This window comes from Notechis scutatus, chromosome 2 (genome assembly GCF_049901735.1).
Source record: "Notechis scutatus isolate UNSWTSFEM ecotype Mainland chromosome 2, rNotScu1.2, whole genome shotgun sequence".
NCBI lineage: Eukaryota > Metazoa > Chordata > Lepidosauria > Squamata > Elapidae > Notechis > Notechis scutatus.
In genome coordinates, this window is record NC_142010.1 from 99,052,775 (window position 1) to 99,341,132 (window position 288,358).

At 37.3% G+C, this 288,358-nt stretch overlaps 1 protein-coding gene across 4 annotated transcripts; it reads left to right on the forward strand.

Moving 5' to 3' along the window:
• The first annotated feature begins 63,662 nt into the window (after window positions 1-63,662).
• Window positions 63,663-218,320, forward strand: GABRB2 (gamma-aminobutyric acid type A receptor subunit beta2). Of its 4 annotated transcripts, XM_087955502.1 has the most exons (12): window positions 63,708-63,794; window positions 64,790-64,999; window positions 65,171-65,262; window positions 66,195-66,262; window positions 111,906-112,126; window positions 140,570-140,652; window positions 175,537-175,674; window positions 181,798-181,950; window positions 186,212-186,456; window positions 195,928-196,038; window positions 207,823-207,873; window positions 211,888-218,320. In XM_087955502.1, exons 2-12 carry the CDS (start codon window positions 64,923-64,925, stop codon window positions 212,233-212,235), a joined length of 1,587 nt encoding a protein of 528 aa, XP_087811628.1. In that variant the 5' UTR covers window positions 63,708-63,794; window positions 64,790-64,922; the 3' UTR covers window positions 212,236-218,320. The 4 variants fall into 4 exon arrangements, with proteins under 4 accessions (XP_087811629.1, XP_087811628.1, XP_026537423.1 ...); XM_087955503.1 differs by lacking the exon at window positions 64,790-64,999 and having other exon boundaries at window positions 63,663-63,794; XM_026681638.2 differs by lacking the exon at window positions 207,823-207,873.
• Window positions 218,321-288,358: the final 70,038 nt, after the last annotated feature.

Genomic DNA, 288,358 nt, shown 5'->3' on the forward strand with positions numbered 1-288,358 from the left:
TAAATACAAGCAGGTTTTTAAAATGTTTATATAATTTCTTTAAAAAATAAGAACATGGAATAGATTTTGAATAATCCCAAACTGCCTAGTACTAGTATAAATATTTGATTCCCATTCTTAGTGTGTAATGGTACAAAAAGTCTAGGAAATGTTTAAATAATGTAAAATATTGCAGATTTACAAGGACAATGGGTATTCGACAGGTTAGAAGTATTAACTGTAGCAATTCTGCAGTTATTGAACTTAAGATTCTAAAGCTTTGTGTGATGTAACATGTTTGAGTTATTTAAGGTAGATCTCAATGATGTTGAAGGATATTCCTTTAGTGAACTATAGAAAAATCAACTACCTACATGCCCTTCTAAAAAGAAACTAAGAGCTTTAATTTAAGAAAAGACACACACACACACACACACACACACACACAATTTAATATTGATACTGCTCAAGCTGAGACTGTCCTTAATGAATATATATTGGCTTTTTATTATAGCTCCTGCCATGGTTTGTTTGATATTTATAACTTGGTAGCCATTTTTCTCTGAAGCTATTTTCATAAATTTAGTTCCACAAGGGATAGATCTTTTATATTCTTGACCAAGAAAAAGGAACAAACTTTGACTTAATAGTGCTTCCATAGTTTGATTATTTGTGTACAGGAGTTGGCAAGAAAGTGAGTGTACTGCTAGTGGTTTTACAGAAGATTGGGGAGAAGGAATTATATAGTGATAGGTATCTCTCCAATGTGCATAGAACAATTAAGCATTTATTTTGGTCCCTAAAGGATTATACTTGGGTCATACTTTGTTTTATGCTGGTTTTGGTCAGACATTTAGGTGGAGTAAAGTGATCTTTTTCATGTCTAATCTAAAAATTTGAGATGGTCTCATTGCCACCTAGTATAAAATAGTCTTTTAACATAGATAATATCTTTTTGTTTGAAATAGGCAAAGCATTCCGAATATAAGCTAAGAAGGATTTGTCCTTGGCAAATCCCAGAGAGATGACAGCATCAAAAACAGGTGTGAATAATGATGGTTCAAGAGCAGGTTAAGCAAGTTCAAGCAGTCCATGGGACTGAACTTCAGTCTTATCTGGGAGCTTATGGTATATTTGTTGGTTTTAAAGGGATCCACTTACTTCCATCTTTTGGGAGTTGCCTGACTGGCAGAAAAGACTAAGGTTTTTCTTTATTTTATTGTAGTCTTGAATATTCATTGTTGTGTCATATACTATTTTTTTATACAACCTCAGAATAAACCCTTGAATAAGACTAATGTGATCATTGCTTGTGCATACAAAAGAACATATGATTCAACCCTGCTGGACTGGGGCAGAGCAATATAATAAGAGAATCATTTTAGCTTAGGTACTATATAAAGCTACTAAAAACAAGAACAATATGGCACTTCTGTGACTCTTGCACCTTTGTGGCTTCATCCTGTGAAGGATATATTTTGGACAATGAAGGGTCTTTAGTGCATTCTGAGCTTGGTTGTTTGCTTGCAGATGTTTTATTACCCAAATTAGGTGACATCATCAATGCTGATAGAGAATGAGCTTTGCTCTCATTTTATATTCTAGTAGTTTTTTTCTCTCAGTGTTGGTGCATATGGTCTTGCTTTTGGGGGTTGTCTACTATTGGCAGTTCCTTGATTGGGGTAATGTTTACTTTTTGGTTGTTGGTCTTATGTTAATCTACATTTTAGACAAGCCCCTGGCAAATCATGGAGTAACAAGGTTGTTTTCTTCCTCTGCCCTAAAGAAAGGAAAAGCAAGTTCTATTGCATGTCAATTGGAGAGGGTTCTTCTCAGTCATATATCACACCCACTGCCTAACCAAGAGTTTTGCTCCAGGTGAGCTTGGGATTTGCTCAGTGAAAACAAATGGAGGAATGGTGCCTTGGAGATAATTTGAAGATAGAAAAGTATTCCTGTAATAGGTCTCACTGAAGCAGTTTTAGTGAATCAGAAGTAACCATTGCAGCAAGCTCCCACCTTGTTTTCCCCTGAATTAATGAGCAGGAGTGCCGCTGGATATAAAGCACCATTGTGAAGAATTTCACTTAGCACCCCCACAAATGATTATTCAAAAATGATTAAAGGGCTTGCTGTGCTGTGCTTATAGTTCTATCCCTGGTCTGAGCAGCCAAGTATGGATGCACTAAATTGGCAAGCCTATATTGTGGATATTGGACCTCTTCTTTCTTTAACTTGCAACTGGCAGCTCCTCCCCATATTACACTTTTGTATGGCACACAATTTTCACAGCAGGTTGCAGAAATAATGAGCAATTTTTGTAGAGCCTTAAATATTGCTCACTTTTTGCTGAAATATGTGCATGAACATTTTAAACAAAGTTGCACCTTGGTACAAAAAGTCTCATCCAACAAATTTTGGAAACCTGGTTTAATGAAGAATATATTTCAGTTTTATTTTATTTATTTTTTATTTATTTTGATTTGTCAATCGCTTACAAGATAATAGGTTTAAGTATATACATAGTTATGAATACATGAAATGGGTACATATAAGAAAAATAAAAGAAACAATAGGAAAGGGATAGTAGGCAGGTTGGTGCGCTTATGCACGCCCTCTACAGACCTCTTAGGAAAGGGGTGAGGTCAATAGTAGACAGTCTAAGGTTAAAGTTTTTGGGGTTTGGGGAAGAAACCAGAGTCAGGTAGAGTATTCCAGACATTGACCACACTGATGCTGAAGTCATATTTCCTGCAATCAAGTTTGGTGCGGTTAACCTTGAGTTTGTATCTATTGTGTGCTCTTGTGTTGTTATGGTTGAAGCTGAAGTATTCATTGACAGGTAGGACACTGCAATGTATGATTTTATATACCATACTTAGATCAGACCGAAGACGGCATAATTCAAGGTTTTCTAGGTCTAGAATTTCGAGTCTGGTGGCATAAGGTATTCTACAATGAGTAGAGGAGTGGAGAACTCTTCTTGTGAAATATTTCTGGACTTTCTCAACTGTGCTAATACAAGATACGTAATGTGGGTTCCAGACTGATGAGCTGTATTCGAGTATTGGTCTAGCAAATGTTTTGTATGCTCTAGTTAGTAGTGTGATATTACCAGAGAAAATGCTATGTAGGATTAGGTTAACAACTCTTAATGCCTTTTTGGCTATGTAGTTACAGTGGGCTCTAGCACTTAGATCATTAGAGATGAGTATTCCAAGGTCCTTTACAGAGCTTGGATCATCAACAAGATCTTGATTATTCAGCTTGTATTTTATTTTCTGATTTATTTTTTGCCAATATATAAGACAGAGCATTTATTTGTTGAGATTTGAAGTTGTCATTTGTTTGACCATTCTGATACACAGTCAAGATCTTTTTGAAGGGTAGCAGTATTGTCTGTGGTATTGAACAGCTTTACATCATCAGCAAAAAGAACGCAGTTGCTCTTAATGTGATCACAGAGGTCATTTATGTAGAGTATGAAGAGAGTTGGTCCTAGAACACTGCCTTGGGGGACACCACAGAATTTGATAGGACACTCCCAATTTTGACCATTTGTTATCTGTTTGACAGGAATGCTTCTATTCAGTTATGCAGTTGTCCAGAGATACCATCAGATTTTAGTTTTAGGAGTAGTTTGTTGTGTACCACTGAATCAAAGGCTTTACAGAAGTCTATGTAGATTGCGTCTATTGCTTTGCCCTGATCGAGTTGTGTAGTCCATATGTTTTTGCAGTGTAAGAGTTGCAGATTACAGGATAGTTTTTTCCTGAAACCAAATTGTTTATTGGAGAGTAGGTTGCTTGTCTCGAAGTGGAGGATAATCAATTGGTTAATAATTGATTCCATGACTTTACAGGTGACGCAGCATAAGGAGATTGGTCTGTAATTTTCAACTAGGCTGGGGTCTCCCTTTTTGAAGATGGGGATGACCGTGGCTTGTGACTATAGGTTAGGCAAGGAGCTGGTCCTGAAAGATTTTTCAAAGATTATGCTTAGAGGTTTGGCTATGGCAGTGGATAGCTTTTTTAAGAAGTAGGCACATATTCCATCTGGTCCAATAGATAGATATGGTTTTAGATTGCGTAGTGCTTTTTCAACATTGTCTTCTGTAAAATCGATATGTGTTAGATCATTGTAGTTGTCTGTGGTTCGGCTAGGAAATACTAGGTATGATCCATTGCTGTTTACAAATACTGAGCCAAAGAATGTGTTAAAGATGTTGGCTTTAATGGTGTCATCGTTGCAGTCTTTACCATTAGGTCCTATCAAGGGAGGGATGGACCTTGAGTCTTTTAGTTTGTTGTTTACAAAATTGTAAAAAGCACAGGTGGAATTGGTGCATAGAAGTTTTTCCTCTTGTTTAATGTGATAATTGGTGCATTCAGTCTTTATCTGGTGGCATAAATTTTTGTATCAGCTTTTGAAATTGGCAACGTGACCAGATTTGTTTTTTCTGCCAGAGTGATCTTTTTTGGATTGAAGTTTCCTTATTGTTATGGGTAATCTGTTTCTTTGTTGTTGTTTTGGGAGTTGTTGTTGGTACATATAGTTTGATGACTCTTTTGACTTCAAGTAAAAATATGTTGTAATGGTCTTCAACAGTATTGCATCCAGTGAATAGAGATTGCCAATCAAGGGATGAGAGATTGTTGTCTATAAGATCATAGTTGCCTTTTTTGAAGTTATAATTGGGGATTACGTCATTGTGATGATTTTTGTGTGGGCGTATGTTGAGACAAAAATCAATCATATTGTGGTCACTGCTGGAAAAGGGTTCTTTAGTTTGTATTCCGTAAATTAAATTCAAACTATTGCAGAAGATTAGATCGAGGCAGTTGTTTAGTCTAGTGTTGTTAGTTACTAGTTGTTCCAGTCCCAGATTTGTAACAGCATTGTAGAAGGTTGCGTATATGGGTTCAGTTGTACATTCATTTAGGGTCCAGTCAATATGAGGTAGATTAAAGTCGATTAACCCTAACTTAGTAGGTACATTCAGAATAAGCAAACATAAAAAATGAACATAGCTTCTATCAGCTCTCTTATGCCCTGAAAGCAGAATGCAAAGCTTTCTCTTAAAAAAGAAATTGATATGACAGAGGACAAACTGTGAAATATTGCTGTGAGCAGACTGAGAGAACAATGATGCTGCTTTTTGGCAGCTGGTTTAAAATTCTGCTAGACAAATGTTTGCCCCACCCTGTGGTCTGAATTAATTGCTTATTGTTATTATTACCAAGATACCAGTTCCCTATCAGGTATCAAATTATCTTCTCTCCGATTGCCCCCTGTTTCAAAGACTCTGTCAAACCCTGCAAGGTGTGTTAGCTCAGGAAATGAAATCCATTTGTATTTCTTGAAAGATCTTTCTTGCTGAAAGGATAATGTGATGTAATAGAAGCTTGAAAGCCTACAAAAGTAGTTATCCCACACAACTCACCTTGTATGTTTTTTTAAAAAAAATTCAGCAAGGGATAAAATATAAAAAAGGGGAAATATAGGAGTTAGGAAAAAAAACATTAAAAAAGCAAAGTCAGACATGCACAAAGAAAGAAAAAGAAGAAAGGAAAAGAAAGAGGGACTTAAGACAGAGTTATTGTGTGTCTCTTTTTCATGCTTCTCTACTATCTTGGACTCAAGAATCCATTTTGTAATGGCCCTGATTCTTTTCTCCTATGCTCCCTTCCCAAGTTCTGTTAGGCATTCTATCATAGTCCAACCCCCAATTAAACAATGACAAACTGTGGCTGTTGATCTGATTCCAGCAGGAGGCCTTAAACTGTATTCAGAATGATGGTGCCTGTGCTGGCCTTGATATTCACTCACATAGATCAATCTATCCAGATGCCTAAGGAGTGAAAAGTCTCTATAACTATCCCATTTTTTTTTACATGTCTAATGCAGCTAACTGTTGATTAATCAGACTATTAGGTATAGTAAGCAAATCATATGACAGGTGTTTTTATGTGAAGTTGATGGATTGGACAACTCAGGGAAAGATCTATGGAAGAACCTGCTTGTAATTTTTAATGAAGGCATCAGCTGTCAGTATTGGCAGGAGAATATTGTAGATGGCTTGAGGGATCTGCTATACTACCTTCATTATTTTGAAGGTGGTTTTCAACTTGAAATATTGTGAACAGTTATGGTAGAAATCAGCCTCCTCCTTATACTGACCACTGTTTACTGTGCTGTTGATGATCTCTATGAAGATATATTTATGCAAATCAAATGTGATTCTATGAGTGTCATTGCACGTCACAATTCCCAATGCAAAAAGTGGCTAAGCAAATTTGTATTCTTATTGCCTTCCCATTTCCCTTCTATGTTAATGTGGATTGTGCTGGTTCTTTCAAAATGTGTATTTCATGCTTCTCTGTCAAACTTCAGATTAATTTCCATGCTTCTTTACGCTGACAATATACTGATTCTTTCTTTGACACAAGTTGGCCTTTGTGGTTCCTTCCAAGCTTTACTACCAAGCCAAGGGGTTGGAAATAAATCATTGCAAATGAATGTATGCTTCTTCACTGATGCTGCCAGCAGAAGAGAGAAATTAATAGTTTCCATATTGAGCAGGTAAAAAAGTTTAAATACTTAGGCATTCACTTCTAGTCCTCTACCTTCTGCAAGCATCAAATTTGTGAAGTCATAGTGTAGGCTCAAAAGTCTGCAATGGGAATATTTTGGTTTCTGCTGCAATCAAATGACTTAATGCAAAAGTACTGAGACTTTTACTGTTCAGTGCTCAACTTCGCACTTATTCTGAGCTGTCACACTTTGAAATGATTTAGTCAGAATTTATTCTACTGCAAGTCCATGGATAGAGTCCAGGATGCTCTTGTTTAGCACCCTAAATCTGACTCTATCACCTAAAATAGTAATTGAGACAAACCCTGATATGTAGGTGTGAGTATCTGGCTTAGCTGACTTGATTGTAACTTTAATTCTGTTGGTAGTGTTGATGGGAATCTATTGCCAAAGACGTTCCCTTTTGTGGCCTTCTGTTCCATTCTTAATATTGCTTATTCTCAGATGAACCTGTTCATGAGGTTAAATGGAAAGACTTTGGTCTGGATATACACAATGTAAAATTCTTCTCTGTCTTCTCTGTTGCCTCAGGGGCCTCTTCTATAACCCTTTTGAGACCCCCAGGTATATTTACAACACTACAGATCACAAAAGAATGCTCACACTCACAAGATTTAATGCTTTGCCTTCGAAGGTGATGGAGGGGAGATTTAATAACGTTTCCCATGCGAAGGGCTCTTGGAGTTGCTCTAAATGCTATTACTGAGTCAGCAGAGCATCTCATAGTCTACTGCCCTTTGACTGTATTTAATGAGGAGAGTTCATGCTCCAAGTGCAAGGGTTGGTCAAATACAGACACTCTGCATTCTTATTTACAGGAATTTCTGTCCCTTCACTCACTAGAGGCCTCAGGAGAGATAAGGCTAGATACTCATTTGGCAGAATCTGGTTATTACTTTCTCTTGATATACTGTGGATCTCATTGTCATCCTATTTTTTCATTTAATTTCAATAAAACAAAAGTAAATATTAAAGTGTTCAAAGCCCCAGCATCATTTCATCCCTAATGCATCATTACTCTAATAATATTCCCCAGTGTTCTCCAACATTGTAAATATAGGAAATTATTTTAATAGAATTTTACTATTTATAAGCATCCCAGTGTCTTCCTTTGTGTTCAATGTTTGGAATCTAACTAGCAATCACCCTGGCCAGCAACACACATCATCTAAAAAGCAGGAGCTGATCATGTTAAATGCATCATCAGTTTGTATTCCCACAAACAGTCCAAGTCCAACCCTTGTTGAATTCTGTTGACCCTTACCTTGAGTCAAATTAGTATTAAATTTTAGTTGATTAGATTAATGTCAGGTACAAAGGATCGGGATGATAAATTGCAGTTCAAAGATTGTTTGCTCCATCCTATAATACAAAAATATAGTCAATTAAAGTTCAGTACTAAAATGGCACCAGATAAGGGTCAACAGAATTCAAGAGTGGTTGGATTTAGATTGCTTGTTGGAACACAACAACTTTAAGTTGATGATGTGCTTAACTCTTCCCCTAATTCTCTGCATGCCATTCTACTGTATGTTACCTTGGTTAATCAGAAAGATTGATTATGTTGAAAAATAATCCAAAAGAAAAAAAGACAATTTTTGGGCCTGCTCTATGCAGATACAATTAAAAAAAACATGTAGAATATCTAGTAGAAATCAGACATATGATTTTATAAGGATAGTGTTTTGTCTCATGCTAAAAAACAGTGTTTATAAGTGATTTGCATTTATTTCCTTAGGTAAGTAAAATGTTTCTCTTGAATTAAGCCAAGCAAAGATTCCAGAATAAATATGCAGGATGTGACATCTTCACAAAGTTCACACTGATTGCATGCATGCATTGTGGCTCATTCTGGCTAATATAGTCTATTTTAGTAACTTGCATTTGGGTCAAACTGTTCTCATACAAATTCTTTATAAATAGGCCTCTTCCCTATCACTGTTTCCCTGCATACCTCCACATTCTGAACACCTAAGCTAAATGTTACAAGAGACAGACATATGATAGATCAACTATCCTTTTAAGCTATTTACTTGTTAAAAATTGTCATCATCATAGTTAAAAAAATCAAATGAAATAAAATAAATTCTTGCTTTAAAAGCTAGGTGAGTTTTACAACACTAATTGACAAATCAAAATCAAACATTTTGGATTTAACCAAATTACTCTTAAGTTCATCTATTTCTCAGTCCATTTTAGTCTTATCAATTATTCGGTCTCCATGAGAGTCTAAAATCTTCATTTCTAGATGCAACCACTGGTTGTTCATCTAAGGAGGTTAACGGCATTCAAAAAATAAATTTAGTAGTTTCCTCAGTGACTTAGGCCTCATTTTACTTAGATAACTACTTGTTATATATATAAAAAATCCCAACTAGAAAACACAGGTATGAACTTTGTCAACAGGATTTGACTGTTCTCTGGGTTTGCCCTTGCCTATTCTATTTGCCTTCAGTTGTATTATTGCTGAGAAGATATTCCTCCTTTAGGCCTGCAAGCCTTTGTTAAATAATACAAAGCCCAAAGTAAAATTTGGGATTTGGCCCTATTTGATCTGCTATCAGAAAACAACATGTAGCAAAATGCTGAATGCTGTACATAAAGGCATAAGGATTGGATGTTCAACCAAAGTGGCTTGTAGTCAACAATAAAAACAAAAAGAAATTAAATTATCTTTTAGAAGCAAAAGAGATTAATTTTTACAGGATCAGAAAATCTCATAGAGGAAATTCTGATTGAAGTTTATCAAATCTTTTAGACAGTCCTATTTAGCACAGCATATGTGCTGGAGAAGAGAGACCGCTTTGTACGAGCTATAAGATGTTGCATATCTCTAGAGAAACCTATTTAGAGTGGGGAGGGGAGGAGAAGGAGTGACTCTCTTTTTCCTGTGGGAAGCCTACAGAAAGGGCAAGCCAAATAAAATCCAAATTCCAGTCAGGTGAAAAGTAGAGACAAAAAAAGAAATTCCTGTTTGCTGTCTTTACTTCAAATGCTCCTAGCAATCAATAGAATAAAAAAAAAAAAAAAAAAGGAGTCCAGGCTTCCAGAGCAGCCACTCTAGCAGATTAGGTCATGCACAGAGAGCATGCTACTGTCTAGATACTGCACCTTTGGACAGCTCCCCTTTGGTCGATGAAATATTCTCCTTGAATTAATCACATGGATTCAGACTCTCTTCATGTGAGGCATGAGGTCCTTATATATGTGCCCCCACCATGTTCCCACTCTAGTTGGGTTACAGTTCACAGGGAGAATTGTACTTCTATTGGTATGCTTTGGGCTGCTGGTTATCATCTATCACAAACTTCTCAGGACAGTAAAAATCTAACTATGGAACAACAACAACAACAACAACAACAACAACAACAGAAGTAAATGGACTTGGTCTGATGTTAATCCACATAGATTGTTTATATTTTTCTTCCCTCCTCTCAAGTGTTGAGAAAGAGTTTTTTGGGGGGAGGTGGGGGGGGGGGAAGTATGCTGTTTCAAGGTCCATTTTATTAACAGGGAATTTTTCTTCCTCCTGTTAAGCCATGGTCTTTTTTTTTTTACAGGAGATGGACAGCAGCAACTGGATAATGGTAAATTGACGGTCATATGCTATCTGTCTGCAGTTTAGAGCTGACCTTTTCCTTCATATCCGAGATCTCAGTTGCTTTTTATTTGCTTGAGCAGTAGCTTAGAAGTAGAGGAGATTTGTAGGTCAACCTACTTAGTCTTGGTGAAGTCCACTGCCAGCAATATGAAGCCCAAATCTTTTTGATGTTATTTTATTGATATATTATAAACCAATGATTGAAACTTTTGTTGTTGTTTTTCAGAAACTTCCACAAACCTACAAATGCAATGAATGCTGTCTGATTCTGCTTGTGTTATTTCATTTTATTTACAAAGGCCTCAGCCATATTACCTTTTGACCAGGAATAGGCCACTGGATTCTCAAGGGACTCACTTCTGAATAGATGCACATTAGGTTACCCCATGCAAAAAAAAAAAAATTACTGAAATATTCTACAAGCAGAAAACACAGTCTTCTTGTGGTTAATTCAAAGTAGTAACATCAGAACTAATTTCATTGGCCTGGGCAGCAACCTTGCTTGACACAGATGTAGCAAAAGAGGAAAATCCAATGGATCGTGCCTCTATGAGATGTATTGCACAACGCAAACAACAAGATTCCCTTGTGAAACCATTAACATCATTTATGAGGCCTCTTCTTCTTTGTCCTGTAGGCGAAGGAGGTTCCAGCAGAACCTCCTTCTGCCTACTGGACATGCCAGAAGGATAGGCAGCTGCAGAAGCAACACTACACCTTTTGTTCTACTGGTGGGAGAGGTGTGCTGTTCATGAACAGCTTCAAAGGGGGAGCTTTCCTCAGAGGCTGTTAAAGAGAAGCATTCTCTGAGGCTTTGCACAACCTTGGAAGAAGGGGGGAAACCCCCAAATTAAATTGTTTTTCTCCTTTCTTCTCAGGAGTGGCTTTCAGTCTTGCGGTGACATTTAAGACTTGACTGCTAATTTATCTACAGTACTAATCTATCAGATTGTACTATAATGATCCACTCCAGCATGAGAACAATTGCTAATTTCACAGAGTGTTTTCATAAATAGAAAACAGGCTACTTTTTCTTTCACTGACATAACTTATGGAAGAAAAATGCCTTTTCTTTTTTTCCTGAAATCACCAGTGGCTCATAAGTGAATACAGACTAGAATGCATGTTGATATAGCAACTAATATAGCCATTTAGAAATACAATAAGGAAAAGACCAGTCTGTTCCACAAAAGGCTTGCAGCAGGGAAGAGAAAAAGAGAATAGAGAGGAAAGGAAACACTGAGAAATGTAAAATGTAGTAGTATCATTTCTAGAATTAGATTAGTCCATTATTGCGGATGATTAACGAAATTACACTCCAATCCACTTGGATAACATGAAAGCAGAGGTGGTATTCAGCAGGTTCTGACCAGTTCTGGAGAACCGGTAGCAGAAATTTTGAGCAGTTCAGAAAACCGGCAAATACCACCTCTGACTGGAGATTTTACAGTGTCCTTCCCCTGCCACGCCCACCAAGCCACGCCCACAGAACCGTTAGTAAAAAAAATTGAATCCCACCACTGCATGAAAGGCTGCTTGAAGCCATCGGCTTTATGGAAAACTTGAGTTTTTAGGAACAATTTAATGGATTACCACATGTTTCTTTTTTGACTTTGTTTTATTGATTACTTGTCTTAGTTTGGTATCACCCTTTGTCAATGCTATCTTAATCTTTTTGAATATTCCACCAAAGCAAGCTAAAGGGGGGGAAAGTCAAGTATTGCAGAATTATGAATGGATGGATGCATGGATATATGATAGTTAGATAGAGATGGTTGTTATATTCATTTCTTTCCTCTGTACCCAATCTTTGTCAGTTACTCCTACTAGTTACCTAGGAACCTAGTGGGTAAAATTTGTTACCTAGTGGGTAAAATTTGTTAAATTAAATCATTAAAGATGCAGGCAGTTATGGTTGGCAGGCATTTTATATGCAAATTGCTTAACATTTTGAAAGTGTGTTATTTTGAAATAAATTATGTGAAACAAGAGATGTATCCATTCTTTAATAAGTTTTTAAAATAAATAATAATAGAAAGATTATTTGCCTATCTTATTTCTGGCTATTCTCTGTGGATTTTTAATTTCTCAAATCTGGACAACAGGCTCTTGTGTCCTGTGCAGTTCATAACAAGAAAAGAATTTACAATTCCTAATCAGAAATTGTAAAACTACAATACAGGTGGTCCTTGACTTACAACAGTTCATTTAATGACCATTAAAAGTTACAGTGGCACTGAAAAATATGACTTACAACCATTTTTCACACTTAAGACCTTTGCAGCATCCCTATGTTCACACGATCAAAATTCACAGGCTTGGCAACTGGTTCATGTTTACGACGGTTGCAGTGTCCCAGTGTCATGTGATCCCCTTTTGCGACCTTCTGGCAAGCAAACTCAGTGGGGAAAAGTGATTCACGTAACCACCATGTTATTAACTTATCACTGCAGTGATTCACTTAACAATTGTGGCAAGAAAACATGTAAAATGGGGGAAAACTCATTTAAATGTTTCACTTAACAACACAAAAGTTGGGCTCAATTGTGGTCTTAAGCTGTTAATACAGCTTTCTCACATCCTTCCCCAAGAAATGCATTTCAAATTTCCCTATTCCCATGTGGCTATTACTCTATGTTAGGTAAAAGGAGAGGGAGAGACTTGGATATGTTTTTTGTGAGATTTAGACCCTTGTTAATTTCAGTAGCTAATTTGGAAGGTGGGCTTATCTTTTCCTCTTAACTGGCTACCGGTCACATGTGAGCAGTTTTGCTTTTTTTAAAATTCATTCCCTCTAGTTCTAGGAGTAATTCAGGGGCAGTAGTTAAATGAGTATTTTAATTACTCTTAATAGTTAAGAGTGCTGGCATCAGTACAGCAGTCAAATGATAGCTTGGGAATATCTTGATAGCTTGGGAATAGCTTGGAAAGCCCTTAAATATTCAATTGTGAGTTGTTTCTCTCTGCCACTTTACCCTGTGAAGTGGAACCATATTTTGTTCCAAACGAAGAGAAGGCTGACTGAAAAGTCAGAGGGAATCAAAAAAAAGATTCCTGTATGGATTTGTGGTAGATGATGTCACCACTGGGGAATGCAAGTGGAGATCTTAAAAAGAATAATAGAGCCACCTTTTTGATCTAACTAAAGTGTTTTTCACACCTTGCTGATTACTTGAGGTACAGGAGGGCGTATTTGGACTTTGAAAATAGTCTGTATCTGATCAACTCAACTTCTTTTTAAAATAACAATGAAAGAAATGCATAACCTGTGTTTTTCACTTGAATGTAGTGCTTGTGTCATCTATGATTTTCAAATATTTCAGAAGTTGCAATTTGTGGGGAAAAGGTGAAAAGGGGATAGAAATAAGGGAAACAATGGGCTTTCCAGGGGTTTAAAGAAATGCTATAGGGAGGCCAAGTTGATAAACTGTAAAATGAAATGCTAAGCTCATTTTAGCATTTAATTCACAGGGTCACCCTTTCATGTATCAATGTCACTATTTATTTATTTATTTGATTAAATCCATCCTATTCTCCAGGAGCTCAGGACAGTAAACAAAACATTCCTTCCCCCATTTCCCCCCCAGAACCATCACAGTTATTTGAGGTAAGCTGGGGTGAGAAAGATTGTCTGGTTCAAATTCATCCAGTGAACATCCATGACTGAGTGTGGCTTTGTGTAGTAACCTCTCTGGCTGAGTACCATGATTCCATGGCTGGGTTGGCAGTGACATTCCTCAGGTTATTCTCCTGGGAGACTTCCCATTGCCTTCTCTAGGAGCCAACTCTAAGGCAGTTTGGGAGTTAATGGTCACCATGAAAGCCATGGGCCTGATCCTGGTCATTGATGGACCAACTCATGACAATGATCCTATCTTTTATTAGGGGTTTGTTGTTGTTGTTGTTGTAGCAGTGGCAATGCAAACTGGAATTGGGAAGACTTCTATTGCTCCCCTGTCATGGTCAGATCAGTCTGTGGTAGCCCTGGAATTGCCTCATGCTAGCTCTCACTGAAAGGAAGCAGAACCTACTCTAGGTCCACCTAGGTAACTAATAAATGTGATGCTTTTGAATCATGGTTGAAAACAACAACAAATGGTGCCATTAATTCAGACAGGGACTTTCCTGGTCCTACCTAGAAGTAACAGGAATGAATTAGGGATCTTTGGACTGCTTGTTTTTACTTGGATTTATGTGCCACCCTACACAGAAATATAACAGAACAATTTACAAAATTAAAGAACAAAGAATAGATGGATAACAGTATAATATAGTAAGACTATAGATAAATCAGCAGCATAGAAATGTATTGAAGGCTACATAGCCTAGAGGGTTATTTAATTCCATTGTGTGTGTGTGTGTGTGTGTGTGTGTCCCTCATCATCTTCCCTCCCCTCCTCTTCGCACTGCTTCTTACTGGAGACTGAAAATTCTGATCAGAAAAAAAGTGCTCCAAATCTACATTCTTACAGGGCAAAATGTTTTTACTGATTGTCATTATAACCATTATAAAGCAAAATCCACTAAAACCATTGTTTTGTATCTTGGGATAAGATTAGCCATTAGATCTGGTCAAGGTGTTATTTCAAATGTGACATCTAGTCTGACCACATTAGTTAGCTCATTGCCAGGCACAAAAGATCAGGGCTATAGTGAAGTTGCAATTAAGCTGATTTATTGTTGATGCTTATGCATAAGAATATTCTCAATTAATGAGTAACACCTGCTAGACATTAGATAAAGATCAATGGAATTCATGGTGAGTTGGATTTAGTATATTTGTGGCTACAAAGTGATTCTAGGCCAATGTCCTTTAAACTTCACCCCAAGGCTCTGCAACTCCTTCTCCTTCTCCACTTTATACATATTATGGGTAATCTTCAACTAATGACCATTCATTTAAGCAGCTGTTCAAAATTACGATGGTGCCAAGAAAAGCCATTTGTAACAGTCCTCATACTTATGACCATTGCAATCCATCGGTGAAAGGAAGCCTTTGTGGGAATTTGATAAATGCCAGCTTATCATTCATTACTTGCAAGTACTACCTCCTGTGTGGATCTCCCCCCCCCCCAAGAACAGAGTTTGTTGAGCTGTTTGCAGGAGAATCCTGTTCAATAATAGAATCCTCAGCAGGTATTGGGAATTGTTGGATTACTAGCCCCATATTGGTCATTTCAACATTAATTGAAGTCTTACTTGCTTCACTGCACATTTATTTGTTTCCATCTTTTGCCTGGATGGCCTTTTGGTTAGTCTGTTGTTTCTTTCTTCAACTGCTCCCAAAAGTTTAAATGGTTTATTATACTTATGTTTGAAGCCTGTATGGGAATAGCAATAACTCTTTCAGTTCTTACTTTTCCTAACTTAATTTTCTGCTTGTGCCTTCTTTTTCTTAGTTTTCACCCGGGGGCTTGGTGTTGTTTTTTCTGTTATTTATAAAAAGAGTCTGGGTTTGGGAAGGATTGTGTACTTGTGAATGATCACAAGGTACTCTGTTTTTCTATGGTCCAATGCAGTAGTGGGATTCAAAAATTTTTACTACCGGTTCTGTGGGCATGGCTTGGTGGGCGTGGCAGGGGAAGGATACTGTAAAATCTCCAGTCAGAGCTGGTATTTGCCGGTTCTCTGAACTACTCAAAATTTCCGCTACCGGTTCTCCAGAACTGGTCAGAACCTGCTGAATACCACCTCTGGTCCAATGTCATTTGAAATTAATTCGATAAGGGTCCTAAAAAGATCATTTGAAGTAGTTAAAAATTCTTTCAGTAGTAAGAAGTCAGATGACCACTTCATGGTAAATTTCTTAAAAGCCTAGTGTTCTTCTCTCTAAGCTGCTATAATCTTTAGCAAACAGAAATCCTGTGAACACATCAAGTAATGTGCCTCATTTGCCAAGAAGTATTCCCAAGCCACGTGGGAATAGAAGGGGTTGAAATTGCCTTTGGTAAGGGACTTTGTTATTACAGATTGAATTCTTATTGAGCATGATTGTACTGGGAATATGTTATTCCCCCCCCCTTTCGTGTGTGTGTGTGTGTGTGTGTGTGTGTGTTTTGCAGTCTCAGAGTTGAACTGTCTCTCAGCAATAGCTATTCCCTCTGCACTATTTGGAACATTTGGAGGTCTTTTAATCTATGATGTTGGTGATATCTGTCCCGGAGTGATTAGGGTCAAAAACCATTCACACGATGTGTTATTTTCTTTCCTATTTTCCTTCATGTCACGGCCTAGTTACCCATAGTTTACTGGGGTTATGCTCCTGGAGGAAAAAGTAGCTCTTGAATGTTTCTGAGATTTAATATACACGTCAATATCTTCAGTTACTGAGCATAATTCTTTCTGCTTATAGCCATTTTTAGTGAGGACTATTGTTTTAGCACCTGAGCCTTTCCTTCATCAGCTTTACACAAAATAACAGGAGGCTATTACTCTAAGAGCTTAGTTTAAAATTGCAAGTTCTTTATAATATTCCTGGAACACTGTCTAGTTTAGATAGAAATTTATACAATTTTCCAATTTCTTTATGTTCAGTTGTAATCTTCAAGAGAGGGTATATTTTGGTATAACCTTCAGGTATGCAGATATAGTACCCCAACTTAGTTTATTTCCAGGGGTTCCAGATAATTTTCAAGATGTCTATTTCTTTTATTCTCTGAGCAAGCTACCAAGATAAAGTTTCATAAATAATTTGCTTTAGAGATTATGATCCAAAAGAGGATAGATATAAGAATATAAAACTCAAAAGTTCATTTAGTCTTTGGTTATCTCATCCTCCACATCCCTTGGAAGTTCCCACTGTAACTATTTGATACCATATCTTATCCATTATGCTAGAATGTTTGGCTACCTCATGCTATATAATAAGCAATATACTACTGGAGTTGGATTTTGATGGAATGCCTAGAATATTTATTGTGCCTTGGGCTGTCAATATTAAAAACATGAGTGCTGTCCTGTAAAAGTACCAATTTGTATATGAAATTGCTATAATAAAAATAGGCATTTTTCTGCAGTCTTTTTAGCAAACTATGTAATGCCTTAACTTCTTTTTTGGAAATATTTTATTGATATTCCAAAGTTTAAAAACATAAAATAAAACTATATGCATTATTATCAACATCAAGACATCTTTTACATTTTTCAATATATGATTACTTATTCCATTATCATTACATCTTACTCTTGTTACAAATCAATATATTTCATCTTACACTTCAATCTTTTCTATAACATATATACATATTTACATACTTCCTCATTCTTTTCCTAATTGCCATTTTATTTTCTTTTTATTTCTAAACCACTCATACCAGGCATACCAGGCTCTATAATATGTTGAATCTTCTTTGTCTTTTAATTTCAACGTTAGCCTGTCCATCTCTATATAATCTATTATTTTCTTTATAACCATGCCCTCTGATGGTATCCTTTTCTCCTTCCAAAGTTGTGTATACGAAATCCTTGCAGCTGTTAGTATATGTAATATAATGTACCTATCTTTTTTACTACATTTTTGTGTTATTATACCTAATAAAAAAATCTGGATTAAATTCAATTTCCTGATTTATAATTTCCTCTAGCCATTGTCATTGTATTCCAGTATTTCTTCACTTCTGGGCATGTCCACCAAATATGAAAATAAGTACTTTTTTTCTTTCCCGCACTTCCAACAATTAGGGTTTAAATTAATCATTTTTGCTAATCTAGTGGAGGGGGGTAGTTGCCACCTGTAGAACATTTTATACAGGTTTTCCCTGTATGCTGTGGATATGGCTAATTTGTAATTTAGTCTCCACATTTTTCCCAATTTTCCAAATCTATATTGTGGGCAACATTTTTTGCCTATACCACCATCATTTCTTTGACCACCTCCTCTTCCATTTTAAAATCTAGTAAAAATTTGTATATTTTTGAAATCATTTTTTTCCATTCCTTGTAGGATCCTGTCTAATTGGTGTTTTTCCATATAAAATCCGTATTGTTCTTTGTCTTTTTTATATCTCACCTGAACTTGTATGTATGGCCACCAGTCTATGTTTATGTTTTGTTGCTGTAATTCTTGTATCATTTTCAACCTTCCTTGTGCATTTAATAAATCTTTATAACTCCTCTTTTTTTCCAGATCTATTGTAATGCCTTAACTTCTAATTTACATTGAGCTCATTACCAAAAGTTTCTTAAGTCATCCAGTTCCTAAGTTTCCTATATAACTTGTGGTGATGTTGATGGATGCTAATAGAAACCACTGACATTTGCTTGATGAAATGATCGTAATATCTTACAGCCCACAAACTGGAGGGGATTTGATGGGATTTATTTGTTGGTTCTCTTTTTCCATAATTCAAATGTAATTGCACACAGAAAGTCTTCTAGAAGTCAATCTCTAGGAAAAGCATCTTCAGGCCATGATTGGCTTCCAGTCAGCCTGGCTATTGGGCTGTTCTAATCTAGATAGAATGGAGAATAACGTATATCTTCTTTTTGTTGAGATTTTCTTATAGTTTTTGCTCTTGTAGCTTCTCTTTTTGGTAGTTCATCGATCTTATCTCATATTTAATTTTCACTTGCCCTTGATCCTCACTTCTTCATTAATTTTAGAATCTTGTCCTGGCCCCCAGTTTCTTGTTCCCATCTTTATATCAGCCAACCACAGAAATTCTTTCATATGGGAAAAAACCATGATGCAATAAAGCAAGCAAATTCAGTGGTATTTATCTCAAAGGCAGAAACAGTCAGAGAGAAGCCTCACAACAGGATTTTGATTTCCAGACCATTTGGTTGGAAAAACAAGTGAGTCCTTCTGGCAAGTGTGTCAAACTGTATATTTTCCATTTTCAGGAAAGTAGCAGAGCTTTGACCTCTTCATAGATAAGAACGAAATAATGACCTACTACCCCCCACCCAAAAAAGAACGAAATAGTGACCTACTACCAAGACCAGAGAGATCCATTGCCACTGACTAATTCCAGTTGTCACTTTGCTGGCTTTGTAATGCAGTGACAGAAACTTCAGCACAGGCTTCTAAAAGTAAATTGCACTGAAGACATGTATCAATGTGAATGAACTGAACTATTACTAGAGCAGGGAGAACTTAGCCAAGCTATTGAAAATTTTACTAAAAGTTTTAAAATGCCAAACATTTTCCTGGGACAAAGAAATAGAACTTTTTTCGATTGTTGAGATATTAATGTCCTTAATGGAGAAGCAGTAGATTTTTTTGGCTGAGCAAGAGAAACTTCAAGCCACACTGGGACTCTTCCATTCTTTTCACATTCTCTCTCTCTTTCTCTCTCTCCCTACCTTCTCTCTCTCATCAAGCCCAGAAACAAGGGAGGGACATGGAGAGAAAGGGGAAAGAAGCACTTGGAGAGAAACCTGGGAGAAAACCTGACTCAACAACTGTATTGTTTAGCCCTGTTGGAAATATTTTTTTAAAGAACTGTATATGGTAAAAAGCATAGAAGCCTCCACTGTTGTGAGCTTCTATGTCCATTGTCTCCTTTGCAAATAAATACACCTCCAGTTCAAAAAAAGAAGCTCTATGTTGTTGGAAGAAATATCCATCTGGTTCAGTACCAAGCTGGGAGAAAGACACTGGAAACATGGAGACTGATTGGAAAGATGCTTTAACGATGAACAGAACCATCAGCATTTATGGTTCTAGTGCAGCTGACAAAATGGAGTTGAGAGTCGGGGGGTTACATCTTCTTTGGGCTTTGTATTTAAGCTTCCTGTTCCTGTGCAGGAACATGTATTCTATTGGTTGTTGTCAGATTCATATGGGGTCATGTAGGGGTTATGTAGGGGTCATAGCTGGCTCTATAGGCAAAAGAGGAGATGCAAATCCTTAATGCTTGTCTGGGCTAATTTGGTTGACCTCTGATTTATTGTTTATCTGAGCTCCCAGGTGAAGTTTGAACTGTTCTGGGATGGTGTAATGAAGGAGTTTGTGTTCTGAAAGGGTGTTGGACAATTCCTGTTGTGACTTAATGGCTTTCATCCTGTTTTGGATCTTGGTGAGGGGCTGCTTCTAATCCTACCATTTCAACTATCCTGTCTTGAATGGTTTACCAAATCTGCATTTCTAAAAGGTGGCCTCCTCAGTTTCTGCTTGGGGGCAGGGAGACTGGGGCTGTTTTAAGAGCATTTTTCTCCCTTAGGGGGAATATTATATCTTGCCTTTTTAATATTCCTCAAAATATTTCAATCTTCTTCCCATAATGTCAATCAATTATAAAATTACATGCATGATCGAAATAAGTATTTGTAGAAAACACTGCCAAACCATTAAATATCCGTCAACATTTTATTACAAGATCTCTCTTTCTTTCCTAGCTTATGTAATGACTTTCCTTTTCAAAAATTTAATTCTCAGAGCATACGCACATCCAGCTCATCATTTTCTTAAAAGTTATGAGCCTAAAGAGGCCATGTACCAACAAGAGAGAAAGTATTTTCCCCCTGCCATAACTGAAGAGAGCATTGCCTACTTGCTGCATAAGGAGGTCTTCTCAACTTTGCCTTAAGACTGGAATCAGCTGCAATTCTTCTGTGGATTCTTCTGTAGATTCTCTTTGTAGTTCATTTCCTTTTGCAAGATGCCCTTGTCAAAATAAGTCCACTGTAATAAGAACTTTATTCCATCTCCAAGCTTTTCCTTTGATCAGCTGTCTGTTTTTGTTCTGGGTTTGGTTCCCCCACCCCTTTACATGTATCGGATTTCACCCAGCTATTTCACTTGCAAAATTTGCCCACTGTTTATCTGAAACAGTGGGGAAAAAAATGACAAAAATATATAAATAAATTGGCTATATGGAAATAAAACTATAATTGATAAAACACAGCTGTCTGTTTACTGTAACGTGTAACAACACAAAATCTCACTTTTTACATAAACCTGTTTTTATCCTAGTTAAACTGACTTTGCAGTCTCTCTGGGCCCATAACCAGTGTTAAGCCTGGATTCCCCAACGGGTGTTAAGGAAAACAAACTAAACAGAATATGCAGCGAAGTCAGATAGGAAGACAGGTAAATGTGTGAGATAAGTTTTCTAGTTAACACGCAGTAAAAATACAGATACGCTTGTGCTATCAAGAATATAGTTTATTCCATTTAAACGTTATAGCATAGTCAAATTAAACAGTCCAGTAGTCATATATCATATCAGTCAAGTCTTGTCAGGGATACTCTATTTGCAAAGTCCGTGTTGAATAGCCAATGTCAGTACACTTACAATAAATCTGTCCAATCTTTATTTTCTCTCCGTTGAGAAAATATCTTCAAAGTAATCCAACACTTCTTCTCCTCCCCGATCCAGCAAGAACGCAGTCTTCAATAAGCCAGCCAGTAAGAGCCAGAGAGTGCCTTGCTGCTTATATAGTACTCTTACAGCTGCACCCTTAATTACATTCTTGCTGTTAAAGTTACACACACTTTAACTAACAAACCATGATACCATATTTATTATTTTTACCCAAACCAGTTAGGGTAAACAATGTTATCCCTAACATTCTCCCCTTTTGGGTAATAATAATAATATTACAATAATATAACCATTTACACCTTTAAATCATAATTGTCACAACTCTCTTTAAATTTTACAACACCTTGTGCTTTTGTAAACTGGTCTGCAATATTTTCTTCCGTCATGCAGTACTCAAGTTTAATTAGACCATTTTTCACAGATTCTCTAACATTTAAGTATCTTAAATCAGTATGCTTTGATCTAGTCTTTACAGCAATATTAGTAGCTAATTGTATAGCTGCCTGGTTGTCTTCGTACACAATAATAGAATCTTTAACAGTTATACCCATGTCTAATAATAATTGTTTGTACAGAATTAAGTCAGTGCATAGTAATGACAGACATGAAAATTCTGCTTCCATAGTTGACAAGCTAATATGCTGTTGTCTGATTGACCTCCACCCTATTAAAGTCTTACCAAATAATATAGCCATCCCAGATGTTGATTTTCTAGTGTTTATGTCAGTTGCAAAACTTGCATCTGCATAGGCACTAAGATTCAAATCACCTTTTGGCTCTAGATACAATGCATGATGCATTGTTCCTTTAAGATATCTTAAAATTCTCTTTAATGCTTGCCAATGACATTGATGTGGATCATTATTAAATCGTGCCAGCTGATTAACACTATAAGCTATATCTGGCCTTGACCAATTGCTTATATATGATAAGCTACCAATCAAAGATTGATATATGGTCTTATCAAATTTGGGACTTTGAGCATCCATTTTGCAAATTTCCTGACTCATTGGAGTCTTTGCAGGCTTACAAAGTTCCATTTTATACAATTTAATTAATTGGCAAATTTTATCCTCTTGAGATATCTTAAATCCTTTTGTGGTTTTATTAATTGTCAATCCTAGATACTTTTTGATTTCACCTAAATGTTTTAATTTTATCCTTTTGGCTAATAATGAAATAATCTCAGTAGCTTCATTATTGGTCTTAGTAATCAAAGCAATATTTATTTATTTATTTATTTATTTATTTATTTATTTATTTATTTATTTATTTGATTTGCCAATTGTTTACAAGATAATAAGTATAAATGTATACATAGTTGTGAATACATGAAATGGGTACATATAAGAAAAATCAAAGAATAAGAGAAACAATAGGACAGGGACGGTAGGCACGTTGGTGCGCTTATGCATGCCCCCTACAGGCCTCTTAGGAAAGGGGTGAGGTCAATAGTAGACAGTCTAAGGTTAAAGTTTTTGGGGTTTGGGGAAGAAACTACAGAGTCGGGTAGAGTATTCCAGACATTGACCACTCTATTGCTGAAGTCGTATTTCCTGCAATCAAGTTTGGTGCGGTTTACTTTGAGTTTGTATCTATTGTGTGCTCTTGTGTTGTTATGGTTGAAGCTGAAGTATTCATTGACAGGTAGGACATTGCAATGTATGATTTTATATACCATGCTTAAGTCAGACCGAAGACGGCGTAATTCAAGGTTTTCTAGTTCTAGAATTTCAAGTCTGGTGGCATAAGGTATTCTACAAGGAGTAGAGGAGTGGAGAACTCTTCTTGTGAAATATTTCTGGACTTTCTCAATTGTGCTAATATCAGATACGTAGTGTGGGTTCCAGACTGATGAACTGTATTCGAGTATTGGTCTAGCAAATGTTTTGTATGCTCTGGTTAGTAGTGTGATATTACCAGAGAAAAAGCTACGTAGGATTAGGTTAACAACTCTTAATGCCTTTTTGGCTATGTAGTTGCAGTGGGCTCTAGCACTTAGATCATTAGAAGTGAGTATTCCAAGGTCCTTTACAGAGCTTGGGTCATCAACAAGATCTTGACTATTCAGCTTGTATTTTATTTTCTGATTTTTTTTGCCAATATGTAAGACAGAGCATTTATTTGTTGAGATTTGAAGTTGCCATTTGTTTGACCATTCTGATACATAGTCAAGATCTTTTTGTAGGGTAGCAGTATTGTCTGTGGTATTGAACAGCTTTACATCATCAGCGAAGAGAACGCAATTGCTCTTAATATGATCACAGAGGTCGTTTATGTAGAGTATGAAGAGAGTTGGTCCTAGAACACTGCCTTGGGGAACACCACTATTGACAGGTACTGGATTTGATAGGACGCTCCCGATTTTGACCATTTGTTGTCTGTTTGACAGGAATGCTTCTATCCAGTTATTCAGTTGTCCAGAGATACCATAGGATTTTATTTTTAGGAGTAGTTTGTCGTGTACCACTGAATCAAAGGCTTTACAGAAGTCTATGTAGATTGCGTCTATTGTTTTGCCCTGGTCGAGTTGTGTCGTCCATATGTTTTTGCAGTGTAAGAGTTGCAGATTACAGGATAGTTTTTTCTGAAACCAAATTGTTTATTGGAGAGTAGGTTATTTGTCTCTAAGTGAAGGATGATGGATTGGTTAATAATTGATTCCATGACTTTACAGGTGACGCAGCATAAGGAGATTGGCCTGTAATTTTCAACTAGGCTTGGGTCTCCCTTTTTGAAGATGGGGATGACTGTGGCTTGTGACTATAGGTTAGGCAAGGAGCTGGTCCTGAAAGATTTTTCAAAGATTATGCTTAGAGGTTTGGCTATGGCAGTGGATAGCTTTCTTAAGAAGTAGGCACATATTCCATCCGGTCCAATAGATAGAGATGGTTTTAGGTTGCGTAGTGCTTTTTCAACATTGTCTTCTGTGAAATCGATATGTATTAGATCATTGTTGTTATCTGTGGTACGGCTAGGAAATACTGGGCATGATCCATTGCTGTTTACAAATACTGAGCCGAAGAATGTGTTAAAGATGTTGGCTTTAATGGTGTCGTCGTTGCAGTCTTTACCATCAGGTCCTATCAAGGGAGGGATGGACCTTGAGTCTTTTAGTTTGTTGTTTACAAAATTGTAAAAAGCGTGGGTGGAATTGGTGCTTAGAAGGTTTTCCTCTTGTTTAATGTGATAATTGGTGCATTCGGTCTTTATCTGATGGCATAAATTTTTGTATCGGTTTTTGAAATTGGCAACGTGACCAGATTTGTTTTTCCGCCAGAGTGATCTCTTTTTGGATTGAAGTTTCCTTATTGATATGGGTAATCTGCTTTTTTGTTTTGTTTTGGGAGTTGTTGTTGGTACATATAGTTTGATGACTCTTTTGACTTCAAGTAAAAATATGTTGTAATGGTCTTCAACAGTATTGCATCCAGTGAATAGAGATTGCCAATCAAGGGATGAGAGATCATTGTGTATAAGATCATAGTTGCCTTTTTTGAAGTTACAATTGGGGATTACATCATTGTGGTGATTTTTGTGTGGACGTATGTCATCTGTAAATAATAACAATAATTATCTGTAATTATTATCTAATTATTATAATAATTATTATAATAATTATTATAATTATTATATAATTATTATGTAATAATTATCTGTAAATAATAACAATAATGACACCGTTCCATTATTTTCTCTTTTAAACATACATGGATCTGCTAAACCAGATTTAAACCCTATATTGTTTAATTCTTTCACAATATATTGGTTCCATTCATAGCCAGATTGTTTCAATCCATATAAACTCTTCTTGAGTTTCCAACAATCATTGCTATTTGCTTTATTATCATTTATACCAACTGGTTTTTTCAAATATATTGTATGCTGCAATGGTGCATGCAGATATGCAGTTTCTACGTCTAAATGGTTAACTATATAATTATTCTTAGCTGCCCATACTAAAGCGGCTCTTAAAGTTGTAGCTTTAAGATTTGGTGCAAATACCTCATCATAATCAAATACATTTTGGTTAAATCCTTGTGCTACTAACCTAGCCTTATAAGTTACTTTCCCATTATTTCCAGTCTTTACTTTGAATATCCATTTGCACCCAATGGATTTTTCTCCTGGAGGTAATTTGGTTTCTTCATAAACCTTCATTTCCTTTAATGAATTTAACTCTTTTTCCATTGCCTTTTGCCAATTCTCCTGATCCTTAGCAGGATACATCTTAAGTTCATCTATGCTAGTAGGAACTTTATTTACTTGGCAAACTATACTTGCCTGATATCTTTCAGGTGGTTTAGTTATATGCGTTGTGCGTCTAGGTATAACAGGACTTACAGGTGGACTTTCCTTTATTTCCTGTTCTTGACTATCTCTTCTTGATCAATTATTTCCTCTTGATCTGATTCTATTTTCTCTTCATGGACTTCTTCTTTAATTGGACTTTTCTTATAACTAGTCTTTTCTTTCTGCCTCTTATAGGGTTCTATAATAACATCATTATCTGAATCATGCTCTAATCTATTCCATCCTATATGTTCTAGGAATTGTGCACTAGCACTGCAGTATACTCTAGATGTACCTGGTTCCCAGAATCTATAAGATCTATGGTTTGCTTGATATCCAACAAAAATTAATCTTTTAGCTCTATGTTGTCCTTTGTGCCTGAGTTGTGTAGGGATATGCACCCATGCTGGTGCACCAAATGTGTGAATATAACTCAAATCAGGTTTCCTACCATGCCACAGAGTGAATGGTAATTCACCTGTTGTTGAATTAATAACATTGTTTAATATGTGATTCCCACACATTATAGCTTCTCCCCACAAATTGTCAGGTAATCCAGAATCAGATAACATTGTTCTTCCCATTGATTGCAGTGTTTGGCCTCTTCTCTCTATAAATGCATTATGTTGAGGCCTATATGGTGCAGACTTTTTATGTTGAATACCTGCCATTCTTAGTCTACTCTGGAATTTATTATTTGTAAATTCCGTACCATTATCTGTTATAAGAGTTACTAATTTCTTTTTAGTTTTCCTCTCTGCAAATTTCAACCAATTAAAGAAATTTGTGTACGTTTCAGTTTTTCTCTTCATTAAAAAAACAGAAACCATACCTAGAATAGTGGTCCATTATGCTTAATATGTATCTAGCACCACCTACACTTGGCTTTTTAGGACCTATTATATCGGCAAATACTACCTCTAAAGGCTCTTTGGTAGTAAATCCATCAACTCTATTTGCCGGTATAACTTTGCTTTTGTTTTGATTACAAGCAGAACATTGCAAATACTTATTACAAGGTTTCAAACTTATTCCTTTAGATAGTTGAACAGTTCTCTTAATCATTTTAAAATTTAAATGACCTAGCCGTCGGTGTAACAAGTGAATACATTCATTATGAGGTTTCTTATTATCATAAACTGTGTTAGCCAACTTTAAACCATTATCATTTAACACATATAAGTCACCTCTTAAAGATGCAGTAATTTTCTTACCTTCCTTTTCAATTAAACAAGTATCTCCCCTAAAGGTAATTATGTATCCTAATCTAACCAACATTCTAACTGAAAGCAAATTAAATTTAAGTTGAGGTACATATAACATTTTTATGTTCTCATTTATACTAGAACAATGAGCTATACCTTGATCTTTTGCCTTCATGTTCCATCCGTTTGCTAATGAGATATGTTGTGAACTCATGGACATTTTTACAAATTTTTTGTTATCATTTGTAATACAGTGGGACGCACCACTGTCAACCACCCATAGATTATTTTTTACAACTCCATTACTATACATTGCTAACTCATAATTCTTATTTCTTCTTTGTTGGCTTACAGCATTCTGGCTTGCATTCTGACGCTTTGGTTTCTTACAAAATCTTGCAAAATGTCCTCTCCCCCCACAATTAAAACACTTTTTAATTGTGTATGCAGTAGGAGATTCATTATTTTCCTTTTGAGGTTGCTCCCTCCTTAACTGATCTCTTTCAAGCCTTCTTCTGGCCTCTTCAATCAATCTGCCAGTGATATCAGTTAAAGTTAGACTTTCTTTAGGCAATATTTCAAGGGAAGTTACGTAGTCATCAAAACTTTCGTCTAATGAAGATAGAATTATGTAGACCTGGTGTAGTTCAGAGAAAATTAACTCCTTCTCATGAAGTTCTTGGAAAATGCTTTTCATAGTATTCAAATGACTCAGCATATCACCATTCTTTTGGAGATACGTCCGGAAAAGCTTCCGTGTTAGATTTATGTGAGCACCAACGTTATCTCGAACATAAATCCTCCTCAGTTTTTGCCAACACCCAACAGCAGTTTGCTCTCCACGTATATGAACAAGCTGCTGATCAGTTAATTATAGTCCTATGATGCAAAGTGCTTGTTCATTTTTCTCTTTAAATTCTTCTATCTTTTGACTATCTTCCTCATCTTCAGGATCCCATCCCTCTACGTTTGGTGGGTTTTCAATTATGTTCCACAGACCTTCTCTTCGTAGAAGTAGACTACATTTCATAGACCATGAAACATAGTTTGTTCCATCCAGCTTGGATATAAGGGACAAACTCTGTAGACTGACTTGTGCCATGTTTCACTATATGGAAATAAAACTATAATTGATAAAACACAGCTGTCTGTTTACTGTAACGTGTAACAACACAAAATCTCACTTTTTACATAAACCTGTTTTTATCCTAGTTAAACTGACTTTGCAGTCTCTCTGGGCCCATAACCAGTGTTAAGCCTGGATTCCCCAACGGGTGTTAAGGAAAACAAACTAAACAGAATATGCAGCGAAGTCAGATAGGAAGACAGGTAAATGTGTGAGATAAGTTTTCTAGTTAACACGCAGTAAAAATACAGATACGCTTGTGCTATCAAGAATATAGTTTATTCCATTTAAACGTTATAGCATAGTCAAATTAAACAGTCCAGTAGTCATATATCATATCAGTCAAGTCTTGTCAGGGATACTCTATTTGCAAAGTCCGTGTTGAATAGCCAATGTCAGTACACTTACAATAAATCTGTCCAATCTTTATTTTCTCTCCGTTGAGAAAATATCTTCAAAGTAATCCAACACTTCTTCTCCTCCCCGATCCAGCAAGAATGCAGTCTTCAATAAGCCAGCCAGTAAGAGCCAGAGAGTGCCTTGCTGCTTATATAGTACTCTTACAGCTGCACCCTTAATTACATTCTTGCTGTTAAAGTTACACACACTTTAACTAACAAACCATGATACCATATTTATTATTTTTACCCAAACCAGTTAGGGTAAACAATGTTATCCCTAACAAGCTTCATCTTTTACTTTTCTTAGATAGCTTTTTCTTCATATCTGCTACAAAAATTACTTATTTTGTTACAAATAGTAATATTTGTTACAGTTTTTGAATTATACTGTAAGTAAAGAACTTGAATTCTAATAGAAAAATGATTTCCCCCCTGATTATTATTTCCAGGCCATGCTTTTGGGTTGTCTCATTGGCCACTCCACAAAAATATTCTGAGTAATGTTCAGCTTTCTTCCAATTCTGAGCTATGTTGAGCAATTTCATTTGCAGAGTTATTCTAAGTATATGATCCAAGATGCTATTTGTTCATCATTTAACCTACTTGGTCTGGTATTCCATCTGTGCAAGGAACATTTTGGATAATACACCTAACAGTATAGTCATGGTTCATTTCCATGCTGTTCTTGTTTGCTTTTACTGTTCAGCATTTTATGTATTTTATCTAATTAGGCATTAGAATTGAGCAATATAGTTAGAAGAATAATTTGTTGGCAAGATACAAACTGTGTATATACTACAGTATATAAGTTCCCTATTTCAGCCCTTGTCATCCAAACAACAGATCTGCAAAATACTCAGGAATCTTGGAGAGAGGCAGAGTAGATTACAACCTAGATGGAGCATTGATCTTCTTTTAGATGGACATTATGCTAGGAAAGAGACAGTTTTTGACCATCTACAAAATATGTAGTATTTTCCTTCCCTTTGTCTTTTTCTAATTCCTAAATAAGAATATAACTTACATTGCTTGAAATTCAGCTGGGAGAAGACCATAAAAACATAGATCTGACATTTATTTATTTATTTATTTATTTATTTATTTATTTATTTATTTATTTATTTATTTATTTATTTAGTCAAACAATTATTAGATAACAGGTATAAGTATAAACATGGCTATAAATACATGAAATGGATACGAATAAGAAAAAAAAGAAACAATAGGACAGGGACGGTAGGCATGTTTTGGTGCGCTTATGCATGCCCCCTATAGACCTCATAGGAAAGAGGTGATGTCAATAGTAGACAGTCTAATGTTGAAGATTTTGGGGTTTGGGGAAGAAACCACAGAGTCAGGTAGAGTATTCCGGACATTGACTACTCTGTTGCTGAAGTCGTATTTCCTGCAATCAAGTTTGGTGCAGCTAACCTAGAGTTTGTATCCATTGTGTGCTCTTGTGTTGTTATGGTTGAAGCTGAAGTATTAATTGACAGGTAAGTCATTGCAATGTATGGTTTTATATACCATACTTAGATCAGATCGAAGACAGCGTAATTCAAGGTTTTCTAGGTCTAGAATTTCAAGTCTGGTGGCATAAGGTATTCTACAACGAGTAGAGGAGTGGAGAATTCTTTTCATAAAATATTTCTGGGCTTTCTCAATTGTATTAATATCAGATATGTAATGCGGGTTCCAGATTGATGAGCTGTATTCAAGTATTGGTCTAGCAAATGTTTTATATGCTCTAGTTAGTAGAGTGATATTACCGGAGAAAAAGCTATGCAGGATTAGGTTAACAACTCTTAATGCCTTTTTGGCTATGTAGTTGCAATGGGCTCTAGCACTTAGATCATGTGAGATGAGTACTTCAAGGTCCTTGACAAAGTTTTTGTCACCAACAAGCTGACTATTCAGCTTGTATTTTATTTTTGATATTTTTTTGCCAATATGTAAGATAGAGCATTTATTTGTTGAGATTTGAAGTTGCCATTTGTTTGACCATTCTGACACATAGTCAAGGTCTTTTTGAAGGGTAGCAACATTGTCAGTGGTGTTGAATAGCTTTACATTGTCAGTGAAAGGAACACAGTTGCGCTTAATATAATCACAGAGGTCATTAATATAGAGTATGAAGAGAATTGGTCCTAGAACACTGCCTTGGGGGACACCACTGTTGACAGGTACAGGATTTGATAGGATGCTCCCAATTTTGACCATTTGTTGCCTGTTTGACAGGAATGCTTCTATCCAGTTATGCAGGTATCCAGAGATACCATAAGACCCTAGTTTTAGGAGTAGTTTGTCATGTACCACTGAATCAAAGGCTTTACAGAAGTCTATGTAAATTGTGTCAATTGCTTTGCCCTGATCAAGTTGTGTAGTCCGTATGTTTTTACAGTGCAAGAGTTGCAGGTTACAGGACAGTTTCCTTCTGAAACCAAACTGTTTGTTAGAGAGTAGGTTGTTTGTCTCTAAGTGGAGGATAATGGATTGGTTAATAATTGATTCCATGACTTTACAGGTGACACAGCATAAAGAGATTGGTCTGTAATTTTCAACTAAGCTGGGTTCTCCCTTTTTGAAGATGGGAATGACTGTGGCTAGTGACCATAGATTTGGCAAGTCCTGAAAGATTTTTCAAAGATTATGCTTAGAGGTTCGGCTATGGCAGTGGATAGCTTTTTTAAGAAGTAGGCACAAACTCTGTCTGGTCCAATAGATAAAGATGGTTTTAGATTGTGTAGTGCTTTTTCAACATTGTCTTCTGTAAAATCGATATGTATTAGATCATTGCAGTTGTCTATGGTTCGACTAGGAAATATTGGGCATGATCCATTGCTGTTTACAAATACTGAGCCAAATTTTTTTAGATAGGACCAAGGTGGTTTTACATGAGTCCAATATAAATGTAGGTGTATAAATGTATTGGGTAACTGCTTTCACATTGTGTTCTATAGATTTTTTACTCCGTACTCTTTTTTTTAACCCTTATAAATGTTTCCCATTAAAAGTGCCAAAATTCTTCCCAACTCTGAACAAAACAACTGAAGTAGACTTCCTTTCTCAACCAGTTCCTGTCCAGTGCTCCTGTCAACATCAAAAGTGATTTTCGTCTCCTAGCTCTTACAGTAAACTTTCCAAATAACTTTTGTTTGCTGAACTCAAACCTATATCTTTGTATGACATGTAGATATTTAATCTGTATTTAGTAACTTATCATATCAGAAAATGTAATTGCTCAGTAATTATTACATGTGACAATGACCCTTCCCCATAGCTGAATTAAAGTGCTATACAATCATTCTTGAGTCAGCACAAAACTATATTGGCATAAATTTTACTTTCATATAGTCAATTCCTGTCACACCTCCATAGCATATTTTCAGAGTCACCTCCAAGTGATGTTGTTCTGATTACTGAGTGTGCTGCTGAGGCATATTATTATTATCTCTTTTATTCTTTAAACATGAAACTCAGTCAACTGAACATTTAAAAATGTATCACAATTATTATTGACTGGCACTGATGGTTGATACAGGTTGCTGCCAGCATCCTAGGTATCAACCAAGTATCTTCTTAAAATGTACAATGTTCTGAGTAGCACAGTTTTTTTGCAGTTCCTCTGGTGTTATTGCAGGAAGTTGCAATTTCTTGATGTATTGCAACTTCCTGTATTATTATTATTATTATTATTATTATTATTATTATTATTATTATTATTATTATTATTATTATCTTTTATTCATTAAACATGAAACTCAGTCAACTGAACATTTAAAATTGTATTACAAATATCATTCACTGGCTCTGATGGTTGATATGGATTGCTGTCAGCATCCTAGGTATCAACCAAGTATCTTCTTAAAATGTATGTTGTTCCGAGTAGCGCAGTTTTTTGCAGTTCCACTGGCGCTACAGCAGGAAGCTGCAACTTCTTGATGTATTTTGCAAAATTCTTAGGCCTGGTACCAAGTGCCCCGATGACAATGGGTTTCACTGTTACATGTTTCATCCATAACTGTGTAGTTTTGATGGCCAAATCATGATATTTTGTGATTTTTTTCCAGTTCTTTTTCTTCGACTCTGATGTCTCCTGATACAGCAATATCAATAAACTGTACACCTCTGCCCTCGACAACCATAACATCTGGCATGTTATGCTCCAAATGGTGATCCGTCTGTATTTGAAAGTCCCACAAGATCTTCATGGTCTCATTTTCTGCAACTTTTTCCACTTTATGTTCCCATGACTTTTCGGATATAGGTAGGGTGTATTTTTTACATAATGACCAGTGGATTAATTTAGCAACTCGATCATGTCTAGCTTTGTAGTCAGTTTGCACAATTTTGTTGTACTCACATAGTAAGTGTGATGACCCAGGGTGGGATATAAAATAAAAAAAGTCCCCAAAACAGATGAAGCCCCTTTTATTCCTTCACTTTGCTTCAAAGCTCCAAATATCCTTAACTGGAGACAAAAAACTCCCCCACAAACAATTACGGAAAGGAGGAAATGCCATTTAAACTAAAAATGCTTATAAATTATAAAGAGTAAAAACAACACAAACCACACTGAAAAAATTAAGGGAACCAGGCAAGATAAGGGCTTGAAGACATCCACTGATATGGGAAGGATGCCAAACTCAGAAGACATCCACACTGGGAAGGACGCCAAACTCAGAGAGGAATGACAAACTTGAGATATTTCCACGCTTTGTTTCCAGCACTGGCCCATACGGATGTCCACCCTTTTAACCAGTTCTCACAGCTCTGCAGCCCATGAAGAGGATCAAAGCCCTTTCCTCCCCCATAGACCATGCCATTCCTGTCTCTCCCTTATCCTCTCCTCCCTGCGTGTCCTAGGATGGAGAGGGGATAGGCCTGGGTCTTCCTCTGACTGCCCAGCCAGCCTCTGCCCTTCCCCAGCCTCCTCCACAACCTCTGGAGCCACACTTCCACTCCCTGTTGGCTATACCTCCTCTCCCTCAGAGTCAGTCTCCAACAGGGGCACAACAGTAAGTATGAAACAGTTTCAACTTTGTCATTGCAAAGTTGGCTGTTTGGATTGTCAGTGGATTTTTGTATCTTCGCTTTCATGGCATTACTTTGTAGTGCTTGTTCTTGAGCAGCAGTATTAAACCTTCCATTTCTTTCTTGATGGTCCCTCTCTTAAGCCATGCCCATGTCATGTTGTTCTCACATTTTCCTTCAATGTTTTTCAAGTGCTGTCCATGCAAAGCTTTGGTTTTCCATCCATTTAATCTGTTATCCAGCTGTTTCCCCTTATATTCTGCCTTTGTTTCTGTAGTTTTTATAATGTTCACAGCCTGCAGCAATTTTTCTATACTTTGGTTCACATAATCATTCAAACTATGTTTTTCTTCTTCTACAGTTTGATGGATTTGCAATAGTCCTCTGCCCCCTATTCTTCTTGGCAACTAAAACCTGCCAATGTCATTTTGTGGATGTAAAGCATGTACCTATTCAAAAGTTTATGCGTTTTTTGGTCCAGGATTTCCAGTTCAGCCACAGTCCAGTTGATGATTCCAGCTGGGTAGCATATCACTGGAACTGCCCATGTAATAATGGCTTTAATTATGTTCAACATTTGATGATTTCTCAATTTACTTTGGTTGTCCACATTTTGGATTTTTGTCCCAGTTGCTTTACAGTTGCATGTCCTGGTTCCCCAGCCATAGACACTGAGCTCTGTAGCCCATTTCTTGACAGATGTCCAGGACCCATAGCATCTGATGTGGTCCTTGTTGACCTGGGTGACGACCAATCTAGTATGGAATTTTGTTGATTTCTTCTCATAATTGGTGATGGTAGGGGCCAACAATCCCATAACCACAATAGGGAAAAAAAAGATGCCATCCATTTCCTACCCACTTCCTTCTGTTATTTCAGAATCAAAAAGATTGTGTCTTAGCAATTTTGGTCATATAATGGAAGGTTTAGAAGGCAGCCCAATCTAAAGTAACTAAGTTAAACAAGAAATGTGTTTTCTCTGTTAACTAAAAACAGAGTACTAACAGGAAATGCCATCCAAATACAATTAAGTCCAATGACACCTAGTGACTAAACTAAATAATTACACTCTGCATATGGTTTGGTCCTTGTCTCCATCCCATCTTGCTTTACTTGCCAATGCTGTTATTCCTGGTGCCCTTCAAAAAGGAGTCTTCAGTTAGTTCCTGAATCACGGATATTAGGAAAAATGTGATGTACTGAATTCAATGGAGTATTGATCCTCGATCAATGTGAGCTGGGTTTATTCGCATGCTTAATCATTAAGTTCACTGGGCTATTGGTTGCCTACCATTCTTCCAATTACTGTGTTTTAAATGGGCTAATTCTTCAAGTTTTGCAATGCTGTGATAAATAAATCTGCGCAGCCCCTCTCCACCCATGAATAGAGCTGATGGGCTTATTTTTATAAACAGAAATTTGATTGTCTTTAGCTTTTCTCTTATCACCTAACAAGAAGTCTTGATTTTTGAAGACTGTTCTTCAAAATGTTAAGCTACAAATGTAAATTTAAAATAACAGAGCAAAACATTCAACTTCCAAATCTATACATACATTCCAAAGATTGAAGATATAGTACTGAATGTCATGTTGGAATTCAGCATTAGGCATGATTTGTTATTTATCAGGTTGCTATGATCAGTGAATGGTGCACATTTTGTAAGAGCATAGGGATTCTTTATGCTGCATCCTGATTGTATTTTGCAGACTCACTGGTTTAGACATTCTTAAAATCTGCTGTGAAATTTGGTCCCTGATTTACTTATGAACTTGCTGCTGCTTTGTTAAGACAAAGCATGAGTGAGTTTTGTTGATGATGATGGTTAGCCTGCACAAATTAGATCGTGTTTAAGAAAAAGTAACACCCCACCTCCCAAATTGATTATAATTCCAAAGGAGCCATGAGTCATGGCTTTGGCACTCCTAAGCAAATTAAGGTTTGCAATTCCAGATTTCTTGAAGAGACTGGGTAAGAAGAAAACATTCAAGAAAATTAATGTTATTATTCCTTCCAGTGTTTTACTTTTGCCTCCCTAGAATAGTATCATGGTCATGTTTCTGATCACATACTGTCAACCAATATCAAGTTCCTTCTTTTTTTCTACATAACGTTTATGTTGAATTACTTGATTTGGCCAGTCTTGGCTTTTTCTAGGTTTCACTCTTGGTATTATTCAATTGCTTGTTTTGAATTTCTACTCAGGTGTACATTTTGTAAGAGTACTGGGATTCTTTATGCTGTATCCTGGTTGTGTATACATTGCATGTACCTGCTAGTTGTTGGGATGTGGGCAACAGTATACTGGCTTGTAAGGTAGTTTCTAGATTAAAGTTTCACTTTGCTTAAAATAATGTGAGCTTGCTTGAGGTAAACCTGAGTTTTGTTTCTGCTTGTGGAAGGATTGCTAAGAAGAGTTCTGGTAATATCAGATTGAAAGACCAATCAGATAGGTGAAGAATTGGAACCCAGTTGGACAATGCCAATAGTAATGACAATGAGGAGAGTGGGAAACCCTGGGAAACCAAAAGGGCACTCTGTAATGTTAGTTCTACTTCCTAATTGCTACTTTCTATAATTGCAATCTTATCAGGAGCTGCTGATACAGTTCTACAGATGGATTATTGAGTCTGTCATCTGCACCTCTATCTGGTTTGTTTCTGGTTCTGCAAGCCAACAAGACAGACACAGTCTTCAGAAAATAATTAGGACTGCAGAAAAAACAATTGCTACCAACCTGCCTTCCATTGAGGACCTGTATACTGCATGAGACAAAAAGTGGCCTGTGAAAATATTTACAGACCCTTCACATCCTGGACATAAACTCTTTTAACTCCTACCCTCAAAACTACACTATAGAGCACTGCACACCAGAACAACTAGACACAAGGACAGTTTTTTCCCCAAAGCCATCTCTCTGCTAAACAAATAATTCCCCCAAAACTATCAAACTATTTACTAAGTCTGAATTATTGTTACTATTACTATTAATCCTCCCATCCTTCCTGTCACCCATCTCCTTCCACTTATGACTGTATGACTGTAACTTTGTTGCTTGTATCCTAACAATTTTTCTTGACTGTTTCCTAGTATGATTTGATTGTTTATTGTACCCTATGACTATTGTTAAGTGTTGTACCTTATGATTCTTGACTCTTGATGAATGTATCTTTTCTTTTATGTACATTGAGAGCATTTGCACCAAGACAAATTCCTTGTGTGTCCAATCACACTTGGCCAATAAAGAATTTTAGTCGACTCTATTCCAGTATTTGAGGGACTGCCACAAAGAAAAGGAGGTGGCAACTTATTTTCCAAAGCCCCAGAAGGCAAGGCAAGAAACAGTGGATGGAAACTAATCAAGGAGAGAAGCAACCTGGAATGAAGGAGAAACTTCCTAACAGTGAGAACAATAAACCAGTGGAACAGCTTGCCTTCAGCAGTTGTGTATGCTTCATCACTGGAGATTTTTAAGAAAAGACTGGGCAACAACCTACTGTATCTGAAATGGTATAGGATCTCCTGCTTGAGCGGGGGTTGGACTAGAAGACCTCCAAGGTCTCTTCTAGCTCTATTCTGATTGATTGATTGATTGATTGTCATAAAAGTAATCTGAATGCAATAGAAATAAGGTTATCTATGAAGTATGGCTAGTACACAGGAAATTATGATGGCAAGAATGAGTGCATATGGATTGTATTCAACAATAGTGAACTGAAGGAATCAAATGCATTGAAGTGGTTTAGTCATATCAAGAGAATGAACAAGGAGCAAATCATAAAACAAATATAAAAATGAAGAGTGAATGAAAGGCAAAAAGGGAAGGAGGAAACAAAAAAAAATCATAGGCAATTGAAATTGAGAGTCAGTTTTACGTAGTTGGTTAAGGCACGAGGTTAGAAACCAGGAGACTGAGTTCTTCTAGTCCCACCTTGGGCACAAAGCCAGCTGGGTGTTCTTGGGCCAGTAACTCTCTCTCAACACTCAGAAGCAGGAAATGGCAAACCACTTCTGTAGTCTTACTAAGTATACCACAGGGACTAGCATAGGCAGTCACCAAGAGTCAACACTGATTCAAATGCACCAATGCTGCTTCCCCTTGGAATTAATGTGTTATTTAAAATAAGAAGTAGCTGAGAAGTATTCGTGTCTGTTTCTAACCTAAACTAAGTGAAAATGATAAAATGTGTGTTGTGTTGTCTTTATGAAAGATACACCTTTTCACAGTTACAGTGTAATACTGCATGGGACGGAAGTTTTGTTGCAGTACTGTGACACATATTTTCTGACTTGTCTCTCCCTTTTCCCTCATTATGGATGCCTGCAGTGAGTAGGTTAAAAAACAAAAAGCAACCTATGATTGTCCTATTGTCATGTCCCTGTCGGAGTCTGAATCCAAGGAGGAAGCTGAACAGCTGACGGGGAGAGAGAGTGTGGCTCCGTTGGCTGTGGAGGAAATTGGAAAAGGCAAAGTCCGGCTGGGCAGAGCAGGAAAGAGGTAGAACAAGGGAGAGGGAATTCAGAGGAAGACCCAGGCCCACCCCTCTTCATCCTAGGGCATGCAGGGAGGAATGGAGAAGGGAGCAATGTGGGTTGCATGGCTTATGGGGGAGGAAAGGGCCCTGATTCCCTTCATGAGCTGCAGCTGGGAACACAGTGCATAAAAAAGGCAAGCTGCGTACGGCAGACTGTGGGAGCAAATGTGAATTTATCTTGTATCATTGTGGCTTATATGTGTACCTGGCATCTTCCCAACTGTGTGAGTTTTGCCATGCTTTCAAGTTTGAAATTCTTGCTCCTGCCCTGCCAAACTAATTACTTCAGTTTGGCTTGTTTGGACTTTAAGTTACAGTTTGTGTTTACCCTGTTTTAGACTTAATTTTCTACAGTCAAAGGCTGTTGATGGGAGAGTTTTTCTTCAGCCAGAAGCTAACCTGGACATTGGAGGCAAACTTGGAGATAATAAAGGGACTCTTCTTGATTATTTGACTGTGTTGCCCAACCCGTTTGCTCACATGTGATTGCTCTCCTAGCTTTCCATTCCCCATGTCCTCTTTCTCCCCAGGGGAAAGGAAGAAAGGCATGGATGCTGCAAGGATCGCTTTCCCCGTGTGAGTAAAGTGCCTGGAGTGAGAAGGAGTGCGGTCTGACAGAGGGAGTGGGGGTGAATCGAGCCTTGGAGAAATTTAAAGGAGTTGCTTGTCTGTTAAGTGCTCTGTGTGTGTGTGTGTACGAGAGAGAGAAAGAGAAAGAAGGAAGGAAGGAAGGAAGGAAGGAAGGAAGGAAGGAAGGAAGGAAGGAAGGAAGGAAGGAAGAAAGAAAGAAAGAAAGAAAGAAAGAAAGAAAGAAAGAAAGAAAGAAAGAAAGAAAGAAAGAAAGAAAGAAAGAAAGAGGAAGGGAGAGAAAGAAAGAAAAATAGGAAGAGAGAGAGAGATAAAACTCTGTGCTATTATTTTTAATTGTTCCATTATTTATCATGTGTTAATATTTTACATTGTCCCTACACCTAGAGTGATTTTTCTGCCTTACTTTTGCCCAGAGCTACCACATATTTTTCAGGGTTTACATGAATTCAATGTCAATAGTCCAGAGCATGAAATACATATGTGTTTAACAAGAATTGAAAGGGACATTGGAGGTCTTCTAGTCCAACCCCCAGCTCAGGCAAGAAAACTGAGGATGCCAAACTCTGAGTAGAAATCCTGGGAAAGGTGTCAGAATAATATTTAGAAGGGACCTTGGGGTGAACCATCTCAGAGAAATGGCTGTCAGTCTTTTCTGAAAAACTTCTGGTGATTGAGCACCCAGAACTTCTGGAGGCAGGCAGTTCCACTGGTTAATTGTTCTCACTGTCAGGAAGTTTCTTCTTAATTTTAGGTTGCTTCTCTCTGTTCAGTTTCCATCCATGGCTTCTTGTTTGCCTTCCGCTTCTTTGGAAAATACATTGTCCCCCTTTCTTTGTCCTTTTCTTCTTTTTAAAACAACCAAGGACAAAGCTGCAGTCCAAAAGCCTAAGTTGCTTCTTTGGGCTTTTTTTTTTTTTTTTTTTTTTTTTTTTTTTTTTTTTTTTTTTCCTTCTTTTTTTTTTTTTTTTTTTTTTTTTTTTTTTTTTTTTTTTTTTTTTTTTTTTTTTTTTTTTTTTTTTTTTTTTTTTTTTTTTTTTTTTTTTTTTTTTTTTTTTTTTTTTTTTTTTTTTTTTTTTTTTTTTTTCTTTTTTTTTTTTTTTTTTTTTTTTTTTTTTTTTTTTTTTTTTTTTTTTTTTTTTTTTTTTTTTTTTTTTTTTTTTTTTTTTTTTTTTTTTTTTTTTTTTTTTTTTTTTTTTTTTTTTTTTTTTTTTTTTTCTTTTTTTTTTTGGTTTTTTGTTTTTTTTTTTTGCGTTTTTTTGTGGGTTTTGGGGGGGGGGGGGGGGGGGGGGGGGGCCTGTGGTCCCCTCCCTTTGTCTTTTTTTTTTTGTCTGGGTCCCTTCTCTTCCCCTCGCCCGGGTTGGGCTCCGCTCTTCCCTTCTTTGCGGGGGGGTATCACACTCTTGAGTAAGCATGTGAGCCATTTCTTCCTTTCAGTGGTCCATGAAAGTACATCTATAGTATGCAGATAGTAAAGTCAAAAAGGTGGGGGGGGGGGGGGGGGCGGGGCGGGGGGGGGGGGGGGGGGGGGGGGGGGGGGGGGGGGGGGGGGGGGGGGGGGGGGGGGGGGGGGGGGGGGGGGGGGGGGGGGGGGGGGGGGGGGGGAACATCATTTTTACAGAACTATAGATAAGTTGAGGCTGGGTGACAAGGAATGGCTGGGAGGGGAGGGGCCAGGTGAGGCACCCCTTGATGTGAGTGACATTGAGTTGGCCATGCCCACCCAGTCACATGACCACCAAGCCCACCCACCTAGTCACATGACCACTAAGCCACACCCACCCAGTCACATGACCACCAAACCATACCCACCAAATAAGCCACACCCACAGAACCAGTAGTAAAAAAATTTGAATTCCACCACTATGTAAACTATATTTTGTTGTGTTTCTTTTTTTTACCCATTATTGATTTATTTGGCTTACTGTTTCTTATTAATTTACTGCAGTTTTCACACAGAAAGGGAATGGCATGATAGGTATGTATCTGCAGTATATATCTGGATTGGGATAGCAATGGAAAGGGGCTCTTCTGCATTCTCTTGATCATAATACAGTGATTTAAGTGTGTTATTGAAATAAGATGACATTTTACTTGTTACAGTCTGATCCTTTATTAAATACATGTGCATAACACACCCTTACAAACAGAACATTCTTCAAAGTTATTGTACCTTTTTTCAGAGCGCTTCATCTCTACAATACAATATTCTCTTCCTGTTTTCACAATGCTGAAATTCTGTCTGAAACAATTGTTTTAATGAAAGTCTGATTGAATGTCTGTATTTTAAATCAATGGTTACTCAATTATGGAACTAATCAAACCCATCAATTGATTAAAGCTTTTATGTTTATTGACTAGAGTCCCTGTGTCCAAGTACTTTATTAAGGCAGGCTGTTCTACTTGAGCAAGATTCATTCTTCTTTTTGAGAATATCATGGGTTAGTTCAGAAGATGGTAGATAAGATAATCTATATACAATGAAACAGTACTGATCTGTGAATTTTTAAGTACTAACTATATATTATCTAGTGTAAACATCTAACTCTATAGACATGCACAATGTACAGCATTGCTATCTTAGGACACTTTGACTCTCACCAATTTATAACTGTGAAGAAGTGAAACAAAACTCATTAAGAAGCTCTTAACTGTGTGAGTATAAACTGCCATGGCAAAAACTCAAATATAACATTGCTTACAACTGCCAGATATAATACACTTTTCCATCTTCTCTTTATCCTTCTTCTCTTTCTGCCTTTTCCCCTCCTTCTCCTTCTTTCTATTGAGCTTGTAGAATGTAAGGAAATAGATAGGGTTCCCTGTAGTATGAGCTTTGTAACTTCTTAACTAGATCTGTATCTTCCTCTCTCTCTTTGGATAGCCACATGAGAAATGAATGGCTAGATCCAGGAGCTAATCAATGGCTCTTGTTAAGGTAATTCCCCGTTAGTAGAATGACAGGGAGACATAGTGAGAGTGGTGAGGAATAACACACAATCAGCACACAGATACACTGTATAGTAAAATGTAGGTTTTTACTTCCAGTAAACAGTTAAGCAAAGTCCAAGCAAATAGTCCAAGTCATTCATGGTTAAAGCAGTCAGTTTTCAGTCCAGGGATAATCCAAAAACAAAGTCCAGTATCAAAAAACAGTTCAGTAAAAGACTCACATCAAAATCCAAGAATAAGGACAATCAGCAACAGTCAATAGGGAAATGCAGGAATGGCAACACTCTCAGCAACAACAGAACAGAACAACCCAGGTTTCTGCCTCCATCTTATGGCCATTTGAGGAACCACACCCAATTACAATTTTAGCATTCCCTTAAAGAGACAGTATTAAAATGTCTATCCTGGTTTATATATTTTCCAACCCAACTGTTAGGTGACTTACATTCCTAACAGCTCTGTAGAGACAGGAACAGCCATTTTTATTAATTTCATCCAACCTCCAAACCTTTGCCTTTCCAGAAAGGCTGTTGTGAAAGTAATGATGGAGAATCAACTACAGAGGATCCCATGCTTTCACTAGTACTTGAATTGGTGGTGTCAGTTCATGATGGTCATGATGGAGAAGACTGCTTAAGTTTACAGTTACTTCAATGTAGGCCCCACAAGGCTCACTGGTCTTCCCCAATTTATTATCAGCTTTTCAAAGTAGATCAGACTAATAATACAATGTCACGTAGGTTAGTACTACTTTTATTGTAAAGCTATAGTAACCGAATCTTGTAAATCTGAATGTGCTTCTCTCTCCCCTCCTTTTATCTTTGTGAGAACTAGGGAGGGTCTTGTCTGTAATATTTACTCAGATACCATTCCTGCCCCTGACTCAGTCTTCCTTTATCTGACCACTGTCTGTCTGTGGCTTTTTCTCCTATCCATCAAGATCATTCTCTGCAGCTATTGAATAAATATGTGTAATCTCTGGAAGAGATGTCAGTTGAGTTGTGATCAATAAGTTGATGACATTCAGTTATATCAGTACCCTAGCCCAAATTGGAGATTCCAAGGAAAACCTTAACCTGTGTTGGAGGCTGTCAGAGGTACAACAGCTCTTAAAAATGGAGTTACTAGTCATCAATAAACAGCTAGGCAAGATAATAACATCTTTCCCAGTAATTATTCCAAATGACTTGGATTGGAACTTGGAGGTTCTTCTGAGCTCACATCTCCTGCTCAAATAGCAGGTAGAAGCTGTAGCTAGGGAGGAGGTGACTTCTGTACAGCCTCAGCTGGTGTGGCAGCTGTTTTGTCTCCACTTTCACCAAATTGATGAGAAAAAAAATATTTATCATTGTGGTTAACATGAGGTGGGGCTGTGGCAAGGGAAAGATGATGAATCTTGACAGTTTGCTAGACCAGCGGGTTTAGCCATTAGTTAAAATCTGTTTTAGTTTTGTGAAAGTATTTTGTGGGGGTACAAATAATTGCTCTCAGGAAACAAATGGAAAATGGCCATTAGTACCTAACAAAATTAGATATGGTGACTGAAGGAAGGATAAGGCTCACACTAAGCTAAAGCCAAAGAAAGATAAAATCATTAAATAATACCTATATTATTACATTGTTGTAGGTATACATTTCTCCTACAAATTCTCAGAAAGCAGAGAAATGACTTTTGGGGACTCTTCAGGTATTAATGGATAATTCTAGAAGATCCCTAGATAATACATATATATATATAAGAATTTCCTTTTAAAAATAAGTTATTTTAGTAATAATCACAATAACTTCTTATATCTTTGGCTAAGGCTAATTAATGGACTACAGGACACCAGCAGAAATGTCACCCATTAAGCCACCATTATCACAGGTATGTTACTTTGTTGTCAAATGAGTATATTAGCAATACATACTCATAGCTGTTGCAGTCTTTAAGCTTATTGAATTTACAAGACACACTTTGAATAGATTTTTGTGTATATGCTGTCACATATATTGAAGTATGTGCTACTTAGTTTTGACAGATCACTGGAGAAGTTGACACTGTGTCTATGCAGTAAGACATATGTTACATAAGTAAGCAGCAAGTTCATTAACTTACTGTCAGCCAAATAACACATTTTAGACTCATGCATGAATTGCCACATAAACCCTGGGAAAAAAAAATACTTGGATGGTTAGTAGTGCTGCACAACTTTTCCAAGCCAGAGTGTGCCATATGAAGCCAGAGTTCAACTAATCTTCTTTGGATACAATGTGTTGTAGATCCATTTAGGATTGTAGATTATCTGAATAGACATTAGTATTTCACCTAAGAAAATTGATATCATAACCTGAACCTTTAGTGCAAAGGGAAAATATCAGGATGTACAAATCCAGGAAAGAATTTATCAAATTATCCATTTCCCCAGTTCAGTAATGTTATTATATCCAAGAGACTTTACAAACATTCAAGATTTCATGTACTGGCTCACCATTATCAAACAGTTAGGTATCTTGTTTTTCTCTTGGTGATTAGAGGCCTTGTTCAAAGTTTCATTTTTTTCCCTAGATGAGGCAGCCAGCTAGGATATTTGTGGAACTGTTGTCATATACTTTCACCATTGATCAAATTAAGAGACTTGTGCCTTCTTCTAATTAGATTGAACAGAATTTCTCACAATGACTTCCCAGTAAAGCTGTGCTTATCTACTTAAAACTACTGTCCTGCCAGTAAATCTATGAGGGATACTTTTACATTTCTCAGTCCAGAAGCAAGTGGAGAAAAAGCCTAGTCCAGATGCATTACTAACAGTATCAAATACCAGGATCCAATATTCTTATCACTAGCACTGAGTTGTTTACTTTAAAATATCATAACTCCTAATCTCCTTGAGCTTTCTTTTTGATATTACACCTTTTTCATTGTTCTTCTGACTTTATTTCATCACAACCTGGCCAAACATTTGCCTTATGATCTTTGTTAGATCTGGAAGAGTGGGCGCAAGGAACGGAGACTAGGCATCGAATAGTGACTCCAACTCTTTATTAGTGACTTCAGAACAGAACAAATACTTGGGCAGCAGCAGCTCCTTTTATAAAGCCAGAAAGGCTGTTGTGAAAGTAATGATGGAGAATCAACTACAGAGGATCCCATGCTTTCACTAGTACTTGAATTGGTGGTGTCAGTTCATGATGGTCATGATGGAGAAGACTGCTTAAGTTTACAGTTACTTCAATGTAGGCCCCACAAGGCTCACTGGTCTTCCCCAATTTATTATCAGCTTTTCAAAGTAGATCAGACTAATAATACAATGTCACGTAGGTTAGTACTACTTTTATTGTAAAGCTATAGTAACCGAATCTTGTAAATCTGAATGTGCTTCTCTCTCCCCTCCTTTTATCTTTGTGAGAACTAGGGAGGGTCTTGTCTGTAATATTTACTCAGATACCATTCCTGCCCCTGACTCAGTCTTCCTTTATCTGACCACTGTCTGTCTGTGGCTTTTTCTCCTATCCATCAAGATCATTCTCTGCAGCTATTGAATAAATATGTGTAATCTCTGGAAGAGATGTCAGTTGAGTTGTGATCAATAAGTTGATGACATTCAGTTATATCAGTACCCTAGCCCAAATTGGAGATTCCAAGGAAAACCTTAACCTGTGTTGGAGGCTGTCAGAGGTACAACAGCTCTTAAAAATGGAGTTACTAGTCATCAATAAACAGCTAGGCAAGATAATAACATCTTTCCCAGTAATTATTCCAAATGACTTGGATTGGAACTTGGAGGTTCTTCTGAGCTCACATCTCCTGCTCAAATAGCAGGTAGAAGCTGTAGCTAGGGAGGGAGGTGACTTCTGTACAGCCTCAGCTGGTGTGGCAGCTGTTTTGTCTCCACTTTCACCAAATTGATGAGAAAAAAAAATATTTATCATTGTGGTTAACATGAGGTGGGGCTGTGGCAAGGGAAAGATGATGAATCTTGACAGTTTGCTAGACCAGCGGGTTTAGCCATTAGTTAAAATCTGTTTTAGTTTTGTGAAAGTATTTTGTGGGGGTACAAATAATTGCTCTCAGGAAACAAATGGAAAATGGCCATTAGTACCTAACAAAATTAGATATGGTGACTGAAGGAAGGATAAGGCTCACACTAAGCTAAAGCCAAAGAAAGATAAAATCATTAAATAATACCTATATTATTACATTGTTGTAGGTATACATTTCTCCTACAAATTCTCAGAAAGCAGAGAAATGACTTTCGGGGACTCTTCAGGTATTAATGGATAATTCTAGAAGATCCCTAGATAATACATATATATATATAAGAATTTCCTTTTAAAAATAAGTTATTTTAGTAATAATCACAATAACTTCTTATATCTTTGGCTAAGGCTAATTAATGGACTACAGGACACCAGCAGAAATGTCACCCATTAAGCCACCATTATCACAGGTATGTTACTTTGTTGTCAAATGAGTATATTAGCAATACATACTCATAGCTGTTGCAGTCTTTAAGCTTATTGAATTTACAAGACACACTTTGAATAGATTTTTGTGTATATGCTGTCACATATATTGAAGTATGTGCTACTTAGTTTTGACAGATCACTGGAGAAGTTGACACTGTGTCTATGCAGTAAGACATATGTTACATAAGTAAGCAGCAAGTTCATTAACTTACTGTCAGCCAAATAACACATTTTAGACTCATGCATGAATTGCCACATAAACCCTGGGAAAAAAAAATACTTGGATGGTTAGTAGTGCTGCACAACTTTTCCAAGCCAGAGTGTGCCATATGAAGCCAGAGTTCAACTAATCTTCTTTGGATACAATGTGTTGTAGATCCATTTAGGATTGTAGATTATCTGAATAGACATTAGTATTTCACCTAAGAAAATTGATATCATAACCTGAACCTTTAGTGCAAAGGGAAAATATCAGGATGTACAAATCCAGGGAAAGAATTTATCAAATTATCCATTTCCCCAGTTCAGTAATGTTATTATATCCAAGAGACTTTACAAACATTCAAGATTTCATGTACTGGCTCACCATTATCAAACAGTTAGGTATCTTGTTTTTCTCTTGGTGATTAGAGGCCTTGTTCAAAGTTTCATTTTTTTCCCCTAGATGAGGCAGCCAGCTAGGATATTTGTGGAACTGTTGTCATATACTTTCACCATTGATCAAATTAAGAGACTTGTGCCTTCTTCTAATTAGATTGAACAGAATTTCTCACAATGACTTCCCAGTAAAGCTGTGCTTATCTACTTAAAACTACTGTCCTGCCAGTAAATCTATGAGGGATACTTTTACATTTCTCAGTCCAGAAGCAAGTGGAGAAAAAAGCCTAGTCCAGATGCATTACTAACAGTATCAAATACCAGGATCCAATATTCTTATCACTAGCACTGAGTTGTTTACTTTAAAATATCATAACTCCTAATCTCCTTGAGCTTTCTTTTTGATATCAGGATACACCTTTTTTCATTGTTCTTCTGACTTTAGTTCTTATCTAGTGACCACAACTGAGACTGGCAATTCAGTTGTTAAGTGAAAAAGTCATTAAGTAAAACTGCAATTGTGCTTATGATCTTTGTTAGATCTGGAAGAGTGGGCGCAAGGAACGGAGACTAGGCATCGAATAGTGACTCCAACTCTTTATTAGTGACTTCAGAACAGAACAAATACTTGGGCAGCAGCAGCTCCTTTTATAAAGCTGGCTGCTGTCACAATGTCCAATGGTTTAAGTTTGCCGTACTGTGAATGTCCAATCAGCGGCGACCCGCTGTCAGCCAATCAGATTAGCCAGAGTCGACCAATCACGACCTGCTAACTGCGGGCCAATCAGAAGTGCAGGATTACGAGCCTGCTGTGGAAGTAAAACTATTAGGGTTTAAACTAACTTGTTTTCTTAGTTCGTAACACCCCTCCCCCCTAGGTTCCGTCTGAGGGGTGGGGTGATGTATTCTTCCAAATAGGCAGGTCGTTTCACCTGTCTACTAGATTTGCGTTGCTCCACTGGTCTTTGCCTTGGCTCTGGTTCCGGTGGGCTGCTAGCTGTACTTAATGGCAAAGATAGTCCAATTTCTCCGCTGGGTGACTCGGGGTTGTCATCTCTGCTTTCGTCATGGCTGTCATCCGAATTCCTTGGATTTGCTTCTGTCGCAGTGCTGCTTTGCGGCAAGGCGCTCGTCTGGCTTGGTTCTCCTTCAGAAGGTAAGTATCCCCCGGTTGGTTGTGCTGGTTGCTGTTTTTCGAGTGCTGGGTCGCATGCTAATTCATTTCCGGCCCCTTCGGTTTCCCTCCCCCCCCCAGTTTGAAATTCTGGGCTAGTGACAGGGGTAGGTGCCAGTCTGGAATGAAGTTGGTCGATGTGGCGCTTCCATGTTTTCCCATCGGCAGTTTGTAAACGGTAGGATCGGGGGCCCGTAAGGTAAGTTATGGTAGCAGGGACCCACAATGGGTCGCCTGAAAAGTTTTTCGCAAAGACTAGATCGCCTACCTTGAATGCGCAACACCTGCTGTTGGACCCCAGGGGCTTTTCCGGTGTGTAGGCAGGGTGTAGGTGATCAAGGTGTGAGCGAAGTTTTTGACCCATGAGGAGTTCCGCTGGGGTTCTGTTGGTGGTGCTGTTTGGAGTGATATGCTGGAGGAGAAGCATCTTGGTCACCTTGTCATCGATGTCCCCATGTTCCATCTTGTGTATCGTTTTCTTTACGAATTGAACCATTCGCTCAGCCCTACCATTGGCCGCAGGGTGAGCTGGTGATGTTAGGGCATGGCGTATTCCCCGGTCTGCTAGGTACTGTTCAAATGCTAGAGCAGTGAATTGGGGGCCATTATCTGAGACGAGGACATCTGGTAATCCGTGTGTAGCGAAGAGTCTATTTAGTTTTTTGACGACTGCTTCTGTGGTGGTGCTCTTCATTTTGTGGACCTCCAGCCAGTTGGAATAGGCATCTACTGTTATAAGAAATGTGTGTCCCCTGGCAGGTCCGGCAAAATCGATGTGGATACGGGACCAAGGGCCTCGAGGTGTTTCCCACTCAGTAGGTGGGGCTTTTGGTGGAGCCGAGCGAGTTTCCTGACAATTGGTGCATGTGGCCACCCAGGTCTCTATTTGCTTATCGATACCTGGCCACCATGCATAGCTCCTTGCTAGTGCCTTCATGCGCACGATGCCAGGGTGTCCATCGTGCAACAGTTTAAGAACTTTATGCTGTAGTCTTTCTGGGATGATGACTCTATCTCCCCACAAGATGCATACCTTTTGGGAGAACAGTTCTGTTTGGCGATTTCTGAAGGGCTTGAAGGTGTCATTTGGTTCGTTGTCAGGCCAACCTCTTTCGACCCAGCTGAGGACTCGTGCCAAACAAGGATACTTCTTTGTCTCAGAGGCGATGTCTCGTGCAGTCAGCGGTGGTGACGGAAGAGTTTCTATTTGTAACGTAGCTAGGGTTGGAGCTGGGTCGTTTATGACTTCTGGTAGCGGAGAACGGCTCAAAGCGTCAGCGTGGGGAATGGCTTTCCCCGGGCGGTGTAGTAGTTGGTAATTGTATGCGGCTAGAAACTCTGACCAACGGGTCATTCTTGGTGATAAGATGTGGGGAGTCGGTTTGTCTCCCGCTAAAATGCCAAGTAATGGTTTGTGATCGGTGATTATTGCAAAGGGTCTTCCATATACATACTCATGGAAACGCTTGATAGCAGATACAATAGCGAGAGCCTCTTTATCGAGTTGGCCATAGTTTCTTTCAGTCTTTGATAAAGTCCTTGAGAAAAAAGCAATAGGTGCCTCATTACCGTTTGGCAAGACGTGGCTCAAGATGGCTCCCACTCCAAACGGTGAGGCGTCGCAGGTGACAGTTAAAGGCAAAGTCTCGTTATACTGCATCAATACAGCATCTGAAGTTAACAGGTCTTTGACTTGCTGAAAGGCTCGTTCTTCCCGATGTCCCCAGACCCAGGAAGCCTTCTTGTCGAGGAGCCTATGCAGGGGTTCAGCAACAGTTGCCTTCTGGGGCAAGAAGATGTTATAAAAATTAATAAGTCCTAGGAAGGCTTGGAGATCTGTTTTATTACGAGGTCTTGGGGCACTTTTTATGGCCGCTAGTTTTTTCTCGGTAGGGTGAATTCCCTGTTTGTCAAGCAGGTACCCCAGGAATTCAACCCGCTCAGTACATAGTTGGCACTTGTCTTTTTTTACCTTCAGGCCAGCATCTTTAAATTTCTGGAGGACCATTATGAGTCATTTTTCTAGTAGGCTTCTAGTGGGGGCAGCTATTAGGACATCATCGAAGTAGGGCACGACCCCTTTTATGCCCTGTAACAGTCTCTCCATCAGGCTTTGGAAGATGCCCGGTGCAACACTCACTCCGAATTGGAGTCTATTGCACTTGAATGCGCCCCTGTGCGTGACTATAGTCTGGGCTTCTGCAGTCTCTGCATCTACGGGCAGCTGTTGGTATGCCTGAGCTAGGTCCAATTTTGCAAATATTTTTCCGCCTTCCAGGGAATGAAGAAGGTGTTGGACCACAGGTACAGGGTAAGTGCTTTGCTGAAGCGCGTGATTTAGGGTGACCCGGTAATCCCCACAAATTCTCAAGGATCCGTCGGGTTTTATGGGGGTTACAACTGGGGTCTCCCATCGGGCGTGGTCAATCGGTTCCAACACACCCTGAGCTATCAATTTGTCCAATTGTTCATCAATCTTTGGCTTGAGTGCAAAAGGCACTCGTCGAGGTTTAAGGCGAATGGGCACGACATCGGGGCTGAGATTAAACGATATAGGGGATCCCTTGTACTTGCCTAGTCTTTTGGTGAAAATGTCATGGAACTACTGGACGAGGGCCGCTTCCCAGTCGTCGCTTCCGGTCTGGTGAATGCCTGCTAGTTCAATCCCTAGTGGCGCGAACCACTGCAAGCCCAGCAAGCTGGGTCGATCTCGATCGACAACGGTGAGAGGTAGGGTTGCAGAGTGGTCTTTGAAGAATACTTGGACGTGGCTGGTACCGGCAACTGGGATTCTGTTTCCTTAATAGTCTTTTAATATGATTTTTTGAGTGCTGAGGTCCTGGCGACAGATGTCAGGGATCAGCTGTTTGAAGGTTTTCCACGAGACCATTGACAGAAACGAACCGGAGTCGACCTCCATAACGCATGGTCGATTTTCAATGATGACTTTCACTCGGATTTTTTTCGCATCAATGGATGAAGCGTGGCCGATGGTAATGGTTTGATGGATCTCTTCCCATCTAGTTGAATTGGCGGGTGCCCGATTTCTGTAGTAGTGGTTCCATTGGCCGTTTTGGCGGTCCCGATTTATTGACGGGGTGCCCGTTGCCTGCCGGAAATTATTTTCTCTTCAGTTTGGGCTGGCTCCTCACTTGGCTCTGCAGACCTTTGCGATGTGGCCCCTCTTTCCACAGGAACGGCAGAGTGCGTCTAGGAATTTGCAGTCTGAACGCGGGTGATTGCCCCCGCATCCAGCGCATTGACGCGAAGGCTTAAGGTTCCATTGGTCTCGCTGGTCGCGTTCTGACCTAAGTCTGTTGACCTCCTCTTCCTCGCTCTCTGATGAGGATTTGAGGTCTTCGTGGTGGGTAGTCGTTGTGTGCTTCTCGGAGAAAAGCGTAGGGTCACTGGCGAGTTGGCGGTGCGGTGCGTTCGCTCGGTGCATTCGAGCGGCTGATTTCCTGGTTGCTTCTGCTGCAGTAGCATCGGCGATGACATCTGCGAGGCCGATGTCCCCTTTCGCCATGATCTTGCTCTGACTAGTGGGGTCTTCTAGGCCCAGAACAATTCGATCCCTCATGGCTTCCTCGAGGTTTGCGAAGCCACAAAGTCCTCCCAGGTTCCTGAGATCGGCGATGAAGTCTCCAACACTTTCGCCTTTCTGTTGGTCCCTCTGGTAAAACTCGTGTCTTCTTATTAATGTTGGCACCGCTGGTGCATAATGGGCACGTAGGATCGGCGCGAGGTTATCCCAGTCCATCGTCTTAACCTCTGCTTGGTTTCGCGAGTGCCTTAGCCATTTTAAAAACGGCAGGCCCACAATGGGTAAGGAATACAGCTCGTTTCTTGCCTGGCGTAGCATTTTTTAGATTGTTAGTCTCCAGGAACATCTGGAACCTGTCCATATACGAGTCCCAGTCTTCATTAGCCGGGTCAAATGGAGTGGGTGGTATGGCACTGCTGGTCATTCTGCCGCTAGTTGGTGCGCTCTTTGCCACGTGCTCTGTTGGTGCTCAGCGAGTGCTCAGTCAGCTCTATCGTCTCCGCATCCCACCTTCGTCGCCAGTGTTAGATCTGGAAGAGTGGGCGCAAGGAACGGAGATGAGGCATCGAATAGTGACTCCAACTCTTTATTAGTGACTTCAGAACAGAACAAATACTTGGGCAGCAGCAGCTCCTTTTATAGAGCTGGCTGCTGTCACAATGTCCAATGGTTTAAGTTTGCCGCGCTGTGAATGTCCAATCAGCGGCGACCCGCTGTCAGCCAATCAGATTAGCCAGAGTCGACCAATCATGACCTGCTAACTGCGGGTCAATCAGAAGTGTAGGATTACGAGCCTGCTGTGGAAGTAAAACTATTAGGGTTTAAACTAACATGTTTTCTTAGTTCGTAACAATCTTACTTCAGCTTTCCTTTGCTTAACAGTTCTGCAAAGGTCATAAATGAAAGGCCTGGCCATAAAGTTACTTTTCTATCATCATCATAACTGCAAACAGCTGCTAAACAAAGCAATCACTATATTAAGACCATCAGTATCCTGGCAACATCTTGAAATTCTTGGTTACAGACTGTATGTAATCTATATATGGACCAGTTGTCTACAGTATCTTATTTCAGGACTAGTTGTTTTTTCTTGCCTTGCTGACAACTTGAGTGAAGTTATTTCTACTATGCTATCTGTGCTTTATTTAACCATAAAATGTTCAATTAACCCAATATTCTAGGTTTGCATGACAATGAACCATAAACTAACAACATGGATTGGGTTTCTATAAAATGCTAGGCTAAAATGGAGTTGGTAGTTGGGATTTGTTCTGTCATACAAACTCAGTCCATTTATTATACAAGCAGACTGTTCCAAGGAATTTACACTGAGTTTACTTGGTTTCAGACCCCACTCTCTCCTAACACCTCCTAATTGTTACAATTATATATATATATTTTAAAATAAGAGAACTGGAAAACATTAAATATATGACAGGAAAGTAATCATGGTGGCCATATTTAAATTTAATATGCAGCAATTATCAACACAAAGGTTTTTGGTTTTGTTTGACTAATCATGGGTGTTAAACTCACGGCATCACGTTGTTGTTACATGACATTGCAACTTTTTTTCCCTTTGCTAAAACAGGAGTGGGTATGACACATCTGTCCCACGAGCCACAAGTTTGACACCCCTGGACTAGATGATAATGATGAAGATGATGATGATTAAATTCCAGTTCCCCCCTTTGTTATACAACTCAAGGGCTATGTGAGCCTGAGAAAAGTTGTGCACCCTGTTCTCAGTCCTGATATTCTTGAATTGAGCTCAACTTCTGGAGATTATTAATGGTGAAGGAAATTACATGGATGTATCCTTATACATCCATGTAATTTCCTTCACCATTAATATAGAAGTTATTGACATTGTCTTCTATTGATGGTTTGTATGTTGTTATTAAAAAGCTTCTCAATGTTAGAATTCCTGGACATCTTCTATCAAGTACATACCAAGCTTAGATTCTAGTTGCCCATGTGCTATCACTTTCTGAGAATACAGGAACATATAATTGTGAATAAATTTTTGAACAGACTTAATCTCAATGGAATTTGTAATCAAATAACTCTGTCCTACATACGAGAAGCTGAGCCTGTTTAAGTGATCTGCAAACACTGGGTAATGTCTTTTTCCTACATCTTTCCATTAGGAAGACTAGGCATTTGAGTGCCTGGTTCCTGCTCTTCTGGAGTAGAGGTTGATTCTTGACCCCACCCTGACTCCCAGGGATTTCTGTTTCTAAGAAGGAGTGCATTTCTGAAAATGGATTGCAAAATACTGCTGGAGGAAAAGTAAGTTAGATTTTCTTTTTATTTGAAATGACTTGTAAATCCAATGAGTGGTACTGTGACAGTACTCTGTGTTTGGGAATGCATCATAAGAGTAGATGACAGTGTACAGCTTAATATTAGCGCCCAATGTAATGATGAAATAATTATTTCCTATGGTACAATTATCCAGCCAAATCATGGAATTTAAAAGGTGTTATGAAGCACTTTGAAAACTTCTTTAAGTGATAACTCACAATCCTATCATATGTCAGAACTTCAAAGACAGCATCAGTGCAGGTGTTCCTTATTTTGCATTGCCTCAAGCTGAGTAAATGCACTTTTCCTAAGTGTAAGTCTTGTTCTGGTTTCCAGAAGTAATGCTGATCCAAAATGAGTAGCAGACTTTATATTTGAAAATATTGCATATCTAACAGTAATCATCCTATCTAGCTAAGCATAGTGATTGTCCCATAGGAATCTTTATATTCTGTTCTGGTACAGAATAGAAATTAATTTCAGAGCTGCCATTGCCATTAGTCCTCTATATATTTTCAATGGCCCTAAAGCAAAAAAATATAGTCACAAAAGAATAATGACTGCATTACACCATCTTTTTCTAATAATGGAATTAATAAATTGCCTTATTACCTCCAGACAATTGTAACAAGTTAGAGCAAAAACAACCAAAAGCCATTGTCTAAAATGTATTATGGCAAGTTATTTTTCCTATAATAAATGTGTAAGGCTTTAATATTACTACAAGATTCTTGTTTTATCATCACACAAAAAATGAGCCAACTATATAGCAGAAGGTATTGCCAAACTGTTACTCAAATTCCACAATATATTTCAGCCACAACTACAACATTTCAGCCTTCTTTATTTCAATAATATAATTATATGTCTAATTAAAGGTCATGGAAATCCATGGAAGTCGAATGTGCTATAGAAGCTACACAGAACTAACCTGGTATTTCAAGGAGGCATGAAATTTTGATTTCATAGCCAGCCCTGCTAAGACTATGTCCTTGTTATTCCATTGACGCAGTTTTCAATTAATAGTGACACTGTTCAATAGATATATGGCAATCATGTCCTTTCTTTCAATTAGTTTTTCACCTGAATTAATATTTGTGTGAAACTATGTAACTATGTAACATAATGTAACTATGAAATCTAAAAACAACATCAATACTTCAAATATTGCTTCTTTCTCAAACCGTACATAAATGATCCTAGTTTAATATGGTATTTAGCTGTTTTATAGCTCCAGCTGAGGAATATGGAGGTAGTTCTAACAGCAGTGCGAACAGGTGCAAACAGTCAACAGCTAGATGAGGAAAGAAATTATGTAAATATTATTGCTTTTGAATTAATTATATAATATACAGAGCTTCAGATCTGGAAGACTTCAAATGGGTGGAAGTGGGGCAGTTGGGGAAAACCAGTGAAATAGTTTAGTTGGATATTGCTCCCACTGTTTTTTATGCTTCTACCTTTAAACTCCTCTATTGGCATTCACTGAGGATTAACTAGCCAAAGGAACTAGACTTTTCTGATGAGCAATTTCTTATATTCAGGCATCCTTGCATCTGCTAGACTTGTCTTTGAAGTGGATGTATCCCTAGGGGCTTCCAAAGATTTTAGCACCATATCAGGAACAAATGATGTGATCCCTTTCACCGAACAGCACCATAAGTTTATATACTGCCAACTGGTTTTTTAACTTGTTTTTATTGGAATGTTGTTTTAACTGCTGTGAGCTGCAAACAATCACTGGCTGAGTGGATATACACATTGAATAAATAAATAGTAAATAGGTAAGCTGAGATACTAATACTGTACATAATTACATCACGTTTATTTTCACTAGAAACAGCAAACAAGATTACTATCAATCAGGAGGAGAAAATCTGTTAGACAATTGATAATCCATGGACATTCCTAGAGGGAATAAGTCTACCATTTGGAAATTCTTGTTTTTATGGCCTGAGGAATTAACCTTCTACTGTCAATCTTTTCTTATAACAACAGTGCCAACAATAATATTTATAAATGCAAATATTGCTACTCACAGCAACAGAGAAGCCAAAGTCTATCAATGGAATAATTAACTTCATTAATTTGGGTAAGTTAGTGTTCTAACCTTGGTTAGTACTACACATAGATCAATGATTTGAGTAAATACAGCCACAGAATTTCTTCTGGGTTTATTCAACTTAGGTTACAATAAAATGGCAATCCATGTTTCTTTGAAAACAGTCCATATTAAAATGCAGTTTGGCCTATAAAAGTGGTTTAAAATGGCCAAATCTGACCATTTAATCATGAGTAATATTGGCTCAGTTTATCAGAGAAAGTGGACAAGTTTAATAGCAATTAACTGAAGAAGGAGCTGAATTGCATTATAACAGGTCAGCTTTGATTTAGCCAACACTTCAACACTTCCACCCATTTGAACAGGTTAATTGGCTATAATATTGTTGAGAAAATTTTACCGGAGGAGAAATTGACAAGAACAATGCCAAAGGTTGTATTCTAAATGGAAAGAAAGCCATCGGCTTTGAAATTAAGTGGTTCGCATTCAATACAAGAAAGGTGACAGGTTTTGCTTGCCCAGAAAAATCAAAGGTTGCATTGAAAAAAATATAATAGGAAACCTCAAAAAATGATTAATGAATTATTTTTGCACACTTAAAAAATGTTTCCAATACAATAGCTAAAGAGCACAGAAAACAAACTGAAACACTCTATCAAGCAATTCCTACAGAATAATTTTCATCTATTTTGATTGTACTTCATGGACTTTATATCTAAATGAACAGAACCGTATAACAGGTATTAGATATTAGTCAGGATAATGAAAAAAATATATAGTTTTGACAACTTGATCAGCTATAGTGCATAAAAATTATGACTGTCTGCTGCTGTTGTATACATTCTAGATGTAGCCAAAACTCAATATAAAAGTGTTTACATTCTTACTTCATTTCCTCCAATAAAGACTATGCAAACATACAGTCTATTCATTTAGGTAAAGATTACATGAAATACAGTCAGAATTGTGCTGTTCACAAACACAAGTGGTCATCTAAACAAGAGGTATTTACAAAGAGTATGGGTGCATAAGATGGATACATACATTGATCGTCTATGAAATTCAGAATCACTATTTGTCAACTCTGATGGACTATGTACATACTTCTTAAAAAAGCTCTCCTCTGCCATAGTGGAACCCCTAAGCATTATATATGAGATATCATTCAGAACCAGCTCCTTACCAAACCTATGGTCCTTAGCTACAGTCATCCCTATCTTAAAAAAAGGTGATCCCAGCCTGGTTGAAAACTACAGACCAATCTCATTGTGTTGTGTCACGTGCAAAGTCATGGAATCAATCATTAACCAATTCAACACCTTCCACTTAGAGTCAAACAACCTACTCTCCCCCCACCAAAAAAATGGTTTCAGGGAAAAATTGTCCTGCAATCTTCAACTCCTACACTGCAAAAACATATGGGCTACTCTACTTGACCAGGGTAAAGCTATAGACGCAATTTACATAGACTTCTGCAAAGCCTTTGATTCAGTGGTACACGATAAACTACTGTTAAAACTAACCTCTTACGGCATTTCCGGATCCCTTCATAAATGGATTACTGCATTCCTGTCAAACAGGCAACAAATAGCGCTATATCAAACCCTGCTCCAGTTAACAGCAGTGTCCCCCCATGACTGAATGCGCATGTGCGCAATTTTAAAAAATGGTGCCGAAGAGGAAATTGGTATGGAAAGGGAATCTTTCCACACCAATTTTGTTTGCTACCCAATTTTTGAATCGTGATCCGATTCAAAAATTGGGTGGATTTGTTGTTTGTCACCTGATTTGGTCACGAACAGGAACGTTCATGACCCAAGGTTCCACTGTAATTTCTATTATCCTAATTTTCTGGATTTATATGACAAATTGAATGATAAATTACCTAAATTGACTGGATTCATTCAACATACTAGGCTAAAATGTAGTTGGCTGGTTTGTAGTTGATTCAGCATGTCATAGGAAAACAGCCTCAGGTCATTTATCCAACATTAACTTATAGCACCTTCTAGAGTCACCTAGACATCATCGAGACGGTACAAAAACCTGTCCTCCTTTCTGTTATCTCAACCCAAAAGTGAGTGGGTAATGTTAGGAAATACTGTAAATAACTAGTGAGGATCTTAATTTTGACCAGGATAGGAAATCTAAAGAACAGGGGTGATTAAAACAGGATAGGATAAAAGATTGCATTTTGTAATTAGTCATGGATAGTTAAACAAATACAATAGACACAAACTGTCTTCCCCTCTTTTGATTTGTTTCTCTCTTCCCATTTTACTTTCCCTTCCACCAAGAATAAATGGCTTTTAATATAAGGTATCTAGGTAACATTAAAATAAAAGTATAAAGTATGCTTATACATTAACATAAAACTTCCTAATATTGCCACAAGCGAATTTGGCAAACGGGAGATAACTTGAATAACTAATCTCTCTGTCAGCCAAGCATTATGCTGAGATGGGCATAGATCCAACTTGTTCTATCCTTGCTGTCCTTAAGGTGGCAATTCAGGTGGAAAATGTATAATATTCCAGCTTGGAGCAGGTTCAAAAAAACCAGAGGGACTCCCTTTTCTGAATGGTAACCTGCAATAAAGTTTGTACTCCTTCCAACCATCCTATCAATCTTCTAAAAAGCTGAGGCAGAGGCTGATTCACTCCTGACAAGTTCTCTCGTTCCACAGTCGCCTGGAGGACATGGCAGGCAAATGGAAACCAGGAAAAAAAAAAACACCAATAACTTTGCTCCCCAAACTATGTTTTAACTCTTGGCACTTATTATGTTGGCTTTGGACAGATGACAAAAAGCCAAGTAACTTCGCACATTGCTCCCAAAGTACTAAGTCAGCTCTGTGTCAGGTTTAAAAAGATTTTGTGGGAGAGATCTTTTTGTGGCCAAGTTTCTGTCTCTGATGTAACTCTCATTCTACAACATGAAGAAGTTAAGAGGAGATATTACAATGGGATAGGCTTTGCACAATTTCCTTCAGAAGAGGAAAGGATTGGTTATCAGTTACAAGTATTGATCACAATTACAAGAAGAAAAGATACCTCTAGGTTCCACAAATTACTCTGTTCACTCCCAATTAAAGTAATAATGCTACAAAACTGTAAACCCGCCATCAGTCCATCAGCCCCTGAATTCTGACACTTCTAGACAGCTGCAAATTTAACGCTTTATCCTACCAGGTTCACTATTAACCCACAGCAGTGGTGGGATTCAAATTTTTTACTACTGATTCTGTGGGCGTGGCTTGGTGGACGTGGCAGGGAAGGATACTGTAAAATCTCCAGTCAGAGGTGGTATTTGCCGGTTCTCCGAATTACTCAAAATTTCCACTACCGGTTCTCCAGAACTGGTCTGAACCTACTGAATACCACCTCTGACCCACAGGTCTGCCAGATATGATCATTGGGATTGGAGACCTTGCAGTGTTTAAAGGTCCATGGCAAGGTTCCTCAAATTTGGTAACTTTAAGACTTGTGGACTTCAACTCCCAGAATTCTCCAGCCAGCATAGCTGGGTGTTGAAGTCCCACAAGTCTTAAAGTTACCAAGTTTGGGGACCCCTGCTCCATGAGAGAGCTCTCCTATGCTTTCTTCAGGACTCCACTATTAAAAGGTGTGATTAACAACAGACACACATGGAATGTTGTATGGTACAACATACCTTGTCAATGCATTTTTCCTCCTACACCTCCCAGCTTTTGTTTAGTCTCTAAACATTGGCTTATCTGTCTTCTAGAAAAGTGCTAAACCACTGTTCCAAAAGGAGTGCAAATAATAGTTGACTGGCCATAGAAGAGGTTCGTGATAAATCAGCACAGAACCTTGTGTACCCTCTCCCCAACCGTCTCAGCTTAAGAAACTTTCAGGGAGGGAGAGAGAGTGAGCCTAGGCTGAAAGAACCTGACTCTACCACTGCTACACACACACACACACACACACACACACACACACACACAATTTTCCCAGATTCCATGCAATATCAGGGGTTTTCAATTCAATGTGTATAATGGGAAGGATGTGTGTTTGTGTTTATTTTGACAGTCATGATGTACACTGAAGATGGTATTTAATTTCATTGTATGAGGTAAATGACAATAAAATAAACTAAGAAGAAAATTCCATGGATAGATTTCAATGCTGTTTTGGAATAAGGGAAAACCCCTGTTTTGACACTGGAATCAGTGGTGGGATTCAAATTTTTTTGCTACCGGTTCTATGGGCGTGACTTGGTGGGCATGGCAGGGGAAGGATATTGTAAAATCTCCGTTCCTTCCCTACTCCTGGAGGAAGGTTACTGCAAAATCCCATTCCCTCCCCACCCCACTAACCTGCTTTCCAGCTCTGTTCTCCTGTGTAGGGCAACAAAAGAAGACCCAGCCGATCAGCTGGGACTCGGGAAGCAGAGAATAGATGGGGGAGGGGCAAGTCAGAGGTGGTATTTGCCAGTTCTCCGAACTACTCAAAATTTCCACTACCGGTTCTCCAAAACTGGTCAGAACCTGCTGAATACCACCTTTGACTGGAATAGCTAGTAATGGACTGAAGCAGTGGTGGGATTCAAAGTTTTTTTTTTACTACCGGTTATATTGGCGTGGCTTGGTGGGCATGGCAGAGGAAGGAGACTGTAAAATATTCAGTCAGGGGTGGGATTTGCCAATTCTCCGAACTACTCAAGATTTCCCCTACCGGTTCAGCACCTGCTGAAGATTGGACTGAAGATGAGATGAAGGTAGCATCATGAGGACATGGCACTTGTGAGGCATTTTTGTGTCGTGGTTGGGTCCAAAGGAGGAAAGAACTTGAATGGAAACTAATTCCACCAGGAAACAATAAATTTAACTGGACTAATGGTAGATTCTCACTTGTGCTTTATTACAAGACAATTGCACCCCCTGACAACACTCATATTTTCCTTTGATCCCATTATATTAGCCTCATTTGGTTCCTTCCATGTGTGAGATTAAGTCATTTATTGTAAATTCTTCTTATTCTACCTTTCAGTGACAGACAGGATAACACATATTATTTTGTTTTGCTTTTTCATATATTATATTGGGGATGAGTTCAGATAGTATTGTAGTGAGTATGATCAGAACTATGTTTTGGAGGGTGCTTAGATGTAGGAATGTTCTCTATCCTTTCTCTCCTAGCATGTGCCCTATGTATTAATACCTATCATTTCCCCAGTTCTGTTTTGATTCTAACTTATTTTCAAGCTTCAAAAAAGGTTGAGGAATTGCTTAATTCAGGGAAGAAGTTAAAGGCATGTTTCTGTTTTGTTACCAGGTTTGTCATTTCATTCATTCTTTCATTCCTCCCCACCACCTGTATCAGTTTAACAGGTCTATATACAATGAGGACGATACAATTGGCAGTAATTCAAGACTTTTTATACCTAATTAGAGCAGAAACATATCCTGAAAAATTCTACTTTATGTCCTTGAAAATTAAATAGGGTCCTACCGGGTTAGTATTTGGATGAGAAATTACTAATCTGGGAAGTTTAAAAAATAGTTTTCTACGGTTGACAAAATGTATGAATCCATGAAATCAACAGGAGTCAAGTTCAATGGAGACTTTTTACTGCTTTATTGCTCATTACAGATGCCATAGACTCCAGAGCTCAGCTGCCAGATGAGCTGTCATTACTTCTGTAACTGGGTCAATTCCCCAGATAAACTGAGTCCAAGAGCCAGATGCTTGCACCATCAGAGGAAGGGCTGGGGATCAAATTAGGAACAGCAATTTCAACTGTTGTTCACCCCTCTTGACATGTACTTCCTCAGCCACTTGCTGCCTCCTGATAGGGGACTCTTTCTATACTGACATTGCATTGTGTGTGGATACTGTATTTCTTGCTCTGTGGTCTTTTCCTCACCCCCACCCCCACTATATATTATCTCTTTTCTGGTGTGAGCTGCTATTGCCAACCCAATTTAAACTACGTCAGTTTGGCTCTTCCTCAAAGCTGAGAGAATGAACTATTGGCCTGAAAACTATAGCAGCATAAAATGTGCTGCTTCCATAGGTGATTCCCACCCTAGTATTGTCCTTATATATTATGAACAAATCGTCTTAAGAGATAGGGACTGATTTGCCTCCATCTCCTTTGATGAAACCACACTACATGGTGGTAAAATATCCACCACTTACTCTTATTGTGAGATAAGGATGAGGTGGGTTTTGACAGATGGCTAAAGCAAGTGGGTTTCGCCATCTCTTAAAATTGCATTTGTGCAAGTGTTCGTACAAAATGTATTCAAGGATAGCCCAACTAATAGCATATATCAGCTACCATGAGTCTCCTTTTAGACATGGTTTTAATGCTCACATAGAACACTATTAAACCTATGTTCAAAGATAGCCCAAGAATAGATGTAATGTAATAGATGTAATGTAATGGAGGAGGTTTGAGCTGTGAATCTACAAGGCTGCTCCCATTTCCTTATGTAGCCTTATATAGCAATTGCCGGTGAGCTAGTGTTTTGTGCGAGCAACCCAAGTCTTGCAAATAGGAATTAGCTCTGATCTGACAGGTAGGAAGGAGAGCCTGGTGTGAAACGTTGTATTACTGCCCAACTTGTGATGTTCCTGCAGGACAATGCAGGCGCGAGAAAGCAGGGCATGCCTTCATCCTCTCAAAATGTACTGTAAGAGCTGAGCTGAGCCCAATCCCTAACCACATCCACAATAGAAGAGTTGGCAGAGCATGTCAGTTTGTATCCATGGTAACATTTCTTTAATCAGAAAGGAAAACACGCCTTGAAAACTGGGACAGATAAAGACGGCGCGGAACAACAAAAGGTGGCCGAGACATAATTGCGCCATGTTATGTACATGTGTGGGAAGCCTGGCCGGTAGCAGAAGCACCTTTCCCCTCTGACGACCAACAAAGAGTAGTTGTCCCCGACTCATCCCCCACCCCTTCTCTCACACCGGCACTTGGGGACCCGAAGCTCGCTCTTCGCTAAAGGTCCGCAAAGGGTGAGAAGGAAGGAATGGCGCGCCCTAAGGAGGCTTCTTGGCTTGTGGCTCTCGATATCGGTTGACTGCTCGGCGTCAAGTGAAGCGCCGAGCTGTGCAAGCAGCCGCAGCCGCTGTCGCCGCCGCCCGTTTTCCCTCCAGGCTAGCTCTCGGGAGCTTCTGTTCCGTTGGCCTCTGCGGAACATATACTGTCAAAGAGCCCGGCTACCGCTGCCGCCGGCTCTTCTCCCGCCACTCATGCCGAGCTGAGGAAACGCCGCCTAAACAATAAATCTAGGCGCCCACTCCTCGGTGTTGCGCGGGGTGCCGAGAGGCGGCCGCGCTCTCTCTGAAAGGAAGGGCCTCTTTCTTTCGCGCCGGCTTTTGATGTCGCGCCTGTGGGTTACGGCGAGGGCGAGAGCGACGCGAGTGGGAGAAGGGTGGGATTGGCCGATTGCGGGAGCTGCTTCCAGCCCTCCTGAAGGCGAGCCGAGGAGACCGGCATGCGGGCAGTGGGGGCTGGGTAGCTGTCACCGTCGATGTGCGAGGAATGGCTAAACGTTGATTGAGGAGCCGCGGAGGCTTTCGGCGTCTCCACTCCGCGCACAGTTCACATCTTCCTTGCGCGCGCCGATGCCCCTCCGCCTCCCGCAGCTTGCCACGCTCCCCCGCCCGCTTCTTACTCTCCTGCAGCAAATTAAGTGTTTCGAGACGTAATTGAAGAATCCGAGCGTTTTCCGCTTAATTCTTTCCCCCCTCCCCCCTTTTCCCGTGCCCATCCCAGGCAAGGCGAGCACTCCGGCCCCGTACCCGTTCAATGAAGCAGCACAGATTCCCGGCCGTTCCAAGTGGGATTTTGCTGGACGAGGAGAAGAAGGAGGAGGTGGAGGAAGAGGAGGAGGAGGAGGAAGTGGCGGTGGAAGGAAGGAGCTGGCAGCATCAGCAACGGCATCAGGCATATTTGCAAGGAAGCGTTTCGGGTCTCGCTCTGCTACTGGGGATTTAAATGTCATTCAAAGCATCCCCAGATCAGCTTACGGCTCCTCTCCGTTTTCTTCCGAGGCGCTGATTTGAGCCCCGAATATTGCATTTCTGCGGCTTACTATCCGAGAAGGTAAGGAGACCGTAAGCGCAAAATGCGCGGCTGCGGCGGCGGCATGGTCACCGGGAAAATAACTTCCCCTCCTTGCCCTGCCCCACACCACCCCATCTTCTCTTCCCACCCCACCCCCTTTTTTCCCCTAGGTACGGTGGTGTATTTGGGCACGATCTCCCTCCCCGCTTGCCCATCCTTTCTGCGTTGCTTGATCAGTAGCGAGGAAGCATTATGAAAGCGAGAGCGGGAGACGGCCTTTGAAATCAGACCCTTTGCTTGATGTAAAAGCTGGGCAGGATCTGACTTCTGTACTTTTTTTTTTTTAACTCTGATGTAAAGAATCTTTAAGATCGTAGTATGCCTAACGCCACTCATGGTCCCCAGTCTTTCATTTCTGTGCCCCCCGCCCCAACAGCCTTTCCTTCTTTCTTTTTATCCCCCTCCGGAAGAGCAGACAGCTATCTAGCCCCTTCCAAAAAACTCGTCGTCATCTGGCATTGCCCCTCCCCCAAGTGCTATAGGCTGAGTCCTTTCTAGCCACCGACTGCAAACTCGGACCCCCTCCCTCCCTGGTTTCACACACCATTTGCTATTCTCAAGGAACAAAAAGTCTACCCCCCCACTCCATCACCACCACCACCACCACACCTGTATGCCTTGGATTCCCTTTTAACCTCTTTCTCTCTTAATTCCTAATCTGATGTTGCACGTTTCTCTCTCTTAAATTAGCTTGCAAAAGTACAGCAACTCTTGAAACTTCTCAGGTTGCTATAGTGCAGCCCATACATTGTAAAACTCAGAAGGAGAACAAAATGCTGTTAAGCCTCTTGTGCCTTACTCTCTTTTAAATGATGCATTTCTTTCTTCCCCTTTAATTTTTTTATTCCTTTGTTTCTCTTTCCTTCCTTCCTTCCTTCCTTCCTTCCTTCCTTCCTTCCTTCCTTCCTTCCTTCCTTCCTTCCTTCCTTCCTTCCCTCTTTCTCTTTTGGCAAGGAAATTTGCTCCATCTCCAGCATCAACCACTGCTTCTTTTGATGTTGTGGCACACCGTGCGCATGCGTTCCACATTAGAATTACTGCACTGGCTAGAATAAGTTGGATCTCCTCTTCTACTGAAACCCTAAAATCCTATCAAAAGCTAAAGGGATGCTGAGAGTCCGGAAAAAAGGTTGCTTTGGGATTTGGTCGTTGCCCTTTATAATAACAGTGGTTTGTGCACAGAGGTAAGTGATTAAAGGTTCTATATTAAACCCCCCCCCCCCAATCCTTCACTTTGAAATGTATTGTATGCTTCCGTTAAACTGGAAGTACAAAACGCATTTTGAGGGGGGGAGAGAAGAGAGAAGACAGAAAATGTCTCTGTACTAATGTATTTTTTCCCCATCTCTCTGTAGTGCTAATGATCCTAGCAATATGTCCCTAGTAAAAGAGACTGTGGATAGATTGCTGAAAGGCTACGACATTCGACTGAGGCCAGATTTTGGAGGTAATTTGATTGCTTTTGTGGAAGAATCTTGCCGCACACCTAAGCTGCCATGCTCTGGGTTGTGAGTGCCTGTTTCAAACATTGTCAGGGAGCTGCCTCTCTCTAATGCACGGGAATTGTAATTTCTGAAGGTTTCTCCAAGTTAAGTCAGTGTTCTCCAATTTTCTCCAACATATAATGACTATTTGTGTGTGTGTGTGTGTGTGGTGTGTGTGGTGTGTGTGACTGGCCTCGTAGGAATATGTGTTGGCAGGCAGTGTACATTCCTTTCTGTAATTTAAACTTTATTGAGATGCCAATGTCCTAAGTTTATCCAGTGCTCATTCATCAAGCTACCGTATCTATCCCTGTGGTATTTTAGGAGTATTTTAAAGTGCAAATATCCTGCAAACTGAATGTTCATGCCATTCAAACCACCCAGGGGCTTTGCTTTTAGTGAAATCTTTCCATGTGCATGTGTCTGCGATGTTTTAGACCTAAATTTAAATTAGAGCCCTTTGGAATACACACCAAGAGATCATTCAGTGAAGAGAATAGTTTGGAATTTAGGATGGGTTGACTTTGCACTTTGCTAGACTCCAGTTCACCAGGATGAGTCCACGCGGCAAGCGGGAATCAGCACCCTGCTTGCTTTAAAGTCCTCCTAATTTCCTCTAGTTGGTTGGTGGGGAGGTGTCTCCCTTTATCTGGCCAACAAAAAAGACCCTACACCCTGTTATTAATGTAGCAAACCTTCAGGGTAGGAAGGTATAAGCCTGTGAGTTAGTTACATAAAGCCTTCCTGCTACGGGGGGAGGGGGAGAGAGGGGGATGGAAAGGGGTAACTAAGACTGAGAAGTCCTTGTGCCCCACCCCTTCTTGAGTCTGAGCTAACCTTGCCTGAAATGAGTGAAATGGTTAAAGATCACAGTGCAGATTGTCTTATGTTGCAGGTCCTCCTGTGTCGGTTGGCATGAACATAGACATAGCCAGCATAGACATGGTGTCAGAAGTCAATATGGTGAGTACTTCAGCTCACTCCTACCCATCTACACCTCCTACATTGTATTAAGGTCTGGAATATACATCCTGTTACAGGGAAGGGAACCAATGAAAGTTCTGGTATTTTTTTCACCTTTTAGGCCATCCCCTTTCTACCCTCTCCCCAATATCTGGTGCCTGGTTTCTCTCTCTCTCTTTCTCTCTCTCTCTCTCCCTCCCTCCCTCCCTTCCTCTCTCCCTCTCTCTCCTCTCTCCTTCTCTCTCCCTGTGCATTGATTTAGGGCTACCTGTGATTCCTGAATATGAAAACTGTGACTAGTGGATTTTAAGGAATAACTATATATTTGGCTGCATTTTTCATTTGAAATGATATTGAATTACTATACACACACAGAGACACAGACACACACACACACACAGACACACACAGACACACAGACACACACACACACACACACACACGTATGCACAGACAAACACAGACTAAATGAATTTGAGGCTTCATAAGGCCATCTCAAAATAATTTTTTTTCAAATGAATGTTTGCTGTTTTAATGCATTGGTATTGTTTAACTATTATGATTTATAGAGTGTAAAAAACTGGTCAGATTTATTGACAGTTGTGCTATTTAGCAGACATAAAGTTAAGAAAGTCCTAAGGGAACAATTCTGGCTTCTTTTTGCTCATGCTGGATTGCCCCCTGCTGACATGACTTTGCACTGCATCTTGTATTTCTTTAACGTTTTTGTTCACGTATGTGATTATTTTAGAATGTTGATGAGTGGAAAATGAGATTAGTATTGACTGTTTCAATATTTTATATATGTGTTGCTAGTTTTGAAGTATACAGGATTTCTATTAGATATAGAAGTAGAAGAATGGGTGCTTGTGCATTTTGGAATAAAATTCAGTTCACTCGCGGAGATATACTTTGACTTTTATTGAAAATTCCAGTTTTAATGATGGGAAAAACAATTTATAAAGACTGTAAAAATAGAAGTGTTTTTTGTAGCATATTACAGCAGGGACAAAGTGCTTTGTTTTACACAAGCCATTTGAACATGATTTTGGCTACCAGCAGGATGTTAGTTTTCTGAAACCAAAATTATTGAGAAGTTAATATTCTTGCTGATATAGGGAAGGCAGCACACATCTTTTTAAAACGCTTTTCGATAGTCAGATTTTTCAAAAAACAAGTTCTTGAATTTGGCAGTGACTAAGATATTGTGAAACATGCAAGCCTACATACTGGCAAGAAGGCAAAGTCTAATCTAAAGCAAATTAAAATAACATGAACTTTTGTGAAAGCTAAATTAGAGTCAACACAAAATGCTCAAATTTGTATTTTTCAATGTGTTTATGTTTGTAATATTTATTTAGAATATTGACTTGACATTAATGAACACTTTCAGTAACTGCTGTGTTATATTCTCAAGAGTGGAAGAACAATTTTTTTACAAAAAATATATAGCCACTTATTAATACATCTTTGTAATACAGATTGTGGAAAGATACATTATCAAATGGATCTCTAAATACTTATGCTAAAGTTAAATTTTATCCATACAAGGTCTTTGATGTTCCAAATTATTTCACCTTTACTAGATTCAATTCTTTCCTAAGTCATTTGGAATTTAAATATTATGTGCAAAAAAAAAAAAAGATTCCATATACTAATTTCAGATTTGGGACAATGTATAGATTATTAAATTGTTTCTTCACAAACAACTCTTGTCATGCTGAACTTTTCCCCACTGACTTAATCCATAGTTAAATATCTTTTCAGCTTCTAGGTAAGCTTAAACACGAATGCTAATGAATTCTAAATTGTGATACAAATTCAATCTAAAGGACTTGTGCTTATGTAGGAAAGGATTGAGAAGAAAATCATATTTTTACATTAATTACCCTTAATCTGTCACCATGGTTAAGGGCAAAATTTAGTGAGAATCTACTGGGTATTGGCTATAGTTAATTTATGAGAATCTAAAACAGGGGTGTCCAACCTTGGTAACGTTAAGCCTGGAGGACTTCAACTCCCAGAATTCCCCAGCCAGCAAAGCTGGCTGGGGAATTCTGGGAGTTGAAGTCCTCCAGGCTTAACGTTACCAAGGTTGGACACCCCTGATCTAAAAGGTCATATAGAGGCTTACTTTACATAAGAATGGTGGTGTTCTTGCATCAATTTTTTTTTCAGGAGCAAGAATAATAGTTGGTGATTTACTTGATTCAAATTTCACTTACAGTTTCCTTCTATGGCAGTGATGATAGATCATTCCTAAACCTTGGCAGTACACTAAAAGAATGTTAAACTTTATAAGGAAGTATAGATTGCCTACTTGTTGGCTGATATCAGTGATCCTTAACCTATGTGACAAAATAGATGTTTTGAAATTTTGGAAGTTACTTATTTACTTAGAAGTCAGCATCACTTTGTTCAATATACTTACTCCACCAGTAAATGAGTACATTCTTATTTTGTGTTGAATAAAAAGTTGAGGAGCTACTATAAATCTATGGTTGTTTCTGATGACACCAATATCAAGTGATCGATATCTTTACCTGATCCCACTTTCTTAGGAAAAAAGCATTGTTTGTAAGTTTAGAATCATGATTAATCTCTTCTACCACCAGCCCAAACCTGTTACATAACACAGTAGCCTTCAACTTTGGGGGATATGGGCACATACAGGTTTTTTTTAAATGGTTGCCAATGACCAATCACATATTTTTATTTAAAAAAATTTCCTTAAAAAGATGCAGTAAAATTTCTAAGAAAGATAAACTAGCACAAACTAGGTCTCATTTGAGCCTACAATATCCTACTCTAGATAAAGGATCAATATAGGTAAAAAGTTAATTTTGTTACATCACCGAGTTTTAAATTCAACTTTTCCAATCAAATTTTCTTCTCATTGGAATATTACTCCCAAATCATTTTCCCTTTAAATTTATGAAAAAAAATAACTACATACCTACACTGTTAGTATATAAAATCATAAATACATTACAATCCAAATCTATTGATTCAAATTCACACATTCTTAATGCCTGATTCCTTCTTGGTCACTCCTAAATCCTTTTTATCTTCTGTTTATACACGTCTATATTTTGAGATACATTACTTCATGACTTTTGGTCATTTGCTTTTGTGTCAGCCTTCCCCTTTCTCTTTCATCTCCCTCTGAGCTGCCCCCTACTCCACCAGAACTTTCTACTGTCATTTCCATTTATTTAAGACAGTTTTTCCTCTTCCTTTCTTTTGAAGTTGTAAAACAGCAGACCTCTGGACTTCATCTCTCCACATTTTTTCCCATTTCTGAAGAAAGCTCAAAAACATGTGGACTCTGAAGGAATAATGGGAAGGGAGAGGAGCAGAGTAATTGGAATTTTGCTTCTTGATACTTGTACAAAGTAAAAAAAAATCTAGGTGATATGATGATGATACTAATGATGACATAAAAGACAGAAAACCTTGACAAGCATCAAGATAGCACAGATTTAACAGATTTAACAGATAATCAGAGTTGGAAGGGACCTTTTAGGTCATCTAGTCCAACCCCCTGCCCAAGCGGGAGACCCTACACCATTTCTGACAAATGGCAGTCCAATCTCTTCTTGAAAATCTCAAGTGATGGCACTCCAACAACTTCTGTTGTGGTTGATTGTTCTCACTGTCAGAAAATTTATCCTTATTTCCAGATTAAATCTCTCCTTATTCAGTTTCCATCCATTGTACCTTGTCTGGCCTACAGGCACTTTAGAAAATAGCTTGACCCCTTCCTCCCTGTGGCAGCCCCTCAAATATTGGAAGACCGCTATCATGTCTCCTCTGGTCCTTCTCTTTACTAGACTAGCCAAGGCCAGTTCCTGCAACCGTTCGTTGTATGATTAGGGTCCAGTCCCCTAATCATCCTGGTTGCTCTTCTCTGTACTTTTTCTAGAGTCTCAACATCTTTTTTATAATGTGGTGACCAAAACTGGATGCAGTACTCTAGCTGTGGTCTTACTAAGGCTTTATAGAGTGGCATTAGTACTTCCCTTGATCTTGATTGTATCTCTCTGTTAATACAATTAAGGATTGCATTAGCTTTTTTGGCTGCTGCTGCACACTACTGGCTCATATTTAGCTGGTTGTCCACTAAGACTCCAAGATCCCTCTCACAGTTACTGCTATTGAGCCTGGTTTCACCCAGTCTATATGTGTACTTTTGGTTTTTCTTGCCTAAGTGTAGGACTTTACTTTTCTCTACACTGAATTTCATTTTGTTAGATATGGCCCACTGTTCTAGTCTGTTAAGATCCATCTGGATCTTGAGCCTATCTTCTTGGGTGTTAGCTATTCCTGCCAGCTTAGTATCAACTGCAAATTTGGTAAGTTCCCCTTCTATTCCCTCATCTAAGTCGTTAATGAAGATATTGAAGAGTACTGGGCCTAAGATGGAACCTTGTGGAACCCCACTGCTTACTTCCCTCCATGTAGTCTTAGATCCATTTAGGACTACTCATTGAGTATGGTTTGTCAGCCAGTTGTGAATCCATCTGGTGGTGGTGCTATCTATCCTACTTTTTTCTAGCTTATCAAAAAGTAGGTTGTGGTCTACTTTGTCGAATGCCTTGCTGAAATCTAAATATATTATGTCCACAGTATTTTGCTGGTCTACTAATTTAGTCACTGTGTTGAAGAATGAAATAAGATTGGTTTGGCAAGATCTGTTTTTAACAAACCTGTGCTGACTGCTAGTTATTACTTTACTTGTTTCTAGATGTTGGCAGATCTGGTTTTATTATCTTTTCCAGTATCTTCCTGGGTATTGATATTAGGCTGATTGGTCTATAGTTTCCTGGGTATGTTTTTTTCCCCCTTTTTTGTTGAAGATGGGATCCACATCAGCTCTTTTCCAGTCCTCTGGTAGTTCTCCGGTGCTCCAGGATTTTTGAAAGATATGGTGCAGTGGTTCTGAGATGACCTCTGCCAGCTCTTTTAAAACTTTGGGGTGTAATCCACCAGGCCCCGGTGATTTGTTTTCATCAAGATCAGACAGGTGTTTTCTTACTATTTTTTTGCTTATTTTAACTTTTATTTCTGGTCTGTCTTTTACAGTTACGTTTTCGGTGGGTTGAGCTATAGTTTCTTTTTGCATGAAGACAGATGCAAAGAATGAGTTAAGCAGTTCTGCTTTCTCTCTGTTGCCTGTTACTTCCTTGCCGTCTTCTCTCTTTAGTGGACCTTGATTTTTTTCTTGTTATTTATAAGTTGGAAGAAACTTTTTTTATTATCTTTGACTTTTGTTGCAAGTCTTTGTTCGTTCTGAGCCTTTGCTATCCTGACTTCGTCTTTGCAGATTCTGGCTATCTGCTGATATTCTGCCGTAGTTGTATGTCCTTCTTTCCATTTTTTGTACTTGTCCTTTTTTTCTTTCAATTTGCCAGAGAGATCTTTGTGCAGCCATGCTGGTTTCTTCTTGGATTTCTTGTTTTTCTTTCTCAATGGTATTGTGCTGATCTGGGCTTCTATGATCATACTTTTTAGAGTTTCCCAAGATTCTTGAGTTGTTTTCCCCTTTAGGATTTTCATCCATGGAATCTTTCCCAAGTTCTCTCTGAGTTTATTGAAATCAGCTCTTTTAAAATCCAAGACTCTGGTGTCATTAAGTTTTGTTGCTTCTGTTTTTGTTATGTTGAATTCTAGTATGACATGGTCACTCTCACCCAAGGTTCCTGCAGTTTCAACTCCCTCTATCACTTCTTCTCTGTTTGTAAGAATTAAGTCCAGTATGGCTGTTCCTCTAGTTTCACCCTCTACCTTTTGGACAACAAAGTTGTCAGCTAGGTTGGTTAGGAACTTATTTGATTTCTCACTTGTTTTAACAGCATGGTGGTTTCCAGAAGTCATTGACCATTCCCAAGAACTCCTAAAGACTGGGGGGGAGGGACAGAATTACATAGAACTGTGGCCCAATGGACTTATCGCTGAATACAAGGGAGACTGAAGTGGTCAGATATAGACATATATCAGATATAGACATATAGAAGTAGCTATTCTCTCTACTTGGAGCTATTCCTGACCCTTTCCTGTGCTATATTTTCACTTATTGGTATGCTATTTTAAAATATTATTACTGTATCATTAAATTGTTGAGACTTACAAAAAGAGGAAAAACAAGTTACAAATAATGCCTTTTGCCATTCAAGAAGTCATTATCTTTTCGTTCTTCTTTTTAAAGGCAGTTTTTTTTAGAGGCTACATGTTCTCTATTATGTATGCAAATCCATCTTCCAAGTTTAAGAAAAGCATTGGGTTAAGTTTCATTATATGCAAAATCTATTAATTATGTGGAGGTGGCATTTCACTATCCAAAAATATGGTTCGTATTATCTAGAATCGCTCTCTTTACTTAAAATGAGGAATTGCTGACCCAACAGATTGTTTCAACTATTTTCAGTTTCTACTTCAAATGACAATAATATGCCAAAATAGCATTGCTTGGTTTCGTGAGAGGCTACTTTTTTCCTCTCTAATTATTATACATTTCCTTTTAAGGTTATAGTTCCATTCCACTGAATATTTCTTTATTTTATGGTATCTAGGCACATCATATGATGACCAAACTATAAAAATATATTCTGTTAATTATTAAATGCAATTGTCACATTTTATTAACTTTTGATCTGGTTCTTAAAATGAAAAGTTTTAACTTTAAATCCAGTTTTTACCCTGTTACCAATTTATTCATAAAAAGCCATTGAGATAGTATTTTGCCAGATATATACAAATACATCCGTTACCTTAATAAATGTATTTTTATTCCAGTTCAGCTCATACCGGTAGTAATTCATCTCTTTTATAATAATTAAATATGTGGTGCAAATTAGCTCATCTTACCTATCTTCTTCATTTTTGTGAGATACAGATTTAGAGCTAACTATATTGAGAATGAGTTGACTTTCCCACCTGGTCTCTTTTGTATGAGTCCTTGAGATTTGGTCATACAAAGCCTTCTAGGTGTTGCTTTTATCAGCTATGAGCTGCAAAACAAAACATGAACTTCATCAAATGAAATGAATAAAATAATAGCTTTTGGGGGGGAAATCTATTGTTCTACTAGTTCATAGTATCAGCAGAGAGACAATAAAAAGCCCCTTTCATGTCTCCTCATACTTTTTCCTCTATTTTTAACCCCCCTCCCTCCAGCTTTTTTCCATCAAAGAAAAACCTGCCTTCTTATTTTCAAACAACTGGAAGAGGAAAAAATCTTGAAATCTAACTTTCCTCTAATTAAATAGCATAGTATTCAAGGTCAATTTTGCTTGTATCCCACTTAGCATAATATACATTTATGATTTTAGATTTCTCCATCCTTGTATAGTATATTTTGAAAGAAATATAGAGTATACTTTGAAAGAAACAAGGTAAAACATATATATTGTGGGCACAGGCCCAGGCTCATCATAGAAGGAGAGTTACTATGAAGACTCACAGTTATCAACCATCATTATTAACAGTCATAAATCCCATCATAATTATCTGGCTAAATGTTATCTGCAACAAAACTATTAATATCTACATTTGGAGATTTTTATTTTCAAAGAAATGGTTAAGGGACTGTGAGTTCTAGTCCTGCCTTAAGTACTAAGCCAGCTGGTCTTGGACCAATCTCTTTCTGTCAGCCCTCAGAAGAAAGCAATGATACACTGCTTCTGAAATCGTAACAAGAAAAAAAAACCACAGAGACTAGTCCAGGCAGTCACTAGGAGTCAAAAAAACTGATTTGAAAGCAATCATCATGATTTTATAAGCTATAACTACTGACAAAGCCATTTTGAGTACCATATATGATAACACTTCAAAAATCAGGTTCAGTGAATGTGGTCCACCAAAACTGATATTGTGATAAATTTGTTTATCTCAAAGGTGTTATATAACACTGATTTATACCATAGAGCCATCAGGCAACTGTTTTTTTAGGAAAAGAGAGAGGGGAAGTCTAAATGTGGAAGGGAGATGTTACTATCGATGGAATGAGACTCACTGCATATTTTGTTTCAATGTTGTTTCCGAAATGTAATTGAATCAGAATGTTCAATGCTAGGATGGCGTGGCATTTGGTTAGAACTATATCATTTCATACACTATCATATATTATAAAACAGCTAAGTAGTTAATAGGATTACAAATTCTCCTGTGTCAATATGGAGAGTAATGGGCTTATTTTAAACAAATCAGTAGGCAGCAACTTACTTCCTATTAACTTAGCTTGGTTGTCTTTCTGGAAGTGTATTATTACTTGAGAAGTGGAAGCTATGTTTTTACATGATTATCCACTATTATTTATGGGCAGGTTTGTTATAAAACATACATTAGAACTATTCAGTGAAGGAACCCCAATATTGAATAATGCCAGAATAGATTATGAAATTCTTGCAAGTGGCTTAATCTGGGTTCTGTGAAACTCATTGGTTATACCTTGCAAATTCTTCTGTCCTAGCTCCTCTTCAAATTCCTGTGATGCCAGGGGAGATTGGAACACTCACTTTAATTGGTGAGTAGGGAAATGTCAGCCAGAAAAAATCTGACAATTAGACTTCTGTCAACCAGTTGATACACAATACTGCAAAGAGGCTTTCATACTAATATTTAGTAGAATTTAAGCAGTTTTAAAGGACTATACTATACTATGTTCATTTTTTTTACATGGGTAGTAGTGGACTAATTTAAAGAAATAAGAACCACTGGGGAAAAATTGTCTGAAATACATAGAATTTCACAATATCTTTCATTTTCATATTTCAATTTTCTTCTTTTTGTTCTCACAGCTGGATCTTGATTTCATATGTCAAATATAAATGACTTTTCCAACACACATAGTTTCATTTCTCCTCCTCAGATGGTGATCACTGCCCAGTCACGTGTGTGAGGCAGGTGGCCATATAAACCATTTCAGTTAATATATACATGACTTCAGGCAGATAACTAGATAATATTTTTTCTGGTTGCAAATTTTTCCAGTCCAGGTGAAATAAAGAACTGTGTTTAATGTGAAAATTCTTACTGTAGCTATAATGGACTGTGAGAATAACCTTGGGAGAGAGGAAGAGGAGCTACAGTCAGAGCAATGGTTAGATAAGAGATATCCCAGTTCAACAAAGGATAGAGAAAGTGTCTCAGAAGAGACCTCTGTAATTCTCTAGAAAGTAAAAGCAAGGAATGTGAGAAAAGCTTTCAGATTTTCAAGATTTTGTTAACCTTACAATTTATTTTTATCCAATTCAATCATGTCCGATTCTCCAAGATTGCCTGGATAAATTCTTGCAGTTTCTTTGATATGATTTTTCAGAATTTTGCCATTGCCTCTTTGCTAGGACTGAGAGAAAGTGACTGGCCTAAGGTCACCCAACTGAACACACACTCTCTGAATTTCTAACCTGATGCCATCACCTCTACATCAAACTGGCTCTCTAATCTTACAATACAAGTAGCGTTAGTAGTCACGATTTCTGTTTTTGTTTCTTTTAAAAGGCTGCCATTTAGAGAAACAGAAATGACAGTAGTTGGCTTATATGGACAAAACAGTAGATCATAATTTATTAAACTAAAATGCAATTACTTAAATCTATAGTTTAACACTGAAACTAATGAAACTAAGGAAGCAAGTCAAAGGAAAAAATTATAGAAAGCAGAGGGGGAATTAGAGGGAAGAATTAGGTAGAGATTCCACATTCTTAAAATACTTTTTTGGGAAGTAGGTAACTTAAAAGGTTAGTAATTTAAGAAGCTTTTCAAGACACATATTCTATGTGTAAGAAGGCCTAGATGATACTTGACCATGAATGAAAATGATGATTTTTTTCCTTTGTCAGGAATTGCAGTAGGTTGGTTTCAAAAAAGTATTGGGCCAATTTATGAAAAGCATGAGGGTTTGATGATAGCATAACTGCCTTGATGATAGCATAACTGCCTTTGAAGACCATTTGCTGGATGATTAGAAAAAAACTAGACTAGAATATAGTGGATAAAATAGTTATAGAAAAAGAATGTGAAAGGAAATTATTCTGTAAATATGAATATAAATGGAAATGAATATGTCAATATGTTAATAGCACCAACTTAGCAATGTAAGGTAAATAGGAGATCAACTGTGGTATGTGATTTCATGCAGTGGTGGGATTTAAATGTTTCTATTACTGGTTCTATGGGTGTGACTTGGTGGCTGTGGCAGGGAAAGGATACTATAAAATCTCCAGTCAGAGCTGGTATTTGCCGGTTCTCTGAACTACTCAAAATTTCCGCTACTGGTTCTCCAGAACTGGTCAGAACCTGCTGAATACCACCTCTGGTTTCATGTTGTAGTATGTATGGCAAAATAACTGCCAGGAAAGTTGTACTGTGTTCAATGTTTTTAATATTTATTCAATTAAAATTGGGTTGGGGAGAGACAAAAACTAGATTAGAGACTGCTGGATTAGATCAACCAGAGGTCTAATTCAGCAGGACATTGCTTATGTTCTAACTTCTTCTTGTTTACCAGACCTTTTGCACTACAGGAATTAGAACATGATACGCTTTAGAAAATGTATATACTTAATTTTAGAGAAATAGACTATTTAATTTTCCACTGAATCCAATAAAGTTAGAAAGCTGTGGCATTTGCTGAATCTATTCCAACTTGCTTTGAAAAACTACCGTATGTGTTGTTTCATTTTATTTCTGCTATTTTAAAAATGTAATTCCCACCCTATAGGCTTCACCTGGATGCACAGTACAATATAACAATAATTGAAAATGCAAACTTTTCTCAAAACTGTCTTCAAAAACATCTTGAGAAAGATCAGGAAACAAAAATGGAATATAAACACTCTATAAGTCAAGGACCTTTCTGAAAAATGAGAGTTTTAACTTGCTCCCACAAGTTGTTGAAGATCTGACCAAAGATGCATATCCATATATAAACATCTCTGGGAAGAAGCCTTGATTTCTTAGTGCCCTTTATTCTCAGGATGTTAGCAGGAAAGTTTACAATAAAATCATGGGGACGATAGGCGCTGGTTAAATTCTTCTGTTTGTGATAGCATTAAATATGAAGCTACATTTTAATTGTGCTCTTCACCCCAGAAACTTAATTTTTGTCCATGTCAGATCAGAACTGACTCTGACAATTTAATCTAGGATAAAACTGATTTGGAGGTGATTTGATTCTGCTTAATTGTGCCTTAACTTCCCCAACATCCTCATCATTAGTTCTCTGCACACTTTCTTTTCCTTAGCAGAGGCAAAGGAAAAGAAGAGGAACATTCTTAAAAACAACATCATCAACAACAACAACATTCCCTTCTTCTCTTCCTTTAGGCAAAGCCATCCAAAGGACCAAGATCTGCCTAAGGTTTAAAGTTTTCCTATCTTTGTACTGTGGCATACCATTATAAGTAGTCCTTGACTTTCAACCACAACTGAGCCTAGATCTTCTGTTACCAAGCAATGTGGTCATTAAGTCAGTTGCATCCAAATTTACAAATTGCTTGTTGCAGTCATGAAGCAAATCACCATGATCATTAAATGAATCCAGCTTTCCCCATTGATTTTGCTGTGGAAACTCCCTGGAAAGGTTGCAAATGACCATCAAATGATCCAGGGATGCCGCAATCATCATAATACATGCCAGTTGCCAAGGCCTGAATTTGCATCATGTGACTGTAGAGGAAACTACAATGGTCATGAGTCCAAGGACTGGTTATAAGTCACACTTTTTCAGTGGTGTTGAAACTTCAAATGGTCATTAAATGAAAGGTTACAAATCAAGGACTATCTGTATCCAGTACTGTCCCAATAGTGGAAGAAGGAAGATGCAAAAGGAAAACATTCATATTTATGACGCAAAAAGCCATGACAGGTCATGATACGCAGACTTAAGTTATCTCTTGTACTGGACAAAATAAATATCTATCATGGCTATGAGCTATTGGTACTCTGATCATTCATATCTTTCTTTGGTTTCCTTTCAAAACCATTTAAGTGATTAGGCAGAAGCTCATGTTATGATGACAGTGAATGTGTCATCAAACTGGGTAAAATGTTTTCCTTCCTATGTTCTGAATTTTGGAACTTTCACTTTTGTAAATTGCTACAATAAATGCAGATATTTTCTGTCCATAATATAGTTTTATATGCTTTCATCATATTTCCTACCTGGTTACTTTAAAAAGTCTAAACCTTCCAGCTGGAGACATTGCTCAAATCTTTTATCCATTATTCTTTTCAAAATATAGTGGCACCAGGAATTTTTATCATATTTTCTTTCCAGACGATTCTCATACTGGGTCATTGATTTCACTGAGCTGTTCAGAATAATCGCTGTTTCTCTTTTTTGAACTGTCATTTCCAGTTTAGACTTATCAATGCAAAAAACATGAAATCTAATATGCATTGTCTCACACTCTTCCCCCCCCAATTGGGTCATATTTTAATGTTCATTTCAATTGTTTGAATTATTTTGCAGTTTCTTGTAATTACTTGTAAGCAGTTGACAATTTGATATTATCAATAAATCTGGCTATTGCAGCGTGCTGCATTAAATTAGCAACAAATTTTAAAAATGCCATGTACCACATAGATCATTGAGGGATTCCAATGATTACATTTCTGCACCGGGATAACTGTTTATAATTTATGCTCTTTAATCTTCAGTGAAACTTTCCTGTCATTACAATAAGAAGAATTTGCCTTCTTTTGCCATTGTTTGTCTTCACTGCTCAGATTTTCTGGAAATGTCACTTCAAGCACAGGAATTTTTATACTACATCTTTTGCAGTAAAAATAGGCATGGAGAATCCATTTAGCTTTGCATTAGTCATATCACCTCTCTTTTGCCATCTAATAATCCGATGTTTTTTTTTTTCTCACCTGTTTTCTGTTATTAAAGGGTCTTATTTTTTTAATGGCCAGCCTTGCATTATTAACAGTATGAACCTTCTCACTGATATAAACCTCCTGTTTGTTTTACTTCCTCTTTTTAAAGAGAGGGCAGGGATCAATGTTTTTATAGTTATAGCTTAGTCTTTAAAAAAAGGTAAACGAACCAGATAGATCAGTGGTTCTCAACCTTTTCTTTACCATGGACCCCCTTTAAATATCTTTTGTGGCCACAAAGCATGGCTATAGGTCAGCAAGACTTCGCACAAGATTTAAATCATAACATTTCTTCAAGTTTTCACAAGCCCTCTGTGATAACATCATGGCTCCCTAGGTTGAGAACCACTGGGATATATGATTCAGAATCTTAGAGGTCAAGCTGGAGGTGCCACACTTAACTTTTGTTCAGTTTCAAAACAAGATATTGCTGATGAATTGTCCTGAGAAGATACCGTGTTTCTCCAACAATACGGCCTCCACCAATAGGAAGGCCCAGCATGTTTTATTGGCATAAAATCAAATTAAGCCCCTCCTCCCCAAATTAAGGCCTATATTAAACATGCGAAATGGGGGGGGGAATGGCGGGGGAGGGGCTTGCCTTTAGGAAGTACTTTTGTTGCATACCCGGATATGGTGCTGCCTGTATTGGTGGGGCACTTCGTATCGGGAGACCTTCCGCCACCGTTGCTTTACCTTCTCCCCGTGCTGCCACGGTGTTTAGAGCAATGCCGCGGCGTTTGGCGCAGCCACACGCAGCCAGCCAGGGCTCCTCCCTGCACCCAGAGCCTGGCGGAGACACTCGGCTTCAGGCGCTCCTGTCGCCACCTTCCCTTTGCCTTTGAAGGAAAAGCCAATTCTTTTAAAAACAACACCCTACTACAACGAGCATGGGGATGGGGACGGGCTGGGCGAGGGGTGGAAAGGACGGGCAGCTTCGGGCTCTTTCTGCCGGCCAGGGAAGCAGTGCTGCCATCACCTCGCCTCCCTGTCCAGTTGCTCTAAATGCCACGGCAGCAAGGGAGAAGGGAAAGCAATGGTGGCGGAAGGTCTCCCGATACGAAGTGCCCCACCAACGCCGAAGTCAACATCCAAGCTGTCACTGCCCACCCCCCGAGGATGCAAGGGGGAAAATTAAGTCACCCCCGAAAAGATGGCCTAGCCGTTTTTTCGGGAGTCAAAAAAAAAATAAGGCCCGGCCTTATTTAGTGAGAAGCATGGTAGATGGAAGCATAGTAAATACAAGAATATGGGTATCATTTATATTTAATTACGTTCGAGGTTGTGATCCATGTCTAAGACTTTTTAGCGTGAAGTGTAAAGAGCAACTATAGATTACAGCATATATAGGCAAAGTCTACGAATAAGTATTTTTTTATTTTATACCTTAATTTAGGAATTTCTATACAAACTTTATTGTAAATTCTGCTTTTCTGTTCTCTCATTCTCACACTTCAGTTGTGATAATCTAATGAGGCAGGAAAATGAAATGAAATTTGTGATGCAGGAATCAGTATTGTATATGTGTATAGATGTACCTTCCTGCTGTATAACATAGATCAGCTTGTGCTGTATCTTTCTGGGAAAGAAAAGAGCTTAGCATATATAGTAATGATTTGAAAAATATGTTTTTCAAGACATTCTGCAGTCTTTCAATGTATTTCTATTTCTAAGATTGTTGTGAGATAAAATAGGAAAATATAGTAATAAACAGTGCCCTCGTTTTCTTCAACCAATGCAAATCTGCGCTTTGAAGGTAGCAGCAAGTAGTTTGAATTAAATTTTAAGATTGATTTTGCATGCATCATGATAAAGAAAATAAATGCAAACTTTATTTTTAAAAGTTTAATTTTCTGAATGCCTCAATCAGAAGCATTCAACTGATCTTGGCTGTCCTTGAAAAAATTAAGTGAGATTAGGTCTGATGAGTGCTTAGATAGGAGACGTGGAAGTTGCAGTTGGAAAGTTTAGAAAAGGGTTCTCAAAAGAAGGCAATGGCACATGACTTCCATATAGTTGTTAAGAAAACTAGCAGCACAGACTAGTGTGGTCATTCTGAAAATGTTTATTTTCTTACTTGTTTAAAGAAGATCTATTTTTGCATTGCATATCCGATTACTTCTCTGTTTAGCCATTCACTTCCAAAGGATTTCATTTCAAAATTATAAATGTGCTTTATTTTTTAGCCGTCTTAGGCTTGATGTTTTTTATTACCTGCTGCAGATTTTTGCCCTGTGTTGTATATGATTATGATTAATAAATTTTGGAGGTTTGATGGTTTTAGAACAGTAGCATCATTTTCTACAGGATGAATATTCATTTTTCTTGTGGGCCTATAATGGAACATCTTACCTCTTTTATAGTGTTTTAGATGGCAATCCAACATAGTTGCCAGTGCTCTTTTAACACTAGAATAAATGTCTGTTTATTGTTTTAAAAGAGAGCGAGAGAATAGTAAAAAGCCATTCTGCAATTCAAGCTTTGACAGCAATAATTTCCCCTGTTTTCATAATTTCTAATCAATGATCATGCTGGTTTCATGAGTTTTGCACTATTGCTACCATGACATAAAGGATATTCCTGTTTGTTTCCCAATAAGTGTTTATAGATAGTCTCCCTATATTTTATAGGAAGTTTTCCTATTAGCTAAAGGAAAGCAAATATGATTCAATGAAATTAGCTGTAATTGATGTTGACTATAGTAATATTCACCACCCCTTTATTCAGAACACCTCCATTTCAGTTCATGGAGGGCGAACAGCACATAAATCATTGTTGGGATTCATGTTGCATATAAAAGCTACAGTCTGCAAGATACAACATAATCCCATTGGCATAATCCAAATATGTACTATGACAATCCATAGTAGATGATATTTACAGCATTTAATATGGCCATCAGATTGTTCTAACTAATCTTTTAGGTGAGATACTTGATTTCAGGTTCTTGTAGAAATGTCTTCCACAACGTGTTTCCCTATTGGACTTCAACTTTTGAAATTCTAATGTCTATGCTCACTGGAGTTGGTTTAATGTTGGTTTAATATTTTTGACAAGTACAAAGTTGGGAAAACTCTTCTTTACACTTCTATTCAACATATGATTGGAGCTGCCATAATCATTCATGTTCCCACAACATAGTATTAGGTTTAAACGTAAGTTAATGTTATGGTAGGTCAGTTTTGGGGATGAAACCCCACTGAAAATAACATTCTACAGGCTCTTTTAGATTTTTAACTTCTGTCGATGGTTTAAATTAGCCATCAAGACCACTTGTAAAATATCCTTGAATCTGGTAAGACAACGTTTTAACTAAGGATTATGGTGTGTTAAATTGTCAAGAAAACCATTGGTTTTGGATTATGAGCAGGTTCATGCTGCCTTGTTTATAATTAGATGTTCTTGGAACATCTTCTGAAAAGCAGTGGGAGAGGCAGAAATGGGTAGATTATTGTTGTGAGGCATACGGATCAGATTCTTCATATGGGGTGAGAATTCTCACACCTGTGTTCAACACTTGTTCCTATGGTCCATTTCCCAGGAAGCCTGCATTAAATAACCTTGGATCTTGACATTGAAATATTAACAAGAAAACAGAATGGATATTGTGAAATTTTGAGCATTAATAGAGTCTACTCTCCTTGCAGGGTAAGTTGACAATGGGATAATTTTAGGAAAAGTATGAGAAGTTCCCAGAGGAAGTGTCATCTTCTTCTTGATATTCTGGTTTAGCCAAGTAGGTTTTCAGAGTGATATATTAACATCCTTTCCCAATTAGTAATATTTAATTAGATTTTTAGATAATTAATTTTTTGCTGGTTATTGAAAGCTCATTGCTAATTTTTTTTAAGTAGACTATTTAACTTACCATTCAGCCCAAGCTAGGCCATGTGGTGATGAAGAAAAAATAAATAAAACAAATTTAATAAGACAACTTGACTGCAGAGTTATAATTAACAACCCTCCCACATCCCAAAAGCAAAAATTAATTACCATAGAAAGCTGAAAGGAAGAAAAATGTCTCATTTTGCAATAGAGGTAATTTCATAGTTGCGGTCTGACTACAAAGGAGGCTCTTCTCTGCTGTACAGTATATCTAAACTGCTTTGATTTAAAAATAAAAATAAATAATAATTAAACTATAAATTAATAAAATAAAAATAAATAATAATTAAACTATAAATTAATAAAATAAAAATAAATAATAATTAAACTATAAATTACAGGACAATTTGCTTGGTTAAAGATCACTTTTAGATAAATTGACTTCCAAATTAGTAAAGTTTTATAGATTAAGCACTTCTCCTGCAATAGAATACAGAATGAAAGCTAATAGAGTTCAAATGGGTTATAAAACAGTTTCTGGAAAACTCATAATTTTTGATGCAGTATTTGTACGGTTATGGTTTGAAAACCCCTTGCAAAGACAGCATGAGCTAAATCAGATTTCAGTTACCTAAAGAGGAAATGACTAAATCATGAATCATTGAGGCTAGAGATGCCTTTTCTAACTAGCATTACCCTTAGTTCAATTGTCAAAGTTAGGAAAAGTATTTCTGTTAGAGCAATCACCTTTCAAACATTATTGAGTTTCTGCAGATGAAATCTTTCTCCCAATGGTTAATCTAAGAATCTTTCTGTCTTCTGGGACTGTGCCTTCACTACACCCATCCTTGAAACTACAGTTTAAATTTTCCCACAACTTCTATTTTATCACTTGAAAAAAAAGTGAGAAATATATCTTACTATTTTTGCAATGAATCATCAAATATGAAAACCTCCAAATGCTTCCAACTGGCCAATGTATTATTTTTCCAATCCTTCCTTTTTTTTCTTCCTCTAGGATTTTTTTTAAACTGATATACATGCATAATACATATTGTTGCTTCAATATGAAACATGTGAAAGTCATTTCAACTGGAATAACAATTTTTTTACAACCTGTCAATCATTTCACATTTTAAAAGGAGCATGAAAGAAATCTAGATCCCTTTTCACTTTTCTTTTGACATCTGATCTATGACAGGCAGTAAAGAGAGCATAGTATATTAAATAGGCTTTTTATGCAAGTTGATCTGGTTTATGTATTTCATTGCTGCTATGCATTAAACTACTTTAATATAGGTTAGAATTTTAGCATGTGACTGGAGGAAGATCTTCCGAAAGCAATGGCAGCTTTTTTACCAATGCAGGAACTCAATTAAATTTGTTGTGTTAAAAGGTTTTTTGCTTATTGTTTTTATTGTTTGAATTAGAGTACCTGTGTATATACTGCTTAACAGAGAAGAGAAGAGGAAGAACAGGTCCCTAATGAATTGAGATATACATAGCATAAGCAAAAACATGGAAACCAATTAATGAAAGAAAAGATTAACAAGGAAAGAGTATAGGACTTTTTCAGTTGCTAATCATTAGGAATATGGATCGGGAAATGAACCAAATGGGGAAAATACAGGTGAAGACAAATCATTAATGCCATTAAGCTACGTAGATCCAGTATAGGTAGTCTTTGATTTACAACAGTTCATTTGGTGACCATTTAAAGTTACAACAGCACTGAAAAAAGTGACTTACAACCATCTTTCACACTTATCATCATTGCAGCATCCCCATGGTTAATGTGATTTACACTTGGATGCTTGACAACTGGTTCATATTTATGACGGTTGCAGTGTCCTGAGGTCATATGATCACCTTTTATGACCTTCTGACAAGCAAAGCAAATGGGAAAGCCAGATTCACTTAACAAAGCTAATACTAATTTAACAATTGCAGTGATAACAAATGTGGCAAAAATGTTGTAAAATGGAACAAAACTCACTTAACAAATTTCTCACTTAGCAACATAAATGTTGGGCTCAATTGTGGTTGTAATTTGAAGACTACCTGTTTTTCACAAACTGAAGAGCCTGGACTCAGTGCCACGTGTACTGTATATAATTGCATGTCAGGGGCCTCTTCCTCACATCTGCTGGCATTTGTAAGAAGCACCTCCAGACTATTATCTTCACTTTGCCTTTCTTTGAGGTCACCAATGGAAAAGAAGCTAAAACAGCAATTTGCCAACACCCTGCCCCATGCTTTAGCTTTAGCTTACTTTTTCTTCTTCCTTTTATGTCAAGAAACAAAACATATATTTTTAAAAATAACCAGCACAATGCAAACTTGCAGCAAAGCTGTTTTTTTAATGGAAGTATGGGAGAATTATATGCCAAATTATGCCTTTTCCCTGGCAGAAGGATGGGATGTGATTATTCTGGCGACGGCATCAGGATTCTTGACTGTTGCCCTAGGAGAAATGCTGAAAAAGTGTCACACAATGGTCTTAAGGAGTTTGCCTTCCCAAGCTGCCTGGTTTCCCAATGGTATTGTGAAAACACAAAAGATGAAACAGTGCTTAGATTGATACAGCCTCCACCTGCAGAGAGGTTTAAGCATCTGACTTAAAGAGTCAGACTTCTTCTTCCTGTTCATTGATCTGAGAAATGAGAAGGAATTTGGTAGGATGTTAAAACCAAAATAAAGAAAAATGAAGTGTGCAGAATGTCTTTGTATGTGGGGTAGGCAAGGGCATCTTCCCCAATGTGTGAGAAATATATTGAGAGTTAAATTTTCCAAAGCTATGCAGTTAACTAACTGCTACATAGCAATAGACACAGAGCAGGTTTCTACTTAAATGTGGAAAAGATGGGGAAAAGAAGCACGGGATTTAAACTTCGGAGGGTAGAAGATGGGACTTCATCCTAATTACTGAGGAGGAAACCCAAGTGACTTGTGACCTCATTCTCATGCATGGTATGGTTACTAACTGTCTCAGTTTGAGCAGTTGGGTAAATTTTGCCAAGTCTGAGTCAGCCAAAGTGGCAACCTAAGTCACAATACCAAAGAGATAAGCAAATTGCTTATATCTCTAGTACATTTGCTTATTCAAAACACAATTCTGTATTGCTTTTAAGGCAAACTTTTGAATGTAAAAACATTTCGAAATGAGGGAATAAACATTGCATTCAGTTACCTTAAGATATCTTCCTGTCTCTCATTCCCCGTTATTTGTAGATTGCTTCACAGATTTGTTTTGCCATGAGATACTAGTCATATTTCAATGTCGTTATTCTGAAATATGTTCTTCAAGGCATATGGATAAAGGTTTGGTTATGAAATTCAGCACTTAATCTGTCATTTAAATCTCTCAGCATGTATGAAGTATGCAATAAGCAAATTAAAAATAATAATTTCAATAAAGTTTTTTCCCTGCAACACAACAACAAAAATTATTCTGTTAGAAATATCATAAGTGGCCTGAAGTGCAACATTTCATGTTGATGAATCTGTTAATACAATTGACTTTTGGAGAACAGAACAATATATCCACACTTGACATTTTGGCAAGGAGTCTTCTATCTAGCGGTATACAATGACTAGTATAATTATCTTTTAGCTTCATTTCTTTTTTAAAAAAAATCCTAGAAAAAGAAAGAGTAGAATTTTTGAATAAAAACTAAAGTTTGCAGTCCCCGCTGGGAATGTTTAAAGCAGCTGCTTCTTTTTATGGGCTTTTATTGTTACTCTCTGTACCTGGTATATGATTCTATGAACCAGACACATTTAATTTAAGATATTCCCTGACAAGATTTATATGGCCACCCACAAGTTCTCCATTTCACATTTTACCTTTCAGATCTGATCTCTTCAGATCTGAGCACTAACAGTAACATGGCTTTGCAATTGGAATGGAAGGTTGAGTTTTTTAAAAAATGATTAAACTAATACCAGAGATCTTTGCTATGAAGAAGACTGCTTTTTTTTGCAGTTATCACCTTACATTTTCCAACATGTTTAGGACCAGCAGGTGATTTTATGTGAGAATCAAAGCATCTTTTCAGACGTACTTAAAACTGGAGAAAATACAGCTTGACTTCTACATTTCTCTGGAAGCATATTAACTTTTTGGAACTATAGTACATGGAAATATGTATGTTCTCATCAGTTTTTCCCAAGTGATTAAAAATCAATCCTAAATTGACCAACTATATATAATCTATGCAGCAATGAGATTCAGATATTATATGAAGCTGTAAGTTTTTCAAAGGAGACCAGAATGATATTTTACATAACATCTGTATCACCTAGAGTGGACAATTTGGACTGTAATTTCCATTTTCATCAGCCCCATTTTATTAAATTTTCACTGAAAGTATTATGGTAATAACAGATAAATAGGAAAAAGTGGGTTCTATCTTGGCTTTTAGCTACTGTTCTTAAAGGTAAGTTCTGGTGCAATTAAATGGGGAAGAATTACATGGTTCCTTTAGCATCACAAAATGTACATACAAAATATTTTAAAAAATATGTTAGAGCAAGAAAATTAATGGGAAATGAATGTTTCAATTTATTTACATTTTGTTTTTAAATATCTGTAGTCATTCCTAGGAGAAACTAAATTCAGTCAATTGTTCAGTTGGATTTAATCTATAATATTCACGTAGAAAATATCAATTACATTTGTTACACTTAAAAACAAATGTGGGAGGATTGCAAAATGTGTTTTTCTAAAATATTCATGTTTTGTCTCAATGGGTCAGAAAAAGCCAACTTTTGATGATAATATGTTATACTGATGATAGTATATTATCACTGTAGTATAAAAACTATATTATATATAGTTTAGACATGGTAAACATTAACTTGCTAAGGTCCTGATAGAATATACCTATGTATATACTCAATTTGCTTCTCTGTATCTTTCTGTAAATAGGATTTTCTCAGTTGAAATTATATTCACATGTGCTGAGTTATCCTCGATCATATGACCACCTTTAGGATAATTTAAAATTACCATATTGTATCTTTAAACTGCTTTTCTTTCATCAAAATGGCCTGTCATATATTTTTGAACAAGATTCATACTTGCTCCAAAGGTTTCTTTCATGTTATAAAAATGAATTTCATATTTAATTTTGACTTCCATTAGCAAATAAGTAAAGAACCTTGAGAGTGTATGCCAAGAATATATATTCCCACAAGGGTCACCCAACTCCTGAAGAGCATGCCACTGCCCAGTTAAAACAAACAGGTATCGGGGGAGGGGGGGATAGCAATGATATAAAAAGATTTGGGCCTGAATGAACACATTTGGTTACAATGATTTCATACTGCCTGGGAGAAGACTATGAGAAATCATTCCTGTATTTAATAAGAAAACCACATAGATAGACAATATAAATTAATGATATAATGATGAATGACCACTCAGGATGGATAGTATTCAACATGCTATTGAAGAAGGACTGAGAATTGTGGGTCTTTGACTAATAGTGCTTATGATACAGCTAGGTTAAAGCCTTGGAGATGTTTAGATACTGATATTGACCTGCTTGAAAAAAAAATTGAAGCTGCAAAGGAGCATGAATTTGGGAAGCTGAACACAGTAAAAGATTAAATGACTCAATTACATGTTGACCTCTAAGATCATCAGCAAATTAAAATGAAGTGGAATTAGATATTTCAGTCAGAAAATCATGCTGTATGCTAGTCAGGATACAAAAAAGCAAAAACAGAAACAGTGTTGCTTTCCTAGCAAGGATTGTATTTTGGTAGATGCAACTAATGAAAAAAAAATAGAATTAGTTAGACTTTCATGGACAATCCTTTAATACTAAAATTATCCAAGTTAATGCTCCAATCATTGATGAAATTCATGAGTACTCTGACATACTCAAGTTTTATCTGAAAGTGGCAGAAACCAAGATGTGTTACCAAGATTGGATATTGGAATACCAACATTGGAAATATTAAGAAGGAAACATAAATAGTCTGCATGTCCTAGTAAACTGAAATGAAGCACAGCATGGTTTCCCAGCTTCTGCCAATCCAGTGCTTTTTTGTGGGCTACAATTCACTCTGACTCTTATTCTAGACCTATAACATTGCTCCAGCTGAGTCTATGGATTGTCAGATTTGGGAATCTTCCAACCATGATGATCTGAGGACGCTGATCAATCACAGACATCTTGTGATCATCTGGAGCAACTGGATGAGGAGGCACAACCCCCAAGCCTCAGGTCTGTTTGAAATGGTGAGCAGAACAGCTCCACTCAAAGAAGCTCCTTACAAAGCAAAGATCAAAGAATAACTTCAGCCAGCTCCCTGCAGATAATTTTATATAACTGCTTTACCTTCAGCCTTTGTTGGAATCAACCATTTGGTATTCCATCTTGTGATTCTTGCTGTAGTATATTCCTAAACCTTTGACTACCTAACTCAGCTCTTGATTCCTGGAATGAATTTTGACCAAACTATTGACGTTTGAACTTCAAACAGAACTATTTATTCAGGCAAGCACTGTTTGCACAGACCTTGATTTTATTTTTTTTATCTTGCCTACCTTTATCTGCTTAACTGTAGTAAATAACTTAATATCTTAGCAATGGTATCTCTGTGTGTTTATCTGCAACCTAAAACAGAATGGCTTTCTTCATTGGTTATTTCACTTTGTAATAGCTTCTCCAAATGAGGCAGGAAGAACTAATAACTTTCCCACAAGATACTTAATTGAACATGATGGTTTGAAGTGCTGCATCAAGAATTCCACTATTGATGGCAATTGTTAAACAAGATGATGAGGAAACAGACAGGAACTATCAGGACCAAAGTTCTCAGTATGGAGCTAAAAAGAAAAATTGACTATCTGATAACTGCCCTAAAGCCTACTCTGCAATCTTCAATAAGGGGAAGCAACTTTTTTTTTTCTAATCTTGTTGAAGTTTGAAAAAAATTGGGTGTAATCTAAAAAAAAAAATGGATTAAACAACGAGAACGCTAAATTATGGGGATGAAAAAAATAAACAGAAAAGTAATGCCTTCAAGTTTTTCTTTACATTATTCTCAGTAGTTGTAACAAGGTTGATTATAACTGCTGGCAGGAGGAATTGCTGATGGTGTGAACAATCATCTTTCTACAAAACCAATTATGATAAATTTCAGGGTAAAAGTTTGTTGATATTTTCAAAAAAATTATAGTGATAAGATGGAAGTCTCTTAAACATTGCTAAAGTACTAACACCAGTACTTTCTGATGATTTTTTAAAAAAAGAGTATTCATCCTTTAATCATTTCAAAATAATTGGGACCTAAAAAAATCTTGATTTTCCCCCAGATTTTGAATAAAGAAAATAGAACTGAACTATTCTGCTAATATTTTAAGTTTTTATGATTTAGCTGAAATTATTTTTAAAAAGATTTATGAATAAAGTAATTCACTCAAAATAATTTTGCTTGTGTTTTGTTTTGTTAAATTCTATTCTTCTTGGGAAAAGCTAGCTAGATTTTTTTAAAAAGATAATGATTTTCCGAGGGTACCATGGCAAAAACGTTTTCCAATCTCTCAATAATTCATTTAGCTGGAATGCTCGCAGTTTTTAATGATATCATCTGTATGGCTCTGATTGCTTGTAATGAAGACCATTTCATTTTGAAGAAAATTAATCTGAACAAGATCTGATTAATTAATTGCTGTATATGATATATGCTTTCTAATTTTGAATTCTGTATTTCTCTTTAAGGACTGACGAATACTATTTTATTAAACAGAAAAAAATTAAAAGAAAAACCTATTATGAGATCTTCCAGCCATTTAGATTTAATTACTATAAAGAAGGTCTTTGGCTAATGAATTACATTAAACCCACCTTATTATGAAATGTCTGATGATTTTGTTTAGTCTTTGTTTTCCTCATAAATTTCAGGGATATTTATTATCATATGGCCAATACAATCCCATGAAAAAAATGCTGCCTTCTGAAACATGAATGTGAAGAATTATTCAACCCAGGTGTTTTTTTCCTCCTCTTTGGAGTGCAATAGACACCATTAAATAAGAGGTGAACACCCTCAACTCAGTTCAATACAGCTTAAGGTTTTCAGCAAGTTTGAAAAAGTATGACCACCCTGAATGCTTTCCTGTCAATATAATTCTCACTCCCCACAACCCTAGTCTGCAAAAAGAAGAGAAAAACTGACTGTAGGAAGAATCTTGATATTTTCTGTTCCTAACCACCATCCCACCCACCCCAGGCCCTTTGAAAGTCTGTCCTACTCCTCCTCTGGTTTTCTCCACAGAGAATATGTGGTTTTCTCTCACAAATGCTATTGGAAACACAGCTATTGAGGTAATTCCCTGTTAGCAGAATGACCGCACACAGGGAGACGTAGTGAAAGTGGTGAAGAATAACACACAGCCAGCACACAGATACACTGTATAGTAAAATGTAGGTTTTTACTTCCAGTAAACGTTTAAGCAAAGTCCAACAAACAGTCCAAGTCATTCACAGTTAAGGCAGTCAGTTTTCAGTCCATGGATAATCCAAATAAAAAAGTCCATTATCATAAACAGTTCAGTAACAGAGTTACATCAAATCCAAAAAGAACTATGATCAGCAACAGCCAATAGGGAAATGCAGGAATGACAACACTCTCAGCAACAACAGAACAGGACAAGCCAGGTTTCTGGCTCTATCTTATGGCCATTTGAGGAACCATACCCAATTACAATTTTAGCATTCCCTTAAAGAGACAGTATTAAAATGTCTATCCTGGTTTATATATTATCCAACCCAACTGTTAGGTGACTTACATTCCTAATATTCTCCCCTTTGGGTAGGACAATATATACAACTTTACATTCTAAGTCCATAATCCTCACAGCAAGCCTTATGCTTTACAGAGCCTTGGGCTTTTGTAAAATGATCTGCAATGTTATTTTCTGACATTATTCCAGCTTAATCATCTTACTTTGCACACATTGTCTCACATTTAAATATCTTAAATCTGTGTGTTTTGATCTTGCTTTACAGCAAGATTTGAATCCATCTGTATTGCTGATTGGTTGTCTTCATAAACAACAATAGAATCTGTTACATCAATTGCTTATAAAAAAACTAAATCTGTACATAATAAAGACAAACATGAGAAATCAGCCTCCATTGTTGACAAACTTAGATGTTTCTGTCGAATAGACCTCCATCCAATCAACACCTTTCCTAATACAGTACCTGATGTAGATTTACGTGTATTTATGTCTGTAGCAAATCTTGTATCGGCATATGCAGTTAAACTTAGTTCATCCTTAGGCTCCAAATATAATGCATAATGCATTGTTTGTTTCAGATATCTTAACACACATTTAGCAACTTGCCAGTGCCTTTCAGTTGGCTCAGCATTAAACCTTGCTAATTGGTTAACACAGTATGCTATATCTGGCCTTGACCAACTACTGAGATAAGATAAACTACCAATCAAGGACTGATAAATGTTCTTATCAAAAACAGGACTTTGAACATCACTGTGGCTAAACTCCTGGCTCATCGGTGTTTTAGCCAGTTTACAAAGTTCCATTTTAAATTTTTTTAGTAACTGATTGATTTTATCTGCCTGTGAGATCTTGTATCCTCCCCTAGTTCTATCTATCTTTAATCCAAGATATTGTTTAATTTCTCCTAACTGTTTTATCTTAAATTTCTTCTCTAACAGTGATATTATTTTAGTAGCTTCTTGTTCAGTTTTGGTGATTAATGCTATGTCATCAGTAAGCAATAGCAACAGTGACACTACACCATTACTTTCCTTTTTAAACAAACATGGATCAGCCATGCCAGCTACAAAACCTATCATAGTTAATTCCTTAACTATACATTGGTTCCACTCATATCCTGATTGCTTCAAGCCATAAAGACTCTTTTTCAATCTCCAGCAATCAGTTGTATTATCATTTTTGATACCTAAAGGTTTCTTTAAATAAATAGTGTGTTGCAACAGTGCATGCAGATATGTGATCTCTACATCTAAATGATTTATAATGTATTTCTCCTTAGCTGCCCACACTAATGCTGCCCTTAATGTAGTAGCCTTCAGACTAGGTGCAAACACCTCATCATAGTTATTTGCTGTCTGATTGAACTCTTGTGCTACTAACCTGGCTTTATGGGTAACAGTCCCATCTACACCTGTCTTTAGCTTATAAATCCATTTACATCTTATGGCATGTTTACCTGGTGATAACTTGACATTTTTATATACCTCCAACCTTTGTAAAGATTTCAATTCCTTATCCATTGCTTCCTGCCAAGCAGCCTGATTCTTAACAGGATACAGTTTCAGTTCACTATAGTTATTTGGAACTGTATTCACTTGGCATACAACACTAGCCTGATATCTATCAAGTGGTTGTGTTACTTGGGTTGAACGTCTTGGTAATACAGGGCTGGACTCACCTGTTCCACCTGCTCCTGTTCTACTACCTCTTCACGTGTCTGTTCTCCTACTTCCTCCTGTGCCTGTTCTTCCTCTTTAATGGCTATTCGTGGTTTAACTATTTCATCTTTAGGGACTACTTTGGTGTCAATAATAACATCATTGCTGGATTCCTGTTCCAGTTTATTCCACCCAACGTGCTCAAGAAATTTAGCACTAGCGCTGCAGTAAATAGTAGCTGTGCCTTGATCCCAAAATCTAAACGATCTATGGTTGGCTTCGTAACCTATGAAAAATAACTTCCTAGCTCTATGTTGCCCTTTCATTCTTACTTGTGAGGGAATATGCACCCATGCTGGAGCTCCAAATGTGTGTAGATAACTTAAATTTGGTTTTCTGCCATGCCAACAAGTGAATGGCAATTCATCAGTTGTATTCACTACATTGTCTAAAACATGTTTAGTACACATTATGGCTTCATCCCACAGGCAAACCTGAATCAGATAACATAGTGCGAGCCATAGCTTGTAACGTTTGCCCTCTTCATTCACAAATGAGTTATGTTGTGGTCTGTAAGGTGCAGAATGTTTATGCTTGACACTAGCCAATTTCAACATAGTTTGGAATCTCTTGTTAATAAACTCAGTCCCGTTATCAGTAACTAAAGTACTTTACTCCTCATTTTTCTCTCAGCAAATCTTAGCCAGTTAAAGAAAAGTTAAAATGTTTCTGTTTTGTTTTTCATGAGATAGCAGAAACTGCACCATGAGTAATGGTCCATAATACTCAAAACATAGCAGGCACCTCCCAAACTGGGTTTCCTTAGGACCAATTATGTCAGCAAACACAACCTCTAAAGGTTCTTTGGTCTTAAACCCATTCAGTCTGTTTGCTAGAATAACCTTGCTTTTCTCCTGACTACAGGCATTACAGTTTAAATACTTGCTACAGGGTTTTAATTTTAGTCCCTCTGACAATTCAACAGTTTGTTTGAGCATTTTGAAATTAATGTGCCCCAGACATCTATGCAGTAAATGTCTACATTCGTTATGTGGCTTAACATTGTTATAAACCGAGTTAGCCATCTGCAACTGTTCATCATGTATCACATATAAATCATTCTCTAAAGCAGCAGTAACACTTTTACCCTCTTTCTCTATTATACAGTTATCTTCCCTAAAGGTTACTACATAACCAATATTAACTAAAGCCCTTACAGATAACAAATTAAATTTCAGTTTAGGTACATATAACATAGATGCAGTATCTTCACCAGATGCTTTCATCTTCCATCCATTTGCCAATGATACATGTTGCTTACTCGTAGACATCTTTATAAACCTCTCTCTATTTCTAGTAATGCACTGCGATGCTATCAACAACCCACAAAACATGGTTTACAGTTGAATTGCCAGACATAGCTAAACTAACATTCTTCTTAGACTTCTGGTGATTACCAGTATTCTGTCGTTTTCCCTTCTTACAGAATCTAGCTATATGCCCCTTAGCCCCACAAGAAAAACATTTCCTTACACTTTAGGCAGTAGAAGACAAATCCTTTTCTTGTGGTTGTTCCTTCCTCAGTTGGTCCCTATCCAGCCGTCTTCTTGCCTCTTCTAACAATCTTCCGGTTATGTCAGTCAATGTCAGTTTATCTCTGGTCAGGACTTCCAGTGAAGATACGTAATCATCATAACTTTCATCCAATGAGGAAAGAATGGTGTAAACTTGATGCAGCTCTGAAAATATCAGTCCTTTTCATGTAGCTCTTGAAAAGTTCTTTCCATAAAGTTCAAATGAGCTAACATATCTCCACCTTTCAGAAGACATGCTCTAAACAGTTTACGTGTAAGATGTATGTGTGCACCTACACTGTCATGAACATAAATCCTCTTCAAATTCTCCCAACACCTAGCAGCAGACTCTTCTCCACGAATATGGACTAGCTGCTGGTCACTCAGTGTTAGTCCAATTATACAAAGAGCTCGTTCATTGTTTCGTTTAAAGTCAGCTAGCTTCTTGGCATCGTCCTCATCATCTGGATCCCAAGCATTTACATCTGGTGGATCTTGGACTGTATTCCATAACCCTTCTCTACGCAGAAGTAGACTGCACTTCATAGACCAGGAAGCATAGTTTGTTCCATCCAACCAAGTTATCAGTGATAGACTTGTTGACGGGTCTTGTGCCATCTTTACCAGAACAGTAACCCACAATTAAACAGTAAACAGCTGTCTGTATATGTACTGTGTATTCACACTAACTCTCAGTTATCTGAGGCTGGTATGGCCTGGGCCCATAACCAGTATTGAGGTAATTCCCGGCTAGGAGAATGAGCGCACACAGGGAGACGTAGTGAGAGTGGTGAAGAATAACACACAACCAGCACACAGATACACTGTATAGTAAAATGTAGGTTTTTACTTCCAATAAACGTTTAAGCAAAGTCCAACAAACAATCCAAGTTTCTCCTGTAGTTGCTGATTGGAGTATAACACCTTTATATCTTTTAATTTTATCCATTTAACTCTTATTTAAGCTTCAATATATACCTTAAAGTTATAACATTCAATATAATACATAACTTCCATTCGGATTCTGCTTGGTACATTCTTAAAATACACACTATATTCTTTTTAAAAAGATTATAAATATATGTAGTTAAAACAACGCATTCCATTCCAATTCAATTCTATCATTAATATTAATATTCATTAAAATCTTAACTTCTTTAACATTACTTTTCAATTAAATATCATACTTCTATGGGAACAGTTATAAGCTTTCCATAATTAATTCCTCCCCCCTTCACTTATATTTTATAAAACATTGACTAATTAAAATGTTCCCATCTTTTCCTAATTCAATTCTCTCATTTATTTTATTTCATTTATTTTATTAACAAACATTTCACTAGATTACAGTAACTATTTTATCCCTCATTTTAATCATACATTTTTTCCAATTTTCTAAAATTATTTCTATTACTAATATAACAATACAATCTTATGTACCTTTATAGAATCCCTTTTTCAGTTAAACTTTCACCCATTATCTCTAAATAGGCCCTGTTTCTCTATATCTTGTTTCTGTCCTTCGTAACTTCTTTTCCTTTCCTTCTTCCCTCTCTTCTTCTCCCTCCCTCCTCTTTTTACCCCCTTGTCTCTCTACCTCTATTTCTCTCTTCTGTATTCCCCTCTTGTGTTGCTTTCCAATATTATACTTATTTTTCGAACTGTTTTTCTTTTCTTTGGTTGTTTTTTTAAGTCTTAAGTTTTTCATTCTCTTTCCACCCCTTTCCTTTTTCTTCCCCACATAGAATTACTTGTTCATTGAAGATGGCTTCTTCTTTGTCCCAGTCTTCTTGTTTTGCAGGCGTTTCTTGTTGTTTCTCATAGTTCCAAATCTCCATTTCTGAGAATTGAAATACGAAGCCAAAAGAACCTCTCCCTTCCTGTATACTTTTTAAGTTCCATTTTCAATTCATCCAAAAGTAGTGCCATTGTAAAAAATATTTAAACAACCACCTGATTGATTTTAGTCATTTAAATGCAATAACCAAGAATCCAAAGATCACCAAGTAATCCAAATACATGCAAGCTGTTTCTTTTTGCTTTTTTTTCCCACTTTCTCTTCCTGGGGTTCTACAATTTAGTTGCCAAGTTTCAGTTAAAATATATCTTTTAGAAGTCTTGTTGAAGTTTTACTGTAAATTCCTTTTAATTCCAGGCAGTCTCCTCCCTTTTTTCCAGATCCTGCCCTTGTATTCTTTTTCTCTCCTTTCCTGCTTTTAAAAACGTTTAAGTATCCAGAAATCTTTGTTATCCCTTTGACATTTTATTTTATTTTCAGCTTAATTGCCTGTCAGTGTCAAAGCGGATTTTTTTTTTTTCAAATTTCTTATTTAAGTTTCTTAGCTTTCAGTATAGGGAAAGGGAGAGAAGAAGAAAAAAAACCAGATCCTTTCCCTTTTCACTTTCCTTCGCTGCTTCAGAATCTTCTTTGGGAACAGTGTTACTTTTTTTTTTAAATTTAAATTCCAGGGTACCTTAGTTGTTGATTGCAGTTTAACCCGGTCAGCCAAAACTTTCACTTCTTATCTTCCTCCTGTACATTCTTTTCCGGTCGAGTTCTTCTTTGGGTTGGCCATTTCTGACCACCGCTGCAACCGCCTTCAGGAAAGGGAGTAATGGCCAGCTGAGGAGGAGAGATGCGGCTCTCCTCAACCCTGCTGGCAGTCTCCCCGCTCTTTGCCACCTCTACGGGGTGGCTTAGTCCTGAAACCAGCTGGCTCGGGACGCTCCAGCAGCGAGCCCAGATTGAAACCACACACGATCACGGATTTCGGACTGTCGCTGAAGAGGCTCAAACCGGAACCACACCCAATTACAATTTTAGCATTCCCTTAAAAAGACAGTATTAAAATGTCTATCCTGGTTTATATATTATCCAACCCAACTGTTAGGTGACTTACATTTCTAACAGGCTTATCTACAAGCAGATACTTAATTTGGAGGGTTTTATGATTGCTAAGAGTGGATGGTTTTAATTCTAGAACACACATGCCCCTAATCAGCACCATTGCAAGTTAATCAACTATATTAAAATGAAGATTTAATTCCTTCCTATAGGCTTGAAGGGAAATATATAATTAAGAGTGGCATTAGATACAATGCAATGTTGATATTTAAAGTAAAATGCACTGTTTGACCCTTGAATTTATGTATCATGTAGGTTACAATGCAGCTAGAGGATTCTCAAATATATATGATTATCTCTTCTGATAGAAACACTCTGAAGTGGTAAAGCACTTAAATGCTCTGCTTTTTGACCAGTTTTTATCATATTTAAGTCTTAATGCAGAGAAAAATCATAGCTTCTTGTTTATCATGACCTTTAAAAAAAAGCAATATCCTTCTAGAATAGTTTTATGTATACTGAATTGCTTTGCATTTTAATAATAAAAATAAATATAAATCTGGAAGTTCAAGGGAAGAACTCATGTAAGCGTTTTAGTTCCTGTTTTTTTTTGATGCGTGCATTCCTATTCTTTACACTAAGATACTCAATGCATCACTGTCTACCCAAGAAACACAAATAGTGTAAACATGGACTTGTCTGTTCTCTTTAAAAAGTGTTTTTTTAAAAAAGCCCTCCTGTCACTGTAGTGCTGCTGCTGTTCAAGAATTCTGATACAATTCAAGCATAGTTTGAAGTGGGTTGTTATTTATTTATTTGTTTTGTTAAAAACTGCTTTATGGAGAAAATTGAGCTTTTCCGTTTTTATTTTTTGTTGTGAGGGGAGATCAGCTTGAGATTTGATATGCACCACTGTGTCGAGAAAGGGTTAATAGGAAGCATTTGGGGTTTAATTTGCCAAACTGTCTCCATTAGTAATCAAATTAGTTTTTAGTTGGATTAGTTTTTATGTTGCTTAATGTGTTGCAAGAAGCCAGCCAGTGTGGGTTTGATTATTAGTGTATTGTGTGTACTGAGAAATTAGGTCACTCTAGCTAAAGCTAAGCTTAATGTGTTGTACAACTACAGGCAATATCTTGGTTCCCATGGCATGCTAAATTTGTCCTTCTGGCTGGTGACTGAGTAAAAATCCCTGAAAGGAATTTCAATACATTGGCTAGCATGAATTTACCCTCTTTTTCCTCATCAAAACAGTACTCTCATCTGCCTAGTAACAGAATCCATGTGAAAATCTATTTTTCTTATAACCATATCCTTTCCTTCCCTCAACTGAACTTCCATGCAATGAATGGCTTCCCCAGACCAGAATTGGAGGTGGTGGAAATGGGACCACTCTAGTTCTGTCACTCTCTTTAGGGATGAGGGCTTAGGGTATTCAAAGGCTGAGATTCCGTGGCATCGCTATCATTTGATCAAAGAGCCAATTTGGCCTAGTGGCTAAGGTAACAGTCTAGAAACCAGGAACAGTTTTAATCCTAGTTGAGGCATAAAAATCAGCTGGGTGATCTTGGACCAGTCACTCTCTCAGCTCAACCCACATCACAGGATTGTTATTATGGGGAAAATAGGAGGAGGGGAGCGAGTAGGTTATGTTCATTACCTTGAGTTATACATAAAAACAATGAAGGTGGGATAAAAACCCTAAAAAATACCTCAAGTGGCTGCTGGTAGTGATCCAGTACTATCAAGTTAAAACAAGAATGGTTGATTCATGTAAATCAGATTGAATCAACTAATTAATTAATACCCCTCTTATTTCATAGGAGACTAATAAATTGGAATTTATTTTCTGAAGAAAAGGCTGATGTCCAGGAATTGATAAAGGAAATTCATTCTATCTGACAATCATAAAATTGGAAGGGTTATTAAGGCTACAGGATCCAGTCCCCTGCTTATGCCAGTAATCTGAATTTTGTCACAGGTGGCCATTCAACATTTTCTTGAACAGCTTGAGAGATGGGGAACATATATTCTGTCTGGATTTTGTTTTTGAACTACTCTTTTTTTCTAGACATCCAATCAGAATATCTTGCTCTAACTTAATACCACTATGTCTTGCATTGTGGAACACAGTAAAGATGTTATTTTATCTTTTGTGGGATAACTGTTGGGATGCCTGAAAACTGCAGTTTATCCACATTCAACTTTTACTGTGTACAGTTAAATCTTATTCAGAATGTTTACCATGTAATTAAGTTGTGTCTTTTATAAGATCATTCCAATGACATCGGCTTTTTTCAAGTATCATACATTCAGTTCTACTGTCTGCAGGGAGGAACTCTAATTTAGCTTGGATTTCTTAAACTGAAATATATCCACATAGATTTTCCCCATAGAAAGTTTCTTTATAATATTTTTTGCCTGTCTTTCTCTGAAAGGGGCACTTCAGTTAATTGAAATAAGGAGTATCATGCCCCCAAACTGGATAATGAATTTAAGGTAAGGTCTTAGCACCACAGAATAGAGTAAATACATTTGTTCATTTTACATTGTTATTTTCATACTGACTCATATTCAGTTTATATCAACCTCGGTATTGAGATAATTTCACTTCTATCAATGTCAAGCCAAAGACTCTTCATTCAACTGGATTTATTTTTTCTAAAAGAAAACCTAATAATTTACCTTTACAACTTTAAAAATTCAATTTAAAAATAGAACCTTATTTATTTAAGAGCTACCAGGAACTATTACTTTTTAAAAACACGTAATCATGTTTATCTGTTTTTTTCCATGTAATAATTTTTAAATGCAATTGAATGTTTATACGTCTTTGTTCTACATCTTTAAGGAACACATTGTTTTCTGGTTTTGCAGTTCTCTTCAGTAATAAATTGATGTATTTTCCTTATTTGCCCCCACCCCCTGTATTCTTTCATCTTTCCTGCAGTTAAAATTGAATAAAGATAAGTACTGTATGGTAGGTTTCAGGGTTTAATGGCCTTTTGGATATATTAGAATATGACAACAATAGTTTTTATGTCTAAAATTTGCATTTATGGTTTCAAAATATTCCTCTTTATGCTACTTCACTTCGCAAGTATATCATATTTTTCTTTTCTGAGGAGAATAGGTAACTCTTAAGTTACATTCAATTAAATAGGATAATATAATACTTGTTTTGCAATAACTAGTGACTTACAATGAGGCATAAGTGTGTTTGATTAATAACTTTGAATGGTTTGATTGAAGAAATAGAAAAATAGTCCTTGGCTTTTCAATTATTACATTTGGGATCTCTAACAGGGCAAAAGTGTATATATGTTCATGTTCCAGGATATGTTTCCTGCAGTTGATAAAATAATGCTAAATAGTGTAGGGTCCAGGACCCAAGGTATTCCACTCAAATCCCTCAAGAAATGAAGATTGTTCAAATATGAGTTATCAGCTGGTAACATATCCACTTAACTGCCATGCCAGCCAGGTCACTACAAATTATGAAGTTATTTATCGGATATTTAAAAAAAAATAAAGGATTGACCTGAGAAAACTTATTAACTAACCTTTACAGATTTCTGTCCATTTTTGCATAGTTTCAAAATGCTCTTATCTGCTCTAGAAACTTCCCAAATATTGATGTCAGGTTAAATGGCCTGTGCTTTTCTGCAATTTCTACTTTTTTGACAATATGATATATTTGTCTGCCTACAATTGTGTGGTACTTGAGTCTTTCTCCAAACAACAGATAGAAGTACAACCAGATGGAAATTCCATTGATGTTAGATGGAGTTGACCTCATCGTGTAGATTTGGACTAAGAATAAATAAATAGCAATAGCACTTAGACTTATGTACTGCTTTACAGTGCTTTACAGCCCTCTCTAAGCTGTTTACAGAGTCAGCATATTGCCCTCAACAATTAGGGTCCTCATTTTACCACCTCAGAAGGATGGAAGGCTGAGTCAACTTTGAGCCTGGTGAGATTTGAACTGCCAAATTACAGGCAGCCGATAGTCAATAGAAGTAGCCTGCAATGCTGCATTCTAATCACTGTACCACCATGGATCATAATAAATAAATTAATTAATTAATTAATTTTCTTTGATGATATTACTATCAATTCCAAGCTTCAAATGTGCTGTTCACAATTATTTGTTTAGATACATTTCTGTTGGAGAATAACAGAATAACAGTTGGAAGGGACCTTGGAGGTCTTCTAGTCCAACTCCCTGTTCAAGTAGGAGATTCTATACGAGTGGTGGTTAACCTTTTCAGCACTAAGTACCAAAATGGGAGAGGGCACGCACCAAAAAGACACTGAGTGCCAAAATCCGCGTGTGTGCTAGAAATTGGAAGAGCTCCCGGCATGCACATGTGTACTGGCCACTTGGTCTTCGCACCCGCATGCGTGCCAGCCAGTTGGTCTTCATGTGTGCATGCGCATTAGAAACCGGAAGACCAGGTGGCTGGCCAGTTTCTAACATGCATACGCATGCTGGTCTGCTGGTCTTTGCACATGCATGTGTGTTAGAAACTGGAAGACCAGATTGGCAGTGCCGCATGCGCGTGCTAGGAGCTGCTCTTTTCTTTTCTGGCACTTCCGTGTGTGCGAAAACCACCTGGCTGGTGTACATGCTCATGCAAAGACCAGCTGGCCAGCACACACCAGAACCCGGAAGAGCACGGGTGACAGTTGGTCTATAGAGAGATGGCTCTGCGTGCCCTTTCCGGAATGTGTGGTATAGGTTCACCATCACGGTTCTATACCATTTCAGATAAATGGTTGTCCAATCTCTTCTTAAAAACCTCCAGTGTTGGAGCACCCACAACTTTTGGAGGCAAGTTATTTCACTGATTAATTGTTCTAACTGTCAGGAAATTTCTCTTTAGTTCCAAGTGCTCTCCTTGATTAGTTTCCATCCATTTCTTCTTGCCCTACCTTCAGGTGCTTTGGAGAAAGGTTGATTCCCTCTTCTTTGTGCCAACCCCTTGTATATTGGGAAATTGCTATCATATCACCCCTAGTCCTTCTTTTCATTAAACTAGACATATTTATCTTAGAAGACTTATCAAAACAAGATTTGAATTGCTCTGTTTTTTCTTGTTTAGCATTATACCATTTCACTGAACAGCTGGTATACCAATTATTTTCCTTTTATTTCAAAGTTCTCTTTAGGCTTTTTGGCACCTTCTCTGCAATTCCAGGCTGGCTCTTTGTATTCTTCCTTGATGGTCTCCTTCCTTTCATGTGCTTTATATGTTATCCCATTATATACAATATAATTACCTCCTTTTTATTATGTGTGTTGCTTTTGAATAAGTAGTATCACTCAGTTACTACAATATCATCAGAGACTTCTCACCAAGTTACCTATTTGCCCTTGTTTTGTCAGTGAATTATTAAGAATTAGAAGGTGTTCCATCACACAAGTAACTGAGAGACAATCTAGAACAAAAATTAAATAATAATCTCAACAAAGTTTAATTTTTTTTAAAGTTCTGTAAGTTGTTTATGCAGAAGTTTCATTAAGAAAAGTTGCAAACTATGTGATAGGAATGTTTAGTATTTCCAACTCAGATGTTCCTTTGAAATATTGGCAACTTTTAAAAGTCGTATTTCTACTATAGTGTGTATAGTGTGTGTGTATTATCTCAGAATAGAGAATGTTTAAAGAGAGAAAAGAGCTACATAAAAACCTTGCAACATAATCTAGTGAGTTGTAATGTAGAATGATGATTTCCTAAGGGAAATATTAAGGAGATTGAAGCTGATTTAGCCATGCAGTTTATTAGGAGTTAATTGAGGCTATACATTTCCCATTTTCTTTTCTCCCTTATGCGGTATTTCTCTCTCTCAGATAACAATGTTGTATTTGCAGTATGCCATGTGCACACATTTGCTCAGAAATTCATGTTTTCTTTGTAATTGTAACACTTTATACATTTAAAATTTGGTGTTATAAAATATTGCAAAAGTACCAGAGTCTAGGAAACAGAGGTAGGAATAGCCTACAAGCTACTATATATTAATAGCAACTCCCAGTTTATAAGAAGAACATAAATTATATCTCTATACAAATCTGGGTTGTTGGCAAATTGTTAAAAACATTGAGAAGCAAGGAAACAACAACATCCATAACAACAACAATAATAATAATAATAATGACCAAAATGACAAAACTAGATGGGAACAAAGAAAAAGAAAACAAAGGGGACTTCAATCACCCCGTCATAGTTGTAAACTTAGTTGTAAACCACGCATCACACAACATCTATCGTGTTAACTTTAAAAGCCATATACCCCATTCAATCCTATTGAATCCTCACCCCTTTCCTAAGAGGTCTGTAGGGGGCGTGCATAAGCGCACCAACGTGCCTACCGTCCCTGTCCTATTGTTTCTCTTATTCTTTTATTTTTCTTATATGTACCCATTTCATGTATTCACAACTATGTATACACTTATACTTATTATCTTGTAAACAATTGGCAAATCAAATAAATAAATAAATAAATAAATAAATAAATAAATAAATAAATAAATAAATAAATAAATAAAACTATATATTGGTTCAGAATAGTAGAAACATGAATGTATTGCACTTTGAGCACAATTCTCCTCTACAAAAGTGATATCTGTGCATGAAGTCATATGATATGGCCTAAAAGTATATGTTCAAGATTGTGGTTTGTACAGATCCATTTGGAATGAAACCTGCTTAGGGCATATTTAGAAGCAGAAGTTCAAGTTAACATTTAATTAAAATTTCAGAAAGTAAAAAAAAAGTACTCTTTTGGGGCCTTCCAGTTAAATTTATCTCAATTTCCATAAACCATTTTTCAAGACAGTCATCCCACTTGCTTGAATTATCCAGCATATCTGACAAAAGGCAAAATCCAGCTTTGGAATTTCTTTTAATAAAATAGCAGAAAAAAATGAACCCAAATCAGTAAAAACAATAGCAGCAATTAAATGCTGTTTCAAAAATAAAAGACATTCAGTGACTTGGACCAATCATTTTTTCTCAGCACATCTTACTGGGTTGTTGTGGTAAAGAAAAAATGATAAGGGGGAATATATAAATCAAATATATAAGAGATATTAAAAAATATTCTGCTTGTAATACCTAGTCACATAATTGAATAGTTATTAAAAATAGTGCAAGCAGGTAGCAAAGAAAGATTAAAGTTTATTAAAATAAACAATCATAGATTAAAGACATAGAAGTTTAAAGAGAGTAAAAACATAGCTCAGACGTTCAATAAAAGCCTATTAGTGTGCAAACTAAACACACCAAAAGAAACTGAGGTCCAAGAACTTCTACTTGCTATTGCTGTGATGCAAAATTTGGTCATAGTACTAGAGATTTCCTGATCCTGATTGTTTAGTAGGTAGTAGTGATTTGCCATATGACAGGACTTTGAATTGTTTGTAATAAGACGGAAGATTAAATCTGTCTCCAAGGATGATAGATCGGACAAGTACTTGCACTAGTATCTCAATTTCAGATTCTGAACAAATAGATAAAAGACACTTGTGCTTACCATTGAGGGGAAGATACTGCTGATCACAGTATCCAGATGTGCCAATATGAAGGCTATCCTATGAATTGGGACCAGTAAATGAGGCAAATATTTGGGAATGTTAAAAAGAGGACGTATGAAAATATTGTGGCAGAGATTTGAAACCTTGGTGTTGTCTCTCAAGATCTAAACTTCTCTACTTAAGCTCTCTTCAGATTTCATCCAAGTCTAACATAGATACATACTCGGAGATAAGTCACCAGAGATAAGTCACCAGTAATTCATTAGTTGTTTCTTTGAAGGAGACTGGTATCTGTCTGTCAAAACTAATAGGGCTAAAGATTTGTATTCGCTGCCAGCACCAAACACTCAAATTTATTTTAGCAAAACTTCAACTGGCAGATTTGTAACTAAGCCTTGGCTAAAATGTAGCAACAAAACCAGCATTAACGAAGGGAATTCAAATTAGGAATCTCAGAAATTTAGATGGAAAAAATTCTTCCTATGCATGGATGCACCTGTAACTGTGCACCATATAGCTAAAGACTTAGCATAATAGCTTTAAAAATCACGGGAAAAGCATGGTTTTTAGTTTACAGATTGATATCTAATAATTATTTAGATACTGTTCGTGCTTTTGAATAAAGTTTTGAAGATGGAAGCTTCGTAGAAGAAGATGCCTGGAAATAAAACAAAGAAAGACTTTATAAATAATCTGTTAGGAAAGGAGGATTTCTGTAGAGCAAAAATTGTGCAATAAAATATTGAGTCGAATATTTTTTTTTCTGCTCAGTTTAATAGTTGGCTTGTCTAGATTTAAGAAAAGAAGGAAAAGGAGTGGCTTCATTATTCTTTGGAAAATGGTGGGACATTACCTTTTTTTTAGTTTAGATTTGTTAGAATTGCATTAGTTTTTTCACCAGAAGGATTGGTCTGAAAGTCAATATATAATGTATTTCAGATTAAGGTATTTACATCATTCATTCTGTCCTCAAACTTTACTCAGTTTTCAGAAAATAAATTTAGATTTCAGAAAATTAATTTTGTTTAAGTTTTGGAAGACATTTTGACACTTTATTAGGGAAAATGTTATTCTTAGTTTTCCCCCTCTTTCATGACTCTGTTTTTATTAGATATAGTGATTTTTGCATGTAGTGCTAAAAAATTGGTCTGTTTCTCTGGATCATTGAACAGCTGTGACAAAAGGAAATTGTTAAAGATATGCATAAAATGGGAAATGTTTTGTTTTGAGCTATGAACAAAAGAATCCCACTTGAAATTGATTAAAGGCCTGGAAGCTAAAACATGAAGAACAGTTGCAGGATTTGGGTTTGGCTAGTCTAGAGAAAAGAAGGACTGCGAGCGGGGGGAGAACATTATAGCACTAATCCAGTATTTGAGAGGATGTCACAAAGAGGAGTGGTCGATTTATTTTCCAAAGCACCAGAAGGCCTGACAAGAAACAATGCATGGAAACAAATTAAGGAGAGAAGCAACTTGGAATCAAAGAGAAACTTCCTAACAGTGAGGACAATTAACCAGTGGAATAGCTTGCCTTCAGAAGTTGTGGGTGTTTTATCACTGAAGGTTTTTAAAAAGAGACTGGACAGTCACTTGTCTGAAATGATTTAGGGTCTCCTGCTTGAGCAGGGGGCTGGACTAGAAAACCTCCATGATCCTTTCCTGGTCTGATTCTGATTCTGAAATGTTATGCCAGAATAGTTCCAATTGGATGTTTTCTGTTTTGCATCAGAACAAAACTCAAAATGGGTCAAAGTACATAATTCCAGCTTCAAAACAAACTCTTGAACATAAAGGCTCCATTTCAAGTATGGAACGGTTGAATGACCAATTTCAAGTTTATTTTTTATGTCTAGAACTTTGAACAAGTAAAGTAATAACTAGTAGCCCGGGTTTGTTAAAAACAGATCATGCCAAACCAATCTTATTTCATTCTTCAACATAGTGACTAAATTAGTAGACTAGCAAAATACTGTGGATATAATATATTTAAATTTCAGCAAGGCATTCGATAAAGTAGACCACAACCTACTTCTTGGTAAGCTAGAAAAAAGTGGAATAGATAGCATCACCACTAGTTGGACTCGCAACTGGCTGACAAACCGTACTCAACGAGTAGTCCTTAATGGACTAAGTCTACATGGAAGGAAGGAAGCAGTGGGGTTCTGTCTTAGGCCCAGTATTCTTCAATATCTTTGTTAACGACTTAGATGATGAAATAGAAGGGGAACTTACCAAATTTGGAGATGATACTAAGCTGGCAGGAATAGCTAACACCCAAGAAGACAGGCTCAAGATCCAGACTAGAACACTGGGCCATATCTAAAAAAATGAAATTCAATGTAGAGAAAAGTAAAGTCCTACACTTAGGCAAGAAAAACCAAAAGTACACATATAGACTGGGTGAAACCAGGCTCAACAACAGTAACTGTGAGAGGGATCTTGGAGTCTTAGTGGACAACCAGCTAAATATGAGCCAGCAGTGTGCAGCAGCAGCCAAAAAAGCTAATGCAATCCTAAATTGCATTAACAGAGGGATACAATCGAGATCAAGTGAGATACTAATACCACTCTATAAAGCCTAAGTAAGACCACACCTAGAATATTGCATCCAGTTTTGGTCACCACATTATAAAAAAGATGTTGAGACTCTAGAAAAAGTACAGAGAAGAGCAACTAGAATGATTAGGGGACTGGAGACTAAAACATATGAAGAACAGTTACAGGAACTGGGCTTGGCTAGTCTAGTAAAGAGAAGGACCAGGGGAGACATGAGGGCAGTCTTCCAATATTTGATGGGCTGCCACAGAGAGGAAGGGGTCAAGCTATTTTCTGAAGCGCCTGTAGGCCAGATAAGGAATAATAGAGGGAAACTGAACAAGGAGAGATTTAACCTGGAAATAAGGATAAATTTTCTGACAGTGAGAACAATCAACCAATGGAACAGCTTGCCCTCGGAAGTTGTGGGAGCACAATCACTTGAGACTTTCAAGAAGAGATTGGACTGCCATTTGTCAGAAATGGTGTAGGGTCTCCCGCTTGGGTGGGGGGTTGGACTAGATGACCTATAAGGTCCCTTCCAACTCTGATTATCTGTTATCTGTTAAGCTTTATTTCAAGGGCAGAATACCAATAGCTTTTATAAATTCAGAACACTTTGCACAATGCTACCAATTCTCATTAAAAAAAGTTATTTATCCACCAGAAATCTCAGTAGGTGCAGAAAATACTGTTTACATATATTCTTGTAATATTTTACCCACTTATTAGCTAACATTCTCTGAACAATGAGCAAAGGGAAGTTAAATAGATGGAAATAATTCATAATATTTTTTTGCTGAATTCTATAATTAAATTAGGATGGAATTTTTCCTCATTGAAATTACACTTTGGTCATCGATTGATAGATAAGATTTTAGAATAATATTGTCTACAATATAATCAGCAATATGTGAAACCTAAACTGGCAGGCATTACTTTTTAGACAAATAATGTTTTTAGGAATACACTGCACGCATGGACTCTTTTTTTGTCAGTTGGTATAATACATACTGTGCCTCTCATCTTTGATGATACTTGTAATGAAATAGTTACTGCATTATTATACTTTTTAACAATATAAGGCAGAACAAGTTTTTGAAAGGTAGACAAATTAATTAACAGTTCCTTTAAAAATATAAGAGAATACATTTTTTTTAATGTCAAAATTGCTATATTTATTTATTTATGTATTTATCAAATTTAGAAACTACCCATATCACTCAGAGATTGACTCTGGGTGTATACAATTAAAACATAAAAATCATATATAAATATTATCTTTGGAGGCAATTAAGACATTCACAACACTATAAACATTACAGTACATTTCTTGGATATATGTATTTAGGCACATTTATCAAATTTAGAAACTACCTATATCAGTCAGAGATTGACTCTGGGTGTATACAATTAAAACATAAAAACATAAATATCATATATAAATATTATCTTTGGGGGCAATTAAAACATTCCCAACACTATAAACATTACAATAAATTTCTTGGATATTTACAATTTCTAAACCTTCTGTTTAACATGTCAGCATGAGATTGAATAATCTAGTTAAGTGTCTACATTTTATGTAAATATTAAAAAGTTGTACAGAAAGAATAAAATCCTGTTGGATTCACAATTCAGGTATCATAGACTAAATGGAATATTCCACTGTCAGTCTTGAACAATAATCTTGAAAAAAGAAATATAATAATTATAGAACACCTGTAGTCAATTCCCAACCGAGTTGTTCTAGCTACATTTGTTAAGAATTCTAATAGGATGAACACAGTGATGTTCTCCATCTCTGTCATCTGGTAAAGAGTCTCAATCAAGGTTTTACTTTGGTTTGTTTCATTTGTGCCTTCAAGTCAGTATTGATTCCTAGTGACTACCTGGACAAGTCTCTGAATGTTTTGTGGCAGCATTTTGAACCACGGTGGCACAGTAGTTAGAGTGCAGTACTGCAGGCTACTTCTGCTGATTGCTGGCTGGCTGCAATTTGGCAGTTCAAATCTCACCAGGTTCAATGTTGACTCAGCCTTTCATCCTTCTGACATGGGTAAAATGAGGACCCAAATTGTTGCGAGCAATATGTTGACTCTGTAAACCACTAAGACAGGGCTGTAAAGCACTATAAAGCGGTATGTAAGTCTAGGTGCTATTGCTATTTTCAGCAAAGATTTGTCTTACCTTCTTCCTAAATCTAAGAAAGAGTGACTTAAGCCACCATGCCAAATTGGCTCTCTCAGTCAGAGCAATTAAGATCATTTTACTACCATATGAAAACCAGAAGCAAACTCAAATTTGTCTAGATAATCCAGATTTCCCACATACATTTGGATGGGTAGAATCCTCTCTATTACTGTTCCTAATAAAAACAAATTTGCAAATAGTAGTAATTATCTTAAATCACACTGTTCATTAAGGATCTCTTCAAGAGAGGCCAGTGGGTATAAATCTGCCATGCCTCTTATGTGAAACAACCTTGATTATCTTCATTGAAGATCTATACCAGATAACAAATTTAAAAATGTTGGCAATTTTCTCAGCCTCTCCAAATTGTTTCCATTACATATGATCAAGGTGCTCCCATATACTCAGCATAACTGTGATGTCTAATTTGAAGTGGATGCAACAACATACTTTTAGTGTTCTTTGCAAATTTATTATAGTAGTTTGCTGAGTAATCAGCTGAGTTTTTTCTGGGATAGCTTTGAGCTCTTTGCCCAACATCTGCAAAAGGTCTATTAGGGTAAAGTGCAATAGTGGTGGAGAAATAAACCCTCTTTGGCCCCATCCTTACTATTAGACAGACATAATTATGTCGTCTTTTGTGCTTGGGTATTTTTCTGCAAATTTATTTGGGTTCACTCCAGGGAGTTGCCACTTCTCTTCATTGTCTGGTGCTGCTCATAAAGCCAGACAATATTTTAGGTTTCCCATAGCCATGGAGGGCAGTCAGGAGCAATAGTGCTAGTGGCCCTTTTCAATGCCATACTGAAACAATGCCTTAACAAAATTGCCATCTATGTTGCCTGAAATATGCCTCAGATTATTTGGGGATTCCAATCCTGTGGATTACAAACTATCTAGGCAAATGATTCAAATCAATTGGTTGATTAAGCCTTTCATCTATATTAAGACATAATATTTTAACTGGTTCAGGTGAGTATATTCAACTGAGAATCGTGAAATACTGAGAGATAAAGTAGTATATATCAGTATTGAACTAATGTGGTACAGGCCTCATCTGGAGATACTGATGTCTAGAGGACTAATCATAAAATACTGTGTCTTACTCTTCCCAGCATCCTTGGTGGGCTGAATGGATGTTCCCAGAAGAAGAGACTTATTTTACAAAGATAACTGCATCTCCAGACTTCAAGGAATGGCACAAAGAGCCGCTCTTTTTGTCTAATTAAGCCTTTCCTAATGCGGTGCTTTTTAGATGTGTTAAACTGTAATTCACATAATCTCTATTTATGCAATGTATCTTTTTGAATACTTTGACAAGAAATCTTTGTTTCTGTTGGAAGTCTGAAAACATTGTTTATAGAGACATTCTGTACAATCATAATTTGTTTACTAGACTGAGCTAAGTGCAATTTTGTATTAGATACATTTGAATAGATAGATATGGTCAAATAAAATACTGTTATTAATATCTAGACAATTACATTCCCAAACTTTAATCAAATACTATTGATTCTTAAAGAGAAAGCAATACTTATGAATAATTGGTACTCTATAGCCATTATTCCTATGCTTTCTCTTTTAATTAAAGGAACTTTTTTAAAAAAATACAAGACAATATAGAGTCTGGTGACAAATATTTTTATATTTTCTATTTTGGAGAATAACACAGTATTTATTTATTTTTTAAACTTTGATTTTATAGACAATGGTGGTCAGTTGAAGAAATACTCTTTGGTTTGGTTTGGCTATTTCAAATAGCAAAATAAAAAATAGAAAAATTTTCAACCTATTTTCCCCTCTCTCTTCTATATTTCAGGACTATACTTTGACCATGTACTTTCAACAAGCATGGAGGGATAAGAGGCTTTCGTATAATATAATACCTTTAAATCTTACACTGGACAATAGAGTAGCAGATCAGCTTTGGGTTCCTGATACCTACTTCCTGAATGATAAGAAGTCATTTGTACATGGTGTCACCGTGAAGAACAGAATGATTCGTTTACATCCAGATGGGACAGTTCTCTATGGTCTCAGGTCAGCATTAAACATTATGAATGGCAGCATTCTTTATATAAACCAAAAAGCTAATTCCCTTTTCCTTTTCTTTCTCTAGTTCTTTTTCCTTTTCTTTTATGTAGATTGTGTAGAGTTTTGCCAGCTTCCTTCAACTTTGTGCTCTTCAAAATGATTGGCACTAAAGCCCACAATCAGAAGGCCATTATGGTATTTTCAGTCCAAATCTTCAGGAGGGCACTAGATTGAGGAAGACTAATATACAATAGGTCTTGTAAAAAAAACAAAAACTAAATGTCTTAATAATAAACAATGCAAGTGACTTTCGTGAAGAAACATCTTACAGACATGTGCTTAACTATTTGCTTAACTTTACTTAACCATTGAGGGGGGGGGAGAAAAGAACTTATTATCTTTATTTTTTCCCTATATTATTGCCACTTGCTATGTGCTAGTATATTAGTAATGTTTAAAAGGGAATAAAAATGGATCGGAAGATGATACCTCTTTTTTATTTTAAATGGTTCTTGTCACACAATAAAAAATTGCGAAACAGCAGCAGCAAACCAAAATTTATATGTAACAGCTGAAAATATATATCAGAATTATACTGTGGCAGAATATTGAGAATGGTTTGATGTATGTGAATTTCAAAATAAGAGTTCTGTAGCAAAGATGCTTTCTTGTTACAAAACAGTAATATGTATATTCATTCTTGGGATAGGGAGATTTTTTTTTTTATAAAGTGTCAAGAAAATATTTTCTTAACTCATTCATCTGCCTTCTTATTTGTCCCCAAATGTCCCCTACATATGTACTTCCCAATATGGTATGAAAAATGCACCTGGGGATAATTTGAAATTGAAGATTATACAAAAGCCAAGAAAGTATTTAGCATTTCTTGACACATCTTGTCTCTAAATTTTAAAACACACACACACACACACACATTTTACAGCCAAGAATTGTATGGATTATCAGACCTGTCTTTGTCGCAGAACATATAAGTGAGTCACAAAATGACTCAACATAAAATCCTTACATGAATCCACCTATATACTTTGAGACTTGTAAAAACAGGGAAGTAAAATTTTACATATAGGAAGAACCATCAGAAAAGAGAAAACTTATTGGTTTTTCTTTAATGTAGTACTTTCTTCATGCAGTGTCTTAGCATTTGACATGTACATAAACTTCAATGGGTTTATAAAAACTGGGCAAAAGAAAAAAAAAACCTATTTTCTAATCCATCTAATCTAATTAGGCAAAAATATTGTATTAACAAGGCAGATTAAAAACTTAGTCTTCTCTGAGCCTTCTCCCATCAGATTGCTGTCCAGATGTGTTAGATTTTAGCAGCACAAATGCATTTCCTCTAGGAATTGTGGAAGTCTGACACATCTGAAGGACAACAGACTGCGGAAGGTTGATTTAACTCTCTAGAAGCAGTGCCATCAAAAAAGTGACTGCTAATTTATGTGACTAGTATGGTCTCCTTAATCTAAGTTAGACAACCAGTTTTGTTATAGTGGTTCAGGCATCAGGCTAGAAACCAGGAGACTGTAAATTTTAGTCCTGCTTTAGGATTAGATGAAACCAACTGGGTGATCTTGGGCCAGTCACTTTCTGTCAGCCTTAGGTAGGATATGCTTGCAAGCCACTTCTGAAAAGCCTTGCCAATAAAATTGCAGGGACTAGTCATAGGACTGAATACTGACTTTGAAGGCACCCACAATACAAACTAAGCCTAATGTTAAAGCACTTCCTTGTAATATCAGATTTATATTTAAAAACAATGACATTCAAGATTCCAATATTATTGCAAAGGTATGTATTGTTGAAAACAGCATGATTTATATCAAAATAAGTTTGGAATAAATTTTCTGCATTTAATATTTAGATATCTTTTTCTTCCCTAAACATTTTTTTAAAAATCCTTTTCAGAATTCAGCTAGAGCTTTGATATGGAATATGAATGCTATCCAAGGCCAGGGGCATTTTCACTCTGCTTTAAGAATAATCAATTAAAAACTTTGCAATAAAATATTTTTGCAATCATGTTTTGGTGTTGGTCATGGTATACAATTAAGAGGAAAAGAATGGGAATACAATAATATGGCAATATACTGTGATTAAATTTGGGCATGTGTGTTTCTTCTTTACTTTCCATCTAAATATATGAGTGACTTCCAGTTGCCCTGTATACTGCCACATATCTGTGCAAATGTCCACTTCATTTTAATCTTCCAGCTGTATGAACAGATGGGAAGTATATTTACAGGACCAGAGGGAGATGTCAAAATTCAAACTACAGGGAAAGGAACAACATGCAGACTTTTCTTTTTCTTTTATCATTATATAAAAATATATTGTAGATATTGAAAGATAGCACTTGTTAGGAATTGATAGTCACCTAACAGTTGGGTTGGAAATATATAAACCAGGATAGACATTTAATACTGTCTCTTTAAGGGAATGCTAAAATTGTAATTGGGTGTGGTTCCTCAAACAGCCATAAGATGGAGCCAGAAACCTGGGTTGTTCTGTTCTGTTGTTGCTAGATGTTCTGATGTTCGCTGTTTTTGGTACCTGCATTTTTTCCTATTGACTGTTGCTGATCGTCGTTCTTCTTGGATTGCTGTAAATCTGTTACTGAACTGTGTATGATACTGGACTTTATTATTTGGATTATTCCTAGACTGAAAACTGACTGCTATAACCGTGTGTGACTTGGACTGCTTGTTGGACTTTGCTTAACCGTTTACTTGGAAGTAAAACCTACATTTTACTATTCAGTGTATCTGTGTGCTGGTCGTGTGTTATTCAACATCACTCTTACTACGTCTCCCTGTGTGCCCTCATTCTCCTAACGGGGAATTACCTCAACAGCACTAATTACTAGATTATTATTTGTTAAAGTGCCTTGGGATGTGCAATGAAAATAGCATGTTCTTTCAGCTTTCTTTGCTTTGTCGGAATAAATGTCTGAATACAACTTTTTTCGAGAAAAAAAACCGATTTTTTTTTTAGAAAGAATCTGAAATCTGATTCATATTTGAGAGGAATAAATCAAAGGAACTGGCGAGATATTGAGATGGCTCTGTTGTTATTAATATATTCAGTTCTCTCTCAGCTCAGTTTTTTATTTTTATTTAATAATTGTTATGTATTAATTATTTTTAATCTTATTGTATGCCATTCAGAGTCACTTTATTTTGAGATGGGCAGCAATTTAAATTTTATATACAAACAAATCAATAAATAATCAAATAAATATATAACTCATTATATTTCTAGAGGTTTTCTTAACTGATTCAAAACAATTTAAGATACCTCATTTTTTTACATCTCTCAGTAACTTAAACTGAAATTAAGTGGCCTGTCTGATACTATTGAACTAGTGAGTTAACATTTGAGTCAACAACCTCCACACGTATTAATACTACAAACTGTAAGAATGCAGACATTATATTCTTTCTTAACATTTGTAAACAGCAGCATGACCTCATTTATGAGTGAATTAATGGATCTGTTTCATTTTAAGATGGAACTAATTCAATAATATTTTCCATTATAAAGGAAATTGGTTACTTTTAATAATCACAAGTGTTCCAGTATTTTATAATGGGAATTGTTTGGCTAGAAAAATAAAATATTGTGCTGTTGGCAAATGATGCTGAAATAGAGCCAATTGAAAATGTTATGCTGTATCCCAAAAAGAGCATATAATTCCCAAAGATGAGCATTTTGGGCCAAGATAACCAGGAAAAGCAACCTAGCTAGATAGTTTAGTATTAAGAAAGGTGGATGAAAATCTCTTTTTTTTGTCAGTATTGCCAGTTTTGAATAGACATGTTAAAATTCACATTTTAACCATGTGTATATTATGCATTTTCACAAAACTATTTTTTGGACATTGAATAACATGGTTCCACTTTCCTGACCTTTATAGAAGATTAAAACCATAAATACAAAGTGCTGATACTACCACCACCACCCCATAAAAGTTTCAGCTACGGTTGTATGTGTCAACTATGGAAGTTTTAATTGGATGAAGTTTCTTACTCCTCTGAAGCATAGTTTCTTTCAGGATAAAAGGACTTCTTGAAAATGGTGGCGCCCAACTAGGAAGGTAAGGCTCTCGCTCCTGGAGCACTATCTCCCTATAAAGCCACCACCTGCACCAGAAATCACTTTTAAAACTGCTGCCTGCACCAATAACCGTGAGTAAACCAGAGCCCAAAAAACAAGCCCAAAAACGCTGGATTCTGAAGCCGTGGAGCCCTAATAATGCTGGCGGAGCTCCTGCTAGTTGATCCGGAGCCCTCCTCTCCTTCCCCAGAGAAGTGAAGCTCTTTCCATCGAGCCCTATTAACCACACTGGTGGAGCTCTTGAACTGGATCACTTGGAGCCAGCTGAGTGCAAACAACGTGCCTTCATTTAAATCCCTCACACAGCTGATAGAAGTATCTTCCACGCCAGACAACGTGTTTCCATTAATATCCCCCACACAGTTTCCCTGGAGCCACATTGGACAGCTGGCAGGGAGAAACAAGGAGGGAAGAGAAAGCCCTGAGGCTCTTAGGAGCCGAAAGTCACCCTGGACGGCAGAGGAATGCTTCGGTGGTCGCGAGGACAGGAGAGTCTCCTCGACTGACCCGAAGAAAACCCCTCCATCCAAACTAAAAAGAGAATTTCCAGCATGGCTGAATCGAAGCCAGGAAGGCAGCTGAGACAGAAGTGAAAAAGAAAGGAAAGATCTTGTAACAGCGTGCTTAATCTTGTTAAAAATCACTCCAATTTCTGCAGTGGAATTTTCCTTGGAAAGTGGGACTCAAAGGAGGAAAATAGCTGCGATTAACGATCTGGAGTGACTGTCAGATTTAGTTAAAAAAGAAAAAAAAGATATTGCAACTAGAAGTAACTTTAAAAGTAAAGGACAGATTGGATTGGTTAACCCAAATTTCTGGACTGTATTTTTACTACTACTCAACTTGAAGAACTTTTGGAAAACAATCTTATTCAGAGACATATTGACTGTAGTTTTAATTCAGCGAGTTTTGCTCTCTTTCAAAAATCCAGCGTGCTTTGAACATCTTGTTACAGCCTATTGTTTACAGAGTAATAGCATCAGAGCAATAAATTCCTCCCACCCAGTAAATAACAGCTGCTAGTAAAACAACCCTTTCCTTGCAGACTCTCAATACTACCTCATTACTTTAATCAAACACTGATTAATTCATCACCTCAAAACTTACAACTTTTCTACATCATTACCTATATCAATGATTAGATAATCAATTTCTATAAAATATTTCATTAATGGTTTAATTGATTTATCGTTTTAATTGATTATTGTGATTAGAGTGTTTAGTGCAAATAGTGTGATTACTGATTAGTTTAAAAGATCAAGATTCATGTAATTTAATTGATTAGTAAAATTAGTGATTTAGTGAATTTAATTGAACAGTGTGATTAATGATTAGTGTAATTAATTGATTAGCGATTAGTGTAATTAATTGATTAGGCTGATTGTTGCGTAGGAAAATTATTTGACTAGAGAGATTATTGTAATTGATTGATTGGTGTTATATTGGCTATATTGATTACCCAAAATTGTTCCATTAATTAATTTAATCAACGTACCATCTTAACAAACCTACCATGCCAAGAAAAAACTCCAATGCCAAACCACAACCTAAAGAGAAAGTAATCCCCACCAATGAACCACAAGACTCCTGCACATGCCTTAAATGCTACAAAATTCTAAAGGATAATGAAAACTCCATCAAATGTTCTCTGTGTAACAAATACTCTCATCATGACTGCTTGGGATTACCCGAGCAAACGATTCAATACCTAGAATCATCCAATGAGTTTCCATATCTCTGCAAATCATGCAGACCCAAACTGGATCTGTTTGAAAGAGTTGATACCATAGAAACATGAATAACATCCCTTGACACCATAGTAGCATCCCTGGCCTCCTTAAAAGAAACATTATCCAACCTTGAAAAAAAAGACACAATGCAAAAACCTGAACATCCAATAGCTACAAACCACATCTCTACCCAACAACCACAACACAATCCATCACCCATTCCACAAAGAACATAAGCCAGACAAATAATGATATCCCAATCCTCATCAGAGAAGCTGTTGAGCATGAACAGAAACGTCCAAATGTCATCTTATTTGGTCGAGAGGACATCAATGACAGTGATGACATCACAACTGTCCGAAACATCATCAGTGATTATCAAGCATCAACCATCTCCCCTGATGAAATACTTGACATTTTATTTATTTTTATTTTTTTATTTATTTGATTTGCCAATTGTTTACAAGATAATAAGTATAAGTGTATACATAGTTGTGAATACATGAAATGGGTACATATAAGAAAAATAAAAGAAGAATAAGAGAAACAATAGGACAGGGACGGTAGGCACGATGGTGCGCTTATGCACGCCCCTACAGACCTCTTAGGAAAGGGGTGAGGTCAATAGTAGACAGTCTAAGGTTAAAGTTTTTGGGGTTTGGGGAAGAAACTACACAGTCGGGTAGAGTATTCCAGACATTGACCAGTCTATTGTTGAAGTCGTATTTCCTGCAATCGAATACAGTTCATCAGTCTGGAACTGCAATCAAGTTTGGTGCGGTTAACTTTGAGTTTGTATCTATTGTTTGCTCTTGTGTTGTTATAGTTGAAGCTGAAGTATTCACTGACAGGTAGGACATTGCAATGTATGATTTTATATACCATGCTTAAATCAGACCGAAGACGGCGTAATTCAAGGTTTTCTAGTTCTAGAATTTCAAGTCTGGTGGCATAAGGTATTCTACAACGAGTAGAGGAGTGGAGAACTCTTCTTGTGAAATATTTCTGGACTTTCTCAATTGTGCTAATATCAGATACGTAATGTGGGTTCCAGACTGATGAACTGTATTCGAGTATTGGTCTAGCAGTGTGGTTAGTAGTGTGATATTACCAGAGAAAAAGCTACGTAGGATTAGGTTAACAACTCTTAATGCCTTTTTGGCTATGTAGTTGCAGTGGGCTCTAGCACTTAGATCATTAGAGGTGAGTATTCCAAGGTCCTTTACAGAGCTTGGGTCATCAACAAGATCTTGACTATTCAGCTTGTATTTTATTTTCTGATTTTTTTTCCAATATGTAAGACAGAGCATTTATTTGTTGAGATTTGAAGTTGCCATTTGTTTGACCATTCTGATACATAGTCCAGATCTTTTTGTAGGGTAGCAGTATTGTCTGTGGTATTGAACATCTTTACATCATCAGCGAAAAGAATGCAATTGCTCTTAATATGATCACAGAGGTCATTTATGTAGAGTATGAAGAGAGTTGGTCCTAGAATACTGCCTTGGGGGACACCACTATTGACAGGTACAGAATTTGATAGGACGCTCCCAATTTTGACCATTTGTTGTCTGTTTGCCAGGAATGCTTCTATCCAGTTATTCAGTTGTCCAGAGATACCATAGGATTTTATTTTTAGGAGTAGTTTGTCGTGTACCACTGAATCAAAGGCTTTACAGAAGTCTATGTAGATTGCGTCTATTGCTTTGCCCAGGTCGAGTTGTGTCGTCCATATGTTTTTGCAGTGTAAGAGTTGCAGATTACAGGATAGTTTTTTTATGAAACCAAATTGTTTATTGGAGAGTAGGTTGTTTGTCTCTAAGTGGAGGATGATGGATTGGTTAATAATTGATTCCATGACTTTACAGGTGACGCAGCATAAGGAGATTGTTCTGTAATTTTCAACTAGGCTTGGGTCTCTCTTTTTGAAGATGGGGATGACTGTGGCTTGTGACCATAGGTTAGGCAAGGAGCTGGTCCTGAAAGATTTTTCAAAGATTATGCTTAGAGGTTTGGCTATGGCAGTGGATAGCTTTTTTAAGAAGTAGGCACATATTCCATCCGGTCCAATAGATAGAGATGGTTTTAGATTGCGTAGTGCTTTTTCAACATTGTCTTCTGTAAAATCGATATGTATTAGATCATTGTTGTTATCTGTGGTACGGCTAGGAAATACTGGGCATGATCCATTGCTGTTTACAAATACTGAGCCGAAGAATGTTTTAAAGATGTTGGCTTTAATGGTGTCGTTGTTGCAGTCTTTACCATCAGGTCCTATCAAGGGTGGGATAGACCTTGAGTCTTTTAGTTTGTTGTTTACAAAATTGTAAAAAGCACAGGTGGAATTGGTGCTTAGAAGGTTTTCCTCTTGTTTAATGTGATAATTGATGCATTCGGTCTTTATCTGGTGGCATAAATTTTTGTATCGGCTTTTGAAATTGGCAACGTGACCAGATTTGTTTTTCCGCCAGAGTGATCTCTTTTTGGATTGAAGTTTCCTTATTGTTATGGGTAATCTGCTTTTTTGTTTTGTTTTGGGAGTTGTTGTTGGTACATATAGTTTGATGATTCTTTTGACTTCAAGTAAAAATATGTTGTAATGGTCTTCAACAGTATTGCATCCAGTGAATAGAGATTGCCAATCAAGGGATGAGAGATCGTTGTCTATAAGATCATAGTTGCCTTTTTTGAAGTTACAATTGGGGATTACATCATTGTGGTGATTTTTGTGTGGGCGTATGTTGAGAAAAAAGTCAATCATATTGTGGTCACTGCTGGAAAAGGGTTCTTTAGTTTGTATTCCGTAAATTAAATTCAAACTATTGCAGAAGATGAGATCGAGGCAGTTGTTTAGTCTAGTGTTGTTGGTTACTAGTTGTTCCAGTCCCAGATTTGTAATAGCATTGTAGAAGGTTGTGTGTATGATTTCAGTTGTACAATCATTTAGGGTCCAGTCAATATGAGGTAGATTGAAATCACCAAGAAAGATAAAAGGGTATGGGCAGGATGCAGCCCATGTTAGTAATGTATTTAGCTTGTTTACATGTTCGATGTCCTAATCAGGTGCTCTGTAACATAGTAAGAATCGAATTGTGATATTTAAGGATAGTTCACAGATGATGGTCTCAGGAAGAGCAAGCTCCTGGGTTACTTGGATATTTTTTAGATGTAAGGACTTTTTATAGAAGATAGCAACACCACCTCCTCTACGAATTTCACGATCTGATCGGTAAACATGATAGTCTCTTACTGTGGTAATGGAGTCAGGGAGAGATGCATTGAGCCATGTTTCACAGACAAATATAATGTCGAATTTAGCCATATTTAGTAGGAGGAAAAATTCAGGTATTTTATTCACGAGGCTTCTTGCATTGAGTAGTTTGCATTTAAGGCCAGCAGTTTTCCCGCATTGGCCGAGAGCTCAAAAACAGAGATGGCTCTGTGACCCCATGCTTCTGCAGGGTCATTTGCAAAAATGAATCAAGCAAACGTAAATTCATTTATACTATAAATTCACTTGCCATAAGCAATAACAACCATAAGAACCTCCATTCTCACCCTGACCTAAGCAACGTGCCTGCTCCCGTGTACTCCACACTGAACTCAAAAAAGTCTAGACAATGGAGAGAAGGACCTGTACATTGACATGCCGACTGTATCAAAAGTAAGTCACACAACCCGCAACTCAGCTTTAACTTTCAACCACAACCCTATCTCAAACCAATCCACCATCACCCAAGACTAGGCACGCATGCCCCTAACTACCTCAATTCCAACTACTGCTGGCCTTAAATGCAAGCTACTCAATGCAAGAAGCCTTGTGAATAAAATACCTGAATTTCTCCTCTTACTAAATATGGCTAAATTCGACATCATATTTGTCTGTGAAACATGGCTCAATGCATCTCTCCCTGACTCCATTACCACAGTAAGAGATTATCATGTTTACTGATCAGATCGTGAAATCCGTAGAGGAGGTGGAACCTAAATGAATGTACAACTGAACCCATACACGCAACTTTCTACAATGCTGTTACAAATCTGGGACTGGAACAACCAGTAACCAACAACACTAGACTAAACAACTGCCTCGATCTCATCTTCTGCAATAGTTTGAATTCAATTTATGTAATACAAATTAAAGACCCCTTTTCCAACAGTGACCACAACATGATTGACTTTTGTCTCAACATACGTCCACACAAAAATCATCACAACAATGGAATCCCCACTTCTATGCACCAATTCCACCCGCGCTTTCTACAATTTTGTAAACAACAAACTAAAAGACTCAAGGTCCATCCCACCCCTGATAGGACCTAATGGTAAAGACTGCGATGACAACACCATTAAAGCCAACATCTTTAACACATTCTTTGGCTCAGTATTTGTAAACAGCAATGGTTCATGCCCAGTATTTCCTAGTCGAACCACAGACAACTACAATAATCTAATACATATCGATTTTACAGAAGACAATGTTGAAAAAGCACTATGCAATCTAAAACCATCGCTATCTATTGGACCAGATGGAATATGTGCTTACTTCTTAAAAAAGCTATCCACTGCCATAATCTTTGAACAATCTTTCAGGATCAGCTCCTTGCCAAAACTATGGTCACAAGCCACGGTCATCCCCATCTTCAAAAAGGGAAACCCCAGCCTAGTTGAAAATTACAGACCAATCTCCTTATGCTGCGTCACCTGTAAAGTCATGGATTCAATTATTAACCAATCCATTATCCTCCACTTAGAGACAAACAACCTACTCCCCAATAAACAATTTGGTTTCAGGAAAAAAACTATCATGTAATCTGCAACTCTTACACTGCAAAAGCATATGGACTACACAACTCGATCAGGGCAAAACAATAGACGCAATCTACATAGACTTCTGTAATGCCTTTGATTCAGTGGTACACGACAAACTACTCCTAAAACTAAAATCTGATGGTATCTCTGGACAACTGCATAACTGGATAGAAGCATTCCTGTCAAACAGACAACAAATGGTCAAAATTGGGAGTGGCCCATCAAATTCTGTACCTGTCAATAGTGGTGTCCCCCAAGGCAGTGTTCTAGGACCAACTCTCTTCATACTCTACATAAATGACCTCTGTGATCATATTAAGAGCAACTGCGTTCTTTTCACTGATGATGTAAAGCTGTTCAATACCACAGACAATACTGCTACCCTTCAAAAAGATCTTGACTATGTATCAGAATGGTCAAAAAAATGGCAACTTCAAATCTCAACAGATAAATGCTCTGACTTACATATTGGCAAAAAATATCAGAAAATAAAATACAAGCTGAATAGTCAAGACCTTGTTGATGATCCAAGCTCTGTAAAGGACCTTGGAATACTCATCTCTAATGATCTAAGTGCTAGAGCCCACTGTAACTACATAGCCAAAAAGGCATTAAGAGTTGTTAACCTAATCCTACGTAGCTTTTTCTCTGTTAACATCACACTACTAACTAGGGCATACAAAACATTTGCTAGACCAATATTTGAATACAGCTCATCAGTCTGGAACCCACATTACGTATCTGATATTAACACAGTTGAGAAAGTCCAGAAATATTTCACAAGAAGAGTTCTCCACTTCTCTACTCGTTGTAGAATACCTTATGCCACCAGACTTGAAATTATAGACCTAGAAAACCTTGAATTACGCTGTCTTCGATCTGATCTAAGTATCTATATAAAATCATACATTGCAATGACTTACCTGTCAATGAATACTTCAGCTTCAACCATAACAACACAAGAGCACACAATGGATACAAACTCAAGGTTAGCTGCACCAAACTTGATTGCAGGAAATACAACTTCAGCAACAGAGTGGTCAATGTCTGGAATACTCTACCTGACTCTGCGGTTTCTTCCCCAAACCTCAAAAACTTTAACCTTAGACTGTCTACTATTGACCTCACCCCTTTCCTAAGAGGTCTGTCAGGGGCGTGCATAAGCGCACCAACGTGCCTACGGTCCCTGTCCTATTGTTTCTTTTATTTTTCTTATATGTACCCATTTCATGTATTCATAACTATGTATATACTTATACCTATTATCTTGTAAGTGATTGACAAATCAAATAAAAATAAATAAATAAATAAATAAATAAATAATTGAAAACGGGTGTGGGGGGCAAGTCATGCTGATAAAAGGCAAGCAAAGGCTTGTGTTTAGTTGGTGATTTTGGTGGCGGCTTATCCTTTTTAGATAAGAGGTAATGAAACATTTCAGAAGTGAACTTTGGAGTTTTTACTTGTCTTTATTATTAACATTTTAATATTCGTGGCTAGTTGTTTTGACTTAACAACAGTTCTATGGCTGGTTCAGAAGAAGGGTTCCACTCAGCAATAAATGTAGACATTATCTTTTCTCTGATCAAAGAAGTCAATTTAGCCATCTCAGCAAGTTCATTTTCACCAACCATTCCTCCATTGTGGACAGTGCCTAATAATCTTTAAAATCTTCTGAATCATATGAGTATTTGAATCCAGAATTTTCTAGCTTTTTTTTCAAGTCTAACAACTGTGATAAAATATTCTTTCTTGTAGTTCACATTTGCTGTATAAAATTGAAGTGCCTTTATACATTGTAGACAATTTCTCTGGTGACCAACAGCACATCACTTTATAAAAATTATCTTTAAGATTATAACAAAGAGTAAATTTCAATTCCTTCAACCACATATTTATCCACTGTTCAATCTGTGTATTACAATCAAAATGTTTCTTATACATTCTTTCACTTGTTCTTCTGTTTCAAATTTCAATACATTTTTATACTTTAGTAATTACATGCATGTTATCATTTGTACACAATTCTGTTTCAGACTCAGTGTTACTACTAGTTCTTTTGATTTTAGTTTATATTCCCCTTGACAAAATTCCTGTACTTACCATAAGTTAGCCATTTGTTTTTGCCTACTATTTCTCATATATAAAATGCTTTTTTAGGCTCTAAGGTATTTTTTGGCACAGTCTGAGTTTGTATTTATTCCATATTCTCAATATGAAACATCTAAAAAAATTTAAATCATTAAAATCTTTGTTAAAGTCTAATTTTGTACCTCTTTGGTTCTAGTGCTATATTGATCTCTTTACAATTCTTTGGCATCTTTATTCCTTGCAAGATTGATTTCATTGTGTTTTGTAAATGTTGCAAATGTTCATCATCAAAATATTTATAATAAGAACCTATTAATCCATCTGGTCCAGATACCTTTCTCATTCAATCCTTTTTACAGCTTCAAAAACTTTCCTTATCATTATAAGTCTATATATAATTAGACCCTGTTCCTCTCTAGTCCTTGGTAAATTTTGTTTCTTTAGATATTGATCAATTATCTCTACAGAGATATATATCACTTCCTTTATAGAGATTTAAATAATATTGATAGAATGTGCTTTGTATGGCTGTGTTATCCATTAATACATTATCTCCCTCTTGGAGTTTCAATATCATTTTCTTTTCTTTTTCTTTTCATAATTTATATACCAGGCATTCCCCTGATTGATTTGCACACTTCGTTATTATTTCTTTGCTTTGCATAATTCATTTTTTTATTTACATTTCTCATACTCTTAACATAGACAAATGTTGTTGTAAGAGATTAATTTGTTGAAAAAATGTTTTTCTTTTCTGGAAATGTCTTTTTTTCTCTTTATATCATCAAAAAGAGCTCCTACCCTATTGATTCTTTCTGTAGCAACGTTTTGTTTTGTATCCATCTAAAAGAACTAAATTTTATTTTATAAATTAAAATAACAATTATGATGCAAAGAAGTTTTTTGAAATATCTCTATTTTAGAAACCTTAGTGGCCATGTTCTTTGAAATCAAACTTATGTCTATACTTGAAAAGGATCCATGACTTTCAGAAAAATAGGTGTGCTTTCTCAAATCGCCATTTTTCTGTGTCCATATATCAACCAGCCCTAAATTGTCCTTCATATCTAAGAAAACTTTTGGTAATTTGCCTTGAGTTATTTTAATATCAGAAGCTCTAGCCCACTGTGTGGAGATCACTCTGTTTTATTTAGAGATCACTCTAAAGAGCTTGGAGGCGCAGTGGTTAAAATGCAGTATTGCAGGCTAATACTGCCAACTGTCAGCAGCTTCATTGTCACTGGCTCAAGGTTGACTCAGTCTTCCATCAAGGTAGGTAAAATGAGGACCCAAATTGTTGGGAGCAATATGATGACTCTGAAAAACCACTAGAGGGGGCTGTAAAGCACTGTGAGGCAGTATATAAGTCTAAATGCTATTGCTATTGCTATTCCAATTCCTATCAGACACTAATTTTCATAATAGAAACATATTAATATCTCCAAAAGTCCTTTACAGAACATTACTTTATCCTCATTTAGGGCATAAATGCCCAATAATCTTACTCCCATGCAAATTAACTTCCTCCCCAACAGTTCCAAACATCCCTTGGAACATTTCCTATCCTCACAAACCTTGCATTTATTGTATAGATTTTAGCAACTTTTTTCTATAGCCTTCTTATTCAAGTCCAAAATTTTTTCAAAAGCTTTAGTAAACTTTTTTCCAATATATTTATCAGAATCCCCTAGAATTGCTCTAAATCTTAAACAACATTCCTTCTGTCTCAATTCCAATAGAGTCAAATTATTTAGTTCTCTTCACAACTCACTGTCTCTAATTTCTTACTCAAACCCAAAATTTAAACCAATTTGTTTTACATCTCCAGAAAGTCGTTTAACAGACTCTTTCATCTTCTTAAATTCTCATTTCATCTCCTCTTTCATCCTTCATCCATTCTCTTTCAAAAGCTGTCAGTTTATTATCAAATAATTCAGCTAACTTACTGTTCAGTTGCTCAAATATTTTCTGAATCAAATGTGGTATAATTCCTCTCGCTGCAGGTTGCTCTATATATCCTTAACCCCCTACTAATTTTACAGCTTTTCTGGTGGTTGCCATTATAATATTATTACCTCAAAATGAATGTTTCTCAAACAAGCTTCCTTTCTCCCCCACCCCATTTTGTCTTCCAATGCCCTTAATTCTTTTATATCAAGTAGCATTCTGTAGTTACAGTCAGGCTCACAGTCAGCATCTCTAAATTTATAGCCAACATCCCACTCTGGATGATAATACCTTTATGTTTTTGTTTTGTAACATCCATCAGTTGTCTGCATTCCTTAATGGTAAAAAAAATAATAATCCACAAAGTCCAGTTTATTTCTCTATTTTAATTCCAATCTGTTCAAAAGAACTTTCACCCAAAAGTAATCTTTAAAAATAACTGTATCCTGTATCCATTTTAAAGCTTTTTTATACCTTCTTCCAGTTAAGGTTTTTTTGGCTAAATGTTTTTAAATCTTTAAATACTTTTTCCCTTTGTAAACCTGAAAGAACATTGATTCACCAAGTGGAATTTTCTTATCCTGCTACTCTCTCTTTAGCTGTAAATTAGTTAAAACTGCTTAAGAAATGGGCTCATCAATGACAGCTGGAATTGCTGGTATGAATGGATAGAACAAATATCGATTAAACAATAAAGGGAGGGAAAAAGAAGATATATTATAATGGTAATTATATATATATATATATATATATATATATATATATATATATATATATATATATATATATATATATATATATATATATATATATTCGCACAAGGATCAATTGTATAGCGGGTATAAAATAAGGTTGAAAATAAGGTCCCACAAACTGTGGAGGACGAAAGTGTTTTTAATTGTTTTCTGATTTTTCTTTCTACTTTTCTTTTTTGTTTCTTTTTTCTTTTTCACATTTATGTACGTGTTGTTTGTCTGTTTTAATTGTAAAATTAATAAAGTTTATTTTTAAAAAAAGAAATGGGCTCAGGTGAGTCTTATATCCATATAGGCTGCATTATGGCTGTAAACTTGATTGAACTTTCAGCTGTTCAACTCACAAGCTAAGCACAAAAATCTCAGTTCCTGCAGTCTATTCATGATCTCTTCTTTTACTGCAGAGACTACACTGCCAGAATCTAGAACCTATCTCTGCCATTATGGCAGGGCTGTCAAATTCCTGGCCCATGGGCCGGATGCATCACGTGCTGGCCACGCCCGGTTTAGCGAAGGAGAAAAAAGTCCCGATACATCACATGACACTGCTGTGACAACATGAGTTTGACACCCATGCATTATGCTGTCCCTGCTCCTTCAGGAATGACTAGTTTTCCATGAATTCTCAATGGAATTCTATTTGTAATTGATACATAGTTTCCTACTACTACTATATTTTTTTCTTACTCAGAAAATCTGTAGGAAGGAACAGCAAACCAACTGCAAATATATTTTGATTGGTAGTTCTATAAATCATGTATCTGGAAGTACTCTCAAATGTTTCTTTTCACTGTAGTAGTGAATATTGCTCTACAACTTCTAACTATGAAAAGATAAAATATAAAATCAATTAAAATATAAAATCAAAATAAAATTTATAAAATATAAAATCAACAAAAAAGCAAGTGGTACCTGGAAATTAATTTTACATAAGATCGTATGGTTTACGTCTACTTTCACAAAAATGTGAATGCTTATGTGAAAAAAGGTTTATATTATTTAAGATGCTACAATAGTTTTATTACAAGAAAATGTTCTACTAGTATATGTTTTTATGGTAAATTGTTTTTCCTCTTTGTAAATAAAATATGAATTATACTGAAAACATGTACTGAGGTTTTGTTTTTCTAAAACATAAGAAGCCATGTAAGCAAGCAATGCCACTAAACAGTCTCAGAAAGCCGGTTCGGGGGGTGAGGTTTAATACTATAGTCTAGGTTTACAGAACTCTTTTTGATAAGCATTTCATCTCATGCACAAACTCATCATTATCTCTCTAGGTTCTCAAATAATCCATCTGTATTCTTATGTGTATGGATTTCAAAGTGGTTTTATAGATGCAAATGTAAGAAAATCAAAGACAGGAGATAGGAGTTGTAATTTCAGGCCCAGTATCTAGTAATATTTGCTGTCTTAGATTTTTATGTTTAAAGCACATTTCTAAAGTGTAAAGTAGGATAATCATTCAAAGATTGCTCGGTCTTACTTCTTCTAATGGCCATATTTTTGGATATTTAAATAACCTTATTTTAAAGTTGTTCAAAGGAAGGCAAAAGAAATTGCAGTGAGTAAAACTGAAGTTGCTTCAGAACTCAGAAATGAATTCCTTTTCCAAAACCTCAGTCTCTTCTTCTTTCCATTGAACTGACAGTTGCCTAAGGATGAGCTATGAAAACATTTGTTCATAAATGGATGATAGTTTTGGTCATTAATGTTTATTAATGAATGCAACCTCAGTAGGCTATTCATTATATAATTCAGACTAATATTCTATAGAGATTATTTTGAGGATGTAAATACTTGAAAATTTCCTAGTATTTATTTGTCCATAGATTGCAATTATATGTGTTGATGATGATGCTGAAAAATCCAATTACTTCTTGACAATATGAATTTACAAGATGCTATTAAAATAAATGTAATAGACCTTGGAAAATATTTGGAAATTCAGTGTGTCAAGTGGAATTCCATATGTAACATCCTTTTATGTTAAACCCATGCTTTTTTTCCAGCATACTAATCACTTAGGACAAAACATGAGAGAATAAAAAGGTATAGGAAAATAATTAAGGGGGGGAATCTGCTCAGGGATAGTGCCCTAATTATTTATACCTCTTAAATATGTACCTACCTACTGTGTTTGCATATCATGTTACATGCAAATGTTGAAGCACCCCAGTTTAAATCATATAATATGTTTGGATAAATCCCTAAGTGATTTGTGCAATATGCTTCAGCGAACTCATAGGCCAATAAAATATTTACATGGCACATCTTTCTTCAAATTTGGGCATATATACCATTTATGTGCAGTTATTTAGAAATTCAAATAACAAAATAGAGAATATCGCATTTGGGACTTCTGGTGGCCCTTCCGTTGAAGACGGACCAGAGACTGCGATTGTGTGTGACTTTGATCCGTGCTTGCTCTGTTGGAAGTGTCCGTGGGGGACTGGAAACATCTGATCCACCTTGTAAGGGTGGAGGAAGAAGAGGAGACTACCAGCTGGGTCGAGGGGAGCTGCATCTTCCCTCCCTGGCTTGGTATACTCCCCTAGAAGACAGGGAGAAATGGCAGTCTAATGGCTGTCTTGAAGACAGGAAGCTGCCAGGACTTACGTTTGTGCTGGAGTGGTGAAGTAGTAAGCAGCGTGTAACTGGATAAAAACATTGAACACTCTTTTTGACAACCCCGAAAAGCAGAAAGAAAGAGCCCTCGTTTGGAAGAGTGGTAGTGGTGAATGGGAAATAAGAGGAAAATATAAAGTAAATAAAAAACTGGAAATAAAAGGACTATATGAAACCAGAGATTAAATTTGGAATAATACACAGAATTGGGCACTAATTAGGCATTGGATAAAATGCTGGACATATCTGGAATGGTCAAAATTTAATGTTAATACTACGGAAAAGAGAATTTAAAAAAAAGAACTTTGAAAAGTGGAAGCAATATAGAGCGCCACCTAATTGTTAAAGATATTTCCTCTTCTATGTCCTTATGGAAAATTACTGGTCATATAAATATGTGAAAGAGAAAAGAAATGGAATAAAAGATTAACAAGAACCCTGGAAGTTTTTAAAAAGTGGGGGCTCCAGCAAAGTATAAATGAATGTAACATTTTGGGACTGTTTGATGTTGACTGTAACAAAAAAAAAATAGAACAAAGAAAGAGTGAGATAAACGGAGACTTTTGGCAAGAACCATAACAGAAAAACTTGAAAATAAAGAATAACTCAACAGATTAAAGAAATGGAAGAAATAAGCAAAGAATTTTAGTCGGAACTGCAAACTGTGAGAGAAATGTTAAAAGAAAGAATGATACTACTGGAAAAGTTGCTGGCAAAGTAATGGTGTTGCAGCCCGTAGAAGAACAAGTCCAGAGAGGAGGAGTTAAACGAGAAAGAAAGCAGCCCAGATGAATATGGAGAACAAGGGCCACTGCCAAAAGACATGAAAAGACCTAAAACAGAGATATTGATGACAGAGGCAACAAATAAAAGAGAAAACATTCCCAAGACTAAGCAGAAGAAGAAGGAATTATACAAGAAGAAACCCCCCAAAAAAGAGAACAGAGAAGGGCAGGGGAAATCATGGCTGATGGGCAGAGGGAAATACAAATTATATTAGAAGGAAAAAAGAAGAAAGACCCGGGAAACCTGGAAAAGGGAAAGCTGGCTAAAATTTAAAAAAATGATAAGGCCAAGAGATTTAGAGATAGGGGTTAGGGATAGTATAAGGGGGAATACCACATTTGAATGTATATTGGTACTTTTTACTAGAAACATAGATTGGGGAAACTTGAAGTTTAAAAGTTGCTGGAAATATTTCAAGATTATATGTGTGTGTGTGTGTGTTTGTTTGTTTAAAAGCACAACCATAATGATGTGGGAAAATGTGAGTCAGACTTTCACAGCTGTTTCAGTTTTAATTGAAACTGAAACGGCTGTGAAAGTCTGACTCACAGACGAACAGATGAACACAATACAGAAGCCTGATGATGGCAGATGAGATTCTGCCGAAATGTTGCTACAACTTTAAAAGCAAAACCATAATGACGTGGGAAATACCCAAACAAAGCTGAATACCATACATGTAAGTACCCGCGAAAACTTAAGAAAACCAATATATAAATATATAAACCATATATAAATTTTACTGTTATGAATCCTTTCCTTTTTATATATACATACCCTAAAGTATGTAATTGACTATTTAAATGATATTAGAAAAACAGAGAATACGTTAAATTTGGGGAAAGTTAAAATGTGAATTATAGGTCATGGAAGCCAAAAGGGAAATCTAACTCACTATTTTTTGTTTTTGTTTTTTTGTTGGAATAATTGATTATATAAAGGATATGAGAAAATAGAAAATATGATAAATTAAAAGGGATTATATGGGAATATAATATATTTATAATGAGAGTATTCTTAAGGATTAAAAATAGGGGAATGAAAATTTATTAAAATATATAGATAAATTTTGGCTAAGTGGAAAGAAAGAAAAAACATGATTATTACATAATTATATATAAGAAAAGCTTTATTTGGTGTTTGTGTGTGTGTGTGTATGTATATATTAAAATATACAGTTGATTATTTAATGGATAATAGAAATGTACAGTATAATGAGAATACTTTACTATGATTAAAAAATATATATTAAATTACATAGATTACATAGGGGATATACCATGTGGATCCTAAATATATTAGCTTTATTTTATTTTTACTCTTTTTAGATTGTTTATTATATATCGGTCTAGAGAAAATTAGGGATAATGATGTATAATGTAAAAGAAAATAGGTGGTAAGCTGAAAATGGAAATAATAGGGGATAAAGATTGGAAAATTTATGTGTGGATAAAATGATATTGATATTGAATTAATGAATTGAAATATGAAATGGAAATTTATTTAAAGATGAATGGAATGGATAATGACGTTAGGTGATATTATATAAGATAGATGGAAATATAAGTATGACTATGTATAAATGTTGTAATCTGGAACCACGTTGCTCACGTGAAGAGATATGTAAAAAATAAAAAAATAAAAAACTTTTTGGATAAAAAGCGAATATCGCATGTCAGTAGTTAGTCAGTTGTAAAACCTCATTTGTTGGAAACATCATAGCTTCCAAACATTTCTTGTAGCTGGCTAAACATCTTCCTCTTTTTGCTTTACATTTTTTTCCTACTTTTCTTGTAGAATTTTTTTAGCTGAAAATATTCTTCTACATGCCACAAATTTTATACTGTATCTCCCCACTGATTTTAGAACTATCTACACCTAGAAATAATAAATAAAATCTGAAACTTTTATCTTTCTTAGCTGTAATTCTTGATTAATTTTGAGGTGGCTCAGACTGATAATTCATGCTGAATGAAGAATTTAATTTTCATCAAGAATTTGTTTCGCTGACATATGTGGCATGGCCCAACAGTTAATTTTTTCTTTCCTCGATCACCCTTGTAGCATTTTAAAGATTAACACATTCATTTCAGCATTTTTTTTGAACTGCAATTTTTATTAGATGTATGAATTAAGATCCTAAACTTTAGATGCATATTTCTAATTGGAGAGGAAGTTTAAATAAGCTCAGCTAGAAATGAAAAGGTACAAGCTGTGTTTCAGTGGCTAATAAAAAATGGGGAGAGAACCATAATATGTATAATATTTGGAAGGACATCACAGTTGTTTAAAAACTTGAAATATTCTGCACTGATAGTAGTGGGAAGCTATTAGCCATAGTTTTCACCAGCTGTCATGGACATGACGATGCTGATGAATTAAATTGGGCAGTGAAGAAAAGGAATGTAAAGTAAAATTAGAAGATTTTTAGACTAATAAAGATGGAATGTTAGCAAGAAAAACATGTCCTAAACATGCATAGCATATTTCTGATACTAGAGGAATATTAAAGAAATTTGTTATGGAAACTGTTGGACCAAGAATAAATGAGCTAGGATAATACCAAAATGCTAATTTATATAATTAAATTGAAAATTTCTAAGTTTGAATATATTTTACTCTTTTTCATTCAACTAATCTGAAACTTAAATAGGATTCATTTAGCAAATTCAAAAATTAGAACTGCATCTTATACAATTCTCTTCCTTCCTTCCTTCCTTCCTTCCTTCCTTCCTTCCTTCCTTCCTTCCTTCCTTTCTTTCCAAATAGATATTTTTTTCTCCATGACAAATTTCTTCTCTCTGTCCCAAACCTGTTCTTTCATCATTGAATGGTGCAGTCTTCCCACTGAAATTGGGCCCATCCACTTTGCTGGTGGACATCCTCTTTTATTCTTTCCCTTCACCTTCCTAGGATTACAGCTTTCACTAGAAAGCTAGATCTTCACATAATAAGTAGAATAATTTGAGTCTGGTCATTTGTGCCTGGGGTGACTTCATTTGTTGAATTATCCATTTTTGTTTTCTTGGCTGTCCATTAGGAGCCTTCTCCAACACCAAAGTTCTAAAGTAATATCTTCCTATCCTACTTCTTCAAAGTCCAGCTTGTGCTTTCATAGCATGTCACAGGGAATACCATGCTTGCATGATTCAGATTTTTGTAGGTACAAACAAATGATAGCATTTAAGTATATTTTCAAGGCCTTAATTGCAATTCCACCAAGTGCTAATCAATGGCGTATGTCTTGACAACTTATTCCTTTATTGTTGATGGCTGATCCTAAAAGGCAGAAGTTATTTACCACTTTCATATCTTTATTGTCAATTCTAAAGTTGGCTATTGTGCTTGATATCAGTAGTTTGGTTTTGTCTATATTTAATTTTAATCCCATGTTTTATTATGCTCCTTGTCCTTTATTACTAGAGTTTGCAAATCCTTTGCGATTTTGGCTATTATAGTAGTACCAGAATGGTGCAGGTTACTGATGTTTATTATTCCAGTTTTAAAACTACTCTCATCTTCCAATCCAGCTTCCCTTAATACATATTCAGTATGAAGGTTGAATAAATGAGAGGAGAACATACAGCTTTGTTTTACTTGGAACTCATCTGATTCACCACGTTCTTTGCATACTATGGCTTCTTGATCTACATATAGTTGCCTCATGAGGAAATCAAGATTTTCTGGGATTCCCACTTTTCTAAGTGCATTCTACAGCTTAACATAATCAGTTCAAACAAGGTCTTTTATTGGTTCATTTGTTTAGTTTTATTCCATGTTGATCTTTAACCTGAACATGTGCCCAGGGGTGTTATCTAGGTTATACAGCAACCTCCTTCTGGCTTCACCTCCTGGCTTATCACTGGTATAGCTGAGCCAATAAGCTATTTTGTCACTTAAACCGGATGGTCCAAGAGCTGTGAAGCCAACTTTTACTGATTATACATCAATAGATCTGTGCACTTGTGTTCTTGCCAGGCATAAATATATTCTGCTAAAATCAGACTTCATTCATACCACATTAATAATTGAAGAAATGTTTGATTTTAGATTATGTGCTGTCCCTGAATTGGAGAATAGCTATCGAGTATTAAGTAAAGGACAACTGAAATGGAGAGATGAGGATGAAATTATACTTTAGCATGAAGCCTATTGTGTAGTGTTATGTTTGGGTCATCTGGTTTAAGTGACAAAATATCTCTTGATACAACAACTTTCACAATAGCAATGAATAAGCTATAAACGAATGGACTGGTTAGCTAAAAACTAGGTAAAAGATAAGCTTGCTAACACATTACTGTTACTCCATCCCCCCAAAAGGTGATTTTAAAATATCCCAAAACCAAAATCCCCAAAACCCTAGGCTGTTTAGCAAGAAATGTGCCCTTAAAATGTTTGCATAATTTTAGAGCCTGCCTGTCCAATCACTCAAGTGACTTCAACAAATAATGTTAATTGTCTTTGTTGCTTTAAATATTTTGATTTCTTTGTTCACTTCAAATGAGGATATATAATATCAAAGAGTTCACAGGAGACCTTTAAAAATGCAGAACACAAAATGATAAGGTAAAAATTGCAAATAAATTGTAAAATTAATTAAAAGTGAAAAGCCTCACATAAAAGACATTTTTTGTCTAAGACAGAGAATGAGATGAAAGGCAGTTGCTGTGAGACGATCCCAGAATAATATAAATTGAAATAATAAAATTCTGGAGTTTTGTAAACTGCTACTTATGTGATTGTTGCAAATAGTGAAAACAAAATCACTTAGATTTTTCACAAGGGGTTTTGAGACAGAATTATTCTATTTGTTTTCAACATTCAGCAAATTAAAGACAATAGAAAAAAAAGCCAAAACATTTTTCTTCAAAGCTGATTTCTCCATGCACGAGAGAAAATAATCACAAGACAATACTCAGTCTTTATGCATTGATAATTCCTGATAATGATTCTAATAAAAGTCTTCTGATCAAATGCAGTCAAGTGCAGAAAAAAATTATACTGATAGATCAGTAGGAAGGCTGCTGATTAGCAGCTTGAGCTTGATGTATGTCTGAGCTATTTTAAAATAATGAATGGGAGTTTTAGAATATGTGGTTATATTAAAAAAGAAAAAAGTATTTTAAATGTTTGATTCTGGAGAATATTTAAGGGATCTAATGATACTGTTTTCACTGCCCAATAAGAATTCCAGAGACAGTTAAGAAAACATTAACAGACACCTGCACATCCCTCAGTTGTCTAGGAAACAAGCAGCCAGCCAGTCAACCAGTTCAGACAAGGATTGTTAGAAAAAAAATTGAAGGAATGTCTGCCCTAATGAGCTGAAAAATAAGTTAGGTTCAAAAATGAAAGCAATTCATTTGCTGAAATATCTGTAACCTAATCCCTTTCCCTGTTAATAAATCTTGTTAAAGAAAACTTGAGCCTGGCAGAAAGAAGGGAACAGTCCCAGGGCACTATTAGAAATCTCCAGGGCATTATGGGATTCTACCCAACTGGAAGAAGGCAATGTGAAATCTTTTCCCTATTGTTGCTAAAATAACTACATAGATCTGTCTATGAAACTATAGAGGACTGAACCTCACCTTAAGGGGACATTATTTTTACTATGTTTCCAATATTTTTTGATCTTCTGAGATTTGGTAAATGAATTGTAATCTTTTTTGGAGGGGAAACAATCATAACAATGTTATTTTTAAATAACATTTTTAAACTGCTGGCCAGCTGCACAGTTTAAGCAAAGAACCAATGTCTTGCTAATGCTAGTATTATGCTATTTGATTAAGATGTTCCCATACTGTATGCTGGGCTGGAAAATTCTGGGAGTTGAAGTGCACACATCTTAAAGTTTCCAAGTTTGAAAAATACTGCTCTAAGAATTCCAAAACCGCAGATTGATTTTCAAAAATCATTACTTGCTTTCACTGATTTTCTATACTCTGGGAGAGAATATCAAAACAATTATTATAAATAATAAATAAGTGACAATATCATATTTTCCAATTATTGGGGGTAGAGGTATTGTGCTCCTGAGAGATGCTATACAAAATAGCACAAATTAATCACTGACTCTATTGTTTCATCCGCTAACGTCCACTCCTTTAACCTTAAACTATCCACTATTAACCTCACCGCATTCCGAAGAGGTCTGTAAGGGGCATGCACAATCATGCCTACCATCCCTGTCCTATTGTCCCCATTTATTCATACCTATTTCCTGTATTCTTACTCATATTTATACTTATACCTATTATCTTGTAAGTGATTGGCAAATCAAATAAATAAATAAAAATAAATAAATTGAAAAATGATTCTACAAACTTGACAAATATTTACTTAAACAGATAGATACAAATATTCAGAGTTGGAAGGGACCTTGTAGGTCATCTAGTCCAACCCCCCACCCAAGCGGGAGACCCTACACCATTTCTGACAAATGGCGGTCCAATCTCTTCTTGAAAGTCTCAAGGGATGGCGCTCCCACAACTTCCGAGGGCAAGCTTCCATTGGTTGATTGTTCTCACTGTCAGAAAGTTTCTCCTTATTTCCAGGCTTTATAGAGTGGTATTAGTACCTCCCTTGATCTTGACTGTATCCCTCTGTTAATACAACTTAGGATAGCATTAGCTTTTTTATTTTATTTATTTATTTGATTTGTCAATCACTTACAAGATAATAGATATAAGTATATACATAGTTATGAATACATGAAATGGGTACTTATAAGAAAAATAAAAGAAACAATAGGACAGGGACGGTAGGCACGTTGGTGCGCTTATGCACGCCCCCGACAGACCTCTTAGGAAAGGGGTGAGGTCAATAGTAGACAGTCTAAGGTTAAAGTTTTTGGAGTTTGGGGAAGAAACCACAGAGTCAGGTAGATTATTCCAGACATTGAGCACTCTGTTGCTGAAGTCATATTTCCTGCAATCAAGTTTGGTGCGGTTAACCTTGAGTTTGTATCCATTGTGTGCTCTTGTGTTGTATGGTTGAAGCTGAAGTATTCATTGATAGGTAAGTCATTGCAATGTATGATTTTATATACCATACTTAGATCAGACCGAAGACAGCGTAATTCAAGGTTTTCTAGGTCTAGAATTTCAAGTCTGGTGGCATAAGGCATTCTACAATGAGTAGAGGAGTGGAGAACTCTTCTTGTGAAATATTTCTGGACTTTCTCAATTGTGCTAATATCAGATACGTAATGTGGGTTCCAGACTGATGAGCTGTATTCGAGTATTGGTCTAGCAAATGTTTTGTATGCTCTAGTTAGTAGTGTGATATTACCAGAGAAAAAGCTATGTAGGATGAGGTTGACAACTCTTTATGCTTTTTTGGCTATGTAGCTACAGTGGGCTCTAGCACTTAGATCATTAGAGATGAGTATTCCAAGGTCCTTTACAGAGCTTGGATCATCAACAAGATCTTGACTATTCAGCTTGTATTTTATTTTCTGATATATATTTTTGCCAGTATGTAAGACAGAGCATTTATTTGTTGAGATTTGAAATTGCCATTTTTTTGACCATTCTGATACATAGTCAAGATCTTTTTGAAGGGTAACAGTATTGTCTGTGGTATTGAACAGCTTTACATCATCAGCGAAAAGAACGCAGTTGCTCTTAATATGATCACAGAGGTCATTTATGCAGAGTATGAAGAGAGTTGGTCCTAGAACACTGCCTTGTGAGACACCACTATTGACAGGTACAGAATTTGATAGGACGTTTCCAATTTTGACCATTTGTTGTCTGTTTGACAGGAATGCTTCTATCCAGTTATGCAGTTGTCCAGAGATACCATCAGATTTTAGTTTTAGGAGTAGTTTGTCGTGTACCACTGAATCAAAGGCTTCACAGAAGTCTATGTAGATTCCGTCTATTGTTTTGCCCTGATTGAGTTGTGTAGTCCATATGCTTTTGCACTGTAAGAGTTGCAGATTACAGGATAGTTTTTTTCTGAAACCAAATTGTTTATTGGGGAGTAGGTTGTTTGTCTCTAAGTGGAGGATAATGGATTGGTTAATAATTGAATCCATGACTTTACAGGTGACGCAGCATAAGGAGATTGGTCTGTAATTTTCAACTAGGCTGGGGTCTCCCTTTTTGAAGATGGGGATGACCGTGGCTTGTGACCATAGGTTAGGCAAGGAGCTGGTCCTGAAAGATTTTTCAAAGATTATGCTTAGAGATTCGGCTATGGCAGTGGATAGCTTTTTAAAGAAGTAGGCACATATTCCGTCCGGTCCAATAGATAGAGATGGTTTTAGATTGCATAGTGCTATAATATTTACTTAAACAGATAGATACAGATAATCAAAGTTGGAAGGGACCTTGTAGGTCATCTAGTCCAAGCGGGAGACCCTACACCATTTCTGACAAATGGCGGTCCAATCTCTTCTTGAAAGTCTCAAGGGATAGCGCTCCCACAACTTCCGAGGGCAAGCTTCCATTGGTTGATTGTTCTCACTGTCAGAAAGTTTCTCCTTATTTCCAGGTTAAATCTCTCCTTGTTCAGTTTACATCCATTATTCCTTGTCTGGCCTACAGGCACTTTAGAAAATAGCTTGACCCCTTCCTCCCTGTGGCAGTCCCTCAAATATTGGAAGACTGCTATCATGTCTCCTCTGGTCCTTCTCTTTACTAGACTAGCCAAGCCCAGTTCCTGCAACCGTTCCTTGTATGTTTTAGCCTCCAGTCCCCTAAACCTGGTTGCTTTTCTCTGTACTTTTTCTAGAGTCTCAACATCTTTTTTATAATGTGGTGACCAATACTGGATGCAGTACTCTAGGTGTGGTCTTACTAAGGCTTTATAGAGTGGTATTAGTACTTCCCTTGATCTTGACTGTATCCCTCTGTTAATACAACTTAGGATTGCATTAGCTTTTTGGGCTGCTGCTACACACTGCTGAAACAATTATTTCTCTCTCTTAACTTCATATGCTGACTTAAAAATACAAATTAAAATGTCTTTGTGTGAGAGGGGTTTGTGAGATATTCACCATGTGTTTTTGTCAATCTCTAGAACTATGAGATTTTGAAGGAAATAGAGATTGCCTCAAAGCAGCTTTCCTTTCTCTTACAAATCCTAATACGCTCCTTAGTTTACTGAGGAGTTGCAGAAAATGAAATGAATAAATAGACACAATGATGGAAATAAACTGGAAATGCAACTGAAGACAGCTGAATACCTGTACCTATTACTGTAGTAATAGTTCTTTATGGCTTGGTACCAAATTACCTTCAGGAATGTGTTCCCTGGAATCAGTCAAACCAATTCGATCTTATCACTGTGTTTTTTTTATAGATTCTGGTTTGGGCTGTTACATGTTACTTATTAGTCTGTTTGTACAGAAAATATGAAGTTAATGTGAAATATAAAGTACAAAACTAATGTTCAAATAACGTCAACCAAAATTAACACATGGCTTTCTTGAAAATATACATATATTTCTTAACCTTGAGTGACATGGAATAGATGCATCAATTTTCCAGTCTTTTATCTAGATTTTAGCCAGGTTGAACAAATTAAAAAAATGTTTTCATCTCTGACTTTTCTAGAATTACAACAACAGCTGCATGCATGATGGATCTACGAAGATATCCCTTAGATGAACAAAACTGCACATTAGAGATAGAAAGTTGTAAGTATTTTTGTAAATGCTATTTTTGTTTGTTTAATTATCTGCAGCAATCCATATCACTCAGGTGACCTGCAGTATACAACCATTAAAAATAATACAAATATAGAATAAATACTGTAATCCAAATGAAAGTCATTAGTCAATTAAACAACCAAAGCATCCACAAGGGATCTAACCCAGGCCTGGGACAGGGAAGGAGCCATGGGGATCTCAGATGAAATGGTGTTCCAGAGGGCAGGCTCCATAACAGGTTCCAACTAGATCACATTATTTAACTGATGGTGTCATGGCCCTGTCGGAGCTTGGGTCCAAGGAGGAGGACGAGCTGGAGCCAGGGCCAATGGAGGAGGATGGCATGACCTCTCTGAACCCAAAGGAGCGACCAGAGGAGCAGGACAAGGCAGTCCTGGGTCCCTCAGGCCTTGGAGGAATGGCCGGCGATGGAGAGAGGGTGCAGGACAACCAAGCGAGGGAGGAGGGGAAGGAAAGAGTAGGCAGTGGAGTAGAGGAGTTATAGAGCTCTGGGGAGGAGTTATTGCCTCCCAATTTTTGAGCACAGAGGGTGGAAAGATGGTGGGATCAGCATAGGGCAAACCAACAGCTTGGGAAGAGAGTACCCCATCCCCCATCACAAGGCTTATTTGATTTAAAGAGACAATCTGGGTAGAGGCTCTTGTCAGAACAAGCATTGTCTTTTTCCAGCCATGCTTGCAATTGTCAACATCTTGCCACCTTGTCTTACTGTGCTTCGCCTTGCTTTGCTTGGGTTTCACTTGCCTTGCTTTGTCTGGCCTGGCTGTGGGCAAGTACTCAGCAACACAGCTCTGCTTTGGGTTGTGCTACAGCCTCAGTGACCCCTCCATGCAATGAGAACTCCCTGGAACCAAGTTTCCTGAACTATGTTTGCTGTCAGAACTGGCTGCTTCTCTGGACACAGCAGCCAGGAACTAGTGGAGGTGTATGTGTGTGTGTGTTTGGAGCATTGCTCTTGGACTTAAGGTGAACTGTGGGCACTTTGTGGTGGTGGGGGAAGTTGGGGCAATAAAAGGCAGTTAAGCCTTCGCTCCGCTATGTTGTTTTTGTGCCCAGCCCCAGGTCATCAAAGATAGCACCCAAAGCATGGCAATACTGTGAGACTGTATGCGGCATGTAGATACTACAGGAGATATACCGTATAATAATCAGATCTTATGTCATGAAGGACTTTATGGGAGATAATCAGCACTTTGATTTGCATTACAATTGTTTGCTCAATTCAGCTGGTTAACACATTTCTCTCACACTTTCTTTTAACTTTGTTGCTTCCATGTCTACATGGAAGAATATATTTTGGATGGAATAATGTTTCTGGCATAATTAAGAGCTTTTGTTTGGTTTATTTGATGAGCAATTTTCAGTTTTAAAAGTTTAATTCAAATGTTTTTGGCATTAATGAGAGAAGCATGAGGATTAATATCAATTCATTTTTATATACTGATTTTAATTTGATATATGTTTTATTTTTTAATAAACACTTTATATTTACTCTTGAATTCAGTGATATTTGTCATCTGGTAACTAATTTGCATCATAGCAAAATGTGGTATTTTCTGTGCTTTTTAAAAAATTCTTTTCTGGTGCACTGTACAGATTCATTGTACTGGATTCCTTTTTATTGCATGTATAATTATATCTTTTTATAATAGGTAATAAAATATTGTCAACTATTATATAATATGGCATTTTAGTTAATGAATTCAATTTATGCAAGCATTTGGGCAAGAAAAGAGTGCGCCAATAAAGCCTCAGACTTGAGTATCTTATTCAACCTTTGCAAAATCATGATTTGATTTCCATTCCTACTGTAATTTCATCTTGTCCCTTCTGGATGAAGCTTAGTAAAAATGTCATCTGTTTGTGGAACATGACATGCTGAATCCTTTTTATTTAGGAGACAATACAAACATAATATCATGATAACCAAACAATGTTACAAATTTCTATGAAAATATTTTCAAAATTAAAACAATAGTGTGAAAAAAAATTCAAAAAATATAATTTATAGCTTGAGACACATAAGAAATTTATGTTTTCTAGTTATCTATCCTATCTGAAACAGGTCTGTATTTTAGTCATTAGCTATTTTTCATCTTTACATTAGTCTTAACACAAGTCCCTTATAAAATGGTGCTTTCTGAATTCTCAAAATTCCCAGTATGGTACTTAGTAATCCTAATTTTATATATTCTGGATTCGAATTCTTCCATCTATATCTATATCTATATCTATATCTATATCTATATCTATATCTATATCTATATCTATATCTATATCTATATCTATATCTATATCTATATCTATATCTATATCTATATCTATCTATCTATCTATCTATCTATCTATCTATCTATCTATCTATTTATTTATGGTATTCAGCTTTGTTCGGGTATTTTCCCACGTCATTATAGTTGTGCTTTTGAAGTTTTAGCAACGTTTTGGCAGAATCTCATCTGCCATCATCAGGCTTCTGTATTGTGTTCGTCTGTGAGTCAGACTTTCACAGCCATTCACAGCCATTTGCTGTGTTCTGCTTGATTGGTGTTTCTAATATCTTCTGTCTGTTTTGTAGCTTTTTTTGTCTTGATTGGCTGGCAACATTGTGTTTCCTGCATTGGAGGCTTTTAGTGCGGCTTGGCTCTGAGTAAATGGACGGCTATCATTAATAGGAAGCTAGGTTTCATCTGGTTGCTGGTAGGGGTGTGTTTGAGCTGGAGGTATCAGAGGGAGTCTGTTTGTGCCCAGGTGTTTGCCTGGTTTGTGGTGTGGAGGTTTTTTTGTTTGAGAGTGCAGGCTTCCAGATGATTGACAGCCTGGTGGAGTCATCTCTTCTATTCATGCTTTCAGGTCTTTTTTCAATCTCTATGGCTTCTCTGATAATTCTGTGGCTGGGGTTTTCTATAGTGGCTAGGGTTTTGGTGCCATTGAAGTTGATGCTATGACCTGTGGCTTTCATGTGTTGGACTACTGAGGAGGTGTGTTCCAGGTTTTTTACTGCATTTTTGTGTTCATCTAGGAGGGTACTTATTCTTCTATTGGTCTGTCCAATGCATGTGGCAGGGCATGATGCACAGGGGACTTCGTATAGGCCTTGGTTTTCCAGGTCAATTTTATCTTTGGGGTTTCTTAGGATGGCTGCTATTTTTCTGTCTGTTTTGAAGGCAGTCTTCATGTGATGCCTGTGTAGTATCTTACTGATTTTGTCTGTAGTACCTCTTATGTAGGGCAGGACAGCTGTTCCATAGGTCTGTTTATCTTCTAGGTCTCCATTATGTCTCAGTGTGTTTTTCTGGATCAAGCCAGTGATTTTGCTTTTGTGGAAGCCATTGGCTGTCAGTACTTTAGTCAGGGTGCATAGTTCAGTCTTTATGTGTGTCTTGTCTGCCAGGCATTTGGTTCTAGCAATTAGTGTTTTGGCCACAGAGTTTATCTGTGGTGGGTGGTGGTGGGATTGGGCGTTGAGGTAGAGGTTGGTGTGTGTTTTCTTCTGGTATATGGTATGTCCTTGTGTGCCATCTGTTTTTTTGTAGATTAGTACATCTAGGAATGGTAGTTGTTTGTTTGTTTCCGTTTCCATGGTGAACTTGATTTTGGGGTGTGTGCTGTTTAGGTGTGTTAGGAAATTGTTTAGGTTTTCTTTTCCATGGGGCCAAATCACAAATGTGTCATCGATGTATCTTAACCATAGTTTGGGTTTGTGGGTGGCCTTAACCAGGGCTCTGGATTCGAATTCTTCCATGAACAGGTTTGCAATGATGGGTGACAGTGGTAATCCCATAGGGGCTCCTTCAGTTTGCTTGTATCTTTGTCCTTTGTATATGAAATATGTGTTGGTTAAGCGGTGTTCTGTTAGTTCCATGAGTTGTTTCGCTGGTTGGTATTTATTTTTGATGATTTCAAGAGTTTCTTTTATCGGGACTTGAGTGAATAGTGAAACCACGTTGAGACCATCAAATATATATATATATATAAATATATATCTCCAGAACAAAATGCTTAGCCGACGAACAACACCTAAAAACCGAACTACACACTCTCACTAACGTACTAACAGCCAATGGATTCCAAAGAAAGAAGATTACCCACCTAATCCAAAAAGAAACCCCAACCAAAATCCAAGACAGAGAACAAGAGAACGGTAAAGCCCTCCTCCCATGTATAAAAGGCACTACAGACAAAATCAGCAAGATCCTCCAAAAACACAACATTAAAACAGCATTCTGCATAAATAGAAAAATATCCACCATCCTAAGAAACCCTAAAGACAAAATCGAGTTAGAAAACCAAGGAGTATACGAAATCCCTTGCGCTGCATGCCCCACCACATACATCGGACAAACTAACAGAAGAATAAGTGCACGCATTGAAGAACACAAGAACTCAATCAAAAAAGAAGAACCGACCTCTTCCCTGGTCCAACACCTCAAAGCCACAGGACATGAGATTGACTTTAAAAATACTAGAACTATCGCCAAAACCAAACACTTCAACAACAGAATAATCAAAGAAGCCATAGAGATAGAAAAACGCCCACACAGCATGAATAAATGAGATGATACCTCCCGCCTACCAGCCATTTGGAAACCCGCCCTCATGAACAAGCGAGTACCTAAAATGAAGAATGACACCAGACCCACATGCACGAGGGCCACACAAGATGCTACCACCACATTTCCATGTAGAAAGCAGAGTCACACCCACACAGAAGATGAGACATGACCACAGACCAGAAGCCGTACTACGGCTGCATCACTACCCACTTCAAACCCCTCTGACCCATACATGAAGCGAACTGACGCCCACCATGAAGATGTGGCAAAACCACGAACGCGAAGCCAAACAGCAGCTCACCAGCTCAAATGCCCCAGCAACTAAGACTAACCTGAGCACAACCAAGCCCCCACCTGAACAGAACACACCCCCAGCCAATCAGAACACAGCCAACCCCCCAACCAATCGGAACACAGCCAAACCCCCAACCAATGAGAACACACCCCCACGCAATCAGAACACAGCCAAGCCCCCATCCAATCAAGTCACACCCCCACTAGCAGTTAAAAGTAAGAAGCAGCTGCAAGCTCACATTACTCCAAGAAGCACAAAGCCGAAGACCCAAGCCTGAAGATGGTGAATGAGACTTCATCGAAACGTCACCTAGATACTTCCAATTTTACGTGGGAGAAAACCCGAATAACCAAAGATATATATATATATATATATATATATATATTATATTATATTATATTATATTATATTATATTATATTATATTATATTATATTATATTATATTATATTATATTATATTATATTATATTATATTATATTATTTATTATATTATATTATATTTATTATATTATATTATATTATATTACATTACATTACATTATATTTATTATATTATATTATATTTATTATATTATATTTATTATATTATATTTGAGAGTCTGCTAGGTTCCAGAAGATAGTGGATATAAATTCCTGCCATCTTTAGGTCTTCTCAGTATCTGTAATGACATGTCATGAATAGTCTAGAAGGAATGGGGTGAAATGAATGCAAGAGCAGGGATAAAAATCAACTTTTGATTTTCTTCAGGCTTAATACAACCATCAAACCTCAGGCCCCAATGGCACCCTCTCTTCTAGCACAAATGCTTACTTAAATTGTACTATCTACTAAAGGTGCTATGCATGCAATAATTCTCAATAGCGTCTAGCATTCTTTTGGATAGGCTATCCAGATTTGGAGGCAGTGTAATAAATATTTTTTTTAAAAAAGATGAATTTCAAAACAGCGAAAACAGATTGTGCTGCATCATTAGTGTTATTAAGTACACACTGTAACCCATTTCTTTTCCCCGTTGTTCTTCCATGTTACAAGTGCATGGAAAACAAGATCATTTTATTTCTATAAAATTGAGAAAATACTTGCACCAAGTCAGAAGTCTACCCCATGTACATCATTATTCTCTTTATCAATTGGCAGTAAATTCACTGAATCAAGAATAAGATAAAGTTATCCCCTGTCCAGTCATGTCCGACTCTAGGGCATGGTGTTCATCTCCATTTCTTGGCCAAGGGAACAAGCATTTGCCAAACTGCTCATGTGCCCAGCATGGCTCTAAACCAAAGGCACATGGAATGGTGTTCTCTTCCCACCGAAGTTATACCCATTAATCTATTTGAATTTGCATGCTTTCGAACTGCCAGATGGGCAGGAGTTGGGGAAAGCAACAGGAGCTTAGCCCTTTGCATGGCATTCAGGTCTCAAACTCTATCTTCAGCTTTTCAATTGAAAGCTCAGCATCTTTAACCACTGAGCCATTGCGCCTCCAAAGGAATCTAGAGTACATAGCAATAAACCTGGATTTCATCCGGTGTTTTATGTATAGTTAATTTGGGGGGTGGGGGGTGGACATAACTATTAAAAAAGATGTAACAGTAATAAAATAATATATGGAGTAATATTGGTGTAGATTAACTTTTTATTATATTTCATATTTCTTAAACACTCGTCTCCTTCAAAGAGGGGGGCTCTTGATTGTTTTAAATTCTATAGGTGCATCAAACAAGCAGTAATGACCTAGAATTAAGAAGAGTAACATGATCTTTTTAAGAAAAAAACATTTTCAATTTACTTACACTTGCCTGAGAAAGCATTAGCACAACCTACAAAGTATATTGCCAGCTGTGTGCTTTTTTATAAAGTATCAGCGGGATGGAATGTCTTAGATTTCATTTAGCTCAGTGCTTAGTATCTCTGAGCAAAGGAAATGCAATACCTTCCCAAACAGACAAATTAGGTCATAAAGAAGCTCTGAAAATGCACATTCAGGAATGTTTAAATAATAGAACTCTACTTAAAGGGCAAAGCAAAAAAATGAAAATTGTTCTTAGTGTTTCAATAAAGTAAATATATGAAAATGAAACAGGGAATTTGGGGGAAATTCTACTTAGGGAATAGTATTGTTTATGCCTAGCATGACATCTGGATATTCATGTAAGTTCAAAATTACAGGAAAATGGGGGGAAGGTGAAACAAAAAAATAAAACAGAAATTGTACAATTAAAGAAAAACAGATTTTACACCATTAGAAAGCATTTTTAAAAAACAATACAAGATTATATGATTATTAGTTTATGTAGTTTTGTTTTGAAGTCCTAATATTAATGGTTTAGTTCAATTAGATGCATATCTTTTCAGACTTTCACTTAATGTAGGTGAGCTTGCAATCCAAAATCATGTGGCTCACATGCAGTTCAGAAGTAGGGATCACTAGCAAAATCAGATCCACTTCTGATGAGCCACTTCTTGCAGTTTTGTTTACATGTAAGATCTATAAATGTTCCCCAACATTTCTGTCTATGTCTTCCCCATCTTTTATTTCAATACATGTAGTTTAAATCTTTTTAAATTTTTGTCCAAATAACTTTGGTGCAAACAATGGCATTACCCCATATTTTTCTCATTAAGAAACTATTATTTTCTTATCCCTATTTTCAGTTTTTAACCTATTAGATATATGTTAGAAAATCAAGTTTCTTTCCCTTTGCAGTTCACAACGAAGTGAATCTTCTTATTAAAAATAGAAACTGGAGCAGCAGAAAACTTTAATGCACAGCTACAATATTATGGCTTTTAAATAACATAATTTACATGTAAAAAATATAATACAAGAGCTATAAATTACACCAGAAAATCATGTAAACTTTTTTTTAAGTTACATTTATTTATTTTGATAATCTTTTAGTAGTTATCATTCTTATATCTCAAAAAGCTTTTCCCAACGTGTGTGTAGTATCCACCATGGATTTTCTTTCTGCACGAACAGAGCTAGTTGAACTTCTGGTAAACATATCTATTTTTCATCATAGTCTTTATGTGACATACTTAGGTGTTTGCCCCTGTGCAGGCCTACTGGAATCTATCATAGCTAAGACTTTATAAATCTTTGCATGTCATGAGACACAGTTCTTGATTCCTTTTAGCTCCTTTTCTACTGTCACAGCAGCTTTATTATCAAGATTTTGTAAATCCACTTAACTGAGACATTTCCCTTTCCCTTCCTCTCCTTTCCTCCTTTTCTCTAAACTGAGAGAGTGACCATTTATTACTATTTGTATAGCTGTTATGTATGCTAAAGCAAACCCATTTACTCTTGTCTGGTTCCCATTATAGCAAAACAAAATTCCTAGCCCAATTCAGTTCTTGTACACAAATCTCTACCCTTCAAATCTTTCAACATAAGCAAAGTGGAGAACAATCCATTCAATTCTCCGGTACTGGGAAAGTAAATGGACACCTAAATCTGAATAATCTTCAAATTTGCTCTCAGAAAAAGAAATAGGTAACCAACCTGGAAATTAGAAAATAGCAACTGCTATTCCAAGTAATTATTCATTATTGCTTGTTCAGAAGTCTTACAGATTCAACAAATAATTGAATCAATCAAGGACATACAGCTTTCAGGCCATTCATTCCAATTCATATGACTCAGTAGTTCTATCTCCTGTATCAATATTGTTACAGGCAGTATCATAAATTTGGCATTGATCAGCCTAATGAAAAAAAATTGGGATACCTAGGAATTATACCTTTCTTGCCCAGTATTGCAAGACTCATGTTTGGTAATATCTTATGTTACCATGGAAACACCTGTATTTGTTTTTGGATTCTAAACATTATAATACAAAATTAGACTACAGAATTCAAAAAGAGACCAATAATGTGTAATTGATGCTGCTTCAAACCATTACCTCTCTAAGATGAAATAAATTCATTATTATAAAAAGGAGCCATTGAACCATATCTCTTACACAGTCAGAGCTTCAGTTCCCATTATTTCCAAAATGTAACAAACAATTCTGCCCCATTGCCAGATATTCAGAAGTATGTTTGTTCCTGGAATTTCAGAATGCTACCATGGTAAAATATCTCCCCTCTTCCTGAAAAGTAAGATTTGGTTCACTATAATAGACCTAAAGAGCTACCACTGTAATCATCTCCTTTTCCTTGAGATTTTTGTTGAGAGGACAAGCTTTTCAATTCAAAGTTCTTCTGTTAAGATTATCTAGATTCCATTGAGTATTTGCAAAATACATTTAGATAGTCGCGACTTATTTAAAAATTCAAATAGGATTTATGTTCAGGAGAAGAATACAAGTAGTTCTTGACTTACGACTGTAATTGGGACTGGAAATCCTATCAAGTTATTATGGCCATAGGTCATTGCACCCACATGACCAGAAGTAATTTTATAGCCTATTTTTCAGCAGCTGTTAAGCAAGCACTATGGTCATTAAGTAAACATATTCATTTCAGAACATCACAAATAGCAGTGATATGACTGTAGAACATAAAGCTGACTTGTCAAACATGTGGTCACATGACCTATGTATCAACCATTTACTATGGCAAGAGTGCTTTACAGGACATGGAGCACCCATTTCATGAGCAGAGGTTGCCACCAGTGGTCCATGGACCACTGATATCCACGAGAAAATTTTGGTGGTCCACAGAGCACCCGTGTCTGCAACAGGGGTGATACCGGCGGCAGATGGACTGATGCATGCAGGGAGAGAGGGTAGCACACGGGAAATTGCGGTATTGGAGCCCTTCCCAATCTCCCGCACCCCTCCCCTTAGGAGCCACAAAGCGCTTGCCACCGCTCTGGCAGCCGCAAGCCTCCTCCTACCATGCTTCTCTTCCTCCTCACCAGAAGCGCTCACATGCCCAGTGAGAAGGAGGAGGCTTGGTGGATGCCAGAGAGGCAGTGAGCGCTTGCGGATCCTGAGGAGGGTCAAGCCCCCTCACAATATCTTCACCTGAGGGCATCACTGGCAGCCACTTCCTGTGGCTCAAGAGGTCCGTGCTCTTCCCACTGCTGCTCAGCCTCCTCAATGCATGGAGGGAGGAGGCAGCAGTCATGACACAGGTTTGCTAGAGAGACTGCAGGATTGCCCCACCTCCCTGCCAGCCATATGGTCTTCAGCACGTGGCTCATCAGCCTCCAGACATCAGATTACCACCACCCTGCACCAGTTCAGAGGTTCCTTTCCCCTCACCCCTCACCCCCCACCCCCGAGGACAGAGAGAGGGGGGAAGAGAGAGAGAAGACACAGAGAGAGACAGAGAGGGGGAGAAAGAGAGGGGGAGAGGGAAAGAGAGAGAGAGAGAGAAGACACAGAGAGAGAGAGAGAGAGAAGAGAGAGAGGGGAAAGAGTGATGAGAGAGAGGGAGGGAGAACAAGGGGGAGAGGGAAAGAGAGAGAGACAAGACAAAGAGAGGGAGAGAGAGGGGACAAAGGGAGAAAAAGAGGGGGAGAGGGAAAGAGAGAGACGACACAGAGAGAGAGGGACAAAGGGAGAGGGAAAGAAGACAGAGAGAGGGGGGGAGAAAGGGCGAAAGAGAGAGGGAAAGAGAGAAAGACAAGACACATAGAGAGAGAGAAAGAGGGAGAGAAAGAGAGAGAGAGAGAGAGACAAGTCAGAAAGAGAGAAAGAGAGAGATGAAAGATCCCGGTATTTTTTTTTCTGTGGGAAATGGGTCCAACTGACTCTTTGAGTATTTAAGGTTGCAGAAACAGGCAGCCAAGCTAAGTGCTTGAAGGACCCCATCCTGTCAGGCGCTTCAGCGAGCAGCATGCTGGATTCATATTAGTGGTCCACGGGATTTAAAATTATGAATTTGGTGGTCCCTGAGGTCCAGAAGGTTGGAGACCCCTGTTCTAAAGGTCCATCCTATGAAGAGAAAACTTAATATTGTTGTCAATGCTGTAACTACAATTTCCCTATGTTGTAAATAGGGAAGCCTGTTGTTTGGAAAGACTAAATCTAAATGATATGTCCTTTTTAATCATAAACCACAAGTAATCATAGCAAGGAAGAGAATGATTGTCATTCAATTTAATATCTGAGTTAATAATAACTCTGTAAGAACTTATTTATTCACTTCTCCATTGTTTTGCCTTAAACATGCAGCATGGTTGTTCTGGAATCAAGAGGAAGTAATCATTTTACATAGCTAAAATATTATAAATCAAACATTACTAGGAAAAAGGTGAAATAAAGCAAACAAAAATGCCACACAAATTCATTGTTTATTATGTAGAATAGAACAGAACAGAACAGAATAGAATAGAATAGAATCTTTATTGATTAAATCATTTGACCATATCAAATTCAGCTTATTATTTTGAAATGGTATATACTCCATTCGATTTTTAAAAAACACATTATAATACTTTGTCCTTTACATGTACAAACATAACATTTTTCTTTAGTTTGATTATCAAAATTTTACTGTACCTAACAGGCAAATCAAAGTGTAACATTCCCCCACCACAGAGATGATGTTTCTGCCAGCTCCTCAAACCCGAGTCACCTTGGATATACATATTCATTTAACAGACCATCTTAACAATAAGTTTTCCTGCCAAATTCTACTTAAGTGCTCTCTGGATACCGAAAGCATGACATACTAGGTGTCATATCCAGGTCATGAATTTTGAGTTGCCTCTCTCACCTAGCATCTTCCATAATATATTTAATTTTAATCTAGAATATTATATTAAAAAATAGTTACGCTTTCAAAATATTGACTTTTTAAGGCCCTCTTGAAAACAGAGCTATCCCGTACTAGTCTACGACATTCCAAAAATGCAATTGAAAATTTAAGTTAACATTAAGCTAAAAGCTATCAAACTATATAACGTATATTTAAAAAAATAGAAAAACAAGTAATTTAAAAACTCTGCTGCAACATAGATTTTAACATTTTATTGTTTAGGCTCTATAAGATTTTTTCACCTGATTTTTTTTTAAGTAGATGCTAGTATATCTCAGATATACTTTCCAGAGCCAGGAATCCATCATCCACATATGAAGGCATCTGGATAGACATTTAGACTATCAGAAGATAGTCTAAAAATTCTACCATAAACAAATCCATTCCTCCAGATAAGTCTGATAAAGAAGTTTATTAATTAAAATCACTACCTCACCAGAAATGAACTGGATCAGAAAAAAAAAAAACTACCAAAACAATAGAAATAGCAATAGCACTTAGACATATATACCACTTTATAGTGCTTTACAGCCTCCTCTACGCGGTTTACCGAGTCAGCATATTGGGTCCTTATATTATGATGTAATATATTCATAATCCCCAGATCTGTATCCTAGAAGTAATATTTTGCATTAACTATAGGCTCCAGATTATCTTCAAATGCAGACTGATATAAAACATAAAATAAAAAGGAGATCACAAAGGTATGGGATGCTAAATGACAGAGCCAGTCTCTGTAATACTTTAGCTGCAACATCAGTTTGGCAGATTAAAATAATAATAACAGTGATAATGATGTAAGTAAGAACTATGCAAGGAATTGGAGAGGAGAGGAGGAGGACTCTTTTACAACAAAGATGAATTTAGATGCACCCATAAACTGTAAATGTGACTCTATAGGAGTATTATTTGTTTTTTCCAGGACAAATAATAGAACATTTATCTCATCTGGCTTGAGTTTCAATTTATTAATCTTCATTTGGTGTATGAACAGAGTTATATGTACATAAGTATTTTACTGCCTTACCTAGAAGGAGGAGAAGCAGAGCTTTCTTTGTATTATTAGCTTACTAATTGTACTTCACCCTTAATCTTTGAATTATCTTACTATGTTTTCAGAAAGCTGCTAAACAGCATCATGAATCTTGATTTTTGAGTTGCTTTGAATTAGTTTGCCATATAAAATGTATGTATGAATGAATGAATGAATGTAAGTCAGTAGCAACCTACCAAATATCGTTTGGTGAGGAGAACCTTCTGTAGACAGCTATCCAAACAAAGTTATTCTTTTTCTCATAAGACAGCCTCTGTCGAGGATATTACTACTGAAGACATTGAAAGCTACAGATAGATCAAGAAACTGTGCAAGATAATTTCCTGCTGTTTTTACATCTCACAAGGAGACAAATGTAATAAAAATGTAATTTCTCTGCCCAAAGCCAGCCTAATCCTCAGTTAAGTCTTTATACATTTACTAATTCAAGACTATGTGTTTATTACTATTACTGTTATTGATAATAATAAAGTTTTGCACTGCTCTTCCTTGAGAAGGATTCAGATTAGTAGATCTGATAAACCATTATCTGATCCAATAAGTAGATTTTTGTCCAAGTCCCAAGTCATTGATTTTCAGGGGCTTTGTATATTGGTTGGGATATTAAGTAATCAGAAACTAGGTTTGGGTTAAAGTGGCCACGCTGTTATGTTACATGAATTTATTGTTTTACTTTAGATTCCAGCTTGTATCTTCCTTGCAAACTAATGTTAACCCAATTCTATCTTTCAATAAATAGTTTCTTAAAGACCTATTTGGCTGAACATAGTCAATAGTATACATTTAAATCCTTATATTTTCTTCCAGCGATACAGTTCATTTGCAGGAAGCTTTTTAGCTAAAAGTTACAATGAATTCATTAGAGTGATTCTAGCTGGAACTAAACAAAAAATTCAGTCCCATTACTTTCAGATCAAACAATTAAATAACAAGATTTTGATATGCTGGGTTACTTTGTATACCTGCCCACACCTACTTTTCACATTCTTCATCTGTACATTAGAACTGAATATAGGTATATTAGGGAAAATATGAATGAAAACATTGTTTTAGGAAAAAGCAGTCTACTAGGGTCCTGCCAAAAATTGTATCTTTGAAACTGCCATTTGTCTTGGCAAAGAATTTTCCATTGATACTGGGAATTTCTTGTATAAAATTATTGTTCTGTCTGTTATAGCTGTACTACCCAATCATTTTTTGCCCCATTGATGTTGTTTGCTAAGTTTACATATATTGTACCAAACATTTAAAATTTGTTTAAATATATTAGCTCTCCTGAGGATTTAGGTAGGAAAAATGCCAGACCACAGAGAATATTTTCAGGAGCAAAACACAGATAACTACTGCTTAAAATGTATACTGTATTTTCAAAGCTCTACATACATACATACATATACACATACACACATCGCATATATGTGTACACACACACACACACACACACACACACCAGAGAGAAATGAGAAAATCATTGAGACCTGTTCTTTTCATCATGATTTTTTTACTATGGTACATTAAAAGCCATGCTTCATGAATATTACTAAAAGCTGGAATGTAAAAGCTGTTTAAATGCTTGGTTAAAAAAAAAAAATAGAAGCCATCAGGACAAGCTCATCTTGTTATGATTATACAGAGGCATCCATATAATTTTCTTGAAACTAGTACATAACTAGGTTGCCTTTCCCTTCATTCTGCCCGGTGGTTAGTAAATAATAATAGCTATGATATGAAGTGTATACAGTGGGAGGTAAGAACAACATGATACCAAAAGATCAAAATTATCTCAGAGACTTCCAAAAGAAATCAGGAGACTGAATAATGCATTGTTAATATACGCTATAATTATTCAATTGGTTACTGTCTCAAAAGCATTTTCACAGTATTTCTACTTGTTTTAAACTTTAAAACCTAAAATTAAAAGGCATCTCTTGTACAGTAGCATATGCTAAGGTTTGCTAGAAGTAACTTTGGAAAGGATGTCAACTGTCATGCCTTAGAATGTTACGTTTTGATGAAAATGTCAGAAAAAAATTGCTTGGAGGGGGTGGGCAAAGGAATGAATCAGCTTAATCCATAGAAATCTTCTGTGAGGATGGTGATGTAAGGTTTATTTGATGTAAGGAATTCCTCCTCCAGTCATGTTAGCTCAGGAATTCTGGCTATCCAGAATGAATAAAAGCATTCTATGCCAAGCATTTGTTTTGTTAAAAAAGGATAGTTTATACATTATTTTTATAGTCAGTATAAAAGCAATTAATATGGAGAGCTCCTACTGAGAAACACAGATCTCTCTTTAGAATGAAACTTAACTGATCGAGGGTATTGACATCTCTCTTTAGAATGAAACTTAACTGATCGAGGGTATTGACATCTCTCTTTCCTCCCCAGTCCCCAGGCCATTGCAAATGTTGCTTCCCACATTAATTGATTTCATATTGACTATAAAAATAAAAATAAAAGGTACAAAATAAATGCTGGAGCTAGAATTCATTCAATTATTCAGGAAAGCTGAGCAACAACTCAATTTGGAAATAAACTGACTGTAATTTAAACGATCACTGAACATATTATGCATCACAATCTGAAGACAGAAAACCAGAACTATGAAACATATGAAGCATGGTAGCCAGCTTTTTTGTACATGGGCCAAATGGTGACCAGGTATTCACGTGTATGCATAGTGTGTAATAGTCAAATTGCACAAAAGTTCTAAAAATAGAGCAGTGGTATAAATTGGGACTGCCTATATATAATTAATAAATAAATTGCCACTGACCCTTAAAAAGGAATTAAAGAATTTATCAGAATTTGATACAAAAAAACTATTCATCCATAACAAGAGGGTATTAAAAAGTAGATGCAATAAATGAAATTTAACTTATGTAGTTTTGTGGCACCTACATTACCTCCAGTAACTTTTTGCAGTGTCTGCTGTACCCATGAAGTTAACAGGGCCAATGTTGGCTCTTTTTGTATACCTAGAGGACTTTAGGAGACAAAAGAGATGTCCTAAGACTAGCACAGGCTGACAGCAGCCACCTGACTTCTGAAAACTGCCATGTTCATAAACCAGTTTTGAACTGTCTCTTCCAAAGATAGATGTACAAGGACAGCCCAAAGAAAGCACAGAAAACTGAATGTAGCAGGCTGAAAACCATTGCATGGTCCTGAGGTAAACAAATATATAGATGAGAATTAGGGAAAAGACTAGCATTTGAGTCCCAAAGGTGCTTTTTTTCCAAGAGTTACCTCCTGAAAAAAGCACCTTTGGTACAACCATGACCTGGATAACTGAAAATCTCCATAAACACTAGCATTGGAGATATAAGAAATTAGGTGTATATATAGTGACACCTAAGCAGACCTCCGATCTCTCTGGTTCCAAAATTCTTCAAATATACTTCCCAGGTGCAACTGAGCTATCAAAGGCTTTAAAATGCATATAAACAAACCATTAGATAGGACTCAGCATCCTTCAGACATCTTGGTGAATTCTCTGTAATTTTTCAGCCACTTACAATCTTCCATATAAGGAAAGTCAGAAGCAAACCTGTTAATTTCTGCAGATACCTTATCTACCTCTTTGCAGCCCTCCAAAAAGCTAAATTATTTACAAAGCTTTGGAAGATTTAGTTTCAACAATATTACAGGGTTGAACTCAAGGCTGGTTTGATTCAATGCCTGCCCAGTCATTTATGAATCTGTGAAGAGTAGAGAATGAGGCCATGGACACAGCCCTACCTCTCTGTACCGGGGCTGAGTTGAATATAAGTACAGATCTTTTCTGATCTGGAATCTAAATAAAGCTAGGATCTGGACCTGCCATGTGGAATAGAATCACCTTAGAGCTCTGGACACTGTTCACCTTTTGGAGACCTAGCTGTTTCTCCAGCATTTGGCCAGGAAGATAGGCAAGCTGTGATACTGATATAGTTTTTTATTATTGGGATGTATTATTTTCCTCAGGAATTATGGTTCACTGTTGTTGTAGCTATTGTTTTAATCCTCGTATCTTTCCCAGAACAAATATTGTGAAATAGGTAGCCATATAAAGCATTTATTAAATTATAAAATGAATACACATGGAGAGCTGTCCTTGTATTAAAGTAGCTCTTTAGGCTTCCTGAATATATGGAGGCTGGATGCAGGTGAGGATTGGGCTATACGTGTGCTGCTATTCTTTATCCACATGTTCAATAGAAATTTATTTATTTATTAAATTTATATGCCGCCCATCTCACTATCCAAAGCATCACTGAACTGCTGAATACTGGAAAAAAAAAAAAAAACGGGTTTTCAAAACTAGCCAAGTCTACTTTGGATTCAGGATTTAGCCATATTTCCACTAAATGCACAGTCAATACTCTTACATATTCCAAATAACATTTTCCAAAACAGAATTTCAGCCTCTGTGCTGGAAAGTAAAATTAACTAAATCTTCTTAGCAATTTAACAACATGAAAACAACTAATGTTCTAAACAATGAGACGAGTGCTTCTACAGAAACAGGTAAGTTATTGATGGCAAGTGACAAGAAAAATAATTTTATTGTTCTATTATTCAAGAGTTCAGGGATTTGGGGGGAGTAGATAATTAGTTTAATTTGCTGAGTGAGAGTTCATCTAGAGTGTCCAATTGCTCTAGGTGTGAAAACAACTGGAAGGAAATTGTCTTCAACACATAGACATGTGGTATTTTTAAAGCACGAATTATGCCCCAAATGCTCTCTTATGAGGGGAAACTGCTATTCTGACACATTTTTTGAGAATACAGCTTAAATAAAGAGCATTGATAAGCTTAAAATGATGACTGATGATGAAATCCATTTCCAAGTCAGAGCAATGACAATATTATTTATTGATTTGACTTTTCTATCCTCATCTATTTTCATGTGCCTTCAGGTCTGTATATATGCATCTGTCAATATGCTTCCTTCACAATAATTAACTCTTGTAAACTGGGCCATAAAACCAAGTCTGCTGCTAAAAGATCAAATTATCCAATAACCTTGGGATTTAGAAAAACAAAATATATTGGAAAATATGTGTTAAGAAAGTAGTAGGCATAACAGGTGTCCTCTAACAATTTGAGTTAAATCAGAATTCAAAAATGAAGACAAACAGAAGGAAAAAGATAGGAGGGGATAAAGACATGGTGCAATAAAATTTAGTATGTAATAAAGGAAATGAAGAAAAAAATAAATGGCCAATCAGATTGCAGAGGAAGAGGAAGAAGATATCATATGTCCTTACACATTCCCATTATTTGGAAAACACTTCTAAGTCATAAGTGAATGTGTGGAAATGTATCTCTATAATGTGTCTTCTTCTTTTATAAGAAACCCCAGCACCAATGCTATATCTAACAATAAAAGGCTATGTAGGATTGAAATATCCATTAGTTGAAAATCTATACCAGGGGTGTCAAACTGGCGGCCCACGGACTAGATGTGTCATGCACAGGCCAAACCCACCCCCAGCTCCACAAATGGGAAAAACATTGTGAAATGTCACATGATGGCAACATGACGCCATGAGTTTGACACCCATGATCTACACTATTGTACCTTTTGCCCATACAAGATAATTCAGGTAAAGTGTTTTCTCTCTGATTAAGAAAATCTGCATTTGAATCATTAATCTGCTACATAAGACAGTTTGATATGAAGGTGAAACAAATAATTATCTATTGATTATCTACAGAATATACAGTAGACACCCATCCAGATGTTCTTAGTGTGAACCAAAACAGTACAGACTCCACATGTTTCTTCTCTCAAGAGTTTTTAGATCAGAACATAATAATATAATAACCCCTAATTTTGAACATCTTCATGTTGTTGTTTTTCCTTTGTTCTACTTTGAATAAATCTTAGAAAATAAGGATACTAGATCTGGGCTGCAAATCTAGATCTGGATATATAAAGCATGGAAGCAGAGTTAATGTTTTCTATAACATCTTGCTTCTATCTGTTGGTCATCTGGATTTGAGAGAAAGTGCCTGGCTAAAGTCATCCAGCTGGCTTTCAGGCCTATGCCAGAACTAGAACTCTCAGAAGCCATGGTGGCGCCGTGCTCCTGGTTTCTATTTTTGTCATGATGCTGAGATGAATATACAGTGACTGGGCTCATTGTCTTTGAAGGATTAAGTATTTTGTGAAAGTTGGGTCAGATTTTTGCAGCCTTGATCTGGTACCTTTATATAAATTTTATAGCGTTCTTTACATTAATATAGATTGAGTTGCCCTTTTGAGACTCTTTTTCTGCATGTAGGAATATGAAAGTATTATGTAGGTTTTTTTACTGAATGTTTTGATAGAGATTTGTTTTTCCAGTCTAAGAGGTGATATTATGTTATGCTTATTTACATACAATTGAAAGAAATCTAGATAATATATCGATCTAACAGAGTTAAAAAGCCACTTACAAAATACAACTCCATCACACAGGATCGAGAGGTACCTTTGCCTTTTGTTTTGTCACACTGAGATTAGAGGTGTCTGGCAAAATATTTGGTCAACAGAAGAAAGGACCTGTGCACCATAGCAACATACTCTCATGTAATAATGCACAGAAAGGTTGAGCAGAACAGAACATCAGAGGCAAGGAAATGATTAAATGAGAAAATTATTTTGATGTGTTTACTTATGTTTGCTTACTGACAATTTTTAGGTAGGTAACTGTCACCCTAGCATTCCAGACTTATATTCAAAACAAGCAAAATTGTTCCCATTTCTATCCTAAAATCTCTCCACTCCAGCTGTTTCAAAATATCGCCTAAATTTGCACTGCAAATTCAGCTATTTTTGAAGTTTTAATAACATTACTTAAATATTTGAGGAATGAAATGTAGAAATTGGTCCAGAGATGTGCTCTCAGTTCCACCTTTTAAATCCAAGAATAAAAGCAAAGAGGAAGGAAGAAATTGGGGGGAAAAAACCTAGTTTGGTAGTAGTCTGGTGACATTGCCAGATACTCTCCTGCAGCCATCTGAAAGATCAAGAGATTGGATTACATACCCAAACCTTTAAATATTCACTTATCCCAGTTTCTTTTCATTCAGTGAAAAAAATGTATGACATCCTGCTGTCCACCAAATCCTAGAATCCTTTTTTAATTTGTCATTGGCAGCTGTGAAGTTGATTTCCACCCAACCTCCATCTGTATGTCTTTACATTTGCTTATATTGATTCAGAGAGAACATTTGGGAACTCCACATTCACTTTGTATTATCTTTTGTTTTAGCAACCAGATTTGACCCCATTACTGCTTTCTTCTCACTTCAGGTGTTTTATTATAATATTTATTCTTGTGGACCCCATTACTGCAAGTACTGATTTCAGGTTTTAGCCATTTTGTTTTGTTTTTTCTTGCATCTTGGATTTGTGATAATTAAGCTAAGTACAGTACTGATGCACTTCCACTGCCAATGTTGTTAGAGTTGCCAGAAGCTTTTCAATTGTTTTCATTGTTTTAATTCACTGTGACATTAGCCTGCTTGAGCAGCTAAAAATGGGGAGGGTTAATATCAAGGTACTTGTACAAAAATCTTAAGTTAGTAAAGTTTGTGGGGAGTTGTTTGGGTTTTGGTTTTGGTTTGTTTTTCTATGTGTGGGTCTTCAAGTCAATCTTGACTCCTGGCAACTGCCTGAATGAAATCCTGCAGTTTGCTTGGCAAGGTTTTTCAGAAGTGATTTGCCATTGCTTCATCACTGAAGGTTTTAAAGAAAAGGCTGAAGTGGATAGCCACTAGTCTGAAATGATATAGGGCCGTGATGACGAACCTATGGCACATGTGCCACAGGTGGCACACAGAGCCATTCGTGTGGGCATGCGAGCCCCAGCCAAACTTACCTGCACTGTGCATGCGTGCACCTCCCAGCTGATTTTCAGCCTGTTCAGGCTGGTTTCGGCCTCCCAGAGGCTTGAGGAGGCCAAAAAAGAGGCCTTCCAGAAATACCGGAAGTGCCCATTTTCAGCCTCTGGAGCCTGGGAGAAGCCGTTTTTGCCCTCCCGTGGGCTCAATGGAATCCTCTGCAGCCTTTGAAGGCCGAAAAACTGGTCCTTTTTGTCACAATTGCACCAAACTGGCTCTATAAAATATTACTGGTTATGTTAATATTATATACTATTATATGCTGCCCTAATTTTTTTAAAAAAAGTTTGGAATTGTGTACATTTCATTGTAATTTTTTTTAGTGCAATTCATTAGCACAATGAATTATAGTTATTTTATTCCAATTCTTTTTTTTTCAACCAGAGCATTTTGCTTTGGAATTTATTTTGTACACAGAGGGATGGAGAGTTAATGTCAGTTTTTCTCAGGGCAGTTGTCACAATATTTAACATGTGGCAAAAACTATAATAATTTTCTATATGGGATGAGCTATATCAGGCAGAATATAATAGCGTGTGATAAAAGTTCATAAGGAAAATTCAACAGCCAGAAATTTTGGTATATGCACAAGAAATCTTTAGACTTTTAAAAACTGTACTGAACCATAGTGAGAATTCAATGTGGAACTCCATCCTTATTGCTTATGTTTGAAGTAGAAATGTAGCTCTTCAAATGGATGCTAACAGAGCTGCACACAATTATGCATTCTGGCAAGCCTATGCTCCTGTGTTCGCAGAGCTTTAAAGAATGCTCAGTAGGACATAATTACATTTTTGCTTCAGGCCCTCCAGATGGTATGGCTGGAAAATTTGCCTTCCTCACTTACAAATGTTGAGAGCCTGCATTAGGCTACAGCATGTGCTGTTACCTGATTTGAAGAAAACAGGTTTAAAAAAAAGAATAGGAATTAATATTGGTAATTTCTTTGCTTAATTTTCTGATCCAAAATACCAGATAATTTTGCAGTCATGGCTACCGTCTAGGCAATGGAGAAAAGGACTACAGAGCTGATTTCATCAAAAGAAAGTCACACAACCCACAACTCTGCATCCAACCCCACCCCACCCAATCCAACATCACTCAAAACTAGGCACGCACACCCCTAACTACCTCTATTCCAACCACAACTGGCCTTAAATGCTAGCTACTCAGTGCAAGAAGCCTTGTAAATAAAATAACTGAATTTCTCCTCTTACTAAATACGGCTAAATTCAACATTATATTTGTCTATGAAACATGGCTCAACGCATCTCTCCCTGACTCCATTACCACAGTAAGAGACTATCATGTTTACTGATCAGATCATGAAATCCGTAGAGGAGGTGGTGTTGCTATCCCTACATCTAAAAAACATCCAAGTTACCCAGGAGCTTGCTATTCCTGAGACCATCGTCTGTGAACTGTCTTTAAATATCAGATTTCGGTTCTTACTATGTTACAGAGCCCCTGATTATGACATCGAACATGCAAACAAGCTAAATACACTACTAACATGGGCAGCATCCTGCCCACATGCTTTTATCTTTCTTGGTGACTTCAATCTACCACATATTAACTGGACCCTTAACAAATGTACAACTGAACCCACACATGCAACCTTCTACAATGCAGTAACAAATCTGGGACTAGAACAACTAGTAACCAACAACAATAGACTTAACAATTGCCTCAATCTCATCTTCTGCAATAGTTTGAATTCAATTTACGTAATACAAATTAAAGACCCCTTTTCCAACAGTGACCACAACATGATTGACTTTTGTCTCAACATACGTCCACACAAAAATCATCACAACAATGGAATCCCCACTATAACTTAAAAAAAGGCAACTATGATCTTATAAACAACGATCTCTCATCCCTTGATTGGCAATTTCTATTCTCTGGATGCAATGCTGTAGAAGACCAATACAACATATTTTTACTTGAAGTCAAAAGAGTCATCAAACTATATGTACCATTAACAACTCCCAAAACCAGAACAAACAAATTAGCCATAACAATAAGGAAGCTTCAATCCAAAAAGAAATCACTTTGGTGGAAAAACAAATCTGGTCATGTTGCCAACTTCAAAAGCTGATACAAAAATTAATGCCACCAGATAAAAACTGAATGCACCAATTATCACATTAAACAAGAAGAAAACCTTCTACGCACCAATTCCACCTGCACTTTCTACAATTTTGTAAACAACAAACTAAAAGACTCAAGGTCCATCCCACCCCTGATAGGACCTAATGGTAAAGACTGCGATGACAACACATTAAAACCAACATCTTTAACACATTCTTTGGCTCAGTATTTGTAAACAGCAATGGTTCATGCCCAGTATTTCCTAGTTGAACCACAGACAACTACAATAATCTAATACATATCAATTTTACAGAAGACAATGTTGAAAAAGCACTACGCAATCTAAAACCATCGCTATATATTGGACCAGATGGAATATGTGCTTACTTCTTAAAAAAGCTATCCACTGCCATAAACTTTGAACAATCTTTCAGGATCAGCTCCTTGCCAAAACTATGGTCACAAGCCACGGTCATCCCCATCTTCAAAAAGGGAAACCCCAGCCTAGTTGAAAATTACAGACCAACCTCTTTATGCTGCATCACCTGTAAAGTCATGGAATCAATTATTAACCAATCCATCATCCTCCACTTAGAAACAAACAACCTACTCTCTAATAAACAATTTGGTTTCAGGAAAAAAACTATCATATAATCTGCAACTCTTACACTGCAAAAACATATGGACTACACAACTCAATCAGGGCAAAGCAATAGACGCAATCTACATAGACTTCTGTAAAGCCTTTGATTCAGTGGTACATGGCCAACTACTCCTAAAACCAAAATCTTACGGTATCTCTGGACACCTGCATAACTGGATAGAAGCATTCCTGTCAAACAGACAACAAATGGTCAAAATTGGAAACATCCTATCAAATTCTGTACCTGTCAACAGTGGTGTCCCTCAAGGCAGTGTTCTAGGACCAACTCTTTTCATACTCTACATAAATGACCTCTGTGATCATATCAAGAGCAACTGCATTCTCTTCACTGATGATGTAAAGCTATTCAACACCACAGACAATACTGCTACCCTTCAAAAGACCTCGACAATGTATCAGAATAGTCAAACAAATGGCAACTTCAAATCTCAACAAATAAATGTTCTGTCCTACTTATTGGCAAAAAATCAGAAAATAAAATACAGGCTGAATAGTCAAGACCTTGTTGATGATCCAAACTCTGTCAAGGATCTTGGATCATCTCTAATGATCTAAGTGCTAGAGCCCACTGTAACTACATAGCCAAAAAGGCATTAAGAGTTGTTAACCTAATCTTATGTAGCTTTTTCTCTGGTAATATTACACTAATAACTAGAGCATACAAAACATTTGCTAGACCATCAGTCTGGAACCCACATTACGTATCTGATATTAACACAGTTGAGAAAATCCAGAAATATTTCAAAAGAAGAGTTCTCCACTCCTCTACTCATTGCAGAATGCCTTATGCCACCAGACTCAAAATTCTAGACCTAGAAAACCTAGAAGTACGCTGCCTTTGGTCCAATCTAAGTATAGTATATAAAATCATACATTGCAATGTCCTACCTGTCAATGAATACTTCAGCTTCAACCATAACAACACAAGAGCAAACAACAGATACAAACTCAAAGTTAATCTCACCAAACTTGATTGCAGGAAATACGACTTCAGCAACAGAGTGGTCAATGTCTGGAATACTCTACCTGACTCTGTGGTTTCTTCCCCAAACCCCAAAAACTTTAACCTTAGACTGTCTACTATTGACCTCACCCCTTTCCTAAGAGGTCTGTAGGGGGCATGCATAGGTGCACCAACGTGCCTACCGTCCCTGTCCTGTTGTTTCTTTTATTTTTTTATTTTTCTTATATGTATCTATGTATTCATAACTATGCTTTTACTTATACCTATTATCTTGTAAGCAATTGACAAAAATAAAAAAATAATAAATAAATAAATAAATAAATTCCTGATAATTTTAATATTCTTTTTACAGAGTTTAACAGTTGTTCTTTCACATTCAAATTAATTAAAAATATAGCTGCAGAATTTTTAAGGTTTTCTTTATTCTGGCATAAGTACAGAATAAGAACCAGATGGGTATAGTGGTTTAAGTACCAGATTGAAACTAGGAGACCATGAATTCTAGTTATGCCTTAGGTATTAATCGAGTAGGGTGACTTTGGGTCAGTCCCTCTCTCACACCCCTAAGAAAAACACAAGGGCAAACCACTTCCATAACACTTGTCAAGAAAATTTCAGGGACTTTTGACAGGAGTCAAGACTGATTCAAAGCTCTCTTGAATAAGAATATCATGTAAAAGGAAAGGGGAAATTAATCCTTCTTCCTCCTTGTCCCTTGTGTTTGGAAAAATATATATTAGAACCTTTCTGCATCAGTGGTTTTTTTTTAAATCCTAAATCCATTGTGTTTTATCACACAAAAGTAAAATGTTATTTATGCAAATAGCCCAGTGAGTAAAATAGGTGTAAAATAATTATCTGTTTCTTTGTATTTGTTATGTGTGCTAAAGGAAGAGATACTGTTTGCCCCGATTGGTTTTGATGCAGTCACATATTTGAGTTCTCACATTGATTATATATTCAGAAATTGCTGCAGTCCTAAACTATTTTACATTTGCCATAGTGAGGTCAAATGAGGAAATCCTTTTGGAAATGCAATGAATAATAATACCTAACATTTTTATTTTGAACCCTTCTGGCTACATAAAAAGTGTTGAACTTTTTGCAAGGTCTACAAGAAAAAATATTACAATTTTCATATTCCAAATTGGGAAAATGATGTGTAATGAAAAATGCTGTAGTTTCTTGATGAAGATCATGTTTCTGCAACATATCTGGATTAGGGTCCTTACATTTTAATCACAAAAAACAATACTAAGAGAGAATGTGTTGAGACTGGTAAAGGTAAAATTACAAAGGGCAACTTAAGCAACTACAAATATCTCTGAATTTCTCCTGTTCTTATAATCCAAACTAGGTCATGAAAATTATTTATATTTTCCTTTGGCCATATTGTATCACATATTTTACCTTGCACAATGTTCGTATTTTGCAGAAGAATGAATTGCTGTGTAACAGCCAGATGTGCAGATGGACAAAAAAGATAGAAAAATCTAGTCAGCCCAATTTACCAGTATAATGCCCAATTACAGTGGCAGCAAACAACACATGGAATGCTCTAATAAGAAAAACATGGGATTGCAATACATTGCAGTCTTTCTATTGTTTAGTAAGTAGCTGGTAGAAGGCTGGTTTCCTTTTGTTTTTTTAACTCTGCCTGAATACAATAAACATACATTGGATATGAGAGTATTTAACTTTATAAAAATATTGTGCATATTTGTTTTCCTTTGAAATATGAAATCCAACTTTATATGTGCATAGTGATATTCGAACTTTGGAAGGTAAGCTTGTCAACTAAATTAATAATTCTTATATATATCAAATTCTAGTTCAAACATAATGGCTGTTCCTAGGAATTTATATGTGCATGCCTTTAAGTTGCTGTTGATTTCTGGTGATTGCATGGACTATTTCCTTTAGTTTTTTCCCCCCAAGATTTGAAGAAGTGATCTGCCATTACTTCTTTCCTTGAGCTAAGAGAGACTGGCTCATCACAAAGCTGACACAGGACCAGAACTGTCAGTCACCTGATTTCTAGTATGATATTTTAACCACTATGCCAAGGTGGCTTTCTTCCTAGGAAATATCATCAACGTAACATTTTCTTACTGGCAATGGGGAGAGAGGGAGGGAAGGAGGGGGGGAGGAAGAATCATTTTAAATGATTATCGGTTATTCTGATTTAAATGTGTGATTTAGAATAAGCATAGAAGTGAGGGAGAATTAGAGTACATAAAGGGAACAAGTTGTAATATGAAAGAAAATTGCCAGTGATTTATTTCTAACTAAAATGGCAAAATTCACTAAAACGTCAAAGTAAATCATACAGTCATCTGTCTTTATTTCCTGACTAAAAACTTTACTTATTACTTTATAAGTAGAGCCCCTCTAGAAGTTTGATACATAAATAAGTAAAGTGGTGAATGTATCTAATACTTCTTCCACCTCCTATTTTTCCCACAACAACAATCCTGTAAAAGTGGCTTGTGCTGAGAAAAAGTTGGCTTTCATGCCTATGGCAGTACTAAAATGTACAGGAGCCATGGTGGGACAGTGAGTAGAATGTAGAATTACAGGCTAACTCTGCCCACTGCTGGGAGTTCGATCCTGATTGGCTCAAGGTTGACTCAGCTTTCCATCCTCCAAGGTTGGTAAAATGAGGACCCAGATTGTTGTGTGGGGACAATATACTGATGTTGTAAACCACTCAGAGAGTGCTGTGAAGTGCTATTTGTTGCTATTCTCCTTGTTTCTATTTTTGTCATGGTGCTGAGATGAATGTGCTATATTCATTTTTTTTTAAGAATCTAGTATGTTGTGGGTGTTGTTTCAGATATGGCCACTGCCAGGGTGGCAGGCTGCCAGCAGTATTTTGGAAACAGTTTTAGCCAATGGGAGAGACAGGGGAAACAGTGGTGAAGAGCAGAACCATGTTTAAATTTATCCAGATGACAAATGGGTAGAGTGGTGGCAGATTGAGGCTTTTTCTTTCTGGAAGCAGAGAACAATTGAGGTTTATTAGAGTCCAGCATCAGATGCTTGTAGTTCAGCTAACAAACAGCACCTGAAATTCAGTGACTTCCAATAAGGGAGAACATTTGTAGCTCAGGGTTGAATAAGGGGTTCTTGATCCTTCCTGAGCTTGTAGACTTTTTGTTACCCAAACTAGGTAACATCATCAGTGCTGCTGATGTTACTTAGTTTGGGTAATGAAATGTAGTGTGAATGGTGGAATGACAGAGGCAACGCAGAAGCAACTTCAGCTTAAACTTTATTTTAACAATAAAGGGTTGCTGCGACTGCCATGCTAACAGGGCAGCCAGCTGGTGGGCAACAGCTGATGCCATTTGACAGCTCCCTTTTATAGTCAGCTGTCAAATGGCATCAGCCAATAGGAACGGTCCGCGCTCTTGCTAGAAATGTGGACCAGAGTGAAAACTTCTGCTCAAGTCCTTTCAGAACGCAATACTCCTTTCTCCCTGAACGGAACATGCGTAGTCCTTCAAATAACTCAGGCGCTTGCGCAGTCGGCCAGATTTTCTCAGCTCTGATGGTACTGCCACAGAATGGGACTCCTCTACTTGGCAAAAATTCTCCGGTGACAATGGAGCAGTCATCTCAGCTTCAGAAGGCTCGGGGTGCGGAATCGTCCAGGTAGGCTTGCGTCGCTGTTGGGTTCATGGTGGTTTTCTTTGGGTGCCGGTGGTCTGGGAGCAGCAAAGACATCTGGAGGGCCACCTGCAGAAGTACTCCAATGCCCCCTTAATTGGTCAACATGGTGGTGCCAAATGCGACTGTCTTGCAAGTGGACCCTATATGACTTAGGGCCGGTTACTGCCAAAATTCGACCTGGCAGCCATAAAGGGTGTCCCGCATAGTTCCTGGCATAAACCTGGTCATCTTCAACAAAACTCCTAGCCTGGCTATTGGAGCCCAAAGGTGCGACCGGGGCATAATTTGTATGGAGTCTATCTAAGGTGGTCCTCAAACAGCAACCCATAAGGAATTCAGCTGGGGACCTATTTGTGGTAACACAGGGGGTCGTGTGCTGGATTAGCAGGTACTTAGCAAGTCTGGAGTGCCAATCCGTGGGCCCAAGCCTCTCCAGGGCATCTTTGGCAGATCTGACTGCTCTCTCAGCCAGACCATTACTGGCTGGGTGAAAAGTGGCTGTTAGGGCGTGCCTGATTCCTTGGTTAGCCAGAAAAACCTCAAATTCTCAGGATGTGAACTGGAGGCCATTATCAGACACAATGGTGTCAGGAAGGCCATGGGTAGCAAACATTCACAGCAGGGCCTTAGTTATAGCTTCTGAAGTTGTGGTGGTGTTAAGGCTAGCTCTACCCATTTTGAAAAGGAGTCAACCACCACTAGGAATGTTTGCCCATGGAAAGGGCCAGCCAAATCAATATGCAGCCTGGACCATGGGGCCCCTAAATCTTCCCATCTTCCTGGGGTGGCTGCAGTTGGAGATGGTCTGGTGACCTGGCATGGCTGGCAAGCATTTACCCAGCTGGTAATCTGAGCATCCATGCCAGGCCACCAAACATAACTGCGAGCTAAAGCCTTCATCCTGACAATGCCAGGATGACCCTCACGAAGAACTTCCAAGACTGGGATCTGTAACTGGGGAGGAATAACTACCCTGGTTCCCCAAAGCAAGCAGCCTTGCAAAGAAGACAATTCTTGCTGACGAATTTTAAAAGGCAAGAATTCAGGTGAATAAGGGGCTTTAGGCCACCCCCTTCCCACCCAGTCAAGGACTTGGGAAATTACCTTGTCCTTGGCAGAGTGGGCAGCGATATCAGAAGCGGTGATGGGAAGTTTGAGGTTGTTGATCAGGAACACAGCATTGGTTAGTTCAGGATCCTCCACTGGAGTAAGAAGGGGACAGCGACTGAGAGCATCTGCGTGGCTGAGGCGGTTGCCTGCTTGATGTGTCAGCGTATAAGAATAGGCAGCCAGAAATACTGTCCACCAGGTCATTCTTGGAGACAAAATCTGAAGCATTTGTCTGTTGCTGGATAGAAGACCCAAAAAAGGTTTATGGTCTGTAATTAACTCAAAGTGATTGCCCATAGAGAAACTCATGAAACTTTTTGACCGAAGCAACTGCAGCCAAAGCTTCCTTGTCAATTTGACTGTAGTTGCATTCTGCTGGAGATAATGTTCTGGAGAAAAAGGCAATGGGTACCTCAGAACCATTGGGCAGTCTGTGATCTAAAATGGCTCCTATTCCAAAAGGTGAAGGGTCTGCAACTAAGACTAAAGGCAGATTTTTGTTGAATTGAATCAGAACAGCATCTGACATAAGCAATGATTTGACTGCTTTAAAAGCATGGGCTTCCTTAGATCCCCAATGCCACGAGGATTGTTTGTCCAGGAGCCCATGCAGAGGTTCAGCAATGGAAGCCTTATGGGGCAAAAATGAGGTGTAAAGGTTAAGGAATCCCAAGAAAGACTGGAGTTCAGTCTTATTAGTTGGAGTAGGCACATCGTGAATTGCTCGTACTTTAGATTCAATTGGGTGAATGCCAGAGGCATCAACTTTGTAGCTCAGAAATTTAACCTGTGGTGTGGCTATAGTGCACTTCTCTTTCTTCAATTTGAGGCCTGCCTTCCTGAAACACTTGAGGACACCTCAGACTCTTTGTAATAACTGAGGCTTGTCAGAGGCAGATATTAAAATGTCATCGAAATAAGGTATTACACCAGGTAATCCTTGAAGCAGCTTCTTCATTAATGACTGAAAAATTCCTGGGGCCACAATGACTTCGAACTGGAGGTGCCTACACTTGAAAGTGCCCCTGTGAGTTACAATAGTTTGTAGTTCAGCAGCTGTGTCATCAACAGGGAGCTGTTGATAAGCTTGGGACATGTCTAGTTTAGCGAAAATGGTTCCTGGCTCAAAAGAATGCAGCAGGTGCTGGATAACTGGGACTGGATATGTGCTAATATGCAAATATTTGTTTATGGAACATTTATAGTCTGTGCAAATCCTCAAGCTGCCATCTTTTTTTTAGGGGTGTCACTATGGGTGTTTCCCATTTTGCAAAGTCCACAAGCTCCAATATTCCCTGGTTAATTAATTTATCCAGTTCCTTGTCCAACTTAGGGCGGATTGCAAATGGCACTCTTCGAGGCTTCAAACTGATTGGGACTGCTAGAAGGTCCAAATTGAAGGATATTGGGGTTCCCACGTAACAGCCTAGGCCATCGCTGAATCAATAGAGTGGATTCCTCCTATATGAAGGCCAAGGACAGGGAACCAGTCTAACCCGAACAGGCTTGGGAGGGCACCATCCACTACAACCAAAGGCAAGTGATCCTTAAAATTTTGAAAATGAATGAAAAACTTGCCTTTTCTGATGACTGGGATGGTTCTGTCTTGGTAGTCACGTAGGGTTAGGTTGCAGTCTTGAAGCCATCCGGGGAAATAGTCATTTCAAGGTGCTCCACGAGATGATGGAGAGTGCTGAGCCAGTGTCTACTTCTATCTTACAAGGCTTTCCTTCTAAATAAACAATAACACTGATTTTGTTAGAGCCTTTGTCTGTTGGTTTAGCTTGGTAGCAGGTGAAACAGTCTTCAATTTGTTTTTGAAAATGCTGAGTTGTCTGAGGTTGCTGTGGCTGGGCAAAAGTCTTTCCTGCCTGACAGATCCTGGCTAAATGATCCTTTCTCTGGCATTTTAGACAAGTGGCATTCCTGAACTTGCAGGATGCCCTGAGGTGATTTCCTTCACAGCTTAGACAGATGGGCTGAGGTTGTGGAAGTTGATTGGGAACAGACCTGTTTCCCGTCTGACTAGTTATGGGCTGCCTGAGGCGATTTACATCACTAGTTTCGTCAGAGCCTTCCTCAGTAGAGGCTTCATCAATGAACGGCTGAGCTGTTCTGGCTGACAGGATTTCCCTGAATCTCTGCTGCTGAGAGTGCTGACAGTTATGCGACTTGGGATTCCTCTATTGCTATTTTAAGGGTTAAATCTCCTTTGGCCAGTAGGCGCCTTTGTAACCTTAAGTGCCTGACTCCACAGACTAGCTGATCTAATAGCATGTCCTCAAGATAATCTCTAAACCCACAGTGTAAGGCAGCTGTTCCTAAAGCTGCCATATACTCACTAATAGTCTCTCCTTCAGCCTGGGTCCGTCTCCTAAAAGCATCATGCCTGGCAATATGAGAAGGCTTAGGAGAATAATGGTTACATAGGATTTCCTGCAATTCCTCCCATGGAACAGTTTTAATTGATCGCGGTGCCAGCAATGCAGTAGCAGTGTCAAACACCGTGGCTCCGCAAAAACTTAAAAAGTATGATTTTTTCCTGTGGGAAGAAATATAAACGAGGTCGATAGCATCTAGGAAGCAGTCGAATCGATTTATATAAGATTCCCATGTCTCTGCTGTCGGTCTGAAAGATGGGAACACAGGGGTTGAAGTCATCTCAGGCAGCGCCGGGTTCTTCTGAGGAGAATTGAAATTCGCGCTCATGAATAGTAACAGTCAGCTCTTAAAGTGACATTCAGCTCGGTAGTGGCTTCAGCTCTTTTTAAGTGACTCTCGCTCAGCAATTATTCTCGGTTGCCTCTTAGACATATCCCGCCCTCGTCGCCAGTGTAGTGTGAGCAGCAGAATGACAGAGGCAACGCAGAAGCAACTTCAGCTTAAACTTTATTTTAACAATAAAGGGTTGTCTCAAGTGCCGCGCTAACAGGGCAGCCAGCTGGCAGGCAACAGCTGACTCCATTTGACAGCTCCATTTTATAGTCAGCTGTCAAATGGCATCAGCCAATAGGAACAGTCCGTGCTCTTGCTGGAAACACGGACCAGAGTGAAAACTTCTGCTCAAGTCCTCTCAGAATGCAATATGAAATGTCTGTAAGAAAACAAACAAGCTCAGAGAAGCACCAAGGACTCCTCTTTCAGTAGCTTGCTAGAAGAATGGCCAGAGAGCAGTGGTTCTGTTTCCACCCATTTAAGGGACAGCACTAGAGACAAAATAAACTCTAATTGGGGTAGTTTGGCACAGCAAAGTGGCAGTGGCTAAAGCATGAGAGCAGGAGTCCTTCGGGAACAGAGGTTATGTTTCAAAAATGTCCAAATCAAGAATGAAAACAAACATAAAATATAAAACACTGAACTAAGGAATCATCAGTATAAAATCAAGCCAGTAACAGTTAATAAGAGAATTAAAACTAGTTAAATAGCATTAAATTGCTGCTAAAGAGCTATTTATGCAGAATATAATGCTCTGTTTTTGTTTTGTTTACCTACATAACAGAGATCTGAAGAATCATGCATTTCTAAAAAAAATGAGTATGCTTATTATTACTTTTTAAGCTTGTTTTTTAGATGGTATGAGAGATTAAATAATATGTTTATGTAACAATATAAATACTTCAATTTAAACACTTTCCTTTGGGGCTGACAGCTGCTGAATGCATGACTCATATCTCTCCTGTGTGTTTCCTAACTGGAGAAGGATGCATCAGATGTTCACAAAATCTTGAATGTCACTTATTGTGTTCTCAGCTTATTCACTGTATTTTTGATGGTGTACCAACCAAATTGTGTGAGAAGCTGCTTTTCAGAAGCTGAAGTCCTTTCACTCATCATAAGGATCAAATGCAGTAAAGCATAGGGCTAGCTCAGTTTAATTGAGTGAAGTATTACTGGTAGTGATCATATCTAAAGCAGTAATGAGATATGTGGCACATTCTTGGAATTAAAAAAAAAGACTTCAAGAGGTAAATGTCAGTTCTCATTTATAGAGAAGCTATAGGAAATATCTCATTTCCAGTCCTGCATACCTGTCATAAACATTTCTCTACTTCCATTGTTGTTTTGTGAGATTCTTCCTAACTCTTTTGAAAAGAACTTTTGTTCTGCTGAAAACATCATTCTAAATTTAAAGGTATGGTCTTCCTGCCAATGTGGTCCCTTCCTTTCATCCCCCCAAACAACATTACCAACATCCGTTCTGGCGAAGAATTGTAAAATGCAGCCTAATGTATCAGCTTGGAGAAGGATGACAAGCATTCATGGCTAGCAGACCTAAAGCACTATCTCATGTTGCCATGGCAACATGCGGGGCAACATGGCCTATCAGTTTTTCCATCTGTGATCATCTGCCAAAGCAAAAAATTAAAAAGGAGATTAAGCTACAAAGTACAGGTCCCCTCATAAAACAGTTATCACGGTGGACATGGCCTAGTACAAAATATTCATTTAGAAAAATGCAGATAGTGGTGGTTACTTTCAACCCCTCCACTTAGCATTCCCAGACTGATTCTCATCACATTAGCTTTCCTTTTATCTTGTCTTCTTTTTTTCCCTGGAAGATTGGCCCACTTTCTACATAATCATTACAGATGGTAAATTAATATTTGAATCTATGTATTTATTTAGTTCAGAATTTTAACCATTTTTATAGAACAGAACAGAACAGAATAGAATAGAATAGAATTATTTATTGGCCAAGTGTGATTGGACACACAAGGAATTTGTCTTGGTGCAAATGCTCTCAGTATACATCAAAGAAAAGATACATTCGTCAAGAGTCAAGAATCATAAGGTACAACACTTAATAATAGTCATAGGGTACAATAAGCAATCAAATCATACTAGGGAACAGTCAATATAGATCGTAAGAATACAAGCTACAAAGTTACAGTCATACAGTCACAAGTGGGACTATTCATATTCCCAATTCTGTTCTTATTCATATTCCCAGTTCTGAATTCCCAGTTCTGTTCCTCATATTCCCAGTTCTGTTACTATCGTCTGATGAGCGATAAATCAATTGAAAAGACAATAAAAACTGCAAAAAATGATGTAGAAAAACTACATTCCCAATGAAAAGAATGGCAAAATATTAATGTGCTTTAAGGTTGAGTGGAGGATAATTTAACATTGCCAAAAAAGGAAGTCAGCTTTATATCTGCTGATTAATCAATAACAGGCCATAACAATAGGACTTAAACTTGAAGTATGTACAGCCCCATAGTGCTTTACAGCACTCTTTGGTTTACATAGTCAGATATTGCCCCCAACAATCTGAGTCCTCATTTTATTGACCTCAGAAGGATGTAAGGCTGAGCCAACCTCGAGTCATTAGAATCAAACTCCAGATTGTGGGCAGAGTAACCTGTATTTTTCCTCCTTATGGTTCTTTACCTTTAATTTATACTGACTTGAACTAAGAAATCCTTGACATACAGGAGGCCTTCATACAAGGAGCTCCTTTGACAGCCTTTCAAAAATAGAACTGTGCTGTGCAAAATAAGATGCCTGACTCTCCTACCTCAAGAAAAATACAACCAGTCATGAGAGTAAACAGATATCCTAAAGCAAGGAGTTATGGATATTTCCTGCCACAACAGAGGAAGCATACTTCCTTGTTTCCACCAACTTTCTTCTAATTTATATCGTTAAGTGGATTCAACCTTACAGTTGCCTGATACTTAAATTAAGCATGACTGAAAAATATGTGGGATATGTACATTAGAGGGCTTTTGTTTTGTAAATATTTACAAGGTTCCAAATAAAATGACCACATTAGTCTTATTACGGTTATAGTGGTGTGAGAGAACTTTATCCTAAATCTTTGCTGCTTCTTTTTTTTTACAGATGGCTACACAATTGATGATATTCAATTTTACTGGCGCGGAGGTGATAATGCAGTTACAGGAGTGACAAAGATTGAACTGCCACAGTTCTCTATAGTGGATTACCAACTTGTCACCAAGAAGGCTAAATTCTCAACAGGTTTGTGAGGACATTGAGAAAGAGAAAGCTTCTCCAATGTAAAGCTGTTTAAACTGTTTTAATATCACCCAATGGTGAACTGCAGGGATGGGATTCTACCAGTTCGCACCTATTTGCTAGAACCGGTTGTTAACATTCTAAGCAGTTTGGAGAACCGGTTGTTAGAAGAAATTACTGGACTAATCCTGTAAGGAAGGCAGGAAGGAAACATTACAGAAACTGCCTCTCCGTTAACCCTTATTACATTCTTGGCAGGACTAGACTTCCTGTCTCAGGAACTTCTCTGGAGTTTTTTCCCCTCCTTTGCTGGTACTTTGCTTGTGTGGAGTGACCATTCAAACTTTCAATGTCACTGAACAAAGTGACTTATGACCATTTTTCACACTTGCAACTGTTGCAGCATCCCCACAGTCTTGAGAGGCCAGGTGAGGTGATGCATGCCTCAATGTGAGTGATATTGAGTTGGCCACACCCAGCCAATAACATGGCCACCAAGCCATGCCCACCAACTAAGCCATGCCCACAGAACCAGTTGTTAAAAAATTTGAATCCCACCCCTGGTGAACTGTATGGTTTACAAAGTAATTTGGGCTTTCAACTAACTCTGGACATATTAATTGGTGTACTATTACATTACATCCATTTGTTATGGATTGAAATTTCTATAGCTTCTACCCAATATGGACAATAGTATTTGTTCTCTGAATATAGCTATGAAGTAGGAAGCAGACTGAAGTTTCAATTCTCTGCAAGTTTACCCACAAATTAATTTTACTGAAACAACAGATTTATTTCTGAATAAACATGCATAGGGTTGGCTTGTGTAAATAGTACATCCTGAAGTTAATCAATAGTTATATAAAGATGTGCCAGGGAAAGGACCTAGTACTTATTGGCAACTCTTTAAAGCAACGGTGTCTTTTTCCAGGACAGTTACAGATGGCAACTATGCAGTTGAGACAAAAGATGCAGATGCTTTAAAATGTTGTGAATTATGCTTGGTTCACATCTTTTAGAGTTCTGAAGAGTTTCTTGGAATTAGATACAGAATGTTGCAGAGCCACAGAAAATAACTTTATATGCCTTATTCAGCACTTTCTAAAGAACAGTTAACAGTCCAAGCTAATAAACTATTTTCTGTCTTCTAGAGGTACTCTCCTCTCAAAGCTAAGTAGAAAAACCATCAACTTTATCCAGGCATTTTCATTATTGTAAAATATACTATCCCTTTCCACTCTTTAATGGCTCCCTATAAAGTAGTCATTAGCTGCCCTCTATTCTATTATTCAGACATCTAAATCTAGTTGAGTTGGATTATTTATTTATTTATTTTGATAAGCAGTCCTGTGCAGAACAAGAAATTACTACATAATGTATGATTGAGAAATAACTTTACAGATTGCCAATCAAACCAGATCATAATTATTATTTTTATATATTGCAAATCTGTAGAATACAGCCTTTGGTTTGTTCTTAAAACAGAGTGCAAAGCTTTGAAAGTAGCAGGATTAGAAACTCCATTTGAGACCTGAGTTGGACTCTTGATGGAAGTTTAGATCCGGACAATTTATGAGATACAATTTCTGTGTTTTCACTTGCCATGCCTTTTTATATTTTCCTACAGATTTCTTTGCTTTTTCATATGACTATGCAGAGTGTTTATTATAACTGTGCAGTGTTTTAGATTTGATACTGAAAAATACTCCAGAGTACATAGGAATGTGAATGGGACATATTTCTGGCATATCCTTATTGCAGCTGTGTTGAACTATGGTTGTTGTGCGTGTTATTCATGTGTTAGTAGTGTGTGTTTGTGTGTCTGTGTCTGTGTGTGATACAGAAAAATGTGTCATGCTACTTACCCCCCTCTCAAGGTAAGTACTGTTAAGTCAAGTGCAGAAATAGAATTAAAAATAATAAACCAAAGAAATTAAAGCCATGAGTTAAGAATAAGAAAGTAAATAAATCTGATTTATGCAAACAACTTTCACAAGAACATTTCATATTTTCACTGTATCTTTATACATTTTTCCATCCTGGCAAAATATCCTAACTTCTACCACTTCCATATTCTGATTCATTTATTGTCTTTTGTTCTTCAAATTTCACATTTTTTTAAGGTTCCCCCCTAACTTCATACAGCCATAGCTTCCTTTGTCTTCCCTTTCTTCTTAACCATTCACTTTTCCTTCATATACTGTATCTGTTTTACAAATAGATTGTCATTCACTCTCTTATGTGACCAAACCATCTCAGTGTATTTATTTGCTCTTTATTTCTTTTGTTTTCTATGCACATTCATTCAGCAGGCCTAGATTCTTGACTTAATTTTCAAATCTGCATTCCTTGTTGCTTTATACACTCTAAATTACATTTACTGCAAATCAGTGGGATTTGAACCAATGACATGGCATCACCTGTATACAGAAGTATACATTCATTGGAAGGGAGGGAGGTAGATTTCACATGCTTCCCAACCTCCCTGTAAGCTTCCCACAAGAAAAATCAATGGAGAAGCCAGCAGGAAGTCAGAAGTCATTCCTATTCCCACTGCTTTTTTGCTCAGCATCGTCATTCTGTTTCTCTGTTTAAGTAAGGAAATACCTCTGAAAGGATAACGCAGCCAGTCATAGGTTGTCTAGTATAAAATAAACTACATTTTTGTAGGAGAAGGACTGGCAAAGCCAGGGAAAGGTGTTAAAAGATACATGAGTGTGTGTGTGTGTGAGAGAGAGAGAGGGGGGGAGGGGAAGAGGGAGAAAGACTGTTGAAGAACAAATATGTGATCTGCAAACTGATTGCCGAGCATACAACCACATTATTCTTTCAAAATTTTTATTTTAGTTTTTGTACTCTTTTTTATTTGTTTATTCAAGATTTCAAAACATTTTTAAAAAGAGAAACAAGTTCTCACATTTTACAGCGTTGTCATAACAGTGTGCATAATCTTTAGTGACAATTCGATTCATTCATTTACTACAAATATATCTATTGCTTGTTTACTAAGTCCTTACTTATTGTATTATTAAATTACCGTATTTATTTATGTACATTACTTTACATATATACATATTTACATACACATGTCATATATGTCATTCTTTAGAGTTTCTTTGGTCATTTTCACTAAAGATCTTTCCTTTTTTTTTTTAGCCAATTATATTGGAGATATATATATATATATATATATATATATATTATATATATATATATATATATATATATATATATATATATATATATATATATATATATATATATAGGCTATATTGGCATATATTCCATATTATAAAAAATCTTCTTCCTTATTTTTTAATAGCATGGTTAATCTAATCATTTCTGTGCATTGGTTAATTTTGTTGATTACTGTCAAATCTGTGGGTACCGTTGTCAATTTCCAATTTTGGGCAAAAGCTATCCTTGCAGCTGTTATAATGTGTAGTATTAGATGCCGATGCTTCTTGTCCCATGTCGGTTCTGACATTCCCAGTAAGAAAGTCTCTGGTTTAAACTTAATCTTTTGTTCTATCAACTCTTCTAGACATGCCTGCATCTTGAGCCAGTACTTTCATGCTTGGGGACACATCCACCACATGTGAAAATATGTTTCCTGGCTATGGTTGCACTTCCAACATTTAGCAGACAGGTTAGGAAACATTCTAGCTAGTCTCGTTGGTGGAAGGTGCCAACGATAAAACATTTTATAGATATTTTTCTTGTAGGGGACTGACAAAATTAATTTATAATTAATTTGCCATATTCGTTCCCATTGTTCTAGATCAATACTGCAGCCAAAATTTTTGGCCCATGTTATCTTATTCTCCTTAACCGTTTCCTCTTCCATTTTAAATTCCAATAAGCAATCATACGTTTTAGTAATCATCTTTTGTTCGCATCCTTGTAATATTTTATCTAATTCCTGAACAGTATTATAAAATCCAAATTGTTCCTTATCTTTTTTATATCTTGTTTGAATTTGAACATTAGGCCACCACCCTATTTCAGTTCCTTGTGTTTTTAGTTGTGTCTGTATTTTTAGGTCACCTTCATCCGTTATAAGTTCCTTATTTTTTATTGTTTTATTCAAATCCATAGCATTGGGATATATTAGTGCCTCCATTGGAGATAGTCAGAGAGGTATGTTCACATAGTGGTTTCTTTTGATGTTTTCCCCATACATGTAACAAGGCATTTCTTATCTAGTGTCTTTGAAAATAATTGTGACATCTGTTTTTCTCATCCCAAAGAAATATGTGCCAGCCCAACTGTAAATTGAAGCCTTCTATTGTCAGTATTCTTTTGTCTATCAGGTTAATCCAATCTTTAATACAAGTACTAACTGCAGCCTGATAGTATAACTCAAAGTCTGGGAGAGTCAGTCCTCCCTTGCTTCTACTATCCTGATTAGTTTATATTTTACTCTTGCTTTTTTCTTTTGCCAGATAAATTTGCCCCTCTTCTCCCCCACCTCACACAATTTTGTCCAGTCAGAATTTACTTGTAGGATATTATGTGTTTGACCTCCCCTCCCTCAGGCTCAGCCTGATCATCTCCTACATTACCTGCATTTTCTCTGCCTCTTTCAGTCTTTGCTCTCTTTATCTATATTCCTTGTAAATCTCTTTTTTCTCTATGCAGATATTATACAATTCTTTTCTGTCATATTCATTTTAGCAGCAATCTTACTTTAACTTTTTTTTTTTTTGCATTTACAACACTTCATCATTCCACCAGTCAATTTTTCTTTTTAGCATATCTTTTCTCATAACTCCATACACTTCTATGGCATTAGGCAGCATAATTTTTTTCAGTCTGTTCAAAGCAGCTTCCACATCCATTTTCATCACTTCCACTTAATATCCATTCTGTTAGAAAATTTAATTTAATTTCCAACTGGACCTGTCTTTGGTTTTCATGCAGTCATTCTACTTTCATGAAAATTTCCTTCTCTTCTTTAAATGTCAATTTTTTCCTTAGTAAATTTACTAAAATAATAACCCTGTTCACACTGAGAACCTCAGAATAGAATAGAATAGAATAGAATAGAATAGAATAGAATAGAATAGAATAGAATAGAATAGAATAGAATAGAATAGAATAGAATAACAGAGTTGGAAGGCACCTTGGAGATCTTCTAGTCCAACCCCCTGCTTTGGCAGAAAACCCTATACCATTTCAGACAAATGTTTATTCAACCTCTTAAAATTTCCAGTGTTGGAGCATTTACAACTTCTGGAGGCAAGTTATTATCCTTGAGACCTTCACCAGTTCTCTCAAACTTTCACTAAAATTAAATTTCAATGATCATCCTCGTTGTTCACTGTTCACTATTCACTATAGTTTAACATGAAAGTATCGCCAACCTATGGATTCCTATTCCTCATAGACATTTTGTAACAATTTGGATGTCAAAATAGTTTCTAAAATGTATATTCTACCCTTTTATTCATAATTAAACTCTCACCTTCACTTCCCCACATGCATGCATTTAATCTAGTCCATGGCATGACACCATTTCTTTCAGATCTACTAATCCTTCCCCATACTTTTAATTTTACAAATATACAACTTAAATTTTTCATCCTTTCCTTTGGAAATTCATGTTCTTTCTTACTACCTCTTTTACACACCAAGTCACTATTTTCCATATTCTATAGTTATCAACAGAATAACCCATAGAGATTGACTTCTGATACACTTCTTGGCCAGTCAAGGTTTCCGCTACCAAAGTATTTCTAGGTTAAGAATCTTAGCCTGTAAAAATAGCATAAGCATACCGGGTGTTGATTACACATGTGACCAAATAACACTACAGATAGTAGTCTTCACTTTTTCTTTATTATTAAAAAGTGTTCTATGAAAGCTATGACTAAGTACTGTTGCCACATCTCACCCATTTGAATAAGCAGGCAGTGTACTGACACACCCTCAAGGTGCAAATTCGCTGCATCTGTTTGTTGCCTTTTGAAAAGTTCTTTAGGTATAAGTTAAGATGCGTAGGTTCTTTGTTCCTTTCTTAAGTTAATGACATTTTCATCTCAATAGCCACAATAGTCTGGAATTATCTGTTTACATGATACTGATTTTTAAACAGCATTTGAAAACCTTTTGTTTTTATTCTAGGTTACTATCCCAGGTTGTCCCTATGTTTTAAACTTAAGAGAAACATTGGCTATTTCATTCTGCAGACTTACATGCCTTCCATTCTGATCACTATTCTGTCTTGGGTATCATTCTGGATTAATTATGATGCGTCAGCTGCAAGGGTGGCTTTAGGTAGGTATTTTTTTATTTATTCACATTGAATAAGTTAACTATACAAACATACTTAAATTGCATGATTGTATGAGTGGAAAATTTCCTGTTGGCCAGCATTTGCACTTAAGTAAATTGGTTCCAAGTTATCTAAAGTAGTTAAATGAAATGTGAACTCATCTGGACTACATGAAATGTACTCTGGTGTGATGCAGCATTATCACATAGTTTCATTGCAACTTCAGTTTAAGATTCCATGTTTGACTAATTATATCGCAGCTGAAAAATTAAACACGTTCTTTTGTAAATTAAATACACAGAAATACACAAACTGCATTTTGTTCTAATCCTGATCACTTTTACAGTATTGCATTATGTTATTGATAATGTGAAAATTTTTATTGGATTCCTTATTGCATTTGAGTGATTTTATTACTTAAATTACAAAGGAAACTTGCATATTTCACGGAGGGAACATCAACTTCAGATAAAAAACCCTAGACCTGACTAAGTAATAAGGCTGAAAAGACTCCTATTCAAATTCAACTGCCAGCTATGAGACAAAAAAACAAGAATTATTCTTAGAGAAAACCATCAATTAGCCAAGCAAAATCAGCAGATCTGAATTAGACATAAGATGCCGCCTTAAAGAACTGGCCTATCTGCCCTTCCTTTTCCTTCCAACCCTAAACCCTTGTCTGTCTTGTCTATTTGCTTTATATCTGAAGGCAACCTCTCCCTATCTTAAAACTGCTGTGAATGGTGTGGGAGTTAAAGATAGTTTGAAAAGGGAATTGAAGATATAATAAATATGCCTTCTGACCCACCCAAAACCTGAGGTGCTGCTGCTCATCAGGATAAATAATACTGAATTAGACCTATATGCTAATTCAGTAGAAGGGTAGCTTCTGATTCAATAGAAGGTAGCTTCTAGAATTTCTTACCCAAGAATACTGTAAGATTCAAGTGCCCTTTTCTTACAGTCATTATCAGATGAACATAAAACAATACTCTACCTAGTAGGGTAGAGTAACTGTGAGAGGGATCTTGGAATCCTAGTGGCCACCCAGCTAAATATGAGCCAGCAGTATGCAGCAGCAGCCAAAAAAGCTAATGCAATCCTAAATTGCATTAACAGAGGGATACAATCGAGATCGAGTGAGGTACTAATACTCTCTTCATACTCTACATAAATGACCTCTGTGATCATATTAACAGCAATTGCGTTCTCTTCGCTGATGATGTAAAGCTGTTCAATACCACAGACAATACTGCTACCCTACAAAAATCTTGACTATGTATCAGAATGGTCAAACAAATGGCAACTTCAAATCTCAACAAATAAATGCTCTGTCTTACATATTGGCAAAAAAATCAGAAAATAAAATACAAGCTGAATAGTCAAGATCTTGTTGATGACCCAAGCTCTGTAAAGGACCTTGGAATACTCACCTCTAATGATCTAAGTGCTAGAGCCCACTGCAACTACATAGCCAAAAAGGCATTAAGAGTTGTTAACCTAATTTATGTAGCTTTTTCTCTGGTAATATCACACTACTAACCAGAGCATACAAAACATTTATAGACCAATACTCGAATACAGTTCATCAGTCTGGAACCCACATTACGTATCTGATATTAGCACAATTGAGAAAGTCCAGAAATGTAAACAATTGGCAAATCAAATCAAATAAATAAATAAATAAATAAATAAATAATACCACCCTATAAAGCCTTAATAAGACCACACCTAGAGTACTGCATCTAATTTGGTCACCACATTATAAAAAAGATGTTGAGGCTCTAGAAAAAGTACAGGGAAGAGCAACCAGGATGATTAGGGGACTGGAGGCTAAAACATACAACAAACGGTTGCAGGAAATGGGCTTGGCTAGTCTAGTGAAGAGAAGGACTAGGGGAGACATGATAGCAGTCTTCCAGTATTTGAGGGGATGCCACAGAGAGGAAGAGGTCAAGCTATTTTCTAAAGCACCTGTAGACCAGACAAGGAATAATAGATGGAAACTGAACAAGGAGAGATTTAACCTGGAAATAAGGAGAAACTTTCTGACAGTGAGAATGATCAACCAATGGAACAGCTTGCCCTCAGAAGTTGTGGGAGCGTCATCACTTGAGACTTTCAAGAAGAGATTGGACTACCATTTGTCAGAAATGGTATAGGGTCTCCCACTTGGATGGGGGGTTGGACCAGATGACCTACAAGGTCCCTTCCAACTCTGATTATCTGTTTATCTGTTTAAGGGTTAAGTTGTTTTTTGATAATTTCTGTTTCAAATTCTACAAGTTACAAAATTTGCCAAAAATAATCCTATAAAGAATAATTGCCAGGAGTTATATGCTTAGGTATTATTGTCCTGTTACTATTTCAGGTTTGTTACCTATGAATAACAATTCCTTGTTACGCAGGCAAGAAATCTCACAGATGCTTGCTGTTATTTTGAATCTGTCAGGACTGAGGGGAACTATATTCAGTACAATCTAGGATGCATTGTCCATATAATATCTGAAAGCTGGTTTGGTCTCTGGCAGAGGACCCAAGATTGAGGAAGACACATACTCCCTATAGGGATGAAGAGAAATTTTATATCTTATACCAATAAATAAATATTTGTCTGACCTATTCATATATTTAATGCTATCTTCTATTTTCTGGTGAGATAAAATGTAGCTAGATTATATCTCAGATCAGAATACACAGACTTTTGTTTTGTAGGGATTTTTTACTTTTTTCAGCTACTTATTTGCCCAGATATTTTAAATTAAATTGTATTTAATGTTGTTTTTTGTTTCACTTGGTGTGCATTTCAATTTTAGAATATTTTACTACACTTCATATTTAACCTTGCTGGTTCTTTGGGATTAAGGTACCATTTATAAATTTAAAAATAAATAAAATGTTTGTTTTTTATTGATTCTATTTCTGTTTCAAGACCATGAGATGGTACACACAGTAATCCTTCAATTTCAGTTCAAAATAATTTAAGAGACAGCAAAAATCCTGAAATCAACATTGTACTTTAACACTTAGCAATAGCACTTAGATTTATATACCACTTTACAGTGCTGTACAGCCCTCTCTAAGTGGTTTACAGAGTCAGTATATTGCCCCCAAAAATTGGGTCCTCATTTTACCCACCTCGGAAGGATGGAAGGCTGAGTCAACCTTGACCCTGGTGAGATTTGAACTGCTAAATTGCAGGCAGGCAGCAGAAGTAGCCTGAAGTACTGCAATCTAACCACTGTGCTACCATGGTTCATTTTGTCCTGAGTTGGGTTTCCCAGATCCTAATCTAACCATGGCAATCATATCATTGCACACAATTCAGACATTGGAGTGACTCTTCCCAACAAAACTGTTTTTCAAGAAAGTTCTGATTTTTTTTACACAGCTTTAATATAAGTTGCAGTTTTGCAGTTTAAAAATAATATATGTAAATTTCTCTGTTTATTTTGTAATGAATCCTTGAATTTTATTAGAATTGTTTTTTGTTCTGCATCTTCCAATACATCCAAAGATCCAAATCCGCCACTGGTGTATGCCTTAATAGCTTATAAGAAGAAATATTACTATAATGTAATACATGTTAAACATACTGTCAACTGTTCCTTCAATGCAAGAATCCATGAGTTCCATTTCAAACTCCTAAACTATAAACAAGGTATTTTTTTCTGACAATCAAACCAAACATATCAAACCAGAAAACAACACATAAAAATATCTTAACTATAACAAATATGAAATGGAAAAACAGCAGCCTCCATCCTGCCTGTGGTAACATCTCTGTTTAACAAATCATCAGAGAAGGAACTTTCCTTGCGCTTTAACAGAGCTCAATTTATCCCAAATTTGCATCATTTTTGTGCATAATTGATATAAATGCTGTCATTTGCAGTAAAACTTCAATTTAATTGACACAACCTCAGTTTACCAAGCATTACTGTATTAAATGGCAGTAAATTCATTCATTGTAACTGAACCATTAAACCAAAATTTTACTGCATTTCCTTGATGTTGGTATGCATAATTAATATACTTAAAATTTTCTCAGCACCGCCACAACAAAATCAAAAAATGAAAGCACAAGGAATGTAGGAATGAAGCTTCTTTTTACTCCTCTCTCATTTTCTGAATATACCCAAGTTGCACCCTATACTACAATGACCTTTGCACATTAACAGGAAAAATACATATATGCCTATACACAGATAAACTGAGGAAACATAAATGCATACTAACTTGGGGTTTTGTGCTGTTTTACAGGGATTACAACAGTGCTGACAATGACAACCATTAATACCCATCTGCGAGAAACACTACCCAAAATTCCCTACGTGAAAGCCATTGACATGTATCTGATGGGCTGCTTTGTCTTTGTATTCATGGCTCTTCTGGAGTATGCCTTTGTGAACTACATCTTTTTTGGGAAGGGACCACAGCACCAGAAGAAAGCAGCAGAAAGAGCTGCCAGTGCTAACAATGAAAAATTACGAATGGATGTCAACAAGGTATATTGAAATTGGAAGTTTATAGAGTGTCCTCTCCCAGTTGCAATGTTAGATAATTCATTTTCTTCCTAACAGGCCTTTCAGAAGCAATAGTGTCTGCCAAACAAGTCACATAGGAATAAGAGAATAACATCTTGGCTTTTAAGATAGGGTTTTCCAGGTGATCAGAAGCTCCAATGCAATGAAAATGTACCCTTATTTATAGCTGGAGGATTGTCCAGTCTAATGAAAATATAAATGAAAACTGATCTACAGTTTTTCATTACATAAGAGGTCAAATAAGCCCATTTCAAAGCAATCATGCTGAAGTTTAATTTTTAAAAAAACAAAAACAAGGCAAACATTTGTTTAGTTAGAATTGTTTTTTCCCTTTTTTCACACCTCTGGTGTGTGCTCAATTCCTGCATATGAATATGTATATTTTTAAATTCATTTACCATTTTATGCTATCTAATCACATTGTTCTTTGGATGGTTTTTAAGACAGACACAATACAGATAATAACCAATAGTAAAAGCAACATTAAAAAACCATTTGCAGTAGGTAAATAAGACACAAACACACACAAGCAATTTATAATAAGAATTAACTTATTTCTTGGAAGTGTTCCTCACAGTTTTGCTTCTGAATAGAACCATCCAATTCACTTGATTCTAGTTAGTACTCCAAATCAGAAATGGTCAAGAGTTACATGTTAGGCAAAAAAAGTAGTGTTATAAGAAAGTGACTTTATCTGATGACAAAATAAGTAATACTTATTTGATCTACAAATAATCATCTCGAAAAATCATCTTTTAATGCATTAGGAGCCTACATTGTCATTTTAATGGAACTTTCTTTCCTCAAGGCTGATTTCCAAGATCTATACCTTGCACATTCCATTTTTTTATCATATTTCAGGGTGATATTTGAAGACTTTTACAATCCAAAATGATGGCTAAAAATGCTAAAGAGCTGCATGAAATCTTATGAGAAAAATGTGTGTGTGTGTATTCATTTATTTATTTTACAGGCTAGCATGTTAACAATATATTTTTACGCTAAAGATATCGGTGAAAATCTAGTTCCATCGAAGTACAGAATAAATCAGATGATATATATTTCTGTAAAATTGTATGTATATAAAACTTGAATTTATAAATAATGTTTTAAATCCAAACTCTTTATCAGTATTTGCATGAAAATTAAGGAAAAGAGATCAGAAATATATTGAAGTTTGTATAATTCCAGATTAGACTTTTTTTAATTCCTTCTTTTCTAGCCCCAGTATTATAATAGTGGTTTTGTGATAATTTTATTTGATTACAAGTGGACAAAGGTAAATTGCATAATGACCAACTAAATAGCATAGACATCTCTTTTGCTAGCCTTATCTAGCTTCTATATTTATAGTTTTATTAAAATAGATTATGCAGTATAGAGAGGCAGGGAAGAGAAGGATATGCTAGCATTCATCAATTTTCAATATAAATGATATAGTGCTTTCATTAGTGGCTTTTCACAAGAAAAGAATCTAGAAAACATTGATAAATTATGTTAATTAAAATATACTACACAATATAATCATGTTTATTTAAAAAGTTAAGTTTCATGGAGTTTGGAGAGATTTATATTCAGTTAATCTGATTTAAGTAGGTACCTTTAAATTGAATTAAATTAAAATTAATAGAAGAACTTTAAATAACTTATGGCTAGAACTGTACCTAGATCTGTATTTCTTTGGGTGTCTAGCCCATTTCATGTATTTTAGTATTTTCAAAATATTGAAAAATATTTTCCATAATATTCAGTATATGCTACAAATACTAACTCTGAGGAAAATTCTATTTCCTCCGGTGAATTAGACTCCCAAAATACATATAAAAATTAAAATACTAATTACAATTTACATCTCCCTTTTTATTACTATGAATGTTCAAAGTGTCAGTGAGTGTTGTTCTCGCAAATGAGTTTGAGTTGTAGTTTTTTGTTTTTTTGTCTAATATTTTAGAGCAAGGGGGGCAATTGCTGGAGAGACAATAGTTTTCTACCCAAATTAACATTCTGAAATTTTGGCTGGCTTGGTCATTATTTTTGTCAGATAGAAGTTGGAAAAAAGGACTTATGCAGAAGGACAGGCAAAAATAGTGTTCTGCAATATGCAACAGAAGGCAAAACAGCAAATGTCTCGGTTGGCAAAGGAGACACTGCTTTCCAGAAATCAAAAAGATGAAAACTTTTGCTCAATGTCTATGGAAATTCTCATTCAAGTTATAATTATCCCAAAGGTGTTTTTTCAAGAGGCAAGTGGACTTTCTTTGTTGTTCCCTGAAGACGTTTTGCTTCTCATGTAAAAAGCTTCTTCCATTCTGACTGTCAGAACTGGATAAGAAGCGAAATGTCTTCAAGGAAGAACAAAGAAAGTCCACTTACCTCTTGAAAAAAGCACCTTTGCAAATACTTTTGCTCATCCTTGCTTATAATGATGACAATCATTTTCTAAGAATCATAGAACCTTTAGAACACAAGACTTCTTCTTAATTGACAACCAAGCAGGAAACAGAAGACAAGAGCATTTCTCCAGTAACGGCTTAGAATGTTTTTTTTTTTAAAAAAAAAACAAGTTTTATTAATTTTTAAAACACACAAATTATCATTATTCATTACATGTTTAAACCTTTTTCCATTGTAAATTTAACAAGTCAGATAAATTATGATTCTGTTTTAAACCATTTCCATATAATATACCAAAACCTCTTATTCAATTTCTCTTTACTTCTCTTTACTCTTATTCAATATCATTATTATTATTTCATCTGATTCTTTCTGACTTAGTTACCATTATTCTCATTCTATATTTCTACAAGTTTTTACCAATTCTCCCCCAAAAAGACATATACACACAACACACAAAACGTAAAAAAATCTTTTTGGAAAGTAACTTGGACCCAGGTGTCTCTCTCTTCATGGACTTCAATTATATTCATGCTCATCTTACATATCATTACTTATTTTATTTACCATTCTAAACCTTCTATATTAACTTCTCCACATATTTCACACTTCTTAAATCTACCTTAATTAATCATCTTAGTTTAAATCATTATATTTGTATCTTTTGTCCATTTTTATCATCCCTTTGTCTCATCCCTTATGAAAAAAAAAGAAAATCAGTTTCTCCTGAAATCATTAATCAGAGTATGATGCCTTTCTATCTCCCCCTAAGTTAATCAAATTAATCTTTAAAATAATATCTAATAGCCAATCAGATTTTGCTTGGTACATTCTATCTAACTAATACATCCAACACAATTAAGTGCATAATTAGACAATAAATCCAAATATTAAAAAAATACTATAATAAAAATTTTATAATAACATCAATACCATAATTTTATTAAACTCTTTAATTAAAACAATATTCTAAACCTCTCCTATTATTAAGTTTTAAAACCAATCATTTTTAAACATTTTAACATTTTAATCTCTTATCAACTCTTAAACCATTGCAATACTACCATCTCATCTTATGTACCTTGCAAAATCTTTTTTTTTAAAAAAAAATTATACTTTATCCATTATCCATAAAAATTCCTTTTTTCCATTTAATTTCAAAACATTGTAGCTTTTCTCCACCTTTTCCTTTCTTTCTTTTCCCAACAAACCTTTCTACCCCCCTTCTTCTAGCCTCTGCCTTACCGGCTTCCCTTCTCTGTCGTATTTCTTTTCCCCTTTGTTTACAATCATCATATTGGTTTTGCACTTTATTTTTCCCTTTCTTAAATATTTTTTTAGATCTTAAGTCCTTAAATCCTTTAGTTTTCTTCTTTTCTCTTCTTTTCTTTCTCTCTTCCTTTTTCTGGATCAAATTCTGAGATTCATTAAAGATGGCTCCTTCCTTTCTTTCTTGTTCCTCTGCTGTCTTCATCTGTTGTAATTTTTGTTGATAATTAGTAAGCGCCATTTCTAAGAAAAGGAAAGCTTCTTCCACACCATTTCTTAGTTCCTCAACAGAAAGAGCCATTATAAATCTTTTCTTTTCTTTTCTCCTTCTTTCTTCTTACAACAACCAGAATATTCAAAAGAAAATAAAAAAATAAAACAGTCCCAAAGTTATCAATCAGTCCAAACCAAGGCAGAGTTCTCACTTTCTCCTTCTGGGGTAATATCAATCAAAGAGAAAGAAAGTCCAAATCTGTTTAAAATCTTATTACAATATATTCTAGTCTTCAAATCCTTAAGGCATCTGCTCCAACAAATCTTAGCATACAAATATTTTCTTTTAATCCTCTCTCTTCCACTCATCGCTTAAAACCAATTTCCACCTAAAAAATAGGTTTCTTAATATCCAGTTATTTATTCCGTAGGAAAAGAGGAAAGCTATCCTTTCAGCACCTTCAAGCAGCCGCTTTTTCCTCTTCTGGCAGGTATTATTCAGAAAGTCATACTTTTCAGGAATTTCATTAAATATGTCTTAGAGTCCTAGGAGCCAAGAAAAACTTTCTCCTCTCAATCACTTTCTCCACTTCCTCCTGCGCATTCTTACCCGGCTGCCAGCTTCTTTGTGGCGGCCATTACGGACCGCTGCTGCACCGTCCTGGGAAAAGGGGTTCTGCCGGCCAGGGAGGGGGTCTGCAACACCCCAGTCCCTTCTCCGGATCCCCCTACCTTCAGCTGCCCCTGCAGGGCAGCCTAGCTCCGTACCCGTGTGGGTCGGAGCCCCAAACAACTAGCGCGGCAGGGATCGCGCAGCTTCGCAAATCCCTGCCGCTCGGAAGCCGACAAACCGGAAGCTCCCGGCTTAGAATGTTTTATTAATGTCACATGAAATACAATAGCCACATGAAATACAAACAAAATAGCATAAAAGGCCGAAATGAAACAAAATAAAAACCCTGTTTCTGTATCACTCCCTACCAAAATGTTGCTTACTTTCATTCTTTTTATTTTGGCACAACAATGGCTGGTTGAGGTTTGAAAATGCTAGAAGCCGCTAGGTTGAGAAATTGCCTTCTATACCATATTCTTACAAAAGAATATAATAAACAAAGCAGTAATGTGAGGATCTCAGGGTAGAAAAATAGTATGTAAATTCTGAAATAAAACAATGGAAGAAGGAAATATAAAAAGAATGGAGTGAAAACCGCCTAATTTAAAAAGAATAACAGTTAATTGGGAACTTGGCTCTTTTACAAACTTAAAAATGAATGCAGCTTTTAAAAAATCAATTATAGTGTTCTGTGTAAATCAGATCTTCTTCCTATTAGATTGATGTTTGGGATTTTATGGAATACAGTCAATACTCAATTTACAATCATAAGGGGCAGCAAAATTTCAGCCATGTTGTTAATCAGTAAGTCATGGCATCCTGTGATTAGACCTGCTTTTTCAACTATTTTCATGGCAGTTGTTATGCAAATCACATGGCATTAAACAGATCGTGTGGCTTTTAAGTCGGAATCCATTCTCTCCCCCAAAGATAGCAAATCACTGTCATGTAACCATTGCAACTGGTCATAAATGTAAGCCAACTATCAAGCACTTAAAACATAGTCACAGAGTGGCAGTGTGACATTTTACATCAGTTGAAAGTGTTTGAAAGTCAATAAAGCCCCATTTCCAAGGCCATTGTAACCATGTTTGATCATAAGTCAAGGACTACCTGTAGAACATTTTATAAATTGGCTAAAATATGATTTAAAAAAAACAAATAGCTTTGTTTAACAATGATACAGCATATAGAGGTCTACAAACATAGATAGAGAGATATTCATTTCCTTGTTTTAAGAAATATATCAACAGTAGTCTGTGCTTATTTTATTATTATTATTATTTAGTTTTCTTATATACTTTTTATTTTGCTTAAAACAGAGGTATATTTTTATTTTAAAAATGGTATCTATGAATAAAAAGATAATTACTGAGGTTGTGTGATTATTATTCAATATCACAATTAGTAATTGCTCTAATAAAATAAGTATCAAAAGAAAGTATATCTATATCTGAGGGACTATCTCTCTCCATTCTTATCATCTTGTCCCCATTAGATCTAGCAGAGAGAGTCCCATCAACTTGGAACCTACGTTTGGTGGGTCCTAGAACACATGCCTTCTCTAAATGGTCCCTGCCTTAAGAAATATCCTTTGCTTCAAAATTAGTTTATGTATATCCATTTTGATATCCAAAAGGCCTTCAAGACTGGTTATGTTATCAGGCCTGGGACTCCCAGGAGACTGGCTGAGATGCCTCTATTGTTGAGGTTGCCACTGTTATCTCTCACATCACATAGAGTTTGTATATTTGATTTTTTTAATGATATTTATTAATATGGATTTTTACATTGTTGTTTTATTTCATTGTTATGTGCTACCCAGAATTTCTTTTGTTAGATGGGTGACTATATAAATTAAAGAAAGGAAGGAAGAAGATTGAGTTTAATTCAAAATTTCTGCATTTCTGTAGAGATTTTATGTAGAGATAAACTCTATATTTATTATTTATAAATATTTAGAAAAACAAAAAAACTAAAAATAGTATAGATGAATATTTAATTTATGACTTCATCCTTTGGAATCCAAATTACAAAGTGCCTGTTGACATAAGCTTTACATCTCTAAACTGAATTCTAAATGTTTTGGAGAATATGTTAATTAATGTTCTCTCTTGAGGGGCAATGTCTATAAAAATAATGTTATAGATTTGCACTATGGCAAGAAATCATGTCAAATTTTGCACAGGTAGATTCAGAAGTATTACGTGATAAGTAAATATATCCTGTAGGAATCCTGTAGAAAGCAATTATGGTAAATATTTTGATTTGCAAATATACTCAAAAATCTTCCTCTGTAGAGATTAATGAGACTTTTAAACAGCAACATTTGGGGGATTTAGTGTCATACAGAGGCCAGAAAAAGAGTATTTGATGCATCTGATGCATTTCCACATCATGCACAGCAGAGTGGTAATCAACAGGTTCTGACCAGTTCTGGAGAACTGGTAGCGAAAATTTTCAGTAGTTCGGAGAACTGGGAAATGCCACCTCTGATGGAGATTTTACAGTATCCTTCCCCTACCACACCCACCAAGCCACGCCCACAGAACCGGTCGTAAAAAAAAATGAGTCCCACCACTAATGCAGAGCCCTAAATTTTAGTCATTCCATTACTTCCCCCAACCTCATCATCCCATCCAGGTATGCAGTGATGAAACAAAACTTCAATAAAGAAATAGCATTCAGAAGGTCCATGCCTTTCTGAACTGCTCAGTAGTTCTGAAGTTCTCTTAAAGTCTTACAATATTTTAAGCTTCTTTCAAATTATTTTGGAGAGATATCTCATCTCAAGGAGCCACAAAAGTGTTCTAAAGCAACCTAATTGACTTGGTATTCATACATTGGCCAAATCTGATTCTATAGTACCCTAAGTTTAATCATCTAAACCAGAATTTTCAGCTGAATGTGCAAACACTGAGAACATCAGCACTATATGGTGATTGCAGCAGACTTTACCAAAGGAAAGATATTTTCAAACTTAATCTCAAGAGCTGATTTCCATTCCATCAAGATGACAGTATCTGTATAGAATACAGTTTTCTTCATTTTATTTTCTTTGGATTGGACAGTTGGGAGAATGCTACCATTTGAATGAAAGGAAAACCATTAAAAATAGCATATGTGTTACTGAAATGTCTGCTAAAATATATGTAATAGTCTAATAAACTGAAGCAGCCTAGTGTTGAAGATTAGTACATGAGCTATGAAGTACTTCAGTTTCATGGGGAGGAAAGTGCTTTGCAGCATCTATAGGCATACATCCAGAACCTATTGGGGACACCTAAAACTGGTAGATCTTTCAATAGAAGATAATATATGCAGCTCGGGGGTCAATTGTGAAATTCTTTATGTTCTTTGCACTTGGTTGTTTGCTTACAGACATTTAATTACCTAACTATATAGCATCATCAATGCAAGTGTTTGTGAAGTTTGCTACCTATTTTTATGCAGTAGTTTGCCCTGCTGGTTTTGGAAGAGTGTAGTTTTCTCCTTGGCAGTTGCTTAATTAGAGTACTATTTTCTGCCCCTACCAAACTCCCCCACTCACTCACACTATTATCTAGCTGGCTAGTGAGATGTCTACAAAGAAACAACCCAGCCGTGGGAGCACCAAGAACACCAAAAGCAGTTTATTTCCTGGGAAAAGATATAACTGCTTTAAGATATTATACGAGTACTCCTAGACTCTTTTAAAATCCAACATTTTGCATAGTTATAATAAGGGTTTCTTTTTTTAGTATATAGCACAATGAGATAGCACACAGAACATCATATTAAACATTGCCTTGCACAAAGGGAACATTTGTTAATTCATGATATTTAAGGACTGGAATCACACAATTTAACATACCCAGTCCTAAAATGTAAGAATAGGCAAGTAAAATCAGAGTCTTGCACATAGAATGGATTTCTAATGAGAAATTCTCTTTTAAAATTAATGATATCAAATCTGTTAATATTAAAAGAACTATATTAAGAAAAGGGAAATACTGGGAAACAGTCCAAGAATGCCAAATAAAATTAAAATAATTTTGGATGCCTCACAATAATGAAACAAAGAAATCACTATAAAATCAATGATATAACATAATATAACATTATAAAAGACATTATGGCAAGTGCAACAAAGTTTATTTTACCTCACATTCTGCTCTTATTTGTTATACAATTTCTGTGTAATAATATGCAGTTTTTGTGTTTGTTTCAATTAAAACTCTTAATTCAGATCTGAAAACACAATAAATCTACCCCAAAAATATGTATGCATTGATTTGCTGAATTAAATTATAATATACAGTTTGAATTTCCAGTGTCTTCATGTGGAAAATCTCCTGCCATGTTTTTTTTTTATGAATTTCCATTTTGTTTTGTTCTAAGTGTGCCATTTTTCTGTGCTAACCCTGCATGGAAATAACTTGGAAACATAGTTCGAAGACTATTATATTGAGTATTTGCCAGAGGAATTTGTATGTTAAGAACTGCCACTTCAATATTTCAGCAAGTTTTACCATTGGCTTTAAAGGAACTTATTCCTCCATATTTAGTTTTGAATCTCCTGTACTTGACTTTCACGTTCTTTATTTTCATTTTTCCCAAGTTCTTATATATTTAGTACTTATAATCAGGCTTCATGTGAGATTGTGTAGTCTCTTCTATTTTGTCATGTGATCTGTACTATTAGCATAAAGATATTTGATGGAGGACACAGATCTATGTAGCAAAGTCACATTCTTTTTCCTTCTGTTGAGTTTCTTATGTTCTGTTACCTTCTTCTGTCTCTATGTTTAGAAATAATGGAATGTAAAATCTATCATCCAATTTCAGAGACATTTAGAGTTACTTGATTTACAACTACTATGTTAGTTCTAGTTTTGCTCACCATTCCCTAAGTAGTCAAATCTAAAAAATTTATTTAGCATATTCTCTACTTTGTCTTCCAGATCTTTTATAAAGATATAAAACAAAATGGGACCGAATTGCGATCCCTGGATCCCACTGGAAATCTCTCCCCAACTAGATGGACTGCCACTTACGATTACCCTCTTAAAACGGTTAGATAGCCAGTTTTTGATCCATTTGATTGTATTAATTGTCCAAGACATCTTATGTTGGCCTTCTAACCATAAGATATTGTATAGTACTGTATATGGCATGCTTTACTAAAACCCAGATAAAGTATCCATTACATTCTCATTATGTATTATATTGTAACTTTTACAGCCAAAGAACAATTAACAAATTATATATTGCTATGCCAAAGTTTATTAATTGATTTAGCTGACTTCATTTTAAAGCCATGTTGATTTAGCCTTTTGTGCTATTTTTTCTGTTCAAATATATCCTTCTTTTGTTTAAAAATTACAGAACAGTTAAATAAGGTTGTAGAATAGAATCAGAATGATCTTATTTCAACCTTTCAGTAGGAAAAATGTCTTCATTTAAACTCTTTTTTTGTCAAGTATCTGATGATTGAAAAGTCCCTTTTAGAGATGTATTTATGTTTGTCTTAAATTTATTTAAGCCATATTGTTTGTTTGTGTTTATGTGTGTTTTAAAGTAATTGTTTAGTATAATCTATTTTCCATCATATTGAATTTTAGCTTTGCTCACCCATTCCTATTGTTGTTATGTGAGTTGTTTTTACATTTTAATGTATTTATACTTAACATGTTCCTGGAATCTTAATTCATATTCTTATACTCTACCATCTTAGATTTGCTTTGCTTCGGATTACATTTAACTCTGCTTTCTTTGGTGAACATTTTTCTCTTCATTCTCTACATACAGTGTATAATTCTATAACAATAATGTCTTAGCTTTGATTTTTTCATGGATAGTTTGTTTGGGGCCTCTGAGACATACACAACTTCACCCTATTTTCTGTTTGGGGAGCACCAAATTTTTTCATTATTATTGCTCTAAATAGTTTAGTAAACCTGCCACAATCTTGTTACTAGCATGTTTAAAATCATAATTATCAAATATGTACTAGACTAGGAAAAAACAATATACAAATGCTAATGAAAGAATTTGTTAAGCAATAATAGATGAAAACACTATAGAAATCTGTGGCAGATAATGTTCATTTATATATTATATATATATATATATATATATATATATATATATATATATATATATATATATATATATATATATATATATATATATATATATATTCATTCTTAAGTTTTCACAGGTACTTACATGTATGGTATTCAGCTTTGTTCAGGTATTTTCCCACGTCATTATAGTTGTGCTTTGAAAGTTGTAGCAACATTTGCAGAATCTCATCTGCCATCATCAGGCTTCTGTATTGTGTTCGTCTGTGAGTCAAACTTTTACAGTTGTTTGTGTAAAACTGTAAAAGTCTGACTCACTGAAGCAAACACAAATGCAAAGCACTGATGATGGCAAATGAGATTCTGCTGAAAAGTTGCTACAACTTCGCTGCTTCAGACTATAATGACGTGTGATGACCACGAACAAAGCCGAATACCATCCACATGTAATACCGTGACAGAAAATTAAAATATATATATATATATATGTGTGTGTGTTGTGTGTGTGTGTGTGTGTGTGTGTGTGTGTGTCTTTGGTTATTCGGGTTTTCTCCCGTGTAAGATTGGAAGTATCTAGGCAACGTTTCGATGAAGTCTCATTCATCATCTTCAGGCTTGTGTCTTCGGCTCTGTGCTTCTCGGAGTAATGTGAGCTTGCAGCTGCTTCTTCTTTTTAACTGCTAGTGGGGGTGTGACTTGATTGGGTGGGGGTTTGGTGTGTTCTGATTGGGTGGGGGTGTGTTCTCATTAGTTGGGAATTTGGCTGTGTTCTCATTGGTTGGGGGGTTGGCTGTGTTCTGATTGGCTGGGGGGGTGTTCTGTTCAGGCGGGGGCTTGGTTGTGCTCAGGTTAGTCTTAGTTGTTGGGGGATTTGAGCTGGTGAGCCAGAAAAATATTATCACAAACCCAAACTCTGGCTCAGATACGTAGATGACACCTTCATAATCTGGCCACACGGGAAAGAAAAACTGAACAACTTCCTCACATACCTCAACAGCCTACACTCAAAAATACAATTCACCATGGAAACAGAAGCTAACAATCAACTTCCCTTCCTAGATGTCTTAGTATACAAAAAAATCCAATGGCTCCCTAGGACATACCATCAACCAGAAGAAAACACATACAAACCGCTATCTACACGCACTCTCACACCACCACCCAGCACAGATCAATTCCGTAGCCGAGACACTCATCTCCAGAACAAAATGCTTAGCCAACGAACAACACCTAAAAATCAAACTACACACTCTCACTAACGTACTAACAGCCAATGGATTCCAAAGAAAGAAGATTACCCACCTAATCCAAAAACAAACCCCAACCAAAATCCAAGAAAGATAACAAGAGAACGACAAAGCCCTCCTCCCATATATAACAGGCACTACAGACAAAATCAGCAACATCCTCCAAAAATACAACATTAAGACAGCATTCTGCACAAACAGAAAAATATCCACCATCCTAAGAAACTCTAAAGACAGAATCGAGTTAGAAAACCAAGGAGTATACGAAATCCCATGCACCGCCTGCCCCAACACATACATCGGACAAACCAACAGAAGAATTAGTGCACGCATTGAAGAACACAAGAACTCAATCAAAAAAGAAGAACTGACCTCTTCCCTGGTCCAGCACCTCAAAGCCACAGGACATGAGATTGACTTTAAAAATACCAGAACTATCGCCAAAACTCAACACTTCAACAACAGAATAATCAGAGAAGCCATAGAGATAGAAAAACGCCCACACAGCATGAATAAATGAGATGATACCTCCCGCCTACCAGCCATTTGGAAACCCGCCCTCATTAACAAACAAGTACCTAACATGAAGAATAACACCAGACCCACACCCACGAAGGCCACACAAGATGCTACCACCACACTTCCACATAGAAAGCAGATTCACACCCACACAGATGATGAGACATGACCACAGACCAGAAGCCGTACCGCAGTTGCATCACTACCCACTTCAAACCCCTCCGACCCATACATGAAGCGAACTGACGCCCAATATGAAGATGTGGCATGACCACAAAGCCAAACAACAGAATCACAGCTCACCAGCTCAAATCCCCCAACAACTAAGACTAACCTGAACACAGCCAACCCCCCCACCTGAACAGAATACACCCCCAGCCAATCAGAACACAGGCAACCCCCCAACCAATCAGATCACAACCAGGCCCCCAACCAATGAGAACACAGCCCCACCCAATCAGAACACAGCCAAGCTCCCACCCAGTCAAGTCACACTCCCACTGGCAGTTAAAAGAAGAAACAGCTGCAAGCTCACATTACTCCAAGAAGCACAAAGCCGAAGACACAAGCCTGAAGATGACGAACGAGATTTCGTCGAAATGTCGCCAAAATACTTCCAATTTTACGTGGGAGAAAACCCGAATAACCAAAGATCCACACACATATATAGATATAAATATAAATATAAATATAGATATAGATAGATATAGATAGATAGATAGATAGATAGATAGATAGATAGATAGATAGATAGATAGATAGATAGATAGATAGATAGAGATGTGTGTGTGTGTGTGTTCTTAAGTTTTCGCGGGTACTTACATGTATGGTATTCAGCTTTGTCCGGGTATTTTCCCACGTCATTGTAGTTGTGCTTTTAAAGTTGTAGCAACGCCTCGGCAGAATCTCATCTGCCATCACCAGGCCTCTGCACTGTGTTCGTCCGTGAGTCAGACTATCACAACCATTTCAGTTTTGTTTCACTCAGAGATTGTTTCTATGCTGCACAAATGTTATGGAAATCTTTGTATATCCCCCCTCTTTTTTTAATCATTTTACAATTGTTTTAGATATAATACATAACTCCCAATTTTGATTTTCTGAATCAGTGGGATATATATATATATATCCCACAAAATTTCATCATGCAAAAGCGAACATTGTTTAATTTGTTACCTGAAACTGTTTTAAAGCTGTTTACTTGCAAGATAGACTCATTTATAACTCCCATCTCTTTTATCTATGAATTACTGCATAGTTGAGAGATAAAGGAATTTTATCTAAATCATTTTACAATTGTTTTAGATATAATACATAACTCCCAATTTTGATTTTCTGAATGCACTAGGAAACAATTCGATTCACCAAAAGATTTAGAGAAGGTAGAATAAGAAGATGTGATTTTGGTTAACTCTATCAAGAAAAGGGGAAAAAAGAGGGGGGGGATACAAAGATTCCCATAACATTTGTGCAGCATAGAAACAATCTCTGAGTGAAACAAGTATGCAGTGTAACTCATTATAGAGAGTATGACCACAGACTCTTGATCTGCTGAGTGTGCTGTTTAAGTATTTTGTTCTTTCCTTATTTTCTCATGAGCTTAAATATTACACTAAATTTGATTTCAAATTAGAGGATTCCCCTTTATTAAAAAAATGACAAATGACCACTCAGAGTAGAGGTACAGGTGAAAATAACTTGGAATAGCCTGATCTCTCAACTAAGATTAGGACAGCCACATTCCTTCCATCATTTTAGAAAGCAATAAGACTGACTTTTCCAAACCCTTGGGACAAGGGGTGCAATATAATTAAAAACCCTAACACCTGGGAAGGATTACTTTTAGATAGGAGGCCAAATAATATGTTTTATCTTGTTGACTGTGTTTTATTGTGAGAATCCAGAGGACATAAAGATGTATCTAAATCAATAAACAAAATAAGAAAAGACAATGAGCATCTTTCATAGAAAGAATCATGGAATTGTTTCTAACTTCTTAAGAACAGGATTATGTGACCAGTAAAAAAGAAGGCAGGGGATTTCAAATGGAGGGATCAGAAATATTTATTTATTTTTATTTATTTATTTGATTTGTCAATTGCTTACAAGATAATAGGTATAAGTATAAACATAGTTATGAATACATGGATACATATAAGAAAATAAAAGAAACAATAGGACAGGGACGGTAGGCACGTTGGTGCGCTTATGCACGCCCCCTACAGACCTCTTAGGAAAGGGGTGAGGTCAATAGTAGACAGTCTAAGGTTAAAGTTTTTGGGGTTTGGGGAAGAAACTACAGAGTCAGGTAGAGTATTCCAGACATTGACCACTCTGTTGCTGAAGTCGTATTTCCTGCAATCAAGTTTGGTGAGATTAACCTTGAGTTTGTATCTATTGTTTGCTCTTGTGTTGTTATGGTTGAAGCTGAAGTATTCGTTGACAGGTAGGACATTGCAATGTATGATTTTATATACTCTACTTAGATTGGACCAAAGGCGGCGTAGTTCTAGGTTTTCTAGGTCTAGAATTTTGAGTCTGGTGGCATAAGGTATTCTGCAATGAGTAGAGGAGTGGAGAACTCTTCTTTTGAAATATTTCTGGATTTTCTCAACTGTGTTAATATCAGATACATAATGTGGGTTCCAGACTGATGGTCTAGCAAATGTTTTGTATGCTCTAGTTATTAGTGTAATATTACCAGAGAAAAAGCTACGTAAGATTAGGTTAACAACTCTTAATGCCTTTTTGGCTATGTAGTTACAGTGGGCTCTAGCACTTAGGTCATTCGAGATGAGTACTCCAAGATCCTTGACAGAGTTTGGATCATCAACAAGGTCTTGACTATTCAGCCTGTATTTTATTTTCTGATTTTTTGCCAATAAGTAGGACAGAGCATTTATTTGTTGAGATTTGAAGTTGCCATTTGTTTGACTATTCTGATACATTGTCGAGGTCTTTTGAAGGGTAGCAGTATTATCTGTGGTGTTGAATAGCTTTACATCATCAGTGAAGAGAATGCAGTTGCTCTTGATATGATCACAGAGGTCATTTATGTAGAGTATGAAAAGAGTTGGTCCTAGAACACTGCCTTGAGGGACACCACTGTTGACAGGTACAGAATTTGATAGGATGTTTCCAATTTTGACCATTTGTTGTCTGTTTGACAGGAATGCTTCTATCCAGTTATGCAGGTGTCAAGAGATACCGTAAGATTTTAGTTTTAGGAGTAGTTTGCCATGTACCACTGAATCAAAGGCTTTAGAGAAGTCTATGTAGATTGAGTCTATTGCTTTGCCCTGATCGAGTTGTGTAGTCCATATATTTTTGCAGTCTAAGAGTTGCAGATTGCAGGATAGGTTTTTTTCTGAAACCAAATTGTTTATTAGAGAGTAGGTTGTTTGTCTCGAAGTGGAGGATAATGGATTGGTTAATAATTGATTCCATGACTTTACAGGTGATGCAGCATAAGGAGATTGGTCTGTAATTTTCAACTAGGCTGGGGTCTCCCTTTTTGAAAATAGGGATGACCGTGGCTTGTGACCATAGGTTTGGCACCTATTCTGAGTCACCGCCCAACAGCCTCTACCTTAGGATGCAGTGGAGAATATATTTCTTTTTTTAAAAAATTCCACACCAAGTTTATATAACAGTTTGTGGAAATGACCTTTGGGAGAAAAGGGGAAGATCCCCATTAGGGCAATGGTTAGATAAGCAACAGCTTAGCCCACAACAGGAATGTAGGCATGAAAAACATCACAGAAGGGAGTTTCCTTTCTCCCTCGGCTGTAAAGACAACGAGAGAGAAATGAACTTGCAAAATTATTTTAATGTAATCTTACAATAAAATTAGAGCTAATTCTTCTGGGCATGTTTCTTGTCTGGACTCTTCACAAGGTTGATAGTCCCCAATCAGAATAGTGCCATTTTAAAGCTTGATCTTTCTTTCCTATATGCCAATTTTACTCTTCATTTTTAGAGGATTGTTATGCTGGTGGAAATACGGACATATAGTATCTTAGATGCCTTTACATAATTTCTTTTCAGTATTTCATCAGTTTGGAAAGGATGATAAGGAAGGAAAAGCCTTAACTCAGGTTAATACTGACAGGAAGGGAGGGCAGAATGGTTAAGAATGGAATACACAGCTGAATTCTGCGCTGCTGTGAAATTGTCTTTCAAATAATGTTATACTGTATTATGAAAAATATGGATTTTTTTTCCTCTGCAGCTGGATTCAACCACATTCCAACTCCAATTTTTCTTTTGCTTGCTTCTGCTGCACCAAATTTAGCCTCATCTTATTCTAGTTCTGAAGACTTATCCTGCTTTCAGACAAACTGACATTGTCTCAAGACTATTTTTTTTCTTCTTTTTCTGAAATTTCTTTTGATTAGAAATGATAGAAAGGGGGAAAGCATTAAGAAAATGCTTTTTCCTCCTGAGATTCCAATGGCAAGTGCTTGTTCTGAAGATTTTAAAGAAGAGAAAATGCTAAACAAGTGGGAATTTTAATGCAGGAAAGGGAACAGAGTGCAACTTCACAGAGCAAAATACACAAAAGCCTTAGTAATATTTTCCCCCTTTGGTAACCTGTTACTTAGCTATTGCTTCAATTGATGGAAATAGTAGATTGTTTCTGGTCTATCTTACCTGTGGCAACTTAAGAGAATGCATACAGCACACCTTTCTCAAACCTTTGTTCATAAAAAATATGAGGTAGGTTAGATTAAAAAATAGCATTCCCCCCCCCAATAACTCAGTACTTTATCCAGCTTAGGGTGGCAATGAACCATGGTTGTCTTACAGCATCAGAATAACACACTTCAATTCTTAATTGAGTCTAAAACCAAATGGCATTTGTTTTTTACCCAGAACAGAATTTCTTCTATTTCTAACAATTCTTCCCCAAAAAAAGATAAATCCCCCCCCCCAAAAAAAGTTGAATTTTTCATCATGTAAAAATGGGTTTACATGGCTCCAAAATAACACAGAAGTTGTAAAATTAAAGATATATTCAATAAATGAATTTTATTTGTTCCATGCTAGTCACACTGAATTTGCAGTCTTAATATTGCCAAAAAAAAAACTTAAAACATTATTGATTATATCTGTTATATAGAATTTGCTCTGAACCATTAGTTTCCTGAATACAATTGTTTGCTATTTTCCCTTAGCCTTATGCAAGAATGTGATAAGACTGTAATATGAGGTGATGAAGACAATAGCAAACTGTAGACTGTTCCAGAAAATATAGATGGTAGCTTCAAGTATTTCTGCAACAGAAATCCTGGTGACATCATCACCAAAAAAGTCAAATCAGCTAATCAGCTGTGCAAGACTCTTTATGCATCAGAATGATCCCAGAATTCCATTTTCACTTAGTCCTAGGACAGAGTTTCTCAATCTCAGCAACTTTTAAGAGGGGTGAACTTCAATTCCCAGAATTCCTCAGGCAGTATGGCTGGCTGGGAAATTATGGGAGTTAAAGTCCACTTCTCTTAAAGTTGCTAAGGTTGAGAAACAATATCCTAGGACATTCACAAACAGGGTCTAAGATACAATATAACAGTCCTTTTACATAATCAGAAACTTTATCTTCTAGTACATTTGGAAAATAAAATACTTCTTGCCATGGCAGTATTCTTCTCAGGCAACATATTTTATTTCTGGGGATATATTTTTTTCGAGTCTATATTTACATACAAAATACTGGTGAACAAATGTTTTGGATCAAAACGTTGAGTTCAAAACAGCCTGTTTTGAGTAGGAAACAGCTGCTTCAAATGTAAAATGTTGCTATTCTGAGAATTTTACACTCCCCAAATGCTTAAAATAAGAGTGGGGTTCATGCTGAAAACATGATGTTCCAAATTCAAAATAATTTGATTTTAAAAAGTATTCCTAATTTAAAGGTTCAGGAAACGTTCTATTTAGAGCTTCAGGCTCTTTTTGAAATAAAGTTGATAAAGTCTTCTATCTCTCGGCTACAGTCAAATTTCAGGATCCATATTTAAATACCAGTTTAACTCTTTCTATACTTGATCACTTCATTTTTAAGCAGTCTAGCATTTGTTCTCATTAAATTGTGGCATAGTCATCTAAAAAAGGATTTCTGAAATAAATCAGATGATACAATTGCCTTTTTTAAAGATTGCCTACAGGGCCCAATTTGTCCAGTACCTTCAAGAATGCTTTTTGCATAGATCTTCCAGTGTCTGTATGTTCATGCATGCACATTTGTTTGGGTATATGGGTGTGTAGCTCCTCGTCTTATGGATCTGTAGTCAGTTTAGTTGTTAGGGCAAAGCCAAGCCAGATACAATTAAACATGAACAGCAATTCAAATGTTAGGGGAGTAGAATAGTCATTGGGCTTGCTTGGCTGCACTCCAAGCTATTTTGATTATGTCTATTAGAAAGAACATAAACATATTTCCAATGGGAATTGTTCTAAAAATTGTCCTACCTTCTGGAATAGCATCTGTTTGGAGATGTACATGGTTCCCATTCTCCTGAGGTTCCAGAAGTCTCTTAAGACTTTATTCTGTTTCAGGCTTAGGATTCTGTGGAAGCCCTAAAAATTCTTTTTTTTTTTTTTTTCATTTTGGAAAGTGCTATTTTAGTTCCAACAGGCATGTATTTTTAATAGAGTTTTAACATACCGTACATAACGGACATATTGTAAGCTGCCCAAATTGTTTTTGAGTTGAGCAGTTTTAATAAATCAAAGAAATAGCCTAACAGAGTATTATTTAAGCAGAAAAAAACACAATGAAAGAGGCATTGTTATGTATAATGTTTATAAGTAGTGACAGGGCGTAAGTTAAAGAGGTGGCAATACATTTCAACGCACACCCTGTGTCCTATATACTTATTTCTGAAGTGAGGATACAATCACAAACAGCCAAGGCTTGCATTACAATGATGGGACACATTTTGTTTCTTTATTTTGGTTTGTAATGGATGCCTATTATGGTGTTTATGACAATCCTTCTATCTCCTCTGATAAATAGTTTGGTATATTTTTGAGAATAAGAGAAGGGGAGAGGAAAGGGAAGGGAAGGGGAAGGGGAAATCAAGTTTAATGAAAAGATGGACTGGGGTGACATGATAGCAGTGTTCCAATATCTCAGGGGTTGCCACCAAGAAGAGGGAGTCAAGCTATTCTCCAAAGCACCTGAGAGCAGGATAAGAATCAATGGATGGAAACTAATCAAGGAGAAAAGCAACCTAGAACTAAGGAGAAATTTCCTGACAGAACAATTAATCAGCATGCAATTGGACTTTAACTTTTTAAGTTTTATTTCAAAATGTATTTAAGTTATGTAAAAGATAGGCCAAAAATCTGTAAAGTAATGCATAAAAGGATATAGCAATAAATTATCTGATGAGAATAGCTGAGCTGATGTCAAAAAAGGAATACAAAAGCTGTTTTGATTCTAATGATCTCTAATTGCCATTCAGTTCTAGAACTGTTCAGAAAGGTACGATAAACAAAATAATATTTAGTAAATAAGTTTAGGATAGCATTTAGCATTTTTTTTAAAGCTAGGAAAGGATAATTAATTTGTGTTTTTCTTTTATTTAGAAAGCTGCTTCATTCTGCTGTGTAAAAGGCAAGAAATAATGCAAATGATAGAATGCATATAAATATAATAATTAAAATTGTATTATATAATATTATGTTAAAACCACATATAGTAATAATTCAGATCCCTGGATCTCCTAGAGCAGACAGATCTTTGCTAGCTTCTGCAGGATCTCAGAGGGCAAGACATTACACAGAAGGCGAACTCCTGCAGAAAATGTAGGGATACTTTAGTTATATTTTTAGTGACTAGAGATCCTTAGCTTTCATTCCCTATAATAGATAATGTTAATAGATACCCACACTTTGAGCTACATAGAACTTTACAACTAACTAGCATTTTTAATTATACTCTATGACAACTTGGAGTAGTTAAAACCTCTATTACTTGGAATTAGGGGATAGACAATTTAAATATTGCAACCATCTCCCACATGTTTTGTTGTTCTGTTTACTATAAAAATCAGAATAAAATTTTGTGAATGGTTTGATTTTTCAGCCTATGTATTGCGAGCAACAAAATGGTACAACTCACATGTCTCAGCTTGCTAGTTATGTGTTATGCTAGCATATTTGATATTAAAGAAGAAAGTGAACAGTGCAGAAATTTCAGCCAGGCAAAAAATAATAGTCTATGTAAAATTACTCTCAGAGAAAAATAATTACTTCCCTTTGTTATAAATGAGCATAGTTTTGGATATTACATCTCAACTCATTGATATATTAAAATGTTACATGCAACTCCTTTAGATAGCCATCATTTTGGAGTTTCTAGGAACTGATTGGAATTGCCTTTCCAAGTAAGTATATAAAGAAAAAAAAATCAGCAGTACTTCAGGGTATTGTATAATTGATTTTTGGTCTATCTGTAAATTCCACCTGTTATATTTACTATGTAATAATTTAAGGTGATTATAAGATGCTTCCATGACTACTAATAGGAGTATTAATACAGTATTCATTGTATATTTTCATCATTTTTGTTTTTGTTCCATCCATTTTTATCTTTTCAGCTTTCTTCCTATGGAATTATCCTATACTACATCTAAAGTCTGTGTCTTATTGCTGTATAATCCTTAAGCGCCTTCTCAATGTTATTTTCACATCATTTCAATTCATATGTTGAGGGGAGAGGGGTGGGCTTGTTTCAACACCTACCAGTTTGGATATAAATATATACACTTATATTTACTTCCATTACAAATACATGTTGTCCACAGTGTCAGGGCTAAGACAACAACAGCATTTCTAAAACAAGGGCCTACAGTACTTCTGCTGCTTGTTGGCTCACACTGCCCTGTGCTTTTAATTAGTGTGCATAGTTTACAATAATAGCCTATAGTGCATTAATTTTTAATGAAAACTAACAGCTGATTTTTTTTCTAAGGAAACTGGTTTTGATTTTATTAACTTACAGGACAGAAGAATAATTGGCACATATCATTGTCCAGAAATGTATTCAACAAAGGTATATTTTATTGTTTTCTTAATGGTTTTATCCTTAGGGATGTAAAACTGAGGGTTTAAACTCATTGTAGATCCAATGGCACATTATTTGTGACCTGGCATCTTCATGCCAAGATCTTGTCCAACTTTGGTTGAATTGCAAAGGGTGTTCATTCTTTTGAATCATCTCCACATCATTTACCCAATCACCACCTAGTTCTAATGACAATGCATTATTCATTTCCTATATTGAACTACACTGTATTGTTTGGCAATGTTAGATAGCTCCCACATTTTTGCCTTAGATGACTGCACTTGGTGAAGTGATGTTGCTTTCTAAAGTCTGTAAAACGCTTTGGGATCCTTTCTGGATGAAAAGCGCCTGCAGAATAAATGTTTTTCACTGTTGTATTGTAAGCTTTTCTTTTGTTACAAGCATACATTTTCATTAGAAATGGGTGAACCTGTTCTGTTCTGAAACTCAGCATTACTTTCCTAACCAAAAAATACAGACCAGCTTCAAAAATTGATTCAATTGGCTTTTCATCTATTGAAGTTACTTCCTATTTTGGGAAACTGATATCTGTTCAATGTTTATAAATAAAAATACAAAATCTCTAACTTCCTGTGGCAGTTCATCCATTACTAATTTTCTGCTAGTAAATGATTTCCAGTGTGTTTTTAGAAGAGTAGTAGATGCCTCCAGCCTTCTCAAATAGTAATGTTATCTGATAATGTCTGATTGCAGAAAATTGATTACAAGACTAAAATACGAATCATACAAAATGACATATTCTAAAAACATATATTTTTCTTCTAAATTACTTAGAAGAAAATGCCCTATGCCAGCTTGTTAGTCATAGTATGTTCACTGAAATTGTATCTCTATAGCAGCCATACAAATCTTCAGAACTGATCATATGAAAATTTTCAGATATGAGATCTAAAGAAGGCTGAAGATTGGTTAAAGGTTTGGACATTGACTGGAAATTAAAAAAATGAAAAATAAACTTTCAGAAAGCTTGCCCACCCTGCTTGTATGATTCACTCCATACAACCTAACCACTCTTCCCCAAATTAACCAATGCTCCTCTTTTATGATTTCTGATATCAATGAAAATGTTATTTGTTTCACAACTGTATCCCAGAGTTAACTTTTCCTTTTAAAACTGTTTCAATATAGTGACTTAAACTTTAAATGAATTACCATTTGGCAAATGGTGAATTCTTCAGTGTTTAGTTCCATGAAATATACATGGAAATACTAGGCACATTTGTCTGTACTGTGCAAATATTATCATCCCTACCCATTTACCTGTTTGGGGAGTGGCTAGCTGACTTTTGGTTTCAAGGATGAAGTGGTAATGTCTTGAAAAATGACTTGGCTATGCTTATGCATATACATTACTCAGGGGATGCAGACATGATATGCTCGGTTCTCAGTATGTTTGTTTCATATGAAATGATAAAGGAACAGTCCTAGACATTCTGACTAAAATTATCAAATTCAATTTAATAATTGACAATGTCATATTTAATCCAAAAATAATAATGTACACATTTCTGCAAATGCATGAAACATTGTCTGTAAAATTCACAATACATAGTACTGTTTGTTTGAATATTTCTGAGAGACTGATGCAACATTTATGTGTTTTGTAAACCATGATATAAAGCAATTGTGCCACTGTCTCCCATGGCAGTAGGCAGGTTGACATACTCATTTATTACCAAACCAATTGCTTGCAGATCTCAAGTTTTCAGGTTGCCAGGAATATAGATCAGAATATTTTTTTCAAGCATACATCCCTTCATCCATGTGTCTTCCCAATGTACTTCCTTTTAAAAACAAAGCACTGGTGATACACAGCATTGCCATTGTGATGCATATCTAATTGAGATATGTGTGACTGTTTAGATATGTGGATCAACTCAACATGGTTGGATCACCGGGGCTCCTAGAGCCAATTACTAGAGTAGCAGTATTTTGTTCACAATTGCCTGATTATTTGTTTTAACTGATTTATATGACTGCCCATCTCACAAATATACCTCTGGGCTTGTAGTTTTTTACAAGTTAAAATAATACTGAATAATAACAAGATAACAAATTAGTCCTAGAAGCTTAAAATGACAAACAAGGAAATCAGCATGTCACATGTTTGCCAAACCTTCTGACCCCAATGCCTGGGAAAACAACTTTAAGGGCTTCCTGAAAGGTCAGCAGTGAGAGTTGTCATAGGGCTAGCCCAGAGAGTATGCATCTCCAAATGGCAAGTTGTGTGACAGAAAAGGCATGTTTCCTGGGTCCCACAAGAAGACAGGACTTGTCTTCTGACAGACTTGATTTGACTGGTAAAGACCATTGGAGAAGGGGCAGTCTTTCAAAAATTTTGACTATTTTCATTTTTTTTCCTCTTCATCTTGGGATATTAAAAAAAGCAAGCCTATTAAGAGAAAATGCATTCAATAATTTTTTGAGAAAAATGGATTGAACTGTTCCATTCTCACTAAAATGTTGCATATCATGTGAGTCAGTTTGATATCTGTTAAGATGACTTGCAAATATTATAAAATATTTCTAAAGTTCTTTTGTTTTCAAATACAACATAGTTTTCTAAACTGATACGCAGTGTATTAACATTAAGTTTAATATAAACTTAACTTGAAAAATACATTTAATGCTCAGATCACTGGAAATCAAATGATTACATATTAAGAATACACTTTTTCCTAACATAGATAAAAATTGGTGCTATTTTTAATCAATAATTCACGGACAATGAAGGTATAACCCATATTTACTTCTGAATAGCTGAGAGTAGCATTTGCAAAAACATGAAATTAGAAATATTGAAACATATTAAAAATATAATCCTGGCCGCACATTTTTTTAAATTATTCATATCTGATTCTTGGACATTGCCTGGACAAATCCCTACAGTTTTCTTGGCAAGATATTTTAGAAGTGGTTTGCCATTGCCTCTTTCCTAGAGCTGAGGGAAAGTCACCCCAGCTGGCCTTTGTGCCTAAGGCAGGATCAGAACTCATCATCTCCTAATTTCTAGCCTGATACCTTAACCATTATGTCAAACTAGCTTTTCTCTTAATTAAAAATATAAAAAAATAATATTAACTTTTAATATGATTTTACTATAAAATGAATGCCTGGTTATTTTGGCTTTTGAATTACAACTAAATGCTATACCTAGTCATTGCATTAATAAAATAATCCAGGATTGATTTTTTTCATTTTATTTTCTTCTCAATGATATCCTCACTAATAAAACTTGATGGTACCAGTATGAACATAAAAGAGTTTCTCTGACAATGAAAAATTAATGATCTTTATATCAAAGTGAGCATTGTAAGCCCCCACCCACCCAATGACATGTTTCAAAATTATTTTCAGTGGAGTTAGCCCTGCATACAAACAGCAGAAGAAATATAACAAAAGTCTTGAGGAAAGTAGGTGAATACTTGCACTATCTTATGCTACATTATTCTTCAGTTCATTAAAAATACTGTTAAGATGTTCAGAACTAAATGATTAGGCCAACAAATAGTAGCTCAAAATGGCAAAACTACAAACTTCTGAGATTCAGTGACCAGATAAAGATACTGAAATGTGTCATATAATCTATCTACCTGAGCTATATATAAAAAAAATTATCAGCCTATGTTCGTATTCTGACTATGCAATGCTTCAGATTTGAAAGCAAAAGGGGACTTTAGAAATTACGAGACATATTTTGTCTTGTCTAAAACTGCTTGAATGGAGCACATATTTCCCTGAAATTGCATGGCAATTCTGCTGTCTCAAGAAAAGATGTAGCTATTTTAAGGAGATAGAAACTGAACATTTAATGCGCTAAAGCATTAGTGGACTTCAAATCTGATGCACCGCATAGCCCTGCTGTGTATGCTTCTCTTTTAATCAGCACTGAGTGTTTAATGGCTTAGATTCAGTCTTTTAATAATTGGTGGAATTTGGTAGCTAATTTCACACATTAAGACAATTTCTTCTGTTTTCCAGATGGATCCACATGAGAACATTTTGTTGAGCACGCTTGAAATTAAAAATGAGATGGCTGCCTCTGAAGCTGTTATAGGGCTTGGGGAACCTAGAAGCAAGAAGCTGGCCTATGATACCTCAAGTATCCAGTATCGAAAGGCTGGTTTACCAAGACACAGCTTTGGCCGTAATGCTCTGGAACGGCACGTGGCCCAAAAGAAAAGCCGGTTAAGGAGACGTGCTTCTCAGTTGAAAATTAATATCCCTGACTTGACTGATGTAAATGCCATAGATCGATGGTCACGCATATTGTTCCCGGTGGTTTTTTCTTTCTTCAATATTGTCTATTGGCTTTACTATGTGAACTAAAAACAAAGAAAGCCACACAAATATCAAGAACTGGATTTCTCTTCAAAATTGATTGTACAGCCAAATGTGGGACTTAGGGGGAACAAAATCTATTCAGGACAAGTTATTTTAAAACACCTTATTTGCTGGCCCACTCTATAACCTGTTCAGTAATATTTGGATTTCTTTTGCACAACTGTGAAGCCTATCAAGTTACAGTACAAATGTATACAATCTGGCTTTTTAAAGATATATAATTGCATTTGATGTTTGGAGACAGACCTGAAACTTGGTCATTTCATTTTTGGACGATGTTGAAAAGGGAAGCTAAAAAGTTAGGGTTGAATTCTCAGAGCAATTTCTGCTTCTCTGCTCATCTGGGTTAAACAGCATTATTTGAATGGAAAGAATATGGTCCTATTATATCAAAATCAACATCATATTCATATTTTACCTTTTTAATGTTAATTTGAAGCTACAGTAAGTCATAATGCCTGCCATCATACTATGAAGACATGTATTAAGTTGTTGATTGGATTAAGAGTTCTTTTTGGAAAATATGAAAGCAACTTACACATAATTGGGAAGTGTTTAATTGAGATATTGTAAAGTAGCATATTGATTACCATGATGTGAACCATAGAGCTACAGTATTTTGGAGATGGCCAATATGTCCAACAGTATACCATTAAATATATCTAGGAGCCTACTATTTATAAGTGCCAAATGAGAGTTTGCCGGCAGTTTCTTCATAGGTAGTTTTCTCTCCATGCTTTGTACTTTCTTGTGCAACAGAGAAAGCTGTGCCAAATGTTGTCAAACACAAGGATCAAGTAAACCACAAGTATCATGCAAATTACAAATCTTGATCATCAAAATAATTCCTAAATTATAGTTTGGGTTGTATTTCCTTCCTATTTAAAAGAGATTTGAGTAGATCATAACTTTCTATAGTTCAGATATTTATTTAAATATGCACACAGAAACCTCAAAAGAGTAAGCTTATTGTAAGGAACTGGATTATCTTCTTCATTCAATAATTTTGCATTCAGTTTTAGAACTTTTTTAAAGAGAGGACAATGAATGGCAGAGAGCTACTCATGTATTTTTCAGCTGAAGGGACTGAATTATTTTCATCATCAGTTCAAAAAATACATCTCCACTTTTTTTTCTCATATAATTATTTTACAGTTATGTGGCTCTCAATTATTCAGGTATATCCTTCAATTGATTCAATGGAATTTACATGGGATTCATATAAGGTAGCTGTGTCCTCTTGGAACAGAAGAAATATTGTTTCAGGAAATAAATGGATTATAATAGTTGGGGATGAGTATCCTTTGGAGCCAGAAATGTTCCATATTCTTTTTATTACATTTTTGTTTGTATGTATGTATGTATGTATATATATATTTCTTCCAGCTGATGGTTTCAGTAGCACAAAGGACTCTTTTATTTCTCTGTAATATACTTTAAAATTAAGCTTTCTAGGCTCTCTGCAAGCATACTTGGTTGAATTATGAACTTCACGCTTTGTGAAAAGGCTGGTCTTGTGACTCAGGCACAACAGCACTGAGCACACTTTCTTTTGTCATGTTTTCTTCCATCAGATGGGCAGTGTTTTAGAAAACCCCTTCCAAGACAACCCCTTGTCTTTTGGGACAAGTAAGATGGGTTTTGCTACATTCATGTGTATGTTATCTTTTTTTTTCTTTTGCTGAAATTGCCCATTAATTTTATAAAAACAAAAATGTGAAAATTATCAACCTTGGGATTTTTAGACATTAGGGGGAAAAAATCCTTTCTATCCTTTTTGTCTTCTCAGATTGGTTCAACAAGCCAGCCTTAGAAAAACTACAGAATCAGCTTCTAAAACTGCACTTTACCATAGCTGGAAGTTTATAGTACAAGCCATAATATTTTCTAACCTTTCCAAGGAGAGGGTGAATTTTACCCTGGGGGCTAACAAAGAAAGTACATATTCACCTCCATGAGGTCATTTATGTTATTAAGTGGAAGATGCTTCCAGGAGTAAATGAGAAATCACATTTCTGAATAAATTAATTCAAAGAGATACGAGGAACTTAAATTAAAATGAGGTTTAAAATAAGGTGAGCAAATGGAGGATAACACAAAAAAGGTTTAACTCCTCTAATACCAGCATGTGGTAGAGACAAAAACATTACACAGTTTACTTCACAAAGGACATTGAAATAAGCTACAACCATTGAATTTAACTGAAATATACACTGGTTTTGTTTTGTTTAGAGCCATGTTTTGCCTAATAATTTATTCCTTTAATTATTACTTTTTTTCAAGTTTTGGATGCATACTAGCCAGCAATTAAGGTGTTTTTTCATATATTAAATTCATCACCAAATTACAACTATATAATATGGCACAGTTTTAACCATATCTTTCAGATTAATGCTCTGTAAATATGTTCTGTATATGACTGCTACTAAGTTTAATATGCATTTTCCAACTAAAACTCATGTGCCATGTATATGTTTGTCTAAGGAAAGCTATGTTTCTACAGACATGGTAGTTTAAATGACTGGGAAGAAAGAATCAATTAATGTCATTCTGAACACTTGTAGCAAAGTTTGAATAATAGCATTGAAAGACACACCTGAGAATTTTTACCTTCTGATATATAAAATCAGCCAAACAAAGCACAATGCATAGATAACATGAGAGCAAGTACATATTGCTAGCCAGCTAAATATATCTAGGAAAACGAGCCTGCTAGGTAAAATATACATTTTCTTTAAAAAAAAAATAAGCTTAGATTTCAATTTCCCATTTAGTGAAATTAATTTAAGTAAGCCAAACTCAGACCATTATCGACATATATGATACAGATAAAGACATATTTCCATGTTTATATATATTCTTAAATGTGTACACATGTGTTTATATCTTATGTGTGTGTACCTACACATACATAGACATGCACACACATACATATGCATTTTTACACGGTCTCCTAAACTAGTGGAACCAGTTTGTGCATAGAAATGAATATGTGCCCATTGATATGTAAACCAAGTGGGCAGGTTGCTGAGTAAGGTGGGGGAGAAGGTGTCCCCATATTTACAGCTTCTGACCTTGGTGTCTCTTTTATATTGATGGGACAGTTCAAAATTCCAATTTCCTGCAAGTGTTTGCAGCCACAATAAAATTGCAGGACCACATTTACATCTTTTACATCTGTTTGGTGCTATGGAGGGTTGTTAAAAGAAGCAGTATATGATTCAAGGAAGCAACAATCACAGGTTCCATCCAGGTCCCCCTGCCCATTCTTAATAGGATGGTTATCGTTCTTGAATGATGAGAGGTAATTTGAGATGCCACCAGCAGATGCAAGGAAGAGGAAAGGCATATGGATTGAGTTGTTAAGAAAAATTGTCTCTATTTTATCTTCCTGAGAGTAAGATCAGGGCTGAGCTAGAGACACTGTCACCATATCCAGTCCAATTTCCTTTTTAATTAGCATTGCAGACCTGCAGTCCCTGTACTGCTCATAATAGCCTGGGTTTGAACTAGAATCTTGCATTGGTATTTCAAAAGGAATAAGCTAATAACAGTTGTGTTTCTATAGTCAACCAATATGTGAATATTTTTTGAGAACATAAATTATTAATGTATTTAAAATCTTACTATACAGGGTAACTGGGCATTTCTATATCAGCAGATCAATGCATATAATCTTACGAAGCATTTCACAGTGATAGTACTGTATCTTTTACCATCTAACAGAAGCTAACTCTCACATTGTTATGTTTATTTTAATTTTTTTCAATGAAAGCATCTCTACTAACTTTTTTAAAAGTCCTAATACCTAGATAGGAAAAGCAAAACTATGACATATTTCTCTGGGGAGAAAAGAACAAGAGGGTCCAGGTGCAATAGTTTAAAAATAGCGATCATAACATTTTGCTATCTGTACATAGGTCATACAATGTGAGCTATCGTAATTAAAAACAAAACAAAAAACTGTAAATATTATCAGATTTCTTAACATTTTTAACTTCTAATTTGTACTTTAACATAAGGCAAAAGGTTGATTCTATTTATGGTTTAGGTTAGTGTCCTAAAATCATGTAAATATTTAAATAAGCTGTAAATGAGATGTCAATAGAAAGAGTATTTGTTCAGTGATTTTTTTAAACTAAGTACAGTAAATGCAGTTTTCTAGCAGAACAATTTAAACACCCTTTTGCATAAGATTTGGATTTCAGAGGACAATTTCAAAATATACAAATAATAAGACTGGCATTATATGATTAAATTAGTATCAATGTAACCAGTTCATTTGTAAGTGGGGAGGGAGAAAGACTGATAAAAATGCTTAATGAGTGCCATTATCCATTGACTCTGGTGCACATGGAAATTCAGGCATATGTGGATACTTCAGAATAGATGTGCTGGTATGCTGCTTATACTAGCATTTCTGAAGCACTGCAATTTAGAGATAGTTTTTGTTGGTAAGGGTATCTGATATTGAAATGAATAAGGCAACCATTAATTCTGCAGAGCTTCTTGGGAAAATTAGAGCTATGTGCAGTTTGAGAATTGCTGCCTTACTTTTTCATGAGCCTATTAAGATTTTCATTAATAATGAGCCTGCAATTCTGAAAGAACTTCAGAATTAAATAGGGAGTGTGACCTAAGGGAACTCCTGCAGAAAGTTGGGGACTATCAAGTATTAAAAAGACCATACTTATAGTTAGATAGTAGTCTGTCTAATGTACCATGAGTCCTTAATAAAATACTTTATTACTTCTTAGCCTTAGCAACTTTTAAGACATGTGTACTTTAACTTCCAGAATTCCTCAGCCACCCATGCTGGCTGACAAATTCTGGAAGCTGAAATCCCCACATCTTAAAAAGTTGCTCAGGTTTGGGCCACAATGGCAGTCTTTTATCCAGACACAGTAACAATACTGATGATTTCCTCTTCCAGGAAATGAAATGGATATAATATAGATTTAAGGAACTATAGTTTTCTCATGAGTGTGATATTATTCTCAGAAAGACATGCACATTCCTTGTGCGCATGAGCATTCCCACTGTCTTTTTGAAGCTGTCTGGTACAAAGAGATTTGTCTGTCATTGTTTAGTATTCTGTTCCTTTCCAGCCCAACCCAATCCACCCAATGCCAAAGAATCTTTACTTAAGAAATATATTTAAAGGGAACGCTAACAAGATATTGCTTAACACCAAAGGTAAAGTTTAACAAAAATGCACTAGGAAATGTCCAAGAGAATTTTAGACGAATGGATAAAATGTTAATAAGTAATTACCATGTTATAGCTTATACCAATGGTATTTATAATCCAAGTTAATTAATTCATGATAAAGTGGAGTAGATTAACTTTGCAGGTTATATGCAACACATTTTATGTGTCAAATTATTTCAGTATTTTGATAATGAATCTATATTTATGTTATTATTTAAGTCTTAACTCCAAATACCTACAGTTAAATTCAATTTCTTCGAAATGTTTTTCTCATCACCAAAGTTCTCAAATTCAAATTTAGCAGCATTATATATGTTTGCATTGTTAGTGCCATTGAAGGATTCACCAGGGAATACATTTAAGATCCATTGTATAGTTTTAGTTCATGCAAGCATTTAAGACATCTAAGCACTCTATCATAGTTGACCTTGTTTTGAGATTTCACAATTTTAATTTGCATGGGTGTTTAAATGATTCTGTTAGTACTGTCTTTGCATCCTTCCTCTTCCTCTTTTTTTAACCTAGTACTATTTACTCCATAATGTAGTAATCATAAGACTTACTAATGACCTTGTAGCCTTTCTAATATGCACATAATGCACATTTTCCAATGGCTAGAAAATGCAAAATATTAGTGGATAACATTGCATCAGATTTTCATGTTTTTTCTCAGAAGGACTGCTAACCTCTGGAATAATAAGAGGTAGTAAAATGACTATTGTAAATTGAATAGCACATAAGAGATATTTTCTTGAAACTAAACTTATTACAGCCAGTTTCAGCATGTAAATATATAATAATGTTGGCTAGTGTGTAATTCTTAAACTAAAAAAAATATAAATAAAGGAAATATAAAAGAGCCTATTTATTTTTATTTTTATTTATATTTATAAGGTATAATCTTTCCATGATGGCTAGGGAAAAAAACAATCACTCTATTGCTGCAAAATCGAAGGTGTTTTATTGGGTCTGAGGAGCTTCCTTTTTTATTTATTGTTTTTCCAGACAAGTAAAAGGCCACAATAGTACATTTGTTCACTCTCTTCTGTGTATGCAAGGTCATGCAATGCAGCTTTCATGGAGATTTTGCCCATGCATATACCTTTAAGTATAACAGTATGGTGATTGGTAAGGGGATAGGAGAGAGTCTGGCTTGTGTAGAATGGGGTAAGCATGCTTGAAAAGATTTTGGCTGTCCAAAGTGGAGCAAACATGCCCAAACTGAAAGATAGTCCTTATCATTGGTAAGGACTGCTGCATGTGGCATGACTAAAACTGGTAACTTGCTGCGTATCTTCTCTGTATTATAAAAAGTGTTATGTGAAATCCTTAACTGACCAAAGCCATGAGGAGCAACAGATAAATGTCTCTGTGACCATCAGATCATGATGACTGTGACATATGGAAGATTGTTATATGGAATGGGAGAGAGGCATTAAAGAAAAATTGATGTGTTGGGGTGTGCGAAAGAAAGATATAATAAATCTGTAGAATGATGCTTTGATTGGACGAATGCCTGTAGAGAACTAAAGACATGGGTTTAATTGTGAATGAAAGGGCAAAAATATATGTCAGAAAGTATGAATCATCTAAATTGTGGGTAAGTTATGAAAGCAGAATTCCAGAGATTACTGCCAGAATGATAATGGAAAAAATAAAAATTATTTTTTGGGAAAAATGCACATTTTGAATGAATGTGACCTATGGAAAAAATAGGCGGGAAAGAAGGATATGAGGACAGATGTAAGAACTAGGCCATTTAGAAACTTAGGAATAAATGACACTGGTGAAGGTATGTGCTTACACAAAGATCTGTTTCAATTATGTAGCTCAAACATGTCTATTCATAAGTACATATGTTAAAGGAATGAATTTAAATCTAAAAGTATTGATTTGGTTCCATATGGAGAAAGACACAATCCGTGTAGAAAAGAAGGATGATTAAAGTTTTTGAATGTGAGTCATATACTTTTTTAATAGTGGATCTTGGAGGGAAGGGAGCAGAAAGAAGTGAAAGAAATTAGAGTAAAAACAGAATAAACATAGACAGAATCTTCTATGAAAAATTATTAGCTTTTTTCACATTAGCATATTACATGTTGGATAACTTTATTTATGAAATAAATGAAACAAGCATCAAACTCTGGTGGGACCTCCCTTATTCATCTGTAAGAACTGCATGAAGTTTTAATAGTTTGGTAGAACAGGTATGCAGAAATCCAGAAGATTTGAAAAGAATGAATACTTTTTTACAGAACTGTAAGGTGACTGACTCTAATGTAAAGGAAATTGAATGGATTTCCTCATAAGAAAAAAAAATCAAATTTTGGCCTATTACTTTCTTGCCTGAAAATCTAAACTGGATCATTTTGAAATACGTTTGATTCACAATTAAATCAAAATTGGATTTTGGTATGATTCCCAAAGTTCTACCATGTGACACAGAGTAATATTATTTTGAACAGAAGCCCAAAATTATTTACCATTTGAAATTTAATCATACGGAAAAAATAAAATAGGATAGAAAAGAAATAACATGGACAAGGATTGGCAAAAGTTTCCACATAAAATCAGATTTCCAAATCTAACGTCCCATCACAAAATACAAATAAATAATTGGAGCATATTCCATATTGCTTTAGTTTCTTTTCTCTCCATATGAAAATTCTGTATGTGTCTGCTAACTACCATGACTTAAAGATACACCAAAAGGAATCTACTTATCTTTTTTTAAAAGGATAATCACATTAAGAAAGATTAAGCATAATATTAAATTACAGCCAATCACGCATCTCAGCTGAATTTACTCTCATGCTAATGAAGATCAAAGAAAGAATGACAAATATTGAATCTAGTGGAAAAGAAAAAAAATAGTGTCAAAGAAATGGGAGATTAATAGGTTATAGCCACAGAAAAATAAGTAACAATTATTAGCATAACCCATAATGCTTATACAAAAATAACATAATAGCTTCTATGTTTGTCTTTAACAAGAGGTTCCACAAGTTTTGGGGATCTTATTTCCATAATAACATTTAAAAGGAAAACAAAAAAGTTAAAACTCTTTCAAATTGGACTCAACTCCTGGTGATTTCACAGGCAGATCCATGGGCTTTTCTTGCAACAATGCTGATTCTTGTAGATTAGGATGTTGCACTTTTTTTACTTTCCCAGATTAGCCTATATTACTAATCAATCCAATACTAATCCGGCATGACTCTGCTGAGTTTTTCTTGAGATCATTGTTATAGAGAATAAAGAAAATTACCTAGATGGAGGCAAAAGAGGAGAGGCATTGAGTAAAAAAAAACATGGCAGATGATAATAGGGGAGAATTATGAAAACAAGCAGGGATTCCCCCTAATTCATGTGTTATATAAAAAGGAAGGGAACCAGAGGTGGTATTCAGCATATTCTGAACAGTTCTGGAGAACCGGTAGTGGAAATTTTGAGTAGTTTGGAATACCACCTCTGACTGGCCCCGCCCCCATCTCTTCTCTGCCTCCCGAGTCCCAGCTGATTGGCTGGGTCTTCTTTTGTTGTCCTGCACAGGAAAATGAAGCTGGAAAGCAGGTTAGTGGAGTGGGGTGGGGTGGGGTGGGAATGAAGATTTTACAGTGTCCTTCCCCTGCCACATCCACCAAGCCATGTCCACAGAACTGGTAGTAACAAAATTTTAATCCCACCACTGGAGGGAACTTTGTAAGATTCTGTTACTATAGGAAACCTATAAAAGTAGTTTTAGGCAGACACAGTGTCTATTTCTTGGCCTGGCCTACTATGTAATGCCAACAGCAAAGGACAGGGAAGTGCTTCCTTTGAAAGATTTCCTTTTAAGTCAAGCATGACTATATGGACATGTTCACATAATGATTGTGGCAATAATATGGAAGTGATGTGTCACTGTCTTCTCTTGGAATACTTTGACTTCCCAATCTAGTCCATGGCATTGTGATTTCCTTAAAGTCTCCCATCAAAGCACTATTCAAGTCTGATTGTGTCTAGCTTTTTCTGAGATCTACCTAAACACTTTGATACTGCCACCAGTTTAAATCTACATTTCAGCCTGTAATATAAAGCCAATATTTTATTGTAAAACTCAACAACCATGAGTAGCCTTTAATACTGTCTATTTTATTCATCAATATGAAATAAATTTTACATTTATTAAAAGAACCGGATGTCACAATCGTGAAAAATCTTCCTAATGGAGGGCAAGATTTGGATTAGAAACTTGTGACTCTACAGGCGGTTGTTGATATACCATTTTGCAGCAATGCCATTTATTATGGCCAATGGGAAAAATGCTGGGAATTGTAGAACAGCCACGTTTAAAAACTGTAGGTTGCATATTCCCAGCTCTGCTACCAGTTGTCTCAACAGCAAGATTTGGTCTCAAATATTTCATATGCTGCTGAACATCTGGTAAAAAAAACCCAGTCTTACACCACACCAGGTTAAGAAACCTATGAGAACATTTAAAGCAGTGGGTGAGAATCTTATGTTTTAAACAACTGACATAACCATCTGGTGGGCTATAAAGCCAACCAGCATTACATTTTATAATTAAACTCACATTCTATTAAATTACAAATAACAGCATATAATTTTAAAAATCTCTATTTTACTCTAGGGAAAATGGTGAGACATTAAATATCAATCTAATTTTTCCCTGTTGGATTTACATGTGAGAATTCATGTTAAGACTTGCCTGGATTACATGGACAATAGTTTGTCCCACAATTTCTGTTCCAAAGCAGATTATGAGATATATTCTGCATTATAGCAGTGGTCCCCAACCTTTTTGGCACTAGGAACTAGTTTTGCAGAAGAATATTTTTCCACAGACCGGGGAAGGGATTATTTCAGTTTCATTTTATTTTTCAGATTATTTTCATTTCATTATTTCAGATTATTTTCATTTTATCTCACTTGTCACTCACCTCCCACTGTGTGGCCTAATCACAGGGGTTGGGGACCTCTGCTTAATAGGAAAGATAGAATATAGGATATATTTGTACATGTGCATTCAATACCTTTGATCTGAAAATGGCAGCTGATATGTGTATGAGACAGCCAGACAAAGAACTTAGAACAATGTTAAATTAAAAGTACCAGCTCTAGACTACAACACTCCAGGTGATCTCTAGATGGCAGCAAACAGTTGGAAATCTTTATATTTCTTTGCTGCCATCCACTGAGCCTTCATATTTTGCAACGTGGTGATAGATTTAAGGGATAGCTCTAAGAGGCAGACTCTGTCCTTGGAATATCAGCCAGTATTCTTCAAGAATGGCACAGGGAGGTTATTTTCCTGCTCATTCCCTCTCACTCTTTCTCTGTTATTTATTTCAAAGCAGAAAGGCACACAGACCACCCAGAATAGAAAGGAGTTTTGAACAGTACAATTCATTCTAAGCTTTTTTTCTCCAGCTACACAAGAAGGTGCTCACCCTCCCCATGTCCAAACGTTTTCCAATTCTAAAGAAGAAGCAAAGCATCTTAGATAGAAAAGAAAAAGAAAATGAATGAAGACATTAATCGGAGGCAGAAAATGAAGTGGGAAGGCAGCATGGAAAAGGACAGGGAAATGTGGAAGAGCAGGTGCTTGGCACAATTGCAGACACCTGTGCTGCCTTCTTTCTCTCCCATCTGAACCATCCCCCCAGCAAGCTGAATTGCCAATGAAGCAGCGATCTTGACACAGGTGTAGGCACAGAAGAAAGCTAAGGCACCTTATGGAGCTCTGCATCCACCAGCAAACTAAGTAGAGCAGCCAAAGGAAAGTAGACAGTCCAAAAAAGAGGAAAAGAAATATAGAGATCTAGCAAAACAGAGCATAATGTAAAAAACTGTGCAAGGGCTCTACATGTCAGTGAACCTGGCTCAGGCCGTCTTGGAGGCTTCATGGTTGCCACACAACAGAGGGAGGGGGGAAATAGTTAGATGGGGTTTTGTAGTCAAAACAATAAAGTTTTTCTGTGGGAACCAAGGACATTCTCACTGATGGCTGGCCAGTGGAGGAGTGAAGTAACCAAGCAACCAGCCAGCACCTGGATTGGACAGCATGACCAGTGACTTGGGGGAAAGGGGAAAGTTTTACTTTTTTAATTAGGTGAAAGCCATGGAAACTTTCAGAGTTGGCTTTCACCAGTTGTGCCAAAATCATGTATCCAATAAATTGTTATTTGAGGAAATTGCCTGACTCAGAGTTCTGCTTTCTATGGGTGCATTGCTTGGAACACTGACAGTCAGCCATTAATAGAGAGAGAAAAAGAAATCCCAGAGAGAGGGACTTAAGACCAGGGGTGGGATTCTACCTGGTCGGACTGGTTCTATAGAACCAGTTATTACAATTCTGCGCAGTTCGGAGAACCAGCAAATCACGCCACTGGCTGGCCCCACCCCGATAGTACCTGACCAAACCTGATAGTAGGATTGTTAAAAAGGAACAGCAATAAGGAATGTAAGAATGAGCTAGATGCAAAAAGAATTCATTCAACCTGAGGTAGCTGTATAATCAAGAGGAGGAGGAGGAATAATGATTGGAGTAGGAAAACAGATGGAGAGAATACACCAAAATGTCTTGAGACAAATTCAGATTCGATTTATTTCATTTCTCCACACTACTGTAGAAGTATTCTATAACACGATAAAGATACTCTCCTATGTAAATATCTCACTGACAATCAAAATTCCATGTATTCCATTGATAAAACCACAGTATCTGAAACTGATCTGAAACTGACATTATACCAAAATGCTACATTTACATACACTTTATATTGAATTTTGGTATATAAATGGATCTTTAAAAATATTCTTTTTTTAAATAGGCTCTTCTAGGTAATGTTAATTCAAACTTTTTATTCAGTCCTTTGCTATGATTGTATAATAAAAATGGAACCAAGTCTCCTCTACTTTGTACTTCTTGAGACAAACAAGTCAACGGGCAGTTTTCTATGCCATCTATATAAAGTTTCTAGAAATATATAATTAGATGATAGCAGATTGTTTTTCGGAGCTTATAAATTAATAGTATATATCAGTGTCATACTTTCTTGCAATATGATATTATTCCAAAGGAAATGAGAGAGGATTTAGAATAGCCTCTGACTTCATTATGATTTCTATCAAACACACCTCCATGTTCTCATTGTCATTTCCAGGGTGAAGTGCAGAAGACAAACGAGTGCTGTTTATATTCATACTTACAAAAACTCAAATTTGCTTTGGAACTATGAGTGCTTTCAAGTTATTAGATGCTCAAAAACAAGTGAAACATGAAAGGCAGAAGATAAATTTATTAGATAAATTCAGCACTAACATTATTACAGGAAAATGTCATTAGACTGAGATAGGTTTTTGTTCCTGAATAATTGTCATTATAGATTTCATCTGTTTTTTGTTTTTGTTTTTTATGTTGTGCAGATCCTTTTTTGGTATGCTGTTTTTATGGCTCCCCACAATTGTCTATAGATTTAATTTTTTAATTTGTGTTATCTATAAACTGATTTATCTTACTAATTAAGAACACTTTTTAGAGGGCTACTATTTTATTAATGCTGATTACTTAGTTCTGAGTTTTCATTAAAATTGGACTTCTCTATAGCAAAATACATACATTTTATATTGAATTTTAATATATAATTAAAATACAACTTGTCAGAAAATATTATACATTGAAAACAAGATGTTATAATCTGCCCAGCTAACTATAGCAGCTATAAGCATATATAGTACATGTATCCAGGGAACACTACCCACAAATTTACAATGTGCTGCCTGGTATTACAAACATCCACCCATACATATGCTACAATCAACAGTATAAATCAATCATTTATAAGTTCACTGGCATAAATGAATTCAACTCTTGATTGGAATTTGCTTAGCGGCTCTTGGTTTATTGTATGATTTTGTTGTTGTTGTTGTTCTATCTTTTGTTGATTTGCAACATGAAATATCCTTAGTTGATTCTAAAGTCGAAAAACTCAGTCATGATGATCAGTAAGGCAATTGGATAGCACGAAAGAAAAAGACCAACTAACCATCATTTTTAGGTGCGGAAAAACAACCACTTATATGGTAACTGTCCTTCCAACAACTAATCTGCAAACTCTACTACTTTGTTTGGACTGTAGCTATGCATGAAACTTCATCCTCTTCCTCCCTTCTCCCTCTCCTTTATTTCCTAAATGAACATTTTTTTAGAACTCACAGACTAGATCTGCTTTAATATGAAATTTGGAGTTTTTCTTACAGCAAATCCAAATATCTCTACCTTTTTGTTTCCTAATTGTAGGAACTTGGGACATTTCTTTCCTTGTGTTGCTTTTACATCATACAGTTAACTGTATTCCAGAACATTAGATTGTCTGTGTTTTTAGATACAATTTTAATTAAATGAATCAAGCACAAAACCAAGTTATTAAATGCATTTTTGGAAAGATATTTGTACCTGTGAATGCACATTAACATATTCCTAAAAACTCAGACTCAGAAAGAATAACCAAGTGTGGCTCCAAGACATACCGTGCAAATTATATGGCTGTGAATTGCATTAAGGAAAATTTCAGGAGTTTGTAGGAAATGTGTCAATTGTCTTTTATGATTTTTGAGCCTTCTTTCTTTCCAATAGGCTAAGAAAAATAAAGACATTTTTGTTAGGTATTAACATAGTCACCTGTGATTAGTTGGTCTGTGGCGGTGGGAATTTGAACAGCCATCACTGGGGGCAGCCACGTGCAGCTCTATTGTAAAAGGAGCTGCTGCGGCTGCCGCAGTCAGTCCTGTAAGAGAAAATAAAGGAACGTTTACAGAGCTGGAGTTCATCTGTGTCTCATTACTTGCGATCTAACACTGGTGATGAGGGTGGGATCCTGAGATGAAACTGAACCAGCAAGAACGTTGCAACCAAAAACCAAAGCAGCACATCTGAACAATGGCCAGAACAAACACGCCACCCACACCATTCAATCCTACAACTGAGGATTGGGAATTGTATGTCAACCAATTCCACATGTTCCTAGAAGGGAACGATCTCATGAACATTTCAGAGCAAAGAAAGAGAGCGGTCTTTCTCACACACTGCAGGCCCACCATTTTTAAAATGGCCAAAGCATTGTCGGCACCAAGCTACGTGAAGACGATGGCCTGGCCAGACCTGGAACGGATCCTGAGGGGTCACTACACCCTGCCAGTATCCTGCCTCATCAAAAGGCATGAATTCTACTGAAGGAACCAGAAGGAAGGTGAGAGCATCAGTGATTTCATCGCAACCCTGAGGGACATCGCCAGGGCATGCGAATTCCTAAACATGGATGAAGCGATGAGAGATCATTTAGTCTTCAGACTGTGAGACCTAACGCTGCAGAGCCACCTCCTGACAAAGCCCAAAATAACCCTCAAGGAAGCCATTGAGGAGGCCACCACAGTGGAAGCATCACAGAAATCAGCGAAAGAGAAAGATGAATAGGGCACCGCAGGCACCACCAAAAGATACCACCACCCACACGAGGACATTCAGTCCAAGTCAGAAAGTGATGAGGATGACGAGGGGGTGAACCAACTCCATTCAGAGTGCAACACAAAGAACCGAAATGGAAAAAGAAAGCATTTTGGTGTGCAGGCTGCAAAGGAAACCATCCATGATCGGAATGCCGTTTCTGCGACGCCATTTGCCAATGATGTGAGTGGCGAGGGCACATTGCAAGGGCCTGCAGAGCATCGAAACCCAACTTCCAAAGGCAGAGGCAGGGCACACCCCCACAGAACAGAGACAATCAAGCAGGAAACAGATGGAGCCAATAGAGCAGAAACCATTGACACAAGGAGGCAGCCAATGGGAGAAGCGAGACGCACCAGACGGTGACTGTGGGCCACTCCAACACGACAAACATCTGAAAGGTCCACATCCAGATTACCATAGAAGGCCAGAAATGCTGGATGGAAGTGGATTCAGTCTCCTACCTATCGATGGTATCCTGGGACACCATAAAACAACTGATCCCAAGCATAAACAGAAATCAGCTTAAAAGCTGATTAAAAGCTTAAAAGAAAGACTTTAACCTTAAAGGACTACCAAGGGAACAAGATTCCCGTGATAGGCATAAGGAAGTTCAAAGTGACTTTTAAAAACTACTCCAGAGTCTTGCCACTGACTATAGTAGACCGGGACCAGCCTAGACTGCTGGGGCTCCAGTGGTTTGAACCATTGGGAATTGAAGTCACCGGGATACACAGTATCAATGAGATCGAGTGGGAAGAGAACCTGATGGAAGAATTCCAGGGTGTCTTTGACAGGAAACTAGGCAAGTACTTGGGGTCTCCAATCTCTTTTAATCTAGACCCAACCATAGCCCCCATAAGGCTAAAAGTGAGGTGGGTTCCCTTTGTGCTTAAACCTAAAATTGATGAGCAGTTAGATAAGCTCATTGCATGAGGGATCTTAGAACCAATTGACCACGCAAAGTGGGAAACCCCTATTGTCACGCCAGTAAAGCTAGATGGGTCCTTATGCATCTGTGCTGATTACAAGGCATTCCTGAACTGTGCCCTACAACAAAACACATACCTTGTCCCAGTGGTACAACACCTATTGCATTCTCTGGGGTGGGGAAAATTTTTTCACAAAACTCAATCTCGTACAAGCCCACCAGCAATTACCAGTAGACCGCAGAGACAGCAGAAGCCCAGACGATCGTAACACAGAGAGGGGAATTCAAGTGTGACAGATTACAATTTGGGGTCAGCATTGCCCTGGGGCTATTCCAGAGCCTAATGGAATGCCTATTACAAGGGATTAAAGGAGTGGTGCCCTACTTCGATGATGTCCTCATATCGGCCAAGGACAAAAGACAATTGCGCGACTGCCTAAGGAAAGTCCTAAGTAAGTTCAAAGAAGTGGGGTTTAAGGTAAAAAAGAGAAATGTCAATTAGAAGCCACCAAAGTAGAATTCTTGGGCTATCTAATAGACAGCGAAGGGATCCACCCCACAGAGAGCAAGATCAGACCAATCAAAGAAGCCCCCAGGCCCATAAATAAAATTGTCCTACAAGTTTTCCTAGGACTTATTAACTTTTATAACATATTCCTACCACAGAAAGCAACAATTGTGGAGCTACTACACAGACTGCTTGACAAGAAAGCAGCATGGTCCTGGGGGCAACTGGAAGAAACAGCATTCCACAAAATAAAAAATCTAATTACATCAGACCAGTACAGCGAGGCACTTCCTGTAACCTTAACCTGTGATGCATCACCTTTCGGGGTTGGCGCCATCTTCAGCCACATATTACCCAATGGGAAAGAGGCTCCCATAGCCTTCTACTCCAAAACACTGTCCAAACCAGAGTGGAATTACAGCCAACTAGACAAAGAAGTGCTGGCTGCTGTCACTGGAATCAAGCAATTCCACGAGTACATCTACGGAAGGAAATTCACTCTAGTCACAGACCACAAGCCACTTCTGGGAATCATTGCAGGAAACAGAGCCACCCTGAACATACTATCACCCAGAATGACGCGTTGGTCAGTATTCCTAGCCGCCTACGATTACAATTTAATATACCAACCCCGAAAGGACATAGACCATGCAGGTGCATTCAGTTGATGCCCCCTACCCAACCTAGATGAAGACCCAGTGCCAACCACATCTACACTCCTGATAGAGACTCTAGAAAAAACACCGGCAACAGCAGCAGACATTGCAAGAGCAACAGCAAGAGACAAAACCCTGGCACGAATGTTGAACTGGGTAGGGAGGGGTTGGCCAGAGACTGAGACCACCGATGAAACCAAACCATTTAGAAACAAACAAACAGAATTCTCAACCCTGAAAAGGTGCATACTATGGGGGGATTGGGGGATCATACATGAGGTTTTAAGGGAAAATATACTAGAAATGTTACATGAGGGACACCCAGGAATTGTAAAGATGAAATCCCTGGCTAGGAGCTATATGTGGTGGCCAGGGATGGACAGGGAAATAGGAGACTGGGTGTCAACCTGCAAACACTGTCAAGAATCTAGGCCAGAACCTCCCACAGCACACACACACATGAGTGGGAAACACCAAGGGGACCATGGTCAAAGTTGTACATCAACTTTGCCAGACCAGTAAAGGGGCACACATTTCTAATAGTGGTGGATGCATACTCCAAATGGTTGGAAGTAAGCATTATGCAATCCACCACCGCAGAAGCCATAATTAGACAGCTTAGGAGACTATTTACAACACATGGCCTGCCGGACTTAATTGTATCCGACAATGGGCCCCAGTGCACGGCCACCCAATTCGAAGGGTTCCTAGCACAGAACGGGATAAAGCATGCATTAACAGCACCTGGTCACCCATCCACGAATGGACAAGCGGAACGCATGGTACGTCACACCAAGGAAACGCTCCAAAAGCTAGGGCCTGGGGAAACACAAGCAAAGATAGACAAGCTGTTAAGCATACAGCATATAACGTCCAGCATGACAACTAATAAGAGCCCTGCCGTTATATGAGTAGTTACTCATGGGAAGAAAACTGAGATCACCCCTAGACAGATTACACCCCACATATAACCCAGACAAACTAGTAGATTCGTCCAGTAAATGCTGGACATTCCAAACAGGGGACCTAGTTTACGCCAAGAATCTAACCGGGGAGCCCCTGTGGATACCCACAAGGGTGGCCCATGTAACCAGGCCCCACTCTTACAGAGTGGATACAACAGATGGGCGAAGTTGGAGGAGACCCATAGACCAACTCAGAGCTCGAGGGACAAGGGGCAGCACAGACACAACCAAAGAGGAGGGGGGAGACCCCTCACATAGGCGCAACACAACCAGAGGGGGGAGGAGACCCCTCACATAGGCACAACACAACCAAAGTGGAGGAGGGAGACCCCTCACACAGGTGCAACACAACCAGAGAGGAGGGGGGAGACCCCTCACAAACAGGGATACACAAAGAACAGGCCCTGACAACTAACGACACACACCCTCAACAAGTAAGAATAGCTCCAAACAGAAAAAGCAGACACGTACCTGAATCCCAAGGGCAGGACAGCATAGCCAGGCAGGAACAGGCCCACAAAGAAGTTGAAAGGGCGGCCCCTAGTGGGAAAAAATGGCCACCACAGCCAGAAGCTTCCAGGAGGTTCCAAGGGGAAGAACAGGAGAGATGGTCAATCCACCCAAACAGTTCAGAGAGCAACCAGTGACTGAGCTGTGCAGTTCCAGTCACACCCATAAAAGCCCCGCCTACTTACATGATTACGTACGATAGGCTAGGACAGCATTGGGTGGACCGGACCAAGTAGGGAGGGGAGTTAGGTATTAACATACTCACCTGTGGTTGGTTGGTCCATGGCGGTGGGAATTTGAACGGCCGTCACTGGCTGCAGCCACATGCAGCTCTATTGTAAAAGGAGCTGCCACGGCTGCCGCAATCAGTCCTGTAAGAGAAAATAAAGGAACGTTTACAGAGCTGGAGTCCATCTGCATCTCATTACTCGTGATCTAACAATTTTAACATGATAAAATTGAGAATCTCTTCAAAAATCCAATGGACACCCAAACAAGAAGGATATGAAATAAACTTTCTAAATAATAACAGGCTTTCATTCAGGCTGACATTTGGTGAAAATCTGGAATTCCACAAGATTAGAAGATTTTATCAATTGCTATAACCAGTGACTATAACTGTAATGATATTAAGCTAACCAGAAACTTTTCTAGAATCTAATTTAGAAGAACATTGTATATTCAGAAGTAGAAAAACTTTTTAATCAGAAAGCTGAATCCTCTGGTTTTGCATGTCATTTTTATACAGTATCTCTATGTTTATCTATGTATGATTACAAGAAACCAGGATACTCAAGAGGAACAGCCTACTAGTTCCACGATTTCTGTTCCTTTTAAGATGCTTTTTCATGTACTTTGGCTTATGAGGTAATGGTGGTGATGCTTTCATGGGATGGATAGATTAGGTCAAAGTCTGGTCTTCCTCCTGTGATAAGTTATATCACTTCTTTTGACGTCGATAGGGAATTTCACACATCTAATGATTATATAGCTTTATATATTCCCTCAAAAGAAGGAACATTTGGAGAAGGGTTTCTGAATATGATCTGAAGATCAACTATGTTAATGAAGAGTGATGGCTCTTCATAACTTTCATGCTTTTTTTTCCAGCACTGTCATAAATTTGAACAGTCTCTGAATGAATGGTTGTAAGTTGATCACTACCATGTTTCTCATAAAATAAGGCCGGGACTTATATTTTTTTGAGCCCCGAAAAAACGGCTAGGCCGTCTTTTCGGGGGTGACTTAATTCCCCCCCTTGTATCCTCATCTAGAGTGCCCCGTGGGCAGCCTCGCCACCAGCCGCTCCTAACGGGTGATCATGGAGAAGCGCAGACAGCTTCCTACTCCCACCAAACACCTTTGCTGCAGACCCAAGACCTTTGGCACCCGCCACTGTTGCTTTCCCTTCTGCCCATTCCGCCGCCACATTTGGAGCTGCCGCTTCTGTGTTTGGAGTGTCGCCGCCATTTGGAGCACCACTGCCACGTTTGGAGCTGCCGCTTCTGTGTTTGGAGTGCCACTGCCATTTGGAGTGCCACTGCCATTTGGAGCACCACTGCCGTGTTTGGAGCTGCCACTTCCGCGTTTGGAGCTGCCACCATTTTTGGAGTGGCGGTGGTGCTCCAAATGGCGGTGGTGCTCCAAACAGCGGCAGTGCTCCAAACGCGGAAGCAGCAGCTCCAAACACAGCAGCAGCTCCAAATGCAGACATGGCAACTCCAAACAGCAGCAGTGCTCCAAAAAGCGGTGGGGTTCCAAATGCGGAAGCGGCAGCTCCAAACGCAGCGGCAGCTCCAAATGCAGAAGCGGCAGCTCCAAACGGCAGCGGCACTCCAAACAGCAGTGGTGCTCCAAATGTGGAAGTAGAAGCTCCAAACGCGGCGGCAGCATGGGCAGAAGGGAAATCAACAGTGGCGGGAGCTGAAGGTCTTGGGTCTGCCGCAAAGGTGCTTGGCAGGAGTAGGGAGCTCTCCGCGCTCTGCCATGATCACCCATTAGGAGCAGCTGGTGGCGAGGAATTGCTGCCCGTGGGGTGCTCCTAACGGCAAGTCCCCCCGCCCTTCCCCCCATGCTTTGCCCAAATGTCAGCTGCAGTTGTGAGATTCAAAAAAAAACATATTACTGGTTCTGTGAGCATGGCTTGGTGGGAGGGCTTGCTGGGCATGGCAGGGGAAGGATGCTGCAAAATATCTATTCTCATCCCACTCCAGGAGAAGTTTATTGCAAAATCCCATTCCCTCCCCAACCCACTAACCTGCTTTCTGTTGTCCTATGCAGGGCAACAAAAGAATAGATGGGGGCAGAGCCAGTCAGAGGTGGTATTTGCCAGTTCTCTGAACGACTCAAAATTTCTGCTACCAGTTCTCCAGAACTGGTCAGAACCTGCTGAATACCACCTCTGGTCAGCTGCCTTTTTTTCCTCCTCTTCCCCCACTCGCTTCCTGTTTTTTTTCTCTTCGCAAAGTCCTCTTAACTTTATGTCTGCCTTCCTTATCAGTAGGCAGCTCACCCACTACTTGCATTTGACAGAGAAACTAGCTGTTTCAATGCAAAAATGAAAGCACTTCTCGTACTAGTATGAGATCTGATCCATAAATGAAATGTACATCAGGAGGAATAAGAGTAAAAAAACAAACTTGTTTGTTTTTACAATATTTATTGCCTGCCTCAATCCTAATGGACTTTGGCAAGTTACAACCATTTATAATCTTGAAATTGTGGAACAGTGATTCTCTTAAAAGAGTTAGATGGAGATATATTTATCTATCACAAATATGACACTACCTTGTTTCCCTGGCAACGAGCTATCTGGCAGGCTTTTATCCTTTCTGGGCTCTAGATTTTTGCTTTTCTTGTTCTGAACCTAATAGCAAAAAAAAAAAAAACAACCTGTGATATTTGCATTACCAAGTCTTATAATTTGGGGCAGGGTGGGGGGTAAATGAACTCCAGTATGCTATTCACTACTTATTGGAAGGAAAGAAGAAATACTCACTGAATCAAAGTATAAAATCAATTCCCAACCTGAGTGAATCAAAAAGTAAATGTTATTGTCATTGTACCCATCATGTTAGACTTTTTGGAAAATGAAGACAAGACAGATTCTGTTCTGTGGTTGCAAGCAAGATAACTAAACCCATCATCTCCTAGTGCTCTACCCACAAATCTGTTGTTCTGCAGTCTCCTCACAGAGACCAGCCATCCAGAGCATATGTGGGTAATCTACCATTGCCTCCTTATCCAGAAAGACTCCAAGAAATCAATCAACTAACCAGTACCTTTGTTCTTTGCTGCAGGCTCCACTTTTGCAGAGCCATCTTTAGATTACCACACCTCTCACGGAAACTCCTTAGGGCTTCCTCCCCTTCCATTAAACCCATTCTCCCTTCCATTATATGTTAGTTTTGCAATAGTTTGTCCTTATTAATTTTTTCTCTTTGATTAATCTAAATTACTATTTTTCTTACACTAGTCGCTCTCTTTGGGTTCATTCAGCTGCCTTTCTTATATGGCTGAGCTCTGCAGATGACTATGATAAACAATACAATTTCTCATTGCAATGTTGGGCCCATAGCCACATTGAACTTAATGGGGGGACATTAACAAATGTCCAATTATTCTTTGCTTTTTTTCCTTTCATAACATAGGATTTTCCTTTTTCAGCACATGAGATAAAACTAATGTAAAATACACATGCTGAGACTGCATTGCGTGTATCATGGTGGTGGTTGCCTAAGCAACAGCTATTGAATAACATTTACTAAATATTTTGCTTGCTCATATTTTGAAAACCCAGTGCTGTTTTACCTTGCTAGATAAAAGGAGAAAGAAACTGGTCCCCCCGTCCCCCCCCCAGGTTAATCTGAAGAAAATACATTCCCCAGTTCACTTTTCCTCATCCAAAAAGAACATGCAGCTAAGTACTGAGACAATTAAGCCCAGCAGAATAGGGTTTTACTATAGGCTACAACTTCATTTTCAACATAATATGATGACGTTAAAAGAACAACAGAGGAAATGATGGTGACCATGGTGATGTTTGTCATTTTAGAAGATATCTACCAGCCTGACAACTGCTAAAAACTCTCTTTTAGGCGAATACTGAATTAAAAAGAGAGCAAGGCTCTGTGTGAAGTTATCCTTGAAGATCAGTGGTGGGATTCAAATGTTTTTACTACCAGTTCTGTGGGCGTGGCTTGGTAGGTGTGGCAGGGAAAGGATCTGGTAAAATCTCCAGTCAGAGGTGGTATTTGCCGATTCTCTGAACTACTCAAAATTTCTGCTACTGGTTCTCCAGAACTGGTCAGAACCTGCTGAATACCACCTCTGTTGAAGATATCCCAGAGGTTCCACCTAATGCAGAATGAAATGCCCCCTTGAGCATGGGTGAGAAACTTTGATCCACCAGATGTGGTTTGAACTACAATTCCCACCAGTAACCTTTACCATTAGGCATACTTAATAGGGCAGCTGGAAGTTATAATTCAGTATTACCTGGTGATCTACAGAGTAGACAATTCGCTTTGCATTTTTCAAAATTAGATTCACATCAATATTTTGACCTTTTGGGACATAATGCAGCTGAGGATATCTGCAAGAACTTTCCCATTTCTGGAGATGTGCTCCAGAAGCAGCTGCAGAACTTTGAACTTCTTGATGAAGAACAGTAGGCAATTTTTTTTCACTTTTGCTCACTGTAAAACTTTGTATTCTCACACATGATAGAGTAAGCTGTTACCCTTAGATTACTGACATGCCATTGTTACATATTTACAATTGTTTGGGAAAGGTGTTAGTATACTGAGCATTGCCTTAGGTAACTTTCTGAGCAGACAGTATTAATTGTTTTGGAAATTTGATGGATAGGTTACTTCACAAATTGGTACCTCCCTTTCAGGCAATTACAGAAAATGAGAAAATGTAAAACTGGGAAGATTTCTTTCTATTAGGCTCAAGACCCAAGACTACTTAAACACTTGCAGCTGTAATAGCGTAGGATGGAACTAGGTGAGGCATGTATATTTAAATAAGTAGGGAGTTCCCCCTTACATCAGACTGACAGCATCCATTTCATGTTTTACAAGTGGTAGAAATCAGAATTTGCTATGTTGACTCCCAACCAAACTGAACAATTGTAAATCATAGCATGTTTAAGGGAACAGGTATGATAACATCCAAAGGAGCATAAGTGAATCTACACAGCATGAAGAATATCCTGAATTGCAAGAACAGTTGGTCTGGATATAGAATATACTGGAAATGGAAATGACAATGAATGAATGCCATTCACATAATTCCTTTATATGCTGCAGTTTTAAATCTAGGGAATACTTCCTAGAAGAGAAGAAGACATACCAGTTGCTCTTCCCTCTGCAACTTCTTCAGTTACTACTCCCAGAATGCTGGCTGGGGAGTTCTGGAAATTGAAGTCCATACATCTTAAAGTTGCCAAGGTTGAGAAACACTACATTATTATATTGTCCTAGATATCTCCCAAGCTTCCGGACTAACTCTTCTGGAACAGTGGGGAAACAGGTTATTGTTGTCCTCTTTTCCTTTACAATAGGAAAGTTCACTTATACAATAACAAAATCTTCATCAATCTTTCATCAACTCGGGGCTCACCAAGTAATGCCATCAACATCCCACTCTAGTATCTATGTGGATGGGAAGGAACAGACACAATCCTGCCAAAACCTAGTGGATGTTGATTTTCGAGAAAGGCAGATATAGGAGTCTTCCATTATTAATCTTGGATGAATTTCCCCATTCAAGACTGGTGTGCAACCGCAAAGAGCAGATGACAAGAATGCCTTTTCCTAGTTACATCTGGTGTGCCAGCTATGCCTATTCCTAGATAAGGAAGCTCTCTCCTCATGGTCACTCATGCCCTAGTCACCTTGTGGTTGGACTATTGTAATGTGTTCTATTTAAAAAAATATATTAAAGTTTAACAATGCTAAAAGATAATACAAACTAAAATCAGAAAAGGACAGAAAAATGTTGTAGTGGTTAAGGCTTCTAGGAATACAAACTAGAATGCAGGAGATTGTGTGTTCTAGTCCCACCTTAGCCATGAAAGCCAGCTGACTGACTTTGGGTCAGTCATTCTTAGCCCATCCCACCTCAAAGGGTTCATGTTGCAGAGAAAATAGGAGTATTAGAAATGTTTGTTGCATTGAGTTGCTTACTAAAATAATAAAAGCAGGATATAAATAAAGAACAGCAAAAAAAGAAAGAAAAGAGGGGAGGAGAGGGGAGGAGAATAAATAGAATAAAATAAAGAATATTTAAAGAAGTAAATTTTCCTTGCAACAAGAATAGGCAAACTTAATATTTTCCCATCCTCTACGGCAGGGCTGTCAAACTCCCAGCCCACTGGCTGGATACATCACATGCTGGCCCCATCCCCACCCGGTTTACCAAAACAGTCCCAATACGACACATGATGTCATGATGACAATGCGAGTTTGACTATAGCATTGCATACACCTCACCTCTTCCTATAGCTCCCATGCATTCAGTCTCCAAAAATCATTTTTGTCCAAGAGCTTTTTGTCCAAGAGCAAAAAGCCCATTTTATAGAAGTATTTCTTATTTTAACACTGATCATACTTTATATTCCTTTTTTTTTTTTGCTTCTAACAATCTTGATCTTTATTTCATCCTGTTGGTGTTGTAAGATTGAAAATCCATTTAACTTTATTTCTCCCTTCTCAAAATTTCTTCAAGGCCATAGATAGAAACTCTCTTCTATAAACCCAGGAACCCAGCTAGTCAGCTTTCATTTCTTAGCTTACTATTTATTTTATTTATTTATTTATTTATTTGATTTGCCAATTGTTTACAAGATAATAAGTATAAGTGTATACATAGTTGTGAATACATGAAATGGGTACATATAAGAAAAATAAAAGAATAAGAGAAACAATAGGACAGGGACGGTAGGCACGATGGTGCGCTTATGCACACCCCCTACAGACCTCTTAGGAAAGGGGTGAGGTCAATAGTAGACAGTCTAAGGTTAAAGTTTTTGGGGTTTGGGGAAGAGACTATAGAGTCGGGTAGAGTATTCCAGACATTGACCACTCTATTGCTGAAGTCGTATTTCCTGCAATCAAGTTTGGTGCGGTTTACTTTGAGTTTGTATCTATTGTGTGCTCTTGTGTTGTTATGGTTGAAGCTGAAGTATTCATTGACAGGTAGGACATTGCAATGTATGATTTTATATACCATGCTTAAGTCAGACCGAAGACGGCGTAATTCAAGGTTTTCTAGTTTTAGAATTTCAAGTCTGGTGGCATAAGGTATTCTACAACGAGTAGAAGAGTGGAGAACTCTTCTTGTGAAATATTTCTGGACTTTCTCAATTGTGTTAATATCAGATACGTAATGAGGGTTCCAGACTGATGAACTGTATTCGAGTATTGGTCTAGCAAATGTTTTGTATGCTCTGGTTAGTAGTGTGATATTACCAGAGAAAAACTACGTAGGATTAGGTTAACAACTCTTAATGCCTTTTTGGCTATGTGGTTGCAGTAGGCTCTAGCACTTAGATCATTAGAGGTGAGTATTCCAAGGTCCTTTACAGAGCTTGGGTCATCAACAAGATCTTGACTATTCAGCTTGTATTTTATTTTCTGATTTTTTTGCCAATATGTAAGACAGAGCATTTATTTGTTGAGATTTGAAGTTGCCATTTGTTTGACCATTCAGATACATAGTCAAGATCTTTTGTAGGGTAGCAGTATTGTCTGTGGTATTGAACAGCTTTACATCATCAGTGAAGAGAACGTAATTGCTCTTAATATGATCACAGAGGTCGTTTATGTAGAGTATGAAGAGAGTTGGTCCTAGAACACTGCCCTGGGGGACACCACTATTGACAGGTACTGGATTTGATAGAAGCGCTCGATTTTGACCATTTGTTGTCTGTTTGACAGGAATGCTTCTATCCAGTTATTCAGTTGTCCAGAGATACCATAGGATTTTATTTTTAGGAGTAGTTTGTCGTGTACCACTGAATCAAAGGCTTTACAGAAGTCTATGTAGATTGCGTCAATTGCTTTGCCCTGGTCGAGTTGTGTCGTCCATATGTTTTTGCAGTGTAAGAGTTGCAGATTACAGGATAGTTTTTCTGAAACCAAATTGTTTATTGGAGAGTAGGTTGTTTGTCTCTAAGTGGAGGATGATGGATTGGTTAATAATTGATTCCATGACTTTACAGGTGGCGCAGCATAAGGAGATTGTTCTGTAATTTTCAACTAGGCTTGGGTCTCCCTTTTTGAAGATGGGGATGACTGTGGCTTGTGACCATAGGTTAGGCAAGGAGCTGGTCCTGAAAGATTTTTCAAAGATTATGCTTAGAGGTTTGGCTATGGCAGTGGATAGCTTTCTTAAGAAGTAGGCACATATTCCATCGGTCCAATAGATAGAGATGGTTTTAGATTGCGTAGTGATTTTTCGACATTGTCTTCTGTGAAATCGATATGTATTAGATCATTGTTGTTATCTGTGAGTGCGGCTAGGAAATACTGGGCATGATCCATTGCTGTTTACAAATACTGAGCCGAAGAATGTGTTAAAGATGTTGGCTTTAATGGTGTAAATCGTTGCAGTCTTTACCATCAGGTCCTATCAAGGGAGGGATGGACTTTGAGTCTTTTAGTTTGTTGTTTACAAAATTGTAAAAAGCTTCGGGTGGAATTGGTGCTTAGAAGGTTTTCCTCTTGTTTAATGTGATAATTGGTGCATTCGGTCTTTATCTGGTGGCATAAATTTTTGTATCGGTTTTTGAAATTGGCAACGTGACCAGATTTGTTTTTCCGCCAGAGTGATCTCTTTTTGGATTGAAGTTTCCTTATTGATATGGGTAATCTGCTTTTTTGTTTTGTTTTGGGAGTTGTTGTTGGAACATATAGTTTGATGACTCTTTTGACTTCAAGTAAAAATATGTTATAATGGTCTTCAACGGTATTGCATCCAGTGAATAGAGATTGCCAATCAAGGGATGAGAGATCGTTGTCTATAAGATCATAGTTGCCTTTTTGAAGTTACAATAGGGGATTACATCATTGTGGTGATTTTTGTGTGGATGTATGTTGAGACAAAAGTCAATCATATTGTGGTCACTACTGGAAAAGGGTTCTTTAGTTTGTATTCCATAAATTAGGTTCAAACTGTTGCAGAAGATGAGATCGAGGCAGTTGTTTAGTCTAGTGTTGTTGATTACTAGTTGTTCCAGTCCCAGATTTGTAATAGCATTGTAGAAGGTTGTGTGTATGATTTCAGTTGTACAATCATTTAGGGTCCAGTCAATATGAGGTAGATTGAAATCACCAAGAAGGATAAAAGGGTATGGGCAGGATGCAGCCCATGTTAGTAATGTATTTAGCTTGTTTACATGTTCGATGTCATAATCAGGTGCTCTGTAACATAGTAAGAATCGAATTGTGATATTTGAGGATAGTTCACAGATGATGGTTTCAGGAAGGGCAAGCTCCTGGGTAACTTGGATATTTTTTAGATGTAAGGATTTTTATAGAATATAGCAACACCACCTCCTCGACGATTTTCACGATCTGATCTGTAAACATGATAGTCTCTTACTGTGGTAATGGAGTCGGGAGAGATGCATTGAGCCATGTTTCACAGACAAATATAATGTCGAAGTTAGCCATATTGAGGAGGAAGAGAAATTCAGGTATTTTATTCACGAGGCTTCTTGCATTGAGTAGTTTGCATTTAAGGCCGGCAGTAGTTGGAATTGAGGTAGTTGGGCGTGCGTGCCTAGTCTTGGGTGATGGTGGATGGGTTGAGGTAGGGTTGTGGTTGAGGGTAAAAGCTGAGTATTGGGTTGCGTGGCTTACTTTTGATACAGTCAGCATGGTAGTCAATGTACAGGTCCTTCTCTCCATTGTCTAGACGGTTTTTGAGTTCGATGCGGAGTACGGGAGGCGGGCACGTTGCTGTATGGTTAGGTCAGGGTGCGACAACGGAGGTTCTTATGGTTGGTGTTGGTTTTGGCGAGTGAGTTTATAGTATAAATGAATTTACGTTTGCTTGATTCATTTTGCAAATGACCCTGCACAAGCGTGGGGCCACAGAGCCGTCTCTATTTTTGAGCTCTCGGTCGATGCGGGAAATGTCAAGTATTTCATCAGCGGAGATGGTTGATGCTTGATAATTTCTGATGATGTTTCGGACAGTTGTGATGTCATCATTGACATTGATGTCTTCTAGACCAAATAAGATGGCGTTTGGGCGTTTCCGTTCACGCTCAGCGGCTTCTCTGATGAGGATTGGGATATCAATATTTGTCTGGGTTGTGTTTATTTGTGGATTGGGTTTTGGATTGGATTGTGGTTGTTTGGTAGAGATGTGGTTTGTAGCTATTGGATGTTCAGGTTTTTGTGTTGTGTCTTTTTTTTCAAGGTTGGATATTCTTTCTTTTACGGCGTCCAGGGATGCTACTATGATGTTGAGGGATGTTTTAATGGTTTCGATGGTAGGGGATGTTTCAATGGTTTCGATGGTATCAACTCTTTCAGACAGATCCAGTTTGTGTTTCCGCTCTGCCTGTCATCTCTGCCTTATAATACACAATTTTTTTTTTCCAATATTTCTACATCAGCTGAAGTTTGTTTCACCTCTTCATCTTGTTGGCCTATAAATTCTTCTACATTGTTCTCTTTCTCATCTTTCTTTTCTTCTTTAGAGTCTCCTTCAAAAAATGCATGCTGGCAGTTTAGATATGTTTCTCTCTCAGTTTTTCAAGAATCCTTTGAAGTGTCTCCAGTGTCATCCCTTGGTTTGTCATTTTATAAATTTCACCATTATATTTTCAGTTCAAGAACAAAGGGCATTGGTTTTTTTCCTGCCTGAAACTTCATTTTATTTTATTTATTTATTCAATTTCTGTAGCTGCACATCTTAATCTAATCGGGATTCTAGGGTCCCATTTGTTTAATCACAAAATCTCCAATTTCTTTGATTCTTTATTATCAAATTTCAACTAGTCTTCTCTTTCCTGGTAGATTAAACCATTTATGTTCCCACAAACATAATCAGTGTGTGAATAATATCAGTGTGTGAACAATGTGGTATCTGAGTATCATACATTTCAATACAAATAAATTGATATTAATCATATTTGTTCCATCTAACAAGCTTATATAATTCTAATATTAATATACATCCTTGTATTAATTTATCATCTTTCATTGTTCCATTATCCATTATTTCCATGTTATTTTTATACCAATCACCCTATCTTAAGTATCATACCTCTTACTGTAAATATATTTCAACATATTATCTTCATGACAATTACCCTATTCTGCTTATGCCAATCATCATATTATTTAAATATATTTAATTGTACCATCTTTCATAGAATATTATCCATCATATTTATTTTATTTTTCAAATTCATCAGGTCCCTTAATTCATGTATAACTTTTTTTTTAATTCGTATTTATCGGCGTATAACGCACAGGCGTATAACACGCATCTTCATTTTAAGAGGGAAATTTCCCCACTCCCACCCCACCCGCGCTTCAATCCACAGTGTCCCATTCTGCCTGCCTGCCTGCCTGCCTTAGTTTCTGGTTGTTTGGGGAGCAGCTTCGGCTGAGAATAATAACTATTCGCCTCTTTTACTCAGCCAGAAGCTGTTCCGATTCAACCATTAACGAAGGCAGGCAGGCAGAACGGAGCACTGCGGGCGGGCGGGCGGGCGGACGGGTGGGGAGAAAAGCGACAGGAAAAGCCCCCCGCTTCTTTGAAGCAGTTTCTTCCTGTGCTGGTGGAGGAGCGAGAGAGCGACTGAGAGAGCTGACCCAGAGAGAAGGACAGGCTTCGGTTGCTTCCTCCCTCCCTTCTTTCATTTGTGTCCTTGATCCCGATCCCAGCAGCATTCACGAAGGCTTCTTAACATTATATCGGCGTATAACACGCATACATCATTTGCCCCTATTTTCAGGGGGAAAAAAGTGCGTGTTATACGCCGATAAATACGGTAAATTCTTATTTAGCTTTTTGCCATTTATTTTATATTCTTTAAAAAAAATTAAGCTGGTAATTTTTCCTCTATTTTGAATTGGACTATGTTCAAGTGTAACTAGAAGAATTGATGCTGTTTTGAAGGCAAAGGGTGCTCACAACTAATATTGATTTGATTTGGATTTCTCTTCCATTTATTTATTTTTCATTTTGTTAATTGATAAAAATACACTATTGACACTTCCATTTCTGAAAGCATTCTTAATTTATAGCATTTTTGGACAACTGCCTAACACTTTTGTACAGTGCTGTATATCACAAACATATTTGCACTAGCTTATCATACAAAGGGAAGAGACAGGGAAAGGCCTCAGTACAAATGATCCATGCAGGAGGGTCATCCACAAAAGTTCAGTTTTATTTTTCAGCCTCATTCTAATCTATCTCATGACATGAATTGTACTGGCATTTCATCATTTACCCTTTCCATTCCAGATGTGTTGAATTAAAACTTCTGGGGTTGTTAGAGGTTAAAACATATGAACAATGGTTGTAGGAATTGGATATGTTTAGTTTAATGGGTGGGGGGGAAGGACTGGGGTGACATGATAGCAGTTTTCCAATATCTAAGGGGCTGCCACAAAGAAGATGGGCTCAATTTATTCTCCAAAGTTCCTGAAGGCTGGGCAAGAAGGAATGGATGGAAACTAATCAAGGACAGAAGCAACCTAGAACCAAGGAGAAATTCCTGACAGTTGGAACAATTAATCAATGGACCAATTTGCATCAAGAAGTTGTGGGTGTTCCAACACTGGAGGTTTTTAAGAAGAGATTGGACAACCACTTGTCTGAAATGGTATGGTGTTTCTTCCTTGAGCAGGGTGGTGGTGGACTAGAACAGGACTGTCAAACCCCCAGCCCTCAGGCCAGATGCGTCGCATGCTGGCAACAACCACGCCCAGTTTAATGAAGGGGGGGAGTCCCAATACATCACGTGAGGCCAGCATGACAATGTGAGTTTGACACACCTGGACTAGAAGACCTCCAAGGTCCCTTCCAACTCTGCTATTCTGTTATTTTGCTGTACTGACAGAAGATAGTGTACAGTACCATTCATTCTATCTGAGATAAAGGAACCTAATACAATATATGCATTATAGATAGCATTCTGGAAGAAGCGAAATCCTTTATTGTTTAAGGAATGAGGAGAGTAGGCTGTTTCAACAAGGAAAATGTACTGTTCCATAGGACTGTGTATATTTCAGAAGTTTTTTGAAAGAGGTCACTCAGCACTGCACCACTCTGTGATCCATTCAAAAAGCCTCATCTCATTGTTATTGTTTCAGCACAAACCCCAAGATGCTATTCTTTCAACAGTCACATTAAAGAGGTGCTGATTTAATGATTTGATTAACTAAAAAAGAGGCTTTTTTTCAGACTCATGTGGAAGCCTGAAAGATGGGTGTCTGTGTGCTTTAATAAATAGTAGAGAGAAATGCTCGTGCCTGTCCACGGGTCCAGAGAACTTCTTAATCTCATTTGAAGCTTGTACGGCCCTATTTTCCAAAGACACAGAGGGTAAATCTTAGAAGGGAAGGCAATGCACAGGACAATCTATACCTGTCTATTAAAAACAATCCTATTGACTTCCAGGGCCACATTCTCAGGGAGGTCTACGTAAGACCATGGTCTCAAAAGCTGAATCCTATGGAGCCTCTGTGTAATCTGTTATACTGCATTCAGCCTGGTGGTCTCTAAGATGAAAAAGTGTAGTTCTTACAAAGATACTTCAGAGGTGGGGTGCATTTGGGATTCTAACTGATGAGAAAGTCAGGGCTTATAAATAAGAGTGGTTTCAACTCACCCAGCTGTCTTGTCCAGCTCATTCAAATTAAGTCCTAGATATGACAGCCTCCAACCATCTGGCAAAAATATTTGATATTCAGTAAGAATCAGGCCATTATAACAGTCTTCCCCCCCATGTTATTTCTCTGCTCCAATAACTTCAGTGCATCAGTCTCTCCATGCCTCTTGTATGGCTGATGGGATGCATTCAGCTTCATGTTTCAGGCTGTGTAGAACTGCCATGGCTCTACTTGTGTTTAAAGCCCATTGTTTTGGCAGTCCATGGAACTATTTATTAGTCCTTTTTTCAGAATATTTCCCCCAGCCTTTTATCCCCAGGTTGCTTTGTTGTTGTTGTTGCCATAGGAACCCAACCAGCAGGAATATGATAAAAACAATGATTTGACTTGCTTGCAGTTCAAACAAATCTATGTGATTTGAAATTCACTCTCTAAGTTATTTGAATATGGAAAAATTTAATTAGGATTGTTTTTCCCGTCTTTTTGTTTTTGATCAGTTGTATAAATGGGGACATCAACTTCTTTAACCAAACTACTTTTTGTAGATTATGAAATGCACGAACTGTTCCGTGCACAAAAAGCAATCATTTCCCTTGTGAGAAGCTGTTATGTAAAGACTTTTGCAAAGATGCAGTAGTTTTACTGATTGATTTATTTTTGGATTTAAATATTTCAGAACAATTATTTTATCAGTATAATCTCTGTTCTTCTACTGCTTACGTGTTTCTTCTGCTTTTTCTTTTGCTGTAATCAAGGTTACCTTATTCTCCTAAGAAAACCTAGGGAGTTCTAAAAGATGGGAAATGCTCAAAACCAACACTGATTCAAGGCAATCAAGTGTCTGAAAATCCAATTTAAGAGCTGTTGTTAAATTAAGGTTGCATTAATTTATATAAATCTGCTTGTCATTCTTGAAGCTTCAGTTCTCACTCCCTACAGCAGGAATGAGCCACTTTGATTAGCTTGATGGCATCTGGTTTCCTAGTATTTAAGTCATTTGAAACCTTTAACTCACTGTTTTCCAGATGGGGCAACTTTAAGACCTATGAAACCTAAAGTCCCAGAATTCCCCAATCATACTGGCTGTGGAATTCTGGGAGTTGAAGTTCACCTAAAGTTCAATTTGAAAAACACTGGTTTAAATTATGCTAGTTCTTCCATCAGCAGAATATGATAACTTTTGTAGGAGGGGAGGTCATATTTTAATGGCTGGTATGTCTCCAGCATTCTGTCAGTATAAAGCAGTGGTGGTATTCAGCAAGTTCTGACCAGTTCTGGAGAACTGGTAGCAGAAATTTTGAGTACTTTGGAGAACCAGCAAATACCACCTCTGATTGGCCCTGCCCCTATCTATTCTCTGCCTCTGGAGTCCCAGCTGACCGGCTGGATCTTCTTTTGTTGACCTGCACAGGAGAACGGAGCTGGGAAGCAGGTTAGTGGGTTGGGGAGGGAATGGGGATTTTGCAGTATCCTTCCATTGCCATGCCCACCAAGCCATGCCCACAGAACCAGTAGTAAAAAAAAATTGAATCCCACCACTGGTATAAAGCTCTACTTAGGGAGCAAGGGAAGGAGGGAGGGATGGAGGAGGGGGGGAGGAGAGGAGAGAGGAGAGGAGGAAGGAAGGAAGGAAGGAAGGAAGGAAGGAAGGAAGCAAGCAAGGAAGGAAGCAAGGAAGGAAGCAAGGAAGACAGAAAGACAGACACAAGATGTACTGTTGTAGTGTGTGAATTAGCTGCTGACAAATCTTAAAGATCTAGTAGAAAAAAAACAGTCACTAAATGATGGGGCTCAGTTCTTAGTCTGTGAATTTTGGTTTTCCCCTTCTTAAATCACATTGCTTTCTCCTGAGAAGAAATGAAATCAATTAAATGCAAAACATGTCACTGATAAGTTTTATGTAATGGGCAGGCAGCCATTTTCCCCACATTTGTGGCAGATTTTCTAAATTATTAGCAGGAACTAAAAATCAGTGCAATTGAGTTAAGGTCTCTCAGTCAATGCATGGCAGCAGCATTCAGGCATCAACAAGTCAGCTGAAGTGCTGTGATGGTCTCTCTCTCTCTCTCTCTCTCTTGCTCTGCCCTGGAAGACTGTGTTATGTTATTAAAATTAGCCCTGTGATCACTTTGGCTTCAAGTTAGCCTCTTGAATTCTAGCTTGCTATTTCAAGCAGTCATTTTCCTGCTGCCTCTCCAGAAGCAATCCAGAACTGCTGTCTCTTACCAAGCAACATTTTCCTTGACAACACTTATCACACTGGTATCTTTAGCCTCATTAGCAAGCAAGGGATATGCCCAGCAACTGTCTGCAACAAATGCATTTTATATAAGTCTTTCTCAATTTATATATTGAAAAAGGTCTTGCTTAGAAAGAGTGTGCATTAATTATTTGCCAAATTTTACTTAGTGTAATTCTCTTGTACTTACAAGTGGCATATTTATTTTAGCTCAGTACATGGCTTGCTTTATTTTATCCCTGTCATGAATTATGCTTATAGAGCACAAGGGACCTTTGAATCCCCTTGGAATATATTCTTTAAAGCCCAAATGTTACCAGCAGAGCTGCTTAGAACAGAGCTGCTTGACAGTTTGCAGACTTTAAAATGCTCTGAAGTTTTAATTATACTGCTCAGGGCACATCTTATTAACATTTAATTTTCTCGTTGCATGCCTCTGTATAAGCAGTAAGGTGATACAACCCAAAGAAAAATCTGAAGTCATCTCATGTTGTGTTCAGCTGACATTAAGCATGGCAGGCTGGATGACAGCTTCCTAACTAGAGATGGACTGGAGCTCACCTGGAAGCAATGTCCAGCTCCTTGAGGGAGGGGCATTGAAGTAAAAAAAATGAATAACTCAAAAAAAAAAAAACCTGAAGGAAATCAAATTGGGGAGGAGGCTGAGATCTGCTGGGTGCAAGTTGAAGTGGAGGACTCTTGGATTTAACTAAACACAAGCAATTAGATCAGAGGGGTCTGCCCTTTTTCCAGCAGTCTAGTATGGGCAGTGTCTGCAAAACTATTTCAGCTGAAGCCACGCTTACTTCTGCATCATTTCTTGGTTGCCATTTGAGCGGGGAGGGGGAGAGCATGAGGGGAACTCAGGAATGTGGTGCGTCAGCCGGCTAGTCATAACATCTCCCAGGTGGCATGTGAACCAAGGTCATTTCAACAGACATTTGTAGAAGTTAAATTAACCTACACCTGGATTTATTGGCCTATGTGATCTGAGGGACAAAGGGGTGAGGCGGGATGGGATGGGGTGGGGAGATCTTATTCTTTTAACTATCCCTGAGCATGGTAATAATTTAGAGCTAGTTTCACCTTTCTAAGTGCCGATATAATGTACTCGATAAAGGATCTTTTGAACCAGCAAATATTATCAGCGTCATGACTCCCTGAATTCATTACTCAGAATGATGACAGGCAGAGGGAAGCAGAAACAAAATGTGTATCATAAGTAGGACAAAATGTAAACATTGACATTCTACTATTTTATTTATTTTTTATTTATTTGATTTGTCAATCACTTACAAGATAATAGGTATAAGGATAAACATAGTTATGGGTACAAGAAATGAGTACATATAAGAAAAATAAAATAAACAATAGGACAGGGACTTTGGTGTGCTTATGCACGCCCCCTACAGACCTCTTAGGAAAGGGGTGAGGTCAATAGTAGACAGTCTAAGGTTAAAGTTTTTGGGGTTTGGGGAAGAAACCACAGAGTCCGGTTGAATATTCCAGACATTGACCACTCTGTTGCTGAAGTCGTATTTCCTGCAATCAAGTTTGGTGCGGTTAACCTTGAGTTTGTATCTATTGTTTGCTCTTGTATTGTTATGGTTGAAACTGAAGTATTCGTTGACAGGTAGGACATTGCAATGTATGGTTTTATATATTATACTTAGATCAGACCAAAGGTGGCGTAGTTCTAGGTTTTCTAGGTCTGGGATTTCAAGTGTGGTGGCATAAGGTATTTTGCAACAAGTAGAGGAGTGTAGAACTCTTGTGAAATATTTCTGGACTTTCTCAACTGTGTTAATATCAGATACGTAATGTGGTTTCCAGACTGATGAGCTGTATTTGAGTATTGGTCTGGCAAATGTTTTGTAGCTTTCTGTGTCAGAAATTAATAGAATATACATATACATACCAGTTCTCTTCTTGGTGTTTAAGTTTGATTGACCCACAGAAATGTCCCTTCCATATTGACGATTCAATTTTTGGAAGTATCTATTCCTATTGAAACTATCAAACTTTTTTAAACTGGATATTTGTATCTCTACAAAGTATTAGGCAGATGTGTAATAGTAAATTCATCCTCAGCAGGAGCAGGGTGGGGAAGCTTTCTCTTCTATTTTGTGACATTAAAAAGCATAGAAACCCAGTTTAGTATCAAAGACTGGTAGTCCTATTTCTAGGACTAGTTCATATAAGCTGCTCATACTGTTCAGTAGAAAATGACTGACTGCAACAGCCATTGCCTCTCACTTACACAGACACCCTCTTCAAACCCTTTGCTGGTTGCAACCATCATAAGAGTGAGGCTCTGCACTCAGGAGCAAGGACTGGCCAATGTTCTCTGCCATTCACCATGACTACATCTGTGAGTCTGTCTCTTCTCTGTTGACTGGCCACTTAATGTTTTTCATAGTTAAGGAGGCCTACTATCAAGGTTTCAAATCAATTTGGTTATTGTTTGATCATAAGCTGAGCCCAAAGAAGCAAAAATGGAGAGTGGAGGGAGGCCTATTGTGGAAAGTGGCAAAGCATTCATATGGACTGTGTGAAGAGGGGAAAGCCAACCCCAATTTTCCACGGGAATTGCCTGGCTACCCTAGCTAGCCAGGATACCCTACTAAAGTCTTCTTTTTCTATGTGTCTTCCTGTCAAAATGCTATTTGCAGGCTTTGAAGATATCATAGATTCCAGCTTCTACATCTTCAGAGTTGCGTAGGTGTAGCTAGAATATGAAACTCATTCTAAAGATAACAAGATAGTTGAGGATCATTCTCTGAAATCTGTGGATCCAGCAGGCAAAGCTAAGTGTGTGAAGGATAATATGACCCAACGTCCCCAGAAGAAAAAACAAGAATCATCTACAACAGGGGTCCCCAACCACCGGGCCGTGGACCGGTACCGGGCCGTGGATCACTTTGCACCGGGCCGCAAAGAAATAAAAATAAAAAATAAAATAAAAATGGCGGCTTTCTTCGCCTTCGGTGAATGCTGCTGGGATCAGGGATCAAGGACACAAATGAAAGAAGGGGAGGGAGGAAGCAACCAAAGCCTGTCCTGCTCTCCGGCTCAGTGGCTTCGGTTTCCTCCCGCCTCGTTCCTCTCTCAGTCGCTCTCTCGCTCCTCCACCAGCCCAGGAAGAAACTGTTTCAAAGAAGCCGGCAGGGTGGCTTTTCCTGTCGGCGCAGCTCCCGAGCGCCGTTCACCCCCACCCGCCGCCAATCAATCCAGGTTCAATCCAGTGCTCCGTTCTGCCTGCCTGCCTGCCTGCCTTCATTTCTGGTTGTTTCGGAGAAGCTTCGGCTGAGAAAAAGAGCGAATGGTTATTATTCTCAGCCAAGCTTCTCCAAACAACCAGAAACGAGGCAGGCAGGCAGGCAGAACGAGCACTGGATTGAACCTGGATTGATTGGCGGTGGCGTGGGGTGAAGTGAACAGTGCTTGGGAGCTGCGCCGACAGGAAAGCCACCCTGCCGGCTTCTTTGAAACAGTTTCTTCCTGGGCTGGTGGAGGAGCGAGAGAGCAACTGAGAGGAACGAGGCAGACACCTGAGGATGGGGCTGAGGAAGGCAGGGCCGAGAGGCGGGGCTTCTCAGCCATCCTGCAGGGACTTGTCCTGAGCCACGGAGACAGCCGTGGGCCGCCGCCGCCCAGCACTCAGTTTTGAAGGCGCTCCTCAGCCCGGCGCAGTTCCTGAATCTGCAGCTGAAACCCTCCGTTTTAAATGTCCCAATAGAAGAGAATATCTGTCATCGCTCAGGGTTGCAATGAGGAGGCATTGGCGCTCCCTGAACTTGGTGGTTTGCTGACAGACGTTTTATTACCCGACTAGGTAACAACATCAGATGTTACCTAGTCAGGTAATGAAACGTCTGCAAGCAAACCACCAAACTCGACTCCTTCCCCCGGTCCTTGAAAAAGTGTGAAACTGGTCCCTGGTACAAAAAAGGTTGGGGACCACTGATCTACAACATATAGTATAAAGATTGCAACAGCCACTATATAAGACAAACAGGCAGAAGAGTAGCAGAGCACATCCATGAACACCAACAGTCAGCAGACATGATGAAAACTCCTTAATTTCATAACACATGGACAGACTTAACCATAGTTTCAAATGGGGAACCATGATTATCAAAGACCAAACCAAGTCTAAATAAATAGGTAATCTTCGACTCAAGACCACAATTGAGCCCAAAATATATGTTGCTAAGTGAGGCATTTAAGTGAATTTTGCCTCATTTTATGACCTTTCTTGCTACATTTGTTAACTGAATCACTGCAATCACTAAGAATCACACAGTCATTAAGTGAACCTGGCTTCCCTATTTGACCTCTGTCATAAATATGAGTCACTTGCAAAGTGTCTGAATTTTGATCATGTGACCATGGGGATGCCACTATGGTCATAAGTGTGAAAAACAGTCATAAGTCACTTTTTTCAATGCCATTGTAACCTTGAATGGTCACTAAACCAACTGGTGTTGAGGACTACCTGTACTAGAAAATTCCTGGAAGCCTAGCACTCTGAGAAATTGGCCAAATACACCTAGACATGAAAAATATTGACATATTGTACAAAAGAGATAATCAACAAGCCAAAAGGGAACAAAAACCATCAGTCAATACCCAGATGAGCATACCGTGTTTCTCACATAATAAGGCCGGGCCTTATTTTTTTTTGACCCCCGAAAAAACGTCTAGGATGTCTTTTCGGGGGTGACTTAATTCTTCCCCCTTGCATCCTCGGGTGGGTGGGCGGGCGGCGACAGCTTGGATATTCGGGAGACCTTCGGGTTCGGGCCACCGTTGCTTTCCCTTCTCCCTTGCTGCCGCGGCGTTTGGCGCAGCCACGTGCAGGCCAGTCAGGGCTCCTCCCTGCAACCGGAGCCCTGAGGAGACACTTGGCTTCAGGCGCTCCCGTCTTCCCTTTGCTTTTGAAGGTAAAGCAAATTATTTTACAAAGCCTCCCCTGCCCGAGAGGGCAGCCCAACCCCACGTGGGGAGGCTAATCTCCCGGGGCCTCTTCCATTCCTCCCCGACCTCTCTACGCTGCGCGCCTCTGACGCGCCGCTCCCTTCAGCCCAGCGAGCTCTTCCACCTCAAAGAAAGGCCAGGCGGGCGGCTGCGGAGCAGCAGCAGCGGGTCTGAGCCGCTCGCAGCGAAACAGCCACCACCCGTAGCCCGACGTGGGGAGAACGAGCGAGGTTAGCGCCCGCCAGCCCGGGCGAGATTTGGGAACGAGGGGCAGGAGGAGGCACGCACACACCCGCAGCTCACTTTCCCAGCTTTGCCCAGCCCTTACGGCTCTGGCGCTGCCCTGGCGGGCAGCGAGCGCCTCCCGCCGGACCCTCCGCTCATCCTGCCAGGGCCGCACCAGAGCCGTAAGGGCTGGGCAAAGCTGGGAAAGTGAGCTGCGGGTGTGTGCGGCCTCCTCCTGCCCCTCGTTCCCAAATCTCGCCCGGGCTGGCGGGCGCTAACCTCGCTCGTTCTCCCACGCCGGGCTACGGGTGGTGGCTGTTTCGCTGCGGCGGCTCAGACCCGCTGCTGCTGCTCCGCAGCCGCCCGCCTGGCCTTTTTGAGGTGGAAGAGCTCGCTGGGCTGAAGGGAGCGGCGCGTCAGAGGTGCGCAGCGTAGGGAGGTCGGGAGGAACGGAAGAGGCCTCCCCACGTGGGGTTGGGCTGCCCTCTCGGGCAGGGGAGGCTTTGTAAAATAATCGCTTTACCTTCAAAGCAAAGGGAAGACGGGAGCGCCTGAAGCCAAATGTCTCCTCAGGGCTCCGGTTGCAGGGAGGAGCCCTGACTGGCCGCACGCCGCAGCAGCAAGGGAGAAGGGGCAGCAAGGGAGAAGGGAGAAGCAACGGTGGAAGGTCTCCCGATATGAAGTGCCCCACCAACGCAGGCAGCACCATATCCGGGCATGCAACAAAAGTACTTACTAACGGCAAGCCCTCCCCCCCCCGCTCTCCCCCCCCATTTCGCATGTTTAATATGGGGCTTAATTTGGGGGGAGGGGCTTAATTTGATTTTATGCCAATAAAACATGGTGGGGCTTCCTATTGGTGGAGGCCGTATTGTTGGAGAAACACGGTAGATTAACACCAAGATTACTATCAGACCAACAATCAAGAAGTAAACAATACACTGCCAAACAAGCTAATGTTTGATAGACTTGTGGGACCGGTGCATTGTGCAACAAGGTCACATAGTATAATAAGATTGGGACTGGGTTAGGGACTTCTGTCCTCACTGTGAGTTGTGTTGGGGGGGGGTGCATGAAGGGAGGCTCAGCCAATCTCATTGTGCATATGTTGTACTCTGACAATAAAGATGATGATGATGATGATGATGATGATGATGATGATGATAACCGCCCAATCAAAGAACTGATCAAGACAACACCCACCAGGGCAACCCACTACAATACAAATTGAGAACAAACCTCACGCCCTTCTAGAACTGATGAAACTACCTAGTTTGGGTAATAAAATGTCTGCAAGAAAACAATCAAATTCAGAGAGTGCCAAGGATCTCTCATAATAATATGGATTGTTTTTTTCCATGCCAAGGCAATGAGGAAGCAGGTTTAGCTTGTCATTCTACAGCTAGAACATTCCAGAAGCCACTAATATGCTGTGTGGGGTGAGAGTATTTGTCTTTATTGCTACATGCCTTCTCCCCTTTACAGTTGGGAATACTTAGAACAGGGCTGTCAAACTTACGTCGTCATGGCAGCATCATGTAATGTATCAGGACTTCCCCCCCCCCCTTTGCTAAACCAGGGGTGGGTGTGGCCAGCGCATAACACATCTGGCCCACAGGCCAGAAGTTTGACAGCCCTGACATTGAACATAAGCAGGAAGGAGGAATATACACTTCCTAATAAAAAATAAAACACAATCTTGACTTAGTTACACCAATGCTAATGGACCATTGGCATTACAAATTCATAGGGTTGCTCTGGCTGTAATCCTAAACACACCTACTAGGCAATAAGCCCCATTGAACACAGCAGGACTCAATAAATGTAGGGATTTATTATGCACACGCATTGCCGCCACCACCATTGAATGATTATATTTGTATCCACTCTCCCTTGACTTTCCAAAGCGACTCTCCTGCATTCAAATGAGCTTTAGATTAAGAGCAGATCCTTTGCAGGGTTTTGTAAAGATTGCACATCTATTTTATGCATTTTAACTGTGTTTATGCATGAGAAGAACGAAAATTTTATCAAACATACCAAAAGAAATTTATCAAAAGAAATTTAGACATGCTCATCTGAGAGTAGTTTTTGTGGCTGGGGATGAGGATGATAAAAGGCAACAGTCCGGTTGCCATTAGAGAATAGAATACAATGTAGCTTTCTTCCAAAAATATCAACACTATTGGGTGTTTACTAACACTTTATTACACAGGGCAAAAGCATCTTTGAAAACTGCTTATTTCCAAACACATATAAAAGTGTTTTGTTCTCTGGATCAGACAGGAATATCAATTCAAACAATTAAATGCTGCCAATTCTTAGTAGCCACGTAGGTACAATTGCCCCAAGATAATCTGTCTTCAACCACACCTTTTATTTACTGCAATTTTTTAAAAAAATCATTTTTATCCTAATCAGGTCCTCCATCTGGCTTCTGGTTACCATTTATCTTTTCTTCCACCATTCCCAGCATTATGGGATTCTCAAGGGAGTTGTGTCTTTGTATAATCGTATTTCCAAAATATGATAATTTGGATCTAGTTATTTGTGTCTTGAATGAGAACTCTGAATTTTTCTGTGATCCTTTTTTTTTTCTGCTTTCCATTGTATTCTTAGAAATCTCTCCCAAGTTCAAAAGCATTGGTATTCTTTCTATCATGCTTCTTCAAAGTAAAGCAAACATATCTAGTGAGTTTCACAAATAAAACCATCACCTTTGATTCTGGTCTTTGTAAGTATGACATCTATATTTTCCAAGGCCTTAATATGATTAATTTGTGGGGTTTGCCCCAACTGCTGGATCTTTTAATATAGTCAGTCCTCTAAAAGCAGAAACTGTTTATCATTTCAATATTTTTCATTGTCAATTCTAAGGCTAGTTGCTATACCTGTTGTCATTAATTTGGTTTTCTTTCTTTCTGTATTTAATTATAGTCTCATTTTTTCACTGTGCTCTTTGACTTGCATTGCTAGAGTTTCCAGGTCATTTGCATTTCAAGCTGTCAGAATAATATCACCAGCATGGTACAAATTATTGACATTGCCTCCTTCAAGGAGCCATGGTGATACAGTGGTTAGAATACATATTGCAGGCTAACTCACTGTTCACTGCCAGGAGTTTGATTCGGACTGGCTCTCGGTTGACTCAGCCTTCCATCCTTCCAAAGTTGGTAAAATGAGGATACAGATTGTTGGCGGCAATATGCTGACTCTGTAAACCTCTTAGAGAGGGCTATAAAGCACTATGAACTAGCACATATATGTCTAAGTGTTATAGTGCTGTTGCTATCCAGTTGCAAACCCATGCTTATCTTCTCCCACTGCAGCTTCCTTCATTTCATTCAGCATCTAGGTTGAATAAACAAAGGGGGGAATTATACAATTTCTTTCATCTCACTTCTTTGCTGACTTCTTTGCATCATGTGTTCTTGGACATGTGGTTTCCTGTTCTATGTGTAGATTTCACAAGAAAACATTTCAGAGTTTGACATAGCCAGTGAAGCTCAGGATGACTGTTTTAGTATTTGTTGGCTTGTTCATTTGATTACAGTTCATATTGTTATCTTTTTCATCTGCTTAATAATAGAAAATTGCATGTTCTCTGTGAGAATACAGACTCAAATAATTAAATATGCAAAAATCATTGTTTTATCTTATGGTGCTCATTATTTGCACCCTGTTATTACTATTATCACTCAAGGCAGTATGGGTTTAAAACAACCAGCAGTTTAATCAATGCCTATATAGCCCACTTTTTCTCATTAATTATTCTGATAACTGCCTTTTTCAAAATGGAATTGATTTTTAAAAAACAAAGCCACCCACTTCAGGAAACTGCTTTTTTTTTAACTCCACTAAACCAAAGTACTCAAGTGGGATGTGCCTTTTTTTGACACACTCCAAGCTCCAAAACAGAGAGAAATTAATCTTTTGCTTTCCATTCTCTGTCCACAATTTCATGCACTCCCGATCCCATAAGAACGGTCCCAATATAACTACCTTCACCTCCACCTCTCTCTTAGGTTTTTTTTTAATCTTTCCAGCACTAAGAACACTGAATAGAAAGTTGGAAGAAGGGCTTTCAGGAATCCTACAGTGATGTCAAGTATCACCTAAGAAGTAGAAAGAAGACTTAGCTGAATCTGTTAAATCCAATTTAGCCACCTAATGTGAACAGTTGGCAAATGAAGCCTGGAAGCCTTTTCAGAATAATTGGTGAGAATCACTGTGACCATCCAGATGTTGTTTTGTTGGTTGTTTCAAGAAAGAAGATGATCTCTTACAGTTAGAAACTTTCTGAAAAAAGAAAATTAAATGCCAGCTAAGGTGTTTAGGTAGAGTGCATTCTAGCACAATAAGTCAATAGATGTCAAGCAACTACTCTTTTTTTCCTTCTTGGTCAAAGATTTATTCTAAAAAAGGGAAAATGCTGGCAAAATACATATGATGTTTTCCTATTCCTGTTAAATTATATCAACCAGATGGGGTGACTGCACAATAGAAACCTCATCTGGATATACCAAAACAACTTGTTTATCATTATTCTCAGTCAATGTGGTAACACAATAAGAGAATTATGCATTCTGGGTTGAAAACTAATCATACTGTTACATGCATAGAAACAGATATGATGCTTAAGTCCATGCTATATTCTGAAATGTTGATAGTTGTGCTGTTTGGTTTCTTCCATAAGAAACCAGCAAGTGTATTCATGGAACATATTACATTCCTATCTTGCATCTGGCAGGAGACCCATAGAACTGAAATAGCCTCATTAAAAGTGGGTTAAGAGAGACTTTTATGATAATTTGAGAGCCATTCTATTCATCTAATGAGGAAAACTATTGGCTGGCCAATGGCATTACTTTACAATGAGGCTAAATAGAATTAGTCATAACTTTTTAAAGCTGTTGAGAATCATGCTTATAGGTTGCTAAGCAGAAGTCTTTCCAGCTGGGGTGGCAGCTTGCACAGCTTATTTGGAAGTAGTTTTAGTGCAATCATCCAAAAGGCACAAAAAGAGAAGAGTTCCCTGCAATTTGGCTTATGGGTTTTGCTACATTGCTGATTCATGCAATTTCTCAGAGAGGTTAGCACAATTCAGTTGACACTGCCACTGCATTTAATGCAACAACAAAAATAGTTTGCCGTCAAGCCTAATATGACAAATGAAATGTTTTCCTTTGTGCAGGCATCCATGAAAGGGGACTACTAACTGCTGGAATCTAGAAATGGTGGTGGTGGTGGTGGTGGTGGTGTAAAGCTTTAAGGATATAGAATAGTAAGATTACATTGGCCTTTTTGCACCCTAATATTAAGTAGCCTACTGCCCAGAATGGCCACATTTGTGTTTCATTACCTCAGTAAGTATACAAGTCCATCTACAAGTATGGATAGGAATGAGGGGGAAACTATCTTTTAATCATCCAGATACTAATTGTGGAACTGTTTTGAAAAGCTGTTAAAAGGGGTAGTAATCTATGTAATCTTCAACAGACTTCTAATGTACAGAAATGTAGATGGATTTATTTATATTAAAAGTTTGTTGAAGATTATGTGTGTATTCCTTCTCATAGCAGGGGCAACCAACCATATGGCAGGCCATATGAGGAGTGTACATGTTTTTTAAAGAAGAAGAAAAAGGTGCCATCCGCAAATGTGTTCCAGCTCATGGAAGCAATGCTATTTCTGCTCATTTGCATAGGAGAATTATTAGGTACAAGTCTTGCCACTGTAAAGAACAGAGCTGATCTTGGAAAGAAGGGAAGAATAAGAGAGCCATTAAAAGGGAGGGGTGCTTTTAGAAAAAAAATTATACAGTCTTGAGAAAGTGAGAAACTCATAACAGCCTCATTTCCATTTGTTTATCTGTATCCAAGTTTATTATTTTTACAAATAATTCAAAAGTTGTCTATAAGATGGAACAGAGAAGAAGTTATACTGGCTTTCAGAATTCTACCTTTCCATAACAAATAACATTCCTGGAAACCCTACCATGCCATTTCCTGAACTGGCCTGCCTCAGAGACTGACATAGTTTCAAAATCTCTAGACATATCAGTATCTCAGCACCTGCATGAACTAGACCTGTTTTGTACAGAGTTCTTGTTCTGCTAAGTTACAATTCACCAAGAGGAATAACTATGGCTTGAATTGGGCTAAAGATTTCATATTGCTGGTATATAAATTGTTTAACTGGTGGCTACAGGGTCTGGATCCTCTCTTCCTGCTGTTACTTTTGTGAACAGTCATTGCTAATAATTGACTGATCACTAGTTGTACTCTTGGTATTTCAAATTTCCGTTTGACCTCAGTTTCCTTTCCCTCCCCTTTGCCAATATACCTATCACTAATGCAAACACACTGGCAAACTGGTATAATGAACAACAGGGACAGACATTTCTTCCTCAAGAAATATGTTATTCTTTGAATAGCAGCAAAACCCTTTTTAGGGTTTTTATGTGCTTCTCACTTATGGTCAAAATGGATGTCAATTTGGATAGTACAGAAGGAGAGAAGACTCAGCTTTCTATGCAAAAAGCGAAAAGGCTTTGTGTTCAGGCTGTGCTCAGAGCTCATTTTCAACATGGGTCACTTGACATGATTGAGATATAATCTGGTACTATTGCCCATACCTGAAGATTTCAGTTCTCTACAGAGTCATAGGTCTCTCTTCCTTCTACTTCCACAGCATAAATCATTTATCTTATCTGGGTATAATGAATATTAAATGGCCTATGGAGGAATTCATATTAACAGACTTCTTTTATTATTAGAACGACTGCTGAGAATAATTGTCAGTTCCTTTGATGAAAGATGTGTAAGGCAAGATAATAAAATATGGAGATTGGTAATAAATCATTTTGACCAGGTATGGAAGTAGAGTAATAAACACACCGAAATGAAAAAGCTACCACTTTGACTAATGGAGCCATTCATTTACTATTCCCAGAGGGGCTTCATCCTTCCACCCCAATACCTGAAGATTGCAATACCCACTGCATTCCAAAAAAAGACCTTTCAGCACCATAGAATGAATATTCTTAAATTCTGCAGTGAGATATTTATTAAGATGGTTAACAGGCTGTCAAATTAGCATTCCTACTAATGATCCTTTTTCCTGTAAATGAGGCTTTCCTTTGGGAAGGTACCTGTTCAAAGTGGCAAGGGGGGAAGGGGTTTCTTTGATACTGCTGACTCACAAATGTGTAAGTCAGAATGGCTTTCAGATGCATCTGTTTAGTATGTTCTACACATCTTTCTACTTAACCCCCTACATCCCCATCATCTTATTCCAACTTTGGAAAATTCTTGGCATAGTGTGCATCTTATCCTTTCAAGAGTTAACCCTAGACTGTAATTGCCAAGAAAGCCTCACTGTTTATTCAGCAAAAGCAGAGATTGCCTCTTTGATTGCTAGGCTAGGATCTGATCCAATCACAAGTCTATATAGGAACTGCCAGAAACATATAGAGATATACAGTATGTTTGATATCTGTCTGTGCATTGGGGAGGGAAGGGGACAGGATCTTACCTTTGTCACAGAACAATTTAATTTATATCTGCTCCTGACTGTTGTGTCAGTGACTCTACGAACTGTATCATTTCACCATTTCAAATGATGTCCATTGTGAAGAGCAATAGAGAAGTCCATTTGTGAATCTGAAATACCTTGCAGTGCATAATGGTAAGCTGCATCTTTGATCTAATTTGCTAACATGCTCCCAATCAGCCTTGGAAGCCATTTTTTTACTTGGAAGCTTTGAGGCTGCCACATTCAGTGCTTGGGAATTTGGGAGGGGGGATTTCATAGTGAAGTAGAAGATTAGACACAACAAAAGAGAGTCAAAGACATGTGCCCTGCACCTAGAGGGGAGTGACTGGAGGGATGTCTCCAGTTGGGACAAAGTTTTGATTGGGCCATGTGATGGACTTATGGGTGCAGGGAATAGGTCGTTGATTTTATTTTGGGAAAGGGAAAACCCAAAACTCTCAGATTTGGGTTTTCCCAGATGTGCCAATATGACAACTCTAATAAAATGGAACTTTGAGGAAATGTTTGTCTCGGAGTTTATTGGTTTGGAGTTGGTTAGTTGGAACATTGACACTCCCTCTCGTTCAAAGTTCACACAAAAAAAGTTACTCCCTCCCCGCTCCGCAAAAAAATAATGTTATTATTCTGGACTATTGTTGGGCCAAATGATCTCCTTCCCTTGTTGTGTAAAAAAAAAGCCAATGAAAAACTTAGCAGCCCCTTGCTTTCATTTATCTAAGTCATAGCATTGTCTTAAATATCTTCCCTAAATTGGATTTTTCAGTTTCTGTATCTTACTATCTTATATTGCCTTTCTACACTTCACATAATCTGTATTACCCCAAATGGGAATAGTTTGGTGGGTAGATATATGATTATATGGATAAATGCATATTACATCATCATGATTATACATATTTCACTATTGAAATATAAAAAGTGGAAATTACTTTTGAAATTAACAAATTTATTTGTCAGCAATATAAAGAGATTACATTAAATTGGGCTAACAACTCATCCCATGGATGAATGAAAGATTGATTACACAGCAGTCTTTCTCAGTTTAGTGACCTCCAGATGGGTTAGTTGTCTGAGAAAGAGAAGAGTTGAAGTTTATTTGAAAAACAAAAACTGGATCCCTAATGTTTACCTAGCCATATTTTTGATAAGTGAAGGATTTGCAGATTTTCCTCAATTTCTTAGGTAGAGGTAATGAGTGCAACCAACTGTTCTCAGAAAATATAAGCAGCAACCACAGTGCTCCTTCCAATCATTAAGCCTATATTACAAGATTCAGAATTCAGTCTAGTTATTGAACATAGCTACATTCATTGTTATTGGTTACGAACACAATTGGAAAGCAATGTGGCAGATCAGCAGGACAATGATACACTCAGTACAGCTTAAAATAATGTAAGAAGCACTCCAGCAATAATAGAAAAGGAAAATAGCCCAGTATGCTATACAAACTGAAAATTTCTCAGCCACAAATTGATAATTAAGTGCTTGCACAATACAGGAGGAATTCAAGGCAAGGGCAATCTTTTTAATGTTTCTTGGCAAAAAAACATTCTTTAAAAGGTAATTGATATAAAAATGCAAAACTTACATGAAAGTGGACTATCATAGCCTGAACTGTGTATCAGAAAGAATGCAACAAGCTTTTTTTAAAGGGGGAAACAGGTGGAAGGTGAAGAAAAAGTTTGATGCTAATCTGAGAAGACCTGAGTTAATAAAACTGATTATTTTTAACTTTGTGTTTCATGGCAAATGATCAATGAAACAGTTATTTGGTTAACACTGTATTCTGATGACTTTGTACAGTGAATATCCTGTATCTGTTCCTGAGTTGGGATAAATTCCAAACTGCCAGCTAGAGAAAACTTGTCCATGGGGGCTGAAATGCCCCCAAACAGGCCAGATGGTTGTGCTATGATGTCAATGTAATCCCTATAACCATGCCAGAATTTGATTTTAGAATACCTTGGCCCTAAACACTTTGACATGGAAATGAGCTATGATCATTTCAGACTGACTTGCACTAAATAACCTCATATATGAAGAACTAAGCAGGATGAAATCGGGAGAGCCCAAAGCTGCAATTGTAGACTGGAACTCAGAAAGTATTCTGGAAAACTGGCAATAGCAAATTACTTTTATTTTGTTGCTAAACATGCCTACATTGTTTTACCCATGTAAGCTTCCTTTTTAATGTAAGACTGAGAAATAGAAATCAAAATAAATTGTGTGTGTGTGTGTGTGTGTGTGTGTGTGTGTGTGTGTGTGTGTGTTGGATGCAATATCAAGTACTCAGTGAAATAAAAGAGTTTGCTGCTCTAGGCTTTCATGGCCAGTTATCAGTTGTGCAGTGCTGAGCTTCAATGTTTAATGTTTAATGACAAAGATTTCCTAATGTTTCACCAGTGACTGTGACTGACACCTTTAGAGGCAAATTAGCCTGCTTTGCAGACCCCAGGCAAATGGGACTGGCTAGCATCCTAACTTTATAGCTGGGTAAACTGATTTTTTATTGGTCTTTAGCTGAGCTGGTTTCTCCAACCATCACGCATTGAGGATAAGCAATGTACTAGTAACTGCTTGAGGATATGGATGAAGAGCATAGCAAGTCATTTTGTGAACATGTAGGCAGTCCAGAAGTATAAGATCCAGCTAGTGGGTGGCATTTAGGACAGAATTTGAGATGGGCAGAACCAAAGTATTATCCCAACACCCACTTACCCCCATCATCCAGTGTTTTCTAAAAATAAAATAGTCTCCATCATATTGGCTGATGCAGTTTCCTATCTTACAGGCTGGTGGCAATTACCACTGCCAGTAGGGAGTTTAATACCTGAATTAAAAGTCTCAAGCTGGGACCCCACTTGAGTCCTTTTCAGCAATTTGCTACTCAGACCCCATTGGTCTGGTGTGTGATGTGAAGCTCTAGGATCCATCAAATTCTGGGAAATAAGCCATGGGTCTTTGGTCTGCCTACAGAAAAAGACTTTTTCCTAATTGATCCTGTTTCTTTTTCATCTCCTCCACTCATGTATGTATGGGAAAAGCTACCGTATTTGCCGGCGTATAAGACGACTTTTTTGCCCTGAAAAACATGCCTCCAAGTGGGGGGGTCGTCTTATACGCCGGGAGGACTCCGACTCCCACTTCGAGCTTGAGTTGCAGCCGGGAGGAGGCTGGGGGAGCGGTGTGTGTGTGTGTGTGTGTGTGTGTGTGTGTCGGGTGTCACTGCCACGCGCTGCGCAACCTTTCCCCCTCTTCCTTCCTTAGCGGTGTGGGAGGAGAGGATTCAAGATCCTCACGTGCGGCGTACTTTTCTTTTTCTTTTTTTCTTTTTGCACGCAGGTTTTGCATGTGGGCGGCTGTAGGTTAAGGATGGGGAGCCCCGGGTGGGTTATCAGGTTTTGCGGTGCTTCCAACATGTGCGAACGGTGGGAGAGCGGAGAAGAGAGCGAGCGAGCGCCCGCTGTGTGAAATCCTGCCGTCAAAGCAACACTGGGGAGGCAGGGTATAAATTTACCAGGTTAATGTAGCAATGGTGATTAATGCCCAGAACATTGTTTGCGGGTATTGGGGTGTGTGTGTGTGTGTGGTGGTGGTGAGGAGAGGTTGTCCTTTGAATGCGGAAAAGTAGGTGTGACCTTGTGTAGGAAAATAAAGAGATCCTTTTAGCGTGTTTGGCTTCTTTGCCTCCCCTCGTTCGTTTTGACGTGGAGATAATGGCCTTCGGGCGGAGGGAAGAAAACGGTAGCTGGATCATTTCAAATTTCACTTACTCTCCTGCCTCACTTCAATATGTCTGAGCGACTCCAGATACTGGAAGATTTTTTGAATGAAAGTGTTACCTCCATATTTTTTTTTAAAGAGGGCCACTTGGGGAAAAAAAAAGATTCTAAGGAATTCCCTGTTTCTTGATTAAAGAGAAGGCATTGAATATACTGTTCCTTGGCAGCCTTTTCAGTGTCCGGGTTTTTGGTGTGTGTGTGTGAGAGAGAGAGAGAGAGAGATCAGCTGTATTGAGAAGAGAACGTTTCCTGTGTTCTCATTTTATTTACAACATATTTTACGCTTAATGGTAAGCAATGAAAAAATATTTTTAAAACTCATTTCTAAACTCCATAGCTATTTGCATATTCTTGGTTCAAAATTGGATTAGCTCATTTCAAAATTGTCCAAAGCAGAAAAGTGCGTCAAAAAAAAAAGTGCAAAAGTGGAAGGTGTGTGGAAGAGGGGGTAGTCTTATACGGCGAGTATATAACAAACTCTATATTTTGAGTGGAAATGTTGGGGGGTCGTCTTATACGCCCAGTCGTCTTATACGCCGGCAAATACGGTAAGTTTCTAACCGTTGGAAAATGCACACAGGTCAGATAGCATTAATTCAGGCAGTGCTACTTGCTGTTAGAATTTGCAAGCCATTTCCCAGTATGAGTAGCAGTTTGCGTTAGTTGTGTTTAGAAAGGTAGACGGGTTTTTTTTATGTGATTTGCTGCCCAGATTCCCCATCCCACATAAGGATGTGTCTTATAAACGTCAGCTGGGTAAAGAGGATTCTTTGTCTCTCCTGCCTTATTTAAAAATACTGCGTTATCTCTTGAGCATCACTGGAAGAGTCCAATGAAAATGACAAAACTGATGGATGATATGTCTCAAGGAGAAAGTTCCTGTCCAATGGGTAAAAGACTGTACAACTTTGTATAAAGGCATTAGGTATGCAGACCTAGGGGAAAGTCTGTTATTGAAGGCAAAAAAGAGAAATGACTGAGGCTAGAGGTTGCTGTTACTATTCAAGTCATTTTCTCATGGGAACATAACAATGTAGCTGTGAGAAAAAAATGGAAAACTCAGGGTTCTGAAGAATAGAATAGAATAGAATAGAATAGAATAGAATAGAATAGAATAGAATAGAATAGAACACAACACAACACAACACAACACAACACAATAACAGAGTTGGAAGGGATCTTGGACGTCTTCTAGTTCAACCCCCTACATAGGCAGGAAACCCTATACCATTTCAGACAAATGGGTGTCCAATCTCTTCTTAAAAACTTCCAGTGTTGGAGCATTCACAACTTCTGGAGGCAAGTTGTTCCACTGGATTAATTGTTCTGTCAGGAAGTTTCTCCTTAGTTCTGGGTTGCTTCTTTCCTTGATTAGTTTCCACCATTTGCTTCTTGTCCTGTTCTCAAGTGGTTTGGAGAATAGCTTGACTCCCTCTTTTGTGGCAACCCCTGAGATATTGGAACACTGCTATCATGTCACCCACTAGTCCTTCTTTTCATTAAACTAGACATATCCAATTCCAGCAATTGTTCTTTATATATTTTAGCCTCCATTCCCCTAATCATCTTTGTTGCTCTTCTCTGCACTCTTTCTAGAGTCTCAGCATCTTTTTTACATCATTGAAGGTTCCCACTGAGAAGTTAGCAAGCTGCCTGTGACCTGCCCCAAAGAATGTCCAAAGCATTCGTGCCAATGTTCTATTTGTTTTATTAGGAATAAATTTAAAGGAAATGGCTAAGCAAAATAGTTTGCTTAGTCTCCAGAGAGACAAATAGATTGTAGTAAAACTTCTCAAGAACCTCTTCATGTCACTTTAAGATTATTCAATTAATTCCATTTTCATCCTCTGAACAAGTTTTTTCTCAATTTTAAAAAAACTAATTTATCTATCATCATATACTTGTCATTTTAATAAATATACAAACAATCCTGATAGAGATATACAAACATTGCATTGCTGTAAAAAATAGAATTTTCAGGTTAATTTTGTACCTCTAATCTCCTTCTCCACAGGAGGACTAGTAATAATAACTTGCTCTTTGGAGCTTAATTAAGGGGGAGGGAGTTTATTATTTTCTTATTGGCATTCATAGAATCTACTGTATTTAGTAAAATTCCATATATATGAACAGAACTATTCAACACAGGCTAACCAATAAATATGAATAAAGGAGGTTTGAACGTAGATTAATTTTTCATCAAGGCACAACAGAATTGTGACAAAATTAGATATCAGGCATTCTGTTTTGTTCTAAACTATTTCAATCAATTAAAATCACATAGCATGGATTTTCTATATAAATAATGAACTCTATGCACATTAGTTGAGCATAATTTTGCCTAACTCTGGAATTTTAGATATGTCTACTCATAAATACATAATGCTAAGTTCACTGGCCTGTTCTGCAGATAAATGATTAGAAAATTGGATTGCTGTAGAATTGTTTGCCATTGCTTTTTCCATATAATGCACTATTTGTTTTCTCTTCTCAGAATTCAATCCTCTATACCCAAACCTTGTCCAGAATTATTGCAATTAGCTACCATGCCTTGGATTGACTAGGGACATCTAGGAATATGATAGATGAATATTGCTAGAAGTCAGTGAACTTGCACATGCCCTTTGAATATTGCAGATAAGGAATTGGGGAGTAAACACCAATAAAACCAAACACAAAACTTTCATAACCACCTCTGAAAAAACATTTCTCTGTGCCAGGCTTTCTTTGGTAAGCTTTGCCTGCAGGCCAGTATTTATGTTTGAAGTCTGCCAGAATGCAAAGAAATGAAACATGTTGGCAGATACAAACGTGCTGATTAAATATCCCAGTTTTTCAAAAGCCTCAGATCGAAAATGCAAATTTAAATTTTGCTGTGAAATTTTTCATTCAAAACTAAATGCAAAAACTCAGGGAGACTAATGACAAACATTAACCTTATTTTTGCCAGGGCACAGTGGCAAAATGTCACTTGTACCATTTCACCCTTAAGGCATTTGAGCTAATTTTTTCCACTGACAACAATATAACAAAACTCAAGTTCCATTTAGCTCATCCTCTTCTTTCCAAAATAATTTGACAATGTGGATAGATTAATCATATGTTTAGTCATATATATGTTTTAATGAAACAATTGCCCTTGTCTCTCAAATGTTGCTATAATTTGCTTTATGGATGTTCAACAATGCAATAATACAGTAATAGTATCTAGTATTATTACTTAACAACTTTATCAAAACTAGGAAGCAAAAAATGTTCCTTTCTTTCTTTGCATTGTATATGAATATTTCTCTCACCTCTCCTCCACCCCCAGTCAAGATTATGGCAGTTCTATGCAGCAATCAGATCTCCTTGTTTATCCCCTGAATTGGCAGAATCTTTTCGACAAACAAGTGTATAATATGTTAATCCCGTATGACCTTCTTCATTGTGCAGTTTGCTTGATTCCTTTTGATTAATAGGGCCATTGTTAGAATCTAGGGAAAAATACACCACAATGCGCTCAGGCAATCCAGAAAAGAGCAGCCAGAGGAGCCCACAGCACATGTTTCTCTTGTTTATGGCTGCTTGAGTCCCTGAAGATATGCTGCATAATGAATAGAACCAGATGAAATCTGAAAACTAGCTGAGCCTTGTCTTTTGATCAAAAGTTCATAATGAAAGAAGGCTGAGAGGACGATTAGGCTAGGGAATCATCCTTCCACTTGCCATGTTAACTTTAGTGGTGGAGGGTAAGCTATCAAGCATGCAAATAGTGAACATCTGTTTCTTTTCCTTGCAACAAGGCAACTTGATGCTGAAAAAAAAGACCAGCAAGTTTCTTTATATCAGGTTTTGCCTCAAGTAACTTTTCTACATTTGATTGCAACGATCGTCATCCTTTGGACAGAGGGAAAGGAAATCTTAGTTTACACACCTGCCATCGTACATGGAGAAACACTGTGATACAGGATTGGGACACAAGAGGCAAAGCTAGATGTCAATCAATTATCATAATGAAGGTTCCATAGATCTTTTAAACAAACATACTGAGCTGTGGTGGCTCAGTGGTTAGAATGCAGTACTGCAGGCTAACTCACTGCTCACTCCAGGAGTTTGATTCCAAATGGCTCGAAGTTAACTCAGCCTTCCATCCTTCCAAGGTCGGTAAAATGAGGACCCAGATTGTTGTGGGCAATTTGCTGACTCAGTAAATGGCTTAGAGAGGGCTGTAAAGCAACGTGAAGCAGTATATGTCTAAGTGCTATTACTATTGCTATACCCAAATAGGATTTATGATTTAAACATGATTTGTACTCTGCTTAAAAAGGGCATCTTCCAGAATTAACATTACATAAACTGATTCCTCCCTGGGATAACTGTTTGCATGCCAACTAAATAAAGCTTAAAGTGGTGTCATGTTTCGCATTTCATATAGTGATAATTTGATAATTTTTTTCTGATTCATTTCAGGAAATGTTTCAAAGAAGTTTCTTTAGGAGGCAAAAGACACAAAAGTAATGTTTTTATTATAAAAATCAACACAATCAAAACCCAATTAAGCATTTCAAATGTTAAAGCACTCAAAGATGAGAAATATGCAAATATCATACTACTTTTTTTTCAAAATGAAAATTCTTGAAGAGAATTACATTCCCTATATTAAAATCAGCATGAACCTCTATTTTAGAATTGTGCTATATTGAGTTGCATACTATCAGAAAACAGCAGCTTGACAATAGAGAAAATTGCTCTTTTAAGACAAATAATATTGAAAAAATTAGGTTGACTTCTGAACAGATATAAAGGTGCCTTTAAAATGTTAGTGATTGTATTCATTAATAGAATATTTAATTGATACAGATATTTAAAGGTAGGGGGATTCAGTGAATATAGAAGGGGACTGAGAAGATCACTGCCTTAATGGGGGAAATCCAACGATTTACCACCATTCCATTGAGCTCCACTCATTTAACTTGTTCTGTTGTGAACTCCTAGTTTCTATAAGGGAAATAAATATATTAAAAATTATTCAGTGTGGAATGTCAATCTGGGTCTTCTAGAAGTCACTGGATACCCCTCGATTTTAGGCAGCATGTTTATTAATGAGGAACATCTGGGGGGTCACAAGTTGACTACCACAGATGCAAAGAAGTGGGAAATCTGGGAAGCCATCTGCTACCTCAACTATATAGTCAAGAAAGAAATAGGGATGTAATGCAGTCACAATGAGCTTTCATGCAAAAAAAAAGAACACAGAAGATTTGACCATTGATCTATCTTGCTCACTGTTGCCTACCTGGATTGCCAGTGGTTTTTCATGGTCTCATACCAGGAGAAGTGGACTTGTGTCTTTTTGCATGCAAAGCATGTTTTTTTAACATGAGTTACCCTTTTTTTAGAGAGCTCACTATTTTGCTAATAGCTTGGCATTTGGATATTAAAATAATGAGAAACATCTTAGCTTTTGTTTTCAGTTAAATAAGTCAGACAAATAACAATTTTTAAAAAGTTGTCTACATGTATAAATTGTCTCTCTGGTGTTCAGGAGGCGGGTTGGGGGGGGAAATTGTCAGATTATTTTGATGACCGGCAAGGATAATTCTGATTTTTCTTGTATGTTTTGCATAAGGGTCTAGGCCTCTTCAGTGCAGGCAACATGACCACAATTGTGTCTTCTTTGGAGATAAGTCAGACAAGTGATTGAGTAACAGAGGCCAGGGCAGAAAATGAATTCAGTGTTAATGAGCAGACAAGGCATGCACTCAAGCATGCAAGATTGGCTACATTCAAGGCTATATAAATCTGCTAGTTAAAAAAAAGTATCATTGACCCTGGAAAATGCTTGATTTGCTGTGCATAGATAAAAGTTCTCTGGCAGGCTTGAATGATTGATGGTTCAATAGGTGGCCTGCTGAACCTGTGTGTGTGAGACAGAGGTAGCTGTGTGGAAGAGATGTGGCAACTTTTCTACAATGCATGACAAATATTTGCTTGGAGGTGCAAAGGCTGAATTCACATCATACACTTTAAGTTATAAGCCATGATTTGTAAGAACAACAGCACTTAGATGTATATACCACTCCATAGTGCTTTACCACACTCTCTGGATGGTGTACAATATCAGCATATTTTCCCCAACAATCTGGGTCCTCGTTTTATCCACCTCGGAGTCAGAAGGATGGAAGGCTGAGTCAACCTTGAGTCGGTCAGGATGAAACTCCTGGCTGTGGGTAGAGTTAGCCTGCAATACTGCATTTGAACAGCTGCCGCCATCAGGACTCCTTTAATCCATAATGGCTGGATATGCTGAGCTGCACTACTGTCCTGGTCCTATTAAAAGAACTGCAGCTGCATTGCTAGTTGCTACTCCATTAACTTGACTGGTAGTGAATGGGCAACTCTATTCAAGTCCTTCCCCTCCCCTATGATCCTTTAACCATTCACTCAAGGCTGTGTTCCATGTAAGCCAAGCAAATAAGTACGTAGCCAGCCAGCCAGTATACTTATTCTAGTTGTTAGAAGTTGTTGGAAGACCCCACTCTGAGTTAAAATGCAAACAAGAACAATTGCTACCCTCCCATTTTCTTCCTTTTTGCAAGAGCGAACAAAAGTTTTGGTCTCTTCCATGTCCTGATCTCCATAGAGGAAGGGAAAAGAGATTTCTTTCCCCATTTCCCCCCTCCCTCAAATATAGAAGGCAATTAATTCCCCTGATCTTCCCCATCTATTTAAAAGAAACTGTTGCTTTGAGACAATGGAGAGAAAGGTAGCTCATAGTCATGGAAGGAAGCAGATCACCTTGGGGAAAATCAGGAAGGAAGAACAGATATAGGCAAGATGGTGAATAAAAGCAGTCACAAGTGTTTGATTATCTACTTTTCTGGAAAAGCAGAGAGCCGAGTGGCATTGTGGCAACAGAAAGCACAGAAAGAACTTCTCTAGATTATAGGTGAGGAAGAGCCAGAGGCAAGAAAAACAAATCTTCAGGGAACAGAACAAAAGGGCAGGGAGAAGGCAGGAATTTTGGATGAATAGAGTGAACTGTGGTATGAGTGAATGAAGTGTCTCTGGGCTGGATGTGGAAAAAAACAACACCAAACTGTGATCCAGAAATATTAAAGGAGTTATGAGAACCATGTAGGATGAACTTTGTAACACTTGTAATACAGTTTTTATAGTATTGTTGCATTGGCTATCTAACATGGGTTTTCTTGTATTTTCAATTTGCCATTTTCAAATGTTTTACTAATAATTTGTCATAAACTTTAACTGTCAAGAAGAATGTAAAAAGCCTCCCTTTTAGAATCCAGAGCTGGCTGAAGCACTCAATATGGTTGGAGGTAAAACAGTTTTGTTTTCAACTGTTCTCAAGCCTCCCTGAACAATATTAAAGTCCAGCATTGGGAAGCATTATAAATATGTCTTACCCATGCCCATTCTTTTTTCCTTGCAAATGTTTCTTTTACTTTTATTCATGGTCTTTCTTATGCTATGCTCACATATTGGATGCTTTAACCTTGGACAGATGATTTTTCCTAAGCAAATCGATTTTTACTTTGAGGTTTCTTTGTTGTGCTAACTATAAAAGTAAATGTAAGCCATTTTCCCAGTTTCTCTCTTTTGTAAAATTAAAAAGAGAATCCTTTTTAATTGAAATGTTTCAAATAAATTGTAAATTAATTTATCTTCTTTGTCGGTAACATAATTGGGGTCTAGCATACTGAAGCACTTTCTTGACAGCCACATTTGGGCAACAAATTCCTTAATTATTTTATGGCTTAATACCTCGCCTATGTAAGTCCTCTAATGCAGGGATCCCCAACCTTTTCGACGCCGCGACCCGGTTCCGGCATTAGCTGGGCGCCGGCCCGGTACCGGCGTCAACTGGGCGCCGCCATCTTTTTATGATGAAAAGGCGCTTCCGGTGACGTCACCGAAGCGCTGTTTTGTCAAAAAGATGGCGGCGCAGCGCTCGGTGAGCTTTTTCGGGTAGAAATGGCTTTCTACCCGGAAAAGCTCACCGAAGCGTGGCGCCGCCATCTTTTATGACGAAAGCGCTCCGGTGAGCTTTCTACCCGGAAAAGCTCACCGGAAGCGCTTTTTACCAAAAGATGGCGGCGCCCAGCAACCAGCGGCCCGGTAAGGCTTGTTCCGCGGCCCGGTACCGGTCCGCGGACCGGTGGTTGGGGACCCCTGCTCTAATGGACTCTTAGTAGTTTTATGACCCAGAAGATTAACTTCGTCAACTACAGAACTGCCTAGTTGTTCACTGGGATTTTGAAAGAAAAGAAAGGAAATCGACACAAAATTGCCTCCAATAAGCTTCTGTTAAATGTAAGCTTGTCCTCCTTCTATGCTTCTATATGCAATGATCATCCTTATTTTGCAGAGGTCTTCTCCACTGTTGATAGCAATCTCCTGAACCACAGATCTCACAATATCTGGGCACTTTCCTAGAAGCTACATTTGGCAACAGTCACCAGGAGCTAAAAGAAAGTATTCCTAAAATGTTGATTGAAGGTGATAATGTATGGAAGCCAGGGGTTAGTTAGGACCATCTAGCTGGAGCTATGAGGAATTCAAAGGTAAAATAGGATTAGGGTTAGGCCAAGATCTGCATTCAGTTTGTATTTTTCATGTATGCTCATCTGTTTTATAAATGCTGTTATTTGGAAAGTATCCACTAATGGTTTCAAACAATTCTCCTCTAAATCAGAAAATTATATTCTTGTGCAAACTCCATTCCTTCCAACCTATTGAACCTCTGTCCCTGCTTGTCGGGGTCTGTGTCCATTCTCTCTATAGAATTCTAAGGGAGGCTGATGTTTGAACAATATGTGTGATTTTATTAAAACTAATTGGTTTACTTCACTTGGTTGTACTCTATGTATAAGTAGTTGACTAACTAAAGGAAAACTATACCTTATATATACCTTATATATATAAATAACATATGACTTCACCAACGACTGATTGATTGGAGTAAAGCCCCTATTTGGCTTTCAGTCAAGAAAAAGTTGGCACATCCCTGACCTAAGGCATTTGAAAGTACTTTTTACTATCCGTAGTTATTGCATATGGATGTAAATCATGCATGCTTGGAAGGACATATTTAAGGTCAATTTCTCTTACCACACCACCATTTCCACCCAAATTTTACACTATATGGTCCTTTTGCCTTCAAATAAATCTTCATTACATATGGAGATTAATTATATAAAGCAAACTGAGAAAATCCACATGTGACTTTGTTAAGGTTATCCAAAAAGCACTTGGAGCATTCAGCAGCTGTTTGAATAACTTCCAGATAAATGACAAAAGACTTGCTGACTTCTGGATGCCAGGACATATTTGGAACTGTGGAGCGAACATCTGCCAGCTGCTTCCCTGGAATACAGCTCCTGAAATAGTAAGAATGGTGGGCGGGTGGGTGAGGGAATGAATCAGGACCATGTTCCAATGTTCCCACAAATTCCCAGAGTTGCTTCTTCTGAGATTGTTGGCCATATAAGATAGATGGATGGATGGATGGATGGATGGATGGATGGATGTAATCCCCAAAAAGTTTTGCCTGGTTTCACATTCATTTGGTTTCTCATCCATAAATAGTCTAGAAAGACAATGAACAATGGAAATTGATAAGGCAGGTGCATTGTGATAAATCACTTAGGAAAAAGGAAATTGGGAAGGGGAAATCAGTTGTTATAAAAAAAATCATATCTCGGTGAAAGAGCCACTGACTTTAATGTAAATTTAATCCTTGCATAGACCACCTACTCCTGTACATCCCTCCACTTCTCTTAGATCTTTGAAAGTCCCATACAATTATAATTAACATTAACCATTATTTTTGATATTCTGTGGTAGGATGCAAGTTATGGAGTAGCTTCTTATTGGAGGTTTTCTCCTTATTACACTTTAGAAGGAGAGTAAATTCTCCTTAGAATTTAGAAGGAGAAATAAGTTTTTACTTAGGCTTGTTTAAGCTTTTTCACACAACATGCTTACCTGGTGATTCACATCCTGCAAACCACATTGTTTGCAGAGGTTTGTTTTATTCCTGGGTAAGGTTAACTCTTTTTGCTTCTGGCATGAACTTCTAGAGCTAGTTCTAAGTTTAAGAAGTCAGAAAATAAAATACAGGCTGAATAGTCAAGACCTTGTTGATGATCCAAACTCTGTCAAGGATCTTGGAGTACTCATCTCTAATTATCTAAGTGCTAGAGCCCACTGTAACTACATAGCCAAAAAGGTGTTAAGAGTTGTTAACCTAATCTTATGTAGCTTTTTCTCTGATAATATTACACTACTAACTAGAGCATACAAAACATTTGCTAGACCAATACTCGAATACAGCTCATCAGTCTGGAACCCACATTACGTATCTGATATTAACACAGTTGAGAAAGTCCAGAAATATTTCACAAGAAGAGTTCTACACTCCTCTACTCATTGCAGAATACCTTATGCCACCAGACTCGAAATTCTAGACCTAGAAAACCTAGAACTATGCCGCCTTCGGTCCGATCTAAGTATAGTATATAAAACCATACATTGCAATGTCGTACCAGTCAATGAATACTTCAGCTTCAACCATAACAACACAAGAGCACACAATAGATACAAACTCAAGGTTAATCACACCAAACTTGATTGCAGGAAATACGACTTCAGCAACAGAGTGGTCAATATCTGGAATACTAGTCTACCTGACTCTGTGGTTTCTTCCCCAAACCCCAAAAACTTTAACCTTAGACTGTCTACTATTGACCTCACCCCTTTCCTAAGAGGTCTGTAGGGGGCGTGCATAGGTGCACCAACGTGCCTACCATCCCTATTGTTTCTTTTATTTTTGTATTTTTCTTATATGTATCCATGTATTCATAACTATGTTTTTACTTATACCTATTATCTTGTAAGCAATTGACAAAAATAAATAAATAAATAAATAAATAAAATAAATACCTAACTGCTCATTGTATTGTTCAAAAATGGACAAAAAGGGCTGAAGCAGAAAGAGAAGGGGAGCAATAATCCTTCAATCTGGTCAATTAGTTTTTATAAATTAAAAAAAATAGCAGAAAGTGATAGCATCCCAATCATTTTTATGGTGCCTAGGCTCTCTTCCAAGCTGCCACTCATAATTTGACTGGGGCAACCCTGATCAACTTTTCTGAGTCACCAGTGAAGCCTTTGCCCCAGGGGAGCAGCAGATCAGGTCAGCTTCATCATGAGAGCGCAGCCTTCAAATTTTCTGTTTACAAAATCCACTTAACCCCAGCCACTAACTGAATCAGGGGATGGGTGCTGGGAATTGATAGTTACCTAACAGTTGAGTTGGAAATATATAAACCAGGATAGACATTTTAATACTGTCTCTTTAACGCAGGGGTCCCCAACCACCGGTCCACGGACCGGGACCGGTCCGTGGAACAAGTCCTACCGGGCCACTGGCTTGCTGGCGCCGCCATCTTTTTGATGAAAAAGTGCTTCCGGTGAGCTTTTCCGGGTAGAAAGCTCACCGGAAGCACTTTTCATCAAAAGATGGCGGCGCTCTTCGTGAGCTTTTCCGGGTAGAAAGCCATTTCTACCGGAAAAGCTCACGAGCGCTACACCGCCATCTTTTTGATGAAAAAGTGCTTCCGGTGAGGTCACCGGAAGCACTTTTTCATCAAAAAGATGGCGGCGCCCAGCTAATGCCGGTACCGGGCTGCGCCATAAAAAAGGTTGGGGATCACTGCTTTAACGGAATGCTAAAATTGTAATTGGGTGTGGTTACTCAATTGGCCATAAGATGGAGCCAGAAACCTGAGTTGTTTGTTCTGTTGTTGTTAGTTGCTAGTTGCTAGATGTTCTGATGTTCGCTGTTTTTGGTTCCTGCATTTTTCCCTATTGACTGTTGCTGATCGTTGATCTTCTTGAATTTGATGTGAGTTTATTTACTGAACTGTTTATGATACTGGACTTTGATATTTGGATTATCCCTGGACTGAAAAACTGACTGCTTTAACATATATGACTTGGACTGCTTGTTGGACTGTTTACTGGAAGTAAAACCTACATTTTACTATTCAGTGTATCTGTGTGGTGGTTGCGTTTTATTCCTCACCACTCTCACTACCTCTCCCTGTGTGCACTCATTCTCCTAATGGGGAATTACCTCAACAATGGGTTCATTCTGTCCACCATCACCTTAACTGGGTTGGAGCTGTCTTTCTGGAGAGTACAGTCACCAGCCATTTAGAACTTGAGATCTAATGAGCTCTTGTAGCAAGAAATATGATGTCACTCGCTCTTTTTTTGTTTGTCAGAGCAGCTTTGTTGCAAAACACAGCAGATTTCTGTATTTTCTGACAACTTACATTTTCAGAAAAATGCCCAGTATACACAAAATATGGCAAAACCATTATTTTGTCTGTGGACATCTGACACTTGCATAAACTGAGTGAACCAAGACATCGTGGACCCAATTTGATAACCTCTTCATTATTACAGCCCTTCTCAGCTAAGCTAAGAACCTTTTGTCTGCTCAACTCACGTCGTCTTTCATAATTGCCAATGAAGAAGTGGAAGGGAATTGATCACAACACTAGAAGCTTTTTCTTACTTTCAAAATTGATTGTCGGGACTTGTGCTGCTTCTGACTGCTCAGGAAAACTTTCCAGTCTGGAACTTTGGGATGTGTGCACCTAACACTAGTATCAATTGAAGTTCACCTAATTTTGCAATGGCATTATCTAATGTTGTTTCCAAGAGGTGACTCTATGGTCGTATATATTTTGGTAGATATTTGAATGTCTACATTTATAGACATGGTATAATTCTTAGTGCACAAACTGATTCAGTAGGCCATCCTATGTTCTGATTCACCTTAAATGTTAAACCAAAATGTCTTGGTTTCCATCTTAGCAAGCTCTATGAATTAGGATCATGAAGACATAGTTAGAACATCATGATTTTAAGGAGCCTGGTTTAGTGTTTTGTATGAATGCAACATAGATTTTGATGTAATTTGGTTATCAGAGCTAAATTTCTAACTAGCAGATGGTAACAATGAGGGATGGAAAACTCTTCATTTGCTGCCTTCTATTGATCATCTGGATTTTTGCAATTTAGATTTCATAGTTCCAGTGTAAGCTCTTCTGTCTAGCAGCTGCTGAATTCTCTAAACTTTAAAAAATAGCATATTAGAAATTGAACCTGGAAATTGTTGAGGAAATCTACCTCTATAAGTATCTCTCTCTTTAATCAGGGGAACTTGGAACATCATATATTATCTTTTTTAAAAAAAATTGTAAATGTATTCTACAAAAACAGGCATGCATATAAAAAGTTTCTATCTCCCTGATATTGATAAAAATCATTGCATTGTTATAGCAAACTAGGCTTTTTGTGTATAGGCAGATTTCATTGTTTAAAAACAAACAAACAGATTGGTCTGTTATGTGTGTTTAATATTGCAGATTAGATTTTACAGATAGCTTGGAAGGTATTTTCTGCTTGGTCAATCATCCAGTACTGCTAGCTGGGATAAGTTTTTTTTTTTTAATGTACAAAAGCTGTTACACTGATCATCCGCAGAATTAAATAGGTAAACCATGTTATAAATCCCTAAAAATGAAGCTTGAGGCTTTTGCATTCAATTGCATCCTGTTATTATTCTATCACTGATCCTTTACCTAAATGACATCAGCCAGGTACAAGGACGATAAAGGGTACAAATTTATTTTATTTATTTACTTTATTTGTTTGTCAAACATGTACAAGATAACAAGTATAGTTATAAACATAAACATGAACAAAGGAAGATAAATGGGGACAGAAAGACAGGGACGATAGACACGTTGGTGCGCTTATGCATGCACCCTTTAAGGACCTCTTAGGAATGGGGTGAGGTCCACAGTAGACAGTTTGAGATTGAAGCTGTGTGGGTTTGAGGCTGTAACAATGGAGTTGGGTAGAGCATTCCAGTCATTGACCACTCTGTTGCTGAAGTCATATTTTCTGCAATCAAGTTTGAAGTGGTTTACCTTGAGTTTGTATTGATTGTTTGCCCGTGTATTATTTTGGTTGAAGCTGAAGAAGTCATTCACAGGCAAGATGTTATAGCAGACAATTTTGTGAACTATGCTTAGATCAGACCGCAGGTGGCGCAGATGGTCCAGACCCAAAATTTTGAGCCTGGAGGCATAGGGAATTCTATTGTGAGTGGAGGAATGGAGTTCTTTTCTCAAGAAATATCTCTGAACCCGCTCAATTGTGTTAATGTTCCAGGTGGACAAGCTGGATTCAAGAATTGGTCTGGCAAAGGTTTTGTATGTCCTACTTAACAAATGAATATTGCCAGAGAAGAAGCTTCGCAAAATAAGGTTAACAATTCTTAAAGCCTTTTTGCCAATGCTGTTATAGTGAGCTCTGGGGCTTAGATTGTTTGTGATAAGTACTCCTAGGTCCTTGACAAAGTGAGAGTTGTCTATGAGATCACTTCCACCTAACTTGTATTTCGTGTTCTGATTTTTTTTTTTTTTTTTTTTGCCAATGTGTAGGACAGAGCATTTGTTAGTTGAAATTTGGAATTGCCAATTGTGCGACCATTCTGACACATAATCAAGGTCACTTTGTAGGACAGCAGCATTGGTGGTGGTGTTAAATAATTTTACATCATCGGTGAAGAGGATGCAGCTGCTTTTAATGTTGTCACATAGGTCATTGATGTAAAGTAGAAAGAGTGTGGGTCCTAAGACACTGCCTTGGGGGACACTGCTATTAACTGGTGCTGGATTTGATAGCGCCTTCCCAATTTTGACCATTTGTTGCCTGTTTGACAGGAACGTGACTATCCACTTGTGCAGGGGTCTGGAGATGCCGTAAGAACTAAGTTTCAGCAATAGTTTGTCATGTACCACTGAATCAAAGGCTTTGCAGAAGTCTATGTAAATTGTGTCTATTGCTTTACCCTGGTCTAGATGTGTGGTCCAAATGTTTCTGCTGTGTAGGATATGCAGATTACAGGACAAATTTTTCCTGAAACCAAACTGCTTGTTTGAAAGTAGGTTGTTTGTTTCAAGTGGAGGGTGATGGATTGGTTTATAATTGATTCCATGACTTTACAAATGATGCAACACAATGAGATTGGTCTGTAATTTTCTACTAGACTAGGGTCTCTCTTTTTAAAAATAGGTACAACCGTGGCTAATGACCATAAGTCGTGCAGGGAGCTGGTTCTGAAAGATACCTCAAAGATTGTGCTTAGAGGTTCAGCTAGAATATTTAAATATTTGAGTCTATTCTCAAAAGCATCCCACAACAGAAGGAATGGAGCACTGCTTTGTTTTTTGGATGATTAAGAACAAGCTTTTTCAAAAAGTAGGCATATAATCTATCAGGACCAATAGATAGGGATGGCTTTAGGTTACGTAGTGCTGTTTCAATGTTAACTGCTGCAAAGTCACTATGTTGTAAGTTGTTATAATTTGCTGTGGTGCGACTAGGAAAGGGGGGTCAGCTGCCATTGCTGTCAACAAAGACTGAACTGAAGAATGTATTAAACAGGTTGGCCTTTACAGCTTCATCATTCCAGTCTTCCCTGTTAGGCCCTTTTAGGGGTGGGATAGATTTTGAGTCTTTAAGTTTGGCATTAATGAAATTATAGAAGGCTCGGGAAGAGTTCAGGTTTAACAGCTCTTCCTCCTGTTTGCAATGGTGATTGGTACATTCAGCCTTTATCTGGGGTATTAAGGTTTTGTACCGGTTTTTAAAGTTAGCTATGTAGCCAGTTTTGTTTGCTCACCAAATATATTTTTTCTTGGATTGTAGCTTTCTTATTGATATGGGTAATTTGTTTTTATTTTTGGCTTTAGGGATTGTTTTTGGTACATATAGCTTAAGACTTCAAGCAAAAAAGTGTTATAATGGTCTTCTGCAGTATTACAACCTATGAACAGGAGGTGCCAATCAAGAGATGTGAGGTTGGCAACTATGAGATCATAGTTGGCTTTTTTATAATTTGGAGTCTCATCATTATGATCCTCTTTGCAAGGACACAAGTGAGACAAAAATCAATCATGCTGTGATCATAGTTGGAAAAAGGTTCTTTAACTTGTAGGCTATAAATTGAGTTTAAGCTATTGCAGAAAATGAGATCTAAGCAAGTGTTGAGCCTAGTGTTGTTCATTACCAACTGCTCCAGTCCCAGTGTTGTAACAGCATTGTACAGGGTTGCATGTATAGGTTCAGTTGTACAATCATTTATGGTCCAATTAATAAGAAACAGATTGAAGTCACCAAGAAAGATAAGAGGGTGCGGGCAGGAAGCTGCCCAGGTTAGTAGTGCAGTTAGTTTGTTCATATGACCAAGGTCATAATCAGGGGCTCTATAACATAGCAAGAAACAAAGTGTGGTATTTTGGGACAGTTTGCAGACAATAGTCTCAGGAAGAGCAAGCTCTGAGCAACATTAATCTTTTTCACACCTAGGGACTTCTGCTATCTTCTATAAGAAGATAGCAACACCACCCCCTCTACGATTATCGCAGTCAGACCAGAAAACATGATAGTCACTTACTGTAATAATGGAATGTGGAAAGGATACACTCAACCACATCTCGCAGACAAAAATAAGGTCAAATAGGGCTGCATTTAGAAGCAGGAGGAATTCAGGCATTTTGTTTGTGAGGCTTCTTGGGTTAAGTAGTTTGCATTTTAGGCCTGCAGGGGTGGACCTGGAGGAAGTTGGAGGCATGCACTTGCCCACTTAGGAGCAACTGTGGCATTTCATATTGCAAATATGGATTTCATCCACAAAATACTGGAGTCTTTTATACTTGCCTACACTTTTTAGGCAAAGTCTAAGACATAGGCGACAAGAGCTACTCAGAGACCAAATGTAGCCTCCAAGTGAGAGCCCACTCTACATTCTCCAATCTTGCTAAGAAATTCCTGTTATAAATTATCCTGTTAGTGTAACAGAGAAAGAACAAGCAAATTAAAAACATTGCTCAGCTGATCAACTCTGAAAGACAGTTGTGTGGTCACTGCAGATAACAGAGTGTCAGATTAGAAGGGAAGAAGTGATTTATCCAATATAAGGTATTGAGTTTAAATTGGAGATGCTTTTGATTCCTTCATTTGTTGCTTTAATAAAACTGCCATGTTATAAAAGACAGACTTATCAGGCTGAGGTGTAACTTGTTTGAGACAGAAATAAAATTTTAAGTCTCAATGTCCCAAATCTCTTTCAATTAATTTTCACCAAAAAAAAAAAAATCATTTCTCAAACCCAGAACCTTTCTTTCTAAAATTAAACTCATGACTTCACCAGTAAATTACCTCTCATCTTTAAGAGAAAAAAAAGTCCATTTGCTCTATTCAGATTAGTGAGATGGCTCTTATTAGCTCTGTTTAAATTTTCCTCACAGTCCAGACGTTCATCAATGCTGCCATAGTTCCATCTGATTCTTTAGTTGAAGGTGATGAGAAAACAAAGGAAGATTAACTTTTAGAAGGGCAGACAGACAATCAACTTCTCCACTATCAACATCTCTGATAAGCCAGTCTCTCCTCCTTTGTTGTCTGTGTCTTGAAAATGCAAGTTCCTTCCATTTTACCTACAAAGTGAGGAGGAAATCCTGGAAAGATTTATTTGTGTACTTCCAATGAAATGTTCATGTCAACCATCTCACTCAGTCTGTATGGAAAGAATAGAATAGAATAGAATAGAATAGAATAGAATAGAATAGAATAGAATAGAATAGAATAGAATTCAATTCTTTATTGGTCAAGTGTGATTGGACACACAAGGAATTTGTCTTGGTGCATATGCTCTCAGTGTACATAAAAGAAAAGATACATTGGTCAAGAGTCAAGAATCATAAGATACAACACTTAATAATAGTCATAGGGTACAATATGCAATCAAATCATACTAGGAAACAATTAATAAAAAGCATTAGGATGCAAGCAACAAGGTTACAGTCATACAGTCATAAGTGGGAGCAGATGGGTGAAAGGAAGGATGGAAAGATTAATAGTAATAGTAATGCAGACTTAGTAAATAGTTTGACAGTGTTGAAGGAATTATTTGTTTAGCAGAGTGATGGCGTTCGGGGAAAAACTGTCCTTGTGTCTAGTTGTTCTGGTGTGCAATGCTCTAGAGCATCGTTTTGAGGGTAGGAGTTGAAACAGTTTATGTCCAGGATGTGAGGGGTCTGTAAATATTTTCACAGCCCTCTTTTTGACTCATGCAGTATACAGGTCCTCAATGGAAGGCAGGTTGGTAGTAATTGTTTTTTCTGCAGTCTTAATTACTCTCTGAAGTCTGTGTCTGTCTTGTTGGGTTGCAGAACCAAACCAGACAGTTATAGAGGTGCAGGTGACAGACTCAATAATTACTCTGTAGAACTGTATCAGCAGCTCCTTGGGCAGTTTGAGCTTTCTGAGTTGGTGCAGAAAAAGCATTCTTTGTTGTGGTTTTTTGATGATGTTTTTCATGTTAGGTGTCCATTTTAGGTCTTGTGATATGATAGAACCTAGAAATTTGAAGGTCTCTACTGTTGATATTGTGTTGTCTAGTATTTTAAGAGGTGGTGGTATAGGAGGGTTTCTCCTAAAGTCTACCACCATTTCTACGGTTTTGAGTGTGTTCAGTTCCAGATTGTTCCAGTCACACCACGAGGCAAGTTGTACAACCTCCCATCTGTATGTGGATTTGTCGTTGTCTCAAATGAGAGCAATCACTGTTGTATAGCCAAACAATCTAAGGATGTATATTTTCTCCTTAAGTTTGTGCATTGGGATGCTGCTTTACCTTCTATCTTCTGATTGAACAGTTGTATCATACAAGGAAGAAGTCTCATTTTAAAGCAGGAATCAGAGGCACAAAGGGCATTGTGATGTCTAAAATCAGCCCATTCATTACAGGATGAATAAGCAGGGTTGTCTGAGGGTAAAGAAAGTGAGATAGAATGTGTTTAAAGAAATCAAAACGGTAGCTGTGACCATACAATCAAACCCTTGCTTTTTTAAAAAAAATACCTGTCATACATATGGCAGATGAAAAAAGGGGTGAGGTTTTCAACTAAATAGACAAAACTACTATCTTAATTTGTTGTTACTCCCCTGAGGTACCCCTCAAATAGGAATTCTTATTTTTATCATCTAAACATTTCCCCAAATGTTTCTTGTCATTTCCCAGCAAGTGAAGCTTTGCAACTTCTAGAAGCATTTTATGCAGAAGGTATTAACATGCCTCATTTTCTAACAGTTTGGATTCACTGAAGGGTAAAGAATCAAGATGTTTTATCTGGAGTGAAACAGCAAGTTGTCATGTAGATCAGGTTCATTTTTCTTTTTGGGGATTATCAACATTGTTGATTACTCAGAAAAAGGAAACGGCAAATAATTATTTAACACATTCCAAGGAGTGGCTGTAATTAGCATATTTGTCTGTTGGCCAATAAGTGATGTCATTCAAGAAGAGTTTCAGGCAGAAAAAGAATATTTTATAAAAGGGGTTCTCAAATTTGGTCAATGGGCATATTTAGAATTTTGAGGCAGCTATGGAAGGCTTTGGAAGGTTCCAAAACCATCTATTTCTAAGCAAGTAAACTGATCCCTTCCTCTCCCTCTTGTCCATCAAGATATGTTTTATCATCCCTAGCTTAACTTTACTCCAAATAGCTGCTGGTTTAAATAATTTAAGAATGCTTCTGCAATCTAAATGTGGGAATGACCTTGAAAGACAGAAGGGGGAAAAGATGTTGCCTAGGGAACAGATAATAGGGGTCATAGCTCATAGTTGCATAGCAGGCAGAGAAAGAACCTCATAAAGGAATATCCCTAATTTATCAGGCACTAAAAAAAGTCAGTGGGGAATTTGTACTTTAAGACTTGCAAGTTTCTGTTAATGTAGACTTACAATAAAGAGGAATGAGGTCATCTGGTCTGTTTCAATTCTGATCTACCTGGGAAGAGTGATAATATGAAATCCACAGGTGTTTAGAAATAGAGGTTGTTGGGTTTCCTCCAAAAATGTGGACTTTGACTTTCAAGCTTCTCAGAAATGTAGGCTGCGGTGGAGACTTCCGGTTTGTCGGCTTCGCGAGCGGCAGGGATTTGCGAAGCTGCGCGATCCCTGCCGCGCTAGCCGCTTCTGGGGCTCCGACCCAGGCGGAGTGCGAGCTAGGCTGCCCTGCAGGGGCAGCTGAAGGTAGGGGGATCCGGGAGAGGGGTTTGGGGGTGTTGCAGACCCCCTCCCCGGCCGGCAGAATCCCCTTTTCCCAGGACGGTGCAGCGGCGGTCTGTAATGGCTGCCAAAAGAAGCTGGCAGCCGGGTAAGAATGCGCAGGAGGAAGTGGAGAAAGTGCTTGAGAGGAGAAAGTTTTTCTTGGCTCCTAGGACTCTAAGACATATTTAATGAAATTCCTGAAAAGTATGACTTTCTGAATAATACCTGCCAGAAGAGGAAAAAAGCGGCTGTTTGAAGGTGCTGAAAGGATAGCTTTCCCTCTTTTCCTACGGAATAAATAACTGGGTATTAAGAAACCTATTTTTTTTAGGTGAAAATTGGTTTTAAGCGATGAGTGGGAAGAGAGAGGATTAAAAAGAAAATATTTGTATGCTAAGACTTTGTTGTAGCAGATGCCTTAAGGATTTGAAGACTAGAATATATTGCAATAAGATTTTAAACAGATTTGGACTTTCTTTCTCTTTGATTGATATTACCCCAGAAGGAGAAAGTGAGAACTCTGCCTTGGTTTGGACTGACTGATAACTTTGGGACTGTTTTATTTTTATTTTTTTATTTTTTGAATATTCTGGTTGTTGTAAGAAGAAAGAAGGGGAAAAGAAAAGAAAAGATTTATAATGGCTCTTTCTGTTGAGGAACTAAGAAAAGAATATGAACAAGCAAAAAAAATGGTAAAGATCGTGTGGAAGAAGCTTTCCTTTTTTTAGAAATGGCGCTTACTAACTATCAACAAACATTACAACAGATGAAGACAGCAGAGGAACAAGAAAGAAAGGAAGGAGCCATTTTTAATGAATCTCAGAATTTGATCAAGAAAGAAGGAAGAGAGAAAGAAAAGAAAAGAAGAGAAAAGAAGAAAACTAAAGGACTTAAGGACTTAAGATCTAAAAAACATTTAAGAAAGGGAAAAATAAGGTGCAAAACCAATATGATGATAGTAAACAAAAGGGAAAAGGAATACGACAGAGAAGGGAAGCCGGTAAGGCAGAGGCTAGAAGAAGGGGGGTAGAAAGGTTTGTTGGGAGAAGAAAAGAAAGGGAAAAGGTGGAGAAAAGCTACAATGTTTTGAAATTAAATGAAAAAAAGGAATTTTTTATGGATAATGGATAAAGTATAATTTTTTTAAAAAAAAGATTTTGCAAGGTACATAAGATGAGATGGTAGTATTGTAATGGTTTAAGAGTTGATAAGAGATTAAAATGTTAAAATGTTTAAAAATGATTGGCTTTAAAATTTAATAATAGGAGGTTTAGAATACTGTTTTAATTAAAGAGTTTAATAAGATTATGGTATTGATGTTATTATAAAATTTTTCTTATAGTATCTTTTTTTAATATTTGGATTTATTGTCTAATTATGTACTTAATTATGTTGGATGTATTAGTTAGATAGAATGTACCAAGCAAAATCGGATTGGGTATTGGATATTATTTTAAAGATTAATTTGATTAACTTAGGGGGAGATAGAAAGGCATCATACTCTGATTAATGATTTCAGGAGAAACTTATTTTCTTCTTTTTTATAAGGAATGAGACAAAGGGATGATAAAAAATGGACAAAAGATACAAATATAATGATTCAAACTAAGATGATTAATTAAGATAGAATTAAGAAGGGTGAAATATGTGGAGAAGTTAATATAGAAGGCTTAGAATGGTAAATAAAATAAGTAATGATATGTAAGATGAGCATGAATATAATTGAAGTCCATGAAGAGAGAGACACCTGGGTCCAAGTTACTTTCCAAAAAGATTTTTTTTTTATGTTTTGTGTGTTGTGTGTATATGTCTTTTTGGGGGGGAGAATTAGTAAAAACTTGTAGAAATATAGAATGAGAATAATGGTAACTAAGTCAGAAAGAAACAGATGAAATAATAATAATGATATTGAATAAGAGTAAAGAGAAGTAAAGAGAAATTGAATAAGAGGTTTTGGTATGTTATATGGAAATGGTTTAAAACAGAATCATAATTTATCTGACTTGTTAAATTTACAATGAAAAAAGGTTTAAACATGTAATGAATAATGATAATTTGTGTGTTTTAAAAATTAATAAAACTTGTTTAAAATAAAAGAAAAAGAAATGTAGGCTGCCCAATTCTGATAATTCAAGTCCATGCGTCTGGAGTCTGATTTAACTCAATGTTTTTTCCGACTTGACCACTTTAAGATATACGGACTTCATCTCCCAAAATTCCACATCAGCATGGAACCTTATAAATGCCAAGGAAGTTGTCAGCAGATAAATGTGTACCCACCAGCCCCATACTAGTGATGCAGCTTAACAATTCAACAAGGCAATCATTTTGGAAAATAAATGTGTTTAATATTCCATAATTTTCTTTTATATAGAACATAGAAATATAGTAAATACAAGTGTTGCAATTAAGGCACTATATGCAGATTTGGAAATTTTGATGTTCTTTTGACTTCCAAAACTTCTCCCTTCATGTCTAAAAAAGATGCAAATTTGCACAATCAAAGCAGTGTATCAATCAGCCATGTGTACATCCATCTGAATAAAATATTTCAAAAGAGAATTAAGGAGAATATTATCTTAAACCATACTACTAACATATTTCCCCCTTCTCCTGAATATTCATTGATTCCAAATGTTACATTATTGTGTTCTTAAAACTTTTGGTGGAAGGAAAATATTCATGCAGTGATCAATGAGTGAGTAAGTAATTAGCTATCTAAAGAATCATCCCCATACTCCCAACCATGGCACAAATATACTTGATAATCATAGTCAAGCAATACATCCTTGTGATATTGTTTTCATCTAACTTCCATCCCATAGTTGTGGTATCATCCAGTTGTTTACATCTCCAAACACATTTTATTTATCTCCATGGACACAATCTAAGAGGCTTTGGTGACAATAGTTAGTGGTGATATAGTTAGGACCTGGGCACTTTTAACCAGTGAAGAATACATTCCTCCTTTCTGACTTCTTCATGACTACTTTTGCTTGGCCCTTCTCTAGAATTTGTCAAGGCTTAGATGGGGATCTTATAAACATGGGTCTAATGCTAATTTAGAGAGCTAGTTTTGTGTAATGCTAAAGGCATCAGACTAGAAACCAGGAGATCATGAATTCTAGTCCATCCTTAGACAAAAAGCCAAATGGGTGACTACAGACCAGTTACTCTTTCTCAGTCCTCACAAGGAGGAAATGACAGACCACTTCTGAAAAATCTTGATAAGAAAACTGCAGGGAGTCATCCAGGAGTCTCTGAGAATTGGACATGATTGAATGGAAGAAAAAGAAAATGCTGATTTAAGGCATGCTAGATTTTTTTTCTTGTTAATCAGGGATAGGTTATCTTAAAAGATCATTAGACCTGTATTTGGAAACTAGAATTAATACTCCCTTAAAATGCTAATATTATCAATTTAAAGGAGGTCAGTTTAAACTGGAAAGAGAGCCAGGTTCTGACAATTGTATGCTGCTAGTTCTGTCACCAATGAATGCATCAACAGATTTTGCTGCTGCTTCTATGGCCAAACAATTTTAATTGGGAGAGGACACAAATTTGCCTATTCCTATGCCATTTTGTCTCCATCTTGATCTATTTCTGGATGCTGCCAACCATGCCTACTTCAGTTAAGGATGAAGTCCAATTATCACTCCTCTACTCGTTGTAGAATACCTTATGCCACCAGACTTGAAATTCTAGAACTAGAAAACCTTGAACTATGCCGTCTTCGGTCTGATTTAAGCATGGTATATAAAATCATACATTGCAATGTCCTACCTGTCAATGAATACTTCAGCTTCAACCATAACAACACAAGAGCACACAATAGATACAAACTCAGTGTTAACCGCACCAAACTTGATTGCAGGAAATATGACTTCAGCAATAGAGTGGTCAATGTCTGGAATACTCTACCCGACTCTGTAGTTTCTTCCCCAAACCCCAAAAACTTTAACCTTAGACTGTCTACTATTGACCTCACCCCTTTCCTAAGAGGTCTGTAGGGGGTGTGCATAAGCGCACCAACGTGCCTACCGTCCCTGTCCTATTGTTTCTCTTATTCTTCTTTTATTTTTCTTATATGTACCCATTTCATGTATTCACAATGTATACACTTATACTTATCTTGTAAACAATTGGCAAATCAAATAAATAAATAAAAAATAAATAAAATATTATCACTTGATTCCTCCCACTCCATGACAGGAGAGGGAGACACCAGATGAACAGAAGGCTATCCTAATAATAGTCCTCAGAACTCTTCTTCCCTGACTGTGATATGCCAGAATATTTCTGAATGTGGATCTGTTGTTTTTTTTGAAGGCCCCATGTCCATACAAGGTCAGTTGATTGATCATATCTATGGAGCATGTTCTTGGGATAAAGTAGAACAATACTTTCCTAGATGAGCTTCCTGTTTTTCCTCAGCTTCTGCCACCTATTAGTCAAGTTAATTCTAAATATGGGCCCTGTCATAATGTTGCAATAACATCAAACATCAGTAAGGAACATTGGGCTAAAGTGAACAGTATAGTGTACATAAAGTTCGCTGGTATATACTGGTATAAGATCCAGTTGGATGAGCATGGTTGTGTACAGATACAGGATTGGTGTGATTTGATTTAGTCACTGTTCATCTGAGAAGAAGGTAGGAATATTAGTCGATCATTTATCATGGTCAATGTGATGGGGCAGCTAAAAAGCAATGCAATGTTGGACAACAGTGTTACATACAGGAAGTAACTGTTCCATCAATATACAGTTCTGAATATTGAATTTTTAAAAACACATGCAGGACTGAAAGAGATACAAAGGAGACAGACCAGCATGATAACAGATTTGAAAGCCAAACCTATATCAATAATTAGTTTAGATAGCTTCCACAAGAGAAGAGAGAAAGGAGTTAACAGTTAAGTGGTAGAATATTCTGCCTAGAACAGTAGCGTGTTCCCC

What these genes read in the sequence shown, in the direction of transcription:
- GABRB2 (XM_087955502.1), top strand. Translation starts at nt 64,923, where the DNA reads ATGCTGAGAGTCCGGAAAAAAGGTTGCTTTGGGATTTGGTCGTTGCCC. An exon ending in ACAGTGGTTTGTGCACAGAG is followed by an intron (nt 65,000 to 65,170) that starts GTAAGTGATTAA and finishes ATCTCTCTGTAG; the next exon opens with TGCTAATGATCCTAGCAATA. An exon ending in TGGTGTCAGAAGTCAATATG is followed by an intron (nt 66,263 to 111,905) that starts GTGAGTACTTCA and finishes TCTATATTTCAG; the next exon opens with GACTATACTTTGACCATGTA.